Consider the following 287,288-nt stretch of genomic DNA (forward strand, 5'->3'; position numbering starts at 1 on the left):
ATGTTTGGAAGCAAGACTTCTAGCTGGTTGGAACCCCAGCCCTGTCACTCCCGGGCTGTGAGTTTGGGCCAGTCATTTAATCGCTCTCTGTGCTTTGGTTTCTTCCTTTGTGAATTGATGACACTCAAAGCACCCACCGAAGGTGGTTGAAGGGACTGACTTCCTACACAAAAAGCACTTAAAATAGCGCTTGGTCCAGGAAAGCCCTCAATAAGTGTCAGCTGCATTACCATGATCCGTCTCACTCTGCGGGTGATGCTCAGAGAAGTGAAGGCACTTGCTCAAGGTTGCCCAGCTAGAAAGCAGCTGATCATTCTCCTGCCTTGTCCTGCCTACTCCTGGGGGCATGCGGGAAGAAGGACAGAAAAATGGAAACAGTAACTGTTTTTAACAGAAGTCCTGGCACCTTCCACCTACCTGCCTTAGGGATATACATTCAGGAGCTTACACTAATGCTGGCCAGTTCAAGTCCACTTTCTTAGGCCAGTGGCCAGAATGGCAGAGAGAAGTGTCCTGAGTGGTCGCTCCTCAATCAACCCCATGCTGATGGAATGTGTGCATGCACACCCCCCGCCCCCCACCACGTCTCAAATCCCCGCTTCTAGGCTGCATGATGCTGGGCAGGGTCTCCAACCTATCTGAGCATCAGGCTTCTCAGTTTACAAACAGGCTGCCACATGCATAGGCGTGTTGTGACAATTACAAAGCCCCAGCAGAATATGGGCTCCCCTGGTAGCTCAGATGGTACCTCAGAATCTGCCTGCTATGCAGGAGACCTGGGTTCCATCCCTGGGTAGGGAAGATCCCCTGGAGAAGGGAATGGCAACCCACTCCAGTATTCTTGCCTGGAGAATCCCATAGACAGAGGAGCCTGGAGGTCTATAGTCCATGGGGTCGCAGAGTCAGAAATGACTGAGCAACTCACACTTTCACTTTCACCAGAATATTCTCACAGGTAGCAGATGCTCAAACAAATGATAAATATTATCATTACCTGTGATTATTCTTAAAAGCACATTTAATGGTAGATATTACTTTCCAAGTGCAATTATTTCATAGATGTGTTGGGTGTCCCAGCCAGAAGGAACACTGAAAATCCTGTGATCCAAACCATACATTTTCCACGTGAGAAAAATAAGGGCTGTGTAGGGTTACGGAGCCAGCTGGGCACAGAAGCGAGTCAGGAGCCCACGACCCCTGCCTGGTTCCAGGTCAGGACACCAGGAGGACAGGAGAGGCAGACTTTTTTTTTTTATCTCTCTTTCTCCCCGCCCCGCCCCTGCCCCCCCCGCCCCCCCCCCCCCGCCGCCCCCAGGTGCTGACTCAGCATCTCTTCCCCGCTTTCCCATGCTGCAACCTGCCTGCGGGCTGATGCCAGCTGGTCCTCAACTTAACCACCTCAAGCGGTGGCAGAAAGAATGTGGTTGAATTGGTTTGGGGTGGGGCACAAGCATTAGGAGTTTTACAAAGCTCTTTAGGCCGACTCCAAAGTGTGTCCAGTGTTGGGATTTCCCAGTGGCTAAGACTCCACACTGCCAAGGCAGGGGGCCTGGGTTCGATCTCTGGTCAGGGAACTAGATCCCACATGGCACAAGTTAAAAAAAAAGATCTCACATGGTGCAACGGAGACCCGGTGCAGCCAAATAAATTAAAAAACATTAAAAATGAAGCAACACAAGGTACCTAGTGTGGACTGTCAGTGTCCTGGGCTCTGTGGGTTCTGTGCTCGGCCTCTCCCATTACTGGGAGAGATCCCATTGGATCTCCCAATCCAGCCCATTACTGCTGTCCTGGTCGGGCCACCCAGTCATTTCAAGGCCACAGATTCCCACCTGGTGGTCCAGGCGCTCTGATGTTCACAGTGGGCACTCGGGACATTCTTTCGAGAATGCACGTTGATTACCCCCTTACCCCAGCCCTTCGGTGACTCCATCACTGTGTGGCAGGCCCAGCCTGGCTCAGAAGGCCCTCTGGATCCGTGCCCTGCCTTCTTCTTTGGCCTGGTCTCCAGGCTCTTCCCGTCTCCCCTTCTTTGTGATACAGTCATGCTGAACGCCACAGACCTGCCTGCCTCACCCAGCCTTCAGCTGGCTGTTCTCTTGGTCTGGAATGCCTTCTACCCCTCCTCTGAGTCATTGGAGCCGTTCTCACTCAACTGTGAGGTTGAAATTCAGGGGCCTAACTTCCACCATGCCTCGGGCCTGTCTTTTTTTTTTTCACAAACAGCATCCTCCTGTATCCTGGTCCTTAGACAGGCCCATGGCAGGTGAGCCGAGGACCACACCTTGTCCACCCCCGACACGTGGTATACCTTAGATGAACTCTGATGAACTGAATGGCCTCAGCAGGCTTCCTGAGCCCAAGGCAGACTTAATGCAGGCACAGAATTACCCCAAGACATCCTGAAGAGTTATGATTAAGCACTTTTATCATACGTGCTTAATAAGAACTTGTCAAATGAGTCCTTACCAAAACCATTTCTAACCAAAAAGACCACTTATACGCAGATGTTTCCATTATAAACATTTTGTTTTTAATTTAAGAATACTGATGAACACAGGAAACAGATTGAATTCATGGAATTGGGCATAGGGTCATCCGTTACATCGTGACGCGTTAATTTCTTTATCATTTATTGGCACTGTCAACAGAATACTGTAAACAAGATCATTTTGTATGCGGGTAAGTCGGCGAGGTTCCCTAGCTATGGTTTTCTACCATGAGTTGATATATAGATAGATATAGACACGTATAGATATATAGACAGATGAATGTTGTACACAACTTTGCATGGTTACTGAGTGTCAGTAAAAATTGTAAAAAAAAAAACAAACACCCATTTATAATAAAAGTGAGGATGTGCTAAGATTTGCTATTACTGGACCTCGTTTTTCTGTAAAAGGGATGAGATTTCCTAGCGACATGTACTAAACTCCATGGCACTACTGTGGGATGGATTCATTTCCAGACCATAGGTCAAAAAAACTCTTCTGCACCTGTTTTCTACTCTCCCTGTGTTCCACTAACCTCTGACAAGTTTCTTGAACACTGCTGAGAATCTTTACCTTGAAGTTCTTCCAGCTAGACCCCCCACCTCCAAAAGAGGATGTCTCAGGAACTCACTCAGCCCTGAGTCAATGAGAACTGGCTGATAAATGGCTTAAAAAGTTTTCTAAGAAGTAACTTCCCTTGGTAAGGAGTGAATAAGTCTGGTTGTGACTCTCCAGATTTAAAAAAAAAAAAAAAAGATTTCATTTATCTGTCCATGCCCTATGGGGAGAGAACAAAATATTGGAGCCAGTCTCTCCACCAAAGAGAGCCATGTTTCTGCTTGGGCACTGGCTTAAAAACCTTTTGGACTCCAGGAACCTCACAGTTTGTTTGGATCCGATGCTGTTTCTCCAGAGAAAGCATATGTGAAGTATGGTTTGGTTTGCATTTTGCTTGTTTGTTAAATAAGGCCTTGAATCTTGGGATATTGCCTGTGGAATCTGGATCCCCTGTGAAAGGTGTGAGGCTGTGAACGGACGTGTCTTTGCATATGCTGTTCCCTTTCTGCAACACTTCCTTGCCTTGTCTGCTAGGTGAACTCTTACGCATCCTGCAAAACCCTGCTTAAATGTCACTTTCTCCTTGGACCCTCCTCTGACCCTTAGGTGGATCAGGTCACACCCTCTGATTTCCTGATGTTCCCACACATACTGCTGTTATGGCACTTGCCATTCTGCATTGATTATTGGTTTAAGAGTCTGTCGTTCCCAATGGGAGGGTGAGTCCCTTGAGAGCAGGGACTAGGTTTTATTTCACCTTTGGATTTCTAGTGCTTAGCACTGGGCCTGGGACAGAGCAGGTATTTAATGCAAGTTTCATGAATGAATGACTGGATAAATAAATGAATCTACAAGTGAGTGAAAGTTGTAGAGAGAGGGAACTCCACTTAGCTGGCAGTGCGCATGCCCTCGGACACAGCAGAGCTCCTTAAAAGCAACAGATTAGCACTGAGTGCAGGATGTGGGGTGAACCAGTATTCACGGATCTGTCCGTGTTCTTGTTAAACATGTGAGTTTGCCTTTCACTCTCGGCAAACATAGGTTGATGACCAAATCTGCTGAACAGTGGAAGCAGGAAGAAAAAAACCAAAGCACTTTGAGATCTTTGGATGATTAGTTATTAAAAGAGAAAAGTGCTGAATTGAGATTCTTGATCTGCCCGGCTCCCCAAAACAGTCAACCAAGGCATGAGGAGACCCCAATGGCTTCCTTTTGGACAGACTTCCTTCATCTACCCACTAAACCACACCTCATTGCTCTAGGATGACCTGCTGCTCTGTTTTAGAAGCAACTGAAGTCAAATCAGTTGCAAATTGTCTCATCTCCAGGAGAGACCCCCCTGAACCTCAGCCATCGTCCAGTGAAGCGTCCTCTAAGCATCACCTGCCTGGTCCTCTCACACTCACACGTGGCGGGAAAATCTCACTCAGAGCAATAACGACAAGGAAATCGCCGCGCCCTGACAGGCTGCATTTTCCTGCCTGGAGCTCTGTGCGTTTAATGCGTGACGCCTCCCGCAAGAAGAAACCTGGTCCTGTAACCAAGTCCCTCTGACGGAGCGGAAAACGTTCCTGGGGCGCTGCTCACATGTGGAGCAGAGGTGGATGAGCAGAAGCTAGAGAAAGGGTTTCCCCCTGACCAGGGGTCCAAAGTCAGACCCCAGAAGCTGGGAGGACAGGAAGGCGGGGGTGGTCTCTGCTGTCCCCGGCCTGGGCTGACACTCCCGGGAGTGTGTCCCAGGGTGATGGGCTACAGCTTTCCTTCCCAGGAGGGAGGTCTGGGCTGACGCCTAACAGGAGGGAGGGGACTTGGGGAATGAGAGTGGTGACTAAGACTGGTTGGTGATGCCGCCCAGAGATTCTCCCAGGATGAAACCCCATCAAGGAGAGAATTCACAGTTTGGAGAGAAATCCCCAGATGCATCGGGGGAGTGGCTAGAAGACCCCCTTCCCACAGCCCAAAGCTCAGTCTCATGTCCCTGCCATCCTGCCTTCCCATGCTCTGTCCTGCCCATCACTGCACTGCCCATGGGACATGCTCAGAGAGGGATGAGGGGAACGTGAGTCTGTTTGCATAGGACAGGGGAGGGAGAACCAGCATCCTCCCCTCTCTGAATGTGTCCCTTGAGTGGAATGGAACCCAGGAGCCCCAGCCGCCAGCCCCAGCAGCAGGTGTCATTCCCTTGACTGGCTTCAAAAGGTATTGGGGGGGTTCCTGGTGGGCAGTTATGTGGCCAGGACCCCCAGGGACCATCCTAAGACTAAGTCCAGGGCTCAAGCAGAATCTCTGAGCTGAAAATCAATGTGCGCCACCGGCTCCGCGGAGACGGAGACCCCAACCAGCCCCTCCCTGCCCCCAAGCCACCAGAGACATCCCCTCCTTCACAAGTAACCGTTCAGTTTATGCCTTCACCTCTGAAACTTTGAGTGAAAACATGAATTAGGCGAACTAATCAATTGGACAACGGTTGAGGTCAGGCCGTCCTCAGAGCGTGGAGGAGAGGGCTTCTTTACTTGAAGTCAGCTAGGATGTCACTAAAGATGTTGAGGAACAGGTGGGCGTGGTGATCTCGGAAGACCAGAGTGGGACGGAAGCGGATGGACTTGTCGCCGCAGCCCCCCAGCATCAGGCCTGGAAGGAGAGGCAAGGGGTGGGTGGGTTAGGGGCTCGGGCTCAGAGTCACCTGCTGGGGGTCCCCTGGGGGCACGGTCACACAGGGGTGCTACCATCCATCTGGACTGTTTCATCCTTCCGCTAGCCACCCATCCAGCCTTCTCACTGTCTCCCATCACCCAGCTCACCCACCTTCTCTCTTTCCTCCCTCCCTTCCAACTGCAAATGCCAGCTCTGTTGTCCCAAACTAGCCCTGCTGATGGAGAAACCCTGAGACCAGGTCCCTGCCTTCTAGGAACTCACGGTGCGGCAGGGAGAGAAAATAAGTAAAGAACTAAATTACAGCACTTCCCTGGTGGTCCAGTGGTTAAGAATCGGCCTGCCGGTGCAAGGGACACGGGTTTGACCCCTGGTCCAGGAAGATCCCACATGCCACGGAGCAGCTAAGCCTGTGTGCCACACGTGCTCTACAGCCCGTGCTCCGCCACGAGAGAAGCCACCACAGTGAGAAGCCTGCACACCACGTGGCTAGAGAGTAGTCCCTGCTCCCTGCAACTAGAGAAAGCCTGAGTGCAGCCAAAAGTAACTGAATAAATACAATTATGAAAAAAAGTAAGTTACAAAAGTGTGGGCAGGTCAGCAGCATGTCCAAGAGATGGAATCTGCTTATTATTATTATTTTTTAGCATACGGGATCTTAGTTCCCCAATCAGGGAGGGAACCTGTGGCCTCAGCAGTGAAAGTGCCGAGTCTTAACCACTGGAGGCCAGGGAGTTCCTGGAATTTATTTTTAAAATCTATTTATTTATGGCCTACGGGAATCTTAGTTTCTCGGACCAGGGTTTGAACTCGTGCCCCATGTAGTGGAAGCGCAGAGTCTTAACCACTGGACCACCAGGGAATTCCTGGAATCTGCTTATTTTATTTTAAAAATCTATTTATTTATGGCCTGCGGGAATCTTAGTGTCCTGGACCAGGGACAGAACCTATGCCCCCTGCAGGGGAAGCGCAGAGTCTTAACCACTGGACCATCAGGGAGTCCCCAGAATGTGCTTATTTTAAAGGGTGACTTCACCTTTGACTAGATTGGGGTCCTTGCCTGGGTTGCACAGAGTCTCTGAAATTTGTTTTTTTTTTTCCCATTCTCAAGAGGAGATGAATTACCCTGCCCTTCAGGGTTGCTGCTGGGATCCTCTAAGATGGTCCATGTGAAAGACACTGGCTTAGACACCCAGCAGGCACTCTGATCTCCCCCACTTAAAACTTCCAGGGCTCCCATAGCTCTCAGGAGAAAGTCTGGAATCTTGAACCTTACCCACCTGAACCTGATTCGCCCGCCGCCGCCTCTGTCCCTTGTCACACTCTAAGCCCCGTCTCACCCAGCTAAAGGAACACCTCCCTCCCTCTGCCCAAAATGCTCCTTCTCACCTTCTTCACCTGGCCAACCGGTATTCATCCAGCAAAATGCTGCTTCCTCCAGGAAGCCTCCCCTGATCTCCTGGACATTTTCCCTAGCTATTTGCTCTCTAGCTCCTTTTCTTCCATCCTAGGACTTAAAACTGTAATAGGTTGTTTCTGAAATATTCTCTTTGATGTCACCCCTTCCTGCTAGATTGAAAACTCCTTGAAGGAAGTTTTCCTGATCCTTTCCAGCATAGGCACCACTTACCTCGGGGAATATTGCCACATGAATCAACATACAAATAAAGCTCCCTGGTAACTTTCTCTTCTTTTGAGAAAGGAGATTCAGACTATTTTTAGTCCTGTGAGGGTTCACCTCTGTGCCCCAGTGGGCCCCCCACCAGGAACTGTGGTCACTGCCCCCCGCCTCCCCGCCCCCCGCTGCCCAGCTGCCTTACCTTTGCTTCTGGCTACTGAAATGAGTTTATTCCGCACGGATTCGTCTGGAGTGTCGAAGGAGCAGAAGGTGCCTCGCCCTCTGACTCTGCTGATGAGCTGGGGGAACCGGGCCTGCAGTTGGGAGACAAGACCGGCATCAGTGCAAAGGAAGGCAAGACTTCTCTGGTGGTCCAGGGGTTAAGAATCCGCCTGCCAATGCAGGGGATGTGGGCTCCATCCCTGGTCCGGGAAGATCCCACGGCCTGTGGGGCAGCTAAGCCCCGTGCACCACAATGACTGAGGCCCGCATCCCAGAGCCCGTGCTCTGCGGCAAGAGAAGCCACCGCAACAAGAAGCCTGCACGCCGCAACTAGAGGTTAGCCCCTGCTCACTGCAACTAGAGAAAGCCCACGCAGCAACGAAGACCCGGTGCAGTAAAAAAGAAAAGAGCCAAGGCAGCCATCAGTCCATGTGGACCCCATGGCCACTGGGCTCAGGGCAGGGACAGCCTCAGAACAACAGGATCCTTGCAGAGCCCGGCCTGCCCTGACACGTCCACACTCCGGCACCGACAACTGCAATTGGGGCCCAGCTGTCCCCCCAGGGGACACAGAAGTGTCCGACATTTCCCCTGCCACCCTGGCAATGGGGGACGGAACGGGCAGCAGGAGGGAAGGTCCTTCTGCTCCCATCCTTCCCAGAGGCTTTTTCTAGCACCTGCTCCCACCCAGCCTCAGTCTAAATGCAAATCCAGTCCAAGAAAAGAAAAAGAAATCCCCCTTCAAGCTACACGCAGCACAGTTGGAGGGGCTCAGCTGTCTCAGCAGCCACACTTAACCCCTTCAGCGTCTACAATCAGGCAGACCTGGGTTTAAAGCTTCCCATTCCCATCCAGAAAATGAGAATCATATTCTTCTAACTTCAACTTGTTCTGGCTTAGGGGTGCCAGAAAAAAATACAGGACACCCAGATAAATTTCAGATAAGCAAGTTCTTTTCTAACTTTTATTTATTTATTTTTGGCTGTGTTGGGTCTTCCTTGCTGTGCGAGCTTTTCTCTAGTTTCGGTGCGTGGAAGGCTACTCTTTACTCGTGGCGCGTGGTTTTCTCATTGTGGTGGCCTCTCTTGCTGCGGAGTACTGTAGGGAATATGCTATGCACAGGCCTGTACTATAATTAACAGAGCTTCTTTGAAAAATAAGAATGACTTTCTCATCACCCCCAGGCAAAGCGCTAGGAGCAGTAAAAAGTACATCGTGGAAAAACATCTTGAAAACAAGATGGTGAAGTACTGATGTGACTGATGGAAAACCATTAGTGACTGTTCCCAGAGCCTTGAGGGAGTTGCTGAGAAAGGGTGTCACTAGCTGAAGGGCTAAATAAAGTCATGGAAGGCCTGAAGGTTTGACACTGAAGACTGTGCATTGTATATCTTTATCCTCGATCTGAGATTGTAAAGAACAGATATCTCTAGAGCACATATCAGGAAAGGAAAAAGGAAAGTGAAGTCGCTCAGCTGTGTCTGACTCTTTGCGACCCCATGGACTGTAGCCTACCAGGCTCCTCTGTCCATGGGATTTTCCAGGCAAGGGTACTAGAGTGCGTTGCCATTTCCTTCATTGGAAGGACTGATGCTGAAGCTGAAACTCCGATACTTTGGCCACCTGATGCAAAGAACTGACTCATTGGAAAAGACCCTGATGTTGGGAAAGATTGAAGGCAGGAGGAGAAGGGGATGACAGAAGATGAGATGGCTGGATGGCATCACCAACTCGATGGACATGAGTTTGAGCAAGCTCTGGGAGTTGGTGATGGGCAGGGAAGCCTGGTGTGCTGCAGTCCATGGGGTCGCAAAGAGTCGGACACAACTGAACAACGACAAGAGCTTGCAATCTGTCCCCCTGGAGAGCACTGCTACGGAGTGATCAGGGTGTAGAAGACGGTCCAGGGGAGAGAACAGGCGGCACACAGGTGGGAAGAAGAGAGGAGTGTTGGGGAGGTTTCTCAAAGGAGGGATGTCTGAACTCAGAGGAGGATGTTTGAACTCTCAGAGGAGCATCAGGAACCGGGAACAAGATTGGAAATGAGGGGTAGGAAGGCGCTCCCTACAGAAATGGTGCAGCCCATTCAGAATCACTGGGGCAGTGGTGCGATGCCACCCTGAAGGGCTCAGCTGTTGCCCCAGGGGCCGTTGGGAGCCATGGGTGGGGTCTTGGAAGGTTGGGGTGGGGCTGGGGTGGTGGAGTACCTGGAGGTCAAGCAGTCCTGTGAGCAGGACCTTCCCAGCATGGGCTGCGTTGTTCAGCAGGTCCTCTCGCTTGATGACATTGATGACCTCGGCCAGCAGCAGGTTCTTGGATGGGTCTCCCAGCCACGTGTTGAAGATCCGGTAAGGCTGGAATCAGAATCAGATATCACGGGTATCAGAAAGGTTCCAGACGTAGCCTCAGACTCACTTCTCCCCATTTAAGAGGAGAGAGATCAACTCAGCAAGCAGCTGCTAAGGGCTGGGAGGATAACACATGGTCTCAACAAATTGTTTCCATCACAGCAATCTTGTAGGTCTTAAACACGTGTGTGCTAAAGTTGCTTCAGTCATGTTCGACTCTTTGCGACCCTATGGACTGTAGCCTTTCAGGAGTCTCTGTCCACCGGATTCTCCAGGCTAGAATACTGGGGTGGGTTGCCCTCCTCCAGGGGATCTTCCCCACCCAGGGATCGAGTCTGCGTCTCCTGTACTGCAGGCGATTCTTTACAGCTGAGCCACTGGGGAAGCCCTGTGGGTCTTCTAGTTACTCCTATTAGGGACACCAACTCATCCATGCCCTGGAAAATCCCTCAGTCCTGGGGAAACTGAGACAGTTGGCTCCTCATCACCACAATCCTTATTTTCACAAAGGATGAGCTGGGGTTCCAGGTGAAGTGATTTGTTTGTGAACATACAACACTTTGGTGGAGTCAGGAGTGGACCGATGGCAGCCTGGCCCTTAAAGGCCGCTCCTTTACTCCTCTTTCAGGCGTCAATGCAGCCCAGCTGAAACACACTGCCCAGCCCCTCTTGCAGTTAAGAGTGGCCATGTGAGCAGATCTTAGGCAAAAGCGGGAGAAACAGAAACGTTGTGGGATTTCTGGGAAAGCTGCTTAAGGACGAGAAGTGGGCCACTCTGTCCTTGCCTCCTTGTTCCTTCCTACTGCCTAAAATTGAAATTTGAGGGCTGGAGCCCAAGTAGCCATTTTGGATCATGAGGTGACCTTGAGGGTAGAAGCTATATGAAGGTATGATGGAAGGAGGGACCCTGGGCCCTGAGAGAGAGAGAGAAAGAGAGAATCTGTATGTACATATGGCATTCCAGTAAAGTGGTTAAGAGCATGAGCTCTGGGTTTATATCTTGACTTTGTCACTTAACCGGCTGTGTGACCTTAAACAACTTACTTAACGTCTCTGTGCCTGATTCCTCATTAGCAAAATGGGAGAGAAAAATAACATTTACTTGGTTAGATGTTGTAAGGATTAAAAGTACAAGCAGAGTATTTAGAACTGGGTCAGAGACAAAGGCGCTGTTCACGGCAGCAGCTATTGACAATATTTTTGCTTGTGCACAGAGAGAAAAATCAGAAGCCTGAAGATCGACTGCTATAAAGTCAACCCTGCAGAGAGAGCTGGGGTGACTGTAACCATTGCCTTTAAATTAGGTTGAGAAGAAATAAGGCTTCAGAAACTTCTGTGAGACATTTAGGTATTTACTGAGTGCCTTGTTGGTGAGAAAGAATTAAGAGAAAGCAACGCCCCCTGCCCTGGAAAGCAAAGGTGGGGACAGACAGGCAGGGTCCCCACTCACAGCGTTGGGCCGCAACTCCTCCTTGTGGAAGAAGCCCCCGGTCATCATCTTCTTGCTGAAGGTCATCACGTCCGCCGGGTCATCCAAGCCCCAGTGCTCGTGGGCCCAGAACTTGCCGGTGCAGCCTCCTCCAGTCTGAACCTCGTCCACCAAGAAGGCACAGCCGTGCTGGCGCAGGCGGGGTGAGGGAGACATGAACACCGCGCGCACCTCGCCCACCTCGGGCCCCCCCACCTCGGACCTCGGATCCCCGAATCCAGCCCAAGAGCCACTGCTTTCTGAACCTCGCACCCGGCCCGTGTTCTCAGGCTGTGCAAAACCAAACGAAGGCTTAGGAGGGCAGTTCCTGCAGGGCTGTGTCTGCGCGTGGCCTCCCACTGCCCAACTGGAACAAAATCGGAACATCAAAGGCTCCTTGATCCACTGGCTTTGGTTCCTGAGCAGGCCAACGTGCTCAGAAGGAGGCGTGCCCCGATGGTAAGGCGCTCCGTTTCCCAAACTTCAGGTGCCATGTTTGCCAGCTCTGCTCAGCACCCGGACTATTGTTATTATTGGTCTTAATTTTGGCCACACCATGCTATAGGCAGGATCTTAGTTCCCGGAGCAGGGATCGAATCCCTGCCCCTTCAGTGGAATCGCAGAGTCCTAACCAGTAGACCACAAGGGACGTCCACCTAGACTATTATTTACTTAGCATCTGTGTTTAAATAAATTTTTATCACCTTTATCTGTAAACTGACTGCTTGGATGGACCAAGACACATTAAAATAGATATGCAGGCATGCTAAATGCTTCAGTCGTGTCCGACTCTTTGCAACCCTGTGGACTGTAGCCCGCCAGAATCCTCTGTTCATGGGATTCTCCAGGCAAGAATACTGAAGCGGGTTGTCATTCCCTTCTCCAGGGGATCTTCCCAATCCAGAGATCAAACCCACATCTCTTATGTCTCCTGCATTGGCAGGCAGGTTCTTTACCGCTAGCGTCATTTGAAAGTGAAAGTCGCTTAGTTGTGTCCGACTCTTTGAGACCCCATGGACTACAAAATCCATGAAATTCTCCAGGCCAGAATACTAGAGTGGGTACCCTTTCCCTTCTCCAGGGGATCTTCCCAACCCAGGGATTAAACCCAGGTCTCCTGCATTGCAGGCGGGTTCTTTACCAGCTGAGCCACAGAGGAAGCCCACAGGGTCATCTGGGAAACCCCAAATAGACATGATATTAAAGTTTGTTCATTTGGTTTCTGTGGAGAGTGAACCACAATGGGCTGAAAGATGAGGTGGGATCCCCAGAAAGAAAAGGGACGAGGGGGCTGAGGCTTTCCCTGGGACCTTCTCTTGTTTGAGAGTGTCCCTAAGATGGAACCTGCCTGCAAAGCGGGAGACCCGGGTTTGATCTCTGGGTTGGGAAGATCCTCTGGAGAAGGAAATGGCAACCCACTCCAGTATTCTTGCCTGGAGAATCCCATGGACAGAGGCGCCTGGCGGGCTACTGCCCATGGGGTCGCAAGAATTGCACACGACTTAGCGACTAAACCACCACCACCACCTAAGGTGGCAGGTTGGAGGCTGACTTTGGAAGAAGATTTTAGGGAAGAATTCCCTGTCCTGCCGTCAACCCCAAGTTTTCTATCCACGAGGCCCACAGGTGGCCTCTGAAACATCTGGAAGTTTACAAGGAGTCCAGGCTCACCCTTTGCCCTGGAAAACCAACTAACTGGCCCCGGGCACTGACCTTCCTGGAGATGTCTCTCAACTTCCGGAAGAAGTCGTCCGACGCGTGGTTGTCTCCGCCCTCAGACTGGATGGGCTCCACAATGATGCCGGCCACCGTCCTCTTCTTCTTCCTGTATTTCACGATCAGGTCCTCCACCTGGATTAAAGGGGGCCGGGACAAGGGCTCGTGGGGGCTCTTGGGCAGCCCCCGAGGAGGATGGGCATGGGGGTGCTGTGGACCCCTGGAAGTTATGCTGACGATGTCATGGTGTCTTATCATTAGAATATACAGTGGAGAAAAGACAGTTTCTCTTTAGCAAGTGGTGCTGGGAAACCTGGACAGCTGCATGGCAGTCAGTGACGTTAGAACACACCCTCATGCCTCACACAAAGTAAACTCAAAATGGCTTAAAGACGTAGACATAGACACAACACCACAAAACTCCTAGGACAGAACATAGGCAAAACATTCCCTGGTATAAATTTTAGCAACCTTTTCTTAGGTCAGTCTCCCAGGCAATAGAAATAAAAGCAAAAATAAACGGGACCTAATCAAATGTATAAGCTTTTGCATAGTGAAAGAAACCATAAGCAAAACAAAAAGACAACCAATGAACTGGGAGAAAATGCTTGCAAATGATGCAACAGACAAGGGCTCAATTTCTAAAATATACAAACAGCTCATATAACTCAGTAACAAAAAACCAAATGACCCAATCAAAAAATGGTCAGGAGGCCTAAATAGACATTCCTCCAAAGAAGGCATACAGATGGCCAACAGGCACATAAAAAGATGCTCAACATCACTAATTATTAGAGAAATGCAAGTCAAAAGTACAGTAACTTACAACCTCACACCAGTCAGAATGGCCGCCATCAAAAGTGTACAAATAATAGATGCTGGAGAGGATGTGGAGAAATGGGTACCCTTCTACATTAAAATCATTAAAAAAACATTGAAGCATAGTTAATCTACAGTGTTGTGTTAGTTGCTGGTATAAAGCAAACTAAGTTACACACACACAAACACACACATATTCTTTTTCAGATTCTCCTTCCCTATAGCTCATTAAAAGATGCTTACTCCTTGGAAGGAAAGTTATGACCAACCTAGATAGCATATTCAAAAGCAGAGACATTACTTTGCCAACAAAGGTTCGTCTAGTCAAGGCTATGGTTTTTCCAGTGGTCATGTATGGATGTGAGTTGGACTGTGAAGAAGGCTGAGCACCGAAGAATTGATGCTTTTGAAGTGTGGTGTTGGAGAAGACTCTTGAGAGTCCCTTGGACTGCAAGGAGATCCACCCAGTCCATTCTGAAGGAGATCAGCCCTGGGATTTCTTTGGAAGGAATGATGCTAAAGCTGAAACTCCAGTACTTTGGCCACCTCAGGCGAAGAGTTGACTCACTGGAAAAGACTCTGATGCTGGGAGGGATTGGGGGCAAGAGGAGAAGGGGACGACAGAGGATGAGATGGCTGGATGGCATCACTGACTCGATGGACGTGAGTCTGAGTGAACTCCGGGAGTTTGTGACGGACAGGGAGGCCTGGCGTGCTGTGATTCATGGGGTCGCAAAGAGTCGGACATGACTGAGCGACTGATCTGATCTCTGATAGCTCATTACAAGAAAAAAAAGTTTTTAACTGTTAACAGTGATGGAGTAGTAAGAAAAGCATCTGATTTTCCCCAAGTGGTTATATTTCTTGGAGTCTTGTTCTAAAACAGGCATCATCTTATAAATAATTAAGGAATAGTAATTGTGATACTTCATTAATAATTTAATAATTATACTTAATCTAAAAAACCCAAACCACATACCCAGATAGAGTAACAAGTGCAATCTTTCTCTGTTATGCAGAATTAAAGGAAAATCATCTATGTGAATGATGTAATTTTGGTCTCTGCCTCACCAATGGCCCCACGGAAGTGGTCAGATGCTTTTTTTGCTTTGAGTGTCATTTGCAATTTGTCATTGCATGGCTATTTTTCCATTTATTTGTCCAGTGCTGTGTTTCTGACTAGTCTGCACTTTCTGATAGGATGCAGAAGAGACACATGTCTATCCAGCACTTGGAATGCAGCTGGTCCAAACTGAGATGTACTTTACGTCTAAAACACACCCAGCAGTTTGAAGGTTCAACACAAAAAAAGCATATAAAATATCTCATCAATAATTTAAAAATATTAATGACGTGTTGACACAGTAATATTTTGGGATACACTGGGTTCAATAAAATGTTATTAAAATTATTCTCCCAGGTCTTTTTACCTTTTAAAAATATGACTAGGAAGGCTGTGAGGACTTGTGGCTGGCCTTATTTTGCTTGGACTCCATCATCTTGCTTCTTTTATTTACCACTAAATAGCCAGGTGGGTCAGCGGTAAAGAATTTGCCTGCAATGCAGGAGATGTGGGTTCGATCCCTGGATTGGGAAGATCCCCTGAAGCAGGAAATGACAACACACCCCAATATTTTTGTCTGGGAGATCTCATGGACAGAGGAGCCAGGAGGCTATAGTCCATAGGGTCGAAAAAGAGTCGGATACAACTTAGTGACTAGACCACGACAACAACGAAATACCTAGCACCTAGTTCACACCTAGTACACGAAACCTATTAATTCAAAAGAAAGATGTGGGTAAGAGGGAAACCAGCCTGATCTGAGCTCAAATCCAAATCTGAACAGGGATGAACAGTGATAGCCACTCCCCACCTGCCCCCTCAAACAACACAATCCTTTCAACATCTTACATGGAACCCTAATACCTGGGACAGATCAAGGTGGGGCTGTTGGTTGAAGTGAAGGCGTGGTGACCAGGGTCGCCCATCCTTAGCCCCCGACCCTGCAACCTCCAGGGCTCCCCCAAAAGCCCCAGGATTCTGGCGAAGACTGAGACACAGGGGATTAGAGGATCCCCTGGAATCAGTTTCCCTATGAGCTGTCCCATATTCTTTCCATCAGTTCGTTTTCTCTTATTCTGGACTCAGTGAAGCTTGTCCCCAAAGAAACTTAAATGATACAGAAGTTGGTACCAGAAGCCGGGTGATGGAGGCTGGGTGGCAAAATCAGTGTCTCATTGCCTTTCCTAACATGGAACATCGGGACACGTGGCTCCCTGTCCCTCTGACCCACCCAGGGAGTGCCACATGGATCCCCAGACACTCTGTGTGTATTCCTCTTATCTGGGCTAATTCTCGGTGTGCTGAGGGTCAGGAAGGGGTGTTGAGGAGAGGACCGGGAAGGTCCGGGTGTTACCTCTTCTAGACAGCGGGCCTCTTCTTGTTGGTTCTCTTTCACAAACTCTTCCAGAGGATATTTCAGCCGTGGGAACGGTGCGATGGGCCAGTCGAAGGAGGGGATGTCGATCTTGTGAATGGCTTTGGAGTGCGTGGTTGCTAAGCAACCTAAGCCCAGCAGAACAGAAGAGCAGAGGTTGGCTTGGGGAAGGAAGGTGGACCATTCTTTTTTTTTTTTTTTTTAAAGAATTTCAAAGTTTGTGAATTTATTAAATTTTATGTTTTGGATCACAGAAAATGAAGATTGGATTTCTCATAAACAGAATTAACTCCTCTATCCATTACATCATTACATCACTGACTCATTACATCACTATAGGACCGACTCAATGGACATGAATTTGAGCAAACTCTGGGAGGTAGTGAAGCCTGGTGTGCTGAAGTCCATGGGGTTGCAAAGAGTCAGATACTACTTAGTGACTGAACAACAACAACAAATCCATTACACGGTCTCTCTAAAGCTTCATGTATGCCTGGTTTTAATCACAGTAGTTATAAAAACTTTAGGGCAGGTCAAGATACACTCTTAATTCCCAAAGTCTTTATCTATTAGATTTTTTTAAGGCAAAGATTGTACTTTTTTCATTTCAGAACTACTGTGCCTTCAGTGAATGGTACCTTCAATAAAGCAGGACCACAGCAAATGCTTTTTAATTATTTTTAAATTTACTTTTTAGGTGGAGTAAAATTGCTTTACAATATTGTGTTGGTTTCTGCCAGATTGTTTTTGAGAATGATATGGGGCAGCCTGGGGAGACCCGGTGCCCGCAGAACCCCAGTTCTGGGAACATCCTGAAGCTGAAGGGGCACAGTTGTGTCCCTCTGTGTGTATGTGTGTGTGTGTGTGTGTGTGTGTGTCATTGCTTTCTGATTTATCGCAGACTAACTCTTTGAAGGCAGAGAGGCAAGGGTTTAAATCCTAGCTCTGCCACTGAATGGCCTTGAATGTTCCTTCCCTTGCTGAGCCTCAGTTTCCACATCTGCAAAGTGGGAACAGCCACCCCTAGTCTGCAGAGAATGGTGTGCAATCAAGGAGACCATAAGTAGAAGCCGCCACGCCCGATCAGAGGCAGCTATTGCTGTTGTTGTTATTGTTACTCTACCTGCTACCTCCGGATCCCACGGCCCTCCTTACCCATGGTCCTCCCGTGGAAAGCACCCATGAAGGACAGGATGCTGTAGTCAGGGCACCCAGGGGCCTGGAACCAGGAAACAACCATCGGTCAGGATTGTGAACTAGGAACCTAGGTGGCTGCTCCCATGAACCTCGAGGAGCATGAAATCTCAGAGGAACCAAGGGTCCTTCGCAGGGGGAAGTTACAAACTGGACACCAGAGGTCAAAATCCAGCCCGTGGATTTTTTTCTTTTTTGTAAATCAAGAGGTTTCATGAGATACATTTCTGAACCTCTGTCTTCTCACAAGTTCTGCATCACGGGCGCCCATCTTTCCCGGCCAAGCCCGAAGGTGGGTGGGCGTGCTGCCCCAGGGCCCCCACCACCCCCCAGTCTCCTTTCCATCACCACCCCAGCTGTCGACGGGCTCTTCAAGTTCCTCCCAGCCCCTCTCCTTTCCCTGCTTTGGTGGCTCTGGCTCCCACAGCCCACAGGTGGGCCAGGTGTGGGGGTGGTACCTGCCGCCCATGACCTGATGCTGAGCTGGGCCCCTCACAGGACATGCCCAGGCTTTGGATCAGCAGGAGGGGAGGAACACCAGCTTTCCCTGGCCCTCCAGGGCTGCCCCTGGGAGCATGAGGAATTCACGAACACCCAGGCCTCTCCTGGCCCTAAGTGAACGGCACAGCTGCACTGCCTTCTGACTCTCCACTCAGCAAGGAAATCAGACCTGCCTCCAGGCGACTCAGGAAGAGCTGCTGGGGACATTGCCGAGGCCACCCTGGGGGCCCCTGAGTCTCTGGGAGGTTGACCTGGCTCAACTCCACTGGGTCCCCGAGACTCCCAGGAAAAACTCTAGCACCTTCTCCCACAAACTCCAGAATACCCTCAGGTCGTTTTCCTTTATTCATCTCCAAATGTGATATGAGATGCAGCTTGTTTTATTGCACTTCACAGATGTTGTGGGTTTTGTTTTTTTTTTTTTTTTACAAACCGGGACACCCTCCGACTTGAGGAGGACAGCAGAGGGTGCTGGGCTCACCTGGTTGACCATGCACGTCTCCAGCTCCTCTTTGGAGAAACTCGACTGGCCCCTTTCCTTGCTCTGACAAGATGGAACAGAAAAGATTCTCAGAGATGCTCTGGGACAGGGAGAGCTGCTGCTTTGCACCCACATCTAAGCCACGAGGGGGTGCTTTCTGAAGAGCTGCTCACACATGTCAATGTTACATGTATGGATGGAGGCCCGAGACTGTTCATAGTGCTTGCGATGAAACAGATGGACGGATAAGGCTCATCCTTCTTCTGTTGGCAACAGTGAAGATCTGTGAGATGGTACGTTATTCCAGGTAAACTAGCGTAGCACACTGGGGAGGTTTTGTACCATTCTCTGCTGGGATGTTTAGAAAGGCTTGACTAGCCAGTGGCCTTCCCTGGATTTTGGACATGGTCACTGATGTCCAATATTCTGCCCAACTTGGGTGAATAATTGGACAAGGGCTGACTGTGCAGCTGGGGGCTGAGGAGTCTGTGTGTGTGTGTGTGTGCATACGTGCACACGCATGCATGCCCCAAACCTCACCCGGTACCACATGAAGATGGTCTTGAAGGCGTTCTCGTTGGAGCAGGAGCCACAGGCCATCGTGATGAGCTGGGACATCCCTTTGGGAGCCACCTGTGGAGAGGGAAACAGTTGTGGGCTCCCCACTCCCCACCTCCCTCCAGCTGACCGCTACGTGCGGGCAGGGAACCAGGTATGGAGTCCTGGACGCAGCCAGACTGGGAGGGTGAGCGAGAAGCCAAGAAAGGCCTGGGGACTGGAGGCCAGAGAGGGAAAAAGGTGAATGAAGCCCATAGGTCCCTCCTGATGGCCCTCCCCACCACTGCCTGTACATTTTACAGGTGGGAAGTCAGGATTCCGAAGGACACTGATCGTTGTGGCCACTGAAACCCAAAGTCAGGGAGGACTGAAGGACACAGGCAAAGCTCCAGTTGTGGGATCCATGCTAATTTAAGTTCCCCTGGGTTCCCTTTCCCCCTACCCCACCCCCTAGCACGAGAGGGATCCCAGCTTTTCTTGCAAGGAAAAATTTAAAAAGACTCATCCTGAAAGAAACAGCAGGAAGAGTGAGACTAATGCAGAAACACCCCATCCTTAACTGCTACGGATGCCAACCCTTTCCTTCTCAGCTACTCTGGCTTCCTGAAGATCAGAGCCAAGGGCCAGCAGTGGGGAGGGCGGAGGTGGGTCCTCATGTTGCAGTCTGTCCCCATGGAGTCACTCACCGAGAGCAGGGACTCCCGGAGCTTCTCCACAAAGTTCTCCGGAGGAAGGATTCCGAGGGCAGGTCTGTTGATGAATGTGCTCTGCAAAAAAGCCAGGATGCCAGCAGTGATTTCTTGCCTGACCCAGGTCCCGCCCACCGGCGATGCTTTTCAGAGTGGATGTGTTTCACACTTCCAGGAATGACAGATTTTCCTGCACTTTTAGAGAAATCCACTAGGATGGCTCTGGGTTGAAAACAAAGTGTCAGTTTCTTGACTGGGGTATGGCGCTATCACTTTAAAGAAAGAATTGGTGCTGAAGGATTGACACTTTTGAACTGTGGTGCTGGAGAAGACTCTTAAGAGTCCCATGGACAGCAAAGAAATCAAACCAGTCAATCCTAAACAAAATCAACCCTGAGTATAAACTGGAAGGACTGATGCTGAAGCCGAAGCTTCAATACTTTGGCCACCTGATGCGAAGAGCCGAGTCACTGGAAAAGACCCTGATGCTGGGAAAGATTGAAGACGGGAGGAGAAGGGGGCAGCAGAGGATGAGATGGTTAGATAGCATCACTGACTCAATGGGCATGAATTTGAGCAAACTCTGGGAGATAGTGAAGGACAGGGAAGCCTGGCATACTAGTCCATGGGGTCGCTAAGAGTAGGACACGACTTGGCGACTGAACAACACCAAAAAGTTTTATTTAAGAAGGATGCCTTGATGGCAGCCTCACGTTGACAAACTGCCCGACTGCTTTTCCAAAGATTCCCAGCACACCTTGCAGCCTGTGCTCTGCAACAGAAGAAGCCACCCCAAAGAGAAGCCTGTCCACTGCAGCTACAGAGTCGCCCCTGCTCCCTGCAACTAGAGAAAAGCCTGTGAAGCAATGAAGACCCAGCACAGCCAAAAAATAAATAGATAAATAAATAAAATTATTTTAAAAATTATCAAACAAATTTGAAAAAAAAATTTAAGTTTTATTTATTTTTTGGCCCCACTAAGTGGCTTGTAGGATCTTAGCTCCTTGACCAGGGATCAAACCCATGCCCCCTGCTGTGGAACCATGCTGGACTATCAGGGAATTCCCAGTTTATGGGTTTGTTGAAATCCATAGAATTGTATATGGCAAAGGATGGATCTGACCTCATGTGAATTATATTTTAATTAAAAAAAAAAAACAAAAACGAGAAAGAGGTCTCAGTAACTGTAAGTTTTAAAGAGTGAGGTGTAGGAGAGCAATCGGATGAAGAAGCTGGCTAATGAAAGAGCTGCCGATGAAGAGAAGTAGCATTAGAAAACTCCCTTTTTTTGATAGAGGCAGGTCTAGAGAAGGATTCCCTCTGTAAGGAAATCTACAGTGCATACCTGACACTACACAGACACTCGCTTCTGAAACCCAGGAAACGAGGGAGCGTCACTCAACCAAAAGGAGAACCACTCTAAATGCCAAAATTAGGTTAAGCAAACAAAGGCACATTCACTGATGATAATGTTGTGTTGCTGGTAAAATGGCATGTCCAAAGTCACAGTTGTATGTTAGGGTTCACTGAGTGGTGTACCTTCTGTGGCTGTTGATAAATGTATCAGCATGTGTCCACCCTTATGGAAAAGATGCAAATGGAAATGCAAATGGGGATAAGAACAGAGCTGATCTGTCTCTCCAGGTGCAGCCAGTGCCCCCTGAAGGATCAGCAAGAGTCTGAGTGGGGTCTGCACAGCGGATAAGCAATGAGGTCATCAAGAAGAGGATTGGGGGATTTTCCCTGATAGTCCAGTAGTTAAGACTCCATGGTTTCAAAGCAAGTGAAAGTGTTAATTGCTCAGTCATGTCTGACTGTTTGCAACCCCATGGGGCTATAGTCCACTAGGCTCCTCTGTCCATGGAATTCTGCAGGCAAGAATACTGAAGAGGGTTGCCATTCCCTCCTCCAGGGGATCTTCCTGAGCCAAGGATCAAACCCACATCTCCTGCATTGCAAGCAGATTTTCTGCCATCTGAGCCACCAGGGAAGCCCTTCAATGCAAGGGGCCCAGGTTCAATGCCTGGTCCAGGAACTAAGATCCTGTGAGTCAAGTTAAAAAGTAAGGAAGGATTGACTGAGCCTGGAAATTCTCAGGCACCCTTCTCTCTCAGACTCAGCTATGTAAATAAACTCAGCGCAAATCCAAACAGGAGGAAACTCAAGGACAGGCGGGCCCCAGCACCCATCCTCCCGTGGCACTGCGATTCGGCGTGGCTGGCTAGACTTCGTGGTAGCCTCGTGTCTCGGTTGGTCTTTCTTCTTTGTGACTAGCTGCATAGGTCTAATAACAATGGGGGGGAGTTAACCCTTTTCACTGTAGAGCCGGGGAAATGGAGGACCAGAGAGGTCAAGCAACCTGCCTCAAGTCACACAGATAGAAAGAGGCAGAACCATGAGTCAAACCCAGGTTGGCTGACTTCCGATCCCATCCTCTGCCGGCACTGCAGGCATCCTCCACCTGAAACTATAGATGCTGTTGGTAAGTAGGCTTGGCAGAGACCGGAGACCTTGGGTGGCCTGTGGGAGGTGCTGAGCGGTCTTTTGTTTTGGCTTCAAGACATTCATTATGTTCCCTGGAGAAGGAAATGGCAACCCACTCCAGTATTCTTGCCTGGAGGATCGCATGGACAGAGGAGCCTGGCGGGCTACAGTCCATAGGGTCACAAAGAGTCAGACACGGTTGAGCAACTAAGCACACACACACACAGTCAATGTGCCTCTGAGGAAACCAAACACATCATGAGCTCAGGGTGGAGGGGAATTGCCAGCACAGGTAGATGGCTGGGCCGACTGCCGCTCTGGGCCCAGGCAAGATGTGGGGGTGGTGTTCTTGTTCGGCAAAGCGTGGCATTCATTAGGAACAGAAGGTATCTGGGACTCTGGGTAGCAGAATCAATTGAGGACAGGTTTCTAGAATCCTCGCCATCAGACTCAGCAGCTGTAAAGTGCAGAAAGAGGAGAATGGGCTTTGGTTTAAGTGGCTGTGCAACCTGGGGCAAGTCACTTAACCTCTCTGGTCCTTATTTGAGAAAATGAGGATGCCTTCCTGGGTGCTCGTCAGGAGCCAGTGAGAGGACATAGCCTACAGATGAGGCAGGAGCTAGTCCTGAAGGACAGAATCACGCAGGTGGAAAGGCCTGGAGGTCACATTGATGTCTTAGCTGACAAGGTCAGCTGCCCTATGACCAGCCCAGCCAAAGACCACGGATGTCAGTCGGCACTCATCGTTCATTGCAGTGACCAGGTACATGCAATGACCAGTGATATTGTATAGCCTGTGAGCAGTGTGATGAGGCCGCCCCGGGGACATAAGAAGTTTTAACTGCAACCGGTTAGATCCAGGTGACCCAAGACATGAATTATAGATGATGTGGTTGGGGTATGAAAGGGTTGATAAGCACCATCTCAAGACTTCAATGACTTGGCAACAGCCTGCCCAGGACAGGTAAAAAACACCACGACCACCACCTGAGCGCATCTTGGGCTAAGAGTTTGGAAGACATCAATCAAGGTCGTCTTGTCTGACGCCTCAGATGTACTCTGCTGAGCTTGTGGCGGTCATCGGTCACTTCTCTGAGGCTCTGCCAGTCTCCCTGCCCCATACCCAGCCCTCTGCAAGAACGACATCAGCTCAGACTGTGATCTAGACCTTGATCCAGACTACGGTCTAGGTGGCAATCTAGGCAGATCTGATTTGTGATCCAGACACTGGTCCAGACTATTCTGGACTGTAGCCTAGACTGTGATCGTGTTATCGAGGTCAGCACCAAGGACAGTGCCCGGCACACAGTAGGTATTCCATCCATCATTAAGTGAACAGATGTTAAGGAATGAGGCTGGGACTTCCCTGGTGGTACAATGGATGGGAATTCGCCTGCCAATGCAGGGGACACAGATTCAATTGCTGTTCCGGGAAGATTCCACACGACAGGACCAACTAAGTCCACACGCCACAGCTATGTAAGCCTGTGTGCCTACAGCCTGTGCTCTGCAACAAGAGAAGCCACTGCATTGAGAAGCCTGTGTGTCACAAGGAAGAGTGGCCCCCGATCACTGCAACTAGAGAAAGTCTGCTTTGCGGCAATGAAGACCCAGTGCAATCAAAAAAATAAAAATAAATTAATTAATTTTTAAAAAAAGAAAGAAATGAGGCTGAAGAAGCAGGAGCCAGATCACAAAGGGCTTTGCATGTGAAGAGGAGGAGCTGGGAGGCATCCTGAAGGCAGTGGGTACCAGGATCGGGTTCCAGGCACAGAGCAGTTTGGAGGATGGTTTGGAGGAGGTGAGAATGGACATGGAGGTGGGAGGAAGGGATGGAGAGGGGCTGATGGGAAACTCCAACTGGAAGAGGGGGAGCTAGGACTGGTCCCCGCCTGGCTGGGGGAAGGGAGGATGAGGGGTGGTGTCCAGGTTCTTGGCAGGGATAGGTGGACGCAGGGCATTCCCCACGCCCCTGCCCCGGCAAATCAGAATCCCTGGGCCTGGAAATCACGTGCTGTTGGGGCCACTCTGCCTCCGGAGGCAGCTGACACGGCAAATGTGTCTGGCGTGTTTGTTGACACAGTTTTTTAGCACCAACTGCTGAGGCATCTGGGATCCGCAGAACGTTTCGAAACAAAGCCGGGCTCTGAATGTAAACACACGCTCGGAGACACCAACAGGCCTCGCCAGACACCCTGGGTTTGGGGGGTGGGGGGACGAGGCTTCTGCCAGAGCAGCTCCTGAACTTGTCAACCCATCAGAGGTGAGAGCCATCCCCAGGTCCCTCCCAGGCAGGTACACCGGCCCACAGGTAAAGAGGAGCTGAGTTCTTTCCTGTTATCTTCTGCTGCTTCTTTATGGCTGGAGAGGGGACTTCCCTGCTGCTCCAGTGGTTAAGAATCCTCCTTGCAGTGCAGGGACATGGGTTCGATTCCTCGCTGGATAACTAAGACCCCACATGACGTGGAGCTTTGCCCCAACTACTGAGCCTGTGCTGTAGAGCCCGCACACTGAACTAGAGAGTGTGTGCGTGCTCAGTCGCTTCAGTCGTGTCCAACTCTTCGAGACCCCATGGACTGTAGTCCGCTAGGCTCCTCTGTCCGTGGGATTCTCCAGGCAAGAATGCTGGAGTGGGTTGCCATGCCCTCCTCCAGGGGATCTTCCCATCCCAGGGATCAAACCTGCAGCTCCTGCGACTCCTGCATTGGCAGGCAGATTCTTTACCCATTGAACCATGATGGGGGGAAGCCCAGGGAGTCCGTGCACTGCAACCAAAGATCCTGAATGACACACACAAAGATCCACGTGCTGCAACTGAGACCCAAGACAGTCAAATATACAAATATTATAAAAAATAAGAGTTGGTTCCTGCCGGGGTCAGGCTTTCAGTCCTCCTGTCTTTCGTTGATTTCTTTTTGGGAATCACACCCCTTATGTGTGGACATGATGTCACACTCTGAGAAAAATGGAAACCCTAATGATGCGTGGCGCACGGGGTAGGGGGTGGGCTGGGGAGTGGCCAGAGGGAAAACTGTCCGGGGATCTGGGGATCTGCTGAGGCTGACCGTGTGTGCACACTGCTGTAGAGATGGACTGGCTTTGTCTACGTCTTGTATCGTGGGACGCATGACTGTGTCACCAACAGACACACTGGAAGGTCCACAGCAGTGGCCTTTGTGAGAAGTGACTCAGATGCTCATCCGAGGTAGGTAGGATGCTAATTACAGTGCGTTCACACAATGGAACGATTAAAGCCGGGAGGATGGATGCCCTGTGGCTACCAAGGACACATCTCCAGATGGATTTTGAGTGAGATAAGCCAGATGTGATAAAGAGCACACACAGTACGATTCTGTCCATGTGCTGTTAGAAGTAAGGGGAGGCTTCCATGGTGGCTCAGTGGTAAAGAATCTGCCTGCAATGCAAGAGATGCAGGCGCGATCCTGGGGTCAGGAAGATCCCCTGGAGAGGGAAATGGCAACCCACTCCAGTATTCTTGCCTGGAGAATTCCATGGTAGAGGAGCCTGGTGGGCTACAGTCCTTGGGGTCACAAAGAGTCGGACATGACTGAGTGACTAACGCTTCACACTTCTTCATACGTACAGACACACCATGCATCATAGGTGTGTTGTGGGCACCATTATGGCTTCCAAGAAGATACCTTACTCTTATCCCCTCCCCACAACTGTGACTGTTACACAGCAGAGGGGGCTTTGCAGGTCTTATTAAGCTTCCTATTCAGCTCAGAAAGGAGACAGTCCTAGATCTTCTGGGTGGGCTAACTGCAACCACACGAGCCCTTGGCTCAGGGCAGAGGCGGAGAAGGGATACAAAGAGAGCAGGATCATACACTGCTGGCTTGACGGTGGAAGGATCACGTGAAACGAACTCTGCCAACGACCTGAATGAGCCCCAAAGCAGATCCTCCCCCGGAGCCTCCAGCTAAGAGCTGACCTCAGCTTTGTGAGCTGCGAGGCAGAGCATTCAGCTTTGCTCACCGGATTCTAGACCCATAAGATCTGTGAGACCCCAAACGGCTGTTGTCTTAAATCCCTAGGCTGGTGGTAGTTTGTGATGCCAGCAACAGGAAACTAAAACAGGGTGGTTTTAAAGTTTCATGGTTGGGGAGGATAATTGGGGAAATAATGTCTAAAAAGCCTCTGGAGAGACTTCCCTGGTGGTCCCGTGATTAAGACTCTGTGCTTCTACTACAGGGGTTGTGGGTTCAATTCCTGGTTGGGGAACTAAGATCCCACATGCAGAATGGTGCGGCCAAAAAAAGACTCCTTAAGCGAGTGATAATGGGAAGAAAAAGTTGAGAAACACTGGGTAACAGGGGACAATTCATTCAGTAGTACGCTTCCCTGATGGTTCAGATGGTAAAGAATCTGCCCGCTATGCAGGAGACTTGAGTTCTATCCTTGGGTCGGGAAGATCCCCTGGAGGAGGGCATGCAACCCACTCCAGTATTCTTGCCTGGAGAATCCCGTGGACAGAGGAGCCTGGCGGGCTACAGTCCATGGGTCGTAGAGTCAGGCACGACTGAAGCGACTAAACGCACGCACACAGCACGCTGAGTGTGCACGCACATCTCCATGTGTGTTACAGCCAGCGTCATCAGTCAACAGCCCCCGCCACCGAGAAGAATCTGGCTCCAAATGGTAGCGATGCCAAGGATGGGAAATTGCCCCAGCCCCTGCCTGCCACCCCACCACTCTTGGACCTTTCCTGCCTCTTCCGATCCGGCTGCCATGCCCTCTTTCGCTCCTGAAGCTCCTTGCACCTCTCCCTCCCACCCTCCACTCCCTACAGGGACCACTCTCCCCCAACCCTCAGCCCGTCCATCCTTAAAAAAGCCCAGCTCCCTTGGGTTTTTTATCTCCAGCACCTCTTCTGGCTGTGTGACTCCGGACAAATACTTAACCTCTCTGGGCTCAGCTCCCTCATCTGTAAAACAGGGATAACAACAGTAGCCGCCTCAGAGACTTGGCAATATTCGATCTGTGCCGGCCACAGTCTTTATACGTATTATGCTCTTAATTATTGCTCATTATTATCATGATCATTGTCTTGTGCCCACACAGCACTGATTGTCTCGCTCGGTGGCGTTTCCTATGGCTGCGATTCTCTGCTTATGTGTGTGGTTAACTGGCTGCCTCTGTGGGAGCAGGGCGCAGTGTTGGCAAGGCATTCCAAGGGCTTACCACACAGTATGGACTCAACAAATATTTCAGGGAGGACTGAATGGATGGACCATTTCCAAAGGCTGCCCCAGTCAGCCTCTGAATCTCCATGAACACAACCCGGGGCACTCACCATATTTTGAGGCTGTTGAACGAGTTTCATGAGAGCAGGATGGTTGTAACCTGGGGAGAGGAAGATACAGTTAGAGACCAGCATCGTATCTGGGGGTCCCCTGCCCTTCACCCCATCGCCTGCCTCCTCCCTTCCCTTCCAACCCTGCAACCCTTTTCACACACAAAGGCCCATTCCTGGGGCCCTGCCTGGGAAACGCCCTGTAACTTCACTCTGTCGGATGCAGGGGCTGTGGACTGGGGCAGTGGTGTGAGGACCCGGGGAGAGAGTGATTAACACTCTTCCTCCGTCTCTCCACCACTCACCCCACCCCCAGGGGTGCCGGGACCAAGGTTGGGAATTGCTTGTTCCCCAAGTAAGGAACACTCTGGGGGTTTTCCCAACTGACCTGTGGCCAGAGGTCTTTGGGCTCTGACTCTTAGCACGCTACCTGGATGTTGATAACTTTTCTGCCTCAGTAGATAAAGGCAGTGTCAGGGAATCACATTAAGCCACAGATGCAACTTTTCTTATTGGCTTCAGAAAGAAAGATGAAAGCAGAGCTAGCCCCTCTGATCAGGAAATCCTATTGCTGGATTTTTTTTTTACCACACCGAGCAGCAGGTGGAATCTTAGTTCCAGACCAGATACTGAACCTGTGCCCCCTGCGGTGGAAGCGCAGAGTCTTAGCCACTGGACCCTCAGGGAAGTCCCTGCACACCCGAGTCTTTGATGTCATGGGGCGCCCCCTGCCCACACCGCAGGGCAGGGGTAGCTGTCTGGAGGCTGCTATTATAGAAGTAAGCTTAGGAGGCAGAATCATTGGTGCAAACCTTCAGGCTCCTTGGATGGCCGTGGGGAACCCTGAAACCCCTTGAAACTGACTCCCTATTGATGGGCCTGAGGTGATATTAAAAGATCCGACGTTATAGGATGGTTGTAGGGATTAAGTGAGAGAACACGGAAGACATTATGCATGCAGGCTAGGTTGCTTCAGCAGACTCTTTGCAACACCATAGACTGTAGCCTGCCAGGCTCCTCTGTCCATGGGATTCTCCAGGCATGAATACTGGAGTGGGTTGCCATTCCCCTCTCCAGGGGATATTCTTGACCCAGGGATCCAACCTGAGTCTCTTACATCTCCTGCACAGGCAGGCAGGTTCTTTGCCACTAGGGCCACTTGGGAAGCCCTTGGAAGACACTATGCCAGACAGCAAATTTTCAATAATTATTAGTTAAAAAAAATTATTTCAATGACTACAGATGTAAAATAAAGGTGGCCAGAGACAAAACTTTTAGAACTTCTGGCCTTTTAAAAGAATAATTTTATTTATGTATTTATTTTGAGTTGCTCTGGGTTTTCGTGGCTGTGTGGGCTTTTCTCTAGTTTTGGAGAGCTGGGGCTACTCTCCAGTTGTAATGCGCGGGCTTCTCATTGCGGTGGCTTCCCTTGATGCGGGGCACAGGCTCCAGAGCTCGGGTTCACAAGCTGGGGCACACGGGCTTAGTTGCTCCAGGGCGTGTGGGATCTTCCTGGATCAGGGATCGAACCTGTGTCTCCTGTATTGGCAGGTGGATTCTTTACCACTGAGCCCCCAGGGAAGCCCTGAACTTCTGGTCTTTTAACAACTGCTGCCAGTCTGATCAGCCCGATTCCCCTAGCCTCATAGAGATGCCGGCTGGCTGGGGATTTGAGCTGAAGGAGCCCTGGGTGGTGGTGGAGAGGATGTAGGGGTTAGCCAGGAAGAGACGGGCCCACGGTTTCGGGATAATGCGAGATTTTACCCCTTTCACTCTGGTAGGACATGGAGAGACAGATTCGTAAATCTCAGACTCCAAGTCACCTTCAGAGGCCAGCCAAGCTACAAACAGCCTGTGCCCATCCGCCCTGCCTCTCCCTCCTGCAGTAGGACAGCCTTGCTCTGGATGGCCAGGAGGTGAGCCTGCTGAGAGAGATACTTTCTTGGCCCAGCCACCCCTCTTCCAGCTGCTTTGTGTGCATGTATCCTGGGGGGAGGGGGACACTGAAAGTGGCTCCAGCCACCTCCTCTGGCAAATTGCCCCTGATGAATGGAAGCCGCGTTGCCTGAAAGATGGCATCCTTCCCCCTGGCAGCTGATGCGCGATGACCCGACTGGCCCAGGGGGGCCAAAAGATCAGCCTCTTCGCATTGGTCTGGGATTGACTTTGGGGTGCAATTCACATTCCAGAGCCCCCACTCCCACCGCCCTGTGGAATCAGGCTGTGGCTGGTCTCTGACTGAGACCTCATCCTTCTTCACCTCCCCTTTGCTCTCTGCTGTTTCTCTCCCTCTCCTTTCCATAGCTCTGCGCCACCACCCCCCCGCCCCCAGCTCTCCCTTAATTAACCACTGTCACTGAATCCCCACCTCCGACCTTCTTCCAGGAGTCCTAAGACTGCTGATGTTGGCCACGGGTTCACATCCTGCCTGTGCTTCCTCTCCAAACTCTGCTTATCTACCTACAAAATGGGTATATTCACCCAGACCCACACTTGTCAGGTTTTGGGGGAGGAGTAAATGAGAAAAGACACGTAAAGTTCCTTTTCTAATACACCCTCTGCAAATGACTTGTTCTTTTCCTCTGCCCTTGAGGGAAGTGTCTGGCCACACACAAGGATGTGTCTCTTGGAAGGAGGGACTGAAGTCCAGATAACCATGACTAACACAGAAAGAAGCTCCATCCAAGGCTTTATTTTCCAGCTCTTACCTATAGGGACCGAGGAGATCTGGGAATAAAGATCCAACATCCGGTTGCCGTCCACATCCACCAGGTAATTGCCTCGACTCTCTTCATAATTGCAGAAAAAGTGCACAGCCTCTGCATTCTTGAGGAAAGAAGAGACTGGATCAGGCTCACTGAAATTCCCTAGACCCCCAGTCTTTCAGGACTAAGCTTGAACTGCTGAAGTAAAGCGCCTCCCTGATGGCTCAGACAGTAAAGAATCTGCCTGCAATGCAGGAGTATGCATGCTTAGACGCTTCAGTTGTGTCCGACTCTTTGTGACCCCATGGACTGTAGCCCACCAGGCTCCTCTGCCCATGGGACTTTCCAGACAGGAATAATGGAGTGGGTTATCATGCCCTTCTCCAGGAGATCTTCCTGACCCAGGGATCAAACCCGTGTCTCTCATGTCTCCCTCACTGGCAAGTGGGTTCTTTACCACTAGCACCACCTGGGAAGGCCCTGCAGTGCAGGAGACCTGGGTTCAAACCATGTCCTGACCATTTAAAGACACATGGATGGGGTCTGTGGTTGTTGACAATGTAGGATTTTTTTGCCCTGCAGGTAATTATAAATACCTAGGTGATTTGCTTTATAATCATTTATGATGCTGTGGATTTGTATTTGATGATTTTTTTTCCTGTATGTGTTTTATTTATCCCAATAAAAAAGATTGAAAAATAAATCTGAAGAAAATTCTGGAAAGTTAAGATGTATATGGTAAGTTTTAGGGCCTAAGAAAACTAAAAAACAATAGTGATTATATATTGATAATATAATATATATATAGTATATAGTGAAAGAAATGAAAATGGTACACTAGAAGATTTTCACATTATGTACCAAAAATTAGTAGAAACCAAGGTGAGGAAGAAAAAAGACAAGAGAAAGAGAGAGAACAAAAAATAAAACTGGGGACTTCCCTGGTGGCTCAGCAGCTGACTCCTTGCTCCCCCTGCAAGGGGCCTGGGCTCAATCCCTGGTCAGGGAACTAGATCCCACATGCCACTGCCCCAGTGCAGCCAAATAAACAAATGTTATAAATTAAAGAAACCAGAAAATAAAACTGAACCTGTGAATACAACTACATCAATGGTAACATTAACTGTGCATGGATTAAGCAAGTCAATAAAAGAAAAATCAGAAACTATCTGACTGGATTAAAAGATTCAGTGATATGCCATCTACATGAGATATATTTTAAATTCTAGAATACAAATTAGGTTGAGAGTAAAAAGATAGGAAAAGCTACATAATTCTCACAGTAATCATAAGGAAGCTGGATGTTTTATACTAATATCAGATGAAACAGGTAAACAAACAAGACGTTTCTAGAGGTAAAGAGAGGCATTTTATGATGACAGAAGGGTCCATCCACAAAGAAGACCATAAACATGTAAGCGGCTGATATTGTTGTTTAGTTGCTCCATCATGTCTGGCTCTTTGGACCCCATGGACTGCAGCCTGCCAGGCTCCTCCGTCCATGGGATTCTCCAGGCAAGAATACTGGAGTGGGTAGCCATGCCCTCCTCCAGGAGTCTTCCTGACCCAGGGATCGAACCCAGGTCTCTGGCATTGCAGGCGGATTCTTTACCGCTGAGCCACCTGGGAAACCTGATATACAGCCCCAAATACATGAAGCAAAACCTGCCAGAACTGAAGGGAAATGATAATTCTGTAAGACTAGTTGGACACTTCAGTCCCTGGCTTTCAATAACGGATAGGACAACCAGGCAGAGGATTAATGAGGAAAGAGATGTGAACAACATTCAGAATCAGCAGATCTCACAAACACGTGTGGAACACCCCACCCAACAACAGCAGGGTATACATCCCTCTCAAGTGCATACAGAACATTTTCTAGAATAGACCACATGCTAGGCCATAAAAAAGGGTCAATAAATTTCCAAGGATTGAAATCATTCAAAATAAGTTTTCCAACCCCAGTTGAAGGAGATTAGAAATCTCAGAAGTTTGGGAAGTTCACCAAAATGTGGGAATTACACTATGTAAATAACCATTGAGGGACACCCCTCATTGGTGGTTCAGGGGCTGACTCCATGTTCTCAATGCAGGGGGTCAGATTCAATCCCTGGTCAGGGAACTAGATCCCACATGCCACAACTAAAGATCCCCCATGCTGCAAAGATCTAAGATCCTGCGTACTGAAACTAAGACCCACCTTAGCCAAACAAAAAATTAAAAAAAAAAAAAACAACCAAATCCCAATGAGTCAAAGAAGAAATAACAGATGAAATTAGGGGAAAAAAAAGGTTTAGAACAAAAGCATGTTTTATAAAAAGAATAAGCACAGATTAAGTTGTAACCAAGAAGCAAAGATAGGATTCCTCACTTACCTGAATTATATTCAACTGTTTCATTAGCTCCTGCAGGAGAGAAGAAAAAAAGCATCATAGCAAAGACACATACTTGCTTAAAATCTTTCATCTTTTCCCAAGTCTTGGGGCTTTTCCCCCTTCATGTCAATAACTTAATAGTTAGTCAACAATATTATACATATTTTTTTAAATCCTTAAGAGAAATAGTTGGTGGGAAATGGTTCTTGCCAGTTCAATTACCAGTACAACAGACAGCTTGGAGGGTCGGACACTTCAAAGATAACAATCAAGTAAACTAAAATATTTAACCAAAAAAAATTGAGCTGAAGATATTTATCTAATGTCCAGAAAAGCATGGGTTCTTTTTTTACTTAGGGAAAAAAAAAAAGCTCTAACACACCATTAGGAAAATAGAAATCTGCACCATTTATAATTATAATCTGAACATTCCATAAATCATTTGTACCATTATACTTAGCAACTGGGAATTATAAACTAGGGGTTTTACTATTACAAGGACTTCATTTCTGAAAAGAAGTCACAGAAAGTAAACTTTAGCAATTAGTGTCATAAAATCATATATTTCCATGTAAAAATACAAAATAATATTCATGATAAGAATATGAAATTTATTCCAGCTATTTTACTATTATTAAATTAAAATTCACCCCTCACCAATAGAAATATGCATGGAAAAAAGTCTTCTTTTGTTAGCAAAGAGCCATGCAAACTAGCTACAATCATTTACATCAGCACAAAGACTTCTAGTTTATTAAATAGTTTCAATGTCAAAAGAAACATGTTTTGACTTTTAAAAAACAAAGACACTGTGTATGGATAAAACCTGCAAAATATGCAGAGAAAAAATAAATTTGTATTACAAAGGTTTTCACTGTTATTTTTTAGATGCAAACATTAGAAACAGTATTGGACTCACAACCCAGAATCAAGGCTAACCAGACTTGCAAAGCGTGGTGTATGCAGATTTTGTAGCTTCTTTGGGGAGAAGCCGCAACACCCCTCGCCGTGTCTCTAACATCTATTCCATGGATTCTGAGCTGCCCAAAGTCTCTCACACACCATGCACTGTCACCCTGCGGGCTTGTCACCATTCCCCTTACCTAGAACAGAATGCACTCCTGCCAGTTCCTCCTTGTGGCCCTTCAAGATCAAGCTCAGGGAGGCATCTGCCATGCACGCCCTGGGCCACATCACACAGTCAGGTTCCTTCACTGTTGGTGGGATGCTCTGCCCCAGCCCCTGACTCTGGACTCAGAAACCAGCCATGTAACTTGCTTTGGCCAACAGAACGAGGTGGAAGTAATGGTGGGTCAGTGGGGAGCCTGGCTCAAGAGACATAGAGCAAGCACTCCTTTCCATCACCATGAGAACAAGCCCAGGCTGGCTGGCTGGAATATGAGAGACCCATGAGGCAGAGCCACATTACCACAGTGACCCAAGACAAGCCTAGCATAGATCAACTGGTGGGCAGTCATCCCTCAGGCACATAGATGAGCCCAACACAGCTGCCTACCCAACTGCCAGTTAACCATGGATGCATGAGCAACTTGTATGCTGTTGAGGTTTTGGGACTGTTTGTTATGCAGCACTATTACAGCAATTGATAACTGATACATATCCTCTAAGAAGACTTCTTTGACTTCTTATGGAAAGATGGCCTGGTTTAAAGTTCTGGATCTCTAGTAGTGAACTCTCTGAAAGCAGCTAAGGATACAGGGCCCTCAGCATGGCTGTGTTCTTGCCCCATGGGCCCTTTTTGCTCTTTTCTGAAACACACCACTCAAGTGTGCTCAACTCACCCGAGATCTAGGCCCTGGGACTTCCGTCTTCATCAAAGGTCCATCATAGTCAAATTCAACATCGACTTTGGCTGCAGCCTGACTGATGTGTCTGGATCCTGCAGTAAACACAGGTGGTGAGAAACCCCTGAGCACAGAGGATATGAGAATTCTGCGCTTACAACACTGGGAGTCCCCAACAGAGGCAGTGCCAGGGCCTGAGACCCACGCAAGCCTGACGATCCCAGAACTCTGAGTGTGGTCAGACATGGGTACCACAAGCACCCTGAGGATTTCAAGAAGTGGGAAAGCCTGGTGCCAGTGATGCTGTAGGCAAGCAGGCATGCTCACATCCCACTGTCGTGAGGCTAAGGTGATGCCGACTTCCTAGTCTTTTCGACTGAGCAAACTCAGTTTTCAGGATTCATCCGGAAAATAATTGGACCAGTGCAAAAAGATGTAGATTAAAAATATTCATCATAGCATTGTTTCTAACAACAACAGAGAAGAAACAGCCTACATGTCCAACAGGGAGGGTCGGTAAATAGAATGTGCCATGTCCCACCGTTTTCATGGACAGCAGGATATTGGGAATATTATGTATCCATAATAAAAATTATCCAGATTTTGTAAAAAAAAATTTATCTATATCCATATGTATTGTGTGTGTATGCTCAGTCATGTCTGACTCTTTTGCGACACCATAGACTGTAGCCTGCCAGGCTCCTCTGTCCACGGAATTTTCCAGGCAAGAATACTGGAGCGGGTTGCCGTTTCCTTTTCCAGGGGATCTTCCCAACCCAGGGATCAAACCTGTGTCTCCTCCATATGTATATATAGACTCAAATTTGTCAGCCCTGGAACTGCTGACACTGGGCTGGATGGTTCTTTGCTGTGGGAGGCTGCCCTGGGTGGTATAGGATGTTTAGCTGCATCCCTGGCCTCCGGCCACTAGAGGTCAGTGGCATCTCCTCGAGTTGTGCCCCAAGTTGTGTCAATTAAAAATCATCGAGGAGATGGGAATTCCCTGGCAGTCCAGTGGTTAGGAGTTTGATGCTTTCCCTGCCCTGGCCAGGGTTCAATCCCTGGTTGGGGGAACTAAGATCCTGAAAGTGGTGTGGCACACCCACTCCATTATTCTTGCCTGGAGAATCCCATGGACAGAGGGAGCTACAGTCCATAGGGTCAGAAAGAGTCAGACACGACTTAGTGACTAAACAATAAGATGTTTCATATAAATCATGTATGTGATCTTCACCCATCAGAATGGCTGCCATCAAAAAGTCTACAAACAATAAATGCTGGAGAGGGTGTAGAGTAAAGGGAACCCTTTACACTGTTGGTGGGAATGCAACCTAGTACAACCACTATGGAGAACAGTGAGGAGATTCCTTACAAAACTGGAAATAGAACTGCCATATGACCCAGCCATCCCACTGCTGGGCATACACACCGAGGAAACCAGAATGGAAAGAGACACGTGTACTCCAGTGTTCATCGCAGCACTGTTTATAATAGCCAGGACATGGAAGCAATCTAGATGTCCATCGGCAGATGAATGGATAAGAAAGTTGTGGTACATATATACAATGGAATATTACTGAGCTATAAAAAAGAACACATTTGGGTCAGTTTTAATGAGGTGGGTGAAACTGGAGCCTATTATATAAAGTGAAATAAGTCAGAAAGAAAAACACCAATACAGTATATTAACGCATATACATGGAATTTAGAAAGATGGTAACTACGACCCTCTATGCGAGACAGCAAAAGAGACACAAATGTAAAGAATAGACTTTTGGACTACGTGGGAGAAGGTAAGGGTGGGGTGACTTGAGAGAATAGCATTGAAACGTGTATATCACCATATGTAAAACAGATGAGCGGTGCAAGTTCGATGCATGAAGCAGGGCACTCAAAGCCGGTGCTCTGGGACAACCCAGAGGGATGGGGTGGGGAGGGAGGCGGGAGGGGGGTTCAGGACGGACAGACACATGTACACCGTGGCTGATTCATGTTGATGTATGGCCAAAACCACCGCAATATTGTAGTTAGCTTCCAATTAAAACAAATAAATAAATTTTTTTTAAAAAGAAAGATCATGTATGTGATCTTTTTTCATCTTTCCACAATGCTGAGGGGTAGTTGCTATTTATTGCATTACACAGGAGAGGAAACAAATACTAAAACATTCTAGTGTCTCTCTGTCATACACGCTGATGCGCGCACACACACGACCTGCCAAACTATAAAAAGCCATGACATTAGAAAACATAAATTCTTAATTTTTCACAATTGCTTGGAATATCAAAGGTTTCTGAATTAATTATGCAATAAAGTGGAGCCCTTTGAACATAAAATCCAGTTAAAATCCAATACCACCCTTATTTTCAGGCATGAAGATACCAGCTTTATTATCTTTTGTTTGATCTTACAATGAAAAAGGAATTCCTAAAGATCTGATTCCATCAGCAGAGAATTAAAAATCATGGACCATACTGATGACTTAAAAAAAAAACAACGCACACACACTCAACTGTTTCTCGTTTCCTTGGCCTGAACTCAGCGTTACTGGTCAAGACTGATTCCAACCAGAACTGCATTCAACAGGTCTATTTGGATAAACAGGGCTCTTAACCTGCCATTCTTCCTTTGTTTCCAGAAAAGGGGGGACAGTGAAAAATCTATAAGCAGTAAGTCATCCTCTCATGAGGACACACAAGTCCTCTCTTCCTTTCTCCAGAATATGTCTTGACATTGCATTGTAGCAATCAGATTTCTTGGGGGTTGCAGGAATACCAGGGGTGGAGGCAGTTGGCAGTGGGACCTGCAGCTGAAAGGACCTCAAAGCAGAGCATGTGAAGTCCCGGGGAGCTGTGGTTGCCAGGATGCCGGGACCATGAGTAAACAGGGCTGGGAGGCGGGGTCAGGGTAGGACCTGGGAGACACAGTGGAGACGGATGGGGCATGAGACAGGGATGCCAAGGCCAGGTGCGAGGCAGATGCATCTGGGTCAGGAACCGCACTGGTTCCTACCGTGTTCCAAGTCTTTCTGGGTGTGGATGGGAGAGGGACAAAAATGCTGGGTAGAAATCCTGAAAATCAGAGTCTGTTGAATTTTTTTTTTTTTGCAAATGTGCCATCAGAAAAAGGAAGATGGAGACGCTCACATATGTTTAGGCAAATGCTCACCTATTATTTTATTCTTTTTTTAAAGACTTTTTTTTTTTGATGTGGATCACTTTTAAAGTTTTTATTGAGTTTGTTACAACATTGCTTCTGTTTTATGTTTTGGTGTTTCTGGCTGCTAGGCCTGTAGGATCTCAGCTCACTGACGAAGGATCGAACCTGACCCCCTTGCATTGGAAGGTGATTTCGTAACTGCTGGAATGCCCCTCACCTATTGTTTTGATTAATCCACAACCTTCTTGTGAGAAGATACTGTTCCCATTTCACAGATGAGGGTCAGAGAGGTTAAGCAAGTTTCCTGAGGTCACATAGCTAGTGAGTTTGCAAGGCCAGAACTTGAGTCCAGAAAACTTGTGCTTTTCCTACTATATCTTAATTGTGACTTTTGTGGAGGAAAATGACCAAATGCCAATACAACACTTAATGATGACATGTAGTGCCATAAACCACAAGAAAAAAGAACAAGATTTGAATGATCAAGAAAGCCTTTTCCAGGATCCTTTCTATCAAGCTGTGTGAGCAGATGTCCGTTTATTGAGCACTCACGGTGAACATACTGGACATTATTCCGAGTAATTTCCATGGATTACCTCGCATAATCCTCACAACCCCATCGGAGGTAAATGTTATTATGAGTCTTATGTTAAAGGAGACACTACGCTCAGAAAGGTCAATTAATTTGCCCAGAGTCACACAGATGGAAAGTGCTGAAGCTGGCAGTCTGTCCACTGGACCTCTCCTTTCCCAGATGCTGTGAGCATCATGTATGTATAGTCCATCTCATCTAGTGTGGGTTTTTGAAATAAAACATTTGCAGCAAAATGACTCACTTCTCTTAAAGGCAAATTACTACCAAAAGGAGGAAGAAGTTTGAATCGACACCGAATGACCCAACATTTCCATTCATGAATAAAATAGCACACCCAGAGGGCAGGGGTGTGCCCTGACAGGCAAGACCAGGCAGGGTGGGTAAATTCAACCCAATCCTCTGGGTCTGATAATGATGCTTACTATCCTCTGTGACTGTGCCAATCCACAGAGTCAGTTTTTAACTCCAAACTGTAAAAGCTGCCATCTGATGTTTTTAATGTCCTCTAGATCTTCTTCTGAGAGCAATGAATAAATGCCATTTTCCCAAACAGCAAGGGTTCTCTATGTGAGCCTAGCCAAAGTCAAGATTAAGTTCAACTGGAGTTATTTGCTCTGCTTTTGTTTAAAACAAAACACTTGGGACTCCTCTGCTGGTCCGGTGGTTAAGAATCTGCCTTCCAATGTGGGGAATGCAGGTTCAATCCCTGGTCAGGGGTACTAAGATCCACAAGCCGCGGAGCAACTAAGCCTGTGCTAGGTAGGTAGTCATGAGCCACAGCTAAGACCTGATGAATCTTCCATGCTAATGACTCTCCCTTCTACTTGGAACACAACAGACCTGTATCATTGGAGTTTATTTGTTACATAATTAGGGGTAAGCATTAATATGCTTATCTTCTAATTAAATAAAACAAATCCTCAAAACCCACTAATAACTTCTCAAGGCTATCAAGGTTTAAAAAGAAAGAGGAAAAACTGAGAAACTCATAGACCAGAGGAGACAATGAAACTGGATTGGACCCTGGAGCAGAAGGAGGCCCTGAGAAAAAGTTGCTGAAATTCACACACAAGTCTAGAGTTTGGTTCAGATCAAAGTACTAAGGTCAGTTCCTCAGCAATGACAAATGCATCCTGGTGATGTAAGATGATAAGACTGGGGAAAACTGGGTGAACAGCATGTGGGATCTCTTTGTCTTTGCAATTTCTCTGCACATCTAAAATATTCCAAGATAAATGTTTATTTAAAAATAAAGCCTGTGGGAGAGGAGACAACACTCCTGCTTTTTATCGCACTCAAGACAGAAACGTCTGCAACATTCAACAAGGAGACCAAGGACTCCACTGACAATTTGTCTTCAGAAGGCAGACGGGACACACAATAAGGAGACATCGTGATGACAAGCATGGAGCTCTGAGAACTGGGGGCAACCTGGAGGGGCAGGCATCCGAAGCAGGCTACCAGAGCTGCTGGGAGGCAAGCTGCATGCATGCTCAGTCATTAAGTCATGCCCGACTCTCTGCAACCCCATGGACTGCAGCCTGTCAGGCTCCGTGGGATTTCCCAGGCAATAATACTGGAGTGGGTTGCTGTTTCCTTCTCCAGGGGATCTTTCCCATCCAGGGATCAAACCCACGTCTCCTGCACTGGCAGGCAGGTTCTTTACCACAGAGCCACCAGAGAAGCCCAGGAGACACATTGAGGGAGTGGATAATAATCCAGTGTTTGGAGCTGGACTGATGTAAGAAAAACTTAAAAGTGGTCCATTTTCAAGGACAACTAGCCTAGAGGGACAGCTTGCTGATGTAATAGCCGTTAGGATCCTTGCATGGGAAAATCCAGACAAAGGGGGAGTAATAAATCCAGGTGACTTTCTCGGGAAGATTGTTAACCCAGTAGTACACAACCAATGAGGGGCTGGGGGAGGGGCTTGGCTGCCGAGAGGATAAAAACCCCACTGTAACTTGCCCACCAGACACCTGATCTGGCAACATCATCATTAAAGCCTTGCTTCTCGCTGCATCTTGTGTCTCCAAGTCCATTCCTTGGGTTTGGGTCAGTGGGCTCTATTTCCCACATCTGACTTGCATTCAAGGGGCTGTGTGACTTGGCTTCTCTGAGCCTCAGTTTTCTCATCTGTAAACTGGGATTCACCCTTTCCTTCCTTGTGGGAACTATGGAGGGAGGTCTCCTGAGATCATACAGGCAGGGTGCTCACTGGGCTATGCTGCCTGCACTCAGTGAGGCAGAGAGAAATGGAAGCCTCTGAGAGGGACTGCATATAAAAGCAGAGACATTACTTTACTGACAAAGGTCTGTCTAGTCAAGGCTATGGTTTTTCCAGTAGTCAGGTATGGATGTGAGAGTCAGACCATAAAGAAAGTTGAGCACCGAAGAATTGATGCTTTTGAACTGTGGTTTTGGAGAAGACTCTTGAGAGTTCCTTAGACTACAAGGAGATCAAACCAGGCAATCCTAAAGGAAATCAGTCCTGAATACTCATTGGAAGGACTGATGCTGAAATTCCAGTACTTTGGCCACCAAATGCAAGAACTGATTCATTGGAAAAGACCCTGATGCTGGGGAAGATTGAAGGTAGGAGGAGAAGGGGACGACAGAGGATGAGATGGTTGGATGGCATCACCGATTTGATGGACATGAGTTTGAGCAAACTCTGGAAGTTGGTGATGGACAGGGAAGCCTGGTGTGCTGCACTCCATGGGGTTGCAAAGAGTTGGACACAACTGAGCGGCTGAACTGAACTGAGAGGGGCTGCGGTGACAGCATGAGCTGCTGGCCATTTGGGTGTGGGGTGAGTGGAGGTAAGGGAGAGGGAGGGGCAGGGTGGCCGTTCCTTGGATAGGGCCCACTCTCTAGTGTCCTTGAAGCTTTTAGGTGAATTACAAGGGTTTTTGTAGTTTCCTTGTTTGTTGGCAGCAAACCTAGCTCTGTGTTTCCCTCAACAGTCCCTGTGGGGATGGCTTGGGCCCTTCTGGCCTCGGGGGCAAGCAGAGCAGCTCCAGGGCAGATCAGCTCCCTGCCCATTGCTGAGCTGTCCTCCGGGGCACAGGAGCACACGCTGGAGATGGGAGGGGTGGCCAAGGGGATAGTTTCATGGGGGTGGGTGGGATAGCAGGTCCCTTTGTCCCCAAGAACTCTTCCGGACCCCTAAGTCTCTAGTCTGGATTGCATCTTCCATTAGGACCAGTCCTTGCCAACATCCCCCAGGGCTTACCCGGCACCAACAGGCGGTAGTTGTGCTGGAAGCTGCAGACCAGCCGCTGGGTGAGCAACATGGAGGCCATGGTCCCCTCCGCTGGGAACAGAGACCCCTGTCACACGCTCCGGCCCTGAAAGAAACCAGAAACTCAGAGTCAGGCCAACAGAGGCCATGCCCTTGCTGGCCAAGTATCCCACTCCCCACCATTTCCCCACATGGTGAAGAAGGATCTGCTAATATCAGATCCTTTGCTTTCATGCAGAAGGTACACTCTATTTTTTATGATTTAAAAAAATTACAATTTAATTTTTTAGCTTTGCTGGGTCTTCCCTGCTGTGCAGCTAAAGGGCTTTCTCTAGTGGAGGCCACTGGGGCTACTCTCCAGTTTCGGCGGGCAGGCTTCTCAGTGCAGCGGCTTCCCTTGTTGAGGAGCACAGGTTTGAGGAGTTGTGGCACTTGGGCCCAGTCGCTCCCCGGCATGTGGGATCTTCCCGGACCAGGGATTGAACCAGTATCCCCTGCATTGGCAGGCAGATTCTTAACTACTGGACCATCAGGGAAGGCCTACACTATTTTTTAAAAAATTTTTGACTGCGTGGTTTGCGCGATCTTAGTTTTCCAACCAGGGATTGAACCCAGGCCATGGCAGTGAATGCGCATAATTCTAACTGCCAGGGAGGTCTCCAGAGTATATACACTTTAAATCAAAGCCTGTTCACCTTGTGTGTGTGTGTGTGTGTGTGTGTGTGTGTTTTAATATTTTCTTAGTTTATTTGGCTGCACTGAGTCTTAGTTGCAGCATGAGGGATCTTCAGTTGCAGTGACATGTGGGATCTAGTTCCCTGACTAGGGATTGAACCTGAGCCCCCTGCATTGGGAGCTGGAGTTTTAGCCATTGGACAACTAGGGAAGTACCCCACGTTGTCTTTTTCTTGACCTTGCATCTAGGTAGGATTATTACACCCACTTTCAAAGAGAGAGGACAGAGTTGGCTAGAAGACAGAGTTGGCTGGAGGACCCTCTGTGGGCAAGCTGGTGAGAGGGTCTCGTCCATCTGGATAAGCAAAGCAGCCTGTGTCCTACATGATGGAAAAACTCAGATGGAGGAAACTCTAGAGCAGACGTCCTGGTGACTGCTTAGTGGGGGAGGCCAGGAGGCCCCTGCCCTGTTCACATACAGAATGTTGGTGGCTGGGTCGCTGGGAACCCTGCAGATCCAGAGCAGTACCCGGGGCCCATTTTGAGGGGTGGACTTCTCCAGCACAACCAACCATCCCGAGTGTGTTCTGGACCAAGAGGTTCCAGGATGTGGAATTTTCAGGTTTTACCTTTTTTTTTTAAATAGAATTTTTATTCTCAAAAATGGCAATCACATGAATATGGGATGCCTTCATTTATTTTATTATTTTTCTGATTCTCATTGTATATGTATTCATTCATTCATTCATTTATTTTTATTGAAGTATAGTTGTTTTACAATGCTGTGTTGGTTTCTGCTGTGGTGTGGCATGTATGTGATTAGTCGCGTCTGACTCTTTGTGACCCCATGGACTGTAGCCCACCAGGCTCCTCTGTCCATGGGATTTTCCAGGCAAGAATACTGGAGAGGGTAGCCATTCCCTTCTCCAGGGGATCTTCCCGACCCAGGGATTGAACCTGGGTCTCCTGAACAGCAGATGGATTCTTTACCATCTGAGCCACCAGAATCCTCCAGGATGGAAGTGACTTTTTTTTTTAATGTTGTAACAGAAGGCTTCTATGAAAAAATATATCTTGCATGTGGACAAAGATTAGAAGGGAACACATAGACACACAATGAAAACCACTATTATCTGGAAGCTTGAATAGGAGTCATTTTGAAATTTTCCATCTTTTGCTGAAAGGTTATTATTTCCCTTTGCCACCCAAAAAAAAGTCAAAAGAGATAGGGTAGGACATATTAGCAACTCTAGGTGTGGGAAAGAAATAAGTGAGACTAGAGGACCCCCAGGGCAGTGCTTCTCAAACTAATTGATCATATCCCTCTCTAAAAACATATTGATGCATTTAATTAATGTGTGTGCATGCTCAGCCACATCCGACTCTTTGCGATTCCCACGGACTGTAGCCTGGGAGGCTCCTCTGTCCATGGGATTCTCCAGGCAAGAATACTGGAGTGGGCTGCCATTTCCTCTTCCAAGAAGTGACTGTTTTGAAGGGTATTTGATCCCCCTCAATCTGCTCAACCATCCAGGGAGTAGGGTATCTCCCCCTTCCGATATGAGGAGATAGAAGTTCAGAGAGGTCATGGTATATGGCCTTGATCATAGGATTGCTTGGGACTGCCTAACCCCAAACCCTTGCTCATGACAACATGGATTAATTCAGTGACTAACAAAACATCTAACTGTAGAAGCAAGGGGTTTGATGAATACAAATGTTCCTGTTAAGAGAGGAAATCTTGCTGCTTTTCACCTGAGAAAATATTATTGAGGAAAGCATGGTCTTGGAAAGTGTGACCATAAATTAACTGAGAAAGCAGACTCTTTCTGTGATAAGTCAATGGATTTTTTGATCTATTCCAGAACAGCTAACTCAATGCAGCCCTGTTAATTTAGCAGCCTGGTAACCAGGTAGTGATAGTGGTGAAGGCCTGCCTGCCAATGCAGGAGACGCAGGAGACTCAGGTTCAGTCCTCGAGTTGGCAAGATGCCCTGGAGAAGGAAATGGCAACCCACTCCAGTATTCTTGCCTGGGAAATCCCATGGAGCCTGGCGGGCTGCAGTCCATGGGGTTGCAGAGAGTCAGACGAGACTGAGCGACTAAGCACAACAACATAACAACTAGGCAGAAAGAGCGATTGCTCTCTCTCTTTGAAGACTATTTGTCTCAAATGGGGGCGCTAAGGACTCCACACAATTCAATTTCCATTAGATGTGTGTTTGAAAATGCGAGAATCTCGGAGAACTCGAATATTAACATTTGAATGCTATGCAAAAGTGAAAGTCACACCCGTACACTTTCAATTACAAAATGTCACATTGGGAAATATATCTTGGTGACATTTCAGTGGCCCGCAGTTGAAACTGACCTTATAACGAAACCTGATCTCTATCAGGCGTTGGTTCTCAGCACAATATATTTCCAACAATCAGAAGAGTTGATGTCATTCATTCACTTTCTCTGGCCCCCTAATCCAGTCAACAAAATTAATCAGGTACCTGTTTCACGGAAGGCACTGTATTATCTAGACACAGGAGAAAACGAAGATGAATAAAATGCTGCTCTCTTTCTAAAGCTCATAATTTAGTGTCAGAGGAATGAGGGGGAGAAAACAGGAGAATTTAATGTAGTAACTGCTTTACCCATCATGTCAATAAATCCTTAAAATAACCTGGCAGGAAATGTAGATGAAGAAATGCCCTGTTCACTGTCAACAGCTAATTCTACATAAGACGGAATGGAATCTTTACCTTCTGGTATAAACAAGCTGCCAGGGGAACAGAGAAATTAATTCTAGGTGTGTGTGTGGGGGGGTGCTGCCCCTTGAAAAGCTGCAAAGTTCCAGAAGCCATAGAAAGAAAGGGGAAGTAATGAATGAAGAAATGAATGCTAAGTTGCTTCAGTCATGTTGGGCTCTTTGTGACCCCATGGACTATAGCCTAACAGGCTCCTCTGTCCATGGAATTCTCGAGGCAAGAATATTGGAGTGAGTTGCCATGCCCGCCTCCAGGGGATCTTCCTGACCCAGGGGTCGAACCCGCATTGCGTATGTCTCCTGCTTTGGCAGGAGGGTTCTTTACCACTAGGGCCACCTGGGAAGCTGAGCTAATGCTCAAAGGCATGAAAGGATGTGGAATGCCCATGGACTCAAGCATGATATCTCAGAGCACTGAAATGGAAGATGCACAGAATTAGGTCACGGGACTCCCCCAGTGGTCCAGTGGCTAAGACTCCATGCTCACAATGCAGGGGGCCCGGGTTCTATCCCTGGTCAGGGAACTAGCCCCGGAAGCAGCAACTATAACATCCCACATGCTTCAGTAGAGATTAAAGATTCTGCATGTTACAACAGACCCAGCGCAGCCAAGTAAACAAATATTCAAAAAAAAAAATCTTCTAATTGCCAGATGGAACCCACTAGAGACCCTCCAAAGGAAGGAAGGTGCCAGTTGCTCTTGTCTTATCCAGAAGGAACCTCTTCAGGCAAGTCCCAGAGGGCAAGGAGGGAATAGGTACTCGGGATGTTAATGAGATGCTGGGGTCATTGATGAGTTGGGGAGGGGGACTTGCTGGGATGAGCTGAGTGGAGAACATCAAGTGGGGTGGGAGTTGATGGGGAGGAAGAAGCCAGGGACCAACTCCTAAACCCCTAGCCTTAGAGCTGGTGGTTTGAGAATTACGGGTCCCTCAAAATGTTAAACACAGAATTACCATATGGTCCAGCAATTCCACTTCTAAATATACACCCAAAAGAACTGAAGACAGCAACTTGAAGAAAAACATGAACACGCGTGCTCACAGTAGCACCATTCACAATCACAAAAGGTGGAAGCAGCCCAGTGTGCACCGATGGATGAGCAGATGAGCACCATGTGTCTGTCTATGCCTTGGACTATTATTCACCATAAAAAGGGAAGAAAGAAGCACTGACACAGCATGGCTGAACCTTAAAGACATCGTTAAGTGCAAGAATCCAGACATAAAGGGTCACCTATTGTAAGATTCTGTTTATGTCTGAAACTTCGATAATAGGTAAATCCAGGGATGTTCCTGGTGGTCCAGTAGTTAAGAACCTGCCTGCCAATGCCGGGGATACAAGTTCGATCCCCGGTCCTGGAAGATCCTACAGAACAACTGAGGAGCAACTAAGCCCTCGAGCCACAACTACTGAACCCATGCTCGGCAACAAGAGAAGTCGCTGAAATGAGAAGCCTCCACCCGGCAACCAGAGAGTAGTCCCCACACTCCGTGACTAGAGAAAAAGCCAGTGCAAAGCAATGAAGACCCTGCTTAGCCAAAAACAAAAGTAATAATTAAAAAAAATAATAAAATCAGTGAGGAGGTCTAAAATTCATGTTAAAATGGCAATTTAATAATAGTACTCCCCTCCCCCAACTCTGAAGTCACTGAATCTCTGCCTGTCCACCACAGCCCTTGTTTGGCTCTGGAATCGAAGACACACCCCACTTCTGGCCTCCGTTTCCTTGTGTGTAAAACGTGGGTGTTGGATCATGTTGTTTCTAAGGCCCCTTCTGACCCTGAGAAGCATCTGAGGAGCAGTTTATGGAGAATTCCTTGCAGCGCTACTCCCGGCCCCCACTCCTACCCCAGAAGTGGTACCAGCCTCCCCTCCACCGGGTCCCCCCATCTGCAATCTGCTGCACATCTGGAAAAGGGATGGGGAGGCCTGAGGGATCCTGGGCTGGAGGGGGAGCTTTCCGAGTACCAGCCCACCCTGAGGCTTGGGACCAACGTGGGGCTGGAGAAATCCCGACTCTGAATGGAAAACAGGCTGCTTGCCAGGAACCCCTGGTCCCTGAAATCCTTGTCTTTTTGGCCCCACCACGTGGCATGTGGGATCTCAGCTCCCTGACCAGGGTTTGAACCCATGCCCTGTGAAATGGAAACACAGAGTCTTAACCTCTGGGCTGCCAGGGAAGTCCCCACTTAATGTACTTCTTGAGATCAACTTGCTTTTTAAGCTTTCCTATTTAAAATTACTTTCCTACAGCTGGTGGTGGAGAAGACTGAGAGTCCCTTGGACTGCAAGGAGATCAAACATTCAATCCTAAAGGAAATCAACCCTGAATATTCATTGGAAGGACTGATGCTGAAGCTCCAATACTTTGGCCATCTGATGCCAAGAGCTGACTCACTGGAAAAGACCCTGATGCTGGGAAAGATAAAGGGCAGGAGAAGGGGGTGACAGAGGATGGGATGGTTGGATGGTATCACTGACTCAATAGACATGAGTCTGAGCAAACTCTGGGAGACAATGAAGGACCGGGAAGCCTGGCAAGCTGCAGTCCATGGGGTCACAAAGAGTTGGACAGAACTGAATGACTGATCAACAACAGCCCCTACTAATCACTCCCCAGCATCCTTCCCTCAAAGTTTCATTTGCTGCAAATAAAAGTGATAGGGGAAAGAATGTAATAAAAATCAAGGCAGGTTGTCAAATTAAAAGCTGGATGTGGTTGACTGCCCAAGGTTTCCAGCCTCTGCTGGGCCCCATCTTCTGCAGAGGGTCCCATCTTCTTGCTAAGATGGAGACGAGCAGCTCTCAGATAGGTGTTAAAAGCAGGCTAGCATCAGACAGGAACTTTTCTCCTTGCCATGATGAAAACCAAAAGAGAAATTTCAACCAATCAATAAACTAGAGAATAGGAACCATCAGAGCGCACGGTAGGTGGGGGGTGACCTTTGTTTCAGACACGTGGAGCCCCTACAAAGAACCTGTTTCTCAGTGTGCGTTTCAGTCAAAACAAGTTGAAACCCTGGTCTCACCAGATACTGGAGTCCTTGGGTTTCCACCCACTGCTCCCTATCCCGGTTCCTTTAATTAAAATGCTAATTAGTTCTCTCTGCTGCCTCTTATCTTCCTGGTGCATTTGGAGGGTGGGCTGGGCAGAAGCAATGTTTAAATCAATAGGGCGAGAGGAATTCAGGTGAAAGGGCAAAAAAAAAAAAAAAAAAAAAAAAACTTCTGATTTTTTTTCTATGAATAAAAAGTCATAGAGAATAAAAAGACAGACACAGATGCTGGGAAAGATTGAGGGCAGGAGGAGAAGGTAGGGGGGTAGGGGGACAGAGGATGAGAGGGTTGATGGCATCATGGAGTCAACGGACATGAGTTTGAGCCAACTCTGGGAGACAGTGAAGGACAGGGAAGACAGGTATGCTGCAGTCCATGGGGCTGCAAATAGTTCGACTTAGTGACTGAACAACAACAATCGCAGCACTGCTTGCTGCTTATGGCTCCCCTGTCGTGTGCACTGTACCTTCTGTGTGACATTTTGTGTCCGCCTCGGGTGACAGGCTCAGGGTGAATGACTCCGCATGGTCTTGGGGCTCAAAAGCCAGTGATTCTTACCCTCGCTGCCGGCGAGAATCAGGGGAGCTCTCCATCTATGACACCCCCTCCCTCCGGGGACACCCACAAGTGTGACCTGGGATTGGTGACGCTCCTGAGGCAGGGTTACAACCACCTTCCTAAGGGGTAGACGGTGGGCCCTGCACTTCACCCAGGTCTGCACTGCCCCCAAATCTTTGGAAATGGCTTTGAAAGTTAAACATTCCAAAGATGGAAAATGAAGAGAAAAAAAATGAAGACCAAGGTGGCCCTTTGGGGAGCTGGAGTGCTTGATGTGAAACCAGCCTCTTTTGCCTGCTGTGTGACCTTGAGCACCTTAAGTAACCTCTCTGGGTTTCAGCTTCCTCCTCTGTAAAATGGGGAAACCCCAATTGCACCTGACTCATGGCCTAGCTGCGGGTGAACGGCTATCCCCAGCCCCAGTGCCGCACTGCAAATAGTCATTACATACATACTAAACACTCCAAACCATCCAATGAAGACGGACTCATCTCTCTACCATTTGCATATGTCACTGGCTGGAGATGGAACCCCTGGACTTCTCTGAGGCTCCCCCAAATACTCTTTCTCATTCTTCTATCTGCTCTTGGAACGGAGACAGAAACGCTGGCAGAGGCTGGGGACATTCCTTTCCCTGTCTGCAGCCCCAACTGTCGGCTTTTCTGCAGACTCAGTGGGACACAATGACCGGCTCAAGCTAAGTGGGCCTCCATTGTCAAGGCCAGGGGTCGCCATGGCAACCAATAAAGCCAGAGGCCTGGCCTTTGCAGATGGCTAACAGGGCCCCATTCAAGGGCCTGTGATGATGGCCTTGGGACAGAAGGTTTTATCTGGGACCTGGCTTTTCTCCTCCAGCCCCGCTCCCCACCCGAGCTTTCTCTGCAAAACAGACCCTGGCCCTTCCTCCCTGCATTCATAAATTCATGATTCCCTATAACCTGCTGGTGGAACACCATACAATCATTACTGACTTGTATAAGGGGAGAGGAATACTGTTCTTAGAAACAGGCAAGTGTTGACTCCTAAGACAGACCGAGGGTGCAGTTGAGAAAGTAACATCAGCCAGAAACTGGGCTCAGATGTGCCATCTAGTAGCTTGATGACTGGGCAACTTGCTCAGTTCAGTAATTCCTTAGTGGTCCAGCGCTCTTCCTGCCCAGATTCAATCCCTTGTTGGGAAACTAAGATTCCACAAGCTGTATGGCACGGCCAAAAAAAAGAAAAATGGTTGCTCAGCTCACCAGGGCCTCAGTTTCCTCATCTGTGAAATGGGAAGAATTAAACCTACCCACGCGGTCACGAGGCACAGAATTTGGCCAACTGAAGCCTGCACACAGGACGTAGAAGAGACTGCTCCTCGCAGGCCACGTTCTCAGTTTCCAAAGAAACCTCCACCTTGTAGGGAAGGCATTTCTTCTACAGTCTGACGTCCTGGGAGGGACCATTTGCACGTGCAAATCTGTGGCTCTGCTCGAGCCTGAAGATGTAGCTTCCATGAGACAGAAGCTGGTCTGCCCCAATCTCTCCATCCTTAGGTTTCTGTCTCCCAGTACACCTGCCCACACTGCCCCTGCCCCCTAGGCTCTATCAGGAAGAATGTGTGCGTGCGTGTTCAGTCACAAAGTCCTGTCCAGCTCTTTGTGACTACATGGACTGTAGCCCGCCAGGCTCCTCTGTCCATGGAATTTTCTGAGTAAGCATACTGGAGTGGGTTGCCACGCCCTCTTCCAGGGGATCTACCCAATCCAGGGATTGAACCTGTGTCTCCTGCACTGGCAGGCGGATTCTTCACCATGGAGCCTCCTGGGGAGCCCCGTCAGGAAGAATAAGGTGAACTTAAATCCCGCACGCAGGCAGCATGGACATGGCGTCTCTAGAATAAAGGAGAAAATAACAGACAAGGCTTCGAATCCAAGCCCTGAATGGGAGAGGCAGAGGCTTCGATCTGGAGGCAAGACATAAGCGGAAAGACACGTCCTGGAAGTGCTGGGTGAGTTTCGGATTTCTGACCCCACAAGGGAGCGGGAGTGAGAGAACAGAAACTGGGCTGGGAAAGATGCCGTGCCAACGCGGAACACGCTGACCTGGGCCAGAGGACTGGAGTCTGTTTGCTCAGTTTCACGAATGTTTACCAGGTGTCAGTCCAGTGAGCACATGCTCTGCTCTGCCCTGGGGACCCAGTGTTCCTGCGAGAGGTGGGGGGGTGGGGGGCGGACAGGAAAAACCAGCAGATAAGGCCCACGTGATGAGAGGAGACACGTTCCCTGTTTAGAGAAACCAAATCATTTTAAGGACTCCAGGAACTGCTGAGGGAGCAAATACCACGGTGTGTTACAAACGAGCCATTTATTTTCTCCCCAGTCTGCACCGAGGACGACTTGGAAAAACTCTTTTGGTGATCGGAGTTACCACCTATGCCTGACAGTATTCCTACAATCCCTTGGAAATGCCTTAGCTTCACAAATTCAGAGGATCTGATGGAGGGTCTGCTATGATTCAGTGAACAAATGCCTGCGATGCCAAGCATGACCCACACCATCTCATCTACTCCCCAAATGCAAATTCTACTCTTCCCATTTTTCAGGTGAGGGGACAGGCTCAGAGAGGTTCAGACACTTGCACAAGGACACACAGCCAGAGATCGTGGAGCTGGGTTGGAACCAGGGCCTCTGGGCTTGAAGACCAAGATCTGGGAATATTACCAGTTTGGTGGTTGTCGTCCTTACCCAGAAACCTCATCAATCAACTGAGACCAACAAACACTTCCTTTATAGGGACAAAAAAACTTAATAGCTATCACTGTTTGCAGTCTTCCTAAAGATCTTCATCTTTTTTTGTTTGTGCATTTTTTTTTGGCTGCAGCACGTGGACACTTAGTTCCCTGACCAGGGAGCGAACTCACACCCCTGGCATTGGAAGCATGGAGTCTTAACCACTGGACTGCCAGGGAAGTCCCAAGAAAGTCTTCATCTTTTTTTTTTTCGTTTCATATATGATATTATACATGTTTCAATGCCATTCTCCCAAATCATCCCACCCTCTCCCTCTCCCACAGAGTCCAAAAGACTGTTCTATACATCTGTGTCTCTTCTGCTGTCTCGTATACAGGGTTATTGTTACCATCTTTCTAAATTCCATATATATGCGTTAGTATACTGTACTGGTGTTTTTCTTTCTGGCTTACTTCACTCTGTATAATAGGCTCCAATTTCATCCACCTCATTAGAACTGATTCAAATGTATTCTTTTTAATGGCTGAGTAATACTCCATTGTGTATATGTACCACAGCTTTCTTATCCATTCATCTGCTGATGGACATCTAGGTTGCTTCCATGTCTTGGCTATTATAAACAGTGCTGCAATGAACTTTGGGGTACACGTATCTCTTTCAATTCTGGCTTCCTCAATGTGTATGCCCAGCACTGGGATTGCTGGGTCATAAGGCAGTTCTATTTCCAGTTTTTTAAGGAATCTCCACACTGTTCTCCATAGTGGCTGTACTAGTTTGCATTCCCACCAACAGTGTAAGAGGGTTCCCTTTTATCCACACCCTCTCCAGCATTTATTGCTTGTAGACTTTTGGATTGCAGCCATTCTGACTGGCGTGAAATGGTACCTCATAGTGGTTTTGATTTGCATTTCTCTGATAATGAGTGATGTTGAGCATCTTTTCATGTGTTTGTTAGCCATCTGTATGTCTTCTTTGGAGAAATGTCTATTTAGTTCTTTGGTCCATTTTTTGATTGGGTCGTTTATTTTTCTGGAATTGAGCTGTAGGAGTTGCTTGTATATTTTTGAGATTAGTTGTTTGTCAGTTGCTTCATTTGCTATTATTTTCTCCCATTCTGAAGGCTGTCTTTTCACCTTTCTTATAATTTCCTTTGTTGTGCAGAAGCTTTTAATTTTAATTAGGTCCCATTTGTTTATTTTTTCTTTTATTTCCAATATTCTGGGAGGTGGGTCATAGAGGATCCTGCTGTGATGTATGTCAGAGAGTGTTTTGCCTATGTTCTCCTCTAGGAGTTTTATAGTTTCTGGTCTTACGTTTAGATCTTTAATCCATTTTGAGTTTATTTTTGTGTATGGTGTTAGAAAGTCTTCTAGTTTCATTCTTTTACAAGTGGTTGACCAGTTTTCCCAGCACCACTTGTTAAAGAGATTGTCTTTTCTCCATTGTATATTCTTGCCTCCTTTGTCAAAGATAAGGTGTCCATATGTGCATGGATTTATCTCTGGGCTTTCTATTTTGTTCCATTGGTCTATATTTCTGTCTTTGTGCCAGTACCATACTGTCTTGATGACTGTGGCTTTGTAGTAGAGCCTGAAGTCAGGCAGGTTGATTCCTCCAGTTCCATTCTTCTTTCTCAAGATTGCTTTGGCTATTCGAGTTTTTTTGTATTTCCATACAAATTGTGAAATTATTTGTTCTAGCTCTGTGAAGAATACCCTAAAGACTCTACCAGAAAATTACTAGAACTAATCAATGAATATAGTAAAGTTGCAGGATATAAAATCAACACACAGAAATCCCTTGCATTCCTATACACTAATAATGAGAAAATAGAAACAGAAATTAAGGAAACAATTCCATTCACCATTGCAACGAAAAGAATAAAATACTTAGGAATGTATCTACCTAAAGAAACTAAAGACCTATATATAGAAAACTATAAAACACTGGTGAAAGAAATCAAAGAGGACAGTAATAGATGGAGAAATATACCATGTTCATGGATTGGAAGAATCAGTATAGTGAAAATGAGTATACTACCCAAAGCAATTTATAGATTCAATGCAATCCCTATCAAGCTACCAACGGTATTCTTCACAGAGCTAGAACAAATAAGTCTTCATCTTTTGGCCTCATGTTCATTTCCAACCTCAGCCCACACTTGGCACTTTCCCTACATCCCAATTCTTATCCCACCTTCCCTTTCAGGGTACAGAGGTCTGAATTCCATGAGGCACTCTATCCTACCCTAAGGCACGTAAGGTCCTTGGTGTGCAAGAAGCAACATCTCTGTGACTCTACGGCACTCAGGACAGCTCCAGGTAACAGAGAATGCTGCCGGCACATTTCAAACATCAGTATATGAGGGAAGTCCCTGGTGCTCCAGTGGTTAAGACTTTGCACTGCCAATGCAGGGGGCGTGGGTTCGATCCCTGGTCTGGGGACTAAGATCCCACATGCCATGTGGAATGGCCAAAAGATAAAATTAAAAAAAAAATCAATATATGACCAAGAGTTTGCCTATCTTTTCTTGCTTCCTAATTCTTTTAGCCTATGCTTTCAAAATTTTGGTGTGGGAGGGACAGCGAAGAGGAGGGGAGATCCAAGGACAGAGTCATGAAAAAGCCCCTGATGCACTGTCTTCTGAACCAATCAAGCTGTTGACTGGCACAATGGCCATCAATCACGTGACCCTGGCCAAGACCTGGGGCCTTCTGGATGACACATGTGTGTTGATTTCCAAGATCCTCATGCCATACACTGAGGAAACCAGAAGGGAAAGAGACACGTGTACCCCAATGTTCATCGCAGCACTGTTTATAATAGCCAGGACATGGAAGCAATCTAGATGCCCATCAGCAGATGAATGGATAAGAAAGCTGTGGTACATATACACAATGGAGTATTACTCAGCCATTAAAAAGAATACATTTGAATCAGTTCTAATGAGATGGATGAAACTGGAACCTATTATACAGAGTGAAGTAAGCCAGAAAGAAAAACACCAATACAGTATACTAACGCATATATATGGAATTTAGAAAGATGGAAACAATAACCCTGTGTATGAGACAGCAAAAGAGACACTGATGTATAGATCAGTCTTATGGACTCTGTGGGAGAGGGAGAGGGTGGGGAGATTTGGGAAAATAGCATTGAAACATGTATAATATCATGTATGAAACGAGTCGCCAGTCCAGGTTTGATGCATGGTACTGGATGCTTGGGGCTGGTGCACTGGGACGACCCAGAGAGAGGAGAGGGGAGGGAGGAGGGTGGAGGGTTCAGGATGGGGAACGCGGGTATACCTGTGGCGGATTCATTTCGATATTTGGCAAAACTAATACAATATTGTAAAGTTTAAAAAAAAAAAAAAAAGATCCTCATGCCAATCTTATCCACCTCCCCTGACGCCCCCTGCAGTCTGGCAGCATCTAAGACATCAAATGTAGCCTGTCTGTTTAGGGAGGCTTCCCAAGGTACCAGAGGGCAGATGGCTGAAGCTCTTAACCCTACAGCTTGCAATGCCTTGTTTAGCTTGTTTATTGAAAGGAGGGGGACCCCGAGGACAAAATAGAGCACCAAAGAAAGGGCTGGGACCTGAACCTGAGGAGGAAGGCTGATCCCAGCTGCTGGTGATTATCAGTGTGCAAAGTAGAGTGTCAAGCAAGTGCAAAACATCAATCACCTCTCCTGTCTTTTGTCCACATAGAGCCAGATATTCAGAGTAAATAAAACTGGGATGGGGGTTTCCTTGGTGGTCCAGTGGTTAAGACTGTGAGCGTCCACTGCAGGGGGCCTGGGCTCTATCCCTGGCTGGGGAACTAAGATACCAGATGCTGCATGCGTGCATGCCCAGTCGCTCAGTCGTGTCTGACTCTGCGACCCCATGGACTGTAGCCCACCAGGCTCTTCTGTCCATGGGATTCTCTAAGCAAAAATACTGGAGTGGGTTGCCATGCCCTCCTCTAGGGGACCTTCCTGACCCAGGGATTGAACCTGAGTCTCCTACAACTCCTGCATTGCAGGTGGATTCTTTACTGCTGAGCCACTGAGGTAGCCTTGTATACCTTATGGCACAGCTCCCCTCCCCACCCACCCCTCCAGCCAAAACAACAACAACAACAACAACAAAAAACCTGGGATGGAATTTATCCTGGTTGGCATGCTCCCTGGAGGAGAAACCCATCCAGGTGTCCAAACCTCCTTTGGTTTCCATCATCAGCAGTCATTCTCTGTCTTACTTCTACCTTACCTCCCGTTGAGAAAAATGCCTCCATTTTATGCCTTTAGACAATTTTAGGAAAACAGACTTGCTAGGTAAAAAAAAGCACATCTCTAAAATGATACTCCTTGCTTCTGTTCATTTACTCGGTTGTGTCCCACTCTTGCCATCCCATGGATAGCCTGCCAGGCTCCTCTGTCTGTGGGATTATCTTTTAAGCAAGAATATTGGAGTGGAGTGCCATTTCCTCCTCCTCCAGGGGATCTTCCCAACCCAGGGATCGAACCCAAGTCTCTTGCATCTTCTGAATTGGCAGGCGGGTTCTTTACCACTGAACCACCGGGGAAGGATACTCCTTGAGATGTGTACAAAACCCCCAGCCATCCTCCAGGCAAAAAGGTAAGGGTTGTAGGAAGGAATTAAAAGCTTTATATTGATATCATCTTAGTTTACACGGGTGCCCCAACATTCCCTGGCTCCCTACTACCCTCAGGATAAAGCCCAGCTGCTTACCTGGATACCCCCCACCCCCATCCCTGCCTGCAACCTGTATGTCCCGCCCCTCCCCCTGTTCCTTGGGCGCTGACTCACATATACTCTGCTCTTTGCTGCCTTCAGGTCATCTCTCACGAGATCCTGTCTGCTGGATTGTCCTCGCTGCCCCCTCCCCCTGTGGGTATTCCTTGAATCTTGGGTGCTTTTTCAGAGTGGCCACTTCTGGCCACCAACTCCAAGAAGCCTTCCTGACACTCAGCTCAGGGTTAGACACCACTCATCTGTATTTCTCCAGCAGTCATTCTTTTTTTTTTTTTGGCTGCACCTTGAGGCATGTGGAATTTTGTTCTTCAGCTGGTAATGGAACCCACGCTCCCTGCTTCCCACTGGGGCACCAGGGAAATCTCAGCAATCATTCTTTTCTTTTTCTTAATAAAAAATTTCAGGGGAATTCCCTGGAGGTCTAGTGGTTAGGACTCTGAGCTTCCACTGGAGGGGACCTAGGTTCAGTCCCTGGTTGGGGAACAAAGATTCTGCAAGCTGAATGGTGTGGGTCCCCCCCCGTGCAAAAAAAAAAAAAAAAAAAGCAAACACACAAGATGAACTTAGCTCTACCTATCACCTTGTTCCAACTGTCAGTATCTGTCATGATTAGATCAGCCACAGATTAATACACATATTCTTACGCACGCTCACCTGTACTGTGACAATCTGTTCACAATCCCTGTCTCTGCCTTTAGCCTGTGCAATGCATGTATTCACTCATCCATTCATTCACAGGTCTGCCATCAGGTTCTGCTATTTCCTGACTGCCTCTCACCTAAAGACACAACAGTAAATCCCGAGGACCCAGGCGGGGATGGTGGGACCACACTGCAGAGTCCTTGCCCTCTGTTCCGGCCGAGGAGACAGACGATAAATAAATAAACAAGGTAATTTCCCATTGTGATGAGAGTCATCAGCATCCCTTGACAGAGGGCAGCCCGTTCGTTCATCCCATCACCTCCAGCACGGAGCAGCACGTCACACGCTGGATGCTCCTCCGAGCACAGGGTCCCGCTGAGGCAGCCTGGGTTCTGTGGTCACTATGGTAACAGTCCTTTCCTTTCCCACCCCTCGAAAGGGGGACGTGGAGGGGAACCAGGGTGACTGAGGATCCACCCCAGCTGCTCAGGACTGAGACACGACCCCCCACCCACCCCCGGCCCCCACAGTCCACTTCTGGGATGACTTTTCAAGTGTGCGAACATCTGGTTCACAAAACCGAAAGGCCATGAGGGAACGGATAAACACTCCCGATCGAGATTCTTTCTCGATCACCCTGAGGCATTGCCCCTAAAACGTCAAGTGGTGAGAGTGACACCCAACAGACAAAACACAGGCGCCTGCCTCCAGCCTTTGGGGATGGACTTTGAAGTCTCTGGTGAGCTCATGGGCTTATGAGCTCTGACTAAACTGGTGTGTATTTCCCTAGAGGTCTTTACAGCATGCCTGAGAACTGGTTCGCAGGTGACTTGTGGAGGGCAGTTCTGCTGGGAAGAGGTGGTATAAGATGGCCTCTTACCACACCCCCCAACCCCAGCCTGATATCTCTGCAGAGACTGCCAGGGTCTAGAAAGCAAGCCAGGCCTGGGTGTGGAAGAGAAAGACCCCTCTAGGACCATCCATCACTGGCTGAGGCAAGGATGCTCGGTTTACAAGAGTAATAGCAACAACAATATTTAGTGATCACTTGTGTGTGTGTGTGTGTGGGGGTGTGTGTGTATGTGTTAGTTGCTCAGTCGTGTCTGACTCTTGTGACCCCATGGACAGTAACCGGCCAGGCTCCTCTGTCCATGGGACTCTCCAGGCAAGAATACTGGAGTGGGTTGCTATTCTATTCTCCAGGGGATCTTCTCAACCCAGGGATCAAACCCAGATCTGCACTGCAGGCAGATTCTTTACCATCTAAGCCACCAGGGATCACTTGCTTTGGGTGAAACCCTGTTTCAAGCTTTTACATATACTGCTAACTGCTACTGCTAAATCACTTCAGTCGTGTCCAACTCTGTGCGACCCCATAGACGGCAGCCCACCAGGCTCCCCCGTCCCTGGGATTCTCCAGGCAAGAACACTGGAGTGGGTTGCCATTTCCTTCTCCATATACTAGGGCTTTGAATTTTTAGAATGGCTCTCTGAAGCAGTTACAATTATCATCCTCTCTTACCAAAAAATAAATGGAAATACAGAGAGGTTAAGTGACTTGCCCCAAAACACAGAACCACTAAGTAGATGAGCCAGGCTACAAGCCCAGGCTGGCTCTTGATCCAGTGCTCTTAACCTGTACACCAGAGTGAAGATGTGAACTCACTCAGATTCAGACTGGAAGTGGGCAAGACTTCCCTTCGTAATTTCTCCAGAAGGGAGGCGGTAGAGCAGTGGCATTGTGTGGATTTTGGCTGGGGCTGGAATCTGGCTCTGCCTCTGTTTTCTCAACTGAAAAATGGGTATGACAGAGCTCCCCCACCCCGAGGCTGCTGTGAGCATTACATAAGGCTGTCCATAGACTGAGCTAGGCAGAATATCCAGCACGTGGTGGGGCTTCAAACCATCTCAAACCTATGGAAAAGTTGCAAGTTACTCAACAACCACCTGTAATCGCAGAATCACCAACCGTTAACACTGAGCCACATATGTACCTATCCCATCTATCAATCAATGTACTGATTATCTCTCTTCTGAATTCTTTGAGAGGTACTTGCGACTCTGTGATATTTCATCCCTAAATCCTCCAGTCTGTACATTCTGAAAATGAGACTTTGTCTCATAGAACTTTAGTACAAATGATCTGAGATACTAGGTATGTCACCTTCAGGAAATTCACCATTGACATAATTTGTTGCTGTTTAGTTGCTAAGTCGTGTCCAGCTCTTACGCAACCCCATGGACTGTAGCCCGCCAGGCTCCTCTGTCCATGGGATTTCCCAGGCAAGAATACTGGAGCGGGTTGTCATTTCCTTCTCCAGGGGACCTTCCCAATCCAGGGATGGAACCTGTGTCTCCTGAACTGGCAGGTGGATTCTTTACATAATAGTATCAAATATTTTCTGTATTCAAATTTCCCCATTTGTCCCCAAAACATCTCTGGTGGCTGTTTCTGTTTTTCAAACTCCCCCTGGGAACCACTCATCACATGCGCAAGGCTCTTTCATCTCTCTCTCTCTCTCTCATTTTTTTCTTTCTTTTCATCTCTTTTTAACCTGGGACCATTTCTCAGCCATTTGGCCTTTCATGCCACTGATATTTTAAGAGTCCAGGCTGGTCACTTTGAATGTCTTCATATTTTTCTGACTCCTTGTAAAATTAACTGTAGCTCATGGGTAAATGCAGAAAGCGGTCTACACGGTACCTGATGCCGGAGGTGCAGGGGACTCGGGGGCCTGCAGAGGAGGACATAGGGCATCAGGTCTACCTGGGTCTAAGAGGTTCCCGGAAGCAGTGACGGAGGATGTTTAAAGGTGATTAGAGCTTTGGCAGGTGGGCCAGGGTGGCGGGGCCTCTGCAGACAGAGGCCGTGGCATAGGGGAATGAGGGCGGCGACTTAGTCATGAGTAGCAGCGAGGCCTCGAGGGCAAGGTGCTGAATAAGCAGGGTCCGTGCCTACGTGAACTGGAACTTTCCTGAGGCTGGTCCTTGTCTTCGGATCTGTTCTTTCCTTCAAGATGCCAAGGGCACTGCCCAGCCCACCAGCAGCATTCACCCGTGGATACTGGCCGCCAAGCCTCCCAAACATTCAGGAACGGAGAAGCACAAAGAATTCCCTTCCAGGGGGCGACGTGGCCGCCTGCCCTCACGCACCAACCGCTCGATCTTAACCGGTAAGTTGCCAGGGTTCCCACATCTTGCCCTGCAAATTAAACCTCCCTTTCTCAACCTGCTTGCTTCTTGAGGCCTGGGCTGCTTCGGTCAAAAAATACAAAAGGAACTTCTAATCGACCACAGAAATAAACACTGTGGCATGTTCCAGCCAAAGTTTCCTACCTCTCCTCGTCATAAGCCCCCCATATGTCAAGCAAACCCCTCCTGTCTTGTGGAGGAAGAAAGTGAAATGTGCCCTGAAGGGGGCCCCTGAGCCTTTGAGTTTCAAAGAGGAAGTTGTGTGTGTGTGTACGTGTATGTGTGTGTGTGTGTGTGTGTGTGTGTGTGTGTGTGTGTATGTGCTGTTTTAGCCCTTATGACAAAAGGGAAGGATCTCTTTGGGGGGCTTGAGCAAAAATGCCCTTTCAAGGTGACCCTCACTTCATTTTCTAGGGCCAGAAGGCAGATGCATTCAGAAGTGGTTCTGCCAACCTACTGATGCAAATTCAATTCCTTACTTAGCATTTTAACATCCATCTTTGTTTATCTTGTTATCATTTGAAAGGGGCTCATACATCAAAAAAAAAAAGTCAACTATACGTCAATAAAAAATTAAAATAGGAGGGCTCATCCTGCCATGTTCTCTTGGCAAAATACCCTTGAAAAATCTGTCATGCCTGTTTGTGTGTCCTTCAGATAGAAAGTCACCCACAGGCACACTTGCACACGTGCCACAGGGCACACACTTACACACCCACTACCACAGATAACAGTGACACACCTCCATATGTCAGCAGATACGTGCAATACGTGCAAATACATGCACACACACACACACACGTCTGCACTCACAGTGCCCGGTCGTCAGGGTCCTGCAGCAAGCCCAGCTCTTGCCTGTTCACAATGTCTCCTCTATGCCATCCTGCAGAGTTTCAGGGACGCGGTCAGCTGGTTCATCCTAAGAGGCGCCGCCGGGTACCAGTTCCCCCCTTGGGAGGATGCTCTAGACTCCCAGGCTGTCCCCAGAACATTGGCTCAGATACTGGAGGGGGAACAGGGCTCCTCCGAAGCAAAGCAGCTTTGGAAAAGGATGCGCTCAGCTGGCTCCTAGCAAGCGATTAGAGGAGAGGGATGGGGAGAAGGTGAGGAGGAGGGAAGGGAGAGAGAGCGTGAGGTGGAAAGATGGATTCAGAGAGAGAGAGAAAGATTTCCGGACAGAAGCAGAAAGGAAAAGATCCACACGAACCACCTGCTCTGGGACTTTCTGAAATAGGCTGTTTTTGTCCCCTTGACCTCTTCCAGGAGCCTCTCTCTTGATTTTTCTCTAGCCAGCTCAGGAATTCCTGAAGCTACAAAGCACAGACCCAAGGCTGCGGAAGACTAAATGGCTTCCCCTGGATGGTGGTGGCAGAACCAGCCTGTGTCACAGCCCTGAGGGGCTCTGAGGGATGCCAGGTCATCTCCAAGACCTCCGGGGCCAGGGGGAGGGGCGGCTGCCCTGGTCCTTACAGTCCATCTGACCCCCCTCTGTGGAAGGGGGTCTGAGGGATTACTCTAGCCTCCCCATTACAGCCCAAGCTGGGTCAGTGCCTGTCAACGGGGTGGGCCAGAAGAGGGCGTGGCAATGGTCACAAGATGGGGAGGTTGAGTGGGGGGAGCCCAGAGCTTTCTATCACATGCTGCTCATCAGTTGCCATGACGACTGCAAGGAGGTGGGGTCGCCCAGACCGGAGGATGCAAGAGAGAGGGGTTGCTTCTAAATCACCGTGACAGCGCTTCAGTTGAGCTATTACGCCGTTGCCGTGGCAACCAATGAGATCAAATCGCAGAGGAAATCTATAATTATTACAAACCAGATACCGGCGAACTTGGGGCGATAATCAGCACGTTGGGGCAATTCAACCTGAACTTTGGGGGTGGCGTGGGGGACAATAACCCCTGCCCCCAGCCCCCAATTCTGGGAAGAATAAGGCTAGAGGAGTCTCAGCAAGGCAGATCTGTTGATGACACAGAAAGGAAACCTGGAAGAATCTTTTGGTGAAATGAGGAGTAAACACTCAGTGCAACGACACGAAAATGTCAACATTTGACCACTAGAAAACACTTCCCCTGAATTTATTATGGAAATTCCTAACATACAGCAAAGATGAATTTGACACTGAATACCTGTCCACCCACAGCCTGGCTTCTGCTGTTAACGTTTTTACCATAATCACTTCATCACAGCATCTACCCCTCTCTCCATCCATTAACCCTCCTGACTTGTTGATGCATTTCAAAGTAAATTGCAGACATCAGTACCCTTCCCCCTCAAGTGCTTCGGCCTGCAAAAAATTAAATATTTGATCATTTTTAACAACCAAAACAGCAATTCCACCTGATTCAATCTAAACAGAATACAATCTAGATTTCTGTCATCTAGCTGTCCATCCATCCATCCACCTATCTTTTCTTCCATCCATCCACCCACCCAGCCTCCATCCTTCTATTCATCCTTCTATTCATCCATCCATCCATCCATCCACTCATTTATCCATCCATCCTCCCACCCATCATCCATGTATTCACCCATCTATCTATTCATCCATCCATCCATCCAGTCTCTCACTCATCCATTCATCCATCCACCCACTCAGCCTCCCACTCATCCTTCTATCCATCCATCCATCCATCCACTCATTCATTCATCTGTCCATCCATCTATTCACCCATCTATCTATTCTTCCATCCATCCACCCACCCAGTCTCCCACTCGTTCATCCATCCATCTATTCACCCATCTCTTTTTTTTTTAAAGGTTTCACAGTTTTATTGAGAAATAACTGACATACATCACTAAGTTTAAGGTACACAGCATGATGGTTTGATTCACATATACTGTAAAATAATCACTGTAGTAAGTTTAGTTATCATCTGTCATCTTACATAGACACAATAAAAATTTTCCTTAGGATGAGAACTCTTGGGGTCTGCTATCTGAACAACTTTCCTGTATATTATACAGAGTGTAAACTACCATCATCCTTGTACATTTCATCCCTAGTATTTATTTATAACTGGAAGTTCATAACTTTCAGCTGCCTTCTTTCAATTTTCCTTTCCTGTAGCCCATACCTCTGGCAACCCCAATCTGATCTTTTTTCCTATGAGTTTGGTGGGTACTTTTGTTTTATATTCCACATATAAGTGAGATCATACAGTATTTGGGTTTCTATGTTTGACTTACTCACTTAGCAACATGCCTTCGAGGTCCAGCTAGGAGAAAAATATTTGTATAATACATAATTAACAAGTTTCACATGAAAGGGAACTAGAAAGATTTAGATATATATGAGCCTCAACTCAAAACTAGTATCAGAGTATTGATTTTGAAAAAAAATATTCAAATTATATCAGAAATTTTCAAAGATCATTATACAAATCAGCTTTTCTACATACTTCCAGTTGCCTTCACCCATTTATCTTTTCTTCTATTCATCCACCCACCCAGTCTCCCACTAATCTAACTATACATCCATCCATCTGTCCACCTATCTATCTTTTCTTCCATCCATCCACCCACCCAGTCTCCCACTCGTTCACCCACCATCCATCCATCCATGCATCCCTGGGAGTGCTCATGTGTGCTCATGGTTTCCACACAGGATTCCCCATCCCTGAATCTTCCTCTTTGTTCCAACCCAGTCCTGCACATTAAGCTCGATACATTTCCAGCTAAACACCATCATTTTTTTCCCCTTCACCACTTCTATTCCATTCCCTGTGTTCAGCATAGCAGCAAGTAGAACCACTGTCTACCCAGTTATTCAAGCCGGAAACCCGAGACACAGCCTTGATCCCTCCCTCCCTCCCTTCACTCAGTAGTAGGCCCTGGCATTTCCCCTCCACACCAGCTCCAGCCTCCACCCTCTCCTCTTTCTCCTGTCCCAGTTGTGGTCCCCATTGTATCTTAGGTGGACAGCTGCCCCAGCCTCCTGACTGGCCTCCCAGCTGCCATCTCACTCTCCCTCTGCTTTCTCCACGCTGATTGATCATGAACTATCTGATCGAGCTGGTGGGGGCACACATTTCTACAATACGTGGGAGAGCAACTGATCAAAGTCTAAGCCAAAGAAGTTGCAAAGGAGCAGTACGGGACAATGTCCCCTGAGTCCCCAGCAGCTCTTAGACTTGGGTATCACATTCGTTTGAGACTTAAGTGGACCAGTGGGTCTGGGGAACATGGCTTTATGAGCAGTCACGAGTGTCAACACTAGCTCTTCATGAGAAACGCCGCCCTGCTTCGTGAACCTCCCCAGAAAACACATAGCTCCCCCACTGCACCCTCAGGGAGGTCAGCCATGCAGGGGCTGGTTGGTGCTAGATGATGGTCTTCTTCCCTGTTTCAGGAGGACGACAGAGTGTGTGTTAGTTCCTCAGTTGTGCCCGACCCTTTGCGACCCCATGGCCTGTAGCCCACCAGGCTCCTCTGTCCATGGGATTCTCCAGGCCAGAATACTAGAGTGAGTTGCCATTTCCTTATCTCTTGAGTCTCCTGCATTGACAGGCAGGTTCTTTCACCACTAGCGCCATACGTAACCAGAGGGTGAGGCAAAAACTGGAACACACTTCAGAGGTGTAGCAAATTTCAAGGCAGCACGACGGGGTTGACAGGAGGACACCTGGTCCGAGGTCATGTGCAGACCTTGCAGGGCCTCTGTGCCTCAGTTTCTCCAGCTCTGCAAGGGGCTGACTATACCTTGCAGGGTGGTTCTCAAGATCAAAGGTGGTGATAGAGGTGAAAAGCGTATCCCGAAGCCGTCTTGCTACACCCAGGGAGTTACCTTCAGATCTACTCAGCCCACTTCTTTTTATTATTTTTAGTTGTTTTAAAATTATTTATGGTTGTGTTGGGTCTTCGTTGCTGTGTGGGCTGCTCTCTAGTTGCAGTGCGTGGGCTCCTCATTGCAGTAGCTTCTCTGTTGCGGAGCATATGGGCTCTACAGTGTGCAGGCTTCAGTTGTGGCTCCAGGCTCTGAGCACAGGCTCAGTAACTGTGGTGCTGGGACTGAGCTGCCTCACAGCATGTGGGATCTTCCCAGACCAGGGATCGAATCCCTGTCTCCTGCATTGGCAGGTGGATTCTTTACCACTGAGCCACCAGGGAAGCCCCAGCCCACTTCCTTTTAAATTACAGTTGATTTACAATGTTGTGTTAATTTCTGCCGAACACTAAAGTGATTCAGTTACACCTATATGCGTGTGTATATGTATATTCTTTTAAAATATTCTTTTCCATTATAGTTTATCACAGGACACTGAATATAGTCCCCTGTGCTATATAGTAGGAGCTTGTTGTTTATCCATCCTATAAATAATAGTTTACATCTGCCGATCCTAAACTCCCAATCCTTCCCTCCCCCACGCCCCTCTTCCTTGGCAAGCACAAGTCTGTTCTCTATGTGTGTGAGTCTTTCTGTATCACAGATACGTTCCTTTGTGTCGCATTTTAGATTCTACATATAGGGGGTATTATATGGTATTTGTCTTTCTCTTTCTGACTTTGCTCAGCTTAATAATCTCTAGCTCCATGCCTGTTGTTACAAACGGCATGATTTCATTCTTCCTCGTGGCTGAGTAGTGTTCTCTTGTGTCCATGGACCACATCTTCTTCATCCATTCACCTGTTGATGGACGTTTAGGTTGTTTCCCTGTCTCGCTATTGTGAACAGTGCTGCTGTGAACACTGGGATGCATAGGAGTGGGATTGCTGGATCATGTGGTAACTCTAGTTTTAGGGGTTTTTTTGTTCAGTTCAGTCGCTCAGTCATGTCCGACTCTTTGCGACCCCATGGACTGCAGCACACCAGGCTTCCCTGTCCTTCATCAACTCCCAGAGCTTGCTCAGACTCATGTCCATCGAGTTGGTGATGCCATCCAACCATCTCATCCTCTGTCATACCCTTTTCCTCCTGCCTTCAATCTTTCCCAGCATCAGGGTCTTTTCAAATGAGTCATTTCTTCGCATCAGGTGGCCAAAGTATTGGAGTTTCAGCTTCAGCCTCAGTCCTTCCAATGAATATTCAGGACTGATTTCCTTTAGGATAGACTGGTTGGATCTCCTTGCAGTCCAAGGGACTCTCAAAAGTCTTCTCCAACACCACAGTTCAAAAGCATTTCTTCGGTGCTCAGCTTTCTTTATAGTCCAACTCTCACATCCATACATGCTGTTGCTGCTGCTGCTAAGTCGCCTCAGTCGTGTCCGACTCTGTGCGACCCCATAGAGGGCAGCCCACTAGGCTCCTCTGTCCCTGGGATTCTCCAGGCAAGAATACTGGAGTGGGTTGCCATTTCCTTCTCTAAGGCATGAAAGTGAAAAGTGAAAATGAAGTCGCTCAGTAGTGTCCGACTCTTAGCGACCCCATGGACTGGAGGCCTACCAGGCTCCTCCATCCATGGCATTTTCCAGGCAAGAGTACTGGAGTGGGGTGCCATTGCCTTCTCTGCACATCCATACATGACTACTGGAAAAACCATAGCTTTGACTAGATGAACCTTTGTTGGCAAAGTAATATCTCTGGTTTGTAATATGCTGTCTAGGTTGGTCACAGCTTTTCTTCCAAGGAGTAAGCATCTTTTAATTTCATGGCTGCAGTCACCATCTGCAGTGATTTTGGAGCCCCCCAAAAATAAAGTCTCTCACTATTTCCATTGTTTCTCCATCTATTTGCCATGAAGTGATGGGACCAGATGCCATGAACTTTGTTTTCTGAATGCTGAGTTTAAGGAACCCTCATACTGTTCTCCATAGTGTGCTCAGCCCACTTTTGAATGCCAAACACCCGTAAGCAGCTGGAACAAAAGCTGTACCTGTTGCTTCTGTCTGAGCACCTATTTTGTGTCTAGGACTTAGGTAAGCACTTTTCCTATATAATCTCTTTTAAGCCTCAGAACAACTCCTTTCTGTTAGGGATTTTTCCTCCTATTTTGCAGATATGAAAGAGGTACAGACAGGTTAGCAAGCTTCCTGATAACAGAGGGGTGCTACCCGGGTACCCCCAAATCTTTCTGGCTGCCGAGTCCACAATTTTCTCATTCCTTAATCATTCCTACTTCTTAAGTCAGAACTTTGTGTGTGTGCATGCTCAGTCACTCAGTTGTGTCCGACTCTTTGCTACCCCAGGGACTGTAGCCCACCAAACTCTTCTGTCCATGGGATTCTCCAGGCAAGAATACTGGAGCAGGTTGTCATTTCCTTCTCCAGAGAATCTTCCTGACCCAGGGATCAAACCTGCATCTCTTGTGTCTTCTGCATTGAAGGTGGATTCTCTACCACTGTGCCACCTGGGGAACCCATTTAGATCAGTGCAGTTAAAAATATACACCTGACCCTCGAACAACATGGGCGTCACGGTCACCAATCCCCACAGTCCAAAATCTGCGTAGTGCTCTCTCTGCCTCAAAAACAAAAACATAAATGACTCACCCAAGGGCAGGAAGCTGACATATGTGGATAGATTCAGGATTCAAACCTTAGTTTTTTTGTATTCCACATACTGTGAGCTCTAATCCTGCACAAACTCTCCACCACGCTTAGTTAATTCAAAGACCTATAAAGTGAAAATATAGGTACTGTACTTTTTAAAAGATATTTTTGATGCGGATCATTATTTTAAAGTCATTGTTGAATTCGTTACAATATTGCTTCTGTTTTACATTTTGATTTTTTGGCCGCAAGGCGTGTGGGATCTTAACTCCCCGACAAGGGATTGAATCACATCCCCTGCGCTGGAAGGCAGAGTCTTTAAACACTGGACTGCCAGGGAAGTCTCCAGGTTCTATATTTATTGAAAACAATCTGTGCAGTTCAATCTGTTGGTCAAGGGTCAATTCTAAATGCGAGTCAGGTATGTAATTTAAAATTTTCTATTAAATCAACTCTAATTTAATAAAGTTTTCAAAATAAATAAAAAGATATAAATCACTGGGAAATTCATAGATCACCTAACATCTAAAATAGGACACAATAAAGACCAGAGCTGATATACGTATAACTGATTCACTTAGCTATTGTAAATCAACTGTACTCCAACTAAAAAAAAAAAAAAAGACCTGAGCCATTCTCAAATGACTGAATATCCCCGTTAAAACTTTTTTCCCCCCCTACTGAACATGTTACCAAAAAAGGGAAAGAGATGAAATTTTAAAGTTAGTTTTATGTCCTATTTGGGGCTTCCCTGGTGGCTCAGACTGTAAAGAATCTGCCTGCAATTCAGGGGACACAGGTTCCATCCCTGGGTCAGGAAGATCCTCTGGAGAAGGAAATGGCAACCCACTCCAGTATTCTTTTTTTTGTTTTTTTTTTTTTGTTTTTCTCTTTCATATCCTTTAATGACAATGAGGTAAACCCCATTGTTTTTAGGGGGATTTCAGTATGGAAGGATATATATGAAAAGTGGTGTGATGACAGCATCATGTTCTTTAGAGAGTTGATACAATGATTCCAGTTTTTTTAAGGTTATATATAAAGTTGTTTTTGTTTAGTTGCTAAGTTGAGTCTGACCCTTTTGCACCCCTGTGGACCACAGCCCACCAGGCTCCTCTGTCCATAGGGTTATCCCAGGCAAGACTACTGGAGTTGTGGAGAAGGAAATGGCAACCCACTCCAGTATTCTTGCCTGGGATAACCCTATGGACAGAGGAGCCTGGTGGGCTGTAGTCCAAGGGGTCGAAAATAGTTGGATACAACTGAGCTCACACACACACACACACACACACACACACACACAGAGGTCTCCAACATCACATGTTATCTCCTTGGAGAAGCTTGTTTTTTTTTAAACCTCATGGAAATATGCTTATCCTGCTGGAATTTCTCACCACTCCCTGTGTTATTATTCCTTCACATTTATCACAGATTGCATATCTACATTTATTCGTGTATCTTGCTTTTTAAAACTTTTATTGTGTGTTTATTTTGGGCTGTGCTGGGTCTTTGCTGCTGTGCATGGGCTTCCCATTGTGGTGGCCTCTCTTGTGGAACATGGGCTCTGGAGAGCCTGGGCTTCAGCAATTGTGCTGAATGGGCTTAGTTGCCCTGTGGCATTTGGAATCGTCCCAGACCAGGGATCCGTTGCACTGGCAGCTGGAATCTTAACCACTGGACCACTGGGAAAGCCCTGTGTATTTTCTTAATCTGTGTCTTCCAGGCCATTCCCCATTCCCCAGAGAAGGGGTGGGTCCCCAGCACAGTGCCTAGCACACGAGCACTATGTATGGAGTGGATCTTTACTATTCCCGGTTTATAGATGAGAGAGCTCAGGACTTGGAAGAAAACAAACTTCTCCAAAATGACACAACTATATTACAAAATTATTGATATCCATCATACGATATCACTTACATATGGATCTAAAAAAATGATACTAACAAACTTTACAAAACAGAAAGAGGCCCACAGACGTAGAAGGTAAATGTATGGTTACGAAAGGGGAAAGGGAGGCGGGGAGGGATAAACGAGGAGTTTGCGATTAGCAGATACAAACTATATGAAATAGATAAACAACAAGGTCTTACTGTATAGCACAGGGAACTATATTCAACATCTTATAGTCAACTAAAAGGGAAAAGAAAAAAAATAAATTACATCATCTTGTGTGCAAAATCCTAACCCAACGGGTCTATAAGTTCTAGAAATGTGGCCAATTTGCTAGCAAACAGTTAAACTCAAGAAATAGCACCTGTGAAATTAAGTGTGTGTGTTAACTCTGGAGTCAATTCCCTCTCTTTGAGATGAGACCCAGAAGGTAGGACCAACCAAGCAAGCAAGCACCTGGGAATTATGTTATTTGCATGTCCGATCTGAGAGTCAGAACATCATGCCTGCTGTCTCTCCAGACTGAGGTGTACGGTATCTGGGCTCAACACTTTTAGAAAACAATGGAGCCCCAAAGAGTCAAGAGATAGTAAATATTTGAATCCCAAATAATTCCACCCCCAGAAACATAGCTAATGCAGTCAATCTTAAAGAATGTAACAGTTCTGGGCTCTGTTGTTCAGAACAGTGTATTTTAGAAGAGTGGACCACTAAAAACGATGTGAACAAGCAACAGCAAAGGGCTGCTCACATGAGTTGTGATATGACAATTATTTACTGAAAACCAGGTAAAAAGGCAGGGGAACGATTTCTGAAGTTCTGTAAATGAGAGTGAAAGACCATAAAATTTTATATGCAGTCTGGCCAGAATTTCATACAGACGCAAAAACAAGCCCATAAACCAATACACGAAAAAGGAAGGCTGGAAAGAAATGAAATTTCTGTTCAACACCATTTTGCCTTGGATATGGGGCTACGGAGAAGTCTACCTTTTTCTGCCTCTTGGTATTTTCTGAATCCTCGCTAATGATCTGAAAGCAGCCTCTCTCTTTCTCTAATAATACACAGAAAGAAATTATAACACGGGCAGCCTTGTGTTGATGGCAGCCGAATGTGTCTAGACATCTAATCGCAGGAAAATAAGTGCTGGGTAACTTGACATTATTGGCATTCACAGAGAGCCTCACAGGCACTGGGACATTGATCTGTGTTCCGTTTGGTTTCCGAAGGCGTGGGAAGAGATGAGCTCTCAGGTGGACTCCAAAGAGGACGTTTGTTCTCTGGCACTGAACCAGGTCAAACTGGATTCTGATCCCGGGTGTAAAATACTTGAAAGTTGAAAGTAGGTCAGCAGGGTCAGGGAGCACAGGGCACGTCTTGTCGCCACAGCTCGAAACTTCTAGACTCATCCCAAGGCACAGAAGGAAAGGGGAGCTTGGGAAAGGAAACCTGGGATTCCTGGAAGGCCAGGCAAGAGCATGTGCTGAGGCCTGGCAGCCCGGGGCTTCAAATTCTAGGCTATGAGTCTGCACACTGAGGCCAGCTGCGTGATTTTTGCAAATGAAGACTCATCTCTGCTCGTTTGTTTCTGTGGCTGCGACAGAAAGCATGTAGCCGCACTGCGGAAACACTGGCCATCTGGCCCTTCCAGAAAAAGTTAGCCGACACTGACTGATCCAAGCTTTCCAAGCTTTGAAACCACAGACTGATCCTATCTTCCTTAGGACTCAGCGGTGACGCACGCGTATCCAGGTTCAGGGTTCAGTTTGTAAAGAAAGCGCGCTGCGTGGGTTTGGCTGCGCCACCCGCTGCAGCACGCACTGGCTCTTTTTCCTGCTAACACACCGGCAGCGCTGGAGGTGTGTGTTTCTCTGGAGCCAGCATTTTCTGTCTGCCCCATTCTTCTGTCTTTACCAACATTTACAACACTCCCCCACACCCACCTTGACGTGATCTTGCTTTTTTTGTTTCCCTAGTTTTTGGCTCCTCCGTGTGGCCTGTGGGATCTTGGTTCCCTGATCAGGGATCTGACCGGAGTCCCCTGCAATGGAAATGTGGTGTCTTAACCACTGGACCACCAGGGACATCCTATCTTGCTTTTTTTTTTAAGAATTTGTTTGTTTATTTCTGGCTGTGCTGGGTCTTCTTTGCTGTGCAGGCAAGGTGGGGCTGCTCTCTAGTTGCGATGAGCGGGCTTCTCATTGAGGTGGCTTCTCTTGTTACCGAGCCCAGGCTCTAGGGCACTTGGGCCTCCATAGCTGTAGCTCACAGGCTCTGGAGCACAGGCTCAGAAGTTGTGGCACACCAGCGTAGCTGCTCCGTGGCTTGTGGGATCTTCCTGGACCAGCGATTGAACCCATGTCTCCTGCATTGGCAGGTGGATTCCTTACCACTGAGCCACCAGGGAAGCCCCCCATCTTGCTTTTTGACCAGGAAAAATTTTAAGTGAAAACCTGTACATCACTCTTGTGTCTGGAAGGTGGTATTATTTGCTGTAAATACTGTAGGTCACTGTAGAGCAGTGGTCCCCAACCTCTCCAGCACCAGGGACCAGTTTTGTAGCGAGGGCTGAACCCGAGAGATTGCTTTAAAGTGAAGCAGATCGCGTCACTCCGTGGTTAATAACCTACCAACGGTGTCTGATTGCAAAGAGGATAAAACCCAACCTTCTCACTATAACCTCAAAGTCCTTGGACGGGGTCCTGTGTGCACCTGCTATGCAGAGCCTAGCCCCCAACCTGGGAACATGCTTCCCTGTCTCTGAATGACTGGCATCTTTCACAGCTCAGAAAACACCCAGTCAGAGAGGCCTTTCTTTCTTTCTTCAGTTGCTCAGTTGTGTCCGACTCTTTGCCACCCCATGGACTGCAGGATGCCAGGCTTCCCTGTCCTTCAGTATCTACCAGAGTTTGCTCAAACTCATGGCCGTTGAGCCAGGGATGCGATCCAGCCGTCTCATCCTCTGTCACTCCCTTCTCCTCTTGTGCTCAGTCTTTCCCAGCATCAGGGTCTTTTCCAATGAGTTGGCTCTTCGCATCAGGTGGCCAAAGTATTGGAGCTTCAGCTTCAGTATCAATCCTTCCAATGAGTATTCAGGGTTGATTTCCTTTAGGATTGACTGGTTTGAGTTCCTTATTGTCCAAGGGACTCTCAAGTGTCTTCTCTAGCATAGCAGTTTGAAAGGATCAATTCTTTAGAGCTCAGCCTTCTTTATGGTCTGACTCTCACATGGCCTTGCTGACTGCCATTAATTCAAGTAACGGAATTTGATTTTCATTGAGGCCCTTCACCGTTTCCCATTTGTTCATGGATATATCTGTCTCCCTGCCCCAGGATGCAAGCTCCCCTTCACCTCTCTCTTACTGTTGATGCAAAATATAATTTATGTGTTGAGTGTTGCTCAGTCCTTGGGATGTGGACACCTCTGGGGCCGGGGCATCAGGCTCAGTGGTTAAGAATCCGCCTGCCAATGCAGGGGACACGGGGTCCATCCCTATTCTGGGAAGACCCCACTTGCTTCAGGGCAACTAAGCCCGAGTGCCGAAATTACTGAGCCCTAAAGCCTGTGCTCTGCGACAAGAGAAGCCACCGCAATGAGAGGCACGTGCACCGCAACTAGAGAGCAGCCCCCGCTCGCCACGACTAGAGAAAGCCAGTGCACAGCAACGAGGACCCAGCACAGGAAAAAAAAACTGCTCCACAACAAGGAAGACTTCTTCCCATTCAGTGGATAAGAAAGCCAGGCAAAGAAAGCTGAAGTGCCTCTTGATGTTCTCTGCTCTCTGATCAATGATGTTTGTAAACATCCTGTAAGGCAAAGGCAGAGCCTTGTTGCAGATGGGGACACTGAGACCCACGGAAGGTTCAGTAAGTCTCACCACCCCCCCTCCACCTTGTATTGAATAAGTGACGGTGGGCCTGCTTTTCTGCAGAATCACGAGCACAGTGCTATGGGGTGATACTACGCTTGCGGAGAAACATAATCTCTACCATCATTTGGCTCCTGCAGAAAATGAGACGTACAGCAAGTCACTGGCCTCTTATCGCAGCTACTAGGAACCATCTGCTTCTCATTCCTGTCTTTTCACAGACGTCTCCGAAGAGTTCTTGCTCCCATCGCCAGCTCAAGTGCGGCGATGCCTTGCAGACTCAGCAACTTCCCCCGATCACCATGTGGCACTGACATGCCACTTCTTTCCAAAGGATGTCCCCAAGCAAACCTGGGACTCTTCATTTCAGAGTTGAAGAGATGTGGGGAAAAAGTTCTCCTGGATACGAACTCGGGGTAGACACAGGTGGATGCCAGCATTCCCAGTACCAGCTCAGTGGCTCCCAGAGCACGGTCTTTGGTGGGGGATGGGGAGGAGCTCGGGGATGTGTGCCGTGTGGGTGGAGAACGGGGCACAGAGCTGTGTGAACTCACCCGCTGAGGGTCCTCAGTTGGAACTCAAGTATTAGGAGGCGGTGGCCTCCAGAGTTTCTTTCTCCTTCTCTGTCTGTGAGCACCAGCCCGGATGTGGCCCAAGGCCAGCTTTATTTCTTAATTAATTTTTATTGGAGTATAGTTGCTTTATTTCTCTTTGAGGTGACCTTCCCTGGCGGCTCAGTGGTAAAGAGTCTGCCTGCAATGAGGGAGAAGTGGGTTTGATCCCTGGGTCAGGAAGATCCCCTGGAGAAGGGAACTCCAGTGTTCTTGGCTGGAGAATCCCATGGACAGAGGAGCCTGGTGGGCTGCAGTCCACGGGGTCGCAAAGAGTTGGACACGACTTAGCGACTAAACAACTATAAAGAGAGGGTAACTGCAGCACCCAGCACACTGCCATGCAGAGTTGCTGCTGCTGCTAAGTCGCTTCAGTCGTGTCCGAATCTGTGCGACCCCATAGACAGCAGCTCACCAGGCTCCCCTGTCCCTGGGATCCTCCAGGCAAGAACACTGGAGTGGGTTGCCATTTCCTTCTCCAATGCATGAAAGTGAAAAGTGAAAGTGAAGTTGCTCAGTTGTGTCCGACTCTTAGCGACCCCATGGACTGCAGCCCACCAGGCTCGTCCGTCCATGGGATTTTCCAGGCAAGAGTACTGGAGTGGTGCCATTGCCTACTCTGCCATGCAGAGTAGGTGCTCAGAAAACAGAAGTGGGAGCCAGTATGGGAAGTACGGTTTGCAAATGGAGGGACTAATGGAAATCTGTAGTCTGGTAGCGTAGTCATCTCCACCCCCCACACATCCCACTGTGGAGGGGGAAGCGGATCCTTATTCCAAAACTACACCATCTTTCCAGACTCCAAAGTTTCTGCTTCTTTGTCCTCTGGCCAGCAAATTCCTTCAATAAGAACCCACAAGGAACACAACAGATGCCCAGTTTCATGAAAACATCATCAATCTTGTCAGCTCTGTCTGGATTTCCCATCCCCAAACAGTGCGTATTAAGTCACTTCAGTCATGTCTGACTCTCTGCAACCCTGTGGACTGTAGCCCACCAGGCTCCTCTGTCCATGGGATTCTCCAAGCAAGAGTACTGGAGTGGATTGCCATTTCCTCCTCCAGGGGATGTTCCGACCCAGGGATTGAACTCAAGTCTCCTACATCTCCTACATTGTTCTTTACCACTAGCGCCACCAGGGAAGCCCTCCCAAAACAGGGATGGATCCATTTAATGAGATTTTGAGTGCCGGCATAGATAGAGCTCTCTCCCTCCTCCTCCAGTTCTGTTAAAAACCAGCAGACATGTATCTTGACATTAAAATCTTCTTAATTATTCTACGTGGTGCAGAAAGAAACGAAACCCCATGCTGGGTACAAAATTGAAAAAGCAGTGCCAAGGGCAGAATGAGGGGTCTTAGGCAGAGATTTGGGGATATTTTAGAATCCAGACTCTAAACAAAGTTGGAATTCTTCAGGTGAAATTCCTGAAGAATTGGATCCACCATTTTGAAGAGGGGAAAAAAAGTACTATTCAAGTTTGGAAAATAAAATTTGTAGCAAGCTGAAAACTGTCATGGACTTCCCTGGTGGCGCAGTGGATAGGAATCCGCGTTCCAATGCAGGGGACTTGGGTTCGATCCCTGGTCCGGGAGGATCCCACATGCCACAGAGCAGCTAAGCTCGTGCACCACGATTATGGAGTCTGTGATCTAGAGCCGCAGCTACTGAAGCCCGTGAGCCTAGAGACTGTGCTGCACAGCAAGAGAAGCCGCCTCAATGAGAAGCCCGCATGACGCAGCTAGAGAGTAGCCCCCACACACCACAGCTAGAGAAATCCTGTGCAAAGCAGCAAAGCCCCAGCACAACCAAAAATAAGAAATATATAAAATTTAAAAAAAGAAAGAAAACCGTCACGTTTGCCCCTTGGAAGCTGTGTGGTCTTGGGCCAGTGGCTTGAGTGCTCTGGGCTGCTGTTTGCTCATCTGTGGGGTGATGAGCAGAGATGACAATGAATGAAGAGCACTGGCTCAGGTCCATGGCGCAGGGCCTGCCTCAGGCTTGTCCTGCAAATGCCCAGCAGGCAGGACATGCTCACTGGCGGGGACAGAAGGGTTCCAGACCTGATGTCGAGCCTGGCAGATGCTATCGCCAGCAGAACCCGGGCTGCCTGCGAGGAAAAACTGTCGCTTCCACTGCCAGCAAAACCAAGATGCTCAGAGCCAGGACCTGTGGGATGAGGTCACAGGACCCACGTGTTACTACAGAGGTAACAGATTCCCCAGCATGGAAGCAACCCTAGGACTTCCCTGGTGGCCCAGGGGATAAGAATCTGCCTGCCAATGCAGGGGACATGGGTTCAATCCCTGGGCCGGGAAGATCCCACGTGCCTCGGAGCAACTAAGCCCGTGCAGCACAACTACTGAGCCTGCGCTCTAGAGCTCCTGCTCTGCACAAGGGAAGCCGCCGAAATGAAGAGGAGCCCCCGCTCGCCACAACTAGAGAAAACCTGCAAACAGCAGCAAAGACCCAGCACAGCCAAAAATAAATAAATTAATTAATTAAAGAGTCTGTGATATTGGCTCAGTGGGATTATTCATATGGAAAGAAAAATTTATCATGATCTTACCTCATTCAATACCTAAAAACCAACTCCAGGCAGATGATAGAGATAAATATGAAAAACTAAATGTGACACCTTCTAGAAAACAGAGGGGCAACATGAATGACTTTAAATTTCTGAACTAGCACACAAAACCACAAAAAAAGATGAGTATGAGCTCATCTAAAAATTAAAGTCCCAATAACCCGAAGTCACCATTGAAAAGTAAATTCATGCCACAGAGTAGAAGATCCATAACACATAACTGGCAGAGGGATCTTTATCCAAATAGATTAAGAAAACTCTTAGAAATCTATAAGAAAAAGAAAAACAGACAAATGCAAAGAAAAATGGACAAGCGATCTTAATAGGCACTTCATAAAACAGGAATTCCAGGTAGTCAACATACATAATATAGAAAAGGTGATGAACTCAGTTAGTAGAGAAATGTTTAAAAAAAATACACAACTCCTGGAATGGCTGAAATATAATAGCAAGTTGAGGTGCTGGAGCTGGAGAGGTATGGAGGAAGGGGACTCCTCATACACACAGTTGGCAGAGTCTAAATGGGGCAACCAATTTGTTCTAGAATGTTCATGACAACACTATAATAGTCTTGCTATGGACAGAATTCAGTTTCTGGCCCTTCTTTCCTCTGTGATCTTGGCCAAGAAACTTAAAATTCTCTGTTTCCACGTCCACAAAGAAGGTCATTCCCACCTGGATTATTGAAAGCTTTAAATGAGATAATCCAAATAGAACCCAGTGCCTGGCAGGTAGAAAGCTTCCGACCACTCACACTTATCATCTAATCTGTGTGTGTGTGTGTGTGTGTGTGCTCAGTCGCTCAGTTGTGTCTGACTCTTTTGCGATCCCATGAACTGTAGCCTGCCAGGCTCCTCTGTCCGTGGGATTTTCCAGGCAAGAATACTGGAGTGGGTTGCCATTTCCTTCTCCAAGGAATCTTCCCAGACCAGGAATTGAACTCAAGTTTCCTATATTGGCAGGCAAATTCTTTATCACTGAGCCACCAGGGAAGCCCTAATAATCACAAATACGCTATTTCAAAAGGCAGTATTGTTGCCATTTTACAGATGGGGAAACTGAGACCCAGAAGTCACAACTTCCAGGGAGCTCAGAAGGCCAGCTACACAGCTACTTTCCATAGGACTTCTTCCTTGACCCCCAAAGGAACAGCTAAGCAACAGACTCCAACCTAAGCCCATAGCAGGATGTCAAGGGGCTGCACAGGGTTGAATCTGATCAATTACTGCAAATGATCCAAATTGTTGGCTGCCTCTGGAAGCGCTTTGAACTTTGAACCCACTCACCACTAGCTTTATTCAGCATTTTGGACTTTCGAACACTGCTTTCTCATTTGCCATCGCAGCTGGTCTTCCCAAACTCTATTGTGATCATCAAAGGATAAGACAAGATTATTCCCCTTGATGGATGAGTAAACTGAGGCCACAGTAAACAGCGGCATCCATGGGGCTTAGTATTAGCAGAGGTCCAGGTCCGTATGCCTGGGTTTCTCTCTAGACTTGATGTTTTTATTATGAGAGCCTGAAGTCAATCATCTATTCTGAGCCTGCATTTTCCGCCTCTGAAACCTGATCAGTCTTTCCTCTTTAGGTTGTTATGAGCAATGAGATGAGCAAATACACATGAAACCCTCAGAACAGCCCTAGCACCCCCTGAATGCTCGGCAAATATGAGCTGCCAGTGTTTATGGGCCGTTGCAATAGGATGGACAGAGCCTAAGTTGAAAGTCTGTCCAGGGTCCTCTGAATGTTTGCTCTTGTCCCTGAAACTTATCATTACCCTGGCAGCCCAGCCCTGGATCCCTCTGGGACCCTGACCCTAGGTCATCGCGTCCATGCTCTTCTGTGGGTGGCTCTTCTTTGAGTCCCGTTTTCAGCCCCTGGGAGGACTGTGCACTTACGACTGGGGCAGAACGCCAGCCATGCAAATCCGCATGCAGGCAGTAATTTGCACAAATGCTCCTCGGTGTGCTCATTTCCAGCCTGTCCCCAGAACGGCACTCGGCTTGCAAAGCCAGCAGAGAGCTATTTACAGCTCTGGGCAAAGAGAAGGGAGGCAGGCTCTGATCTCACATGGGAATGGCCCTGCTGAGGTGGTGGTGGCTTGCTCTTTTGGCTGCTTTAAGAGGCTGTTCAGCCAGTCTCGCCCTGAAGGAGCTTCGAGGTCCTGAAAGCTTTTGCTGAAAGGCCAGGGATCCGCCCCCACGATTGTCTGATTCCCTCAGGGAACCCACACGCAAAGTCAGGGGACCTGTGTCCCTGCTCCCGCTAACAGCTGCTGAGCCATCAGGGAAGCCTGACCAATAGCTGCCTGTAGACTCTAAACATCTAGAGAAAGGGATACAGGAGACCTGTCAAAACCATGGACAGCTCTAGCCGCTCTAGGTCAGGGATTGACAAACTAGTTGGGAGGTGGGAGACATCCGGCCCCCCCAGCCTGTTTGTGTAAATAAAGTTTTATTAGCACACAAACACATCCATTCATTTACATTTCACGGTACAGTCGAGTGGTTGCGACTATAGCTGCATGGCCCACAAAGCCTCAAATATTTACTATCTGTCCCTTAAAAAAAAAATCTGCTGAGCCCGACTCTACGTGAAGCCCCCACCATCTCATCTTCTAACAAACAGGCTCCTCCTACAGTCAGTCCACTTTCCATGAAGCTTCCTGAAGAGTATTTCTCAAGTGCTAATCAAATCAGGTCACCTCCTTACTTAAAACCCTTCCAGGTTCCCCAGGGGTCTCTGGGTCAAGTCTAAACTCAGCATCAAGGGTCACCAGGCTGTTTATGATCTGGCCTTCTCACAGCTCCCCTCTTCTTAGCCATCCACCCTGGGGAGCCTCTGCCAAACACCTCCCTGAACATTGGTTTTTTATTTAAAAAGCCATCTCTGGAAAACTATGCATTGTTTACATACCACACAAACTTTTAAGATATCTGATTCTAGCCTTGTTCATTACATTATCTTCCAGCTATTTTTTTTCCAACTCTTTCTAAGTTGTAGGAATCTGATGTGTGTATGCATGCTCAGCTGCTTAGTCGGTCCAACTCATTGCGACCCTATGGACTGTAGCCTGCCAGCCTCCTCTGTCCATGGGATTTTCCAGGCAAGAATATTGGAATGGGTTGCCATTTCCTCCTCCAGGGGAATCTTCCCAACCCAGGGATCGAACCCATGTCTCTTGCATTGGCAGGTGGTTTCTTTGCCAGTGAGTCACCTGGGAAGCCCAGGAATCTCACAGAGGAGCCAATTCTGTCTTGTCCAGTCATTTTTTTTGCCTCCATTTGCAATGGAGTTCACCATTCCTTTACTCCATAGACAACTGTGCTTTATTTGACTTTTCCTTTGAACCTCTTCCAACATCTGCTTGGTTCTTTCATTGAATGAACTTTACAGAATCATTAACTGTTCATCTTTGTATCTCTAAGGGAGTCATGGTTTTATCACCACCCCCCCTTTTACTTTTTCCTGAAGATTTTAAGAGTTTTCCATGAAGTCTGTGAGCCCCTGTTTGTGTCCTATCTGTTGAGAATATCTTTCCTGTCTTTTCTGCCTTTTCCTCCAGAAATTTCTTTCCCAGCATGCCCAGGTGCAGAGACAGAGAACCTCTTCCTTCTCTGAGCTCCTCCCTCTATCTACTATCTACTCCCACCTTCCTGGTACTCTTCTCTCTGACTGGTTGTTTATGGGCCTGTTCCCTGATAGCTGGGCTTCCCAGGTGGCACTTGTGGGAAAGAACCCTCCTGCCAGTGCAGGAGACATAAGAGACTCTGGTTCGATCCCTGGGATGGGAAGATCCCCCGAAGAAGGGAATGGCAAACCACTCCAGTATTCTTGTCTGGAGAATCCCATGGACAGACGGGCTTGGCGGCCTATGGTCCATAGCGTCACAAAGAGTTGGACACGACTGAAGCGACTTAGCACACACAGCACATCCTGACAGCTAGCCTAGAAGATCCTCTGGTGTGGGAGACCTTGTTTTCCTTGTTAATACCATACACGGGATGCCAATGTCTGACATCTACAAAGTACTCAACAAACACTGGCTGAATAAATGAAAAAAAAAATACCATTTCAGGACTTCCCTGGTGGTCCAGTGGCTAAGAATCCGTCTGCCAATGCAGGGGACACGGGTTTGATCCCTGGTCCAGGAAGACTCTGCATGCCACGGGGCAAATAAGCCCGTGAGCCACAACTCCTGAACCTGTGAGCCCAGTCTCAGAGCCACAAGTCCTTAGCCCACATGCGCCCTGGAGCCTGTGCTCTTCAGCAAGAGAAGCCACCACAATGAGATGCCCGCGCACCTCAACTAGAGAGAACCCGCACAGCAACGAAGACCCAGCACAGGAAAGACAGATTAATTAATAAAAAAATACCATTTCAGTTCCTGTTCTTGGCCCACTTTTAAATCATCTCCCAGCTCTCCACGTGTGAAAAGCACCCCAGCAGCCTCTGAACGCTACCCTCCCGCCCTGTATTTTCACATGTCGTAACCGTGGCCTTTCAACTGCTCCCCTCTAGGAAACGGATGGCCATCTCTCCATTCTGCTTTATGGTCATCGCCTGACCTTGAGCAAGACGCCACCCCTCTGGCTTTCCAATGGGTGAAGCAAGATCAGTTCAGGCATTCCAAGAGATAAAATACATCAGGCGGGGAGATACGGATGGCCAGTAACACCCTAATGATGTTCCCGCTCAGGCACCATTTACAATGTAACAGATGCTGTCAAGGTAACACATCAGCGAGGCTACAGGGGTTAACTTTGAGTTCTCAGGTTACAGAGATGGCCAAGGACGAGCTTCCCAAACTACCTGAAGGTGTATACGAACCCCCTTGTCCCCCCAGGATAGTGTTAAACCGCAGACTGCACTTTGTAGGATGCTGGGTGGGGCCCAAGCGCCCACATTTTCCCCCCAGCTCCCCAGCGATGTCATGCCACTGGGTGCTGGACCACACTTTGAGCAGCAAGATGCCATGACACAGTGGGTCCCAGCTTTGCAGGAACTCTCCGAGCAGTGGCTGAAAGACAGATAACCAGTACGTGGCTGATGTGTTGTGTACTCAGTCACTTCAGTCGTGTCCGACTCTTTGTGACTCCATGGACTGTACCCTGCCAGGCTCCTTTATCCATGGGATTTTCCCTGCAAGATTACTGGCATGGGTTGCCATTCTCTCCTGCAGGGAATCTTCCTGACCCAGAGATCGAACCTGCGTCTCCTGTATCTCCTGCATTGGAGGCAGATTCTTTACTGCTGAGCCACTGGGGAAGCCCTGGTTGCTGATCGTTCAAAGTAATAAACGTTAGTGTCCAAGTGGGAGAGGCTGACAGTTAAGACTATGAGACTCCGAGGACGGACAAGTTGGTGAGCGGGGGTAGTCGGATGCAGGGTTCCCAAGGGACATGGAAACCAGGTTGGGAGCATTCTGCCAGGCCGGTGACTCAACAGAGTGATAATTCTGGTGGTGAGACCTGTCGATCTCTGTTTTAATACATCCTCCAGGGGATTCTGATGTGCAAGTCTGAGAACCACTGTGCTAGGCAGAAAGGGGTAGAATATTCCAGTTGGAAGAACAATGTTTTGTTTCACATAGTCGACTTTCAGGCACATGTCCAGACCCTGTAAATTGCATTCATTATTTCATCTATCTATCCATCCACCCACCCATCCACCCACCCATCCAACATCCAACAGATAAGTTGTGAGTGCCCACTAGGCATCTTGTTAGGCACAAGAAGTTGTAGATAGACATGCCTGTCTAAGCTCCTAAACCACTGATTTCCAACCAGGGGATATCTAGCAATGTCTGGGGACATTATTGCTTGTCACAACTTGGAGGTAAGTGTGCTACTGGCAATGAGTGGGATAAAACCCAGAAATGCCGCTGAACATCCCATAGTACACAGGACACCCCACCCGCCTCCATGCCCACCCCACCCCAGCCATGGCAACAGTGTTGTAAAAACACTTTGTTCTGGGAATTCCCTGGTGGTTAAGTGGTTAGGACTTGGTGTTTTCAGTGCTGGAGCCTGGGTTCAATTCCTGGTTGGGGAACTAAGATTCTGAAAGTTGCAAAGTGTGGCAAAAAAAAGAAAAAGAAACTTTGCTCTAAACTAGGAACCCCTGGAGGGCAGGAACTGTACGGCAGTCACTTTGACATCCCAAAGTCACGAGACAGGGCCTGACCCCCAGGAGCTAAGCGAATGTTTAAATGCAAGAGGAAATAGCAAGACAAAGATATACTTAGGTATATAAAGAATTCTTACATGACAACAAAAAGACAAACATCCCAATTCAAAAATGTGCAAAGGACTTAAACGGACCTTTCCTCAAAGAAGATACACAAAAGGCCAATTAGCACATGAAAAGATGTTCAACATCACTATCATTCAGTTCAATTTAGTTCAGTTCAGTCGCTCAGTCGTGTCTGACTCGTTGCGACCCCATGAATTGCAGCACACCAGGCCTCCCTGTCCATCACTAACTCCCGGAGTTCACTCAAACTCACGTCCATCGAGTCGGTGATGCCATCCAGCCATCTCATCCCTTGTTGTCCCCTTCTCCTCCTGTCCCCCCAATCCCTCCCAGCATCAGAGTCTTTTCCAATGAGTCAACTCTTTGCATGAGGTGGCCAAAGTACTGGAGTTTCAGCTTTAGCATCATTCCTTCCAAAGATCACCCAGGACTGATCTCCTTTAGAATGGACTGGTTGGATCTCCTTGCAGTTCAAAGGACTCAAGAGTCTTCTCCATTAGGGAAACATAAATCAAAACCACAGTGAGATAAAGTAAGAAAAAAAGATAACCACCCCTCCAATCAGATACTGCTTCATATCCACTAGAATAAGGTAATACATTGTAATACTAGTAATCAGAAAATAACAAGTGTTGACAAAAATGTGGGAAAAATTGGAACCCTCACACATTGCTGGTGAGCTTGTAAAATGGTGGAGTCTGGCATGGCGATTCTTCAAAAGGTTAAGCAAAGAGCTACCATGGGACCCAGCAGTCCCACTCCCCAAAGAACGGAAAGCAGATCTTCAAGCTGCAATTTGTACACACATGTCCACAGCTGCATCATTCATAGCCGTCAAGTTGGAAGCCCAAATGCCCCTCAACTGACAGACGGATAAACCAACTGGCATATAATCCATGTGATAGAATATTATTTAGCCATGAAAAGGAGCAAAGTACTGATATATGCTACTGCAGAGAAGTCAGACCAATATGCCACATGTTGGATAATGCCATTTATATGAAATAGTCAGACCAGGCAAATCTATCGAATCAGAAAGCAGATGAATGGTTGGCAAGGGCTGGGGGAAGGGAAGGTGACTGCTTCATGGGGACAAGGTTTCCTTTCGGTATGATAAAAGAGTTCTGGAACTAGAGAGAGGTGACGATTGCACGACATTGTGAAAGTACTTAATGTCACTGAATTGTACCTTTTAAAATTATTAAGGGATGTAGCCGGCAGTCCAGTGGTTAAGATTCTTCACTCCTAATGCAGGGGACATGTGTTTGGTCCCTGGTTAGGGAACTAAGATCCTATACACATTTTTTTTTAATCACCTGGGGCTTCCCAGGTGGTGCAGTGATAAAGAATTCGCCAGCCAATGGGGGAGATGCAAGAGATGCTGGCTTAAACCCTGCGTCGGGAAGGCCCCCTGGAGAAGGAAATGGCACCCCACTCCAGTATTCTTGCCTGGAGAATCCCATGGACAGAGGAGCCTGGTGGGCTACAGTCCATGGGGTTGCAGAGTCGGATACAAATGAGCACACAAGCACTCTCTTGCACACACTGCGCAGTAAACGCTCATCCAGTCTCTATTGTGTGGCAGGGACAGTGCTCTGCATTCAGGATGGAAGTGAAAGAGACTCGAATGTACGTCTACTCCCCAGGGAGACAGATGGGGAGGAAACCCAGCCAACAGTTACAGACCCAAGGAAGCCTCGGATGTTTAAGCATTCAGTTCTGAGGATAAACGGATCCTCGCTGGGGGAGGCTGGAGGCAGGAAGGGTCACGGAGACACCTTTTGAAGGAGGAGGGCAATTTGCCCTTGGGAAGTCGACCCCAAGACAGAGAGGATGTGTGATCAGAGGCTGTACCAGGCGATACCACTCCTGGGATGGGTAAGACAGTTTAAAATGCCTGGCGCCTCCAGGAAAGCGAGGCTAGTCAGACGTGGCGGAGACAAAGGAGGACATGCAGCTCAGAACCACTTCCTGGGCCTTCTGTAGGGGTGCAGTGGGGAGCGGGTGGTGCGTTCTGGAAGCCCTCAGGCTCCCCAGCTGTCACCCATGATGCTTTTGTCCCAGGCTTTCTGGCAAGGAGGGCAGACAAGGAGAGAGAGGAAGGGGGAGAGCAGGGCTCACACTACTGAAGAGGGACTAGGTACCAGGTGCTTGAACAAGGGTTTCAGCCAATCCTCACAGTAACTCAGAGCCGCGTTCTCCTTTTGCACCTCTGCCTACCTTCCCCCCCTTTCTCCCTTTCCTTCTTTTCTTTCTTTATTCCTTCCTTCTTTCCTCTCTTTCAACTACCATTGCCTTTCTAAAGATGGGAAAATGTGCCACTAACAAACAGAATGTCCATGGCCTAGGCTGTCATGCTGTGAGGGTAAAAAGTGAAGTGAAAGTGTTAGTGGCTCAGTCGTGTCTGACTCTTCATGACCCCATAGACTGTAGCGCCGCCAGGCTCCTCTGTCCATGGGATTCTCCAGGCAAGAACACTGGAGTGGGTAACCATTCCCTTCTCCAGGAGATCTTCCCCACCCAGGGATTGAACCCAGGTCTCTCGCGTTGCAGGCGGATTCTTTATCATCTGAGCCACCAGGGAAGCCCCCCTCATGCTGGTGGAAGCCCAGTTCAGCTCTGGTCAGTGTGACCTCAGGCCCCACCAGGATGCTGGTGACAAGAGTCCCCTGTGGGCAGGGCGGAGGCTCAGCCTGTGGACATGAGGCCTCAGATCTCTGTCTCTTGGCTCCAGAACTCTTAGGAAGCTCAAAGGCCTGAGTTCCGGTCACTGGCAGCTTCTGGCATGACCACTTCCCAGGAAAGAGGGACTGGGTGTGCAGGAATGTCCAGTCCTCAGACCCTGCCTGCCTCTCTTTCCTGGGGGCCAGGCAGCTGAAAGAGCCCCAGCCTGGTGTGCAGCGTGGATAAAGGACTCTGAGCAAGTCTCAGTCTCTGGGGGCTGTGCCTGGCTCACCTTTAATGCACGGTAAGCTGGCTAAAGGATCCTGTTTCCTCTTGCCCCCCATGGATAGACACACACACACACACACACACACACACAGAGGCCCCTTTCATGTTTCTCGCTTCCCTATATGTATGTACATATACTTACTAAAATACCTATATATTGATCCTGTGACTTTTATCATTTTCAGTAAATGATGTCTTAGAGATCTCTCCACGTCAGGAGCATAGTTCCACCCCATTCTCCTAAACAGACGGCTCATTTTTCCACATAATGTAACCCCTTCCCATCTTGGATTGCCAAGCCCTTGGGTGAACATTCCTGCACTGGCCTAGCATTGCTACAGGAGATTCTTTCTTAGCTGAGGGATGGCTGGGCCCCAGAGCTTGCAGTTAAAATTCTGAGACTGCTAAAGGAACTGAGAAGGCTCCAGAACTAGGTTATTTCTAAAACTGTCTTTGACTTCCAGCAGGGACAGTTGCTTTGACTTCTAGCAAGGATGGGGGTAATGCTGTTAGCAGAGTCCTTCAACCTCCGTGGGCCTTAGCTCACCTGTAAAATGGGAAACCTACAGCAATGCACATGGAGGTGCTCTGGATTTTCCTGTTGAAATGTGAGGGGTTAATATTGCCCTCAACATCGGGAGGCTCAGCAGTTGACACATGACCTCTATGATGCACAAAGCGGAACGAGGAGCCTAAATAAGAAGGATGCTCTCCTAACATCAATCATCCACTATGAGTGGAGAATCTACCTGAGACCAGCAGTTCTCAATGCGGGGAGGGGGATTTTGCCCCCCAGAGGACATGCTTGGAGATTATTTTAGTTGCCATCACTAGAAACGGTTGCGACTGGCTTTAATGGGTAGAGGCTAAGGATGCTGCTCCACACCCTACAATGCGTGGGACAGCCCCCCTCCCCTGCCCCTGGCAACACAGAATGATCCGGCCCCAAATGGCAACACTGTTGCCCTGCTCTAGACCTATCTCTCTGGAGAATCCCAGGGACGGGGGAGCCTCGTGGGCTGCCTTCTATGGCACAGAGTCGGACACGACTGAAGCGACTTAGCAGCAGCAGCAGCAGACCTATCTCTTATCTGATGCCTAGCCTCTCCCCCCACCAACAAGCCCAATTCAAAGATGAGGAAACTGGGGCTCAGAGAGGCCTGCCCAGCTGCCCAGCCAGCGGTAACAGAAGTAGATCCCCGGCTCCATCTGACTTTAGGGTCTGGGGTGCATTCCACATCCCGCACCATCTCTGGGAAGACACCATCCTAGTCTCGAAGCAAGAGCTGACTTTTCGCTGCCTGACAGGTGATCTACATCTTGAGTCTTAAGTCTTACCTAAAAGCATAAGCCCCCTACCCAGGTTTAGAGGTTTTATGACTTGTCATAATCACTGCTTCCCCTCACTTGCCATATGCCATGTACTTTACCAAGATGAACTCATTTTACCGTAATAAGGACACTAAGGGAATTAGTTGCAGAGAGGTTAATAATTCCACCAAGACGCATACTAAGTAGCAAATCTGGGCTCTGACCCTGAATAGAGGGGCCAGAGATGGATCCCTCAACCCCCATTGCACTAAGCTTCTCCCTCATACTGTGAACTTTCACCTTGGCACCTTGAACTTGGATCCCTGCTCCAACTTGGAGCGCTGCCAAGCCCTCAGCTGGAGGCAGTGGGGAGTCCCCACCTCAAGACCCTCCCATCTGTAGGGACCTGGTTGCTGCTGCTCTGTGGGGGTTCAGTGCCTCAGGAAAAGAAGCAGGCTCTGAGCTAGGGTGGGAGATGGCAGCAGAGAACTTGGGGTCACAGGGAAAAGGAAGCGATGGAGAGGGAGGGGGCCCTGGAGGGAGGGGCTGTGACTTCCATTGCAGGGGTGGGAGTGGGGGTGCTGTTCAAAGAGCCTGGAGCAAGCTTCACCTGCAACAGATACTCCAGCAGCAGCAGCAGCTCCAGACTAATACAACTGATCTCATTTGCCGTCCTGAGTCCATTCGGATTCTGGCAAGCCTAGACTTGGCAGTTGGCTCAATAAAAAGATGCTACGGGCTGAGCGGGGAAGTGCAGGGGCCCGGGAATGGATTCTATACAGCGACCTGCTGGGGGGCGGCACCGAGTTCCAGCTGTGTCCCCTCCCAGATGCGTGACATTGGCGGAGCCTCTGCACCACCTCTGACAAGTGGGGAGCCTGGTGCCCAACCACCTTGGTTCTAAATGTGAGGATGGGAGGTAGTATTCTGGACCCTGCCGGTCCACGAGTCCCAGAGAGGCTGTGACCAGCTTCGCCACCCACTGGCTGGGTGACCTTGAGCAAGTCTCTTCCCGTCTTGGTGCCTCTGCTTGCTCAACCGTCAAATGAAGGAGCAAGATCTTTGGTCTCAAGTCCCTGGGCGGTCTAAGGTCTCCAGGTAGCGCCATTTCTCTCTTTTCGGGGCTGACCTCTTTGGGCGTCTGGGACACACACTTCTCCTTTTTCCACCTCTCAGCTGCAGCTCCAAAGCAAAGCTCCTTGCTTTTTCTCCTCTGCTGCCACCCCTTACTCTGACCCACCGGATCAAAGCGGTTCCCTGCCCCCGTCAGGTCACCACCAACCTGTCCCTCAGTCCAGCTTCATTGAAGCCAGTCCGATGGATGGCTCCTGCAAGCATCTCTCTTGGCTAAGGGCCTAGGGAATTCCACCGGGCAATGTCCACAGGAGCTAGGAAGGGGGAGCCCCAGGAGGCAAATGGGGGCCCTTCTTTCTGCATGGACACCCTCTTCTCCAGAAGAGGGGTTGGTCTGTCTCAGGGGAGGATATTTGGGACACAGTCCTTTGTGTGTGTGTGTGTGTGTGGGGGCTCCTCACTGGTCCTGCTGCCTCAGAGGCCATCTCTGCTGGCAGTTTGGAGGCTCCAGGAATGATCTCTAGGCTGAGGAGCCCAGCTCTAAGGGTTTCAGTCTTCTAAACCTTCTTACTAAACCTCAACCTCTGCTCTTATCTCTGGCAATCGTGGGAGAGGAAAGGAGAGATGGGATCAGGTGGACTAGAGAGGTGGGAGGGATGGGACAGGGTAGGGGGGTGGTTAATGGGATGGGATTTGTGCGAAAGGGTTAAAGGGGTGGGGTGAGGTGTGTGGCTTCGTCCAGACCGGTGACCAAACCCTTGCCCTGTTTCTGAATGTGAAAACCCCTCCTCTTACATCTTGAGAAAGAGGAGTAACCTCCCAAATGCCTTAAATGTAAAGGTTTTTAAGGCAATCAGTCTTCTGTCTCTGATGGATGAAGGGGGACTGGGGGTGGAGATAGGCAATTGAGTCCAGTTTCTGAGTTGGTGGGGGGGGGGAGTGGGTTACACGGAGGTCTGTATTGCACTTGAGGGTTACATGCAGAGTCTCTGGCCAGCGATATCCTTCTTTTAGGAAGGGGCTTATTTTCCCTCCTGGAGGAAGCACCCCGTTATCTCCGAGCTGAGAAGGGAGGGTGGGGAGAAGAATCCAAACTTAGTTTTTTAGGGACGGGGGAGAGGCATGCGTCTCCAAAGAAATGATGGGCCCTAGAAATCCGGGGAGGCTGGAACCCACTTTGGGGGCGGAGGGAAGCACGTTCCATTCCAAGGGGGAATGTGGGGAGAGCAATCTTATTTCTAGAGCCGGGGGGCCAGGAAGGAAGGGCCCATATCCGAAGGGCAAAGGAAACTATTTTGCTCTCTGGACGGTGGACGGCTCTGTCTTTTCGGGACAGAGGGACCCGCGTCTCGGAAAGATGAGGGCTCGGTCTCTTAAGAGAAGATGCCCCGTTTTTGCTCCCTGGGGGGCAGGGCCGAAGGATTCCATCTCAGCTAGCGCGCAAGGGCTCGCCTCACGCGACCCGGCGCCAGGTCCTTACCTCCAGGCCTCTGCTCCAATGTGCAGACTCCGATCCGCCGGGCTCCGACTTCAGCGATCCGCGCCCTGCGCTCCGGCGGCGCCCGGTCTCTGCCCCGCTTCCCCCAGCGACTCGCCGGGCTCCTGGGCTCCGCCGAGCCGCGCTGGCCAATCAGAGATGCGGGTCCCGGCCCTCGCGCACGCCACGGCCAATGAGCGCGCCCGCTACGGGCCACCGCCCCCGGGAGGGCGGGGGAAGGCGGGCCGGGGGCAGAGTCCGGCCTCCCGGGGGCGGAGGAGCCGGGGGCCCGGAGGAGGGGCCGCGAGGGCCTGGATGGAGGAGCCGGGTTGCGACCGCGGCGGCGAGGAGCCCCAGCCGAGCTGGGGTGTGAGGAGCCCGTCTCTGAAATGGAGGGCGGGAGGGGGGGGGGAGGCTCTCTAGGCTGGTTTAACCTAGACCTTAATTGCCCCCTGCCCCTTTTCTGGATACTGGGGGCTGCAGACGTGTGTAGCTGCCCCCTCTGCACCATGAGCCTTAGATCTCCGGCTCCGGGAAACCTAGATTCAGAGTTAGACAAGGTTCCGTAAGAAAGGGAGGGCGAAAGAGCATAGGGTCCCCTTCCACCCACCACCACCCCCCGCCCACGCACACCCTCCCTCCTTGCAAGTGCTCAGGGCCTTCTGGCTCTCAGCTCCCTGAGCTGCCATTCATTTAACACCTCCCAGCGAGTGCAGCCTTGGGGCAGTGCAAAAATCACTGGACTAGGCGTCCATGGTTCCTGCTGCATGTTCTCGGGCAGGTCACTCTGCCTCTCTGCTCCTCAACAGTAAGTGGAGACAGCAGTGATAACACCTCCTTCATGAGCACAAGTGAGAGGGTAGATGTGATGAAGCTGCCTTTACAAAAATTGAAGTGCTGTATGAAGACTGCTGCTGCTGAGTCGCTTCAGTCGTGTCCGACTCTGTGCGACCCCATAGACAGTAGCCCACCAGGCTCCCCCGTCCCTGGGATTCTCCAGGCAAGAACACTGGAGTGGGTTGCCATTTCCTTCTCCAATGCATGAAAGTGAGAAGTGAAAGTGAAGTTGCTCAGTCGTGTCTGACTCTTAGCGACCCCATGGACTGCAGCCTACCAGGCTCGTCCGTCCATGGGATTTTCCAGGCAAGAGTACTGGAGTGGGGTGCCATTGCCTTCTCCGGTATGAAAACTAGCTAATACTAAAGTGTGAATAACTGCTAGCCCAGTAGCTTTCTAAAGGTATTTGGAAAGAGGATGCATTCGTTCAATGGTAAAATCAAAGACACAGGAAACTACCCATCAGAAAACAACAAGAGCTCACCAAGTGCTCATGATGAATAGCTGTTCCAGAATTAAAAATGCCAGGAAAGAATACAGCTTGGGTTTCCCCACTCAGCCTGATCAGGTAACTATTTCCTTTGTTTGCATCTTGCAAAACTCTGAGTTCCTTCCTTCCTGTCTTCCATGAATCCAGGCTGCCCTATCTCCGATTAGGTGAGCAGGACTACAGTCCTGGAAATTAAGATAAATATAAAACAAAACAAAACAAAAAGTTGGTGGGGGGGAGCTTCCCAGGTGGCTCAGTGGGTAAAGAATTCACCTGTAATGTAGGAGACACAGGAGATTCAGGTTGGATCCTTGGGTTGGGGAGATCCTCTGGAAGAGGGCATGGCAAACCACTCCAGTATTCTTGCCTGGATAATCCCATAGACAAAAGAGCCTGGCGGGCTACAGTCTATGGGGTGACAGAGTCGGACACGACTAAAGCAACTGAGCATGCCAAAGCGAATGAATACATTTAAAAACCGCCGAACAAACCACCTGCCCTCTAGTGTGGTCTGTGACTCCAGGGACCAAAAGAAACGATACATAAGAATAGTACAAAGGAGGGCTTCCCTGGTGGTCCAGTGGTTAAGAACCTGCCTGCCAATGCAGGGGACACGGGTTTAATCCCTGCTCTGGGAAGATCCCACATGCCGAGAGGCGACTAACAATGTGGGCTACAACTACTGAAGCCTGCGAGCTCTAGGGCCTGTGTTCCAGAATTAGAGAAGCCACTGCAGTGAGAAGCCGCTGCTCCACTACTAGAGAGTAGCCCTGGCTCACTGCAGCTAGAGAAAACCCGAGTGCAGCAACGAAGACCCAGTGCAGCCCCAAAGAAGAAGAATACAAAGGAACGGATAGAACATACCACTGAACCACAGTTCTACTAAAACCGAGAGCTTTGCCAGTCTCTTTGGTATGTTAATGCTGTCACCTTGCAGACCTTTATGAGGCCTGGGTTACAAATTTTTCCTTAAAACCCAAGCCATGCAGATAATCCCTTTCACTGTCCAAAGAAATAAAATGGTCAGTAAATGCGGAAGAAAGGAAGGTTTGCCGAAGAAAGACAAGTTAAAGAGATGGAAAATTTCATCTACCAGAATGGCCTTGTTTTTATTATTATAATTAGCATTATTTGTGGAGGTTTCAAGGAAGTGGACAATTTCATAAATTGCTGTAGGTAATATCAATGTTCAAAGCCTTTCTGGGAAGAAACTGAGTATTCCTATTCAAAAAATCTGAAAAATAAGCTTACCCTTTGACCTAGCAGTTAAACCTCTATGAATTTATCCTAAAACAATGAAAGGTGCTAAAGTTTAGTGATAAAGTGGTTTACTGTCATTTTGTTTCTTGTAGCAAAAATCTAGAAACAACTAATAAGTACTTATAAGTTGAGTACAACAGGGACTCAGAAAGGACATCTGTTGCATGAAATTAGACGTCTCCAATACAGCATAGATGTTGAATATTGAATGGTATGGAATTAAATAAAACATAGGTATTGAATATTGAATGGTTTACACAAAATATTAAGTGAGTAAAAGATATTTGCCAAAAAAAGCTTATTTGGTGTTCTATTTTTGGTAAATCTAGATAAATAGATATCGATAAATCAATGCTGTCTAACAGAACCTTCCATGATGGTGGAAATGTGCTATTCAATATGGTAGCCACCAGCCATAGGTAGGCATGGAACACTTGACATGTCGTTAGTTGATTGTGAAATGGAATTTTAAAATATTATCTAACTTTTGTTTTAAGTTAAATAGTCACACATTGGTGGTGGTGGTGATTTAGTCCTTAAATTGGGTCCAACTCTCATGACCCCATGGACGTAGCCCGCCAGGCTCCTCTGTCCATGGGATTTCCCAGGCAAGAATACTGGAGTGGGTTGCCATTTCCTCCTCCAGTGGATCTTCCCTACCCAGGGATCGAGCCCATGTCTCCCTCATTGCAGGTGGATTCTTTTACTGCTGAGCCACCAGGGAAGCTCCTGTCTATCACACTGGAGATCACCAATATAGATGATACATAGATCAATAGATTGAAAAAAAAATGCCCACTAGGAGAAGGCAATGGCACCCCACTCCAGTACTCCTGCCTGGAAAATCCCATGGGCGGAGGAGCCTGGTAGGCTGCAGTCCATGGGGTCTCTAAGAGTCGGACACGACTGAGCAACTTCACTTTCACTTCTCATTTTCATGCATTGGAGAAGGAAATGGCAAATGGCAACTGCAGCAGCAGTAGAGCAGAAGTAGTTATCTCTGCATGTTAAAATTGTAGATGACTATAATTTTATCTGCATGTTGCTGCTGCTGCTGCTAAGTTGCTTCAGTCATGTCTGACTCTGTGCGACCCCACAGACTGCAGCCCACCAGGCTCCCCCGTCCCTGAGATTCTCCAGGCAAGACTGGAGTGGGTTGCCATTTCCTTCTCCAATGCATGAAAGTAGAAAGCGAAAGTGAAGTTGCTCAGTCGTGTCTGACTCTAGCGACCCCATGGACTGCAGCCTTCCAGGCTCCTTCGTCCATGGGATTTTCCAGGCAAGAGTACTGGAGTGGGGTGCCATTGCCTTCTCCGTATCTGCATGTTACTTATGTCCCATTTTAAATATATATATATATATATATATATATATATATATATATACACACACACACACACACATTGCTTTTGTACTAAGAACAAATAGCTAACATGAAAAACAGAAAGCAAAAGTGTAAGTCAAATGCAACCCACCATCAGTTTACATGACCTGCAGTCTGGGCTATAAAATGGGGTTTACACTGTAAATGGTAGGAAAAAAAATGAAAAAAAGAATATTTTGTATCGCAAGAAAATCGCATACAATTCACATTTCATTGTGCATGAAGTTCTACTGGAACGTAGCCGCACCACCCACTTCTGGATGTCTGTGGCTGTCTTTGTGCTACCCCAGCAGAGCCGAGGAGCAGTTGCGACACAGACCATACAGCCTGCAAAGCCAAAAATATCTACCATCTGGCGTTTTCAGGAAAAGTTTGCCAAGCCCTGGTCTAAGGCAATCGGGGGAGACAAAGTGGGTGGCGTCGTCTTCATTCATGTTCATTCATTCATTCGTCTACGTATGGAGCATCACTGCAGGTTAGGGCCTGGCATAGGACATTCAGGAGGCGCTGCGTTGTTTCTGCTTGGGGGAGCCTGTGAGAAGGATTTTTAGAGCCAGGTGCTTCACAAGCTGGTTCTCAAATAGCTTCATTGTGACACTTGTGAAGAAAACTGTTGGCAGGTGGAGAAAGCCCTGTTCACCTTAGCTTTGCTTGCATTTCCCACAGCCCCACCATTTTCCTTGGGGCTCCAGATGTCTTCCAGAGGCTGACTGAGACCCAGGATTTGTTGTTCAGTCACCAAGTCATGTCCGACTCTTTGCAACCCCATGGATTGCAGCACACCAGGCTTCCCTGTCCATCACCAACTCCCGGAGTTTGCTCAAACTCATGTCCATTGAATCGGTGATGACATCCAACCATCTCATCCTCCGTCGCCCCCTTTGCCTGCCTTCAATCTTTCCCAGCATCTTTTCCAATGAGTCAGCTCTTCCCTTCAGGTGGCCAAAGTATTGGAGCTTCAGCTTCAGCATCAGTCCTTCCAGTGAATATTCAGGGTTGATTTCCTTTAGGATTGACTGATTTGATCTCCTTGCAGTCCAAGGGACTCTCAAGAGTCTTCTCCAACACCACAGTTTCAAAGCATCAATTCTTTGGTGCTCAGACTTCTTTATAGTCCAGCTCTCACATCTGTACGTGGCTAATGGAAAAACCATAGCTTTGACTATATAGACCTTTGTCAACAAAGTGATGACTCTGCTTTTTAATACACTGTCTACATTGTCATAGCTATTCTTCCAAGGAGCAAGTGTCTTTTGAGACCCAGGATGGGAACTCCTTAATATCTTTTTTTTTCTTCAAGATATTTTTTATTTGGCTGCACCAGGTCTCTGGGTTGTGGCAGGAGGGACCTTCCATCTTTGTTGCAGCATGTAACGTTGAAATATCCTCCACTGTCCTCTGCAGCCACAGGCAGGTGACAGCCCTACCCCCCCACCCCATGGTCCTATGTGTCACCAAGGGCCCGACATCTACCATGCTGGGTCCTGAGCGGAATGCCTGTGACCCTCGCCTCCTTGGCCCATCCTCCAGTCTGTGATACCGCCCAGCAAGTGCAGCTGGGTGGTTCCGTGTGAACCAAGGTGACCTTTGAGGTTTGGAGTCCTTAGAGGCTACAGTGGAGACCACTCACTGGGTGCCCACCCAGCCCTGCTGCTCACAGGCCCAGGGACCCCCGGGGGCCGCTCCTCCTCCCTTTCAGTTTTGCTGTTGTTTTTTGTTTAGTTGTTCAGTCACATCTCACTCTTTGTGACCCCATGGACTGTATAGCCTGCCAGGCTCCTCTGTCCATGGAATTCTCCAGGCAAGAATACTGGAGAGGGTTGCCATTTCCTTCTCCAGGGGATCTTCCCAACCCAGGGATCAAACCCACGTCTCCGGCATTGGCAGGCAGATTCCTTCCTGCCGAGACACCTGGGAAACCCTGACCTTCCGTTTCCTTGCCCATAAGAAGTGGTACTGCAAGATGTGTCTGCCCAGCAAGGAGGTTAGATGGTTGAGTTTCCCCTTGATTTCCCGTGTCCATCTGCTGGCTCAGGCACGGGGCTCACCCCCAGTTCCCAGGATCCTCACTGTTAAAAAGACCTCAAAGTCACACGATTGCATGGGATCCCAGGAGGCAGGTCCTCTGACAGAGCTTTACGGATGCAGTGTGCCCTACACGTGTACAGAAAGACTATTAACCTAGCCCAGGGTCAGCAACTGGGATGCCTGACTGTGTCTGGAGCAGGTTTGGGTTGTCATGAGCAGGGGAGGAGGGAGGCGCTGCTGGAAGCTAGTGAAGGAGGCCCTGGATGCTGCTCAGTATCCACAGTGCACGGATGGGCTGCAACAAAGAGCTATCCGGCCCCAAACGGCAAGTCTTTCGTGTGTGCGTTTTTGTTTTTTTGGGAGGTGTGCTGGGTCTTCATTGCTATGAGGGCATTTCTGCAGTTGTGGTGAGCAAGGGCTGCTCTCTAGTTACAGGGCTCGGGCTTCTCACTGCAGTGGCTTCTCTGGAGGAACACAGGCTCTGGGTACTCAGGCTTCAGTCACTGTAGCTTCTGGGCTCTAGAGCACAGGCTCAGTGGTTGTGGTGTGTGGGTTTAGTTGTTCCGTGGCATGTGGGATCTTCCTGAATCGGGGATAAACTTAAGTCTCTTGCATCGGCAGGCGGATTCTTCACCATTGAGCTATGAGGGAAACACTGTTTATATATATTTTTTTGGCCACACCAGGCAGCATGTGGGATCTTAGTTCCCAGACCAGGGATCGAACCGTGTCCCTTGCAGTGGAATCTCAGAGCCATAACCGCCAGACCGCCAGGAAAGCACGGCCTAGGCAAGTTTGAATCTCTCTGAGTTGCAGTTTCTTCATCTGGAAAATGTAATAGTGCTCAGTCCTGAAGGTCCTGACGAGGTGTAAAAGAGAGAACCTGTGTAACGAATCCTGCTGTACAAACGCAGCCAGGAAAATAGGCGGAGTAGGGGGGACCCCTCCCCATCTCTTGATTTTCGTTCTCGCTCTTCCCCCACGTGGCTGCCTTCCCCCTGGAACATCCAGGGGTGCGTTGTCGTGGAAACCTTTCAGGGATGGTGCACTCAAGAGCTCGAATGATTTTTTTTTTCCTCCCCAAAATAACCCATCCTGTCAGTCAAACAACACTTAGGCAAAATGGTTTTACATCGTTAGCTGCTTGGGGAGTTTCCAACCCCCACTGAGACAGGCGGTTAATAGAGGTGCGACAGTGGACACTTAATAAGAGTGATGCTGGTGATGGTGGTGGCAGCGGTGATGAAATGATGGCCGCGGCTCTTGCGCCTCTCCTGAATCGGGGGTGTGCCACATGCTTTACATGTCTTATCAAGTACCATCTTTAAGAGACACAAATATCAAGGCTGAGAGAGACGAGTGTTGGGCTGCCTTGAGCCCAGTTCAGACGTCAGGCGCCACGCTCTAGCCACCAATCTTTATTGCCTTTCAGGAGCCACCAGCAGAGGAGGGTAGGGGAAGAAGGTTCAGTTCCTTTTGTCCCTGACCCCTGCAACCCAAACCATCAGCTCCAGGCTCTCTTTGTGGTAAACTGGAAGCTGGAAATGCCTCGATCTGCCCACAGGACCCATTTCTGAGCTTGTTCCTTGGTCCAGACACTCCGGCCCCAGAGGAATGGTCTTGTGTGGCTCCCATGTGCACTGTTTCCTAAGGCCTGAGGCAGAATCATGTCTCAGTCCGGGCCTATCAGACCCTTGGATCTATCCCAGCACAACGTCATAACATTGTCTCCAATCCACAGGATTCCTGCTTGCCTTCAGACAAACAGTCCCCACCTTGGGCAAGAGGGTAATTGGAAGAATGCTGGCTACAGAGCCAGGCAGACCTGGGCTTAGATTCCACTCCTATTACTTCAGAGTCATGTGACCTCAGCCTGGGTGTGCTCTTTGAGCCTCAGCTTATCTACCTCTAAAATGGGTTCAGGGTTGGTGGGCTGATAAATGAGAGCCATGGTGTGTTAGTTGCTCAGTAGTGTCTGAGTCTTTGCGGCCCCAAAGACTGTAGCTTGTCAGGCTCCTCTGTCCATGGAATTTTACAGGCAAGAAGACGAGGGGTAGCCATTCCTTTCTCCAGAGGGGATCTTCCTGACCCAGGGATTGAACCTGGGTCTACCACATTGTCAGTGGATTCTTTACCATCTGAGCCACCAGGAAGCGAGGCTTGATCTGAATTAGAGTATGGGCTTAGCTGCGTTCTGGCTGCTCTGTAGCATGGGTTGGGTGGAGAGTCCCCTGTGACTCTTGGGGTCCGATTGGGAGGGGCTGCCAGTGGCCAAGGGGACAGACGACTGTGTACTGCTGTGGATTCATGAGGGTGGGGCGCCACCTCGCGGCGAAAGGCCTTCAGGGGCCAGGTCGGAGGCGAGGCGGGAGGAGAAAGGGAGCTTTCAGAACTCCTTTGTCACCTCGGGTTGGGGCGAGCAGGGAGGCCCGGGAGCCCTGGTTCCCAAGCGGTTCATTCATTCATCCGAATCTCCCAGAGGAGCGGTCTACTCAGATCTTTTTTTTTTTTTTTTTAATATTGGAGCATAGTTTATTAACAATATGTGTTGTTGTTGGTCCGTTGCTCAGTTGCATCTGACTCTTTGCAACCCCATGAACTGCAGCACACCAGGCTTCCCCTTCACTATCTCCTGGAGTTTGCTCAAACTCAAGTCTGCTGAATCGATGATGCCACCCAACCATCTCATTGTCGCATCTCATCTTAACAGTATGTGTTAATTACTTTAAACATTTATTAAGAAAAACAATGTAGTGTTAGTTTCAGATGTACAGCAAAGTGATTCAGTTATACATATATCTATTATTTTTCAAATTCTTTTCCCCATTTAGGTTGTTACAGAATATTGAGAAGCTTTCTCTGCTATATAGTCGGTCCTTGTCATCTATTATAAATATAGCAGAGTGTACATGTCAATCCTAAACTCCCGATCTATCTAAAGCATGGTTTTTTAAAAACAATTTTTTTTTTTTTTAACTTAAAGAGTTCTCTTTATTTATTTTGGCTGCACCTTGCAGCATGGGGGATTTTAATTCCTAAGCCAGGGCTTGAACCCATGCCCCCTGCATTGGAAGGGGGAGTCTTCACCACTGGCCCACCAGGGAAGTCCTGGCTCAGGCTTTCTCATGCTCTGAGGTCACCATCTTTTTAGGTGGCTCCTTCCTGCCCAGGTGTTTAGGGACTTCTGTGCTATGATCTTTTTTCAAGTCCCCATATTATGCTTAACTCCCAGTGGCTTGAGCCTTGGAAGTGATGGGGAAGCAAGTTTAGTGGGTTGAGTTCTAATTAATTAAGGTTTTACAACATGGGACAGGCTTCCCTGGTGGCTCAGATCGTAAAGAATCTGCCTGGAATGCGGGAGACCTGGGGTCCATCTCTGGGTTGGGAAGATCCCCTGGAGAAGGGAATGGCAACCCACTCCAGTATTCTTGCCTGGAGAATTTCATGGACAGAGGAGCCTGGTGAGCTACAGTTCATGGGGGTCTTGAAGAGTCAGACATGACTGAGTGACTAACACACACGCGCACACATAATACAGAGGGCAGCTTAAGAATAAAGTTAGATTTTAATCATTATAACTCTGCTGCTTAAAGTCAGCAAGCTTTCCCTATGGGAAAAAAACTCAAGACCCATTTGGATCAGGCATCTATCAATCAACAGAGACTGATTTTTTCCCATTAATTCATTTGTCCACTGTACTTCATTGGTTTATTCCTATGCGTATAATCACCAATGGTGGGATTGTGTCTTTCTCTGATTCCTATGCTCTTTCCAATCATCCATCAACATTTTCTGATCAGCACAGAAATCAGTCACCAGGTACCAGATTGTTTTGATGAGAAGAGTGCCTGTGAGGGGACAGAGGACTGAGCATTTAGGGCTGCTTCCATCACACAAGCCCACAGGTCTCTTTTTGGTCTGAGGGGCTGACCTTGCCCTTTGTGGTTTTATTTTTTTAGAAATATTTTATTGGCTGTGCTGGGTCTTTGTTGCAGCATGCTAGATCTTTAGTTATGGCATGCAGACCCTTAGTTGTGGCATGCGGGATCTAGCTCCCTGACCAGGGATCAAACCTGCACCCCCTGCCCCTGCATTGGGAATTCAAAGTCTTAGCCACTGGACCACCAAGGAAATCTGTGGTTTTAACAGAGGGTTAAAATGCACAAAGCCATCAGGTTGATTTCTCAGTCTGCTGGTAGAGAGACCTTGCGTGTGTGCATGCTTAGTTGAGCAGTTGTGTTTGACTCTTTGCAGCCCTTTGGACTGTATGTAACCCACCAGGCTCCTCTGTCCATGGGATTCTCCAGGCAAGAAGTCTGGAGTGGGTTGCTATGCCCTCCTCCAGGTGATCTTCCTGACCCAGGAATCGAACCCGTGTCTCCTGCATTGCAGGTGGCTTCTTTACCCCTGAGCTACCAGGGAAGCGAGAGAGAGAGAGAGAGAGAGAGAGAGAGAGAGAGAGAGAGACAGAGACAGAGACAGAGACAGAGACGGAGACCGTAACATCATTTGCAAGTTTGCAGATTTCAAAACCATCCAGTGTTTTGGGGCAGAATCACTCATCAGGGCCAGATCTGCAAGTCCTGACAGATACTGGCTTTGGGGCACTGTACCGCCATGCCAGATGGGAAACAGCCCAGAATGAGGGGCCTCTCCCAGGTTCTTGCTGGGACCAGGGGTGAACTGCTGCCTTCTTTCCTCATCTGTGGGGTGACCGCCTGCTCAGCACCTGAGCCCGTGCGCTGGTCTAGTGGCTGAGGTGGGTTTGACCCTGTAGTCACACTCCTGAGATCTAATACCACTCTTGTGTGGCTTTCTAGAAGGCTGCGGGGCAGGAACACAGCATGCGCAGCACCGTCATCTCCTCAGATCAGTGCCGGGGCACCCCGGACAGCTGCTGCAGTTGAGCGCCCAGATGCCTAGGGGTCACCTTGACATAGAGACCAGCGAGCTGGGGCTCCTGTAAGGAGCTTTATGCCAGAGTCACAGAGGGCCAGGATCGGCCTGCCAGTGCATGGTCAGCCCCACACACGAGGGTCTCACCACAGATGGGCAGACACGACATCCCACTTCAGCTCCACCCTGTATGACGGGGGTCTCTAACCTCCGGGATCTAATGCCTGATGACCTCAGGGGGAGCTGATGTAATCATAATAGAAATATAAAGTGCAAAACAAATGTCATGCACTTGATTCATCCCCAAACCATCTAAGCCCCTGCCCCTCGCCCACTGCCTCAATATGTGGAAAAATTTTGTTCCATGAAACCCGACCCTGGGTGCCAAAAAGTTTGGGGACCACTGTTACTGTATGAGATACCTGGACCCCAAGATCGTTTCCCCAGGAAGCAGGTTCCCCTACCAGCAGTGTCGAGGGTGACTTGCCTGTTCCTCCTCTAAAGCCACCCAAGTCCTCTAAAGTGACTTTTGTGTGTAACATGGAGCCTGGGATTTTAGGCAGGTCTGTATAATGTGACTCTTCAGATTTGCTCTCTGTCCAGCTATTGTGTCTGGATTTTTTTTTTTCTCCCTGGCCGCACAGCTCGGTTTTCAGGATCTTAATTCTCCCACCAGGGACTGAACCCGGGTCATGGCAGTGAAAGCACGGAGTCCTAACCACTGAGCAACCCGGGAATTCCCAGGACCCCTTTTACTGACACAGATAGGAAGAGACGGCTCTCGGTGATTCCATCCAGCAGGAGAAGAGGACAATTAGACCAGATCATGCAGGCCACAGTGTACGAACTGAAAATGTTCCCACCCCAGCAAGTCTGCACTGAGCCAATACCTGCCATCTAGTGAAAACTTCCCCAGTTCATCTTTAAAAAATTTTTTTAAATATATATATTTAACTATTTATTCAACTGTGTCAGGTCTCAGTTGTGGCATGTGGAATTGAATCATATGGGAACAACTCTAGTTGTGGCGCTCAGGCTCAGCAGTTGTGGCATTTGGGCTTAGTTGCTCCAGAATACGCGGGATCTTAGTTCCCTGACCAGAGATCGAACGTATGTCCCCTGCACTGCAAGGCGAATTCTCAGCCACTGGACCACCAGGAAGACTTCTGGTGCGTCTTCCTCGGCTTATCTATTATCACCTTTGCAGTAACTCCATGAAGATGGGGTCTTACCATTTTACAGATGAGGAAGCTGAGGCTCAGAGAGACTAGGTCATTTGTCCAAGGTCACCTGGCTGGTCCATGGCAAAGCTAGGACTGATCCCAGTTCTGCCCGACCCCAGAGTCTGTGCTCTCAAGAAGGGATGACCTGTGGTCCCTTGACCAGAAGCACCAGCATCACCTGGGAGCCTATTAAACTGCAGCATGGAGCCCCACCCAGGACTGAGAAGCTGTGTCTGTCAAAACCCTGGGGGATTCGCATGCATAGAATTTGAGAAGTGCTGGGCCCATATCATTCCTGTTTGTTGGTTTTACCAAATATTTCCCAGGCAGGCCTGAACCATCAAGTCCCCTCCCTGGGCTGTATATCTTCTGAAAATTTTAGAATATGTGCAAAAAAAAATTGAGTCCAATGGCCTGGATTAATTCCCTACCCTAGTACAACATCTTGATGCTCTGATGATTCTGAACTATCACTGCCAAACAGGCACTTCCAGAAGCTCAAGCAAAGCTGTAAAACACAGTGATAAGTGTGCATTTTGACTCTGAGGAATGATAATCTGATGATGCTTTGAATTATAGTGAATCAGGATTAATTCCAGGCTCCACTTAGAGGAAGCTTTCAGGCCGAGTGGTTTGCACATAAGAGCATGTCCCCTGATGCACCAGGTGAGAGGCATGACGACGCTATCGCTTGGCGTCAATTACCTTGATAGGCTTGTCCCCAGGAGTGCTGGGAAAGTCACTGGTGGCGCTCTGTTTTGAACACTTATTATTAATAAATCCTGTCTTTTTTTCCCCCCTTTTCCCTTTTTTAAATGATGAAAGTCATTGTTCCGTCACCAATTTGTGTCCGACTCTTTGCGACCCCATGGACGGCAGCATGTCAGGCCTCCCTATCCCTCACCATCTCCCGGAGTTTGCCCAAGTTTATGTCCATTGAATTGGTGATGCCATCCAACCATCTCATCCTCTGTCACTCTCTTCTGCCCTCAATCTTTCCCAGCATCAAAGTCTTTTCCAGTGAGTCAGTTCTTCGCATCAGGTGGCCAACGGACTGGAGTTTCAGCTTCAGCATCAGTCCTTCCAATGAATAGTCATTGTTGATTTCCTTTAGGATAGACTGGTTGGATGTCCTTGCAATGCAAGGGACTCTCAAGAGTCTTCTCCAGCACCACAATTTCAAAGCATCAATTTGTCAGTGCTCTGCCTTCTTTGTGGTCCACCTCTCACATCCACACATGACTAACTGGAAAGACCATAGTTTTGACTACATGGACCTTTGTCAGCAAAGTGATGTCTTTGCTTTTTAGGTTTGCCATAGCTTTCCTTTCAAGAAGCAACTGTCTTCTGATTTCATGGCTGCAGTCACCATATGCAGTGATTTTAGAGCCTAAGAAGAGATAATCTGTCACTGCTTCCACATTTTCCCCTTCTATTCACCATGAGTTGATGGGACTGGATGCCATCATCTTAGTTTTTTAAAGATTGAGTTTTAAGCTGGCCTTTTAACTCTCCTCTTTCACTTTCATCAAGAGGTTATTTCCTCTTCAAGTTACATATAGTTCCACTATATATTACAATTATTTAAATAGATAAATTAAGACTTTTAGTTGGAGTTTCAATATCAAACTCTCAAAAACTATTAGAATAGACAGAAAAGTAGAAGGATATAGTAGACCTGAAAAGCACCATGAGCTAATTCAACATAATTAAGATTTATACAATTTTCACACAACAGTAAGATACAAATTCAAGTTCCCATAGACTATACACCAGGAGACACTGGAACATATTCAGGGACATAAAACAAGGTGCAAAAACTTCATGGTCTAAAGGTATTGAAATTATACAGAGTCTGTTCTCTTATCACTGTGGAATTATATCAGAAATCCATATCAAAATATAAATGAATCCTGTCTTGATCTGCTACTCTGCTTGATTATGGCAAGTCAATCAGGGAAGTTTTATTTTTTTTACAATTTTAAATTTATTTTTAAAAATTTAATTTTTTTAATATTCAAAACATTTTGTATTGGGGTATAGCCGATTAACACAGGGAAGTTTTTTGTGTATAGGATCCTTGAAAAAGGGGAAAATCTCAAAGGCAAGGCTTCTCAAACCTCTGTGTTCACAAATCGCCTGGGTCTTGTCAATGCAGGTCTGACTTGGGTCTGGGCTGGGCTTGCTGCTACATGTCTAACAGGCTCCCAGGAGATGGCACTGCCAGGGCTGCTGGTCTGGGAACCACACTGGGGATGAGGGGCGAGCACAGGCCTGGGCTGGGAGCCTGACTCTGCCACATGATAGCTGTGTGGTGGTGGGCAAGTTGCTTAACCTCTCTGAACTTCAGATTTCTCACATTTAAAATAGGGATCCTTACCAGAAGGTCCTGTTAAGATTTAAAGATGGTGCGTGTACATCCCCTTCCACTCCCTGAGGGAAGGGCTGAGACTCATTCTTCTGCGTCACCTTCATGGCAAGTTCAACCGAGGCCCATTTTTCTTTCCTAAAGTAGCTGATACTCTTCTTCCAGGTCACAGTTTCTCCGCCTCGGCACCACTACCATTTTTTGGGCTAGACTGTTCTTTGCTGTGGGGGCTGTCCTGTGGTATGGGATGTTTAGCAGCCTCCTTGGCTGGGGGCACCCATCTCCCCGAGGTGTGACAACCCAAAATGTTTCCAAACTTAGCCAAATGCCCCTGGAAGCAAGAGCACCCACAACTGAAAAACACCATCCTAAGCAACAATTCCTCTGAACAATTAATTCCATAAAACGTACTGAGCCCCTGCTTTGGGCCAGGTTCAGACGGCAGGAATGTATTGGTGTGTGACAAACAGGTCTCTGACTTCACGGAGACTTTTCCCTTTCAACAGCCTTAGTCTTCTTAACCATTAAATGGGTTGGTCTAACCAGGCTGCTGACTAACTAGAGTAGAGTGGTTGGGAAAATGAAATGAATCGAGACCTGAGAAGCCTGGACCACCGTGTCAGGACAGAAATGGGACCTGTGCTTGGGGGGCAGTGACATGGGCAGGGGTGGCTGGGCTGGAGCTGGAGGGGCATCGGGGCGGGGCCGTGCTCACCCGGGGTGGGGGGGTGGACAGTGTGCAGGAACATCGACGGGGTCGGGGGAGAGGACCACGGGGAGGGAAGGTGGGACTCAAACTGGAAAGCAGGAGAGTGAAGGAGGGAGAGGGGGTGGGAGGAGCAGGGATGACAAGGTGAGGGGGAGAGATGCAGCAGAGGCCCAGGGAAGCGGGTTAAAGACCACACAGACAGACACCCATGCAGGTGACGCAGAGAGAAGAGGGGAGGGGGGACCAGCCCAGGCTGAGGAAGGGAGACGCCCACGAGGCAGATGGCTGTGGGGGCCCGGACCCTGGGCAGCCAGGCGGCGGCTTTTACGTCTGCTCCAAACACCCCTGATTTTGGTTATGAAGAGTTAAAACTGTATTGGGTCATAGAAGATCCATTTACCATATTTTTTAAATGATAAAAAATCAATGATAAAATTCTCAAGCACATGACTTTGTGAACTTTCAATTTTATTAGAAATGTCATGAGAATGGTTGAGAAGCTTTGTCTACAGACATGATGGGGTCTGTTACTGGTTCCACAAAGATCTTCCAGAGTTCCTGCAGCAAACGGAGGGACGGATTCCCAGGTGAGCAAACAAGACTTTAGTTTCACAAAGGGGTGTAAATTGGCAAAAGAGAAGCCCCAACAAGATGTGAACACTGGGCAGCATGGAAGCTACTGGAGCAGGCGCCCCCTCAGACGGCTCTGGGCTCTTCCGTGGAGGAGCTGCATGCTGAGTCCTGGCACGGATCTGAGAGGCTGAGGCTGCCCATGGTCTAAGCGGCCAGGATGGCAACAGGTCACACAGCTCCTGCTTCTGGGAGCAGTGTGCCCAATGCTGTGATTGCTGGCGGGACAGACCGAGGGGGCAGGATCCCTCCTCCTGGAGCCAGGCCTGGTCTTCACAGGCCCAGAGAAAGGGTGGCTGCAGACAAGGGGCCAAGGGAACGAAAGCCCTTGGGACTTCTATGAATTCAGCTCCTGGTCATTTTAAGGGATTTTTAAGGGGATTTTAAACTTTCCAAATTTCCCCCCAGTGCTTGTTTTAAAACCGTCATAGGAAGCAACATGTCTGTAGGGTTAACCCTGGCTTCCCTGGTAAAGAGTCTGCCTGCAATGCGGGAGGCCTGGGTTTGATCGCTGGGTCAGGAATATCTGCTGGAGAAGGGAAAGGCTACCCACTCCAGTATTCTCGCCTGGAGAATCCCAAGGACAGAGGAGCCTGGTGGGTTACAGTCCTTGGGATCACACAGAGTCGGACATGACTGAGGGATGGCGCACACACAGCTGCCATTTCCCGCGGGAACTCACCTTGCCTGGGCTGGGAGCCAGCCAGCACCTGGCGCCTGTCATCAGGGTGACCGCTCAGAGGCCCACACGAGGACCCTGCCTGCCACAGAAGGGCCCTGGGGCATCAGACCCGCCCCCCTAGCCCGCGAGGCCACACACTTTCACATTGAAGACGTGGCCGTCAGCTCTGGTCTTCAGCCCACCCAAGCGCCCCCTGCCCTGCCTGCCAGCTTCTCCTGGAGTCTGCAGGGCCTGCGGGGAAAGGACGTGCCCTAAAGCTGGATGACCATTCATCCAGCGGGCCCTCGCCAGACCCGGAGGGCCCAGTGCAGCAATCAGTCGGGAGAGCTCGGGCCGGGCCCGACCGGGAAAGCTAGCTCATCACCTCCTGTGCCCGTGGCCCGCGGCCTCGCCCAGACCTGGCGCCGGCGCGCACACCTACCAGCTGCTGGATGCGCTCGTACACCAGGAGCTGTGGGAATGAGGCGTCCACCGGCTCCACCGTGAAGCGCAGGCGCCCGCCCGCCAGCCCCTCCAGCCGCCGCAGCCATCCGCGGAAGTGGTCGTAGGCCTCGCACGTGACGTCCAGGTGCCTCAGCGTGAAGTTCAGCCTGTGCACAACCGGAGAGCGCGCCGTCACCCCCGGAGCTTTCGGTCCCTTCTGTCCCGCCGGATTTTAAGCGAGCGCCTCCGCATGCTGAGCAGGAAGCCAGGGAGGAGGCTCAGTGACCACCTCCACTTACCCCGCGGGGCGGGGCTCAGAGGGGAGGGGCAGGTGTCCAGGTTCAAACCAAGTGATCAGGTCCACGAAGTGCCACAGGTCACGGGGACCAAGCACGTGGGCATACTGGGCCTCATGGGTGTAAGAGCTGCTGGAGCAGCCATGCCCGACTGGATGCCTCTGCACTGGCCGCGATCACTGACACAGGGCCAGTTCTAGAAGCTGAACTGCTGGGTCACTCGGTCTGCTCGGTTTTGATTTTTGCTATTGATTCTAAACTGCCTTCAGGAGAGCTGTGGGCTAGCTTATGCATTAGAGGAAAATGTGTGTAGTAGCGGGCCCCGTGCTGCATCCACCATGAGGGTCACTCCCGCAACGGGAGCCCTAGTGTGTCAGAACATCCGGGGGGAAATGCCCTGGAGGGGCTGAGAGTGCAGCCAGCACCGACGGGGGCCTGGGGCATAGATGGGCAGTGCCTCGGCCAGCACAGCGGCCACGCATCCAGGCTCCGGGACGCCCACTGCCCAGCGGGGCCTGGACAGGTCCCCAGAGCTCCAGCCCTGAGGTCTCAGCCTCCTCTCTATGGCTGTGCGGCAGGGGTGGCGCCCACACACACACACTGGTGAGTGGGGGTCACACAAGGCTCTGTGTCAGGGACAGCAAGCGGTGGATGAGGAAGGGACGAGGATGACACGGATGGATGCATCTGGGAGGCGAAGGGTGGCCCGGCCCACGCGGAGCTCACCTCTTCTCCACCGAGAGGATGGCGGTGCAGGCATTCTTGAGCTTGTGGGCCAGTCGGGAGAGGGTTTTAAACACAGCATCAGTTAGGTCGTCATCATAAAACACTGAGGGGAAGAAAACAGGCAAACGTCAGGGAGAAGGATACCTTAGCGGATCCCAAGGACCCTGGGATAGAATCTGTATGGATGTGAACAGTCACAGCTCAGAAGGGAAGCGGCAGGAGCCGTGGTGGGAGGCCACCCCTGAGGCCCACCCCCCGAGGACCACATGCGATGAGGCGGAGGCGCCCTCACCTTCGGCCGCCAGCAGGATGGTGGTGTGGCCGTACAGGTGGGAGATGTCCTCCTCGGACCAGCTGAAGGGGACCTCGGGGTCTGTGAAAGCGGAAGAATACCGTGGGCTCAGCCCTTGCTCTGTGGGCCACCAGTTCTCACCGAGATGGACTGCAGTAAGCTTTAGGAGAAGAAACCGGGGTGGGTGAGGCTGGGAGCAGTGGGCACTGCCGGGCAGCCCTGAATCCCATCAGGAGGTTCTGCCGGGCCTGCCTCAGCCACGAGGGGCCTGACCTGCTGCCTCGGCCAGCAGCCTGAACAGAACAGGGGCTGCCCCTCTGTCCATGGCATTCCTGGCCCCGCGGACTTGCTGTGTGACCCCGAGAAAAGAGCTTCACCTCTCTGGGCTGTGGTGTTCATGCTAGGATGGGCCTGATAAGGACTGTCAGGGAGACAGAAGGGCCTCAAGTGCACTGGGAGCAGTCAACAACAATGGTTTTCCTCACCCTGCGTCTGGCAGGAAAAGTTCTTGTACAAAGAAAAAGAGCAAGGGTGTGAGTGTGAATTAGTCTGTACAAGAAACTTAAAAAGCAAAATTTAGCAATCTCCCCCGCCCAACGGACCCTGAACCCCCAGGGGCCAACTCCTGCAGGCAAATGGTCTCAACCCTGGAGCCCCACAGACTTGGGTTTGTACCCTGCCCGGCTGGTGCCTGTGACCCTGGGCAGGCACTGCACCTCTCTGAGCACCCGTCTTCCCCCGTTACCCAGAGACTACAGGACAGACGGACGGTGATGCTGTGAGTCCGAACGACAGAACGAGTGTGGGGCGCCTGGCACGTGGCAGCCAGGCGGGCAGCTGTCGCTCATCAGCCAGTGGACAAAGGACCCTGCTGGCCAGTCAAGGCCACAGGGTGGATGGCCTCAATGTGGCGCGAGGAGCCACGAATGAACGGGGGCCTGAGCGAGGAGGCCATGCACCTGTGCAGAGGTCGTCTCTCAGCCAGTCCAGTTCCTTGACCTTAATCACACCGCCTGCAAAACAAACGTGAGTGGAATCCCCCAAACTCTGCGCAAAGTTAGGGAAGATGAACCTCACACTTCACGTCACGATACACCCGTCCCACTATTTTTTTTTTTTTTTGGTCATGCTGTGTGGCTTGCGGGATTTTGGTTTCCTGACCGAGGACTGAACTTGGGGCCCCAGCAGCAGAAGCGTGGAGCAGTAACCACTGGACCATCAGGGAAGTCCCCCATCCTGCGCTTTTCATGTTAAGTGTCAGGCCTGGTGCTGGCCCAGGGAGCAGTCTCACGAGGCACGTTCCTGTCCCAGGAGACCGGCAGGTAGCAGACGCTGATATGAAAAGGACGTGCCAGGTACAAGGGAGGAGAGGGGCTCTCGTGTGGACGGGGCGTCAGGGAGGGCTTCCAGAAGGAGGTGTTTTATGCATGCTCCTCCCTTCCAGGCCTGCTCTGCCCTGGGTGCTCAGCAAACATGACACAGAGGGTCCACCATAGATGGGGCCCTGCCCTCAGGGGTGGGAGCTCTAGTGGGATGGCAGATGCCTATCAACTAGTCACACGAACAGATGTCCAAACACAATGGCTCAGGGTGAAAAGGGGCGTCTGTGAGGGGACTGTGACCTTGTTGGAGGCCTGCGCCTGATTAGGAACTGACAGGAGGCAGAGGGAAGGGAAACAGACAGGAGGAAAGAGCCAAAGGCCCCGAGGGCACCAAGTCTCCAGCCAGGCCAGGATGTCTGGAGTGGAGGTAGGGTAGGGACTGCCAATGGGCAGCAACCAGACCCCACAGGATCCAGAAGAGCAAAGGAGCTGGGTCTCTGCTCCAAGAGCAATGGGCAATCTCTGAAGGGTCTGAAGCCTGTGGGACCGGCTGACCCTGTCCGAGTCTGGTAAATCCCCCCGGCTGTGTGAGGGAGGGGTGTGCCTCATCAGCAGCTTACTCTTTCGGGTGGTCAGGCCGATGGGGCTGGGGGCACCCAGGGCAGAGTCTGTGGCTCACTGGGCGCAGGGCTGGACGGTGTGCTGTCAGGAGAGGGGGCAGGAGCTGGCTGGCCCAGAGCAGGGGGTCTGGAGCCAGAGGAGCTCAGACTTTGCCCCTGGAAGATGCTCAGCGGGGAGGGAAGTGGTCAGACAAGGAGCTGGGGAGACCTGGCGGGGGCCCCGTGGCCTGCGGGGAAGAGAGGGCGCAGGTGGGCCACAGCGGAGGCGTGGGCAGAGAGGAGGAAGGACAGAGCCATCGCACACCTGCAGGGACACAAGGCCAGGACGTCCGCTCCCTCCACTGTCTGGGGCGTCCACGGGTGCGGGCAGAACCCTGCCTCCCGGCGCCCCGGTTCTGGATGTCTGTCCCACCTGCCAGACAGGGGAGCTCCTCTCCCGGGCGGGGACCCACCAGGCCTCACCTCCAGAAGCGAGCAGGTGGCTGTTGAGGGCGATGTTTCGCTGGCACATGGCCAAGAGGTCTGCACCGACATCTGGGGAGACAGAGGGCAGCCATGAAGCGCCGGCCGCGACAGCCCTTCACCTCCGTGCTCTGGCCTGCAGAGAGCTCCTGTCCACGGCCCGGCAGCAGAGACATGCAAAACGAAAACCAACGTTCCTCCCATGTGTTTTATGCCAAAATGAAGTATGTTCACCTTAAGGCTCCTTCTCATGATCTCTTCCTTAGAGAAGATTGTCCTCGTGGGGCAGACTCTGCATTCCAGAAAGGAGGAATGAGAGCTCCCAGCATCTTCAGAGCTCATGAAACACGCACACCCGAGTCCACCCTTGACCTTTCTAATGACTCTGAGCTGGCGTCACAGTCCCGTCACAGACAAAGTGGCCGGGGCAGAGTCATGTGGTTGGGTGGAACCAGACCTGGGAGTTGAACCCAAGTATCTCTAGAGCACAGGCTCAGTAGCTGTGGTGCCTGGGGCTTAGCTGCTCTGCAGCACGTGAGATCCTCCCGGACCAGGGATTGAACCTGTGTCCCCTGCACTGGCAGGATCCTTAGTGGATCCTTAGACCATCAGGAAAGTCTGAACCCAAGCGTCTCTGACTCCAAATCGAGGCTTGCTCTTTGATGCCCCAGAAGACGGATGAGCCAGGAGGGCGTCTGGATGTGACTGGCGGGGACACAGCACAATCAGCGGGCTGATGGCCACGCCGCAGGGCCCAACTCACTGTTGCCACCATCGCGTCTCCCCACCCGCCTGCTGCTCTGACCAGGCAAGGCTTCCTGCCACATGAGCAGAACTGAGTTGTAGCTCAGTGAGCCCTGGATGGGGGCCAGGGCAGTGCTTTGCCAAAATTAACTTTCAATCAGGAGACTGAGCATGTGGAGGGCACCCAAAGCCTTGTGACTCTTTTTCCTGGGCTTCCTGCAACCACAGAGCACCCCCCGCTGTCCCCGCCCCAGACCTGCCTGGGCCTGGACCACTGTCTCAACCCAGGGACCATGCAGAGCCCCGGGGTGGTGCGGGTGGGGTCACAGGATGCCCTGTCCCTGCTCCTGGGGCTCTGGGAGCAGAGAACACTGAGGCATGTGCCTGGCAGTACAGGACTGGGTCAGCAGTTTTTAAGCCTTTATGGCACTTTTGTCAGAACATCTGCTGTGGGATTCTAACGTGCCAAGCAGATTCGAGAGGGGCAGTGCTGGCTGAGTGGGGGAGGGAGACCCAGAGCCCTGGAGCTGCCTCTGCCCTCCACCCCTCAGTCGGCCCCAAGGCGACTCCCCGGGTGACCAGGGCCAGCCACCTGACCTCAGCCCCTCCCATTTGGAAAGGGGGGATGGTGACAGGCTGCCTGGTGTCGTGGTGAGCTTGCAGGTGCCGGCGCTCAAGAAAAGGCCTTACTAACTGCAATATGCTGCCTGCATGCACACCCTCTCAAGGGGAAGATAACTACTAAGAGATGAGATGCTGGTGTTAGGCTCCAGGCGTGAGTATAGCCCTCGGGCACTGCTTGGTGGCTTGACTCTGAAGTTCACTGGCCATTTACACCCAATTGTCAAGGAGCCACAGAGTGGCCTTGCTGCAGACTCCTGACCAGTAGCTGATGCAGGGTATCTGAGCAGGACAACTGCCACCCAGGCTTCCCCTTCCTCAGCCCAGACGCAAAAGACGGACGCCACGGGAACATAAACTAAGAATTTGATGAAACACAAAGCGTGTCAGCAGACACCACTTTCTGCCTAGCGGCTATTAAAGAGTTAAAAAATAATAACATTAATAATAATCGCCTGCTGAGATCCTACTTTCTTATAAACTGGTAGACTGTCCCTGAGAAAGCACGCTGGCCAAGTCCGGAGCGCAGCTGGTAGTAGTGCCCTGGGTCAGTTTGTGGGTGTGATCCGATGTTATCATGGTGGGGGTTGGGCGGAGGATGCCTGGCACTTCCTGTCCTGTTCTAGCAACTTTTGTATGAATCTAGTATTAATTCAAAATAGAACTTTTAAAAAGCAATCATTAAGTACAGTAAGTACAGGCTTCCCTGGTGGCTCAGACGGTAAAGAATCTGCTTGCAATGCAGGAGACCCAGGTTTGATCCCTAGGTTGGGAAGATCCCCCGGAAGAGGGCACGGCAACCCACTCCAATATTCTTGTCTGGAGAATCCCATGGACAGAGAAGCCTGGTAGGCTATAGTCCATGGGGTGGCAGAGTCAGACACGACTGAGTGACTAACACACTTACATCAAAAGCTTAAGAAAGGTCCCACTCACTTCTAAGAATCTGGTTTAAGGATTATCAACCGAAGATGCAAAAAGGTATTGGTTGCAGTGCAAAAGAAAAGCAAAAAAACAAAAAAACCCCAAAAAACACCATACCAAATGAAAACAGCCAAACGTCTAGCAATAGGAGAGTGGTTTAAAAAAAAAAGAGAGAAAAGAGATGAAATAGTTTGATCATTAAAAGTTAATTTTTAAAAATTAATTTATTTATTTAAATTGGAGGCTAATTTCTTTACAATATTGTAGTTGTTTTGGCCATACATTGATATGAATCAGTCATTAAAAGTTATTTATAAGTAACTCGGGAGCTTCCCTAGTGGCTCAGAGGGTAAAACGTCTGCCTGCAATGCAGGTAGACTTGGGTTCAATCCCTAGGTCAGGAAGATCCTCTAGAGAAGGAAATGGCACCCCACTCTAGTACCTTTGCCCGGAAAATCCCATGGATGGAGGAGCCCTGTAGGCTACAGTCCATGGGGTCGCAGAGTCGGACACGACTGAGTGATTTCAATTTCCCTTTTTCCCTTTAATGACGACGGAAAATGTGCTTTCTATTTTCTGACATTTTTGACAGGATAAAGCACTGAATATATATAGTTTGATCTAAATTATTTGGGAACATGTACACACAAAGGAAAAGATTGTAAAAAATAATTGACACAGTTAAAAAATAGACTCCGAAGCTTCCCGCGTACAGCGACTTGATCTGCTTCATTCACCCCAGGTTTCCCATGTCTGGCATGCAGTGACCTGCACACTGTTGACACTATCTGGGGATTGTGACATTATGAGGAAATTTATTTGCTATTCTACAAATTTTCCATAGAGAGTAGGCAAGACTTCCATAATCAGGAAAAAAATACTCAACTGTCTTTAAGCATGTGGTGTTGCAGGAAGACTCTTGAGAGTCCCTTGGACTGCAAGGAGATCCAACCAGTCCATCCTAAAGGAGATCAGTTCTGAGTGTTCATTGGAAGGCTGATGTTGAAGCTGAAACTCCAATACTTTGGCCACCTGACGTGAAGAGCTGACTAATTTGAAAAAACCCTGATGCTGGGAAAGATTGAGGGCAGGAGAAGGGGACAACAGAGGATGAGACGGATGCATCACCGACTCAATGGACATGAGTTTGGGTAAGCTCTGGGAGTTGGTGATGGACAGGGAGGCCTGGCGCGCTGCGGTTCATGGGGTCGCAAAGAGTCGGACAGGACTGAGCGACTGAACTGAATTGAAGCCTTATACTAAGTCACTTCATTCATGTCCAACTCTGCAACTGCAGCCCACCAGGCTCCTCTGTCCATGGGGACTCTCTAGGAAAGAATACTGGAGTGGGTTGCCGGTCTCTCCTCCAGGGGCTCTTCCCGACCCAGGGACTGAACCTGTGTCTCTCATGTCTCCCGTGTTGGCAGGCGGGTTCTTTACCACTAGTGCCACCTGGGAAGCCCATCTTTAAGCCTTATTAGAGGCACATTCTTCCTGATTTCCTGAGGTGTTTACTCTCTTGAGGGGGTGTGAGCACAGGTACCAGCCAAGCTGCTGGTCCTGCACCGTGGGATTGCTGGGAAAACAGTGGAGGGTGGAGAAAACCAGCCCAGGAGGAGGGCAGAATCAAGAACTGCCAAGGTCGGATTCCCAGTCTCCCTCCCTCCCTTTTGTACCCAGTCAGCACACCCTTTGTGAGGAGAACGCTCCCCCAGCCTGGGATGGCGGGGCATTACCTGTACAATACACGGTCTGTGCCACAGTGGCTGCGATGATGCTGGCCAGCCCAGTGCCCGCCCCGAGCTCCAGCACCGTGCGACCCTGGAAGAGGTCTCGCTGGAACAGGATGTAGTCTGCCAGGAGCAGGGCACCCCGCCACACCTGGAGGGGAGAGGGGGGCAGGAACGGTGGGTGACTGGAGGCAATCAAGAGACCCTGCAGGGCCACGGGGAGTGGACGGGACCTACCCACCTGCTTGCCAACATCCTCCAGGGGGGTGGCCATGGTGTGCTCTGGAGGGTGCGGAAACCAAGAGAGAAAGGGCCACCGTGAAAACAGGGATGGACAGAACACAGATGGGGTGCGGGGGAGGTGGCCGACACGGTGGGACGGGGCTGAAGGCGGGCGTTCTAAACAGCAGGAGAAACACAGGCCACGCGGCCATCCGCTAGCCTCCAGGGCGGGATGAGCATTCCTCTCCTTCAGATCACTGAAGCCTGCACATACCAGTCACAAGAGGACTCGGCCCAACTTAACCACAAACACACATCCCACACTCCACTTGAAGTATATTCAAATGCAGAACACAATCTAGTGCTGGTTACCAGGGTCGGGATGGGGCACAGAACTATGAGATCAAGAAGAAAGAGTGAAGGCAAACATTTTTCCTGTTAGAGGAGAACCGGCTCTTGAGTCTTGAAGCGAGATGGTGACGGCCAGCAAATCAAATACCAGGACACATGCACAGCAGGGCAGCTTGACTCACATCAAACCAGGAGCAGGAAGCAAGGGTGGGAGAAGAAACAGCGAGGCTGAAGGGGTGTGTGTGTGAGAAGGGGCCTTCCTGGGGGGCTCTCTTCTCCAGCTGCCTTGGACCTTCAGTCCAAAGACCCCACTCCACCTCCTCCCCAGTCTCTGTGGCCCCTGTATGGTCCCTGGCCCACTGTCCCTGCCGTGACTTGGGTCCCCCCACAGAGGGGGCTCATCCCATCTTTCTTTGCCTCCTTCCAGTCTGCTTGGCCAAGCCAGGGGCACCCTCTCACGGGGATCTCGGTAGTCTGAGCCTGGTCTTTTCTCCCAGAGGTCCCGTGGACTTAAGTTTTGCCTCCGGCTGCATTTAAGGGGTGCTTGGCTTCCCTTGAGCGAGAACGTGGACTGAGCTCACAGACCTGAGGGTGACCCAGGCTTGGTCACGGATCTGGCTGGTGGCACGAATCACCGACCTTCTCAGCACCAGAGCCATGGTTTGCTCCTTCACAAGATGCAGAAATAATATCACCTCATTTGTGGGCTCAAAGGCCTCCCTAACCAGGGTCAAGGGTGGGGAGCTCCTGCTTCACGGGAAAGCCAGTTTATACTTAACAATGCCAGTGGCCTCGTAAGAGCATAAAAGCCCAGCCCGAGGAACTTTCATGTGTGCTCAGTCCCTCAGCTGTGTCCAAATCTTTGTGACCCCATGGACTGTTGCCTGCCAGGCTCCTCTGTCCATGGGATTTTCCAGGCAAGAATACTGGAGTAGGGTGCCATTTCCTCCTCCAGGGGATCTTCCTGACCCAGGGATCAAACTCGAGTCTCCTGCATTGGCAGGCAGATTCTTTCCACTGAGCCACCCAGGAAGCCCCATGAGAAACCCCAGGGCTAGCAAAGGGGGTGAGGCAAATAGTCTCAGTGTCTGAGGGGTTCCCGGCCGGCAGGACAGTCTCCAGACTTGTGGGAACCCAGACTCTCCTCCTCAGCCTCCCTCCTCCGTGCTCAGATTGGTCCCCAGGAATGAAAGCTGATGGCAGCGCATGTTTATTGAGCACCTACTATGCGCCAGGCACTGTGCTAAGAGCTCTATGTGGGCCAGCTCCCTCTGTTCCTTACAGCCAGGGGAGATTATACCCATTTCACAGAAGAGGAAACAGCTCTGAGGTTAAAGTACTTGTCTGAGTCATAGGACAATGGAAAAGGCAAGTGACTCGAGATCCGACAGCCCAAGTTCCAGCCCTGCCTCTTCTGCATTCTCTTTGGGTTCCAGTTCTTTATCTATAAAATGGGGGGAATGCTCATAATTTACTAGGAACCTTGTGTCTGTGAATTCCTAGCTGGTCCACGAGTAATGTTAGATTTTTGACAACAGAACTTTCCAATGTTCTGATCACACGACGTGGGTAGGGAACATAGGCGGTGGTGTCGGACACAACTGGTGTGAGTCAAGGCTCTGTCACTGATTAGCTGTGTGACCTGGGCAAGTTCCTCAACCTGAGCCTCAGTTCCCTCCTGTGTGAAATGCGAATACTCATCCCTGGGAAGGCCACAGGGACTAGAGATATTCCACAGAAGACAGAGAAGGGTCCCCATCGGGGGATCCAGACCCAGCCGGCCAGGGACCTGCAGGCACTCGCTCACTGTCTGCTGGGCCGCTGACCGGGCTGCCATCAATCAGAGTGGCTGTTCTATTAGGGTTTTTGAGAAAGTCCAGTAGATCCCAGGCCCCCGACCTGGGCCAGTATCGAGGGAGGCCTTTACCTGGGACTTCAGGCACCATCTGGACTCTGGATCTCAATGAACAGATTCAAATCAGAGCTCCTCCCCGTAGAAGAGGAGGGCTGGGGTGGCCGGAGCCCTGCCTGTGGAGACGGTCCACATGGGTTCAGAACCTTCCTTACTGGCCCCAAACTGCACGGCCTTGAGCCTGTCACTTCCTCATCTGAACCACGCCCTGGAGGGGCTGTGAAGCCCACGAAGAGGTGATGAAGGTGGACATCAAGACACAACAGGTGCCTCAAACTACTGGCTTACTTCCTGTCCCGGCCGCTTTCCACTCCTGGCATTTCCAGAAATCAAAATCCCCGCTCCGCCAATGCCCTCTGCCCAGACCCCGGGCAGGTGTGGATGCTCTGGGCCCTGCCTGAGGGCCCGCTGAGACCCCCTTCCGCCCCGCCTATCCTGCCGCTGTGTCTGCACTGCCCCCCAGCTTCTAGTTCCCACCCCTGGGGGCTATCTGATCAGCCCACCTGCTCCTCCAGGTTGACTACGGACCTACTTCCCTCTTCATCTTCCTCTGCTCCGATCTGGCTCTGCAATCTGCCAGGGCTCCCTGCTGCCTGGCCCCGCTGGCCCAGTCGTTCACTTACAACCCCGACCCATAGCCGGGCAGCCGAGTGGGCACAGAATGCTGATGCAGGTGGCAGAGGCGGCAGCAGGCTTCTGGAACAACTGACTGCCAAGCTGGGACTCGGACTACGACAACCGGGAACGTGTCAGCCAGGGAAGCAGGGGAGGGGCAGGCCCTCCAGGATGGCGGTTCGCTGGAGCAGAGGCGCGCAGGTGAGGAAGTGCAGGGAAGGTGAGAGGGTGGGCGGTGGTGGGAGCTGAGGCTGGGGAGGTGGGCAGAGCTAAGCTGAGCACACGGACTGTGTCCAGAGGGCAATGGGGGCCCCTGAGGAGCCTGGAGTAAGAGGGGGATCAGACCAGGTTTTGGCATGCTCCCCAGCGGGCTTCAGTGTCTGCGCTCGGGTCCCACTGACCCGGCCCACACTCAGAGGGCCGTGTGCCTGACCCACTGTGGCGCTGCCCTGGCGGCAAGTGAGCGGCCCTTTATTTACCTATTTTGATGACATTGTAGGGGCTGCTCTCTAGGGCTTCGTCTCCCAGGACATCGTCTTCCTCCTGCGTTAGAATCGTGGGATGTACCTTGTCTCTCGGAGGCCCCGGTGGCTCCGAGGCGGAGGCAGCCCGGGGTCTTCTCACGACGTCCAAGTCCCCATCCTCGTCCAGCTGAGCCGCCAGCCCCTCTGGGGTGGTGGTGCTGGCCCCCGCCTGGAAGGAGGCCCCCACGCGGTTGCAGATGGTGCCGGCAGGAGGGGTCCCCTCTGTGTGATCGCCACCCTCGGCCCCTGAGTCAGTCTGAGAGTCTCGGTCCCATAGAAGCTTGAACTGGGACAGGAAGACTGAAAGCGAAACACACAAGTAGAATATTTCTTCACTGTCTCTTTTTGTATTTCCTTTCCTCAATTTCCACCTGGAAAGAGTTTTAAAGGCTGGGCTGGGGGAGAGGGGAGGAGACAAATAAGGTCCTACTGCACAGCAGAGGGAACTATGTTCACGCCAGGTGGAGACATCATGATGGCAGCAGAAAAGGCCCGTGTGACTCGGCTGTGAAGCTGTGGCCTTCAGAGCAGCCGCATTCTGATCTACGCTGCAGGCACTCAGTTCACATGCTGTCATTGACTCCGCACAGCAGCGGACACAACAGTGGTGCTCCACTTTACAGACTGCTGTGAACGCAACAGTGGAGCTCTGTTTACAGACACGGAAACTGAGGCTCAGAGGCTACGTGAGCTGACCAAGGTCACACAGCTGTGGGTATGGCTGAAGCAGGATCCAAATCCAGTCTCCCCGACCCCTGGGCCACTGCCCTCCTTGCCGTACTGTCTGGCCTTGAGGTCTGCAGGCTGGGACATGGATGCCGGGGCCCTCACGACCTGGGGCCCAGAGAGTCACCAGAACAGGTTTCGGTAAGAGTATTGTGCCAGGCTGGAGGGAGGGGGTGCCAGGACTTGAGTGGGCAGTCCTGGGTCAGTCCTCCCTGCCCCTGCTGTCTGACCCCCGGGGCAAGTAGCTCATCTGTCCTGAGTCAGTTTCCTGAATCCTGGAATCCAAACAGGGACACGAGGGAAGGGGAGAGTGACTGATTGTGACAGAGCAATAAGCAAACACAGGGAGACAGGAGCTGGGGACGGTGGCCAGGGAGGTCCTGGGAAGGGAGCATGTTCTGGGTAGAGTGAAGAGCAGGCGCAAAGGTGCTCAGAGAGGAAGGTGTGTGCCTGGTGTGAGGGACAGAAAGGACCTGGAAGTGGCTGCTGATGGTGGGAGAGGGAGGTGTGGGCACTCGAGCAGGGTTCGGGCCAGGCCTCAAAGGTCAAGGTGAGGACTCTGGCTTCATTCTGAGAGCATGGGAAGCCACCGGAGGGTCTGAATCTGGGCGGTGGTGTGATCTGCATTTCTCAAAAGATCCCCTGGGGCACTTCCTCGGTGATCCAGAGGCTAAGATTCTGCACTCTGAGTGCAGAGGGTCCCGGTTCCATCCCTGGTCAGGGAACTAGATCCCACATATGGCACAGAATAGCAAAGAATCTGTGTGCTGCAACTTAGACCTGGCGCAGCCAAATAATTAAATATTAAAAAGAAAGAAAGAAAAGATCCCTTGGGCTAGAGGAGTAGGGGAGGGTGTGTGGGAAGAAAACCAGGGAGCCCTGGTAGGTGAAGCCAGCCTGGTAGAGGGCCACCTCTCCCCGACTGGTCCGTGGGCTCTTGAGGGCAGAGTTCAGCCCATTCCTTCCACTTTCCCAGCATTGCATCAGGCGTGGCACAAGGCAGGTGCTCAGGAAAGCTGAGGGGCTTGCTCTGTGAGATAGGGGCTCTGAAGAAGTGGTGCGAGGGCGAGTCAGACAAGCCAGTCCTCCCCGTCCTTTCTGTGAGGATGCAGAAAACACAGTGGGCTCCTTACCCGGCTGCCCCATGCCGTTCAGCCGCACCATGAGGCGCCTCTGGTTCGGGGTGTACAGGTGGACGTCTGACAGCACAGTGTCACTTCTGAAGGTGATCTCGTCCATGGCCAGCGCGGGCGCCAGTGACCATGGCCTGGGCTCCACAGTGACCATGGACGGCAGCACCTGAAGGGCGAGAGCAAGTCCTCAGACAGCAGCTCCCAGCGGGGAGCAGGGTGAACGACCCACCCAGGGGGCAGAGCGCTCCCGGTCACCCTGGAAGAAAGGCTTCTCTTTTTAGTCCTCTCATAATCCTGCAGGTCAAAGTCTCAGAGCCCTGGCAAGATAATAAACAGAACTGTTACTCTGTCTTGCACTCTGTTGACTCTTATAGTAACCTTTTATTTATGGCAAAGGATCCAAATTTCCATTTATACTGAAAACAGTTTTCCTACCCTTTTTATTTTTTCCAACCTTTTCGTTATGAAGAATTTCAAATACTAGCAAGTTGAGGGCACAGTGTAATAAACAGCCATATACCCACTGTTTAGATTCAATGATCATTCACACTATCATATGTGATCAATCAATCTAGGTTTTTTTTTTCTCCCCTGAACTGAGCACCTTCCAGACATCATGATATTTTAACTCTAAATAATTCTTCAGCATGTCTGTCTTGTAAAAATGTGCTCCTATCTAACCAAAAGACCATTAGCAGACCTAAGATAACTAAGGATTCCTTTATATCATTTAAAACCCAGTTCACAGTCCGTTTTCTCCATGAGACAATTGTCTTTGGTAGCTAGTTTTTCCTAAAGCAGTATTTAATCACAATTTACACATCACATTTAGTAGTTTTTTTCCCTATAATCTTTTTTCTTCCTAGAAATTGACTCCAGCTGCCCACATATCATTTGTTTTAAAATCGTCTTTTTAAACTTTGAAAAAAGTTAGTGGATTTAAAGCAAAACCAACTAAAGGAATCATTGTACAGGTGATATATAGGTTTTGAAAAATTATGAAGGTGACCCAGCAATAACTAAAATTTGGAAACTCATGCTGGAGGCAAAGTGGTTAAAAACAGGAAGGCTTGGACTATGGAAGACAGTTTGGAGATTCCTTAAAAAACTAGAAATAAAACCACCAGATGACCCAGCAATCCCACCCCTGGGCACACACACTGAGGAAACCAAAACTGAAAAGGACACCCGCACCCAATGTTCACTGCAGCACCATTTACAGTAGCCAGGACACGGAAGCACCCTGGGTGGCCAGCGACAGACGAATGGATAAAGAAGCTGCGGTACATATAGCCAATGGAGTACTACTCAGCCATAAAAATAAACACGTGAGTCAGTTCTAATGAGGTGGATGAACCTAGAGCCTATTATACAGAGTGAAGTAAGTCAGAAAAAAAATATTATATACTAACGTATATATATGGAATCTAGAAAGATGGTACTGATGAAATTATTTTCAGGGCAGCAATGAAGACACAGACATAGAGAACAGACTTCTGGACATGGTGGGGCGGGCGGCGCTTAGGGGAGGAAGGAAAGGGTGACATCACCATATGTAAAACAGAGAGCCGATGGGAATTTGCTGTATGACTCAGGGAACTCAAACCGGGGCTCAGTATCAACCTAGATGGGTGGGATGGGGAGGGAGGTGGAGGGAGAGTCAAGAGGGAGGGGACATAAGTATACCTGTGGCTTATTCATGCTGATGTTTGGCAGAAACCAACATACACACACAAAAATAAACTTTTCTAAAATGTGGGAAAAACAAAACAAAACAGGAAGGCTTGGGACTTCCCTGGCAGTCCAGAGGTTAAGACTCTGCACTTCTAATGCAGGGGGTGAGTTTGATCCCTGGTCAGGGAACTAAGATCCCACATGCCATTAGGCATGGCCAAAAAAATAAAAGAAAAACAGGAAGGCTCTTCCTCCATCCAAATGTTCCACCTCATCAAAAACCATCAAACAGCAGCAGCATGTGGACAGAGCCTAGGGCTGTGATGCTAGGTGGAGTGGGTGCTAAATCTGGTCTCCAACCTCCTCACTGACCCTGAGAAAATTACTTCACCTCTCTGGACTGGTTTCTTCAGCTATAGTCTCAGCTCGCAGGGCTGGGGGGCAGCAGGATGTGGAGGCTGTGTGTCAAGCACTGAGCAGAGTCCTTGGTGCACAGCAATTGTTAATAAACCCCACAATTTTCTTGTCATGGGGTTGGTTTCAGGTGTTTTTGACACAAACCTGCCACAATCCCTCACCCCCCCACCGACCCTCCTATCTGGGTAGATGTGTGCACTAGTGGTGTGCAACACGAATGTCATGAAACCTCTCGAGCCTCCATTCCTTTAATCGGAAAATGGGATCGTCATAAGCCACAGTCTATAATCTGAGTCCACATAACTGGAGTTCCTACATTTATGCACTTGCCACAGGGAAGCAGAGGTACCAACACAAATGTTTTCTATAAAAGAGTCACTCCACGCTGGCTTTTCTATCTGATGCGACAAACCAGCACAAAGTAAGTGGGTTATGAGCTGAAGCTGTGAATCTGATAAATGGATGGAAGATTTCATGGTGTCAATGAAAGTGATGGAGGAGAAATGCTGGGGGTGGGTGGGTGGGTGGGGAGGGTTGTTGCCTCACAGGCAAAAGTCCTCAAACAATGAGGACTGGAAAAATTAGGATGGATCCACGAAGAAGATCCAGTCTAAACACAGTGTAGACCAACCATGACCAATTGTTTTAAAGGCAGATTTGGCTCTCTGAGGACTGAAAGATTTAACACTGCAGTTATACACCAATACTTTAAAAAATAGACAAAGAAATAAGCTTGTATTCTTAACCTGCAGTTGAAATTTCTCCCGTCCAAGTACTAACCAGGCCTGATCCTGCTTAGCTTCTGAGATCAGATGAGATCGGGCGCGTTCAAGTGGTATGATCTAGACTGCTTGAAATTTCTATTTTGAAATCCAACCTGCCCCAGCCTTCCAGGAAACACACTCTACAATGGAGTACTAGGTAAAGGGGATTCCCTTTAAGCGGCTTTTCCTAGAACCAGATCTCTGGGAATTACAGGGGCACCTTAGACCCGTCTCAGGGTCTACGTGAGCATTAAATGAGACAACAATCACTTTCAGGGTTCAATACATAGTAAGTGCTCAACTTCCCCGGTGCATCAGCTGGTTAAAGAACTCGCCTGCCAGTGCAGGGGAGAGAGGAGAGGAGGGTTTGATCCCTGGGTCGGGAAGATCCCCTGGAGAAGGGAATGGCTACCCACTCCAGTATTCTTGCCTGGAGAAATCTATGGACAGAGGGACCTGGTGGGGCTATGGTCCATGGGGTTGCAGAGTCAGACAGGACTGAGTAACTCACACTTTCACTTTCATCATTATAGCATTGATAAGAGTAATTATTAAAGGATGTGCTGGAAGATAGGAAAAGGCAATAATCAGTTTCTCTACTTAGGAACAGCTGACTCACGGTCGGTCTGGGAATTCTGAGGCTGGATAGGCTTCAGTCCCCTCTCCTGACTGGGGAGGAGGAAAGGACACCCAAATGCAGATGGGCCCTCCGCCCCCTCCTTCGTACTGTAGATTCATCTCACAGGAGTTGCTGACACGTGTCCTTGGTTCTGCTAGGCTATGGGGGCCAGACGCCGACGCTGTCATCCTAACCCTGCCAGGGCTGCCCGTTAAAAGCAGTTTGCCGGGATCTGGGGGGTTGAACCACCTGCTTGCCATCCAGGCTCTCTCTCTGCCAGGTGTCACAGGGTCATTAATGACAGGGAACTGGGCGCGATTCCGGAGCCGAGGCCCAGGGCTGGGGGCCTGAGACTTGGTCCCGGCCACGGCGGGGGTCAGAGTCGGGGGCTCCAGGGTCCTCGGTCCTTGGGGCTCTTCGTTCCCTCTGCCATGCCGCCTCCGAGGACTCCAGCCGGCGGGCTACGCATGCCCTCTCAATCAGGAGTCACAGCTCCAGCATCGTCGTCCCTTCCTAATCCGAAACCCAGGGGGCTGCCTGGACCCCAAACGGAAACCTACAGGCAGGCATGGACTCCTCCCCTCTACCTCCTCGCTTAGGGAAACTGAGGCTGACTGGGGACCCAGGCTTCAAGTCCGTGGGGGAGCCCGCGCTTCAAGGTCAGGTGCCAAGAGATCCCATGCATCCTTCCCCGTGCCGCCGCTCTTCCAAAGGGCTTACCAGCCGCCGGCCGCAGCCCGAAGTCACACCCGGGCCTCTCACCACGGCGCTCAGGCGGCCGCCATGGCGGGGCGGCCTACGCAGGCGCAGCCCCAGCCCCCCGCGCACCCGTCTTCCTTGCGTCGCTTCGTGGCCACGCCCACCTGACGAATCGCGCGTGCGCGCCAGCGTTGTCGTCAGGCGCAGCCCGGAAGAAGCTCGTTCCTCACCTGCGCAGGTTTGCTCTCACCTGCCCCGGTTTGGCGGGATGGTGGCTGGTCTGGCGGGATGGTGCACTCCTGAGAGTGCGGGAGCCGTTACATAACTCGCTCGAGGTCACCCAGCTAAGTGGCGAGGCTTGGTTTCGAACCGGCTAATACGGCGCTAGAGCCTGCTGTGCTACTACTGCTGCTAAGTCACTTCAGTCGTGTCCGACTCTGTGCGACCCCACAGACGGCAGCCCACCAGGCTCCCCCGTCCCTGGGATTCTCCAGGCAGGAACACTGGAGTGGGTTGCTATTTCCTTCTCCAATGCATGGAAGTGAAAAGTGAAAGTGAAGTCGCTCAGTCGTGTCCGACTCTTCGCGACCCCATGGACTGCAGCCCACCAGGCTCCTCCGTCCATGGGATTTTCCAGGCAAGAGTACTGGAGTGCGGTGCCATTGCCTAGGTATTTGTTGATTAATGTTATACTTGCTGTTCAGTTCAGTTAAGTCGCTCAGTCGTGTAGGACTCTTTGCGACCCCATGGACTGCAGCACACCAGGCCTCCCTGTCCATCACCAACTCCCGGAGTTCACCCAAACTCATGTCTATGGAGTCGGTGATGCCATCCAACCATCTCATCCTCTGTCGTCCGCCCTTCTCCTCCCGCCTTTGATCTTTGCCAGCCTCAGGGTCTTTTCCAATGAGTCAGTTCTTCGAATCAGGTGGCCAAAGTATTGGAGCTTCAGCTTCAGCATCAGTCCTTCCAACGAATATTCAGGAGTGATTTCCTTTAGGATGGACTGGTTAGATCTCCTTGCCGTCCAAGGGACTCTCAAGAGTTTTCTCCAGTACCGCAGTTCAAAAGCATCAATTCTTTGGGGCTCAGCTTTCTTTATAGTCCAACTCTCACATCCATACATGACCACTGGAAAAACCATAGCCTTGACTAGACGGACCTTTGTTGGCAAAGTAATGTCTCTGCTTTTTAATATGCTGTCTAGGTTGGTCATAACTTTTCTTCCAAGGAGCAAGAGTCTTTTAATTTCATGGCTGCAGTCACCATCTGCAGTGATTTTGGAGCCCCCCAAAATTGCTTGTCACTGTTTCCACTGTTTCCCCATCTATTTGCCATGAAGTGATGGGACCAGATGCCATGATCTTAGTGTTCTGAATGTTGAGTTTTAAGCCAACTTTTTCACTCTCCTCTTTCACTTTCATCAAGAGGCTCTTTAGTTCTTCTTCGCTTTCTGCCATAAGTGTGGTGTCATCTTGCTCTTAGTACTCATTAATACAATAGCTGGTGCTCATTTCATTCATTCATCCACTCATCAAGTCTCCAACATCAGGTGAGTGAAGAACCTCCGTGTTATTTGGCATCTAGTAGGAAATGAAATCCAATACAGCTGTTGCATATTCAGTAAATTTCCAAGCACATAGGACCACATATGTAAAGAGTGCACACATGTGTAATTCTTGAGCTTCCCCCATGTCTCAGATGGTAAAGAATCTGCCTGCAATGCAGGAGACCCAAGTTCCATCCCTGGATGGGGAAGATCTCCTGAAACAGGGCATGGCAACACACCCCAGTATTCTTGCTTGGGAAATCCCATGGAGAGAGGAGTCTGGCGGGTTACCATTCATGGGGTTGCAAAGAGTCGGACCCGACTGAGCGACTAACACTTTTACTTCACTTATGGAGCATTAATGTAAGTTTTATGGATAAAACTGGTGTGGCGTTAATAGGGTGACCAAACAACATAAATATTCTCAAAGGAAACAGATTGTTTCCTGAACTCCCCGGAACAGTACATGAAGAGTTGCCTGTGCATCTTGAGACCCCATTCTAGTCCTGATTGGGTTGTTCTCAGGGAATGTCTGGGTGGAAGGCACTCAGGCACTCCTGGCACATCAGAGCTGCTCAAAAAGTTCAATTTGCTGAATGAAAGAGGGAAGGTCACTGAGGAAGGTGGCATAGACACCTCTGGAGTTATTGTTTTATTAAAAAACTTGTGAGAATAGAGCAGGCAGAAAGTGGAAGTGTTAGCCACTCAGTCGTGTTCCATTCTGTGTGACCCCATGGACTGTGTAGCCCACCAGACTCCTCTGTCCATGAGGATTCTCCAGGCAAGAAAACTGGAGTGGGTTGACATTCCCTTCTTCAGGGGATCTTCCCAACTGAGGGATTGAACCCGGCTCTCCTGCATTGCAGGTGGATTCTTTACTGCCTGAGTCACTGGGAAGCCCCCAACGCAGGCAGAGTCATCTTCTAAAAACAAAAGCCAGATCACATCTGTCCTCTGTTGAAACCCCTGGAGGCCCGTACCTTGGGCAGAGATCCCATCTCACACCCAACTCTGCTCCCTTCCAGCCACCCTGATCAGTTGTGTTCCCCTTCACGTGCTTTGCACTGACTGTTCTGCTCACTGAAGGTACATCTCCCCAGGACACCCATCTGCCCTGCCCCATTCCCTCACCTCCTTTGGGCTTGTGATCAGGCATCCTCTTCTCAGCGAGATCTTCCCTGACCATCCTATTTGAAATAACCATCTCTTCCCACCCAGGCACTCCTGGAACATTGGAACTGCTCAGAAAGTTCAATTTGTTGAATGAAAGAGGGAAAGAAAGAGGAATGGGATGTGTTAGGGAGCTGGAGAGCCGCTGAGGGTCTGGGTCCCTCACTGTGATGTTGAGGGAATTCCCGTCATTGCAGGATTCCTAACAATCCTCAGGGTCAAGTTCAAACTCTTCTATCTGGACCCTGTTAACCTTTGTGCCCCAAGGCATGGACAGTATCCATTCTCATCTTTTTCCCATAGTTGTATAATATTTTGCTGGGCACATGCCTCTCCCTCAGTTTGTGTGTGTGTGTGTGTGTGTGTGTGTGTGTGTGTGTGTGTGTGTTATTTTTTTCTTCTCATCCTTTATTTTTTTGGCCACACCAGGCTGCATGGGGGACCTTAGTTCCCCAACCAGGGATTGAACCTGTGCCCCCTGCAGTGGAAACATGGAGTCTTAACCACTAGCACTGCCAGGAAAGTCCTCTAAATTAAAAACTATTTCCCAGCCTCCCTTGCAGTAGAGTGAAGTCATGGGGTTAAACCAATGGGATTAAGGCAGTGGAATGTAAGGGGAAGTGTTATAGAGCAGTTTCTGGCACCCTTAAGCAGGAAGCTGAGGAGTCCTTGGTCCCTGATACTTTGTCCCTTCCTCATTCATGAAGCCCAAAACAGATCTGCCCTGAGGGCCCTCCCTACACTTAAGTTATGGCAGAGTGGCAACCCTGCTTGCGGGTCACCTCTTTCTGGCAGCCTTCCCTGATTCCTCCTCTGCCAGTTCATGTTGATGAGTCTGTGGGCCTGCCCAGTCCTCTCAGGTCTCCCCATCAGAGCACTTGTGACTCCCCCACCAGGTTGAAGTGCTTGTTGGCAGGAGCAGCTGCTAGTTTTCATCAGCAACTCACACTGAATTTGTCCATATCTGCAAGGGAAAAACTGGATGATGCTTGTAAAGCAGTTAGCACCGTCCTTTGCACGCTGTGAGCAGTCAATATATAGCCACGGTACTTTTAGACTATTACAGTTGATCCTTGAACATGGGTTTGAACTGTACATCATACGTCAGCTTATAGAAGCATTTTTTTCCACTAAATAAGTACTGTGGTATGACACAATCCATGGTTGTTTGAATCTACAGACTGTAAAGTTATATTTGAATTTTTGATTGTGCAGAGGATCGGTGCCCCCCAACCCCAGCATTGTACGAAGGTCTACTATGTTATTTCTTACATTGTATGTAGTTCATTCTGCCTAACACCAGACACGTTAGGGGGGCGGGTGAGACCCTTTGGTGAATAGGTTCAGCTTGATTGATTGTTCACCGCCCGGCCAGGCCCTGCAAATGGAAATGTATTAATATTTATGGCTGCTGTAACAAATTTTCACAAATTTCATGGCTTAAAACGAAATGAATCCATTTTCTCACAGTCCTAGGGGCCAGAAGTCCAAAATCAAGGTGTCAGTAGGGCTGAGTTCTCCCTGAAGGCTTTCGGGAAGAATCCTCCTGTATTAGCTTGAACTGCCGTAACAAAATAGCATAGATTGAGTGGCTTAAACAACAGAAATCTGTTTTCTAACAGCTCTGGAGGCCAGAAGTCCAAGATGCAGGTGCCAGCGTGGCTGGGCTCTGGTGAGGAATCTCCCCTTGGGCTGCAGGCAGCCACTTGCTCACTGCGTCCTCATGTGACTTCTTGAGTGTGTGAGGAGAGAGAGAAGGAGAATGCTCTCTGGTGTCTCTCTTCTTCTGGTTTTGTTTTTTTGATGTGGGCCATTTTTATCTGTGTTATGTTTGGGGTTTTTGGCCACAAGGCACGTGTCATCTTAGCTCCCCAACCAAGGATCGAACCCACAACCCCCTGCTTTGGAAGGTGAAGTCTTCACCACTGGACCACTGGGGAAGTCCTACTGTCTCTTCTTATAAGGACACTAATCCTATGAAATCAGGGCCCCATCCTTATGACCTCATTTAACCTTAATTGCCTCCTTAGAGGCCCCATCTCCAAATACAGCCACATTGGGGGTTAGGGCTTCCACATACAAACTTGGGGGGACACATTCAGTCCATAATGGCTTTCTTGCCTCTCTCCCAGCTTCTGGTGACTCCTGGTGACCTCTCACTTGCAGAGGCAATGACACAGTTTCTTCCATCTTCACATGGCCATATTCCCCATGTGTCTATTCCACATCTCTTCTCTGAGGACACCAATTGTTGGATCAGGGCCTCCTATTTCATTACCGGGCATCCCTGGTGGCTCAGTGGCAAAGAACCCGCCTGTCAATGCAGGAGACATGGGTTCAGTCTCTGGGTTGGGACGAACCCCTGGAGAAGGAAATGGCAACCCACTCCAGTATTCTTGCCTGGAGAATCCCATGGATAGAGGAGCCTGGCGGGCTACCCTCCATGGGGTCACAAAGAGTCAGACAGGACTGAGCAACTAACAACAACAGCAAAATTCAGTATGACCTCATAATTACTTGCTCACCCTTCAAAGACCCTATTAATAAATAAGGTCACATTTGTAGGTTTGGGGTTAGGACTTGAACGTATCTTTGAGCGGGGGCGGGGGGGACATAATTTGACTCCCAGTGGGAAACGTCTTGGAAAGGATTCTTGAAGACTTATTTTTCAGCTCCCAGCTGTGAGTCACCTCAGCTACCGGGATCCTCTTGCTAGACATGTGGGGCAGAGAAAAGCCAGCCCCATGTTGCTGTGTTCAAATCCTGACCCACAGAATCCGTAAACATAACAGAAATGTTCTTATGGTCTATGTGGTCCTCAACCTTTTTGGCACCAGGGACTGGTTTCATGGAAGACAATTTTTCCACGGACTGGGAGGATGGTTTTGGGATGATTCAAGCACATGATATTTAATATGCATTTATGTCTATTATTATTACATCAACTCCATCTCAGTGTCAGGGATTAGATCCTGCAGGTTGGGGACACCTGCTGGCATCATGCCACTATATTTGGGGGTAGTTTGCAACACAGCGCTTCCCTGGTGGCTCAGACAGTAAAGAATCTGGTGGTAATGCAGGAGACCGGGGTTCAATCCCTGGGTCGGGAAGATCCCCTGGAGAAGAGAATGGCAACCCCCTCCAGTATTCTGGCCTGGAGAATCCCATGGACAGAAGAGCCTGGTGGGCTGCAGTTCATAGTATCTCAAAGAGTCAGACATCACAGAGCGACTAACACTTTTACTTTCACTTGTAACACAGCTGCCAGTGCTCAGAATAGAGGGGAAGGAAACGCTGCCCTTCTTTGCAGAGCTTTGCAGGTTAGGGAGAGGTGGCCTCCCAGGCACCTGAGTCTCAGTTACACACACAACCACCCCTGAAGCTCGGACATGTGAGGTGCCTTGCTCAAAGTGCCGGTCACTGAGTGGCAGAGCTGGGGTGCAGACTCAGGTCTGCGAAACAACCCTGTGAGTCTGTTAGATGGAGCCTTAGAGTGAAAAGCTCTTTCTGGCATCCCAGGCACGTCTTTGAGAGGCTCCCCTAGGCTTGGCGATGCAAGAGTTACTATGCTAACTCCCATATCCTGCATCGCACATCACCCGAGCTGCCTGGGCTAATGACAGATCATGTATGCAACGGAGAAAAGCGGACAGACTGCCAGATGTGTGGAAAGAAACCGGCTTGCAGGAAATTGCTATTAGGTGATCATTGTTAGCCTGGGTATTCAGAGTCACCACGTTTCCAAAGGTCGTGCGTTTACCAGACGCTTGATGCATTTTCCCCATCAGCCCTAGATTTTGTCCTCCTGGAGAGACAGCTCTTCCCCTGGATCTGCTGAGAGCAGGTGATTATAATTCTGTCCCCAGCCCCACCCCACCTCCCACCAGCTTCTGGCAGCAGCTGCTACACAGGCACAGGAATGCCTCTCTGGCTCCTGGCTCTGTGTAGGGAGGCACCTAGCTGACCTTGGTGTGCAATGAGCTGGGTTCAAATCCCAGCTGGGCCACTGAGTAATCATAGACACTCATTTGATGCCTGATGGTGGAGAGCTTTTCACATGCTAGGCACTCGGGCAAGTTATTTGTTTGAAACTTAAGTTTCTAAGTTCTCAAGTACTGATGATAACACCACCTACCTTGAAGTGCTGCTGTGAGGAGTGAAACAGAACGTGGAAACAGACACGACTGAACGACTGAGCACAGGAGCCTCTGCGAACATATATTGGCGAGAACAAAACACGACACACTGAATAAAAGCAATCCATGTAAACAGGTACTCAAACAAATGTGTCTCAGTCTGTTGAAACTGCATGACAGCGTACCGTACGCTGGGTGGTTTATAAACAATGGCCACTCTGGAGGCTGGCAGTCTGAGATTAGGGTGCCAGCATAATTGTGGTGAAGGCCCTCCTGGCGTGATACATTCTGGCCAATGCTCGGACACAAGTGTTGGTAAGTCGCTATTTACAGTAGCAAAAAGAAACAACCTACGTGTCCATCAGCTGAAAAACAGAAAAATAAAATGTGGTCTCTCCATATAGTGGGGAAATTATCCAGCTTTAAAATGGAAGCGTTGATACGTGTTACGATGTGGATGGACGGTGACCCTCAGTGAACTGTGGCAGACGCAAAAGACACACTGTAAGGTTCCACGTGTAATGAAACATCCAGAAAAGGCAAATCCACAGACACAGCAGGCAGACTAGTGGTCACCAGGGACAGGAGAGAGGGGAAAAGTGGAGAGAGACTGCTTGATGGGTCACTCCTTTGGGAGTGATGAAAATGGCTTGAAACCAGATAGAGTGACCGTACAACATTGTAGATGTACTAAATGCCACTGAAGTGTACACTTTTTTAACTTATTTTTTTAATTTATTTGGCTGCATCAGGGCTTAGTTGCAGCACGTGGGATCTTTTGTTGTGGGGCACAGACTCTCTGATTGTGGCGTGCGGTCTCAGTGGTTGCGGCTGTCCGGCGTAGTAGCTCTGAGGCACGTGGGATGTTAGTTACCGGACCAGGGATCAAACTTTCGTCCCCTGCATTGCAAAGCAGCTTGAATCACTGGGCCAGGGTTCACATAAGTCCCTAAATGTTACACTTCAGAATGATGTATTTTATATGAGTTTTACTTTAGTTAAAAAAAAAAATCCATGAATGAACGTCCCTAGTGGTCCAGTGGCTAAGACTCCTTGATCCCAATGCAGGGGGCCCAGGTTTTATCCCTGGTCAGGAAACTAGTTTCCACATGTCGCAACTAGGAGTTTGTATGCTGAAACTGAAAAAAAAAATGAAAAAAGATCCCTCGTGCTCCAACTAAAGATCCTGCACGCCACAATTAGGACCCAGCACAGCCAAAATAAATAAATATTTTTTAAAAATCCATGAATTCACAATGAAACTAAAAGCTTCTTATTTTTAAAAATTTATTATTTTTATTTTTTAAAACTGGATACTATACAATAAATAGCTAAAGTGAAGTTGCTCAGTCATGTCCGACTCTTTGTGGCTCCATGGACTATAGCCCACCAGGCTTCTCCATCCATGGGGTTTTACAGGCAAGAGTACTGGAGCGGGTTGCCATTTCCTTATCCAGGGGATCTTCCCCACCCAGGGATCGAACCCAGGTCTCCCACGTTGAAGGCAGATGCTTTACCCTCTGAGCCACCAGGGAAGTCCTCAAAGACTTTTTAAAAGGGAGGGCATGGAAGGAAAGCTTCAGTGAGAAACTGTGGATGGAAGGATGAATAGTTATAGAAAATCACTCTTAAAAGTCACCTTGATAATGACCGATCCAGATGAGAACCATCAGTGGATGTTAAAAGCCTTGGGGGAAAGACAGTTGAGAGAGAAGATAGACACATAGTCCGCAGTGACCTGACCAGACTGGCACGTTGATCTCAGATTTCCAGCCTCCAGAGCAGTGAGGAGGAAATTCCTGTTGTTTATAAGCTGCCCAGGCTGAAGTATACTGTGATAGCAGCTAGAATGAACCAGGATATAACAGGTTGTTGCTTCTGCTGCTCGGTCGCTCAGTTGTGTCCAACTCTGCGACCCCATGGACCGTAGCCCACCAGGCTCCTCCATCCATCGATTCTCCAGGCAAGAATATTGGAGTGGGTTGCTATCACCTTCTCCAGGGAATCTTTCCGACCTGGGGATTGAACCCGTGTCTCTTGCTTAGTTGGCAGGCAGATTCTTTACCACTGAGCCACCTGAGAAGCCCAAGAGATAACTTATATACCATCAAAGTCACTATTTTAAAGTGCAAAAATGGGTGGATTTTACGTATTCACAACATTGCACAGCCAGCACCACTGTCTAATTCCAGAATGGGATTATCACCCTCAAACAAACCCTGTGCCCATCAGTGCCCTCTTGTAACCAAAAGTGGGGATCTGGCTGCTCGCCACTCAACAGCTAATAAAGAGGCTAGGTTGGTGGAAAGGGAAGTTTGCTTTATTTTGGATACTAGCAACCGGGAGGAGGGCAGACACCTGTCCAAACACTGACTCCCCCCGGCCCCCACCCCAACACCCCCAACAACCAGTGGGCAAGAGTTTTATAGACAGAGGGAGGGGGTACTTGTAGAAACAGCACAGTGAGCTCTGACAGTCATCTTGAAATTGGTTCTGTGGTGGTCTGACCAGCATCATCTTGATCATTTTAAGTACAATTAACTTTCAGTTCCGTATTCCCAGGTGGCTCGGTAGTAAAGAATCCACCTGCTGATGCAGGAGACTCGGGAGATGTGGGTTCAATCGCTGGGTCAGGAAGATACCCTGGAGGAGGAAATGGCAACCCACTCCAGTATTTTTGCCTGGAGAATCCCATGGACAGAGGACAGCCATGGGGTCCTCTGACAGCCCTGGCGGGCTACAGTCCATGGGGTCGCAAAGAGTTGGACATGACTGAGCAGCTAAACAACACCAACCATCCATTCAAGTATCTCTGTTGCACACCTGTTTTATTTTCTTCCTAAGCCTGTGGTGCTCCAGAATGACCTGCTATTTAATTTCTTCTTGTTTATCATCTGTCTCTTGCACTAGAATGTAAGATGCTAGACAGCAGGGCCAGGCTTTCCTGCCTCATTGTTATCCTGAGTACCTGGGGTGCGATAAGGGGCTCTTTGCAGGATGAACAAGAGGCTGGAGACCTTCAGAGCGCCTCCGGAGGCTCTGTTGCCCCCGCATGTCATGAGGAGGATGTAGCTTCAGAGAAGCTGCCCTCTGACATCCCAATGACTCCCTGTGTGTGGCAGGGAAAAGAAAATCCCGGTCGGAGTGGATCAAAATGTTCTCTTTTTGAGATCAGCTTAAGAAGTCACCCTGTTCTCTTCCCGTGTCTGGCTTTGGGAAAGTAATGAATATTTCCAAGAGTAATGAATACTTGCAAGTGTCACACGCCTGCTCTGTTTCCTTTTTTCCCCAGATTACCCCAGACCCAGGATGTTGGGGGAAGACCTTGAATGGCACCTTCTCTTCCCTGCAAGGCTCCCTCCCTCTTCTGATTATGGCTGTCTCCTCACGAAGTATCTGATCGCTGTATCTTGGCCCTTATTATAAGTAGCAGAGCAGTGGAATCAGTGGGGTCTAGTTAGTGGGGTACATCCTCTGAAGAGTGGGGGCAGTATTGGGGGATGGGGGGAACTAATGTACCATCCCCCCCACCCAGGGAAGGATTAACTTCTTTCTTTCCTTTCTTCCTTCCTCTCTTTAAAAAATTATCTTGTAGCTGCTTTTCTTTTTCTTATAATTTTAACATGTTATTTACTTATTTTCATCTGCACTGGGTCTTCATGGCTGCACGTGGGCTTTCTCGAGTTGCAGCGCACGGGGGCTACTCTCTCGTTCTGGTAAACGGGCTTCTCATTGCAGTAGCTTCTCTTGTTTTAGAGCACGGGCTCTTGGAGTTCAGGCTCAGTAGTTACGGCGCACAGGCTTAGTTGCTGTGCGGCTTGTGGGATCTTGCCGGGCTAGGGATCAAACCTGTGTCCCCTGCATTGGCAGGTGGATTCTTAACCACTGGACCACCAGGGAGACCCTAGAGCTGCTTTTCAACGGTCTCTGCCCCAACAGCCTCTTTTGGTGGGTCTCCTCTCTGGTTCCTATTTCGTCTTATTTAATGTATATCTATTTTCTTCAAGTTTGGGCAGGAATTGATCTTTACTAGCTGTTTTAGGGGCAGCAAATCTGGAACCTGAAGCCATGTCCTGGTTAGTAATTCCCAAACCAACAGAGGCTGTGCCAGGCATCTCACATTTTTTTTTTAAATCGCTTTTAATTCTCACAACAACTCTATGAGAGAAGTATTGTTCCCGTTTTACAAAGAGGTCAGGGGGGTTAAGTCATGGGCCTAGCATCCATTCCTTTCCTTTTCTTTACCTCCTTTCCATCCTTCTTTTCTTAAAACATGAAGAATATTAGTAAATGTTATTTTTTTGGGGGCAGTTCACAGCAAAATTGAATGGAAAGTTACAGAGATTTAGATTCAATGTGTCCCCTGAAAATTGCTCCCCCTACCCCCAATCCATAGCCCCAGGGACCTCTCCATCTGAGCTGTAGTTCCTTTTTCTCCCAGTGCCTTGAAATCTGACGCACAGGTGGGCAGTCATGGTCTCGACATTCAGGTGACTTTGATGGATGCCCAGGACTCCTCTCATAGAGAGGCTCTCTTCTTGTTGTTTTTTTTTTTTAAGATTTTTTTTTTTTAATGTGGACCATTTAAAAGTCTTTATTGAATTTGTAGCAATATTGCTTCTGTGTTACGTTTTGGTTTTTTGGCCCCGAGGTGTGTGAGTTCTTAGACTCCTAACCTAACAGAAGCAGAAGATATTAAGAAGAGATGGCAAGAATACACAGAAGAACTGTACAAAAAAGATCTTCATGACCCAGATAATCATGATGGTGTGATCACTGACCTAGAGCCAGACATCCTGGAATGTGAAGTCAAGTGGCATTAGAAAGCATCACTACGAACAAAGCTAGTGGAGATGATAGAATTCCAGTTGAGCTATTCCAAATCCTGAAAGATGATGCTGTGAAAGTGCTGCACTCAATATGCCAGCAAATTTGGAAAACGCAGCAGTGGCCACAGGACTGGAAAAGGTCAGTTTTTATTCCAATCCCAAAGAAAGGCAATGCCAAAGAATGCTCAAACTACTGCACAATTGCACTCATCTCACACACTAGTAAAGTAATGCTCAAAATTCTCCGAGCCAGGCTTCAGCAATATGTGAACCGTGAACTTCCTGATGTTCAAGCTGGTTTTAGAAAAGGCAGAGGAACCAGAGATCAAATTGCCAACATCTGCTGGATCATGGAAAAAGCAAGAGAGTTCCAGAAAAACATCTATTTCTGCTTTATTGACTATGCCAAAGCCTTTGACTGTGTGGATCACAAGAAACTGTGGAAAATTCTCAAAGAGGTGGGAATACCAGACCACCTGATCTGCCTTTTGAGAAATTTGTATGCAGGTCAGAAAGCAACAGTTAGAACTGGACATGGAACAACACACTGGTTCCAAATAGGAAAAGGAGTACGTCAAGGCTGTATATTGTCACCCTGTTTATTTAACTTATATGCAGAGTACATCATGAGAAATGCTGGACTGGAAGAAACACAAGCTGGAATCAAGATTGCCGGGAGAAATATCAATAACCTCAGATATGCAGATGACACCACCCTTATGGCAGAAAGTGAAGAGGAACTCAAAAGCCTCTTGATGAAAGTGAAAGTGGAGAGTGAAAAAGTTGGCTTAAAGCTCAACATTCAGAAAACGAAGATCATGGCATCCGGTCCCATCACTTCATGGGCAATAGATGGGGAAACAATGGAAACAGTGTCAGATTTTATTTTTCTGGGCTCCAAAATCACTGCAGATGGTGATTGCAGCCATGAAATTAAAAGACGCTTACTCCTTGGAAGGAAAGTTATGACCAACCTAGATAGCATATTCAAAAGCAGAGACATTACTTTGCCGACAAAGGTTCGTCTAGTCAAGGCTATGGTTTTTCCTGTGGTCATGTATGGATGTGAGGGTTGGACTGTGAAGAAGGCTGAGCACCGAAGAATTGATGATTTTGAACTGTGGTGTTGGAGAAGACTCTTGAGAGTCCCTTGGACTGCAAGGAGATCCAACCAGTCCATTCTGAAGGAGATCAGCCCTGGGATTTCTTTGGAAGGAATGATGCTAAAGCTGAAACTCCAGTACTTTGGCCACCTCATGCGAAGAGTTGACTCATTGGAAAAGACTCTGATGCTGGGAGGGATTGGGGGCAAGAGGAGAAGGGGACGACAGAGGATGAGATGGCTGGATGGCATCACTGACTCGATGGACGTGAGTCTGAGTGAACTCTGGGAGTTGGTGATGGACAGGGAGGCCTGGCGTGCTGCGATTCATGGGGTCGCAGAGTCGGACACGACTGAGCGACTGATCTGATCTGATCTGAACCTGATACTGAACAAGCACCTCCTGTGTTGGAAGGCGAAGTCTTACTCACTGGACCAGCAGGGAAATCTCTCTTGTCCGAGAGTCCTCTGGGGGTTGTGGCTGTATTGAGTAAGGACTTCCTAGAACGTGCTGTGGTTTGAAATGCAGGACTTGGCGGATAGGGAATAGGCTGGGGAGGAGGAAAAACACAGAATTGGGGTCAGGAGGGGTCTCAGGCAGCTTAAGGGAGGCAGGGGTTGAGATTCTGGGCTCTGGACTCCAGTAGACCTATGAGGCTTTGGCCCCCACCTGTGAGACTTTGAGTGACCACGCTGAGCGTTGGCTTCCTTCTGGGTGGACCAGAACAGGCTGATTTAATGCCTTCTCCCCTGCAGTGCTCCCCCACCGCCACCCTCATATAGGCACCCCTACCCCCAGAACAGGAGTGGAGAGTTGTTGGAGAGTCAGGTTGCAGATGGATCCCTTTGATTCTGTTCCCAGCCTTTGTCATCTTTTTCCCCCCACCTTTCTCCAACTCGAAATTTCTCTTTTTTAGCTGACGACACTCCGTGAGCCTTTAGATCTCACAGAGCTGCTTTGATCATATGGCTCACCATTATCAGATCCTTTTATCTCGGGAACATTTGGCAAACCAGATCTAATCAATACAGAGTGGCAGAGGGCTTGTGGAAGGTCCACGTCTTCCAGGGCCTCCTTTAAGAGCCTGGCCTCGGATGAGGGTGCCCTCGTCTGGGAACTTGCACTCAGCTGGCTGCACCCACCCTGGACCCACGAAGCAGTGCAGAACACAGCACCCTGGCTTGGAGGCTTGCTGCATGCTTACATGAGTCATTTCCTATTCTCCAAGCTGCCTTTAGAGGGAGACACCAAGACTGGCCCCATTTTGCAGACCAGCAAACTGAGGCTCAGAGATGCAGTCACTGAATTCCTAGAGGGCTGGCCCAGATGGGTCTTATTACCAAAAAGTGTGTGGAGTCTGGCTGCTTACCGTTCAAAAGCCAATAAACAGGCCAGGTTGGTGGAAAGGCTTTATTTCAGATGCCGGCCACTGGATGGGGGTGCAGAAGGTGGTGGACATCTGTCAAAGGCTGACTTTCCCTCCCCTGGCAACCAGTGGGGCATGAACTTTTATAGACAGAAGTCGGGGCTGGGGGACTACATGCAGAATCTGAGTCATCTTCAGATTGGTCGTCGGTGGTCTGACCGGCATCATCTTGGTGGTTTTAGGTACAGTTAATTTTCAGTTCCAGAGTCCATTTGTTCCCATTTCTTTGTGGTCAGTTCTCTGAATTGTGGCAGCTCATGTCCTGGGTACAGTCTGGTCACCATGTCGTTAACTTCTCCACCTGGTGTTTAGTATCTATAAGACAACTCGCAGGATGTGGCTCAGAATATTATCAATAGCCCTTGAGAAAGAACTAAAGGTCCCTGACTATGTTTAATGACTACATCATTATTATTTGGTTTCCTTTTTTATTTTGATTGTTTCCCTTTTTTCAGCATTTCTCACTTCTCTGATTAAACTTATTCTTTGATTAAAGTTTTTGCACAGACAGAAGGCAGGCAGAGGGCATGGTATGCGGGGGGGCCGGGGCAAGAACCATAGGGTCCTGCTCGTTTCAGTCCGACCCTGAAAAGTGGTTTGGAAAAGTCAAGGGAATCTTCTAAGCTGTGCTTCCAGCTTTCTGGAGTCAGGCAGTCTCAGGGCCAATATTGTCCTTGCCCCTCCTCCCCCTCTTAGATCATGTTCTCCCAGAAGCAGCCCCAGAGATGAGAATTCACGGGCAAGTGCTTTATCAGGGAAGTGTTTCCGGGAGAAATTGGGAAGGGAGTGAGGGAGTCAGGGCAGGGAAGGCGAGAATACCAGCAGGAGAGAGAGATCAGGCGGAAGGCCAGCCTCAGCCCGATCCCACAGGGAACCCTAGGGCAGAAGTCACGTCACAGTCTTTCTCTCGCCTTGAGGCAAGTGCAGGAGTCTCCTAGGGCCGTTGTAAGAAAGGAGCACAAACTAAGTGGCTTAGAACAACAGAAGGAGTTTCTCTCACGATTGGGCTTCCCCAGTGGGTCAGCAGTAAAGAACCCGCCTGTCAATGAAGGAGGCCCGGGTTCAATCCCTGGGTCAGGAAGATCCCCTGGAGGAGGAAATGTCAACCCACTCTGGTATTCTTGCCTGGGAAATCCCATGGACAGAGGAGCCTGGTGAGCTATAGTCCATGGGGTTGCAGGAGTCGTACATGACTTACTGACTAAACACACACACGCACACACACACACACACACACGCATGCTCTCTCTTTCTCTTTTTCAGTTCCAGAGGCACAGACACACACACACACACATACACATATACACATTCTCTCTCTCTCTCTTTTTCTCAGTTCCAGAGGCTAGAAGCCCAGAAGCAAGGTGTTGGCAGGGCCAGGCTCCCGCTGAGGGCCCCTGGGAAAGGTCTACCCCACACTTGTCTTCCAGCTGACAGCCCTGGGCGTTCCTTGCCTTGTAGACTCCAGTTCCTGCCTCCATCTTTGCATGGTCTTCTCTTCTGTGTCTACATCTTCTCTTCTTCCTACAAGAACCTTTGGATCTAGGGCCCTAAGAGATAATCCAAGATGATCTTCTGACGACAGACTCACTCCTCCAATGTCTAATCCACTCTGCTGCTTTCCTAGAGCATCTGACCCTGCATAGCCTTGCACATGTGTGCACGTGCTTGGTTATGTCCGACTCTTTGCAGCCCCATGGACTCTCGCCCACCAGGCTCTTTTGTCCATGGGATTTCTCAGGGAAGAATACTGGAGTGGTTTGCCAATTCTTTCCCCAAGGGATCTTCCCAACCCAGGGATCAAACCCGCATCTCCTGCCTTGGCAGGCAGATTCTTTACTACTGAGCCTCTTGGGAAGCCCATATTCCTGTACCTCTTCTTTTTTAAAATTTTGGGCTGCACCACGCAGAATGGGAAATGCCAATTCCCTGACCAAGGATCGCACCCATTACCTGGCCCACCAACCCCCCTGCATTGGAAGCATGGAGTCTTAACCTCTGGACCGCCAGGGAAGTCCCAGCCCTATACCTCTTTTGATGGCTTGATTGGAAGCCCTGGAAACCAGCAATGGCAAAAATACACTAAAACGTGTGACCATGTGCTTGGGGACTCTAGCATCAAACAAATGGAAAAGCTGGGAAAGCCAGCCCTTCAGAGGGACAGGATCCAGAGAGCTCAGGAAATTTAGAATTGAAGCAAAGGGTCCTGGCTCAAGGCGTTACCTTAGAAATGGGGTAATTGTAGCCTCAAGCACTTTCCTTCATCGAGTTTTCTCTTCACAATGCAGATTTTGGAAAGAGGAGCATCTAATTGGTCTACCTTGCTGTGAGTGAATAGGACACCTTGATTGACAGTCCCCTAGGGTGGCACAACGGAGCAGTTAGTTCCCCTAAGAAAAACTAGGGTACCATTGCCTGAAGGAGAATGGTGCTGGGCAGCCTCAAACCCCAGATGCTCACCGAGAGTCCCTTCCCACTCCGGGTGTGCCAGGCGTATCAGGGTGCTGGTGGTTTTGCAAAGACCACGCTCTCACTCTGTGTACCCAGAACGCCCTGCCTTGCACCTTGGCCGTTAATTAGTACCTCCTTATCCTTGGAGCTCTCCATCCCTCCCCATCCCCTCACTGGGCTGAGTTAAGGGGACTCTGTGCTCCCGCAGGGGGCCCTGGGCTTCCTTCTGTCAGCTCCTAGAGGTGGCTGCACTGTGGTCTGCCCCTCCTCTCTCCAGCCAGCTTCTGGCCGTGGTGCCAGCTCAATAAGTATTGACGTTTGGTGTGACCATGGCTATTCTTCCTGTTCTGTGGGGGAATTTTAGCCACGGTTGAAAAGGGCAGCTTCTGCGCAAAAACAAAAATTTCGATTTCTTCGTTCTCAGTTGAGAAAATGTGTTGCAGTTCAGGGCAGCGCTGAGCTCAGTGGAGAAGGAAAGAACAAGAGAGTCAGGGAGGCGGGGGTGGTTCCTGGAAGGTGGGCTGGCAGGAAGGTAAGCAGGAGGTGCTGCACGTTGTCTGGGATTAAGATGGATCCAGAGGCTGGGATGCTGTGAGGAGGGGGGCACCCACAAGGGACCTGGAACTGGGTATGAGAACTGTTGCCCAAACTTAGCCTCTGTTCCCCGGTGCCAAAATAGAAACTCAGAGACAGGGAGTTTCCTGGTGGCTCAGTGGTAAAGAATTCACCTGTCAGTGCAGGAGACGCGGGTTCGATCCCTGGTCCTGGAAGATTCCACATACTTTGGGGCAGCTGAGCCCGTAAGCCACAACTGCAGAGCCCATGATGTAAATCCTAAGAGCCTCAACTACTGAAGTCTATGTGCCCCAGAGCCCATGCTCCGCAACAAGGGAAGTCACTGCAGTGAGAAGCCTGTGCGCTGCAATGAAAAGTAGCCCTAACTCACTGCAACTAGAGAAAGCCCATACTCAGCAATGAAGACCCAGCACAGCCAAAAATAAATAATAGTTAAAAAAAAATAAACGTGGAGACAAGAATTTTGGGTGTAGTAGAATTCTAAGAGTAGCTTTCATTGCTTTGGCTGGCAAAGGGGGCCACAGCGGGCTAAAGCCCTGAAGACCATGTGACCTACCCTGGAGTGGGGAGTGAGGAGTTTTGTAGCATTCAAGGAGAAGGGTGTGATCAGCCTGTGGACATCTCTCAGATTGGTTGGCATCAAGGCGAAGCTTCAAGCCTCATCAGCCTTCTGGTTGCAACCAGTCTAGGGTCTGTGTTCTTGTGGTCAGCAGTTTCCATTTGGAGGGGGTCAGCTTCCTGCAAAAGCAACTCAGGAATGTGTGTCAGGCCTTTATCTGTAGCTTTCGGGGAACTGGGAGTTCTGTGATTCGGCTAAGAGGCAGCATTATAGTCTAAATTGTTACCAGTGCCCCAGCCCCAACAGCAAGTCTTTGTTCCTTACCTTTTCATGTTTCCCAGTCATTAACTCTCGAGTCAGCACTTTACTTCAAAAGACAAGGACACGGGGGCTTGTACATGGTTTCAGAATCAACAGCCATCCCCAGGGGAGGCAGTGCCACGTGGGCCCCAAGGCCCAGGCTTTGAAGTCTTGGATTCAAGTCCTCTTTTGCTAACAAGCTATGTGAATGTGGGCAAGTTATGTCCCAGAGCCTCAGTTTCTTCCATCTGTAAAATGGGGATAAGTAGCACCCCACATGACAGAGTGGTTCCAGGGATTCAAGGAAACGGCCCAGTTTGGTCCATGGTTTATAGTATTTGCTCAATAAATACATTTGTCTCTCTTCAGTCCCTGAACAGTTCACATAGAACTCTGGTCTCAGGCCAAATCCAGCCTGGCTTTTGTGAATAACGTTTTATGGGCACATTTTATTGGCAAACAGCCAAGCCCACTCTTTTACCTTTGTGGCTTCTCACATGATACAACAACAGCAGGGTTTGCTGCCAAAATCTTGGCCTGCTGTGCACTTACGCCTGAAAGCAAAAGGGAGGCAGAGGTTCAGGGGGATGAGCAAAGAGTAGCTTTATTCTTTGCCAGGCAAAGAGGGACTAGAGGAGGCTAGGGCCTCAAGAACTGTGCCCCTCTCGGTGGGAAGTAGGGAGAGGTTTTATATCCGGGGCTTCTGGGAATGAAGCTCTTGCATTTCTTTTCTTCTGCAAATTTACTGCCAAAGCTGGCATCAGGTGGCTGAGCAGCTGGGTCTAGTGTCCCTGAAGTTATCGGCCCTTGACCTTCTTTTTGAAATGCAGAATGCTGCCAGAGAGTGTAGGAGGTGAACAATGCCAGGTGCAGAGCACAGTTCACATGGTGTCTGAGAGTAATTAGCTTTGTTTAGTTTTGTGAAGGACAAGTCTAGCTGCAAGCCTTCATTAGTAGCGATAGCTAAAGACTGCACGACTGAAGCGACTTAGCAGCAGCAGCGGCCAACAGTGTTTAGCTCCTGCAGGCCTGTTTGGCTGGCATATGCCAAAGGCTGTTCACTCATTTCTGTTTTTTTCTACAACATTTTCATCTAGATCTCCACTAAGGAACTCTCATCACAGCCCCAGAAGCCCTTCTGCCATGAAGCGTCTTGGCGAGCAGAGAGCAAGGTACCTTTGAGTTTACTGCAGATTCTGTTGTTGTTCAGTCGTTCAGTCGTGTCCGACTTTTTGCGACCCCATGGATGGCAGCACGCTAGGCTTCCCTGTCCTTCACTATCTCCCAGAGTTTGCTCAAACTCATGTCCATTGACTCAGTGATGCCATCCAATCATCCCATTCTCTGTCGTCCCCTTCTCCTCCTGCCCTCAATCTTCTCCAGTGTCAGGATATTTTCCATTGAGTCGTCTCTCCACATCAGGTGGCCAAAGTATTGGAGCTTCAGCATCAGCATCAGTCCTTCCGGTGAATATTCAGGGTTGATCTCCTTCAGGATGGACTGGTCTGATCTCCTTGCTGTCCAAGGGACTCTCAAGAGCCTTCCCCAACACCACAATTTGAAAGCATCAGTTCTTTGGCGCTCAGCCTTCTTTATGGTCCAACTCTCACATCCATACTACTGGAAAAACCATGGCTTTGACTATGCAGGCTTTTGTCAGCAAAGTGATGTTTCTGCTTTTTAATCCGCTGTCTCGGTTTGTCATAGCTTTTCTTCCAAGGAGCAAGCATCCCATTCAGCATCTTCCTTACCTACAATCATGTGTTAGGACATGGTGTCCAGGGTCAGACAGGGAACCCCCTCCCCTTGGCCCCCCATCAAGAGTCAGAAAGGAGCATCATTGGTAATGCCTATGAAAATATTCCTGACTTAAAGTAGAGCTTTCTGGGGGATATGGTGGTCTTTCTAGTGGGCTCTGAACACCTCACTTCTCTTTGCAGCAGGATTGCAGGGTTAGGAGTGTTGGTTCTGGGCAAATTGCATCGCTTCCTCTGTGTGCCTCAGTTTCTCTATCTGTAAAGTGGGAATAATGCTAGCACATTCCTCATAGGGTTTTTGCGAGGATGGAGTCAATGTGGGTACAGTATTTCTCACAGGGCCTGGGACACAGCAAGCACTCAGTAAATGTTTGCTGATTTGTGATAGTTTTGTTAATCATCTGGGTAGGGACATGGAAAGGGCTTCTCTGGTGGCTCAGCAGTCATCAATCTACCTGCCAATGCAGGAGACCCAAAAGACTTGAGTTCGATTTCTGGATCTGCAAGATCCCCTGGAGAAGGAAATGGCAACCCACTCCAGTATTCTTGCCTGGAGAATCCCAGGGACAGAGGAGCCTGTGGGGCTGTAGTCCATGGGGTCGCAAAGAGTCGGACAGGACTGGTGACTAAACAACAACAGCAGGGACACGGAGAAGACCCTCAGCCTTCTAGAGACCCTCTCCTGAGCTCGCTGACAATGCTCGTAGCCCTGGAGCCCCGATGTGCAAGGACCAGCGGGCACGTCAACCCCACCTGCTGTGACCTTTGCGTCCAGTCAGCTTCCCTTCACCAAGGCTCTTTTATGAGCCGCTTCTTCACTGCATACTGTCAGGCAGAGGAGGTGTTTTTCAGGCCAGCCGACAGTGTGAAGTGTGAAAAGGTTAAAGTGGGGAGGTGGGAGATGAGGCGTACATAATGGGAAGGACGTGAGGCCCAAAGCAGGGTGGTGGTGTTCTGACCCGTCTTCCCTCAGTATCCATGCTGGAGTCATAATTGCTAAATGGAGGTAGCTATGCTCACTCTGTCCCCAACACGCCTTCCTTAAATCACTCTGTGGACCTGGGTTCTGGGTGGGACTGTTAACCATGACACTCCTGTCCCTGGAAGATGGTCATGAGACCCAGGATGGCCAGTCATAGAGTGCCAGCCTCCTGGTGATATAATCAGGCCAATCAGATTCTCCTTTCAGATTAACCTGTGGATTTGGGGAGATGGATGCTTTTGTTCTCCTAGGGTTGCCAGACCAGGAGGAAGCATGTGGACAGAGCCTGAAAAACAGAAGCAAGCAGAGCTCATAGATTGGTAAAGACAGAGTCCTGCTGATAGAGATCCTTCCAGCTCCTGGATACAGCCATGGCTGGAGCTAACCACCCAGACCTCCCCAATTATATGAGCTCTTTTGAGCTTAGATTCTTATTTAAAAAAATATTTTTAAATATTTATTTTAATTAATTACTTTGACTGTGCCAGGTCTTAGTTGCGGCAAATAGGATCTAGTTCCCCAACCAGGGGTTAAACCCAGGTCCCCTGCATCGGGAGCTTGGAGTCTTAGCCACTGGACCACCAGGAAAGTCCCTGAGTTTAGACTTCTTTAAGTTAGGTTTCTGCAACTTGAAACTGAATAAGGATAAACAGTGTGAGATTTATTGAGCACTTACCCTTTGGCCAGACACAGTGCTAAGAATTTGATGAACATTATCTGATTCGTTTCTGGTAAGTCGCTTCATCTCTTGGAGACTTAATTTGCTAGTATGTAAACTAGGTGTGTTCTGACTTGGTTACTCAGACAGTAAAGAATCTGCCTACAGTGCAGGAGACCCAGGTTCGATCCTTGGGTTGGGAAGATCCCCTGGAGAAGGGAATGGCTACCCACTCCAGTATTCTTGCCTGGAGAATTCCATGGACAGAGGAGCCTGGTGGGCTATAGTCCATGGCGTCACAAAGAGTCAGACACAACTGAGTGACTAACACTTTCACTTTCAAAGTAGGTATAATGTTGTAAGAATAAGATTGTTGGGAGACTTAAGTAAGTAAAACATATGGAGTGCCTGGCATATCGTAGTAGTGTTACAGAGAAGAACTGACTCTATGTTGGAGCTGTCTCTTTTACTTTAACATTTGCTTCTGTTCTCTAAAAGTATACTGTCCATACATAACAGCCTTCCTCAGGGAACCCTGCCCCTCTGCCTGAAGGTTAAACCAAAATGCCTTTGTTTGGGACCCCATCCACCTGCGGATGGCTACAGGAAGGAAGAAATCAACACATCCCCTCCCTGAGACTGGCCATTCTAGGAGACATTTGCAAGATGAATGGCATCCAGACCCTGTAAGATGGTTATTTTGAGACATTAGTCTTCCATCTTCCCGGTCAGCAGGCTTTCTGAATAAAGTCATTTTCCTTGCCTCAACACCTCGTCTCTTGGTTAATTGGCCTGTCATGTAGCAAGCAGAGTGAGCCTGGACTCTGTAACAGCAGGTCCTCATGAAACATCAGATACTTTTCTCAGACTGGGGAACTCTGTGATGAGCATCTTTGAATGTACCTTTTGGAGCAATTGCTTCTCTATTTCTCAAAGTGGAAATTCAGGATCAGGAGTATGCCCTTGTTAAGGTCCTCAACACAAAGCCCCTGATTGCTCTTCAGAAACCTGCCAATTGTATTAGTTGTCTGTTGCCGTGTAACAAATCACCACCGATTTAATGGCTTAAAGAGCACATCTCTATTATCTCACCATTTCTGTGGATCAGGAGGCCAGGCGTAGATAGGTTAGGGCCTCTGCTTTAGTCTTTTTTTTTCTTTTAATTTATTTTAGCTGTGCTAGGTCTTTGTTGCACTCGGGCTTTCTCTAGTTGCGGTGAGTGAGGGCTACTCTCTAGTTGCAGGGCGCAGGCTTCTTATTGCATTGGCTCCTCTTCTTCCAGGGCACAGGCTCCAGGGCACATGGGCTCTGGAGCTTGGGCTCAGTGAATGTCATGCATGGGTTTAGTTGCCCTGTGGCATGTGGCATCTTCCCAGACCAGGGGTTGAACCCATGTCCCCTGCATTGACAGGTGGATTCTCAACCACTTGACCACCAGGGAAGTCCTGCTTCAGTCTTTCCTAAGCCTACAGTCAAGCTGTTGGCTGGGGCTGGGGTCTCATTTGAAAGCTCCACTGAGATAGGATCTGATTCCAAGCTCACTCGGGTTGTTGGCAGGACTGAATTCCTCCAGAGCTGTTTGCTAAAGGTCTCATTTCCTCACTAGCTGGAGGGCCATGTATAGCTGCTGGCCATGCTGGCCTTTGCAACATGAAGTGTGCAGGTTGAGAAGGCAAACGGAGAAAGCATGCCAGCAAGATCATCACAGTCTCTTATAACCACAGAAATGACATCCTGCTGCCTTTGCTGCATGCTGCTCTTTAGACACACGTCCCATGTCTCACTCACAGTCACAAAGACGGGAATTACATGAAGGTGGGCTCACTGGGGACCATCACTTCTTTCTTTTGTGAATTGTGTTCTTTGTGTTTGCCTAGGAAATCTTGCTTACTCCAAGGCCACAAGGATTTCTTCCTATGTCCTCCTCTATTTTTTTTTTAATATTCATTTATTTTTGGCTGTGTCGGGGCTCGGTTGCAACACTCAAGACCCTCGTCGCAGGACGTGGGTTCAGTAGTTGCCCTGTGGCGTGTGAGATCTTAGTTCCCCAACCAGGGGTCAAACCCACATCCCCTGCATTGGAAGGTGGGTTCTCAACCACTGGACCACCAGGGAAGTCCCCAGTAGTTTTATAGCTTTAGTTTTTGCACTTAGGCCTATGAGCCCTTTGGAATTAATTTTTCTATCTAGTGCAAGGTGCAGATTGAGGTTTATATGTTTGCAAATGATGTCCAACTGAATGATGTAATGACAGTTGAAGAGAAAATGCTGCATGTAGCATGATTAAAACTCTAATAATTAGGTCTTATATATCATGAGCGCTTACTATGGGTAAGGCTCCAGCTAAATGTTTTTACCTGTGTTATTTCAGGAAGAACTAGTTAAATATCTTCCCAGAGCTATGCATGTGATCAAAGTTACACACGGTTTTTATATTGAACATTTCCACACCTCCCCGGTCCAGCCCATCCCAGGAGTCCCTGCCTACACATTCTCTGGGGGATTCTATTCAGACTTTAAGTCGTGGCTGAGGTTGGGTAAGGCCAGGCTCGTCTGGCCTGTGTCTAGACACCTCATTTCCCTAGGTTGTTGTAGAAAAGAGAGATTTCTTAACAATGGAAAGGTGTTTCTCAACAAAACCCCAGGGCCAGAGGGAAGAATGGAAGGAGGGAGGGAGAAAAGAGAATTGTTCTTACCTAAAAAAAAATTAATTAATTTTGTTTGCGCCGGGTCTTCATTCCCGTGCACGGACTCGCTTCAGCGGCCGTGAGCAAGGGGGCCGCTCTTCGTTGCGCGCGGCTTCTCACTGCAGGGGCTCCGCCTGCCGCAGGGCACAGTCTCTCGGCCTGTGGGCTTCAGCAGTTGGCAGCACGTGGTCCCAGTAGTTGTGGCTGGTGGGCTGTCTACAGCGCAGGCTCAGTAGTTGTGGCCCATGGACTTTAGTTGCTCTGCGGTATGTGAGATCTTCCCGAACGTGGGCTCGAACCCGTGCCCACAGCATTGCAAGGCGGATTCTTATCCACTCTACCACCCGGGAAAGTGAAAGTGAAAGTCGCTCCGTATACAGTCCATGGAATTCTCCAGGCTAGAACACTGGAGTGGGTAGCCTTTCCCTTCTCCAGGGGATCTTCCCAACCCAGGGATTGAACCCAGATCTCCCGCATTGCGGGCAGATTCTTTACCAGCCGAGCCACAAGGGAAGCCCAAGAATACTGTAGTGGGTAGCCTATCCCTTCTCCAGTGGATCTTCCTGGCCCAGGAATCGAACTGGGGTCTCCTGCATTGCAAGTGGATTCTTTACCAGCTGAGCTACCACCAGGGAAGTCCCCTGCTTGCTTTTTTTTTTTTTTTTGGAAATATTTATTTATTAGGTTGCACTGGTCTTAGTTGAGTCACGTGGGATCTTCGGTCTTCGTGGCAGTATGTAAAGTCTAGTCACCTGAACAGGGATGTAACCCTGTATTGGGAATGTGGAGTCTTAGCCGATGGACCACCAGGGAAGTCCCTGAATGTGCTCACTTTATTATTATTATTTTTTTAAAAGACTTTTTTGTGTGTGTGTGTGTATCATTGTCTTTATTGAATAGGTGGATTCTTTACCAGCTGAGTTACCACCAGGGAAGTCCCCTGCTTGCTTTATTTTTGGAAATATTTATTTATTAGGTTGCACTGGGTCCCAGTTGAGTCACATAGGATCTTCAGTCAAGTCTTTATTGAATTTGTTACCATATTGCTTCTGTTTTATGGTTTGGGGTTTTTTTGGCCACGAGGCATGTGGGAATCTTAGCTTCCAGACCAGGGAATCGGACTTGCACCCCCTGCATTGGATGGAAAAGCCTTGGACTGCCAGGGAAGTCCCCTTAGCTGAACTGTTGAAGCTTCTAGCTAACCTACTATTTCTGTCTCAGTGATGAGGAACTGCAGGGGCAAGTGGCCTGGCGTGCCTGTGGACATCAGCTACCCAGTTTCTTCCCCCTACGTCGCATGTTAGGTGTTGGTCTGGAGAACAGGCTGGAAAGTATAGCCAGGTGTCCTGCAGTTCAGCTTTAGAATGCCTAAAATGTATTATTGCTTGGAAAATTCCTTTTGTTCAAGCCTAGGCAAGTCTGGCTTTTACAAATTTGTATACCTACTTGTGGTTTAGTTGCTAAGTCATGCCCAACTCTTTGCAACCCCGTAGATTATAACCTGCCAGGCTCCTCTGTCCATGGGATTTCCCAGCAAGAATACTGGAGAAGGTTGCTTATATACATGGGCTTCCCAGCTAGCACAGTGGTAAATAACCCACTTGCCAGTGCAGAAGATGCAAGGGACTTGGGTTCAATCCCCGGGTCAGGAAGATCCCCTGGAGAAGGAAATGTTAACCCACTCTAGTATTCTTGCCTGGGAAATCTCATGGACAGAGGAGCCTGGTGGGCTACAGTCCATGGGGTTGCAAAGAGTCAGACAGGACTGAGCGAGCACACAAGCATGCATGCGTGCATGGTGATGCCTTCCACATTGTAGCGATGCCGCATATAAGCTGTTGCAGGAATAGAGTCCCAGAAGAGCACTTGTGCTAGCCCCTTTTACAGATGAGGAAACTGAGGCTCAGAGAGGGGAAGCAACCAGTCCAGATCTCTCAGCAGGCTCGTGGTGGTGCTAGAATCCAGGTGCACTGGCTCATGGTTCTAGCTCTTTCCCTACCACATTGCTCCCAGCAGCGGTTTCTCTCTGGCTGAGGGATTTTTATTCCAATTTGGGAAGAGATTCCCTGAAATGAAAAAAGGGCTGCTTAGCCTTCATCTCTTGGTATCGTGCCAGACATGTGTTTGGAAAATTAGACCAGTGCATTACTGATCCCTTTTCATTCAAAATTAATTACATCATATAGGATTTGAAGAGTGGCAGCCAGCCCCTCCAGAAGTTTCTAGGGACTTTAAACTTAAAGTGGAAGCTTTAAAGTGGAGGCTTTAAACTTAAATGGTTATGCACAGGTCAGGTCCATGGAGTCAAATGACTCCTAACAACATCATGACCTCATGAGACTTAATAGACAGAGGCCATTTCCTTCTAGTGTGGTGATTTTAATAACCGTACCAATATCTTGGCTATATGTCTATAACTTCGAGTTGGTTCCTTATGAGTTTGCCACACAAAATAAGCTCTGTGCTTGCAAGAAGAGACTTTTGGGAAGACTTTTCATTTATTGAATCAACAAATCTTTGTTACACATCTACTGTGTATCATGCACTAACCTAAAAGCCAGAGATGTGCTTGGGATAGGACCAACACCATTGTGTCTGCAGAGGTTCACAAGGAATTCATCTGCAAACACAGACAATCCCGAGAGGGTGGCTTAAACAAATGGGGGCTTAGTTTTACCTTCTAATAAGAATTCCTGAGGTAGGCAATTCAAGGGTGGGGCAGCTGTTCAGTGATGCTATCAGAGCCTCAGACTCTGTATCTTTTGTTTTTGCCACTCACTAGGAGGTTTAGCCTCATGGTTGCAAGATGGCTGTTGTACTTCCAGACATTACATCTTTATCCCAAGTGGATCAAAAGCCTTCTCCTCCCAGGGCCTGGTCTTTTTTTGTTTCCCAATAGACTCTGCTTCTAAGTCATTGGTTAGGATTATGTCTGTCACGTGGCCACCACTGGCTAGAAGGTACCTAGAAAAGTGAAGGGGCAGATGGGTCAGATTGGTGTTGGATGAGCCATCCTATAGTATCGACCATCCTGTCTGAATGTCCAAAGGAACAGATGGTAGAAAACAACTTCATTGCTCAAAAACTGTTAATTACTATGGGGACAGTGTTGTTGCCAAGATATCATGTGTTTTAGTGTGGGTTTCTTTTGAAGTAGACTCTGAGATAAGGATTTAAGACTAGCGATTTTATTGGGGCGGGTGATCCTAGGACACACTGGTACAAGAGTAGGGAATTAAGATGAAGAAGGAAGGCTATCAATTGAAGAGTTCGCTGCCGTGGGCGGCTGGGGTTCACTCCCACTGGGAAACTCGAGGGGGTGGAGTAGGACAGGCCTCAGAGCTTTTCCCTCCCTGAAGGAGGGAGATAGCTGAGGCTGTTTATCTTCCAACTTCTTTCATGCTTGGTGTTCTAGGGGTCTTCACCCTCCATCAATATCAGTCTTCTCACCTGGGGAGAGAAGTCCATACATGGAAAGACACAGGTGTGTGTAGTGGGTGCTGTAGAAATGCGCTAAGTGGTTGAGAGCCTAAGGAGCTATGATGGGCATTAACCCTACCTGAATCATCATAAATCATCATATCCCGAGAGCTTTTAACCTAAGTTGGGGATTAGGTAAGCCCTTTCCAAAGAGGAGGTTTCCCCGGTGGCTCAGATAGTAAAGAATCTGCCTGCAATGCAGGAGAGTTGGGTTCAGTCCCTGGGTCGGGAAGATCCCCTGGAGAAGGGAATGGCAGCCCACTCCAGTATTCTTGCCTGGAGATTTCCATGGACAGAGAAGCCTGGCGGGCTACAATCCATGGGGTGGCAAAGAGCTAGACGCAGCTGAGCGACTAACACTTTCACTTCCAAAGAGGTAATTTTTCAGTTGAGATATTTTTTAAAAAGTGGGGATAAGAGTATTTCAGTTAAAGGGAACAGCATGTGTGAAGCCTCAGGCAGGAACGAACCTCATGTGTTCGAGGTCCAGGTGTGTGAGGCTGGCGAGGCTGGCAGGGCCTCAGGGCTACACACTTGTACAAATCCAGAGCTCACCGATTAAAAAAACATCGGCTTTCCCATGACACTCGACGCTTCATAATGAAAGGAAACCCTTCTTTCCAGGATCCTGACTTCCTCCCTCCTTCCCTTCCCTTCTCTTTCTTTTAAATGTTTGTTCCTTGCATCTCTGAAACGCACTCCTCCCCGCTTCTCAAAGTGTCTCTCACTTCTTCTAATAATAATATTGGCATGACTCTGCCTAAGTCACAAAGTACTTTTTAAAAAAATTTTAAAAACAGACTTTCTTTCTCTCGTTCCTTCATTTTCGGCCACACTGGGTTTTCGTCACTTCGTGGGCTTTCTCTAGTTGTGGCGACAGGGGCTACCCTCTGGCTGCGGTGCGCCCGTTTCTCGTTGCAGTGGCTTCTCTCGTTGCGGAGCACGGGCTCTAGGGTGCACGGGCTTTAGTGGTTGTGTTGGTTACCCCAAGGCAGGTGAGATCTTCCCAGACCAGGCATTGAACCTGTGTCCCCTGGGTTGGCAGGTGGATTCTTAACTGGAAACCTGGTCACAAAGTACTTTTACACCCACCATCCTGACACCCTCGTAGTGCCCTCCTGGGACTGGTGGGTACAATTACCTGCTTTTTACAGCTGGGAAAAAAACAACAACAACACAAACTGAAGCTCAGAGAGGCAACTTCTCGGGTCTCACGCAGATTTAAGACTCAAGACCAGCCTCCTAAACCCCTGTGCAAAGCCCTTCTCTACCAGCTCGGGGTTCAGCGTGTGGCTTTAATCCTAAAGGTGGTGCTTTGTTTGGTTTCTGCCTTGGAAGCCTTCCGGTTTTATCCTGCCTCTTCAGTTGACCGGCTGAGTAGTCACAGCATCCGTTGTTTGATGTGCCCCCTCCCCTGCCCCAGATTCATTGAAAAACATTACTTTCTGTTCATTTTACAGCGACTGAGCATGATTCAGGTAGATTCTATCAAAATCCTCAGGAAAAAATAGAATGATCAAAGCCTACAAGGTTGTCTTTGCAACGGGGCATGGAAGAAGGTCTCCTTATGGGGATGAGGGACGTGGGACCCAGTGAAGGAAAGTGCCTGCACCAGGCGGAGGGGGTATCATCCACCCTGCCACTGCCCCTTCTCCTGGCTGTGGTCATAGCGCCTTGGTTGTCCTTTGGGGACACTCCAGTATTCTGGCCTGGAGAATCCCATGGACTGTGTAGTCCACGGGGTTGCAAAGAATTGGACATGACTGAGTGACTTTCACTGTCCCTTGGGGAGCCAGCCACGTTTGCCAGGGAAAAGACAGGATGCTCAGTTAAGTTTGAACTTCAGATTAAACAGCAACAACAGTTTAATTTTCTTTTTAAAATAATTAATTAATGGCTTCGCTGAGTCTTTGTTACTGAGCATGGGCTTTCTCTAATTGTGGTGGCTGCAGCTACCCTCTAGTTGCAGGGCGTGGGCTTCTCACGGCGGTGCCTTCTCTTGTGACGCAGAGGCTCCAGGGCGTGCAGGCTTCAGCAGTCGTGGCTCTCAGGCTTGGTTGCCCCATGGCATGTGGGATCTTCCTGGACCAGGGATCGAACCTGTGTCCCCTGCATCGGCAGGTGGATTCTTTACCACTGGACCACCAGGGAAGTCCAAAGACAATATAAAAATATAAGTATCTCCCACATACTGCATGGAGCATATTTATACTAAAACTTTATTATTCATCTGAAATTCAAATGTAACTCTGTGTGTGTGTGTGTGTGTGTGTGAGTGTGTGTGCTCAGCTGTGTCTGACTCTTTGTGGCCCCATGGACTGCAACCCGCCAGGCTCCTCTGTCTGGAGGATTCTCCAGGCAAGAATACTACAGAGTGGGTTGTCATTTCCTCCTCCAGGGCATCTTCCTGACTCAGAGATCGAACCTGCATCTCTTAAGTCTCCTGCATTGGCAGGTGGATTCTTTACCTCTAGTGCCCCTGGGAAGGCCTCAGATGTAACTAACGGGGCACCTTTATTTGCTGCATCTGGCAGCCAGGACGCCTCTTAACTCAAATGATGACGATGGGACTGATTCACTCTCCCTTGGTTTCAGGAGCAGGGGGGTGACTGATCCAGGCTTGGCCAGGTGGTGCCTCCTACTCCTGTCATTCCTAGAGACTGGGTCAGAGATGGGAATCCTGGAAATCTGATTTGCACCACTGAGAAAGACATTTGTTTTTTTTTGTTGGGATTGCTAAGTGATGAAAAAAGTAGCTCCTGGGGTTCCAACCAATGAGAATCTGAGTAAGAATGAAGCCAGGAGAGGACAAACAACGGAGAGATGTAGAGGAATGGAGAGAGAAGAATTAAACCTTAAAGACGTTATTAGGGGGTCCTGGGACCCACCTCATTGAATTGTACCTTCAGTTAGGCTCCCAAATGTCGATGGAACAGTTGAGGACTGTTTGGATGATGGTGTAATTGAAGATAACGATAGTAACATGATAGAGTGGAAGGTGAACTCTTTAGTGGGGATGGTTATTTGCGTGCGTTCATGCTCAATCATGGCCAACTCTGCAACTCCATGGACTGTAGCCCACCAGGCTCCTCTGTCCGTGGGATTTTCCAAGCAAGAATACTGGAGCAGATTGCTACTTCCTTCTCCAGGGGATGCTCCCGACCCAGGGCTCGAACCTGCGTCTCATGCCTCTCCTTCATTGGCAGGTGGATTCTTTACCACTGTGCCACCTGGGATAACGAAGGGGATGGTAACGGGAGATATCAGTCTTACTCAGATGGTGGTTGAAGGGGTCCTAGAGAAGAATGGGGTGGTAAAATCAAGGGGAGCATGTGTTCTTGCTGGTGATGGCTCTGTTCAGGGTGCTGCTGCTGCTGATGGAGATGAGGACGCTAGTGATGAAGAGAAGGATGGTGTTGGTAAGACAGAATTAAACAAGGGAAAGAGTAGTTGTCAGCCTTAGTCTATCACCACATCCTATCAAGTCAACCCCTCTCAGTTAAAAAGATAATCTATTCACTTCTCTACCTACTCCTGGCCGCCACCACCGTGGCCTGACCATCCAAACATCTCTTGTGCTTCTGTTGTTAAGTTGCTCCTAACTGGCTTCCTTGCTTCCTGTGCTGTCTCCCGACAGTCTCTGCTCCACAATAAAATCGGGAGGAAGAGTGAGATTTTAAAAAATGTAAATTACAACATTTCACTTACTCTTTTCAAAACTGACCAGGAGCCTAGACTAGAAACCAGACTTTTATTGATGGACAGTTGATTTACAATGTGGTCTTTTAAAATTTTTATTTATTTCTAATCGGAGTCTAGTCACTTTACAATATTGCATTGGTTCCTACCATACATCAACATGGATTAACCACAGGGACACATATGTCCCCTCCCTCATGAATCTCCCTCCCACCTCCCACCCCATCCCACCCCTCGAGGTTGTCACAGAGCACAGGATTTGAGCTCCCTGCATCACAGAGCAAATTTCCACTGGCTTTCTAATTTTGCATTTGGAAATGTATTAATATATGTTTCCATGCTACTCTCTCAATTCGTCCCACCCTCTCCTTCCCCAGCTGTGTCCAAGTCTGTTCTCTGTGTCTCCACTAAGAGTTAGTCACTCAGTCTGTCCAACTCTTTGCCACCCCCATGGACACTGCTGCCTTGCAAACAGGTTCATCAGAACCATCTTTCTAGAGTCCATATGTATGCATTAATGTACGATATTTGTTTTTCTCCCTGACTTACTTCACTCTGTATTATAGGCTCTAGGTTCATCCACCTCATTAGAACTGACTCAAATGCATTCCTTTTCATGACTAAGTAATATTCCATTATACATATATATACCAAACTTCTTTATCCATTCATCTGTTGCTTCCACGTACAATGTTTTCTTAATTTCTGCTCTACAGCAAAATGATTCAGTTACACACACACACACACACACACACATTCTTCTTTAATTATTTTTCATTGTGGTTTATCATAGGATACTGAATATAGTTCCCCTTACTATGCAGTTGGACCTTTTGGTTATCCGTTAAAGAATTTTTATGTAAAAAAACTGATCTTTTTTCTCTGTAGCGAGCCTAGAAAAATCAACTGAAAGGGAAGATTTTGGAGAAAGGGTGGTTGAAGCTGGAGGGAGAGGCTATTGAGGATGACCTGGAAACAGGACAGGTGCTAGCTGTCCTTCCTAATCCCCCCGCCCCTACCCCACCCCCTCACCCCCTCTGTGGGAAGACCGCCCTCTGCCCCGCACCACCCTGCCCTTTTCTCTGTGCGGGGAGCCTGGGCGCTGTGCACAGAGGAGGAGCACGCGTCCACTGAGCCCAGAGCTGCGTGAAGGGCGTCGGAGGGCAGACTCCCTGAGTTGGGGGTGGGCGGTGGGGTCGCGGGGCAGGGCTGGGAGGAACGCAGAGGCCCGGCAGAGCGGGGAACAGCTGGAATGCGTGGGGAGTGCAGGAGCGGATAGGTGGGAGGAGGGTCTGCGAGCAGTTGAGGAGCGGGAGCGAAAGGGTGCGCTGGGCTGCAAGTGTTAATCGAGGTGGGGTTTTAGATCGTGATGGGGTCTGAGCGGGGAGGCGGTGCAGGTCCCAGCCTGCAGGTGAGGGGCTGAGGGGCGGAGCCAGTGGCGGAGGGAGGGATCGAGGTCCCGAGGACCAGTTCTGGCTCCCAGAACCGGGGCGCGCGAGCTTCTGGCGCTGGCAACTGTGGGCGGCGGCCGGGGTCGCGGCTCGGCGATGCGGGTGCACCTGGGCGCGCTGGCCGGCGCGGCGGCGCTGACCGGGGCGCTCAGCTTCGTGCTCCTGGCGGCGGCCATCGGCACCGACTTCTGGTACATCATCGACACCGAGCGCCTGGAGCGGGGCGGCCCAGGGGCGCGGGGCCCGGCGGGGGCCAACAACCGCAGCCAGCTCGAGCCTCTGAGCTCGCACTCCGGCCTCTGGCGGACCTGCCGGGGTAAGGGGGCACCCGGGGAGCCCGGGCGGTGGCCGGACCTGTTGCTTGGCGCGCACTCGTCTTTCAAGCCCCGGAGCCCGCGAAACGCGAGGTCCGGGGCTGGACGGGAGGTGGCCCAGGGTCCTGGGGCTGCCATCACCCCTATAAAGAGGTGCCCGGCTCAGCCCACCGCTGCTCCGCGACCCTACACCCCCCGGGTGGGACATCCAGGAGGGACGTGGGGACGAAGGCGTGGGCTGGGTCTGAACCCCCGGGGACCCCCACCCCCAGCCCCTACGCCCACCGATTCCTCTGCCCCACCCAGTCCAGAGCCCCTGCGCGCCACTGATGAACCCCTTCTGGCAGGAGAACGTGACCGTCAGCGACTCGAGCCGGCAACTTCTCAGTGAGTCCGGGGAGGGTGAGATGGGGGGCGGAACCCGGGGCTGGACGCCAGTTTGGGAGCTTTTATCCAAACTGGAGGCGGGGGCCCTGCAGAGGAGAGGGCCACCGAGGTGGCCTCTGACACGGGCAGGAGCAGGGGAAGGGGTATAGGAGAAGGAGGTGGGACCCTCTGGCTCCACGAAGTTGTGTGGTTGGGGATTCATTCGACAAACGTTGGCTGCAGGCTTTCGGTGCGCGGGGCAGCGGGGTGCTGAGCTCCAAGCCCCAGGCCAAGCGCTCGGGGCGCAGAGGCTAGCTGGCGACACCGAGGGGGAAGTGCGCAGTTCCATTTCAGAGTGGCAAGCAGCACGGGGGAGGGTGACTCGGAGCCCGAGGAGACACCTTAACCAGCCTGGGGAGCTGACTGGCACACCCCATGGTCAGCCGTCGCTGCATCCTCGCTGTTGAGGACAAGCGCTTGGCAGCACCAAGGATGCAGTAAATATTGGCTGAACGATCCAAGAGAGGAAAACCAGGAGGCAAAGGACAGCTCCCCATCCCCAGGGGCCTTGTGTCTGTTGTTCCTGGCTGATTTCCCAGTGCCTGGCACGGTGCTCCGAAGTCAGAAAAGCTGGCAGGATTTGAGGACAGAATTTGGGAAAGCAAAGGGGCTGAATAAACACTGGAGGGAAGAGGGAAAATCAGAGCCATAGTTCAGTTCACCAGCGGCCAGACCTGGAGCTGAACTCCATTTCAGCCTTCATTTAATCCTCACAGCCTTCCTGCAAAGTTCTTGTCATCTCCATCTTAATCTTTACTTTTCCAAAGAGGAAACACTCCTAGAGAGAGAGGTGCCATACAAAGGAAATGATGAGGAAATGAGAGCTCAGTTCCATAGACCTTGACAAGTATGGGCAGCTTTTGATAGACTTACTGAGGGTTGGGGATGGGACTCTTAGAATAAAGACAAGTCCCTGGCATGGCCCACTAGGGCTGCCAGGGCCCCTCTTCAGCTCCACTCTCCCCTTTGCTCTTTCCTCTCCGGCTGTGTTGACACCAGTTCCTGGAAGGTGGCACATTTCCTCCCGCCACAGAGACTTTGCACACGCCATTGCCTCCACTCAGAGTCTCCCTGCTCCCATCCTGCCAGCTTGACTTAGTCAGTTCCTACTCACAGTACAGGCTGTGTGACATTTTTAGAGTTAAAAGCTGACCCCCTCACTAAACAAGCTCCATGCCAGCAGGGACCATGTCTCTCTTGCCACAGCTGGAATTTAGCACAGAATATTTAGTATTTAGCACAGAGCCTGGGCTTCCCAGGTGGCGCTAGCGGTAAAGAACCTGCTTGCCAATACAGGAGATGCAGGTTTGATCCCTGGGTGGGGAAGATCCCCTGGAGGAGGGCATGACAACCCACTCCAGTACTCTTGGCTGGAGAATCTCATGGACAGAGGAGCTGGGTGGGCTACAGTCCATAGGGTTGCAGAGTCGGACACGACTGAAGTGATTTAGCACACACAGCATTGGCACAGAGTAGCCCATGAGCCAAGGTTGGCTGAGCAGGTATGAGAGTGAATGTAAACTATTTTTTAGAGGTGGAACTCAATCCATGTTTGTTGAATGAATAAATAAGTACATGAGTGAACCAGACTGCTTCTCTGAAGTCCACTGGTGTGCTGGAAAATGCTTAATAATTGGCTCTCTGGGGGAGGGGAGCATCTTGATTTGTGGCATTTGCCAACCTCTGTGGAATAAATATTCCCACTGCGGTCAATTTCAAGCTGTCAACATGACGTCCACTGGTTCCGCATATTCCTGAAAACTTAACAGTTGACTGATTCAGTGGACGTGAATTGGAGCAAACTCTGGGAGATGGTGGAGGACAGAGGAGCCTGGTGTGCTCCAGACCCTGGGGTCACAAAGAGTAGGACAAGACTTAGCGATAGAACAACTCTGATATAATCCAACTCCAGCACCCCACGGGCTGCCCTTGTAGCCCAGTTGGTAAAGAACGTGCCTGTAATGCGGGAGACCCAGGTTCGCTTCCTGGGTCGGGAAGATGCCCTGGAGAAAGAAATGGCGGCCCACTCCAATATTCTTGCCTGGAGAATTCCATGGACAGAGGAGCCTGGCAGGCTACGGTCCATGCAGTCACAAGAGTCAGACATGACTTAGCGACTAAACCACCACCTGCACACTACTGTGTGAAGTCCCACTGAAGGGAATATCCGCTAGGTGCTTGGAAAGTGAGGTGGGTGGGCATGGAGGAAAGGAAGGGATCTCACGAACTCTGTCCTCAGCTCCAAGTTGCACCAGGAGGACCTCTGGGTATTCTCAGAGCATTTCAAGCATCATCAGGAATTCCCATTCCAAAACTCCTGTTACGTGTTAGCTAGCAGGCTTCTGAATGGATCACTCTGGTCCACAGAGAAGGCTGGAGAATGTAACCAGGAGATGCTGTATCAGTTACTACAGCCTTAAAACAAAGTTGGGTGTCCCTTTGCATGTGAAAATTGTGCCTATGCAACTTATTTATTTATTTAAAACTTAAAAATGTATTTATTTGGCTGCGCCTGGTCTTAGTCGCGACACACAGGATCTTGGGTCTTTGTTGTGGCATGAGGGATCTTTTTAGTTGTGGCTTGTGGGATCTAGTTCCATGGGATCTAACCCTGGATCTAACCAGGGATTGAACACCGGCCCCCTGCATTGGGAGTGCAGAGTCTTAGCCTCTGGACCAGCAGGGAAGCCCCAGCTTATTTATGTTTATTTGTTTAATCAAATAAACAAGAGGGCTTTCCCATGGTGGGGGGCGGGGAGAGAATAATCTAGAATTTTTGCCCATAAACTGAGGGCTGGAAGTCAAAGCTCAGCTTAGACCTTTCCCAGGACCCCTCTGTGATCCCGGGGTTGGTGTCTTAACCTCTCTGAGCCTCAGCTTCCATATTTATCCAAACAAGATAACAAAACCCGAAAGGGGTGTGGGGTCAGGATTCCACGAACTAGCTGATTGAAAAGATGGACCTGACCTGGCACCCGGCTTAGTGCCTGTTGTTGTGTGATCTCCCTGTTGCATCAAAGAATGACGATGTAAACGTGCTAGACACGCACTAAGTGGTCAGTAAACACTAGTCCTCTGTACCGTTCCTTCCCGCCTCTTTTAGACGCAGTCACATCTGTGGCCCTTTGCTGGGCTGCATGCTGGCCTTCAGCCTACTTATCACATCAGTGGGTACACTGGATGGCTAACCAGTCAGCACTGGTCTGGCCTCTTCGTGAAGCTTGATAATGCAGCAGCCCTGCGTGGTCCAGGGTTTTGAGAAACAGGCAAAACCCACGTCCACAGTCTGCGCCTCTGTTCACCCTCTGCCCCAGGTCTAAGCCCCAGCTTCACCGCCAGCCAGGCATGTTGTTGCTGTTTGGTCGCTCAGTCATGTTGACTCTTTGTGACTTCATGGCCTGCACCACGCCAGGCTTCCCTGTCCTTCGGTATCTCCCAGAGTTTGCTCAAACTCATGTCCATTGACTCGGGGATGGCATCTAACCATCTCATTCTCTGTCACCCCTTCTCCTCCTGCCCTCAATCTCTCCCAGCATCAGGGTCTTTTCCAGTGAGTCAGCTCTTCACATCAGGTGGTCAAAGCAGTGGAGCTTCAGCTTCAGCGTCAGTCCTCCCAATGAATAATCAGGGTTGATTTCCTTTAGAATCGCCTGGTTTCATCTCCTTGCTGTCCAAGGGACTCTCAGGAGTCCTCTCCAGCACCACAATTTGAAAGCATCGATTCTTCGGTGCTCAGCCTGCTTTATGGTCCAACTCTCACATCCGTACATGATGGTTTTGGGCAAATTCCTCTGCCTCTCTGAGTCTCAGTTCCCTCATAGGCAAATTGAAAATAACTCTCATCTCTCCTCATAAGAACAGTCGAGGGTGAAACGAGAGAGTGTATTTCCAGAGCCTCACGCAGTGTCTGGCCCTGTAAGTGTACCCTGAGTGTTAGCTGCTCTTACTACTATTGTATCATCAGAGAGGAGGCTGGCCCTTCAGACCTTGTGCTCACTGAAAATCACCCCCAGAGACAGCTTTTTCCCAGAATCTCTTTATCCCCAGAAAGAGTTTTGAATGTTGGCCAAGTTCTTTTATTGCACAAAGAGCCCGTGTTCCTTTCTGGACCTGCAGAAGAGTCACAGAGGACAGAGGCCAAGTGACAAGCTGCATGCTCTGTGAGGCAGCCTTCCAGACAGAGTCCCTCCTGAGGGTGGATGGGAAGAACAATTGATTTTTCCTCCAAGAAAACCCATGCGGGCAGCTTGCTTCTGTACCCAGTAAAACTCCACCTTGCTTGGATATTTTATCTTCTTGATTAGCCCTGGGGATGTCAAGGGTTTGGTTCCCTGGCTAGGGACTGAGATTTTTTTTTTTTTTTTGGCAGAGAGGCAGTCTTCAAATTCAGCACAGTTTATTATTATTACTTTTATATTTTAAAAATATTTTCTTGGTCCCGCTGCATGGCATGTGGGATATTAGTTCCCTGACCAGGGATTGAACCTTCGCCCTTTGCATTGGAGGCTCAGTGTCTCAACCACTGGACTGCCAGGAAAGTCCCAGCACAGTTTAGATAAAAGAGCCACAGTTTAGAGCCACCCAGGCTAGCTGTATCAGCCTTTTGAAAGTGATGGAAACTCAAATCATACTGTGCGTGCATGCTAAGTCGCTTCAGTTGTGTCTGACTCTTTGTGATCCTATGTATTGTACCCCACCAGGCTCCTCTGTCCATGGGATTCTCCAGGCAAGAATCCTGGAGGGGGTTGCCATGCCCTGCTCCAGGGATCTTCCCCACCCAGGGATCGAACTCGCATCTCCTGCAGCTCCTGTGTTGCAGGCAGATTCTTTATCTCTGAGCCACCGGGAAAGCTCCCAAATCATACTAGTTAAAACAAAACACGGAATTCCTGGTCCATGGAGCTGAAAAGCTCAAGCCCCCCAGGACCTAAAGAGTTAAGCACAATTTCTTTCTTCTTCTCTCTGGGCTTTGCCTCTAGATTCTGCTTTCAACTAAATCCTCTCCAGTCTCAGCAACCAAAATAGGAGACTGTTGCCCAATCATTCTGCAACTCCTGGTAGGTCTCCCTTTGGCTCAGATCGGATCACATGCCTAGGACTGAGCCAATCAGTATGGCCGAGGGCAAGGAGTGTGCTGATTGGTCAGGCTGAGTCATGTGCCTCTCTCAACAAGATGGGGTGGGGTCCACCTCATCATAGATAAGGTCCCCCTGACCAGTTCTGTAACTTCTGGCTAGTCATCTGCTTCCATAAATGGGCTGTTTTATAAACAACAAGGTTCTGCTGTATAGCACAGGGAACTATATTCCATATCCTGTGATAAACTATAATGGAAAAGAATATGAAAAAGAACATATATATATGATAACTGAGTCACTTTCCTGTACAGCAATAATTAATGTTACATGGCAACCCACTCCAGTACTCTTGCTTGGAGAATTCCATGGACTGAGGAGCCTGGTGGGCTACAGTCCATGGACTCGCAGAGAGTCGGACACGACTGATCTACTTCACTTTTCACTTACAATGAAAAATAAATTTAAAAAATAAGTGGGCTGCTTTGAGATGAAATGAGGTCATATAAGCAAAGCTTCCAGCATAGTTGTTTTAGTCGCTCAGAGATGGTAAAGCATCCAGCTTAGGTTACCCAAAACAGGAGGGGAGTTGCGGTCTCCTTCTCCTGCGTTAAGTCATGTTACCTCCCTGAGCCTCAGGCTTCTCATCTGTAAAATGGGGCGTTGTTGTTCAGTTGCAAAGTCGTGTTAGACTCTTGTGACCCCCTGGACTGCAGCACGCCAGGCTTCCCTGTTCCTTCACTATCTCCCAGAGTTTGCTCAAGCTCATGTCCATTGAGTCCATGATGCCATCCAACCAGCTCATCCTCTGTCCTCCCCTTTTCCTCCTGCCCTAAAATGGGGCTAATTATTGCAAACTCCTTTTTTTTTAACTTAATTCGGGGGATAAAACATGGTGAGATTGTGGGGTGCTTGCCACCTACAGCTTACTGTCTAGTGCAGGAGGCAGATAATAAACACCTGGTGAGCAGTGAATAAATAAACATAAAATGGTTTCAAATAGTAGTAGCTGTAACAAAGGAAATAAAACAGGGGCATGGAGTAAAGGGAGATGGGGCCCCTTTCTGTGGAGTGGTTGAAGAGCAGTAAAAATAACAGTCAGTGCTTACAGAGCAGGTGCTGTGTGTCAGACCCTGTCCTGAGGTCTTCACATGTTTCCATCCATTTAAACTCCACAACAGTCCCATGAGGCAGTTACTGTGATTTATCCTCCTCACTTTTCAAATGAGGAAACCAAGGCACAGAGAGGTTGGGTAAGTGACCAAAGTTTGGACAGTAACTGGTTGATCTGGGATTTGAACACAGGCAGTTTCTACTCTTTTAGAATGATGCTACACCGAGGATAATTTCAGTATAATGTGAGTGTTCTGAGACCGGAAGAAAAATTCCTAGCCTGTTTTTTTTGGGTTCGGAGCCCCGCTCTTCTCCACTGCCCGCAGTAGGAGCTCACTTAAGAACTAAGATTCCCATGTAGAATTAATAATACTAATAATGTTGACAGGTCATTTTTTTCGTCAAGAGCAAATAGGTACCCAGGTGCAAGAGATTTTTTTGATTCAGAAATGCTTTGTTGCAAAGGAAAAGCAAACCCAGAGAAAAGCCAAGATGTTCATGCCAAGAATAACTGCGTGAATGATTCATTATCGCACTGTTCAAAGAATAGCTTGATGGGCAGAGCAGGCTTCCGGAATGCTTGTGAGGTCAGAAAGCCCCAGGGTAGGTAACGAAGTAATAGTCTTTCTGTTACAGAGAGCAGAGAGGTGCGTGTGTGCTCAGTCATGTCCGACTCTTTGTGACCTATGGACTATAGCCCACCAGGCTGCTCTATCCATGGGATTCTCCAGGCAAGATTACTGGAGTGGGTTGCCATGCCCTTCTCCAGGGAATTTTCCGAACCCAAGGATCTAGCCTGCATCCCCTGCATTGCAGGCAGATTTTCTTTTTTTAAACCACTGAGCCATCAGAGAAGCTAAAAGAGCAGAGCGGTATCATTCTCCAACAACATCAGAAGTGCTAGCAAAAGAAGAGTCTCAGGAACCATTTCCCAAAGGGGAAATCATCGCTATCTTTAGTTTCAAACCTTGTCAGTGTGACTTGGAGACTCCACGAGATCCTCAGAGACATTCAATCCTATTATACCTGGTAAGGAAGTGGATTTTTATATTTTTTGTGAATGTTTGAATCTGTTGTCACCAGAACGTGGCTCCTTGTAGGACCGGGACTGCACCTTCATCGTCTTCCTGATCGCCAACACGATTACTAGTATTATTTTAAATACTTGTATTTATTTATGGCTCTTCTGGGTCTTCAGTGCTGCCTCAGGGCTTTGCTCTAGTTTCGGCACGAGGGCTTCTCGTTGCGGAGGCTTCTCTTGTGGAGCACAGGCTCTAGGGTTCTCGGGCTTCAGTAGTTGAGGCTCCCAGGCTGTAGCTGGTCCGTGGCACGTGGGATCTTCCTGGTCCAGGGATCATGTCTGTGTCTCCTGCATTGGCAGGTAGACTCTACCATTGAGTCACCAGGAAAGCCCATGATTAATTCTAGATGGTAATCTTAGCTCTCCTGGGTTGTGCTCCTACTGTAAACCCTGTATTGGATTGGGTTCATTGATTCTTTTGTTTTTGCCACGCAGCACGTGGAATCTTATTTCCTAGGCCAGGGATCAAACTCAGGCTCCTGCGTTGGAAGTGCAGGGTCTTAGCCACTGGACTGCCGGGGAAGTCCCAACGCTGTAGTGGATTGAAGGGTATCACCCTCCAGAAAAATGTGACCATGTCCTCACAGATCCTAGTACCTGGGAATGGGACCTCATTTGGAAAAAAATATCTTAGGCAATTTAGTTAAGGCTCTCAAGATCACTGTGGACTAACTTACGTCCTATGACAAGTGTCCTCGTAAGAAAAGGAGAATCGCAGAGGAGAGACAAGAAGGTCATAGGAAGATGGAGGTGGACATCAGAGGGATGCTGCCACCAGCCAAGGAATGCCAAGCCTTGCCAGCAACCACCAGAGGTTGGAAGAGGCAGGAAGGAGTCTTCCCTGGAGCCTCTGTAGGGACCAAGTTCCTGCTGACCCTTTGATGTGACAGAATAAATTCCTCCTGCTTTTAAGACATCTGCTGTTGTCGCTCAGTTGCTAAGTCAAGTCTGACTCTTTTTGACCCCATGGACTGTAGCACGCCAGGCTTCTCTGTCCTTCACTATCTCCCGGAGTTTGCTCAGACTCATAGCCAGTGAGTCGGTGATGCTATCTAACCATCTCATCTCCTGCTGCCCCCTTCTCCTTTTGCCTTCAAGCTTTCCCAGCATCAGGGTCTGTTCCAACGAATCAGCTCTTCGCATCAGGTGGCCAAAGCATTGGATCTTCAGCTTCAGCTTCAATCCTTCCAATGAATATTCAGGGTTGATTTCCCTTAGAATTGACTGGTTGGATCTCCTTGCTGTCCAAGGGACTCTCAAGAGTTTTTTCCAGTACCCCAGTTTGAAAGCATCAATTCTTCAGTGCTCAGTTTTCTTTATGGTCCAACTCTCACATCCATACCTGACCCCTATTTTGTAGTAATTTATGATGTCAGCTTTAGGAAATTAAAACAGCCATCTCAGCTATAGAAGTGGCCACCTTGTTTTTTTCCACATCATCACGCTCATGTCCTTTGTGACATTCAGTCTGTAATCATCCCCTTTATTTTCCTGAGAGTCTGTCTCCTTCCTGGACTGTGATCTCCGGGAGGCCAGAGACCTTGTCCCCTGCTGATGCCCAGGCTCTATGGGGCCCTTAGACATTCGTTTCTGAATGAGATGTACCTGGAGTTGGGGACCTTTCCAAGTAGAACAGAACTCGGAATCAATATTTATGTCCCCAGACAGCAGTCATGAAAATAAAAAACTAACAAAAGACCAAGGCACATTAAAAAAAAAAAGTACTAAACCAAATTTCAGCAGGAAATGTTACAACTCTCCCAGGGGGAGCACTGTTCTCGTCCAGATATTTAATTGAACATGTACAGGAACTCAGCCGGCAGCGTGTCTGGGGAGCTCACACGTGGGGCTGCGGGGACGAACCAACTCTGGGAAACCTCATTAATTTCCAAATGAGAAATGATTTCAGTTCTCAGCCAGCGTCTGGAGGCAATGCCGTGCAGCCGACAGATCTTAACAGAACCCGGTTTTCACACCAGCTGTTGTGCTTCCTTGCCCAAGATCTTTCCTTGAGAAAGAAAGGAAGGAAAAGAGGGAGGGAGCAAAGGAGGAAAGACCCCAGGTCCCCATACCCTGGAATCACGTTTTGTCCTGTGACAGCCCCAGGAAGGAGATGAGCCTTGTCTCCTTGACTTGCCAAGGCTGCTGGCATTTAGGGGCTTGCAGACCAAGGGGTGTGATCACAGGGGAAGGCAGACCGGATGATTACCTTCATCATCTTTATGGTTGGTGGGGTCATGGTTGATTTAATCCGGGATCTATGGGCCTCTCCATTTCCTCCACACACGTTGTCCTTATGGTAACACAGCGAACCGGATCTCATGACCTCCAGGTCAGAGACGTGAAAACGAGCTTCTGAGGAATGAAGCGACTCACAAAAGACAGGGAGTTTGGGGACAGAAGGGGGAGGGGATGGATGCTGGTGGCACTTTTCTGAGTGGTTCTTTCTCTGGCTTCCCCCTCCTCTCTCCTGCTCAACCCCCCCCCCCGCCCCTCCCCCCCCCCCACCTGTCACTCTTCAGCCTCCAGTGGCTGGGAAGGGAGTGGGGCCATGGCTGGGGCAGACCCTTCCAGATGTGAACTCCTGCATCTTCTCTGGCAGTGTTCCCTGCTGGTCCAACCCTCAAATCCATACATGACTACTGGAAAAACCATAGCCTTGACTAGACGGGCCTTTGTCAGCAAAGTGATGTCTCTGCTTTTTAATACGCTGTCTAGGTTGGTCATAGCTTTTCCTCCAAGGAGCTAGTGTCTTAAGTTCACGGCTGCAGTCACCATCTGCAGTGATTTTGGAGCCCAAGAAAAGAAGTCTGGACGTGAACTTGGAAGCCTTCTTTCAGCCCACTACACCCCTCTGCTGGCCACTCGCAATATAGCGACCAGAGCCACCTGTAGAAAGTGAAGTTAAAGCCCGTGTCTCTCATGCCTCAAGACAGTCTGGTGGCCTCTGTCTTAATTAGGGCTGCGCTTAGTCACTCAGTCCTGTCCGGCTCGCTGTGGCCCCATGGACTGCAGCCCGCCAGGCTTCTCTGTCCGTGGGGATTTTCCAGGCAAGAATACTGGAGTGGGTGGCCATGCTCTCCTCCGGGGGAAATTCCCAACCCAGGGATCGAACCCAGGTCTCGAACCCAGGTCTCCCGTGTTGCAGGCAGATTCTTTACCATCCGAGCCACCAGGGAAGCCCTCTCATTCAGAGAGAAATGAAAAATCTTCCTGATGGCTCCGGAGCCCCGAGCCCCACGCGAGCTGCTGTGAACGATCTCCCCTCCCCACGTCCTCACTCTCCCTCCCCGCAGCCACCCTCGCTGGCTCTCCCAGAGGAAGCCCCACCGGGCACAACCCCTCCCATCTCTGACTCCCCCCTGCTCCATCCTTCCCTGTCGTCCCTCAGTTCTTGCCCCTCCTGCACGGCTGCCTCCCTCACCTCCTTCAGGTCTTTGCTCTGATGTCACTTCCTCAGTAGAGCCACTGCCCTGCCCGCTTCTCAGCGTTGTTCACGCCCTTCCCCGTGCATTTGTCACCATTTCTCAACTTGTTCACTGCTGACCCCGCATGGCAGGAGCCTTGGTGAATTTGCCTATGTATCTGCCAATCTAGGCACAGAGCCTGGCACCCAGCATGTACTCGATACACATGTGCTGAGTGAATAAGCGAACGAACAAGGACAATACTTACTTATAGGGTGCATGGGATTTAAACGAGATGGTACTTACGCAGCACAAAGCCTGGCATAACTGAGCTTCGATAACCGTGGCTATTAATCATATCAATGGCTTCCCAGATGGTGCTAGTGGTAAAGAACCCACCTGTCAGTACAGGAGACATAAGAGACGCAGGTTCGATCCTTGGGTCAGGAGATGCCATGGAGGAGGGCACGGCTACCCACTCCAGTATTTTTGCCTGGAGAATCCCATGGACAGAGGAGCCTGGCGGGCTACAGTTCATAGGGTCAGACATGACTGAAGTGGCTTAGTACAGCACATTAATCATATTATTATCATGGCTATTTTTTATAATTTTGTTTATTTATTTAGGTTGTGCTGGGTTTGTTGCTGCTCGGACTTTTCTCTAGTGGTGGTTCCAGGGCTTCTCTTGTTTCAGAGCACGGGCTTCAGTAGTTGCAGCTCCTGGGCTCCAGAGCACAGGCTCAATGGTTGTAGTGCATGGGCTTAGTTGCTCTGTGGCATGTGGGATCTTCCCAGATCAGGGATCAAACCTGGGTCTCCCATGTTAGCAGGCAGATTCTTTACCCCTGAGCCACCAGGAAGCCCAGATCATCATCATTATCGGGCAGTAGTAGTGGCAACTTCCCCCCTCCCCCCAGCGTTTGGGTGCAGGTCACAGGAAGTGCTCAGTAGGTGTTTGTTGATTGACTGAAGGATGTTAGTAACTGCCTCCTTCTGTCTCCCCTAAGCCATGCATGGGACATTCGTGATTCTGCTGCCGCTCAGCCTGATCCTTATGGTTTTCGGGGGCATGACGGGCTTTCTGAGCTTCCTCCTGCGAGCCTCCTGCCTCCTTCTGCTCACGGGGACCCTCTTCCTCTTTGGAGGTAGGTGCCCGCCTGGCATGGAGCCCCAGGTGCCGAGAGGGTCTGTGCACGGTCCCCCAGAAGGAAGGAGGGTGGAGGAGACTGCATTGCCTCTGGGGCTCGGTTTGCCCCGCTGTGATCTCCTAGCTGGAAGGGGTGAACAGATTTCCTGCCCAGGGTACCTGGGTCTGTGGTCCCAGGAGAGAAGCCTGAGGGTGAGAGCAGGTTCTGAGAATCATCTTCATTGTTTCATAAAAGAAGCCGAGTCCCGAGAGCTTCAGGGTCAGGGTCACGGGCTGGCGGGAGACCCTCGCTGTCTCATGCACACCTGCCATCCTGACACATTGCTTTGCTTTGATTGATTAAAATCAGGCAAGTCAGGCAATGGCTGGGTTTCAAAGATGGGATCTAGCACTTGCTGCTGCTGCTGCTGAGTCGCTTCAGTTGTGTCCGACTCTGTGAGACCCCACCAGGCTCCCCCGTCCCTGGGATTCTCCAGGCAAGAACACTGGAGTGGGTCGCCATTTCCTTCTCCAATGCATGAAAGTGAAAAGTGAAAGTGAAGTTGCTCAGTCGTGTCCGACCCTTAGCGACCCCATGGACTGCAGCCCACCAGGCTCCCCCCGTCCATGGGATTCTCCAGGCAGGAGTACTGGGGTGGGGTGCCACTGCCTTCTCCGGTAGTTTTATAGCCTCCTGCTTATTTACTTATTTACTGGCCGTGCTGCATGGCTTTTGGGGTCTTAGTTCCCCGACGAAGGATTGAATCTGAGCCCTTGGCAGTGAAGGTGTGGAGTCCTAACCACTGGGCCACTGGGGAATTTTCCTGGGTCATTTGAAATGGCCCTTAAAAAAGAACAAGAACAGGGACTTCCCTGGTGGTCCAGCGGCTAAGACTTCATGCTCTCCACGCAGGGGACCCGCCCTCTGTCCCTGCTCAGGGAACTAGACCCCACATGCTGCAGCTAAACTCCCTGCACAGTCACAGAAGCAACACAAAACAAGAGCAGGGATGACACTCGGAGTCCATGGAGGGAACGGCAAAGTGGCGCCTGGAGGTGCGAACACCATCCACTGTAATGTTGTTAAGAATATCGGCATTAACAGTTTGCCCAGTGATGAATTCCCCAAACGGCGCCTCCCCAGGAGAAGTCTCCATCCCTGATTTGCCACGAGACCAGGCAATGAGCACTTGACACGAGGCAGATGCCAACGTGGAGCTGAGATGCAGACTGAGGTTAATGTGTTTACATAGCCACCCAGGACCGTCAACTGGACAGCGGGCCCTAATCACACAGGGACAGGGACCAGCCGTGTGCAGGGTGCTGTTCTGGGTGCTGGGGAATCCAGGGCGGACCCCTTGGGACTCACACTGCGGCAGACGGACGTTAGCTGGTTCACAAATAGTTGCAAAATTCCAGTTCTGACCTGGGTAGTGATGGAGCGTTGTGAGACGCTGTGAAACCATGGGAGGGGGTGGTTTGGCCAGCTCTGCAGTGGGAGGGAGGGCATCCAGGAATCGACACGAGCTGAGATAGATGGGGGCTTCCCAGGGGGCTCAGTGGTAAAGAATCCGCCTGCCAATTTGGGGGAGATGCAGGTTCTATCCCTGGGTCGGGAAGACCCCTGGAAGAGGACATGGCAACCCATTCCAGGATTCTTGCCTGGAGAATCCCCTGGACAGAGGGGACACGAGCGCGTGCGTGAAAGATGGATGGGGAAGAGCTACCAGGGGCAGGAGCGGGTGGGACAGAGGACGGGCAGCAGAGGGAAGGAGGGGTGGTGCTGGATGTGTGTGGGGGTCCACCAGCTCTCCTCTGTCCACTGCAGCCCTGGTGACCCTCGCCGGCATCAGTGTCTACATCGCCTACTCAGCCGCTGCCTTCCAGGAGGCGCTGTGTCTTCTGCAGGAGAAGACACTGCTGGACCAGGTGGACATCCGCTTCGGCTGGTCCCTGGCCCTGGGCTGGGTCAGCTGCGTTGCCGAGCTGCTCACCGGGGCCACCTTCCTGGTGGCGGCCCGTGTGCTCAGCCTGAGACGGCGGCAGGACCAGGCCATCTGAACGCGGGCGGGCTCCAGCTCGAGGGTGGCGGGAGCGGCTTAGACTGGAGGCGCTGGTGCTCAGGGACACCATCCTGGTGGGCTGCGGCTTCCCCTTGGTCTGAGGCCAGCACCAGAGAGCCACTGTGGGCTGAACTCGGGGCCTGGCGGTCATGTTAGCACTGCCTGGCGTGGGGGATGCTGTGTCCAGGCACCTGTGTGTCTGTGGCCTGGAGGAGCCCGAACCCATGAGACCACAAAAAGCGCCCCCTGCGTCACTGCAGCCTCTGTGCGCTTCCTCTGGCTTCACTGCATCCTCACACCTGCCCTTTGGATGAGCCTCTCTGTTAAGGAAATGGAGGACCAGAGAGGTTAGGTAAGTGTTGGAAAAAGACACAGCAGGATAGAGGCATATTCTCCGACATCGAAGCGTCTCCGGGTGGTTCCGGCTGACTGGCTGCGACCTGGATCCTGCGTGTGGAGGCGGCTGCATCTCAGACACTGGGCTTCAGGCTTCCCCGTGACCTGGGGCCAGGCAGGAGGTCCCGTGGGGAACCGGGGGGAAGACCGCAGAGACGTGGGCTCCTCGACAGCCAGGTGGTGGATGTGTCCTGCCTCACCTGCCCCAGCCAGGCTCATGCTCACCTAGTCCCATCCTGAGCCTTCAGCAGAACAGGCTTCGTTGGTACGATGATTCTCCTGCCTGCAATTCGGGAGACCTGGGTTCCACCCCTGAGTCAGGAAGATCCCCTGGAGGAGGGCATGGCAACCTGCTCCAGTGTTCTAGCCTGGAGAATCCCATGGCCAGAGGAGCCTGGCGGGCTGCAGTCCGTGGGGTTGCAGAGTCGGACACGACTGAAGTGATTAAACACACACGCACACACTGCGTACACACATGGTCTCCTCTGGAGCAGTGGGGGTTGTGAGCTACTTCTGCAAACACTGGAGGTCTGCTGTCACAGGCCAGGTCGTGGGGACATATGACAGCTCTTCTGTGAAAAAACAACACCCCATCGCAGTTCTGTGACTGGAGGTGGAAGGTGTTTCCTTGGTGTGGCCCCAGTGGGTCTGCCTGGGGATTTGTGCCCACCTCCATGGCCCCATTGGCACTGAACACTCTTCAGAGAAGACTCGGTTCCTTTGGGGTGAAAATCACTGTAGTTTGGCTTTTTCTCGTGTGGCAGGGAGGTTCAGTCTAGAATAGGGAGTTGGGAGGTCCCCGAGGAGTTGGTCAATGGCTAGGGCGATCTCTGGGGACTAATCATAACTCTTCCTCCCTGCTCCAGAAAATTCCATCCCTCTCTCCTCCTGATATTCTGGCCAGTGGGGATGGGGGTCCCCAGAGTGGCTGTGTGTCTGAACTCCCCTGGGGCAGTGCTGCTCACATGTCAGTCCACCGGGAGTCCAGACCCACTTGCCATGCCCTCCTTCAGGGGGTCTTCCTGACTCAGGGGGTCTCTGAGTCGGTGGGTCTGGGTGGGGCTCATTTCTAAGCAGTTTCCAGGTGCTGCAGACACTCCTGGGCTGGGACCACCCTTTGTATCACACTGAACTGGGGAGTTTGTTAAGTGTCAGGGCTGGCTGTCGCCTTGCTGCCCATTAGAATCACAAGGCCTGATGCCGGGGCTGAACATCTGCTCTGATGGTCTCCAGGGGGGCAGCCTAGGTGCTGATAATTGTTAAGACCTCTTCTGATGACTCAACATCAGCTAAGCTTGAGAACCTGCTCCTGTAAGATTCTGAGTCATGAGATGTGTGGAGGGCCGGGGAGCTGCAGGTTTAAGAAACTCCCCAGGAGGGAATTCCCTGGTAGTCCAGTGATTAAGACGCTGTGCTTCCAATGCAGGGGGTGCAGGTTCGATCCCTGGTCTCGGAACTAAAATCCCACCCGCTGCATCGCGTGGCTAAAAACAAAATAAAATACCTGTTAAAGAAACTCCTCAGGAAGGGCTGATGGTTCAGATTTGGGGACCACTGGTGTGGATGTAAGATGCGAACATTAAGATCAACTGCATAATGTTATCATCCTCACCATGACATCACTCTACCATAACATCACTCTACCATGACATCACTACTTTTGCCACAACGTCACTGCCTTCACTATGACGTCCTCCCCTCACCTTTGTGAAGAAGGGCATCCTGAGTAGGGCATGGTCATCGTCACGGCTGACACCCACTGAGTCATTGCTTACTCTGCCCCTGCATCGTCCAGTGAACCCATCCATCAGTCGTTCGACAAACCTCTGAGGGCCGGCCGTTTATGCTAGGAACCAGGGGCAGTGACCCCACCAGAGCGAGCCCTTGCTCCCTGAGTTGCCACGTGGTTGAGGACAGAGGCAGGTGAAATATATGGCTGATGGTGATGACTATGGAGATGCGCAAAGTGCGTACAGGTCAGAACTGAGGTACACATGGACTAAGCTAGGAGAGAGTGACGGTCACTCAGTCGTGTCCGACTCGTTGTGACCGCATGGACTATACAGTCCATGGAATTCTCCAGGCCAGAATACTGGAGTGGGTCACCTTTCCCTCCTCCAGGGGATCCTCCCAATCCAGGAATCGAACTGGGGTCTCCTGCGTTGCAGGTGGATTATTTGCCAGCTGAACTTCCGGGGAAGCCCAAGCTAAGGAGAGAAAGGGGGTACAATTGGGACTGAAATTCACATCTACCTGATTCCAGCTCACTTCTGGGTTCAAATCATTGCTGCTGCTTCCCTTTCTGTCTAATCTGGAAAAGTGCAAATAAAGTGGATTGGTCACAACACCTCGTGGCAGTGGGTGAGTGCTTTCCCCAAAATCAGTTTCTAGTCTGGGGAGAAAGATGAAAAAGTTTTCACAAAGCGAGAGCAAACTGTGATGGTAAGAGGGCGGTCTCTGCTGCCACCTTCTGGTCACATGGGGGAACTGCACCAGAGGCTGGTTTTGATGTTCAAATCAGACCAAGGCCATTTGTTCTCAGCCTTTCAGTGGGTTAAACACTCAGGGCAGGGGTTCTTCACTGGGGGAGATTCGCCGCTCCCTCTCCACTTGGGGCGTTTGGGGTTATCTGGAGACATTTCTGGTTGTCGTTACTGGGGACGGGTGCTACTGGCCTCCGGTTGGTGGAGGTCAGGGCCGCTGATCAACTTCCACAGGGCATGGGATGTCCCCCCTGCCCCCCAAAAAGAAAGATCTAGTCCCACCTGTCAAAGCACCAAGTGTGAGAAACCCGGCTGTGGAAACAAAAAGAAATAATTACAAAGAGAGAGCACCTGTGTTTTCAAAGAACTGACCGCTGCTGCTGCTAAGTCACTTCAGTTGTGTCCGACTCTGTGCGACCCCATAGACGGCAGCCCACCAGGCTCCCCGTCCCCGGGATTCACCAGGCAAGAACACTGGAGTGGGTTGCCATTTCCTTCTCCAATGCATGAAAGTGAAAAGTCAAAGTGAAGTCTCTCAGTCGTGTCTGACTCTTAGCGACCCCATGGACTGCAGCCCACCAGGCTCCTCCATCCATGGGATTTTCCAGGCAGGAGTACTGGAGTGGGGTGCCATTGACACAATTGTAAAGAATTTCATTCATTCAGTAAATACTTACCAAACACCTGTTATATGCTGAAAACCATGCTGAGGTCTGAGAACACATCCGTGGGCATGGATGACAAGATCCCTGGCGTTACATGGAAACCGACAGCGCACGTGCGAACCAGTATGAGAAACTCGCATGGTGAAGAAAACAGGGTCATGAGATGGAAGGTGCTGGGAGGGGCTGCTCTCGGAAGGACAGTCAGGAAGGGCCTCTGGGAGGAGGTGGCATTTGTGCAGAGACTCAGATGAGGAGCCCTTCATATGCGAAACAGCCGACCAGGCAGGTGTCAGCACGTGCAAAGGCCCTGAGGTGGGAAACAGGCTTAGGTGTTTGAGGGAGGGAAGGAAGGCGTGTTGGGGGATGGCGGTAGGAGGTGAAAAGGTGAGGAGGAGGCAGAGGAACAGGGCTAGGGGTTCCCTCTGGTCCATGGTAAGGAGGTTTTTCATGGTTGAGCTGTGTTTGGGATTCAGTCCTATCACACCCCATTCCATTTCATTCCATCCCTATTTTGAATATATTTTCAATGCACCACACGGTGCAGCATGCAAGGTCTTAGTTCCCTGACCAGGGATCAAGCCTGTGCCCCCTGCAGGGGAAGTGCAGAGTCTTAACCGCTGGACCACCAGGGAAGTCCCTCCATTGCTGTCTGGGCGGCAGAGGTGCGTCGGCTCTAACCCAGCGGTTCTCACTACAGGCTTCACATTAGCATCATTCAGGGGCTTTAAAATAAAACCAAACTTCTAACAACTGAGCCCAAAGGAATCCAAACTTCGAAAGTGGGCCCAGGCACTGGTATTTAAAAAAAAGAGTTCCCCAGGTGACTGTGCTGAGCAGGGGTGGGGTGAGAACCCCTACAGAAGCTCCTTTGGTCTTGGGGGTGGAGAGCAGATGGAGGAGGGGCTTCTCCCATCATCTGGGGGGATGAGGGTGTTTGGACCAGGGGGACTTGGACTCAGGGGTTTGGACTCAGGGTGGGCTTTAGGGGTTGAGGGGAGTGGGCTTTTACTCTCAGAAAAGTAAATAGGACAAGAAGGGGAGGAAATACTTGCCTCCCCTTTGCAGAGGGAGCTCTGCCTGGACCTGTGTCCTTCGGTCCAGACCTGGCTGGACCCTCTGATGTGGATGGTCCATGGAACTGACCCACTCCCTACTCAGGATGGCTCTGCCTGGTGAGAAAGTTCATTCATTCATTCGTCCGCTCATTCGTTGACTCACTGTCCACCCTCCATCCAGCCATTCACAGATACGTTCATTATTTATCAATATGTAGTGATTCACTCATATTCTTCATTCACTTCTTCACTCACTTATGAAGTGAAAGTGTTAGTTGCTCAGCTGTGTTCAAGTCTGTAGCTCGGGCTATGGACTGTAGCCCACCAGGCTCCTCCGTCCATGGGATTCTCCAGGCAAGAATACTGGAGTGGGTTGCCATGCCCTCCTCCAGGGGATCTTCCCGACCCAGGGATGGAACCTGCACCTCTCATATCTCCTGCGTTGGCAGGCAGGTTCTTTACCACTAGTGCCACCCGGGAAGCCTGTGCTTTCCCAAATATTTACAACTGGGGACCCCCCAACCCCCACTCCTGGAGCATCTGGAGGATAGGGGAAGGGAGAGGGAGAGGACAGAATGACAGAGGGACACGTACGCACAGACACAAGAGGCTCAGAGAAACATAGCAACACCTTTATAGAGATAAAGACAGAGGTAGTGGCAGAGAGGGGCCTTCCCAGGTGGTGCAGTGGTAAAGAGCCTGCCTGCCGATGCAGGAGGCGTAAGAGAGGAAGCTTCATCCCCGGGTCGGAAGATCCCCTGGAGAAGGCAATGGCAACCCACTCCAGTATTCTTGCCTGGGGAATCCCAAGGACAGAGGAGCCTGGAGGGCTGCAGTCCATGGGGTCGCAGAGTCAGACACAACTGAACATGCAGGCGTGGAGAGAGAGACAGAGAGGAGTGGACTGAAGGCAGAGACAGACAGAGAATGAAGGAGCCAAGTCCAGAGAGAAAGAAGAGGGAAAGACAGGAAGAGGCTGAGGGAGGTTCAGGAAGCCCAGCTGAGATTGGGGAGCTGTGAAATGTCAGGTCTGAGAAAGGCCAGGAACAGCCGATGCACCTCTTCCAGCTCAGGGGCGTGGTTTTGGGGAAGTCCCTGGCTCCCTCTGGGCCTCAGTCTTCTTGTCTGTAAAATGGGCACACGGATCATCCTCCCCAAGCCCATTTCATCCAGTTCAATCCCACAAGTTTCTCCTGAGAGCCGTTTCATGCCAAGTCCTCAGCCAGGCACTGGGAACACACCAGTCAGCCAAACAGGTTGTCACAAGGTCCTGCGAAACCCTAGGTGTGGATGTGACTTTTGGGTCGAGGAAGTCCCGCCTAGGGGAATGGCGTCTCCTATTCTACTGGATCTCTGGCGGCCGTTACCCCGTCACCCTCTCTCATAAGCAGGGGTCCAGCCAGGGGACAAGAGACTCTGTGGGGCTGAGGCTGGTGGGGAGAAAGCATGATTCAGGCAGCGAGAGGCTTCGGGCTGTGCCTGGGCCGCCGTGCTCCTGGGAACGCGCTCTTTTGCTTCCTGGACAGATGACTTGGGAAAGTCCCTTCTCGTGTTCGGGTCTCGATTTCTCACCTCCCCGGCAGGTCTGAGCTTTTCTCGGGAGGACTGGCCGGTGGAGAGGGAGCACATCACCTCCCGGCTGCTTAGATGTCCCCGATTGTCCGTAGGAGGCGTCCCTGCTGGGCCCAGTCACGGGTCATCTGCTCTGGCCTCTTCTGGAAGCTTCCTGGGAGCACCGTTGAAGGTGGGTCACCCAGCAGACGTGACTGACTTACACCTGGGAGCATTTGAGAGTTTCCTAAATTCCTGGCTCCCATCTGACCCCTGCCACTGTCCTGAAAGCGGCAGGGGGGCGCGTCCTCTGTGGTTCCCACCATCAGATGCACACCAGCAGAGGCTCAGCGAGGCCAAGGACGCTCCAAGGTCATGGGCCGGGACCGAGACCCAAAACTGCTGCTCTGATCACTCAACTGAGCCACGGGCTTCTGCCTCCGCCTCCACCCTCCTTGGGGTCTGAGGATCCCCCTGCCCCAGGGCACCTGATGCAGCTGTCCCTGGAGATCCTGCCCTTTCAACAGCAACCAGGTTAAGTTGCCTGTATTCCAACCACAGCTTGGGGAGCAGACCTCTCCCCGTCAGGAGGATATGGGGATTTTCTCAGAACATTGACATTTGTTCCGTGTTCCTTTCTATTTCCTCAATTAGAAATGCTTAATTTAATGGAATACTCGGAGCCCCAGAGGAGGAACAAGCCTGGGATGACTAATACAATATTTATGCGCTGGGAGAGCTGAGTTCCCGCGTCCCCTGCCTCCCCGCTCCTTTGTGGGGCTCGCTCCCTCCTGCGCCTCCCTGGGTGGTTGAATCCTTGCCTGGAAGCAGCAGCCTGGGGGAGCCCGAGTGGCGAGCTGAGGCCTCACCTGTGATGCCTGGAGCCAGCTGTCGGTTTTCCTCCTCACCAAGGACGTGGTCCTGATTCTGCACCACGGAACCAGCAGCTGGCGTCAGTCCTAGATGGCCTGATGTCCACACCTGACCTTCACCTTTCACCCGTTAGGCCCTGAGAGGGGATGTGTGTGTTCAGGTAGTCGCCTACTTGCAAAGGGACTGCTGTGGGTTCAAGGGCTTTCCAAGTGGCTCGGTAGTAAAGAGCCTGCCCGCCAATGCAGGAGATGCAGGTTCGATCCCTGGGTCGGGAAGATCCCCTGGAGGAGAAAATGGCAACCCACTCCAGTTTTCTTGCTTGGGCAATCCCATGGACCGAGGAGCCTGGTGGGCTATGGTCTATGAGGTCAAAAAAGAGTGGGAGGTGAACAGGCACGTGTGTGCATACACACAGGTGGGCTCAGGGGTATACTCCAAAACTCGTAACTCAGTACCTGTGAACACGACCTCATCTGGAAAGAGAATCTTTGGAGGTGTAATTAGTTAAGACGAGGTCACACTGTACCAGGGTAAATCCAGTAACTGGTGTCTTTATAAGAAGCCATGTGTGCGTGTGCTGAGTCACTTCAGTCATCTCCGACTCTATGCGACCCTATGGACTGTAGCCCACCAGGTCCATGGGATTCTCCAGGCAAGTATACTGGAGTGGGTTGCCATTTCCTCCTCCAGCGGATCTTCCCAACCTGGGGGTCAAACCCAAGTCTGTTTTGTCTCCTGCACTGGCAGGCGTAAGAAGCCAGAGGAAGCCACCGACACACAGAGAGGGGACCTGGCTTACAGAGCGATGCTGCCGTAAGCCAAGGCACACCTGGAGCCTCCGGAGACAAGAAGAAGGATCCTGCCCTGGAGTCTTCAGATGGAGCGTGGCCCTCCTGACCTTTGATCTTATTATTTTTTTTTTTCATAAAAAAATTTTTTTTTGGCCATGCCACTCAGCTTGCGGGATCTTAGTTCCCTGATCAGGGACTGAGGCTGGGCCCTGGCAGTGAAAGTTGGGCCGCCAGAGAAGTCCCCTGGTACCTTGGTCTTAGACTTCTGGCCTCTAGAATTGTGAGAGAATAAGTTTCTGTTGTTTTTAGGTGCCCAGTTTCGGGTCCTTTGTCATGGTGGTCTTGGGAAATGAATACAGGCCCTATAACCAGGGTTGTTCTGGAAAATCAGAATAGGGACTTCCCTAGTGGTCAGTGGCTAAGACTCTGCACTTCCAATGCAAGGGGGCTGGGGCTCCATCTCGGGTTGGGGGACTAGATCTCACGTGCTGCAACCAGAGATTTACACGCTGCAGCTAAGGCCTGGTGTAGCCAAATCCGTACTTTAAAAAACACATCAGAATAGTAACCGCAGCTACATAGTAAGTGCTTGTCACGTGCTGAGCGTACTTTCTCTTCTTCTGTCTGAAGACACCTGTGAGGCACGTGCTGTTTTTCTCTCCTCCGTGACGAGCAGACGGAGGCTAAAGTAAAGTCACTCAGTTGTGTCCGACTCTTTGTGACCCCATGGACTGTAGCCCACCAGGCTCCTCTGTCCATGAGATTCTCCAGGCAAGAATACTGGAGTGGGTAGCCATTTCCTTCTCCAGGGGATCTTCCTGACCCAGGGATCGAACCCAGGTCTTCCGAGTTGCAGCAGATTCTTTACCATCTGAGCCACTAGGGAAGTTAGACTGAGGCTTCCAGAGGGGAAATGATGGCCCAAGCGCACACCTCTGGTGAGAGGTGGGTCTGGGACACGGGTTGAGGCTGGCTGACCAGCTGCCTGTTTCTTTGTTGCTTCATAACACATCACCCCAAAAGCAGCATCTAAAACCAGCAGCCATCATTTTTTTTTCCTCTCTTGTGGTCTTTGAGCAGAGGCTACGCTCTAGTCTCAGGCTTACTTGCCCTTTGGCCTGTGGGATCTTCCTGGACCAAGGATCAAACCTGTGTTCCCTGCATCAGCAGGTGAATTCTTAACTGCTGGGCTCCCAGGGAAGTTTCTACTTTTTTTTTAATTAATTTTTTTTTTCATTTACTTTATTATCATTTTTTGGCTGCACTACACCACTTGTGCAATCTTAGTGCCCTGACTGGGAATTGAACCTGGGCCCTCAGCAGTGGAAACACGAAGTGCTAACCACTGGACCACCAGGGAAGCCTAATTTGCTTTCTTAATCTCACTGCTTCACTATTTCCGCTCGCAAGATCTCAGGCATCTCTACTTCCCCCCCGCGCCCTGCTCCAGTCCCCAGCAAAGCCCAGTGACTGATCTGAGTCCTTAGCAAGACTAGAGGGAGAGGCAGAGCCCAGATTGTGGAAGCCACAAAGAGGAGCCCAGAGGTCAAGGGGGGCAGTTTTTAAGAAATTGTGGTCCAATATCTACAGAGTAAAGTTTAAACATTTTAAAACACACAATTCAGGGGCATTTAGCACCTTTACAATGTTAAACAAGCATCACCATCTCGTTCTAGAACACTATCATCACTCTAGAAGGAAATGCTGTACTAAATGGGGGTTTTTCTGGAGGAGGTGATGCTTTTATTTTCTATATTTCAGCTGAGTCGTGGGGCATATGGGAATTCTGTTCCCCCACCAGGGATTGAACCCATGCTCCCTGCATTGGAAATGTAGAGTCTTCACCCTTGAATCTCCGGGGAAGTCCCAGAGGCGACACTTTCAGGCTTGAGAAGGATCTCTCTGCTTATTGCGTGGGCCAGAGTGGGTGGTGGTGAAGCTGCAGGGATCAAGCCAGCAGAGAGGCTGGTCGGTGCAGGGAGCGTGGGGGCTCAGGTAGGGTGGAGGTGATGGGAAGGCAAGAAGAATTCAGAGCTGGCGTTTAGGTGATGGGGTTACGGAAGTGGGTGGGTGCCTGACGTGCCCAGGTGATAGCAGTTTCCCAGGTGGGAGAGTCATGCGAGTGGAACTGGCGTTTCCAGAACTGGAAAATGCTGGAAGGCCGGCCAACTGGTGGTGCTGGAGGAGGGGTGCAAACTGTGACTCCGCTCTGGAGGACACGAGACCCCGGGGGACGTCCAAGCGGACCCACCCAGGTGGCAGCTGGGAATCCTTTTTTTTTTTTAATTATGCTTTGCTTTGAAAGGGCTTCCCAGGTGGTGTAGTAGTAAGGAATCCACCCTCCAGGACTTCCTGGGCTGGTGCAGTAGCTAAGACACTGAGCTCCCAAAGCTAGGGGGCCCGGGTTCAACCCCTGGTCAGGAAACTAGATCCCACATGCCACAAGGAAGAGTTTGCATGACACAGCTAAAGATCCCTTGTGCCACAAGTAGGACCTGGAGCAGCCAAATAAATAATAAATATTTTTTAAAAAAAGAGCCCACCTGCCAATGCAGGAGATGCAAGAGATGCAGATTCCATCCTTGAGTCAGGAAGATCCCCTAGTAACCCACTCCAGCATTCTTGCCTGGAGATTCCCATGGACAGAGAAGCCTGGCGGGCTACAGTCCATGGGGTCGCAGAGAGTCAGACACGACAGCACACGTACGTGCACATTGCTTTCCAGGTTATTATTATTTTTGGCTGTGTTGTGCTGCCTGTGGAATCTTTGTTCCCCGACCAGGGACTACCGTGCTCCCTGCACTGGGAGTGCAGAGTCCCAACCACTGGATTGCCAGGGAATTCCTGGGAATACTTCTCAGCACAGAGGGTCAGATTGGCTGGGACTTCCCAGCCTCAGCCCTAGTGAAGTCTGAGGTCAGATCACTGTGTGTTGTGGGGGCCACCCTGTGCATTGATGGGGTGCCCAATCTCTGGACTCTACCCAGTTCAGTTCAGTTGCTCAGTCGTGTCCGACTCTTTGCGACCCCATGAATTGTAGCACACCAGGCTTCCATGTCCATCACCAACTCCCGGAGTTTACTCAAACTCATGTCCATTGAGTCGGTGATGCTATCTAAACATCTCATCCTCTGTGGTCCCCGTCTCCTCCTACCTTCAATCTTTCCCAGCATCAGGGTCTTTTCAAAAAGTTCTTCACATCAGGTGCCCAAAGTATTGGAGTTTCAGCTTCAACATCAGTCCTTCCAATGAATATTCAGGACTGATTTCGTTTAGGATGGACTGGTTGGATCTCCTTGCAGTCCAAGGGACTCTCAAGAGTCTTCTCCAACACCACAGTTCAAAAGTATCAATTCTTTGGCACTCAGCTTTCTTTATAGTCCAACTCTCACATCCATACATGACTACTGGAAAAACCATACCTTTGACTAGATGGACTTTTGTTGGCAAAGTAATGTCTCTGCTTTTAAATATGCTGTCTAGGACTCTACCCAGGAGATGTCAATTACATCCCTTTCTCAGGCATGAAGATCACAAATGTCTCCAGACATTGCCAGATGTCCCCTGGGGGTGGGGGGCACAGTTGCTCCGGATGAGAACTACTCGGTTCAGTGCTTTGGAGAGTCTGTATCTAGAGGGTGGTGTAAACCTCTGGACTCCTTGAGATGCTCAGAGGGTCAGTGTGGTGTGAGAGCGGAGAGGCCTGCTTTGTCTGTGCCCCAGCTCCAATGGGGCACAACCAGCAGAGACCACCAGACTCATCAAGAAGGAGGGACTGGGGGGAGGAAGAAGGGACAAGCCCAGAAGAAGGCAGATCAGGGTGTGGTCTGCTACCCCCATCTCCCTCCCTTCACCTGCCATGAACATCACCTTTCTGCCTGGACTCTGTGGCCGGGGAGGGACCGCAGAGTGCGATGGGCCAACGGCTTAAGCCTCTCATGTCTGCACTTCCTCAGCCCTAATACAGGCAGGGCTCCCAGCGGTACCTGCCTTCGAGAGAGTTGTGGCGATTACATGCGTCTCCGCCGCACAGAGCTTCGGACCGGGCTTCTCATTTGAAAGTGTAAATCGGGGTTGCTGTTCTTAGTATTCTACTCATTTCCAGACCTCGGACTTTGCCTTAGTTCACGGGTTTAATTAACTCCATGATTCATACATTCAGCAAATATGTCCAGGAGCCTTACTCCATGCTCCCCCTGGGAGAGAAGCAGTGAGCAGGAGGCAGGCAGACCCTGGCCTGTTGAAAGCCTGGGCTTGGGGAGGGGTGGGGAGACAGATATTAATCAAATGTCACACATGTAATTACAGATGGAGACAAGCGCTGTGATGAAGGGCAAGAGAAGCTGGGATGCAGACTCCTTCTCGGTTTAGCTGCCTTCTCGGTTCAGCTGTGGGCAGCTTCCTCAGGCAACTCAGCAACAGCTGTTTGCAGGGCCTAACCCTCCACCAAGGGAGCAAGTCAAGGATGGAAACCCTCTCCAATGCATCTTTCATCATCCTGGAGAAAGGATTCCTCTGAAGCAGTCTTAAGGCCTGCTATTTCTACTGAAGGGGGCTTCAGTCTTTTCAAGCTCAGCTTTGGATTGAAACACCAAGTTCTCAAAATGTGAATGAGAATGTAGAGAAACAGGGGCAGCGTTAAAGCTGTTCCTTAAGCCTCCTGGCTTTTCTGGAGAAAACCACCTGCTTGTTCGGGTTGATTTTAGCATAGATGGTGGGGACAGGGGACACACCCACATACACACATCTTCCATAAGGCATCATCCTGGTAGGGGGGATACCACCTGGCATGATGGAAAATACTCCTGGTTAAAGGCTGGGAGGTTTGGACCCTGGTTCAGGCTCGACCTCCAAACCGGAAGGATGACCTGGAGTTCAGGCCATTCCCCTCCTGGACGCTAAACCTCCAATCACTTCTGCTCTAGAGTCTAGGTCTCAGGGTCGAGACCCGGGTGAGGAGAGGGAGGCTGGTGGAGGTGCTGAGTCAGATCCTGTCTTCATTTACAGATGTTGCTATTCTGTTCACCATGGGTGTTTGGAGGCTTTAAAAAAGCAGTGCATCCAATGTTCATTGCAGCATAGCCAAGACATGGAAGCAACCTAGATGTCCATTGACAGAGGAAAGGATAAAGAAGATATGGTACATACATACAATGGAATATCATTCAGCCATTAAAAAGAATGAAATAATGTCCATTGCAGCAACATAGATATTGTCACAGTAGTGAAGTAAATCAGAGAAGGAGAAATATCATATGACACCCCTTAAAAGTGGACTCTCAAAAGAAATGATACAAATGAATTTACGAAACAGAAAGAGGCTCATAAACAGAGAAGGAACTTACGGAGGAAGTTCGGATGGGGGAAGGGGTAGTTAGGGAGTTTGGGATGGACGTGTACTCACTGTTATGTTTAAAATGGACAGCCAACAAGGACGCGCTGTATAGCACAGGGAAGTCTGGTCACCGTTCTGTGCCCGTCTGGATGGAAGGGAGCGTGGGGGAGAATGGATACGTGTATATGTACGGCTGAGTCCCTTTGCTGTCTACCTGAAACTGTCACAGCGTTGTGAATTGGCTATAGTCCAATACAAAAGAAAAAGTTTAAAGTTGTTTTAAAAAGAGCAGGACACGGCTGTGTTATTTATCCAGGTGAGCGAGTCGTGGAGGTGGTCTTAGATTTTGCACCCAGGGCCAGTGGCTCACTGCCTCACTCTAGTTCTGATTCTCATGGGCCCCTGCTGGACCTACCCTTTTTACTTTGAGGGTATTTGGGTTGAAAGTTCTTCCTATTTGTAGAGCATCTTATGGCTTCCAAAGCTCGCTCACTTCTGAGATCTCTTTTGAGATTTTGGGAGTCCCAAAAAATACCCAAGATGGGGGGTGTTGTTCACCCATTCACAGATGAAGAAACTAAGATGAAGAAACTTTTCCAGAGAAAAAAGATAGTGTGTTCAGGGTCACAAACTAGGTCAGATCCAAGTTCAAGGGGGTTTTTCTGCTCCATTCCCTGGACAGCTTGACAGGTACAGTTGAATGGGTCTTGTCAGATGACTTTAAGAATTTATTATTACTTTTTTCTTCACAACAATAGTATGTGTTCATTATAGAACATTTGAAAAATACACATAAAGAACAGAAAGTGAATAAAAGCCTCCTATAGTTCACCACGCAGTGATGACATCTATTAATATTTTTACATATTTCTTAAAAATCTTTATTAAATTTTTAATAATATTGCTTCTGTCATTTATGTTCTATTTTTTGGTACCTTTGAGTAAATAAATAAAAGATGCCCTCTCCAGATAGGGGTGAATGGTTTAGCACATGGAACCAGAAAACACCCTTTTATGAACCAGCCCAGCAGCAGGGCACAGTCTGATGAGCAGGTGCAACTTGGATTTCTTCCCGACCTTGGTTCCTTGGGGAGGGGGAAGGTGCTTTTGTGCCGTGCTCAACCTGCCCTACCGTAAGTGTTGGCCCCGAGCACAGAAGCATTCTCGAACAACGTACGTATTTCTGAATCATTTCTGAAGAAATCAGCATTAATCAAAAATTCATGCAAATTATAAAACTACTCTTGAGATAAGTACGGCAATGAACCTAAACACTGACTCCAGAATTCTTTTTAAAATCTCTTTTCGAAATGGATTGTCCTTTTCTGTCATCTTGGTATCCAGCAAAATGCTTGACAGAGAGGAAATGCTCTGTTTGTAAAACGGAATGGAAGCGTACAGTGTGGTGGCTCTGAAATACGTCTGCAGAGTCTCTGAAAGTGTGAAATCTAATTCCTTTTCTCTTAAAAAAAAAAGTTTTGGCTGCTGGCTGGGTCTTAATTGCAGTGCTCGGGCTCTCTCCAGCTGTGATGCGGGCTTAGCTGCTCTGCAGCGGGTGGGATCTTAGCTTCCAGACCAGGGATCAAGTGTTGATCCGCAACATTGGAAGGTGGATGCTCAACCACTGGCCCACCAGCGAGTCCCCCTCTTCTCTTAAATACGGGCTAGCCTCATGACTTGCTCTCAACCAACAGGCAGGAGAAGTACTGTTGCATGACTTCTGAGTCTCGGTCATAAAAGAATGCAGTTTCTGCCCGGTTTCCCCCTCTCCTGGCTTCTCTGTGCCCTTGAAACTGAGCTGCCACGTTGTGAGGAAGCCCAGGCAGCCACGTGGAGGGAGCATCTGCAGTGTGCCAGCTCTGGTTCCTGCTTCAGTCCCGGCGACAGCCAGCATCAACCCCTGGATGTGCGATGGAGTGACCGTCCAGAGGATTCCAAATCCCATCCTCCAAGCTGTACCACCAGCTGAGGCTGAGTGGAGCAGTGACTGGTCCTCTGCACTGAGCCCTGCCGACTTGTAGATTCACGGGCAAAACAAACGTGGTTGTGGTGATAGATCACTCTGTTTCGGGGTGGTTTTTTAGGCAGCACTAGATATGTAGAACAGTTATGGTCCTGCTCAGTCACTCAGCTGCGTCTGACTCTTTGGGACCCCATGGACTGTAGCCCACCAGGCTCCTCTGTCCATGGGATTGTCTGGGCAAGGATACTGGAGTGGGTTGCCATTTCCTCCTCCAGGGATCTTCCTGATCCAGGGGTCAGACCCACGTCTCCCTTGTCTCCTGCATTGCAGATGGATGCCTCACTGCTGAGCCACTGGGGAGGCCATGTAGATCAGCACTCTGTGGAATATTGTGTTTACAGCAGAGACCATCAGTGCCCACTCGTCTCCTTTTGGCTGTCACCATTTCCTTCTGGACCGATGGTTTTCTGTATCTAGTATCCATGACCCTCTCTTTGTCCTCAGACGTCTGCTTGCCTAATACCTGGGTTAGGCTGTAAGCATAGAGGGATTAGGGTCCCTGGGAACATCTCTCAACCTACAACAGGGTGGAGCTTGTAGATACTCCAGCTTCCTTGCCTTTAGATGGGACATCTTCGGTTTGTCTAATGACAGAAAGACATTGATGGAACCGCCAGTGAGGCAACTGCAAAAAAATGTTCTAAGAAGAGAAAGATAAAACTAGGGTACTAACTTTTATTTTTTATATTTAAAGAAATTTGGCTGTGCCAGGTCTTAATTGCAGGACACGGCATGTTGGATCTCTCCCTGTGGCATGTGGGTTCTGGAACACCAAGGAAGTCACTAGAGTAGTAACTTATAAATTTGATTAGCAAAGTGCTGTCCTGTTTGCAGATCCCTTTCCCGCCTTTGTCTTATCATCTGCTTGGAGCACATCTGTAGGTCCAGAACGAGTTATTTCTGTCTCTAGGAGAGGTAACCACTTGTTGGCAAGTGGTGATGCGACTGTGTGAATCCCCACCTCCTGATTCTTTAAACTCAACAGCCTCTGTAGTGCTCCTGAATGAGTTCTCTGGCCACAAGTACCCACAGAAGGAACCACCTGTCGCTGGATTTTCCCAGCACTCCAATTTCAAAGTATTATGAAACGATGCCCATTAAATCATAAGTCTTGGTTGGGAATGCGGAATTCGTGAGCCAAAGTCCCGGGGTCAGCTTAGTGTTCCTCAGGCCAGAGGGAGGCCCCAGCTGTGGTCAGTAGTTCCTCAGTCTCCTGGCATTTTGGTCATGGCCTCTCAGCCCAGCAAAGGGCCAGCAACAAAGGAGATGATGAGAAGATGGAAGAAAACCTAGTGGGAGGCAGGAAGCTTGGCTGGATTAGCGAGTGACCAGAGCGAAGTCATCAAAGGGCCCGGATGAAACGATGGAGATCAGTCAGGGAGCGTGAAACACAGGCAGCGTTAAGTGATGAGAGACGGACAGGGAAGGATCAAAGGCGCTTTGGACTCACAGCGCAGCTGGCTGAGAGCTGTGTCAGCCTTGACTCTGGCTGCAGAAAGGGCAGGGGCTGGTGCCCACCCAGCGAGGATTCCCCTTCAAGTCTCAGAGTTGGAGAACTCCAGAGAAACCTGAATCAACAGCCATTGTCTTTTGCTGGGGCTTTTACTTTGTATTTTTAAATGATTATAGATTCACAGGAAGTTGCAAAAATAGTGCACAGAGTCCCATGAACCCCAGGGCTGACACCCTGTTATGGGGGTGCAATGTTAAGCTTGGGAAGTTGACATTGATGCAATGCAAGAGGGAGTACAGATTTCATTTCTGCACGCGCGCACGCGTGCGCGCGCGCGCGTGTGTGTGTGTGTGTGTGTGTGTGAAACTGTTAGTCACGCTGCTGCTGCTGCTAAGTCGATTCAGTCGTGTCCAGCTCTGTGCGACCCCATAGACGGCAGCCCACCAGGCTCCCCCGTCCCTGGGATTCTCCAGGCAAGAACACTGGAGTGGGTTGCCATTTCCTTCTCCAATGCAGGAAAGTGAAAAGTGAAAGTGAAGTTGCTCAGTCGTGTCCAACTCTTAGCGACCCCATGGACTGCAGCCTACCTGGCTCCTCCATCCATGGGATTTTCCAGGCAAAAATACTGGAGTGGGTTGCCATTGCCTTCTCCGGTTAGTCACACAGTCCTGTCCAATTCTTTGTGACTCCATGAACTGTAGCCCACCAGGCTCCTCTATCCATGGAATTCTCCAGGTAAGAATACCAGAGTAGGTTGCCATTCCCTTCTCTAAGGGGTCTTTCTGATCCAGAGATTGAACCCGGGTCTCCTGCGTAGGAGGCAGATTCTTTACTGTCTGAGCCACCAGGGAAGCCCCTGATGTATAGTTCTATGCAGTTTCCTCCTCCATATAGATTCCTGCACCCCCACTATAATTAAGATGCAGAACTTTCCCCCAGTCATAAACAAACGCCCTTGTGCTACATTTTTCGAGTTGCATATCCACCACTGCCCTATGTTGGTCACACTTTCCATCACCAGAGTTTTGACATTTAGGGACGATGACATGAGTGGAGTCATACAGTATGTAACTTCTTTTTTAAAAAAATATGTATTTATGTGGCTGTGCTGGGTCTTATTTGTGGCACACGGGATCTTCAGTTGCAGCAAGTGGGATCTCATTTCTGGATCAGGATGGACCCTGGGCCCCCTGCTTTGGAGTCGTAACCTCTGGACCACCAGGGAAGTCCCCATGCAGTCTTAACATGAGCGAAAATGGACATTTTTTAATTTTAAAATTTAGAAGGTGCTTTATTTAACACTGGACCCTCTACTGTGTAAAATGTAAATATTTTACATTGTCATATCTGTTGCAGGAAGGGGGACCCCTTCCAGGGCCCGAAACTGGGCTCTTGTCTAACACTCGGAAATGAATTGTCCGAGGAGACACATGTGCTGACAAAGCAAGAGATTTTATTGGGAAAGGGCACCCAGGTGGAGAGCAGGAGGGTGAGGGAACCCAGGAGAACTGCTCTGCCGTGTGGCTCGCAGTCTTGGGTTTTATGGTGATAGGATTAGTTTCCGGGTGGTCTTTGGCCAATCATTCTAATTCAGAGTCTTTCCTGGTGGCGCACGCATCGCTCAGCCAAGATGGATGCTAGCGAGAAGGATTCTGGGAAGTGGATGGACACGCGGTGTCTCCTTTCGACCTTTCCCGAACTCTTCCGGTTGGTGGTGGCTTATTAGTTCCGTATTCCTTATCAGGATCTCCTGTCAGAAAACAACTCATGCAAATAGTTACTATGGTGCCTGGCCAGGGTGGGCGGTTTCAATCAGTGTGCTTCCCCTAACATATCTGTTAATTAAAAGAAAGCTACCATCATCCATACATGCCCGTATATTCTTTGCACATGTATCGATAACAGTGAATCTTTGCTAACTTCCCTCTGACTGGGGAGAAGAATCAAAGATGCATGTAAGATTTCATCTCTGCTGAGAAAAATCGGCTCTTAAAGGTGAAAAAATTCATGGTTTTTGACTCTCCAAAGAACGGTAGTCCATAAATGTACAGCGTATCTGTGCTATTAAGATTTCACAGGTGGGGTAGCAATTAAGAAAAGAAGTCTAAAAGACTCTTTCGGGGAGGTGATGGTGAATAAAAGGTTATGAAGAGCTGCCGTGGATCTTCTTGCGCCCTAGGGGCTGGCATTTGGGAATTGCTGACTTGAACTGCGGGATGCCATAAAGTATCACCTGGAACTTGAGATGTGTGTGTCGTAACTGTCATCAGCATCTGCTGCGGGCCAGGCCACCAAGTCCTTCAGATCCACCATCTTTCTCTGAGAGGCAGATGTTCACGTTGCAACATCTTATAAATGAGGAAGTGGAGGGGTGGAGCGGTGAGGCCCTTGCACCCTCAGGATCTTGCCATTGCTAAGCGCTGAGGCTTGGATCAAACTTGGGGACATCTGACCTTACTGGGAGATCAGGGTTAAAATAGCAACCCACCCCAGTATTGTTTCATGGAGAAACCCATGGACAGAGGAACTTGACGGGCCATGGTCCATGGGGTTGCAGAGTCAGACACGACTGAGCACGCATGCAGATCAGTTATATGCAGGGTTTTCTGGGGGGTCTTGCTTGCAGCATCTCTGAGAGTATGAAGTGTGCATTTCCCATTCTCATGAAATTTAAAAAGTCTCGCCAAATGTTAGGCCAGAGTCTCATTCCTGGGATTCCAATCACCGAGCCTGGAATCACTTCCAGGGCCCCAGCAAGGCAGATGCTGGAAGTCAAAAGAGCAAGCCTCACTCCCATCAAAGGAATGATAGGCATCCCATACCCAGCAATTAAGAGGGGATTCTCAGCTGTGAATATGCCCCTGGCTTCCTGTTGCAAATCTACCCTGCTAATTAAATAACCATGACTGTGGCCTGGGGCTCCATGTAGCTTCACTCAAGACCCTAAGAAGACAATGGGAAAGCCTGGGGAGACAATGACCCCACCCTTTCTGATCAGGAATGAAAGCTTGGCTCTCCAAGGACAATGGGAATGCATGTCAGGACAGGGAAAGGTGCCCTGGATACAGGATTCATCTAGAATTCTAGTTCTGTTTCCTTAAAGAAACCCTGGTTGACTCATCCTATTCTTCCTTATTCTTCATCCTCCACACAGCTAAGATGGTGCTTTCAACTCACCGAACATACATGTCTCAGCTCAAAAATTCCTAGAGGGCTTCCCCTTGCCTACAGTCATGGTTGCCATCCCTGAGGCCACATGATCCTCTAACATAAATTACAAAGAAGGGCCCGAGAACACATGTGCACAGCCACCATTGTATAGTCTGGAAAAATACCCTCATGGATCTTACAAGTCTAACTCTTTTCATGAAATGCTTTTTAGAGACACCACCCCCTATACCCCTAAGGGCTTCCCTGGTGGCTCAGATGTAAAGAATCTTCCTGCAATGCAGGAGACCCAGGTTCCATCCCAGAGTTGGGAAGATTCCCTGCAGAAGAGAATGGCTCCCTGCTCCAGTATTCTTGCCTGGAGAATTCCATGGACAGAGGAGCCTGGCAGGTTACAGTCCATGGGGTCGCAAAGAGTCAGACATGCCTTAGCAACTAACACTTTTCCCCAGGGTTCAGTTGGCTGTGGCTTTCCTTTGGCTCCTCCAGCTAACAGAGGAAATAAACAAAGACCAGCCAGATAAGAACAAGAAAAGGCTATTTATTCGGAGCTTGACAAAACACAAGTGATGGTGGCTGACTCCCTTGTGTTTTGGCAGAGGCTCGAAGGCAGGCAGAGGAGTGGGAAAGCTTTGTAGGAGAACAAGGGGGAGGCTTCAGATGTGCCCAGGTTGGAGGCTGTTGGCATGGGGAGGTTGGGGATGAGCCACTTGGAAGTGAGGCACTGGGACTTCTCTGGTCTTCCAGCGGCTAAGACTCCAGGCTCCCAATGCAGAGGGCCTGGGGTTCGATTGTTGTAGCCACACGTTCCGGGAAACAAACTCACTTAGAAGGACAATGCAGATAGTGGAGTGCAGTTTATTACACTGGTGGGCCCAAGGCAGGGTCTCCTCTTAGCCAAGGACCCTGACCAATTTTTGTGAAAACCTTATATACCCTAAGTGTTCGTGTTCAAACCCACCTCCCTAAATTCCCTGAAACTAGTCTGAACAAAGGAAAAGAAAGATACAATCAAAGTTGACCTGTGATTCATATGCCTTAAGCCTAGGCAGTTAACAGTGGACAATTATCAATAGGCCTGTGGTCATACCCCAGTAAGCATAATAGAATTTATGATTCTATTCGGTTACACAGATAATTAGGGTATTCTTTTAGGTGAAGGAGAGTCTAGGTACGAGCCCTGGGGCTCTTCCATGGGGTGGGGTGGGGGGAGTCTGGTTTTCCAGTTGGTATGTTGTTTCCACAGATACTGGGCGTAGAGCTCAAAGTCCACAGTCCAGCCCAAGATGGAGTCCTGCTTTCAAGACGGAGCCTGTTCTGTCTGTTTCCTCCTTCATGATCCCTAGTCAGGGATCTAGATCCCACATGCCCTGACTAAGATCCCCAGTTCTCCAGCTAAGACCTGCAGCGGCCAAATAAATAAATATTTAAAAAAATTCTTAAAAAGTAGGGCATCTTATGTGGATGGCTAGGCGTGTATCTAACTTTCTCTGGTTAGTCCCATTTTTCCAGAATGGACAACAATTAGGGAAGATGTCAGTTATTAATCAACTCCTGATCATTTGAGGCCAGTACAAAGTTTTGACTTTCTGGACTGGCTGCTAGAGATGGTGGTCCAACTTCCTGCAGACTGACCTACAGAATGTATGTACTTATAGAGAGCAGGCTGGCTTCCTAGCCAGATTAGAGTACATAATGGAACGGTTTCCAGGGCTGGTTGCTGTAGACTATGGGTCAGAACTCTATTTATTTTATTTTTAATTTTTATTATAGGGTTTTATTTTATTTATTTATTTTTGGCCCCATTGTTTGGCACATGGGATCTTAGTACCCTCACCAGGAATTGAACCAGTGCCCCCTGCACTGGGAGCATAGAGTCTTAACCACTGGAACACCGGGAAGTCCTGTTATTGGAGTATATTTGATTTACAATATCGTATTAGTTTTCAGGTATACAGCAAAGTGAATCAGTTATGCATATACATATATCCGCTCTCTTTTTTAAAGATTTTTTCCCATATAGATCATTACAGAGTGCTGAGTAGAGCACAAATATCTTTTAAATATGGTCTGGTCATTGTTTGTGTATTCATTTTCCCATAATGAATATATAAACAGAATGATAAGAGGAAAAGTTTGGCTCTTAATAGATGTATATGTTTCCATATACTGACTGGAGACAGAGGTAATACAATTATAAGCATTTATTTACCTAGTTTGAAATGAGTTAAGGATTCCTATTGAAGAGGAAAAGTTAAAATTTTACATAACCCCCTGCTCCTTCTGCCTCTGTAACTCAGCTTGCTCCTTGCAAAGTCTAGATCACGTAGGTCATGTAGTCTCGGAAAGTGGGGACTTACACTAATACTAGGAACTGGAGCTTATCTCACTCACCCTTGTCTTGCTCTTTACAGTTGCCTGGCCCCTGCAATCCTGCTTAATCACGCCTGTGTAAAGCTCAGGCATCCCCCTCCCCATCTTAACCGCTGTTCCCTCGAGTGAAACCCCTTAGTTTAAACCAGCCTATTAGCAGCTAGTTTTGCCCACTGTAGTCTGTCTATAAAAACTCTGTAACCCCTTTGTTTGGGGCTCAGAGCTTGGAGTGGTAATTCCTCTGGGCCCGCCAGCATAATTAACCTGAGTTCTCCAACTCTCTGGTGTGGGGCTTGGTTTCTTGGGTGCTGGTTTCTGCAACACTATAATTCTTAGGGATATGTACCATCCATCTAAAACATCAAGCAGATGTAAAACTCTTAAAAGGATTGTATGTACTGCCTGACATTTATTTTTTAACCTGTTTATTTCATATTTTTTGAGTGTTTCCTTAGGAAATCAAGAAGTTGAAAATTTTAAGAAGATAAAAATGTGTAAGAAATCCATGAAACCATAGACAGGCTGATAATAAAGTAGAAGAGAAATAATGTAAATAAATGGCTCCAGGACGGGTGGCATCACTATCACCTGGGAATTTGTTAGAAATGCTTATTTCCAGGTCCCAGTCCACTGATCTAGGAACTCTGGCGTGGGCCCAGCAATCTGTATTTTTAAAAATTAATTAATTAATTTTCTATATTAAATTAAAAACATTTAACTTTTTATCTTGTATTGGGGTGTAGCCGTTTGGGCTTCCCTGGTGGCTCAGTTGATAAAAGAATCTGCCTCCAATGCAGGAGACCTGGGTTTGATCCCTGGGTTGCAAAAATCCCATGGAGAGGGGAATGACAGCCCACTCCAGTATTCTTGCCTGGAGAACCCCATGGACAGAGGGGCCTGGAGGGCTACAGTCTGTGGGGTCACAAAGAGTTGGACTCAACTGAGCAACTAACACTTTCATTTTCTTTCTCTTGTTGCAGAGAGTGGGTTCTAGGCCTCGAGGGCTTAAGGTAGCTGTGGTGCATGGGCTTAGCTGGCCCGAGTCTTATGGGATCTTCCTGGGCCAGGGATTGAACCCATGTCCCCTGCATTGGCAGCCAGATTCTTAACCACTGGACCACCGGGGAAGTTTGGGCTCTCTGTGTTTTAACCAGCCCTTTGGGGATGCCAATGAGCAGGAAAGTTGGAGAACCACTGATTTAGATGAACACCTCAGAGTGCAATTTGACAACACATTATCCAGAAAGAACATGAAAGAAAGCAGAAAGCAACTTAAAGAAGAGAAAAGGTGCAGAACAGGCCTAATTACATAAAAGAGAGGAGCATCTGATAGAAGCAGTCCACAAGTGGGTACCACGTAGAAAGACATAACGCAGAGATCGTAGTACTTCAGTGTTGAGCCTCACCATGTAAGATGCTGGGGAGAAGGGTTACTGAGTAGAATAGACCCAGTCATATTTTATTTATAACTACGAGGAGAACAGCGTATGTTTTGCTGGGTACAGCTATTTCTCAAATGTCTGTAGATTTGATTGGGCTGATCAAAGTACAAATTAATTTAAATGCATCACTGAGCTTACCATAACTTTTGCTGTGATATGTTTTCTCAGACAATTTGCAATGAAACTACTGCCGTGAAATTTCTGAACATTGAAACAGGATCCCGGTATGCAAAACAGTTATTATAGGCCAGTGGCCCGTAGGATAGAATCTAAACTCAGCAGCAGGGTCCGCCTCTGCGCGTTTCATGATCTAGCCTTCCTTGTCTTAACAGGCTGGTCGTCTACTGACCCCTCCATCTCGTATGTGGTCCCCCTGTAATATCGCTGCACTTTCTTGAAGCAAACTGATGAACTCCTATGTGTCCATTAAGACCCCACTCAACACCACCCCCTGCAAGAAGCCCCTCCCAACTTCCCCAGGAAGCCTCATGTTTTGCTTTCTTTACTCCTATGGTACCCAGGACATGCCTCCATCATGTCAGGTTCCTGCACTGTGCTGTAATCATGACTGCTTCCCAGGAGACAAAGAATTCCTTCAGTGAGGAGACCTGTGTGTTTTTCCTCTTTATATGCACAGAAAATGAAAATGTTAGTCACTCAGTCCTGTCCTACTCTTTATGACCCCATGGACTGTAGACAGTCAGGCTCCTCTGTCCATGGAATTCTCCAGGCAAGAATACGGGAGTGGGTTGCCATGTCCTTCTCCAGGGGATTTCTCAACCCAGGAATCGAAGCCAGGTCTCCCGCATCGCAGGTGGGTTCTTTACCAGCATATATTGTTGTTGCCGTTTAGTCGCTAAGTCATGTCAGACTCTTTGCAACCCCATGAACTGTAGCCTGCCAGGCTTCTCTGTCCATGGAATTCTCCAGCCAAGAGTACTAGAGTGGGTTGACGTTTCCTTCTCCAGGGGATCTTCCCAACCCAGGGATCAAACCCATGTCTCCTGCTTTGGCAGGCGGAGTCTTTACCGCTGAGCCAACAGGGAAGCCCTTAGTGGGATATTTCTCAGTCGTGAAAAATGAAATAACGCCATTTGCAGCAGCATGGATGGATCTAGAGATGATCATATGAAGTGAAGTACGTTAGACGAAGACATACACCACGTGACGTCTCTTATATGGGGAATCTACCGTACAACACAAACGAACGTTCAAACAGAAACGGACTCACAGGCATAGAGAACAGGTTGTGATCGCCAGGTTGGAGGAGGGTGGGGAGGGGTCAGTTAGGTCACAGGCATAGAGAACAGGTTGTGATCGCCAGGTTGGAGGAGGGTGGGGAGGGGTCAATTAGGAGTTTGGAGTTAGAAGATGCAAGCTATTATATACAGGATGGATGAACAACAAGGTCCTACTATATAGCACAGGGAACTATATTCAACACCCTGTGATAAACCAGAATGGACAATAATATGAAAAAGAATGTGTATTTACACATAGCTGAGTCCCTTTGATATATATCAGAAATTAACACAACATCACACAACATCACAAATCAACTATCCTTCAATAGAATAATTTAAAAAGATGCAGAAATGCAGGAGGACCCAACTTTGCTCTGTAGCTGGCCTCCACCAGCCCTAAATTCCTTTGCTCCAAGGCCAAGCTCTTTGAAAACTCTGAAGCCTGAACTGACATCAATTATGCTGAAAGGGGAGAAAATTAATTAAAAGTTTTCGAAGGGCTCTATTCTGTCTACTCTATTTTCATGTTATCAGCAACACTGCTTTTTCTTCTGCCTGGGAGTTATTACAGTATAACATTTTCATGTTGCTTGTAGGGTAATTATGTCAAATATATGGGAGATGATAAGCGGCAGTTTGTATTATTCTGTGATTAATCTCCATACATTCTGGCATTTCAATCTGGCCTCGGAAGACGAGGTTTGCTGAACTCGGGTGTAGAAGGAGGAAAGAGTCGAGGAAGACTGGAGAGCTGAGACTGAGATGGTTCTGCTGGGAAATATCCCAGTTTTCCCAAGCACCCACCCCCTGCCCACCCAGGTTTCAGACTTCATGCCCCGGCCAAGGTTTGTTCAGCTTAGTGCTTCTGAAAGCATGGTCTTCAAATGACTTTCATTAGACCCGGTGGAATGCTTGTGTCTAAGGCACACTCCTGGTCCCCACTCCCCCAACCCAGGGAATCGGCATTTATAAGACCTTGGCCCAGGAATCTGCATTTTCAGCTGCCCCGCTTTCCCCAAATCATTCTTGTATACTTAAAGTTTTCCAACAACTAATTCCAGACACAGTGAATTGACTCCATTTGTTGCTTTTTTTTAATTGAATTTTTAAAAAATTTATTTATTATTTTATTTCTTTTTGGCTGCTCTGAGTCTTGGTTGCTGCCAGCAGCCTTATTCTAGTTGCGCTGAGTGGAGGCCACTGTTCGTTGCATTGTGGTGGCTTCTCTTGTTGCAGCTCATGAACTCTAGAGGGCCGGCTCTGTGATTGTGGTGTACAGGCTTAATGGCCAGTGGTCACTTCTAAAACCAGGAATTGAACCTGTGTCCCCTGCATTGGTAGGTGGATTCTTAAGCACTGGACCACCGGGGAAGTCCTTGACTCAATTCTTTGTAAACCCCAGATCAAATATGAAGGTTTTCCAAGATGGGGTTGAAGGCAGGAGCCAACTTTCGGATTAAAAGCTAGCTTGGATGGGGACGTCCCTGGTGGTGCAGTGGCTAGGACTCTGCGCTCTCAGTGCAGGGGCTCCAAGTTCTATTCCTAGGGTCAGGGAATTAGATCCCACACATCAGAGCTAGAGATACCAAACGCCACAACTAAAGACCCTCCAAGTGCGTGTTAAGTTGCTTCAGTCGTGTCCAACTCTGCGACTGTATGGACTGTAGCCTGCAAGGCTCCTTTGTTCATGGGATTCTCCAGGCAAGAATACAGGAGTGGGTCGTCATGCCCTCCTCCAGAGGATCTTCCTGACCCAGGGATCGAACCCCTGTCTCCTGTGTCTCCTGCCTTACAGGTGGATTCTTTATTGCTGAGCCACCAGGGAAGCCCAAAGCATGTTTTTATAAGACTTCAAAAAAAAGAAGACAAAATATTAGTAGAGGTTCTGGATGAAAACTTGGGGAACTGGTCCTCAAATTGGAACAGAGTCTGGACCAGGGGCTCCGAGGTGCGGGGGTGGGAGGGGGCCGGCTTCCCATCCTCCCGGGACAAGTGATTCCCAGTCCCCAAGTGGAATCCTGTCAGGTTAACATTAGTAAACTCCAGTAACCCCTACCCTGACAGGCAAGAAATATTGTGGCCCATGTTGGGTTCTCTCTGATCTATGATTTATTGATGGAGAGTATGAAATTTTCATTAAAACAGACTGCTGTTTCTCATTCATTTGTCACATTTTTAATTTATATTTTAAAACATTAATAAAACTGACACAGAATTTTTTTTTTTTTGAAATGTCAAGGATATTTCAGAGGTGGGACCAGAGTAGTACAGGGTCTCCTGTTGTAGCAGAGGGAAGAATTGGTTCAAGAAACCATCTTCTGGTGACACTAAGTTTTCCCTCCCTGAACCCCATGCTCAGCTTAATAAAGTCTCTTGTCTCTTACAAGACGGGATTGTTTGCAAAGTCCTTTCATTTTCTTTATCTTGAGATATTTTCTAGTATGGCCTGGGACGGTCTTGGTTTATGTTTGTGTTCTTGGCATTATTGATAATGATCGCTGTTCCTATTTGGGTGACAAATTATATGGCCTTCTGAGTCCAAGACTGCAAGGACTTTTGCATTAGACATAACCGGTTCAAGTTCTTGGTACACCCCAGCACTTTTTTTTCCCCCACGGAGTGTAAATTTTGCTTTAAAATTTTTTTTTTATTGTTTTAAACTTTTCATTTTGTACTGGACTACAGCCAATGAACAATGTTTTGATAGTTTCAGGTGGACAGCAAAAGGACTCAGCCATTAATCTATTATTACATGTATCCATTCTCCCCCCAGACTCACCTCTCATCTAGGCTGCCATATAGCATTGAGCAGAGTTTCCTGTGCTACACAGTAGGACCTTATTGATTATCCATTTGAAATAAAGCTGTGTGTGTGTGTCCATCCCGACCTCCCTAACCAGCCCTTCCTCCCATCCTTCCCCTCCGCAACCGTAAGTTCGTTCTCTAAGCCTGTGAGTGTGTTTCTGTTTCATAGCTGGGTTTATCTGTGTCATCTTGTAGATTCCACGTGTGTGTGTCTGTGTGTACATATAAGTGATATCACACGGTATTTGTCTTTCTCTGTTTGACTTACTTCACTCCGTCTGATAATCTCTAAGTCCGTCTGTGTTGCTGCACATCTCATTCTTTTATGTGGCTGAGTAATATTCCATTATAAGTTTGTATCCCATCTTTATCCATTCATCTGTCGGTGGACACTTTATGTTCTTTATTCCATGTCTTGGTTATTGTAAAGAGTGCAGCGATGAACACTGGAGCACAATACCTCTCTTTAGCCTGGATTCTCACTGGTAGACAGGAGATAATAGTAACACTGCTTCTATGTTATTAGGAGTTTAGATGAGTGACGTGGCTGGCACAGTGTTTGGCATACAGCAAGTGACTAATATATGATCGCTGCCATCATAACTGTGGTCATTACTGTCATTAGACTCTGCAGAGGCCTGGTCCATACTTATCTCGTGGCCTCACCTCCCCACTGCACTCCCCTAGACAGCCTCTCTCCAGCAACTTGGGACTTCTTTCGGTTCTTTGTCGAGTTGCCTCAGGCCACTGGCTGCTTCCCTTTTCCACCTGAATAATTCTTAATTAATGTTCAGCTCTTGGTTCAAACATCACTCCCAGGGAAGCCTTCCCCGACTCCTCCTGTGAGATCAAATCCCCCATTATCAGCTCCTGCAGCCTCGTACACCTCGCTCCTGTAGAACTTGACGCTGGAGTGCTTTTCCATTCAGTTTGCTGATCCTTTGGTTCACGCTCATCTCTCTTGCCAGACTGTCAGCACCAAGGGGGCAGGAGCTGTGTCCCATCTGCGTGTCACTGGTTCCTGGTACCCAGTGCAATGATGAGACATCCCAAGTGGTCAGTAAGAAGTGGGTGAATTTTATACAATGGAATATGACTCAGCCACCAAAAAGAATGAAACAATGCCATTTTCAGGGACATGAACGGACCTAGAGATTATCACACAAAATGAAGTAAGCCAGCCAAAGAAAGACAAATATGTTATCACTTATATGTGGAATCTAAATCAAATGATGCAAATGAACTTTACACGCAAAACAGAAATGAAATGTGGTTACCAAAGGGGAAAGGGGAGAAGGATAAATTAGGAGTTTGGGATTAACATATCCACACTACATATATATAAAATAGATACCCAGCAAGGTCCTACTGTACAGCACCCCCAGCCTCACCTCATCCTCTTCCCCAGCCACGCCCCCACCTCCCCTCCCCTCCTCCCCAAGCATCCCACAAGAGAAAAGACTCCTGATTCTCGTGTCTTCCAGATACTGTCCTGGAACCCTAGACTGCCTAAGCAAAAATGGCTCAGGGATCTCAAACATTTGTTCATCCCCCCTATATTGTTCACACAGATGACAGCCAGATGGTGACAAAACCTCCAAGTTTAAAGAGAATGGAAGTAACTGTGGAAAAAATAGCAACTCACAAATATGGTATTTTAGTAATCCATGTATTAATTTATCCAGGGATTAAATTAGTCAATAAAGATTTATTGAGCCCTTCATTATATTCTAGGCACTTGGTTGGGGACTGGGGATACAGTGACTGGGGATATATTTTTAAGTCTCAAATAGATATGGTATAATTTAAATATAGCACAAATTTCTCTATTATATTAAAATGATATACATTGCTGCTTTTACATACTTATTTTGAATAATTATAGTCAACAACACCAGAATCATCTTTTGAAGATGGTAGAAGTTGATGAGAATTTAAAAAAAAGGAGAATAGGTAGAAATAGAAAAAAAAAGTTTATTTTTCTTTTCCATTATGGCTTATTAGAGGATATTGAATGTAGTTCCCCCCTGGAGAAGGAAATGGCAACCCTCTCCAGTACGCTTTCCTGGGGAATCCCATGGACAGGGGAGCCTGGTGGGCTACAGTCTAGTGGGGTCACAAAGAGCTGGACACGACTGAGTGACTCAGCACAAATGTAGTTCCCTGGGCTATACAATTGGCCCTTGTTGTTTATCCATTATATATATAATAGTTTGTATCTGCTAATCCCAAACACCCAATCCACCCCTCCCCACACCCCCCCACCCCGGCAACCACAAGTCTTCTCTATGCCCCTGAGTCTATTTCATATTAATAGATAAGTTCATTTGTGTCGTCTAAAATGATATGTTTTATAAAAAATTTATTTTAATTGGAGGCTGTTTACTTTACAATATTGTGGTGGTTTTTGCCATACATTGACATGAATCAGCCATGGATGTGCATGTGTTCCCATCCTCACCCTCCCTCCCACCTCCCTCCACATCCCATCCCTCAGGGTCATCCCAGTGCACCAGCCCTGAGCACCCTGTCTAAAATGATATGTTTTTATACACTGAGTGGTCAGTAAGCACTGGGTGGATTTTGTCTGACAGGGAACAATCTTTAAGATCAGTGGTTATGTGTAAAAAACAAGGTTAAAGCAGTGTTTACTTTGCTCCCATTTGTGTAAAAATAAAAAGAAAGAAAAAGTAAGGTGGAGTAGGAAGAATACATAAACATATATACTCTGGAGAACCTAAAGGGCTATAGACAAACATCTAATCTATAGCATTCGTTCCTGGTCCCCCAGATTCATGTCTTTCTCATACTTGGAATACATTCATTATATCTTGCTGCTGCTAAGTCACTTCAGTCGTGTCCGACTCTGTGTGACCCCATAAACAGCAGCCCACCAGGCTCCTCTGTCCCTGGGATTCTCCAGGCAAGAGTACTGGAGTGGGGTGCCATTGCCCTCTCCGATCATTATATCCTAACAGACCCCAAACCTTAACTCATACACAGTAAAGTGTATAAAACACGAAAAACACAACACACACGTGTCTTGTCTGGGTTAATACAATCATACGGCCCCAAATTTCTGAAGATAGACTCGTGTCTGTAGTGAGTGGTCTCTCTCCAGCCTCAGGTCCCTGCCCACTGGGGCTTCTCCCAGAAACCACCCAGCACCGTCCCTTTAGGTTCTCCAGAGCAGGTGTGTTTATATATTCTTCCTACTCCACCTTACTTTTCCTTTCTTTTATTTTCACACAAATTGGAGCAAAGTAAACATTGTTCTAACCTTGCTTTTTACACTTAACAACTGATCGTAAAGATTGTTCCCTGTAAGTACACAAAAAAGCTTTCATATTCTTTTTACTGCTACTTTTTGATAGCCGTGGGGATGTCAATGGTGAATTATTAATAGTAAACCAATACAATGGAAAACTTCTGCAGGGCTTTGCTGTCATGAAAAGAAGTTCCTGGGATAGAAAAGAACTGGTGGAAAAAAAACAGATTATATTTGAGCACCTATATTACCATGTTTGTGTAAAACATACTGTGTGTTAGTTGCTCAGTTGTGTCCAACTCTTTGTGCAAGGACTGTAATCTGCCAGTTTCCTCTGTTCATGGAATTCTCCAGGCAAGAATACTGGAGTGGATTGCCATTCTGTTTTCCAGAGGATCTTCCCAATCCAGGTCTCCTGTACTGCAGGGAGATATATATATATATATATATATATATATATATGAAAAAGTGAAAGTGTTAGTCACTCAGTTGTGTCCAACTCTTTGTGATCCCATGGACTGTAGCCCACCAGGTACTCTGTCCATGGGGATTCTCCAAGCAAGAAAACTGGGCTGGGTTGCCATTCCCTTCTCCAGGGGAAATTCCCAACCCAGGGATCGAACCCCAGTCTCCCGAATTGCAGGCAGATTCTTTACCATCTGAGGCGTACCCGGTGGGTATGAACAACAGACATTTATTTCTCACAGTTCTAGAGGCTGAAAGTCCGAGGTCAAGGTGCCAGCAAATTTGGGGTCTGATGGGGGTCTGCTTCCTGGTTCATGGACAGTTGTCTTCTCTGAGTCCTCCCAAGGCAGAAGGGGACAAGGAGCTCTCTGGGGTCTTTTTTTTTTTTTTTTTAATCAAAGTACTAATTGCATTCATGAAGGCCACACCCCCGTGACCTAATCACCTTCCAAAGGCCCCACCTCCACACACCATCACCCTGAGAGTTAGAATTTCATCATATGAATTTGTGGTACCCATCAGGACTCAGCGAGTCTCCTGGGCACAAAGCCTTTCTGTGTCCCCTATTTTTTAAAAAAATTTATTATTTTTTAAATTAATTAATATATTTTACTTTACAATATTGTATTGGTTTTGCCATACATTGACTTGAATCCGCCATAAGTGTACATGTGTTCCCCATCCTGAACACCCCTCTCACCTCCTTCCCCATCCCATCCCTCTGGGTCATCCCAGAGCACCAGCCCCGAGCACCCTGTGTCATACATCAAACCTGGACTGGTGATTTGTTTTACATATGATATTTTACATGTTTCAATGCCATTCTCCCAAACCATCCCACCCTCGCTGTCTCCCACAGAGTCCAAAAGACTGTTCTATACATCTGTGTCTTTTTTGCTGTCTCGCATACAGGATTATCATTAGCTTCTTTCTAAATTCCATATATATGTGTTAGTATACTGTATTGGTGTTTTTCTTTCTGGCTTACTTCACTCTGTATAATAGGCTCCAGTTTCATCCACCTCATTAGAACTGATTCAAATGTATTCTTTTTAATGACTGAGCAATATTCCATTGTGTATATGTACCACATTTTCTTATCCATTCGTTTGCTGATGGATATCTAGGTTGCTTCCATGTCCTGGCTATTATAAACAGTGCTGCGATGAACATTGGGGTACACGTGTCTCTTTCGATTCTGGTTTCCTCCGTGTGTATGCCCAGAAGTGGGATTGCTGGGTCATATGGCAGTTCCATTTCCATTTTTTAAGGAATCTCCACACTATTCTCCATAGTGGCAGTACTAGTTTGCATTCCCACCAACAGTGTAAGAGGGTTCCCTTTTTTCTACACCCTCTCCAATATTTATTGCTTGTAGACTTTTTGATAGCAGCCATTCTGACCAGCATGAGATGGTACTTCACTGTGGTTTTGATTTGCATTTCTCTGATAATGAGTGATGTTGAGCATCTTTTCATGTGTTTGTTAGCCATCTGTATGTCTTCTTTGGAGAAATGTCTGTTTAGTTCTTTGGCCCACTTTTTGATTGGGTCTTTTATTTTTCTGGAATTGAGCTGCAGGAGTTGCTTGTATATTTTTGAGATTAATTCTTTGTCCGTTGCTTCATTTGCTAAGCAGCCTTCATTCAGCCTCCATGGCCTTCCTTGAGTTCTACTGGGCAGATTCAAGCAGTTGTTAATTAGGGAGGGGATGTGAGACCAGGGAGAAATGGTCAAGAGCAACCTCAGGGCAGGGTCCTGTTTCCCCATCGACTGATACCCATAACAGTATCTTTGAGCTGTTTTGCAGATACTGAAATGCCCTCCAGGTGGGAGAAGTTAAAGATTAATGATGGTATGACTGCCCGCAAGCATGTAGACCCCGGACCAACAATTGGACCTGAAGGTTGATGATGCTGACTCCTACTTACCTCACCACCAACTCATCAGAAGAATGTCCACGACATGATCATGCGCTCTTTGAATCATTACTTTAAAACTTCTCACTATCTTCTCCAAGTTGGGAGACACAATTTTGAGGGCATGAGCCCACCGCGTCCCCTTTTGCCTGGCAAAGTAATAAAGCGCCTCTTTTCTACTTCACCCAAGGCTGTCTCTGAGATTCAATTCCACACTGGTGTACAGAGAAGCTGAGCTTTTGGTATCATTTGTTGGTGGTGGTGGTGGGGGGGACTATGAACATATAGTCTATGGCATTCCACTCCTGATCCTCCTGATTCATGTCTTTCTCACCTGCAAAACATATTCATTACATCCCGACAACTCCCACATCTTAACTCATCCCAACATCAGCTTTCAAGTCTAAAATCCTAAATCTCATCTAAGCATCACCTCAATCAGAGATGGGAGAGACACCAGGTCTGAGTTATCCTGAGACAAATTGCTCTCTAGCATGAACCATGTGATATCCAACAAATGAGCTTCTAAAACACAATGGCGGGTGAGTAATATTCCATTGTACATGTGTACCACATCTTCTTTGCTGCTGCTACTGCTAAGTAGCTTCAGTCATGTCCAACTCTGTGCGACCCCATAGATGGCAGCCCACCAGGCTCCCTCGTCCCTGGGATTCTCCAGGCAAGAACACTGGAGTGGGTTGCCATTTCCTTCTCCTTTAGGATATACTAATAACAACAGCAACAACAAGAACCTTAGAAATATCTCAAGTGGCCATTAACAGGAGAATGGTTAAATTATTTTTAGTATAATCATACCGTGGAATACTCTACAGCAATAAAAAAGAACAAATTATTGAGACATGACAGCATGACAAACTTGTATCATTTTATTTACATAAATTACGAGAAGGGGCAAAACTAATCCATGGTGCTAGAACTTGGTAATGCCAAAGAATGTCAGACTACTGCACAATTGCACTCATCTCACACGCTAGCAAAGTAATGCTCAAAATTCTCCAAGCCAGGCTTCAACAGTACATGAACTGAGAACTTCCAGATGTTCAAGCTGAATTTAGAAAAGGCAGAGGAACCAGAGATCAAATAAATTTTCTGTTGGATCATAGAAAAGGCAAGAGAGTTCCAGAAAAACATCTATTTCTGCTTTATTGACAACTCCAAAGCCTTTGACGGTGTGGATCCCAACAAACTGGGAAATTCTTCAAGAGATGGGACTACCAGACCACCTTACCTCCCTCTTGAGAAATCTGTATGCAAGTAAAGAAGCAACAGTTAGAACTGAACATGGAACAACAGACTGGTTCAAAATTAGGAAAGGAGTACATGAAGGCTGTATATTGTCACCCTGCTTATTTAACTTATGTGCAGAGCTCATCATAAGAAATACTGGGACAAGTGTGGGACAGACATTTCTATTCTCAAAGAGAGAAATGGAAAATAAGAAAAAAAGCAAAACCAGATTTCAAGGGAGTCCAAACTATGAGACAAATTCCATGAAATCTTAAGACTGGAGAATAATCCTCTTTGGCTCAAGGCTCTATCCTTTAGGATTACTGGGGCTGTGATCCCACCCTCCAGACCTGGTGTACTGCCTTTTACTATAGGCTGAGGATGGCAACCCTTTAGGCAATGGCACCCCACTCCTGTACTCTTACCTGGAAAATCCCATGGACGGAGGAGCCTGGTGGGCTGCAGTCCATGGGGTCACTAAGAGTCAGACATGACTGAGCGACTTCACTTTCACTTTTCACTTTGATGCGTTGGAGAAGGAAATGGCAACCCACTCCAGTGTTCTTGCCTGGAGAATCTCAGGGACGGGGGAACCTGGTAGGCTGCCATCTGTGGGGTCGCACAGATTTGGACATGACTGACGTGACTTAGCAGCAGCAGCAGCAGCAGCAGCAGAGGATGGAAGACAGACCAGGAATGGTGGTGGTCCTAGGAACCTCAGCTGTAAGCCCACCTCCTCCCTGGGTGCTGGGCATATCAAAAGTGCCTTAGACATGTAGCAGATAAAAGGTAAAGTGTCTGTACATAAAGAAGCAGGAATAGCTTTGTCAGAGAGATCTTCAAATCTACTCTCATTTGTTTTAGAGCCTCACTTGCAGACATCATCACTTCAGCTGATTGTAGTAATAAATTAGCTGTGACCTCCCCATCGTTAGCCATGGTTCTCCAGTGCTGAGATGCCTCTGCCCAAATCAACCTGCTCACTTGACGGATGAGGATGTATATTCCCTCTACTGCTCCTCCAGCAGAAGACAAGCCTTGGTGAATTGTCACCGTTCAGTTGCTAAGTCATGTCCAACTCTTTGTTACTTCATGTACTGCAGCATGCCAGGCTTCCCTGTCCTTCACCATCTCCTGGAGTTTGCTCAAACTCATGTCCATTGAGTCAATGATGCCACCCAACCATCTCATTTTCTGTGGCCCGCTTCTCCTCCCGCTCCCAATCTTTCCAGCATCAGAGTCTTTTCCAATGAGTCAGCTCCTCACCTCAAGCGGGCAAAGTAAAATTTGTGAATTGAGTCAAGTTCAAATTAGTATATGAAGAACTTTCAAAACAGGCAGTTCCTGGGCAGGGATGGGGGGTGGGGGTGGGGGGGGTGTGTGTGTGAAAAATAATAACATGGCTTCTTAGAGACAACAGAGTTGGGATCCAGGATCTTATTCCAAGCTGTGTCATTTTAAAATTTGGTCTTTACTTATTTTTACTATGCTTGGTCTTCACTGCTGCGTGTGGGTTACTCTCTAGTTGCGGTGCGTGGGCTTCTCCTTGTGGGGGCTTCTCTCCGGGTTGCAGAGCATGGGCTCCAGGGTGCAGGTTCAGTAGTTGTGGCGCATGGGCTTAGTTGTCTCGAGGCCTGCAGGATCTTCCTGGACCAAGGACCAAACCCATGTCCCCTGTGTGGGCAAGTAGATTCTTAATCACTGGATCAGCAGAGAAGTTCCTAACCCCTTTATCCTATTTTTCTGTTTTTGCTTTCCACTTTACATGCTGTTTATCCACTTTTCCAGGAAGACCTGTTTTGGGGGAGGGACTTGTCCAAGAGCAAAGAGCCAGGGCTCTTCCTCTCTCAGGGACTTTCTATGGCACCATAAACAACACCCTCCCCACCACAAGAAGCACATAAAAGATGGCAGGGCTGTCTATGCAAGGAACCTTCTGGATCTTCACCTTGATTTGACTTGATGAGAATTCTGCAGGAAGCCAAATTTGCAGGTGATGTCTCCATGATGAAGGATTCGGTGCCCTGCCGCATTCATCACAGAACTCATAAGAGCAGTGCCTACAGTTTGGAAATCCTTTTTCCTTGACAAATGATATATTTCATTTTTTCCCCATGATCTTCTCGCATTATTTCAATATTATTAATACTCGGCAAATATATTAAAAAAGTAATAAACTGGCAATTATGATTGTGCTATGGACCCCAAACTACAATTATTCATTACATTTCAATTATTAACTTCACTTCAAATGTCTTTCAGCAAAGATTGCCAAAAGAAAAAAAAAAGTCCCCATGAAACTTGGTTCCCTGGATTTTGGAAACCCGTGTTTCACTCTGACTTGATGTTGCTCTGATTTATCTGCTATCTCAGGGCTGGAAGAATCAAAATAATAGCAAAAAAAAAAAATCTTCCTCTTTACTTAATAAATAATAACCATCCACACCTTATATTTATAGACAGCTTTTTTTTTTTTTAAACCTTTCTAGTGCCTTAGGTGGGCTTTCCTGATGGCTCAGTGGTAAAGAATCCGCCTGCCAATGCAGAAGACACGGCTTTGATCCCTGGGTCAGGAATATCTCCTGGAGAAGGAAATGGTAATACACTCCAGTATTCTTGCCTGGAGAATCCCATGAACAGAGGAGCCTGGTGGGCTACAGTCCAGGGGGTCGCAAAGGGTTGGACACAACTTAGCAACTAAACAACAACAAAGGTCCTTAGTATCCATGCTTGCATTTCGTTTGAAAACAGTGCTAATGAAAATTGTGGGTCCAATATGATTACTGACATATCGACTGGGGACACTGAGGTATGGAGAAGCATAGGGATTAGGGAAAGCAGACACCTGGATGCTAAGTCTTCCGACTGCTTGGTTCCACTCTGATAACATCTGAGCACCAGCCTCAGTTCCAAGATGACTCCTGAATGAGGATGAAGTCAGTCTCTGAAGATGATGAAGATGGTGATAATGATGGGAACAGCTGGAGTTGTATTCGGTCTTAAGTATTGGCATATGTTGCCTTGTCTAATCTTCCCAAGAACTCCGTGGGGAAGAGTCAATTGTAACCCCATTTTATGGGAAGATTAGGAGATTTGCCCAAAGCCTCATAGCTGCTCTCTAGGTAGTATATCCGTAATAATGGAGCCCCAACCACTATTGGCTATGATGATGGTTACATGGATCCAGCGTAACCATGACGATGGTTATGTGGATCCAATGAGACCAGGTGCCAAGCACAGTACTCAGCCTGTTGCATGTGCCATCCTGTTCAGTCCTCACCACAACCCCACAGAACAGATTTTCCTCTCACCTCATTTTGATAAATAAGGATCCTGAGACTTAGAGAAGACTAGAGCCTTTGCTCAAGGTCAGTAACAATCAGCATCTTGTGTACCTTGCCCACCAGTGCTTCTTCCTCCAACACCTCCACCAAGGACTTAAACATTTTATTTCACCTCTCCTCGAGGAAAAGTAGTGTTGGATGAACATCTACCAATGTGGATGCCTCTGGAGAGACCCTCTTTGAAGAATTCGGTTCAAGATTTGCCCTCAGAGGAGTCCTACCGTCTCTCACATTTCCCCTGCAGGATAAGTGATGGCCATAAAGGACATGAGGAATTTCATTTTCTCAAAATAAGCAAATTGCATTAAATTTTAATGGTGGTCATTATAGGCTGGTTTGTCTCTGGCACCTAAGTGAATCCTTCAGTTCCCTTTGAAGAGAGTTCCATTTGTTCAGATTAACTGTCTGCAATTTTGTCCAGCACGTCCTCATCCTGGTCATTGGCACCGTGAAGGTTTGTCCCCTTCTGGGCAGAGCTCAGTGATGTAGCACTTTGGCCTTCAAAATATGCCTAATAAATATTTTAGATTTGCTGATGAATGACTTGGTCTCACAACAAGGCTGTATAGCGTGTGCAGAGATGGGAGGATGCGGATGTTGAGTGAATTTTGGAATGAGAGTCACTCCTGGCTTCACACTGAGGAGCTGGGTGCCAGGTGGGTGCAGTGGCTCTCCTGGCCAGATGCCATCATAGCCGGGGTCATGCTGGGTTTCTGAATGTTTGCATCCTTCTCAAGGGTGGGCATCACCCTCCCAGGCTCACAGAGGAGATATTTTGCACCCCCATTCATTCAACCATTCAATTTTCCATGAAGCATCCCAGTGGTGTCTTTAGAGCTAAGGACCAGATTGTGCCACTAACCTACTTAATACATTCCAGAGTTTCTTGTCACACTTAGGATAAATTCCTAACTCCTGACCAGGGAGGCCCTACATAATCAATTCCCAGTGCTACTCTGACCGCCTCACCTACTCATTGTCCCTCGGTCACAATACTCCATCCATTTGGGCCTTTGCTCATCTTTTATGAACACACAGAGACATGTTTCTGCCTCAGGACCTTTGCACTTGCTGCACCCTCTTTCCGATGCTTTGCCTCCACATCTTCCTGTGGCTGCCTCTTGTTGGTCCAGATCTCAGCTTAAATGTTCCCTCCACTGTCAGAGAGGATAAGCCTGAGCGCCTAATCTAAATAGCCCATCCCTACCATTCTCCATCTCGTCACCTTATTTTATCAGCTCTTGTTTAGTCCCTCAGTCATGTCCGACTCTTTGAGACCCCATGGATTGTAACCTGCCAGGTTCTTCTGTCCATGGGATTTTCCCACCAAGAACACTGGAACAGGTTGCCATTTCCTCCTCCAGGGGATCTTCCTGACTCAGAGATCAAACGTGCATCTCCTGTGGGAGAACCCGAGTCTCCTGCATTGGCAGGCTGACTCTTTAACACTGGGCCATCCGGGAAGCCCGTTTTATCAGCTCTTATCACTATTCGAGCTTCTTTGCTTGCATTCATTTATGTGAGCTTTACTTGTTTGTTGCCTGTTTCTTCCATTCTAATGGAAACCCCACAGAGGTAGGAACTTGATCTGTGTTGTTCTTCACTGCATCTTCACTGCTTTGGAGGTAGCCCGTCACACTGTCCGTGTTCAGAGCACATCTGCTGAATGAATGGGGGTTATTTCTCAAGCATGTATGATGTGTAGGTTGGGTGCTGGGAATACAGCTTTGAATGACACTCATGTGGTTCCTTTTGGTTGTTATTGTAGTTGCTAAATTGTGTCCCACTCACGATCCTCTGGACTGTAGCCCATCAGGCTCCTCTGTCCATGGAATTCTCCAGGTAAGAATACTGGAGTGGGTTGCCATGCCCTTCTCCAGGGGATCTTCCCAACCCAGGAGTGGAACCTGGGTCTTCTGCATTGCAGGCAGATTCTTTACTATCTGAGCTGGGCAAGTCTCAGATGGGGTTTCTTCAGTTGCGAAGTTGAAACAAGCATGTGCTGAAGAGGCTCTCCTAGCTCTATTTTCTTAGTGTGCCGACTCCTCCAGGGTCCACTCCTTAAGGAAAGCATGGCTGCCCCTGGTGATGATTCTCAGAGCCGTTCCCTACTTGGCCCTAGAAGGCAGTACTTGAGATCTTGGCTGAACCACTTCTTTTCCCAGCGTCCTAAAGAGGGAGTTGGAATGGGATAAGTTATGTGTTGTGGTTTTAGGCATTAATGAATATGAGAAACTAAATTATTGGATTTTGCAATGCAAATTACATTTTGCACACAAATTCTTCATTTCTGAATGCTAAGGACTCATAAAGAATGTCAATGGTTTATGAATTAGACCATTAGCATGCAATTTGTGATTCAAACAGCACACCAGCACCGTGTAATAAGCAACTATATAAAGAGTCGTGTTGTCTACAGTTTCAAAATATTTTACTTGATGCCTTAGAAAGTTCTCAAAGGACTCCAGGGGTCCATCCTTCCTTTCTCCCTTCCCTCTTCCTCTCCCTGCCTCCCTCCCTTCCCTCCTTCCCTTCTTCTTTCCTTCTTCCTCCTTCTCTCCTTTCCTTCCTCCCTCCTCCCATTTTCTGCTTCTCTCCCTCCCTCCCATCCTTCATCTCCGTTTGACTCTCCTCCCCTTCCTTCCTTGTCTCTTACCTTCCTTTCCTCCTTCCCTTCTTGTCTCCTTCCTTCTCCTCCACACCTACCCCCATCATTCTCTTTCTATCGGTCATCTACATCAGCCATTATTCCCACCTTTCCCAGATTGGATTGCAGGAGCCGAAGATGAATCTAGATGAACCCTTCCTTGTTTTAAGGTCGGAAACTCTGAAGCCCAGAGAGTGAATGGGTCACATCCAAGATCCTACATGAGTAGAACCAGCTGGCGCCAGGTCACTGACATGTAACACTCACCCCTCCAACAACTCCTTCATGCCAAGGTGCAGTTGACTCATCTCTGACACTTTCCTTGAGAGTGTTTTCATGGAGGGCGAGAGATTAGGACCCTGGCTTCCAGGTAGGATTAGAGGGTGGAAAAGAGGTGAGGGCCCTGAGGGAGGAAATGTAACAAGGAAAAGTGAGTGCAACCTCATCAATTTCAGCAAATGTGAGTTTCATCAACTCTAGAGTTTGTCCATTGAGATGACTGATCTCAAGGCGGTTAGGACCAGCAAGTGGAATTGAGGTGACGTTTCAGCTCAGTTGGAGGTATAAGGTCTCACAATCAGACGATCAGTCAAGGGATGAACAACCAGGTAAAGTGGGGAGCGTGCCATTACTTAGAGAAGTTCAAGTTGAATGCAGACATGAATTTAGGGGAATGTAAGAGCCTAAAGTTCCTCTGCTTCCATAGAGGTCAACCTTGGTTGCACCTCAGCTGGGGGCAGCTTTTAAAGCTCTTCACATCCAAACAACATGGAGCATTGATTAAATCAGGATTTCTGAGGGCTGGGATCTGGAGCATCAGTACTTTTTAAAACTTGCCTTTTACAAATTCTAATATCCAGACACAGTTCTTCAGAAGCTCTAGTGTTCTTCAGAAGCTCTGTAGCTCAGAAGTTCTAAAATTTTAGTGTGCATGAGAACCACTGCAGGAGTTGATTGTAAATGTTGGTTCCTGCGCTTGTCTTCCCAGATGTTCTGATTCCGTTCCTCCATGGCCCATTGTCCAGTCACCACTTCTCTTCCAGTGACAGGGAGGAGCCAGATCCAAGGTGATGGGTTGACATCCACATAACAGGGTGTTACCTGAAAACTGGGTTCACTTCTTTGTGGATATCGAGTCAAAAGACACAGTCAGCCAAAGATGGGAAAAGGAAAAGATTGATCATTTGCGGCAAGTAAGGAGAACATTGGGGATCTTTCCCAAAGCAGTATCTTCCTGAATGGCAAAATTGGGGAATTTTTAAGCTAAAGGTGCCACCGTGGTAAAGGATCTCTTGCCAATGCAAGAGACGCAGGAGACTCAGGTTTGATCCCTGGGTCAGGAAGATCCCTTGGATAAGGGAATGGCCACTCACTCCAGTATTCTTGCCTATAAAAATCCCATGGACAGAGGTGCCTGCCAGGTCCATGGGGTCACAAATAGGGCTGGGGTCATGGGGTCATGACTGAAGCAACTGAGCACACACACAGAAGCTAAGGGTACCTGCATATTCATGAAGGGGCTTGGGCAGAGGGAAGTATAGCCTAGAATTAGGGCAAAGGTTGACAGAATCCAAGCTTTAGTTGATTCAAGTCACAAAGATCAGAAAAGGTCAACATCATCAGCACTGAGGTTCTGATCAACCTGGGGTCTCAGCCTGAAGTTACCTCCACCTGGGTAGGGGCCTTAGTTCTTATGGAACCCAAAGATTTGTATTGGATTGTAAAGTATTTCCCTTGAGGAGGAACTAGGACTCTGTTTTATCTGGGAACTGTTGTTTCTTAATTGCTTTTTCTTTGTTCCTGAATCCTTTTGTTCCCTTAAGATCATTAATTACTGAGACCTGTTCAAGGGCAAGCATTGAGACCAGGCTTAGATCACAAAATGGTTTAGGTCAAAACTGGCTTGTCTTGGGGCTTCCCTGGTGGTCCAGTGGTTAGGACTTCCCACTGTCAGTGCTAAGGGCCCAGGTTCAATCCCTGGTTGGGGAACTAAGATCTCATAAACCACATGGCAAAAAAAAAAAAAAAAAAAAAAAGAGAAAGAAAGGGTTCTCTTATGTCAAGAAAGCCACACCCGGTTCTCTTTCTTCCTGAACCTCTCCCATCCCATCGGCCTATAAGAGCTCTCACTTGAGTCCCACAGACAAAGATGGCTTTGGGAGTCCTGCTCAGAATCGGTGTGGGACAACATTTAGCTTCAGGGATATGCACAGGACCGTTGCCTTGACTAAGAAGTTAGTGATATAAGAAAACAAAACAGCAGCTACTTATTTCAAGAAGCATTTCTTCTCTCCCCAGTTTGAAGGAATCTTTGTCCTTGCTTCTCACCCTGGTCATCTTCCAGGTAGCAAAGATGCTGAAGAGGCTGCTCTTTTCCCCTACCTGTTCTCCAAAGTGCTTGTCTAAGTGGCACCCCCGCCTCCCATCTGCCCTGCAGGTTCCCCTTAGCCTTCCAGACATCCTTGCCCGGGTAGACCCTCAAAATCAGCGATCTTTGGCTAGGTCCTAATGAGCGAAGCACCTTTAAGTCTGCTGGGGATGCCTGCAAGCAGCCATTTCCCAGAAAGATGGCAAGCCAAAGCATGATTCCAAGGACCAGAGGTGACATAAACTGCCCACACCCTCCCCCTACTCAGTTGATGGCAATGAACTTGATGAAGGAGGGTCTTCAGAAGCTCACACACTTCAAGCCCCCCTTGCTAGCTCCATGAGTGATGGCCACAAGGCAAACAGCTCACCTTGGGAGATAAAATATTTAGAAGCTACCATAGCACCCCCCCCCCCTCCTTCTGCTTTATCAAGAAGAAGGTTCATGCATTTTAAAATTATTTTGTAAATCACGTTGAAGGGTGACAATGCAGATTTACCACTTGGGCTGCGATTTAAATACCAGGTTATCCCCTCATTATGTTAACAGAGCCAGGAGCAGCCAAGTCACTCCCCTCTGATCCTCGGAAGTCTGTCCTGCTCCCCTAGAAGCTCATTCTTCTGCTCCGGCTTCCTTCTGAGACACTCCCCATGGTGCAAGAGGTGGGGGAAGCGATGATTGGATGCTTTGGGAGTACTTGTTGGCTTTGGAGGAGCAGGTTAGAAAGGGGCAGCAGGGCCTATTAACTAGATCAGCATGGAGGCGTCTGCAGAGAAGCGGGGGACAGTGGGTGGAAGCCAGGTGCAACTGCCTTATCAGAAATTAAGGATTCCTTCAAGAGAGGTCTTTCCAGGTAGCGCTAGTGGTAAAAACAACAAAAAAAAACAAACAAAAAAAAGCCTGCTGGCCAATGCGGGAAATGTAGTGAGACCTGGGTTTGATCCCTGGGTCGGGAAGATCCCCTGGAAGAGGGCATGGCAACCCGTTCCAGTATTCTTGCCTAGAGAATCCCATGGACAGAGGAGCCTGACGGGTTTCAGTTCATAGAGTTACAGAGAGTTGGACATGACTGAAGAGACTTAGCATACACGCAGCCAGCAAGACAGAAAATGAGAGTGTGTATATGTGCGTGCATTTTTGGTGAGTAAATTCATACCAGAATCTATCATGGAACAAGCAGCTTGACAGATCTCGTGGAGGTGATGGGGAGGGGAAAATAATAACTTGCTAAAAATAAATATCTCACAGAATGCACCCCCGCTACCCTTTATAAGGAAAAGGAAGGGTAATGGGGTGAATTTGGAGTCAGATCCTGCTTATTAGCTGTTTACTGCTGTGTGACTTTAGGCAAGTTCTTTAACCTCTCTGGGCATAGCTTCCTTTTCCTGCAAAGTGGGGCAAAAACAGTACCTCCCTTAACGGTCTCATGTGAGGATTCAAAGACAACACAGGAGAGGGAATTAATGCAGGCTCAGAATAAAGAGCTCAGTGTGGATTGGCTAAAGTCAGAAAAATCTCATGACCGGAAAAGTCTTATCATAGACCAGGCATCTTGTTTGGGATTTACATACATTTTCTCATTTTGTGCTAACAACGAAATCATGGGGAAGTATCCATTGTGTTAAGTGAAGCACCCTGACTGAAACCGCCCACCCTGGCCAGGCACCGTAGTAACCATTTGCGTGAGTTATTTTATGACAGGAGATCCCAGTAAGGAACATGGAACTAACAAGCCACCACCAACCGGCAGAGTTCAGGAAAGGCCAAAAGAAGATGCAAGGTGTCCTACCACCTTCCAGAATCCTTCTTGCTGGCATCCATCTTGGCTGAGCAATGCATGCATTGCCAGGAGGGACCCTGAGTCAGAATGATTGGCCGAAGACAACCCAGAAACTAATCCCATCACCATAAAACCCGAGACTGTGAGCCACGTGGCAGAGAAGTTCTCTTGGTTTCCTTTACCCTCCTGTTCTCCACCTGGGTGACCCTTCCCAATAAAGTCTCTTCGTTTGTCAGCAGGAGAGTCTCCTTGGACAGTTCATTTCCAAGTGTTAGACAAGAGCCAGGTCTGGGGCCCTGGAAGGGGTTCCCCCTTCCTGCAACAATTTCATGCCCATTTCACAGGTGAGGGGACTGAGGCTTGGATAAGGCCTGAATCACAGGCACTGACAGGCAGAGTTGGGATTTGAATTCGGGTCTCCTTGACATCTAAACTTAGCAAGAACAGAGTAGCCAATGACACAGGCTCCTTATCAAGCCATTTGGTAAGAGGTCTCCACTTTATGCCAGGTCCCGAACATACAGATGGAAAGAAGACCTTTGCTGCTTTTGGTTTCATGGGTTTGAAAGCTGCAAAAACCTTTGAGATGAACACTGAGTGATGAATATTTATTAAATAGCATTTGTGTACCTGCTATGAGTTAAACAGGGATTCCCTGGTAGCTCAGATGGTAGAGAGTCTGCCCGCAGTGCTGGAGACCCAGGTTTGATCTCTGGGTGGGGAAGATCCCCTGGAGAAGGCAATGGCACCCCACTCCAGCACTCTTGCCTGGACAATCCCATGGATGGAGGGACCTGACGGGCTACAGTCCATGGGGTCGCAAAGAGTCGGACACAACTGAGCGACTTCAGTTCACTTCACTTCAGAGTTAAACGCAGTGCTGGCTTTTGTACTGTGCCATTTGTATCATGCAAGGTGAGCTGGTTCGGCCTCAGGGCCTTTGCACTTGCCAGAATGCTCTTCCCCATGATCTGGACACCCCAGCTCTGTTTCACCTTCAGATCTCACCCTTTCATGTCACCTCCTCCAAGAAGCTACCCTAGTAAAAGCGGTGCTGCTGTCTCTCTCCTTCCTTCCCCAAGTTGGCACAATCTGTAATCATTGTGTTCAGTGATTTATCTCCTTCTTCTTGTCTCTTTTCCTCTGGGAGAATGTAAACTACTCTGTCTTTTCTCTGCTGCAGCCACAGCCCTGGAGACATTGTCTGGCATGAGGCAGGTGCTCAATAAATATTGTTGAATGGATTGAATGGATGATTGAAGGAATCGATAAAGCTCTTTCATCTTCTGGAGTCCCGGTTTCCTTCTCCATAGAATGGAGGTGGCTATACCTGCATCACAGGGTCGATCTGGGGACACAGAAGGCTGAGATGTAATGCATTCTCATGATATCGAAAGGAAAGGAAAACTGCACCCCAAGGTCATGCATGGAAAGGCACCCGGGCTGGTGAGAGCTCAGTAAACCCTGCCATCTTCTCCTGTTTCCACCTCCGACCCAGCTTTGCCTTAGGAGAGGGAGAGGACAGACATTCTGTGTTCCTGCTTCACCAGGGCCCTGCAAGCAGTCTGGAAAACACGAGCTGACGTTGGAGGGCTAGGGTCCTTGCTCGAGGGCTGGGTTTTGAGCATCTCATTCAAGCAGGAGCAGGAAGGTGAGAGCTCTGACTGCTGTGTCTGGACTGGGGCTGCCCTGATGTCTCTTGCGGGCACCAGTCTGTTTCTCTGAGCAAGCTTCTTCCCCAGACTTTCTCTATCCCTCAGAGAGAGCCCCAACCTCCTCCCCTCCTGCTTCCCAACTCATCTTCCCTCTTCTTTTCCTCTACCTCAATTCTCTTCTCCCTTCAACTCAATGATTTCCTCCTTTTCTAAGGAAACGAACAAATATTTACTGAAGCCCTGAGTATGTGCCAAGTACTGCGTCAGGCACTTTACATGGATTATCTAGTTTCATCCTCCCAGCTGTTGCCAAATCATTTCTATTTTACTTCCAGGGGAGTGAGGCTGAAGGAGGTAAAGTGACTTGCCCCAAATGCACGGCTGGTAAGCAAAGGAGCTGGGACTTGAACCCAGGCAGTGGGACTTCAGAATTCACACTCTTAACCACCACCCAATACTGTGACCACCTGATGTGAAGAGCTGACTCATTAGAAAAGACTCTGATGCTGGGAAAGATTGAAGGCAGGAGGAGAAGGGGATGACAGAAGATAAGATGGTTGGATGGCATCACTGACTCAATGGACATGAGTTTGAGCAAGCTCCGGGAGTTGGTGATGGACAGGGAAGCTTGGCCTGCTGCAGTCCATGGGGTTGCAAAAAGTCGGACACGATTGAACGACTGAACTGAACTGAACTACCACCCTTATCAACTCTGACTTTCCCTAAAAGTTAATTCCAACAGTTATCTCCCACTCTTAAGAGCCTAAGAAGCTTCCCTGGTGGCTCAGTGGTAAAGAATTCGCTTGCAATGCAGGAGACACAGGTTCGATCCCTGGGTTGGGAATATCCCCTGGAGAAGGAAATGGCAATCCGCTCCAGTATTCTTGCCTGGGAAATCCCGTGGACAGAGGTGCCTGCTAATATACTGTACATGGGGTTGCAAGACTACCACCACCCTAAGAGCCTAAATCCAACGCTTTCTTTCTTCTACTTTTTTCTTCCTTCTTCTTTTCCATTTTCCACTATTTTCCTAATTTTAAAAATTGGGATATAATTCAGATATCATCAAATTCACCCTGTTAAAGTGACTTCCCAACAGTCTGGTGGTTAAGCTTTTATTTCAGGGAGTGTGGATTCGATCTCTGGTCCGGGAACTAAGATCCCACAGGCTGCGTGTCACCACCAAAAAAAAAAAAAACTTCACTCCTTTAAAGCATGCACTTCTGTGGTTTTTAGTACATTGACACAGTTGTCCAACCATCATCACTATCTAATTCCAGAACATTTTTATCACCCCAGAAAGAAGCCCATTCCCTCCTCCCTCCAGCCCTGGCAACCTCAATTCTATTTTCTGTGTCTACAGACATTTCATACAAATAGGATCATATGCTTGTTCCTTTGTGTCTGGTTTCTCTCACATAATGTCTTCATGTCCCAAGTTTAAAATATCGATGGAAGAATGTTCATGTGTTCTAACTTAACCCACACCCATTAACTTTCCTTGTGTACCAGGGAACTGGGAGTATTGCTTTTATGTGGCTGAATTCCAGGGTATGGTGGAAGTTGGAGAGATGGGGAGGCTAGACATGTAGGTTTCAGGTGGTCATAGATGGCTCTGAACGTGTGTAGTGATTTGAGTTTCATTACCTGAGCTCTTCTTTCTGCTTTTGGTTCCTGCTCGAAGGTGCCCAGATGTCTTTCTAAAGGGACATGCCAGTGGTTAGGGGAACATGTCAGCTTTCTCAGTATGGATCATGCTATTCTCTGGAGGACTAACCTTTCTAAGAGGGGCGGTCTGTTAGGTACCATTTTCCTGCACCTTTAAACAACAAATGCAATCACTTTGCTGTACACCAGAAACATTGTAAATCAACTATACTTCAATTAAAAGACATTAGCCCCAAGAGCTTAGCAGTTTTATCCCCATTTTACAGATGAAGAAATTGAGGCACAGAGACATGAGGGAACTGACTCTAATATTCAGCCAACAGGCAGTCGAACTAGAATCAAACCTGGGTCTGATTTGAAAGCCCAGACTCTTTTGCACTCACCATATAAACAGTGTGGAAATATTGGCCATATTGCTCAGTCCAGTTTGTTTATACCTTCTCTGTATTTACTGTATTAAAGCTATTTGGTTTATAATCAACAGAAATGAGCTGTAGCAAACAGTTAAAAAAGAGGGGTTTTATTGAGGGGGAACTAGGTGATAACATAAGGAACCCCAGAAAGTAGTAGATAACAAAGAATCAATAAAGGCAAGAACTGGGAATTCTCTGGTGGTTCAGAGTTTGGGACTTGGTGCTTTCACTGCTGGGGGCCCAGGTTCAATCCCTGATTCAGAAACTAAGCTCACACAAGCCAACCAGGTGTGCCACATGACCTAAGCTCAAGATTCCATGATGCTTCTCTTAGAGTACCATGAGTGAGTGAGTGAAAGTCGCTCGGTTGTGTCCGAGTCTTTGTGATGCCATGGACTATACAGTCCATGGAATTCTCCAGGCCAGAATACTGGAGTGGGTAGCCATTCCCTTCTCCAGGAGATCTTCCCAACCCAGGGATCAAACCCAGGTCTCCCACATTGCAGGCAGATTCTTTACCAATTGAGCCACCAGGGAAGCCCAAGAACACTGGAGTGGGTAGCCTATCCCTTCTTCAGCAGATTTTCCCAACCCAGAAATTGAACTGGGGTCTCCTGCATTGCAGGTGGATTCTTTACCACCTGAGCTACCAGGGAAGCCTGGAGTGCCATGACTCAGCTTCAGAGATGTACAGCCCCTACTAAGCCTTCCAAGTAGCAAAGTCCTAGAAGGGAACCAAAGGGCCCAGCTTTGCTCAGGTGCTCATGCCTGGTGTCTTTCAGTCATGGCTAAGTTGGAGAAGGAAATGGCAACCCACTCCACTGTTCTTGCCTGGAGAATCCCAGGGACGGGGAGCCTGGTGGGCTGCCGTCTATGGGGTCACACAGAGTCGGACACGACTGAAGTGACTTAGCAGCAGCAAGTTGGCAGAAGGGGAGGTCACAGAGTCGCACCTCTTTCCAGAGGGTACATTATTGTGAGCCAGGAAGACATCCCAAGAGGTCTCAGCAAGCTAGTGTTGGAATGTTGGAATGCTTCATCTGACTGCTGTTTTTCCTTCTCCGTTCCCAGCAAAGACCAACTAGCTTTGATTCAAATCAACACATAAGCCAGAGGTTTTCCTGGTGGTTCCGTGGTAAAGAATCTGCCTACCATTGCAGGGGACACGGGTTCGATCCCTGATCCAGGAAGATCCCAAATATCACGGATCAACAAAGCCTGTATGCCACAACTATCAAGCCTGTGCCCTAGAGCCCAGGAACCACAACTACTGAGCCCATGAGCTGTAGCTACTGAGCCATCACGCCCTAGAGCCTGTGCTCTGCAAAAGAGAAGCCAGTGCAGTGAGAAGCCTGCACAGCAAAGAAGATCCAACACAGCTAAAATAAATAAATTAGTTAAAAACAATTAAAATTATGTTTAATTAAAATTAAAACAGAAACCAGAAACCAGGAGCTAGGAGAAAGGACCACATTGGGCTGACTTATCTTTTAGGGTACCTTGATCTTGCCTGCTAACAAAGTTGGCTCAGAAGTGGATCCATAAGATAAAAAGAGGGAAGAGAAGCAAAGAACAGGGCGTGAGAAGGGAGTGAGGAGCAGGGCAAAAAAGTTTAAATGATAGTCTGCTCTGAAAGTATGACCCACGGGGTGGAGGGAGGAGAAACCACGCTCAGCTTGTTTGGAATGACTCCGTTCCCATCCTGACTGACACACAAAATGGATATCGGGCGTATCACCACCATGGCGCTCTCTTGTTTTCATCAGTCACAACATGGTAAGCTCAGCCCCCACGTCAGTGTGTTAGACGGCAGAATCTGTGATCAGCAAAGCGAAGCCCCATTAGCAGACAAGACAATTTCATCAAACAAAATTTCACAAATAATATATTGCTGTTTGTCATCGAGACACTTAATACACCAGGGGCTGCTCCCAAAGCTTCCATAATCAGTTTCTGCTAACTTGCCCATTCTCTGGCTATGTGAGGGTGCTGGTAATTTCATATTTTACACACCCACGGAGGTTACGGTAATGGATTCAATTCTGGAAAGTGCTGTAATGACTTTGAATGAACTTGAAAGGTTTTTGCATTTGTTTTCAGAGAGAGTGATTCAACCTCTGCCACACGGGCCTGATCCGTAAAGACTGGACGAGAAAACGGTGGACTAGCTTTCCTTAGAGACAGCTGTCTTCTCGTTATAACCTCCCTGCTCACGAGGCAGGCCGGGCTCTGCACTGAGACACTTGACTTCCTTTTTATCTGGATCTTGACGGTGGCGGAGATCACCTCTGAACATCTGAAGGAAAAAAAGGCAATTATTGAAAAATTCTCCTAGAGTGATTTGGCTTTCCTAACTCTATCCTTTTTTGAAACAAACACCCAAAAAGTTAAGCTGGCAGAGGTGAGACATAGACATTTTCCTCTTGACTCTGGCCCTTCTGAAACCATCTCTGTATATTCAGCTTTCTTTGGTTTCTGAGCTGCCTGTCTCCTTTAAGCTGGTCGGGAATGACCGTGGAAGGCAACAGGGGAAAAGAAGCCTTTAACTCTGTTGCAGTAGCCCCAGGAGCATGGCGTTTGTGATACAATGATCAGAGAGGGTTTCCTGACTCCCTGACATTGACTGAGTGCTTTGTATAAGGAGAACATTTATTTTATTTTTTAAAACTTTTTATTTTGTATTAGGGTATAGCCGATTAACAATGTCATGATGGTTTCAGGTGGACTCAGTGAAGGGACTCAGCCATACATATACAGGCATCCATTCTCTCCTAAGCTCCCCTCCCAGATACATAACTCTGAGTTACATACATAACTCTGCTCACATAACACTGAGCAGAGTTCTATGCGCTACACAGTGAGTACTTGTTGGTTGTCCATTTTAAATGTAGCACTGTCTACATGCTGATCCCAAACTCCCCAACTATCCCATCCCCCCGTGCTTCCCCTCAGCAATCGTAAGTTCATTCTCTGAGTCTGTGAATCTGTTTCTATTTTGTAGATAAGTTCATTTGTATCATTTCTTTTTTGATTCCACATTTAAGGGATGTCATGTGATATTTCTCCTTCTCTGTCTGATTTATTTCACTCTGCGACAGTCTCTAGATCCATCTGTGTTGCCACACATGGCATTATTTCATTCTTTTTAATGGCTGAGTAATATTCCATGGTTTATATCTTTTTTATCCACTTCTCTGTTGATGGACATTAAGAGTTCTTCCATGTCTCGTACAAGGAGAACATTTAATCTGTTGAATTCCTTTAAAGTGACCCAATCCTTTTTACAGATTACAAAATCAAGGCTCAGTAAGGTTAAATAACATACTTGGGTTTCCCAGTCTGTCTGGTTACAACCCCTGTGATCTTAACCACTCTGCCATGCTACCACCGGTGTGCTGGCAAACTTTAGCAACCAGCTTCTTGCAAAAAACAAAACCAAAAACCAAAACAAAACTAATCAAAATTCTGATTTGTAGAGGTTGTCAGTTACTGTGGTGTATATACTCCCAGCATGACTGATCTCAGGCTGCCAAGGTGAGGTTGTGGAGTAACACGGAGCAACACGGCGAGCGATGGGTACTGCTCCCCGCCTAAATACCTCTCAGAGCTGTTCATGTGACCCACCATGGACTCTGGTTTCTGTTGTTTCCCCAGTAATCCAGCTCAGACTGCTTTGGTTTGGAGCTCACTTTGATCTCAGATGAACTGGTGGATACATCACTTTGGTTCTGTCTTCTGATTTTCCCTATGATTCAGACTCACTTCCAGGGAAAACACTTCATTCATCTCTCGTTTGACACTGCTGCTGAGATGACCTTCCCATTGAAACTTGGATCTGCATAGAACCCATTTTTTTCTGAAATTTGTTAATGTCTCAGCCAGTTGCAGTGCGTGAGGATGGTGAGGTGTCCTCTCTCGAGAGTACGTGGGTGTTCTGGTTGGTTGAGAGATGGGCTGCAAACTCACTCAAACATGCCATGTTGGAGCCAACATGAATGGGTTGACAAAGCACAATGGGCTCTTCAAGTGGGAGAGAGTTTGGAGGATCTGCCTCTTCTGGAGTGGACAAGGAGTCCTTCTCCAGACTCTACAGGAGCAGGGACTCTGGAAGAAATCTATGAGTTACTTGTTGGTCTTCAGTCGCTCAGTTGTGTCTGACTCTGTGACCCCACGGACTGCAGCATGCCAGGCCTCCCTGTCCATCACCATCTCCCAGAGTTTTCGCAAACTCCTATCCATTGAGTCAGTGATGCCATCCAACCATCTCATCCTCTGTCGTCCCCTTCTCCTCCTGCCCTCAATCTTTCCCAGCATCAGGATCTTTTCCAATGACAAGTTACTTACCACTCCTCAGTAAGGAGCAAGCCAGTGATCAGACTCCACGCTTGCTCCCCAGGGTGCAATTAGGCCATTTTGATGATGTTCTCATCTTTAAACCAGAGGGGCCTCTGGGCATGCTGTCCGGTAGAGGGTGGCAGAGCTGGGTTTAATAAGGAAGAAGTGAACCAATGAGAAAGAAGGATCTCTGAATCTCAAAGAGCCCCATGAGTTTGGTGGGAGATGGATGGTGGCTGAGACTGGGATGGGGATGGTGCCTTGGGACACCCAGGGAGGATGTGTAGGCTGCTGAGAAGAGAGAGAACACCAAGGAACAAACCTCTCTGGCTTTCTGGAGGGTTATGGAAGGTTTCCTGTACCCACTGCTGAAACGGGGGGTGGCAATAGCTTTTGCCTCCTGCGGTAGCACCTGGGAAAGACCCAACACAGTGTCTGGTGCCTTGTAAGCACAGAGTGATGTTAGTATTGTTCTAACAGGGACCTGTTAGGGTCCCTGGTGCATCACCTGTCGGGGGGCTTCAGTAGGAGCTGGGAGGCAATACGGAAGTTTGGCCAAGAACTGGTGGCAGGTGGCAGGGCTCAGGGCAGGGGAGAGAAATCTCACTGAGGGATCCAGGAAGAGCCTGGGGGTTCCTGTGGTTTGGGCTGGGTGCTGGGACAAAGAAGGCATCTGAAGAGTGGCTCCATCAGGGGATTCCCTGGTGGTCCAGAGGCTAAGATTCTACGTTCCCAGTGCAGGGGGTCAGGGTTCGATCCCTGGTCAGGGAACTAGGAGGCTCAGTGGTAAAGAATCTGCCTGTCAATGCAGGAGACACAGGAAATATGGGTTCAATCCCTGGGCCAGGAAGATTCCCTGGAGTAGGGCCTTGGAGTGGGAAATGGCAACTGACTCCAGTATTCTTCTGTGGGGAATCCCATGGACAGAGGGGCCTGGTGGGCTACAGTCCATTGGGTTGCAAAGAGTTGGACACAACTGAGTGATTCCATGCACACGTACAGGGAACCAGATTCCAGATGTGGCAACTGTAGATCCTGTGTGCTATGTCTAAGACCTGACAAAGCCAAATAAATAAACACGTATAAATATTAAAAAAAAAAAGAGTGGCTCCATCAAAAGTAGAGAGCGGAGGAAGTAATATTTATGGGACATCCGAGACTCTTCTGGACACTTTCACATTCATCATTTCCCTTGTGTTGTTCAGTCGCTAAGTTCTGCCTGACTCTTAGACCCCATAGACTGCAGCATGCCAGGCTTCCCTGTCCTTCACCATCTCCCGGAGTTTGCTCAAACTCATGTCCATGGAGTTGGTGATGCCGTCCAACCATCTCATCCTCTGCCATCCCCTTCTCCTTTTGCCTTCAGTCTTTCCCAGAATTGGGGTCTTTTCCAATGAGACAGTTCTTTGCATCAGGTGGCCAAAGTATTGGAGCTTCAGCTTCAGCATCAGTCCTTCCAATGAATATTCAGGGTTGATTTCCTTTAGGATTGACTGGTTGGATCTCCTTGCAGTCCAAGGGACTCTCAAGAGTCTTCTCCAGCATCATAATTTGAAAGCATCAGTTCTTCAGTGCTCAGCCTTCTTTATGGTTCAACTCTCACATCCGTACATGACTACTGGAAAAACCATAGCATTTTCCTTTAATCCTTGACCAAAACCAGTAATGTAGCATCCGCATCTCCAGTTTACAGGTGAGAAAACGAGGATTCTGGAGGGTGAATTGGATTGAGCAGCAGGTGGGGAATCCCAGGTCTTTTAGCGCTTCTGGGAAAACAATGCTTTATCCACTACACCCCTGAAGAGCCAACAGAGAAGTGGAACATGCCTGTCCAGAGAAGGGACCAGAGAGGATGCTGTAGCCCTGAGCAGGGCTGGTGGCTCAGTCCTCCCCCATCCCCACCCCCAGGGGACCCGAGGCGGCCCTGGGCCCCAGCAGCATTTCTGATGACCAGAACATCCCCCACTTGCTTCATTCCGCCTCTCTGCACGCCCCAGCCCAGCAAGACGCCCGCGGCCTCAGCTAATGTTCCCAAACAGACCTTTCCCCGAGACCCAGACAACAGCCCAATTATCTTGGGCCAATCGCAGGCCTGCTCCCTGCTTGGGGCCCGCATCCAGAGGCGATTTCTCTTTTTCAGGAGAGTCGCCCAGGGACCCGAGAGCTGCTGTGAAGGTAATTAGGAAAGTTTGGCCACTGGAAACTGGTCTCCCCCTCCTCCCCTCGGAAGGGAAGGGAGGGGCTGCATCAAGATGAGAAGGGAGAGGACAGAAAAGCAGGCGCCTGTGTGTTCAGGGAGCTCTGGACCACAGAGGGACTTTTCATGTGTTTTCAGAACTGGCTGGAAGTTTTTCTCTTCCCTGCCACTCCTCCAGCCACACTTCACTCCTAACTCTTCCCAGCAGCTGATGATCAATAGCAATTAAGATACTAATTATGCTCCTTCTCCATTCACCACACCCAGGAACCACTCTGCCTCCTGTCTTGCCCTTTTCTTTCCCTAAGTCCCACTCATCAGCAGGGTCTGTTGGCTCTGCTCCTAGTGATGCTGCTGCTGTTGCTAAGTCACTTCAGTCGTGTCCGACTGTGTGTGACCCCATGGACGGCAGCCTATCAGGCTCCCCCGTCCCTGGGATTCTCCAGGCAAGAACACTGGAGTGGGTTCCTAGTTATGCACATGGGATCAAATAATTTCCCTCCATCTCTGCTGCTGTTTTGGTCCAAGTCACCCATCTCTGGCTCAAGCCACCAGGATAGTCTCTTAACTCTGGATGATCCGTTAGAAATGCAGGTCACCTTACGTGGCCCTACCCTGTTTCAACCCACTGGTGACTCTTCTTTGCTTTTAAAATAAAAGCCGAAGTCCTCTCTGTGAGCTGACCCATGTCTGCCTCGGTGAGGCTGTGTCTTCATCTTTCCCCAGGGTTGACGGGCTTCCACCCACCCTGGCCTTTATCACACTCCTCAAAAAATGCCCCTGATCCTGTCCTCCAGGACATTGCGTGGCTGACTCCTTCAGGTCTGAATATCATCTTTATTTTTTATTAAAGAAAAACACATAGTTATTGACTTATTTGGCAGCGTCGGGTCTTAGTTGGGTCACAGGGGCTCTTGGTTGTGGCGGCCTTCTCTCTAGCTGTGGAATTGAGGCTCAGAAGTTGCAGCACCCAGGCTTAGTTGCCCCAAGGCATGTGGGATCTTAGTTCCCCGACCAGGGATCGAACCCACATCCTTTGCATTGGACAGCGAATTCTTAACCGATGGACCACCAGGGAAGTCTCCCATCTTTACTGAGACTTTTCCTGCCTACCCTTTTAAAGTACCAGATGGCCCCACTTCCCAGTGAACTCTGCTCCCAGGCCCTCTTTGATTTTCTTCATAGCATATTTCACCATCTGAAACTATTTTGTTTATTTATAGTTTGCTGCACAATGAGCTGCATATTCCTGGGGAAGGAAATGGCAAGCCACTCCAGTATTCTTGCCAGGAGAAACCCATGGACAGAGGAGCCTGGCAGGCTACACTCCATGGGGTCACAAAGATTGGACAACAATAATAACAAAGCTGCATATTGTCACTAGAAAGTGAGTTCTGTGGGACTGGGAACCTTTCCTGTTTGCCCGTCGCAGTATCTGTCACCAAGAAAAGATGCTTGAAAAACTTTTGTGGAATGCGTGAATGAATGCCAGGAGTGAAGTCGAGTGATTTTCTTTTTTTAAATTGAAGTAGCGTTGATTTACAATGTTTCAGGTGTAAGCAAAGTGATTCAGTTGTACTTATCTATCCATTTATCTCTCCATTCTTTTTCATATTCCTTTACATTACAGGTTATTAGAAGATAATATAGTTCCCTGTACTATACCGCAGGAGGCTTCCTTGGTGGCTCAGTGGTAAAGAATCCGCCTGCAATGCAGGAGACAATGCGAGAGAGGCAGGTTTGATCCCTGAGTCGGGAAGATCTTCTGGAAAAGGAAATGGCAACTTACTCCATTATTCCATGGAGAATCCCATGGACAGGCCCGGGAGGCTATAGTCCATGGGGTTGCAGAGTCGGACACGACTGAAGCAACTTAGCATGCATGCACCATACTGCAGGTCTTTGTCTGTTTTATATATATTAATGTGTATCTGTTAATCCCAAACTCATTCCTCTCCTTTTTCCTCTTGTGTAGTCATAAGTTTGTTTTCTATGTCCCTGAGTGTATTTCTGTTATAAAGAAGCTCATTTTTTTTATCATTTTTTAGATTCCATATATAAGTGATATCATATGATATTTGTCTTTCTCACTTCACTTAGTTTGGTCATCTCTAGGTCCATCCAGGTTGCTTCAAGTGGCATTATTTCATTCTTTTTTTTATGGCTGAGTAATATTCTATCGTATTACATATATAGAGACCACAGCTTCTTTCTCCATTCATCTGTCAGTGGACATTTATGTTCCTTCCGTGTCTTGGTTATTGTAAATAATGCTGCTATGAACATTGGGGTGCATGTATCTTTTTGAATTAGAATTTTCATTTTTTCATATATATGCCCAGGAGTGGGATTGCTGGATCATATGGCAGTTCTGTTTAGCTTTTTAAGGAAACTGCTGTTCTGCATAATGGCTACACCAATTTGCATTCCCACCAACAGTATACAGGGATTCCCTTCAAGTCATTTTTAGATCATGTCTAATTGCTATTTCCCCTACCATCTTCCTAGTTGTTTAGTTGCTAAGTCGTGTCTGACTCTTTGTGACCCCATTGACTGTAGGCTTCTAGGCTCTTCTGTCCATGGGATTTCCCAGGCAAGAATACTGGAGTGGGTTTCCATTTGCTTCTCCAAAGAATCTTCCCACCTAGGGATTGAACCTGAGTCTCCTGCACTGGCAGGCGGTTTCTTTACCACTGAGCCACCAGGGAAGCCGCCTACCATCTTTGAGTTAGTGTTTATCTTCATCTCCATCTTACGATCAAGGAAACTGGAGACTGAGTAGACAAATGGACAATGACCAGACCACATATGGCAACAGAACATGTTCTTATGTGGGTGGTCTCTGCTATTTCCATGAAACTGAGACAGCTTTGAGGGACTGGTGACTTCTCATGGTCACCCAGCTAAAGTTTTGGGTTTTGTATGTTTGATTCCACAGGCGCCCTTTCCCCCACTAGGTCATACTCTATTTCAAGGAGATCTCTCCCTTTCTTTGCCCACCATCTAAGTAACCAGCAGTGTGGCCACTGAAGGAAGAGGCTGTGGAAAGAGGGACAGGCAGAAGGGTGAGATGCTGAGGGCAGTGGAGAGGAGTGTTCAGAGCAGAGGGTCCCCGGATGGTGACATGCAGGTTGGCACAGGAAGCTCAAGTGTGGAAGTTCAACCTCACTGTCCTCTTTCTTGTTCATTTCATAAAAGGAGTCTTAAATGTAGACAGTCCATCATTTGTCCCTAGATTGTTATTTATCTAAAGACAAGTATGACTGTGGAGAGATTGGTGGGAAAGGAGCAATTAGTATTCCCATCCATCTCAGTGAAAGACAATAATAATGTTAATTAATAGCCAAACCAGGGAGCGGTGGAAAAATGTAAAGTCTACAAGCAAGAGATCTTCAGGGGCCGTGTCTAAGTTCCTCTCTGACAGGTGCCCGTTTTTTATGGGATCAAGCAGAGACTGCCTGTCTCTTCCACCACCAGTAGCTGGTTCCCGGTTCTTCATCCTGTCATGGCAGGATGAAGTGGGCAGGCTTCAGGGACAGGATACAGAGCCCCAGAAAGCTGGTGGGCAAAGATAAGTTGTGGTGTTGGGGGTTCCCAGATGGAGTCATGATCCCCAGGAGCAAGTTACCCAGTTGGCTCTGGGAATGGAGATAGTGCTGAAAGGGGCACCTGGTGGGATTAGCACAACCCTCACTTTCTTCTGATGACAGCAAGGCATTTTCCTTTGGGCAACTCCTCCTGCCTGGCTCCCAGCCTTTGTAGTTGGGGTAGGACTGACCCAGTACCCCACTGTAAGTCCCAGGAGTGAAGTGTGATACAGACAAGTACAAGGTTACAGCTTGTTGGGGTTTTCATTCACATCCGCCTGATGATCAGTGATGTTGGGTGTCTTTCCGTATACCTATTGGCCATTTGTATGTCTTCTTTGGAAAAATGTCTGTTCACGTCCTTTACTCATTTTATAATCAGGTTATGTGGCTTTTTTCTTTGGCTATTAAGTCATATGAAAAGTGGAAGTGTTTGTTGCTCAGTTGAGTCTGACTCTTTGCAGCCCCATGCACGGTAGCCCACCAAGCTCTTCTGTTCTTCTGTTCATGGGATTTCCCAGGTAAGAATACTGGAGTGGGTAGCCATTCCAATCTCCAGGGGATCTTCCCAACCCAGGAACTGAACCTGGGTCTCCTGCATACAGGTAGATTCTTTGCAGTCTGAGCCATCAAGGACGCTGTGAAGTTGTATGGTTCCTTACACCTTTTGGATATCAACCCCTTATCAGATACATGGTCTGCAATTGTTTTCTCCCATTCCTTTAGGTAGGTTATCAGTAACAAGTCAAAAGGTTGACAAGGATTTGCTAGGATGTGGAGAAAAGGAAACCCGTGTGCACTGTTGGTGGAAATATAAATTGGGAAAGCCACTACAGAGAACAGTATGGAGGTTCCTCAAAAAATTAAATATAGAACTACTATACAATCCAGCAACCCCACTCTGGGTATACACTCAAAGGAAATGAATTACAGAAATGAATTCAGCATTTACATGTCCTTTGTAGCATTATTCACAACAGCCAAGCTATGGAAACAGTCTAAACTCTGTTGATGGATGAATGGATAAAGAAAATGTGGTATTATATTTACAATGAAACATTATTCAGTCATAATAAAGAATTCTGCTGTTTGCAACAACATGGATAAACCTGAAGGCCATTAGTGAAATAAGCCAGACAGGGAAGACAAATACCACATGATCCCACTTATATGTGGAATCTGAAAAACAGAAACTCATAGAGAACTCAGAGTAGAACAGTGGTCACTAGAGGCTGCGGGATGGGAGGAAAAGGGGAATGTCAATCAAAGGGCACAGATTCTCAGTTATAAGATGAATACGTACTGGAAACCTAGTGTACAGCATGGTGACTGTATTAATAATGATGTAGACTTGAAATTTTTAGAAAAACAAACATGATCTACACCTGGCATGTTTCACTCCCTTGGTTGCCACGATTGGTTCAAACACAAAAGCTTGAATTTTTTTGGACTAAGGGTTTTGGGGAGGCAGGCAATGAGAAATAAGAAAGACCATGGTTAATTAGTGGATTAGAGGCATTCTTCCTCTTGTCTGTCTCTCTGGACTGCTGCTTTATCAACCGCTGTTAGTTAAGCCTCTCAGATGACCAGTTTGGGTCTTCTAATTGATAGATTATTCAATCTTCTATTTGTCTGGATTCCCAGGACACAATTACATGGCACAGTGCTGGTATGGCTCAAACTCAGTAGATATCGGTTGGATGAGTGAAGGGAGGCTGGGTGTTGCCTCCTATATACCATGCTTACAAATTGAGTACTTCTCATCATTTGGAGGGGGCTTCCCAGGTGGCACTAGTGGTAAAGAACCCACCTGCCAATGAAGGAGACGTAAGAGATTTGAGTTCGATCCCTGAGTTGGGAAGATTCCCTGGAGGAGGGCATTGCAACGCAATCCGGTATTCTTGCCTGGAGAATCCCACGGATTGAAGAGCCTGGTGGGTTGCAGTCCACAGTGTTGTGCAGTCAGAGGACTGGAGCAACTTAGTATGCACTCACACACACACCCATCATTGGGAGGGTGGTACCTTTTCGTGGTTTATCATCTCAGTGGCTAAAACAGCCCACTGTAACTAATGCAATGGAAAGAGACACCATCTGGGGAAGTTTCTTAATTATGCTACTTGTAGAAGGATAAGTTACCAGAATGACAGTATCTGGGACTTCCTTGGAGGTCCAGTGGCTAAGACTTTGCTCTCCCAATGCTGGGGGCCTGGGTTCAATCCCTGGTCAGGATACTAGATCCCATATGCCACAACTAAGACCCAGAGTAGCCAAATAAATAAATAAACAAGCCAATAAAAAATAAATATTAAAAAAGTCCATTGTTAGTTCATAAACAAAAATTGATACAAAATGATAATTGTTGTTCAGTTGCTAAGTCATGTCCAATCCCCATGGACTACAACAGGCCAGTCTCCTGTGTCCTCCACTATCTCCCGCAGTTTGCTGAAACTCATGTCCATTGAGTCGGTGATGCAATCTAACCATCTCATCCTCTGCTGCCTCCTTCTCCTTTTGCCTTTAACCTTTCCCATCACCAAGGTCTTTTCAACGACTGAAGGGATGATAGTACCTAGTGGTGTCTAAGAGTGATTGCACAAAACTAAGTAAGGAATTGATTGAAGGGGAAAGAAAGATGGAGGGAAATGTAGAGATATATCACACCTAGGTACATATCACAGTTTTCTCCAGTGTTTTTCAAAGTGTGACCCGTGGCCCATCTGTGTTAGAGAAACTGAACCAGAATTTCTGGGGGTGATGGGGAAGGGGTCCAGAGTCTGCCTTTAATACAAACTCTCAGGTGAGCTGATGCACGAGAATGTTGGGGAATAGATGTCCTGGCTTTACAGGCATGACAGGGACATGTTTCTCAAGGGTCGTGCACCCCCGAACTCTGTGTGATTCTGCATGATTAAGGCAGGGGTGCCGTAAGCCTGAGGTCTAGGGCAACAGATGGTGGCAGGGTACGAAACTTGCCTTGAAGAAATCAAGAGAGTATGAAAGAAGAAGGGCTTCCCAGGTGGTGCTAGTGGTGAAGAGCCCAGCTGTCAATACAGGAGACATAAGAGATGAGAGTCAATCCCTGAGTCAGGAAGCTCCCCTGGAGGAGGAAATGGCAACCCACTCCAGTATTCTTGCCTGAAGAATCCCATGGACAGAGGAGCCTGGAGGGCTACAGTCCATAGGGTCACAAAGAGTGGGACACGACTGAAACGACTTAGCGCACACACACACAAGAAAGAAAGGTGGGTTTAGAGTAAGATTTGCAGGATATTAAAGTCACAGGAAGTGAAAGAGGGGCCCTAAAAGGAAGTAAAAAAAGTGGGGGAATGGATGAATGTTCCAGGGAAAAAAGAAATACTGCTATCACAGTCCACCCCATAGCCCAGGGAAATTGCTTGACTTAGGGATGGTGATAAAAGCAAAGACGCAGGACATCTTGGGAAAGCAACCTGTGGTCGGAGCATTAAAAATATGAAGAATAGGGGAAATAAAGCTGGAATCATGGGTGTAGACGGTGAAGAAGCTAAATATCACTCTGGTAATGCAAAGCCATTTGCTTTTTTAAATACGAAACATAAAATTTACTTTTTAAGTCATTTAAAGCATACAGTTTGGTGGCATTTAAGTACATTCATTTTACTGCACAACCATTTCCAACATCCATCTCCAGATCTTTCCATCTTCCCAAACTGAAACTCTGCACCCCTTAAATGTTCCCTCCCCGTTCCCTCTCCTCTAGGCCCTGCTAACGACCATTCTACTTTCTGTCTCATTGAATTTGACTATTCTATGAAATCCATATAAGTAATATCATATAATATCTGGCTTTTTGTATCTGGCTTATTTTGTTCAGCATAAATAAAAAAAAATGTATTTATTTATTTTTTGGCTGCTCTGGGTCTTCGTTACTATTTGGGCTTTTCTCTAGTTACGGCAAGTGGGGCTAACTGTCCAGTTGTTGCGTGTGGGCTTCTCATTGCGGTGGCTTCTCTTCTTGCAGAGCACAGGCTCTAGGGCACGCGGGCTTCAGTAGTTTTGGCTCCCAGGCTCTAGAGCACAGACAGCCTCCATAGTTATGACACACGGCCTGAGTTGCTCCGCAGCATGTGTTATCTTCTCAGATCAAGGACTGAACCCATGTCTCCTGCACTGGCAGATGGATTCCTATCCACTGAGCCACCAGGGAAGCCCTCAGCATAAAATTTTTAATGTTCATCCATGTTGTAGTGTGTGTCGGAATTTCCTTCCTTTTTAAGGCTAAATAATGTTCCATTATATGTATATACTACATTGGGTTTATTGATTTGTCTCTTTAAAAAATTATTTATTTACTTGGCTGCGTTGGGTCTTAGTTGCCGTACGTAGGATCCTCGTTGTGGAGCACTGACTCTTTAGTTGTGGCGCGTTTGCTGAGTTTCTCCGTGGCATGTGGGATCTTAGTTCTCTGACCAGGGATCCAACCTGCATTCCCTGAATTGCAAAGTAGGTTTTCAACCACTGGACCACCATGCAAGTCCCTCCATTTGTCTCTTGTTGGACATTTGGTTTGTTTTTTAGCGCTTTTGAGCAAAAGACGGTTGTGTCTGGACATTCATGGAGAAAAATGTTTGGGGGGTTGAGGGGATGGGCAGGAGTTTAGAAGGGAGAGGCACTTTGTGGCCAGGCAAGGAATCTGGGATCTGGCTAACCAGGAAAGATAAATAAATTTAATGCTACTATTAACTGGTGCTGAGTGCATGCCTGCTCTGTTGCTCAGGGGGTGAAGAACTCTGTGATAGATTGGCTATGTTTTTCATGTTCATGGCAGGAGGGGGAGACGGTGGCCATGTATTTACATTCCCATCTAAATTGTTTGGCTAGTTTCATAGTCCCTCTGGGTAAGGTGCTAGCTCCTCCAGCTCTTTTAACCAGCGCTGAGGGGCTGCTGGGCAGTGTCTGAAGGGTCATTTCCAGCTTCAGATGATAGCTCTGGTTTAAGAGGCTTGAGCAATTCAGCCTCTGCCCTTGGCAATATCTTGAACTCTAGGATCAATAGTATTTTATTTTGTTTTCTCTTTCCTCCGCTGACTCATCATCAGTGGTAAGAACCGGATAGCCCTAGAATTCTTGATCACAGGAATCTGTGATAGTCCTTCTTCCAGAAAAGAAGCATCTGCTCATTGACTCAAACTTGTATCAAAGTGAATTGTTGGAGACCTATTTCAAAAGGCAGGAAGTCTTCCATCTGTGCCCATTACCTCGGGCTTGATTTCTATTTGGATTCATTCGTATCTTTGTCTTGGGTGAGATCAACCCTGAATATTCATTGGAAGGACTGAGGCTGAAGCTGAGGCTCCAATGCTTTGGCCACCTGATGTGAAGAGCTGCCTCATTGGAAAAGACCCTGATGCTGGGAAAGGTTGAAGGCGAGAGGAGAAGGGGACGACAGAGGATGAGATGGCTGGGTGGCATCACCGACTCAATGGGCGTGAGTCTGAGCAAACTCCAGGAGAGAGTGAAGGACAGGGAGGCCTGGCGTGCTGCAGTCTATGGGGTCTCGAGGAGTTGGACACGACTTAGCAACTGAACAGAAGCAACAACAACACCCTTGGTTTTTCCTGCACAGAGTGAATTCCCTCTTCTTTAGGTGACAGTCCATGGCCCTTCCCCAGGAGAAGTGCCAGTGTTCAGTTCCCTGTGGCCTGAGGGGGCTTTCAGTTGAGTGTGCCCCTTCCACCCCCAGCCACGGGGCAGGCCCGTGATGAAGGCTGGCCAGCCGGAGCTTTCTCCATCTCCAGACACACCAAGTGAAGCAGGAAGAGGAACAGGACCAAGTGTGACCTTTGGGAGTTTATACCTGCGCAGGACAAAGGTAGGACTCTTCCTTCCAGATCAGAGGGTGATGAGTGTTTTCTGTAAAGATCCAAGCGTTAAGTGTTTAGGCTTATACCATCCCTGTTGCAGCTACTCAGCTGGCTCTTGTAGTGAAAAACACAATACAGTACAATATAATACACTGACAATACAAAAATGGATGGGCGTGGCTGTCTTCCCATTAAACTTTATTTACAAAAACAGGCAGGCTACTGGATTTGGCCTGTTGCCAGTTTCTGTTTTAAAATAAAACCATTGGAAAGCAGGAATGTAAGACCCACCTTGTGAAAAGAGCCATGTTAAAACCAACGCAGAAGGGCACTTCCCTGACTAACCAGTGGTGAAGACTCTGTACTCCCAGTGCAGGGGGCCCTGGTTCGATCCCTGATCAGGGAACTAGATCCCGAAGACTGCAAGTGAGAGTTCACATGTTGCAACTAAAGATCCCAAGTGCCGAAACTAAGAGCCGATGCAGCCAAATAAATATTTTAGAAAGCCAACTCAGAGGAAAACAGAACTACAAGTTGGAGAGAACAAACTCCAAGAGCCATTACTGACCCCTAGATCTAGCCATGCCTGAAGGAGGCCATCCTTTGAATAGCAGTTATATAGTTCAATAGTATCCCTTGCTGCTTAAGGCAATTTGATATGGGCTTTTGTCACGAAAGAAAATTGTGAGTCCTATAATTCTATCTCCAGTAGTCTGCTCTTGGAGCACTAAAGTTGTAAAATGCCTGAGCTGGAAAGACTTTAGAAGCAGGAGGAGGAAAGGGGCTTTAAAAAATCTTAACTTGGAGACCTCCATAGAGCCCTGTCAGCTGCCAGAAGCAGGTAGTCTGATCCCATCCACCCACAGCCCACCCAAGACCCCAAGCACTCTTTCAACCATTGATTGATTGAGGAACTCAGTTTGCTAGAATCGTACCCTGATGTAGAAGGGACAGGAGAATGGACACTGATTGTCTTGTAACTTATATGTGCAGTGTGTGTACAATATATGTGCTGGGGACATGTAGATAGAGCATTTCATGCCATTCTTACAACAGCCTAGAAATAGGATCATTATCCTTATTTTGCACTTAAGGAATCAGCAGTATAACTCATCAGGGTTAAGCGATTTGCCGAAAGTAACCAAGACAGTACGTGCAGGAGTAAGATGGTAATCCCAGCTCAGGGGCGGGGGGTGGGGGGCTCCAAAGTCAATATTTTCCCTCAGTATCTTTCATCTTCCCTAACAAGAGACTGAGAGTGGGGCTTTGTCCCTGTCACAGAAGCAGCACGTTCATAATAAGCCTGCGTGTTACATGGATGAAGAATGGAATAAAGGAAAACCAGTGGCGCCTGCCATCCGGTTCACCAGCAGCGTTATAAGCAAAACCTGGCCCATTAGCTGTAAATACCCACCCCGGCTCTTCTTTCAAGTAAATTGGTGGGGTTGTATTAGGAAATTTCTCTTTGCAAAATGCTAACAATGCAGTGGTGCTTAAATTTTATGTGTGTGAGATTATGACTAGATACATAAAGCAGGAGGAAAGAGTCTGCAGCTGACAAGAGCTGGGTACACAATGATTCTTTTCTTCTTTTCTCCCAGCCTCGTTCCCAAACAGTCCTTGAGTGGAAGAGTTTCTTTATGGAGAAAGTTCACAATAAAACTGCTGACTGTAAGCTGGTTCGTGGCACTTGAACCGGGACATGGCGAAGCCTGGTGGTCTCTGCTCTTCTGGGGGAAGAATCAAAGAAACTGGGAACTTAGTTTTTGACGCTCAGTTGCTCAGTCTCTGAGACCCCATGGACTGTAGCCCACCAGGCTCCTCTGTCTATGGGATTTCCCAGACAAGAATAACTGGAGTGGGTTGCCATGTCCTTCTCCAGGGATCTTCTTGACCCAGGGATCGAACTTGAGTCTCCTGCATTGGCACGTGGGTTCTTTACCACTGAGCCATGTGGGAAGCCCCACTGGGAACACTGCGACTTCCTTAAAAATAGTGACGGTCCTACCAAATCCATCAGCAGCTTGGGTGTGCTTCCTCTGTGCTTCCTCTTGGCCCCTGGAGTTCTGGCTGCAGGGTGTTGTGTGGCAGGGCTGTGACGTGAACTCAGGTTCTGAGACTGATGGAGAGAGAAGAAAGGGAAGTGGGAGAGAGTCAGGGTGCTCTCTTTTCTCTCTCCTTCTTTGGCAGACAATGGAAGAAGGAGAGGAAGATCAAAGACACACGCAAGACGGAGAGAGACTGATGCGGAGTGACAGAAATGGGAGAAGAATCAAGGGGTGGAATCAAAAAAGGGAGAAAGATGAGAGGGTTCAGACCAGAGTCCTGAGGACAATTGAAAGAGGTGCAGAAATGCCCAAAGAGAGAAACAGATACTCAGATACACAGGCGTAGGGGCGCGCGCGCGCGCACGCGCACACACACACACACACACACACACACACACACACGTACAGGGAGAGATGCGTGTGTGCATGCATGCACACATACACTCAGTGGGAGAGAGAGAGAAGAAAAGGAGAGAGAGGGAAAATGCAAAGAGAAACAAAATAGAAAGAAACAGGAACCTTTCCTAGTGGCTTTGTGACATTCAACCTAAGAAAAGAAAGCAAGCCCACCCCGTTTAAAGCCTTTTAAAGCTCGTTATGCACCCAGAACTTCAGTTGAGTGGGAGAACGTTTGAACACTTACAGACAGCCTGCCCATGGCCTGAAGAAGCTCTTCAAGGGGCAATGGTGTCCCACTGGCATCCTGTCCACAGTCCAAGAATCTGGACCTGTTGCCCTGGCCCCAGCTGAACCCTTCCAACTGAGGCCTGAGAGCCTTAGACTCCGTTAGAGAGACGCTCTGCTGACACAGGATGAGTTTGCACAAACCCACTCATGCAGCTGGGGTGTCCAGGAGCACCTGCATGTCGGGACGCGCCGACACCCCACAGCTGCATCCTGGCGTCCCCGCGCCTCACCGCAACCTCTGATGTGACTGTCATGCTTCCTTTGAACCGACATCCCGGAGGACCAACCATGGCCTCTGTTGGCTCTGTGACCACACGGTGGCCTAAGAGGACACCTGCGACCGGAGAGACTATCCTGATTTTGACAGAAGAGGCTGCAGGCCTTGTGTGTGCCTGAACGTTTGCGTCATTCTTTTCCTACAAAGGGGATGCTGTCCTGGAGATTTTTCCATATTTGTTCATGTGAATCGACATCACTGAATGACAAGGTTTAATGGGAAGATAAGGAAATCTTCTCACATCAAGCCCACTGCCGGGCCCACTTTGGAAGAGTCCTGGGTTCCTTGGTGAATGCAGCATTTTTAAAAACAGTTTATTCACTTCTCTTTATTTTTTGGCGACACCTCAGCTGGCATGTGAGATCTTAGTTCCCCAACCGGGGATGGAGCCTGTGCCCCCTGAATTGGAAGCAGGGAGTCTTAACCCTTGAACCGCCAGGGAAGTCTGAATGGAGTTTCTTTGTGTGAAATGTTACCTTGGTCAGATTCTCATGTTCAAGAGCATTTCCACGTGTCCCGTCCACCAGGAACCTAGAGGGGGAAGGAGCCCTCATGATACCAGTTTGCTCTTGACTACTGCTTTGCAAAAGCACTATATCATCTCACGTTGGCCTTCTCTCTCTTTGTCTTGTCTTCCTTCTGTTTCACACATCCAGACTCTCTCTCTTGCTCTCAAAATTAAAAGAGGCTAGCAAATGCCTGGGCAGCCATGACATGCTCTGGCAGCATCAAACACTCTGGTTGTTCTGGGGCAGCTTCTGCCAGGGGCAGTCAGCCTAGGAAGTTCAGAACCGTTGTATAACAGGAAATTTCAGCCCTCACCCTCTGTAGTCCACTGATAAGAATAACATTGGGTAGCATGTAGCATCTTTAGATTCATCAGAAAGAGAAAACACAAAAAGATGTTTCTGTTTGTAGAATGAAAAAGAGATGAGTGAAGGGCAGTGAACTGATAAGCTATCAGAGCAAGTTCAACAGGAAGATTTTGTCTTGAGTTAATTGAAGGCAGGGAATGAGTGTGTTAGCTCTGGAGTTGGGTGCAAATCTGGGCTCCATGACATTGAGACTCTTCCTTAAACACTGAGACTTGTCTTCCCCATCAGAGAGAGCTGAGACATGAGATTCTCAGCCCCTACCCCCAGATTTGCAAGTGAGCACTGATGGATGAGAACCCTCCATGCTCCACGTTTGTCATTTTGGAAGCTCTAGCTTTGGGATCTTGGACAAGTAATTCTAACATCTCTGTGCCTTGCTTTCAAAGAGCCCACCTGCCAATGCAGGAGATGAGGGGATGCAGGTTCAATCTCTGGGTTGAGAAGATCCTCTGGAGGAGGGCATTGCAACCTACTCCAGTATTCTTGCCTGGAGAATCCCATGGACAGAGAGGCCTGGTGGGCTACAATCCGTAGGGTCACAGAGTCAGACACGACTGAAGTGACTTAGCATGCAATCTCCTTAAATGTAAAACGAGATGACTGTTGGTACCTACCTCATTAAGTTATTTGAATTTGGCAATATTGAAGCACTTAGATTAGTGCCCAGCATACAGTATGGGTCCAGTAAATGTTAGCTATGGCACTGAGGTTGTCATCAGGACTCTTGACTAAACTTGTGGAGGGCAGAAGGTGGTGGTGGGTTATGGGCTTGAGTAGCCTAACTCTGGGTAGGATGGGAATACAGCCAGGTTTCTTTCTTTTTCCAGTTCTCAGCATTTCCCTCTATGTCTGTCAACCTTTTTTTTTTTTGGCCTTTCTGAGAATGGTTTTCACTTGCCTCCATATGACATTTTTGTAGCTTCTCCATCAGAGAGGGTAGAACTCTACCTCCAGCCCAGGTGGAGATATCCTGGGGAAGAAGTATGATTAATTTGGCTTTCACCTTGTTCCCACTCCTTGGGTCAATCACTGTGGTTAGAGTAGTGAGGTCCTTGTGACTGGCTCAGCTATAATGACATGACTGTTTGAGATTCTGTGATTGGCTCAGCTTTAGTCACACGACTGCTCTTGGGGAGTGTATGTGTTGTTGAAATAAAAGCAGTTATTTTTCCAAAGAAGGAAGGTGCTTCAGAGAGAAGTAATAGACTTCTGCTATTTGGAGGGAATGATGCTCAAGCTGAAACTCCAGTACTTTGGCCACCTGATGTGAAGAGTTGACTCATTGGAAAAGACTCTGATGCTGGGAGGGATTGGGGGCAGGAGGAGAAGGGGACGACAGAGGATGAGATGGCTGGATGGCATCACTGACTCGATGGACGTGAGTCTGAGTGAACTCCGGGAGTTGGTGATGGACAGGGAGGCCTGGCGTGCTGCGATTCATGGGGTGGCAAAGAGTCGGACACGACTGAGCGACTGAACTGAACTGAACTGATAGTTGTTGTTTTTTTAAAAGATCCCTGCATATTTTCTGGCCTAGAAATAGGTCCTCAACCAACTGTCCTCTATGCATTGGCCTTCATCTCAAGCATCCTTATCTATAAAATGGGAATCTCATAATACTTGTAGTAAGGATTTGAGTAATACATTTGGAACATAACAGTGCAGGCACATAGTAGGTGCTTCATAAATGCCTTTGCTCTTCTGCTTCCCATAGCCAGAGATGCAGGAAGACCACCATCTAAATAACACAAAGCTTTGTGAGCAAATCTTCAGGAGGGCTACCTTCCTCCAGGACCTCAGAAACTCTAAAGCACATGTAACTGGAGAAACACTGCTCTTACCACTTAGTAATTAGGCCCTGATTGTTGTTTATCTGTGCGCTGTACTGTAACTCCCTCTGCCAGAGGCTGGTACTAGAGCTGGGAAAATACAATTTCCTCCAAACTAATTTAGTTTTAAGAGGAAAATGAAAGTTTAAAGTAGTTTAATGTTTCGGCAAAACCATAATGGCTGGGGAAGATTGGACGATGTGAACCAATAAAGCACCCTAATTCTGATAATAACTCAAGGCTTAACTCTTCCCCACATCAAAACCCATCCCCATGCCGGCACTCCACACAGATCCAGTGGATGCTGGAACAATCACTCGTGTTTATTATTTTGAGTTATTTAAAAAATAAACAGCTTCACTTTTGATTTTCATGGAGCCCTAAGGACACAGCTGTTAATGTCATTTATGTAGCCCTGTGGTTAGACTCTAGGAGAGGCCCCCAGGATTTATGCATTTTCATTCCATTCACGTGCTTTCCTTAGACCAATGATTCGATTCACAGGGTAAGAGTTCCATCCTTGGGTTGAAGGTACTTGTTGAAAAGGCCTGAGTTACAACATGGGCTCTAAAAGGGAGGACCCTCTGGCAGCCTCAGTTTCTTATTTATAAAATAGAGAGGCTGAGAAAGACTGGTAGGGTTTTGTGAGAACCTGGCCAATGAGAGAGTACCAAGAAAAGCCGCATCCCTTCATCTGCTGAGCACACACTGTCCTTATGGGGTCTAAGGATTCACAAAGCCCTAAGGCATGGGAGGGCAGGTTTTAGCACCTGTTGACTTTTTTTGGGGATGAGAGAGTTTTTAGGCTCCACCCTCCACGTTTCCAAGGTTTTTAAAAAACATGTTAATTGGCTGTACTAGGTCTTAGTCGTGTGAAGTGTGATCTAGTTCTCCAACCAGGGATCGAACCCAGGCCCTCTGCGTTGGGAGCATGGAGTCTTAGCCACCGGACCACCAGGGAAGTCCCCCAAATTCGTTGTTAGTTCATTCCTCTGGTTCCCCCATCTCTCCTACACACGAGTGGGTGGTCTCTCTGTGGGTTTTTGCTTTTGATTGTGTGTGTTTCAGTTGTTTAAAGAGAACTTTGGTTCTTTGCTGTTGCCAGGTGACCTTTGTAGCTATGCCTCCTGCCACCAGACCTGATATACTCTGTGTTTCAATCAGTTAACATTTTAATTTATTTTTTATGGTATTTATTTTATTATTTGGCTGCCAGACCTTAGTTGTGGCATGTGGGGTCTAGTGACCAGGGATCCAACCTCGGCTCCCCCTGTGCTAGGAGCACCAAGTCATAGCCCCTGGACCACTGGGGAAGTCCCAACATTTTTATTTTTAACCAAATTCCAGAAGCCCTTTCTCTCTTTTATGCATGTTATCCTTTCTTGCTTAGCTATGTCTTCCCCCTTCGTTCACCTGAAAACTCCTATTCATTCTCCAAGTTCAAACTCTTATTTAATTTGTCCTACTCTCTTCCCTGATTGCCCAGACATAGTTCCTAATTTCCTTCACTGTCTTGCCATAGCACGGTGTTTGTATCTCTATGATAAACCATATTTTAGTTTTACAACCTCACAAACCCTTTGGGTTTCCCAGGTGGCTCAGTGGTAAAGAATACACCTGCCAATGCAGGAGATGCAAGAGTTGTAGGTTTGATCCCCGGGTTGAGACAATCCTCTGGAGAAGGGAATGGCAACCCACTCTAGTATTCTTGCCTGGAGAATCCCCATGCACAGAGAAGCCTGGAGGGCTACAGTCCATAGGGTTATTAGAAAGAGTCAGACGCAACTGAACGACTGAGCATGCATGCTCACATGTTTTCCTGCAGCATGAACTGGGTATGTCTTCCTGGTGTTCAGGTGTTTGGTCCACATCTGCTCAACGAAAGATTAGAGTATGGATGGGAAACCAGTTACATGCATGCCACAACCTTCCATTCCCTGCTCATGGCAGACATCACTAATCGATGGGCCCAGGCTCAGGGCTTGCCTCAGTCTAGGGCTTCAGCAGACACTCTCAATCAATTATGTTAACATGTGTACCATTGAACTAGAAGAAGGATGGATTTGCGGAAGAGGCTTACAAGAGCATTGGAGGATGTTCAACTAGGTACATTCCATTACTTGTCTGGCTCTATAAACACTTTGTCAGTGGAGAGATGGTCAGAAGCTTAGGGAACATTTCTTTTTTCATTTTCTTCCTTCCTTTCTTTTTTCTTCTTGGCCATGCCGCTCGGCTTGTGGGATCATCGTTTCCTGACCAGAGATCAAAGCTAGGCCCATGGCAGTGGAAGCACCAAGTCTTAACCTCTGGACCTCCAGGGAATTCCTGATAACATTTCTTTAGAGCATTTTCAGACTCTGTGCGGAGCTGGATTTACCCCCAGAATTGGCTGATGTTGTTCAGTCTCTCAGTTGTGTCCAGTTCTTGTGGCACCACGGACTACAACATGCCAGGCTTCCCTGTTCCTCACCAGAATTGGAGAAAAGTGATTTTCTGCCTCGCAATGGAACAGAACAGCACTCTGTTCCCCTCTTCCTGAACCCAGCAAGATTGCATGCCACAGAGCTGCTGGAGAGAGGATTTTCAGCATGAACATTGAGTAGTGGCTGCAAGGAAGTCTTTCCATATGGGTTTGTGGGCAGTTGGGGCAGATCAGCATGGTCTGCAAAAGGAGAGGTGGAATAGCCATGTTGAGTTTGGTAAACTGTTGGTTTGTGGGCTCAGGTGGCACCACAAGAAATTCCTCACTAAAGATCACTTTCAGTGGAGTTAGTTTCCAACAGTCAAGCTTGGGGGGAAACACCTACTATTGTGGGTGTGTGTTCAGTTGTGTCCCACTTTTTTTGACCCCAGGGACTGTAGCCTGCCAGGCTCCTCTGTCCATGAGATTTTCCAGGCAAGAATACTAGAATAGGTTGTCATTTCCTACTCCAGGGGATCGTCCCAACCTAGGGATCAATCCCTTGTCTCTTGCCTCTCCTGCATTGGCAGGCGGATTCTTTACCACTGCACCATCTGGGAAGCTCTACATACCATAACTTGATCATTAAAAGGAAATGTGTTTGCCATCAGGGAAAGGCAAATTCAAACCACAATGAGACACCACTTTACACCCACTAGGATGGCTTCGATAAGAACAACAGACAATTAACAAGTATTGGTGAGGATGTGGAGAAATTGGAACCTTACTATGTTGCTGGTAGAAATGTGAACAGATGCAGCTGCTTTGGGAAACAGTCTGGCAGTTCCTATATATATGCATGTGTGCTCAGTCATGTCCGACTCTTCACAACCCCATGGACTGTAGCCTGCCGGGCTTCTCTTGTCCATGGAATTTTCCAGGCAAGAATGTTGGAGTGGGTTGCCATTTCCTACTCCAGGGGATATTCCTGACCCAGAGATTGAATCCGTGTCTCTTGAGTCTCCTGCATTGGCAAGTGGATTCTTTACCACTGGCAGTTCCTCTATAGGTTAAACATAGAGCTGCCACAGGATCCAGGCACTCCATGCCTATGAATACACCCAAGAGAACTGAAAATCTATGGTCACACACACACACAAAACTTGTATGAGAAAGTTCGTGGAAGCGGGCTATTCATAGTAGCCCAAAAGTGGGAACAAGCCAAATGTCCAGTGATGAATGGAAAAACAAAATGGGGTCTATAAGGAGGATGGAATATTATTCAGCCACAAGAAGGGGTGAAGTACTGATACATGTCACAATATGGAGGAAGCTTGAGTACATTATACTAAATGCAAGAAGTCACATGAGGCCACATTTTTTTATGGTTCCATTTGTATCAGTCAAATCAGACCTAGATAGTATGTTAGTGGTTGCCTGGGGTTGGGAGCAGGAGGGGCTGGACAATGACTACTGCAGAGTACAGGGTTTCTTTGGGGGCCGTACAAAATGTTCTGGGATTATGTAACAATACGGGAAGCACAACTTTGCAAATGTACTAAAAACCACTGAACTGTAGACCTAAAAGGGTCAGTTTTCTGGTATGTGAATTATACTTTTAATTAAAAAATTACAAAAAAGTAAATGTGATCTAATTTTGTGGTCCAAGAAGCTGAAGTCTGAGATGGCATGGAAAGTCACCATTTCTAGGGGAATTCTTGACCTTCCCATGACAACCTGGCTGGAAGCATGGTCATACTCCAAGTGTTCTTGGATCCCAGTGTTCTTTCTTGTGAGTGTCTTTCCTCCTGACTCATGGCTTCCGACTCAAATCCTTCTTTTCTATTAAGGCAGAGGGCAAACTACTTCTACTGGGGATTCAAATATTGTCTGCATCTTCTGAACATATTATTTGTGTATGTTAGCTGCTCAGTTGTATCAGACTCTTTGTGACCCCACGAACTGTAGCCTGCCAGGGTCCTCTGTCCATGGAATTCTTGTCCAGGCAAGAATACTGGAGTGGATTGTCGTTCCTTTCTCCAGAGGATCTTCCCAACCCAGGGATCAAACCCTGTCTCCTGCATCTCAGGCGGATTCTTTACCATTCTACAGGGAACATATATGTATACATATATATATGTGTATGATATGTTATATATGCTGTATATATACATGTACGTATATACATATGGTGGAGAAGGCAATGGCACCCCACTCCAGTACTCCTGCCTGGAGAATCCCATGGACAGAGGAGCCTGGAAGGCTGCAGTCCATGGGGTCGCTGAGGGTCGGACACGACTGAACGACTTCACTTTCACTTTTTACTTTCATGCATTGGAGAAGAAAGTGGCAACCCCCTCCAGTGTTCTTGTCTGGAGAATCCCAGGGATGGCGGAGCCTGGTGGGCTGCCGTCCATGGGATCGCACAGAGTCAGACACGACTGAAGTGACTTAGCAGCATATACATATGGGCTTACCAGGTGGTGCAATGATAAAGAATCTGTCTGCCAGTGCAGGAGATGCAAAAGACTCAGTTTTGATCCTTGGGTTGGGAAGATCCCCTGGAGAAGGAAATGGCAACCTGCTCTAGTATTCTTGCCTGGAAAATCCCATGGACAGAGGAGCCTGGTGGGCTGTGGTACATGGGGTCACAAAGAGTTAGACATGATTGAGTGTGCACACACAAACACATACACACACATATTGTGTGTGACTGTATTTACTACGGCACTTGTACAACATTTTGCATTATTAACAAATGACCATGTTGGACTGTGTGCTTCTCAAGGGCAGGGTATCTATGAAGACTCTGCAAGTGATACAAAGCCAGTTTCACTCTCATTACAGAAAAAAACCCAACCAAACAAAAAATTACCTAGAGATTGAGGAACTTTCCGATGTGGCTCCACTGAGGACTCAGTTCTCTCTTTCCAGGTTTTGGCTCAATTTTCTCAGCCCTTCCTGCAGATTTATCCTCCATCCTCTCAGGTCAGCTCCAGTGCTGAGTGAAAGCATGGTCTTCTCTCCTATGAGGCCCAGCTCGAGTCCCAAGGTTAGTTCTGGAACCCTCTTCATGAGCAAGGGGATGGTGGTGCCCTGAATTGCTGACCCTGGTGCTAAGGGGGATTCAGATGGACCTCAACGTTTAAGGAACAGCAAAATGGCTGGTTTTCTGAAGAAAATTGGGATAGTGTTGACAAAAGAATGGGAGATCTGTATGGAACAATGTGAATTAACCAACGCCCACTGTAGTTCATTTCTTTCTCTCAGGTTTTTAAAAAGATTTTTTTGATGTGGACCATTTTAAAGTGTTTAATGAGTTTGTTACAGGATTGTTTCTGTTTCCTGTTTTGGTTTTCTTACCTGTGAGGCATATGTGATCTTAGCTCCCCGACCAGGGATCAGACCCGCACCCCTTGTATTGGAAGGCAAAGACTTAACCACTGGGCCACCAGAGAAGTCCCTGTGATTCATTTCTGTATCATCAGAACTTAGAACAGGATAGGCATTGAGCAAACGTCTATTAAATTAAAGAAAGAACCCTGGAATAGTAGCTTCCAAATAAAACCCTGCAAGACATAATGGACTGAAGTGGGAAAACATGTGGTATTAAATCCTCAGGGTCTTTGGGGTTTATGTCTAAAAAGCTTAGGCTCTGATTGCTATTAGGGATATTTCATTTAAACTATCGAAGGTGTTCCAGATACTCTGAAAGTCCAAATCAGTGGGTCCCAGTCTTTTGTTTAGTGACATAGCTACTCTTTTAAAATTCAGTGGGAACTATAGACTCTTTGGGGCTTACCCCATAGTCCAGTGATAAAGAATCCACCTGCAGTGCAGGAGACTCAGGTTCGATCCCTGGGTTGGGAAGATCCCCTGGAGGAGAGCATGGCTACCCACTCCAGTGTTCTTGCCTGGAGAATCCGGTGGACAGAGGAGCCTGGCAGTCCATGGTGCTGCAAAGAGTCAGACATGATTGAAGCAACAGAGCATACACTACACACACACACACACACACACACACACAGATGCTTTCCTTAGAAAATTTTACATTAAACAATAACTCACCTGGGATTTGGGGAGTTCCTGGACCCCAAGGAGTCTGGGAATAATTACTGACATTGGAATTTGTATATTTCTTGATTCCCCATTGTTTTAAAAATCTTTCCTTTTGGAAGTACCCTGTGTCAGGACTAGAGGGCATTGTGTACCTAGAAAACACACCGGGCGCAGTGTGAAAGCTCCTTAGATTTTCACACAAAAAGGCATGTTCGCTGCTCAGTTAACAAGTAAGTCCTTCCCTGCTCCCAGGAGGGAGTGCAGTCAGCCCCCTGTGAAGAAAGGGATGGGGAGACAGGGAGAAGCACTGCCTAAATGTTTCCCTCATTTGTATGTTGATGAAATGTCGGCAGTCTCCCCAGAGTTCAAGTGCCTGGTTTGGATTGATTTCCCAGCAAGGATCCTGGTGTGTTGGGAGGTGCAGCATATTGGAAGCATACGAGGTTCAACGTCCCAGCCTTGCCCCTGGCTTCCCGTGGGACCTCCGGAAGGCCCGTCCCTTCCCTGTGCCTCTGCGCTCTCATTTGCAAAATGAGGGAATTGGATTAGCCACCCCCAGATAATTACAGGATGTGATGCCTCTCAGGTTCAGATGTTTCAGGAGTGGTGGAGAGACGGGAGGAGAGAGAAATGCAGCCAGGGAAGAGTGTGGCCAGACTCGGAAATGAACATATCAGGAGGTCCCCCGAGGATGGGGCAAAATGATAAATCCAGCGAGTGAGTTTGGAGAGCGAAAGGAGAGGACCTCGCTTCAATGCTAAATGGTCGGTAGGTGAAAGCAGTCTGCTGATTTAAAAGGACAGCACTGCAGTAGGCAGCCTCTGAGATAGCCCCAGTGTAATCTACTCACCCTAGTGATTTACTTCTAACCAACAGAGTGAGGAAAAATCATAGGAGGCCACTTTGGAGATTAGGTCACCGGAAGATGCTAAATTCCATCTTGGACCCTCTTTCTTTGCCTCTAGCTTTCTGCTCTGTTTAAGCCAGCTGCCATGTTGAGAGCTGCCCCAGGGAGAGGACTCTATGGCAAGAAATGAAAAAAGGCTTCCGGCCAACCGTCAGTGAGAAGCCGAGGCCCACCAACACCCCGCTCCCCGCCACCGCCACCCAGCAGCTCACATGAAACTGAGGCCTCCCAATAACCACATGAATGAACTTGAACTTGGAAGTGTGTCCTCCTGCATTTGAGGCTTCAGCTCAGATTGCAGCCTTGACTCACAGCTTGATGACAGACTCCGAGAAACTTAAAGGCAGAGGCACCCAGCTGAGCTGTGCCTGGATTTCTGACCTACAGAAACTATGAAATAATACATGCTTGTCACTGAATAATGCTGAGATTTGGGATAATTTGCTATCTAGTGAGAGATAACTAATGCAAGTATTAAAGTAGTGATTTTCAAACTGTTCTCCTTCCTAGGACTTCCCTGGTGGCTCAGACAGTAAAGTGTCTGTCTACAATGTGAGAGATCTGGGTTCGATCCCTAGGTTGGGAAGATTCCCTGGAGAAGGGAAAGCCTACCCACTTCAGCACTTCTTGCTTTGAAAATCCCATGGATGGAGGAGCTTGGTGCAGGCTACTATCTATGGGGTCGCAAAGAGTCAGGCATGACTGAATGACTTTACTTTCTTTCACTTTCTCCTTCCTAGCAGGGTGACTTGGCATCTTTTCGCTACTCTAGACCTTTTTTTGTTCATCTGTAAGTGGTACGCACATTAGAGGATTGCTGTGAGGTCTAAATGAGATCACACATGAAAAGTGCTTGCATGTAATTGGGCACATGGGCAATAAATGGTGGCTATCATCATCACCAACACCACCACCGTCATCACCACCACCATCATCACCAAAGGAATTCAATAGCAGAGGGGTGGAAGCTAGTAGCTATTTCCCATTCCTTTTCTAGTAACAGATAGTATCATTCCATGCAAGTGACTAGCCAATCAGAGGGCCCCATCCTTTGGCAAAAATGATTGGCCCAAAGGGTAGGGGTTGAATTGAAAGGACCAATGAGAGTCATTTCCCAAGATTTATACAAAATTACTGGGAGAAAGGGAGTCTGGGAGAAAGTTTCTGGCATGGGGCAGGATTTCTCGAGGCTGAATCCTTGGAGAGAAATCCTCTAACCTTTCTCCAAAACAAAAGCCATCAGTAATTTCCAGCAAAGCTCTTTGATATTTATTTTATTTCCATTAGAGTTAAATTCCAGTGATTAATGAGGTCTAAAAAAAAAATCCCTGAAGAAATAAACACAACAACAGGAATGGAACCAGACGAATGCCCTCCTCTAAAGTCTATCTGCAAATAATCTCTCATGGTTTAATTGGCCTTTTAGGTAAAACCTCTCACTGTTGCAACTGAAATTGGTTCTTTTTGCTTCAGAGAGTGCTCAGGGCTGATTATCTCCAAGGAATGAGGCCTGAGGGCAGATCACACATGAGGCCTTTTATCTGTCCTGGTCCGGAAAGCAGAAGTTTCACCGGGGATGGGTGGGCTGGAAAATGCTCATCTTGCAGGTATCCTGGGAGTCTCCTGGAGACCTTAGTGATACTCCCGATCGTCAAGCACTGATCTTTTCCTTCTGGGTGGCCAGGATGGGTAATGGCAGGGCGCCGAGAAACACACTGATTTATAGAATAATCCAAGTATAAATTACCTCCTTGAAAATTAGAAAAAAATAATTTATTTGTGAGCAGTTGTTTTTTGGAAGGGATAAATCAGGAGTCTGAGTTTGGACACATTCAATTTGAGATACCTAAAAGACGTCCAAGTGATATTATTGAGAGGCAATTGACTGGGCGAGTCTAGTCTGCAGGTCAAGGGAGAATCTGGCTGGATGGACACATTTGGGAGTGACCCAAATGTGGAGGGGGCTTCTCACGTGGCGCTAGTGGTAAAGAACTGGGCTGCCAATGCAGAAGACAGAAGAGATGCGGGTTCGATCCCTGGTTCAGGAAGATCCTCTGAAGGAGGGCATGGCACACCCACTCCAGTATTCTTGCCTGGAGAAGCCCATGGACAGAGGAGCCTGGTAGATTACAGTCCATGGGGTTGCAAAGAGTCAGACATGGCTGAAACAACCTCACATGCACACACGCAAGGGTGTGGAGGTCATAGGGAGCCATGGCCCTGGGTGAGATCATGGAGGGAAGGAAAATTCTGCTCCTCCTGACCTTGATGTTGAGAAGGTCGTACTTGCTTTTGGTAGGTAAGCTGAGTAGATCCTAGGATGCCCCATGGGCATGAGTTTCTTTCTTTTTAGGTTACCTAGGAAACAACTCCAGTCTTCCAACCATCACTGGGCTTCTGACTCTTAGGAGGGAGTATATCCCAATGTCAGGAGATGAGGAAGTACTCTTCACTAGCTGCGATGATCAATTTCATGTGTCATTTTGACTAGGCTAGGCTCGATGTGCTGCAGACCTTAGGGTCGCAATGAGTCACACACGACTGAACGACTGATCAACAACAACAAGGTAAAAGATGGTAAAACAGTGTTCCTGGGGGTGTCTGTCTGGGGGTGTCTCTGAAAGAGATTAGCTTGGGATTCAGTAGGCTGAATAAAGATTTTCCCTCACCAGTACAGGTAGGCATGGTCCAATCCACTGAGGACCTGAGTAGACCAAAAGGTAGAGAAAAGTTGAATCATCTTCTCTCTTCTTGAAGTGGACTCTCATCTTTTCCTGCCCTTGGACACTGGAGCTCCTGGCTCTTGGGCCTTCAGGCTCCTGGAATCACTTTTGTCCCCGCCCCCTGTCCCCTGGTACTGAGGATTTTGACTTTGGATTAAGTATGATACCCATGGGCTCTCTGCTGGTTCTCAAGCCTTGAGATTTGGACTGAATTATACCAATGGCTTTTCTGGATCTTCAGCTTGCAGGCAACTCCATAACTGTCTGTCTGTCTGTCTGTCTGTCTCTCTCTATATATCCTATTGATTGTGTTTCTCTGGAGAACCCTGATTGATAAAGATTCTGGTGCTGACAGTGGTCCTAGCACTTTCTGGGTGGCTCAGCAGTAAAGAATCTGCCTGCAATGCAGGAAATGCAGATCCCTGTGTTGGGAAGAGCCCCTGGAGGAGGAAATGGCAACCCCCTCCAGTATTTTTGCCTGGATAATCCCATGGACAGAGGAGCCTGTCGGGCTACAGTCCATGGGATTGCAAGGAGTCAGACACGGCTGAGCGTACACACACACATGATCCTAGAGGAACAGGATTTTAAGGATGAGATTTCTGAACTGGTTCGTGTTTTCTGGAATGGGCCCTCTAATCTGATTAGATTTAAAGATGCTAATATATTTTCTAAAATCTATATTTATTTATTTGGCTGTGCTGGGTTTTAGTTGCTGGGTTGATGGGTCTTAGTCTGGGTATGTGGGATCTTCTTCCTTGACCAGGGGTCAAACCTGCATTGGGAGCAGAGAGTCTTAGCCACTGGACCACCAGGGAATTCTCTAAAGATGCTAATGACTCTTTTTTTCCAATAGTAAAGAGAACAAGGAGAAGGCAATGGCAACCCACTCCAGTACTCTTGCTTGGAAAATCCCATGGACAGAGGAGCCTGGTAGGCTGCAGTCCATGGGGTTGCTAACAGTTGGACACGACTGAGTGTCTTCACTTTCACTTTTCACTTTCATGCATTGGAGAAGGAAATGGCAACCCACTCCAGTGTTCTTTCCTGGAGAATCCCAGGGATGGGGGAGCCTGGTGGGTTGCCATCTATGGGGTCACACAGAATTGGACACAACTGAAGCAACTTAGCAGCAGTAACAGCAGCAAAGAGAACAAGGGTATTTCATGGCATCAACTGCTTATGTTGTTGTTGTTCTGTCTGTAAGCCATGTCTGACTCTTTGTGACCCCACGGAGTGTAACTTGCCAGGTTCCTCCATCCACGGGGTTTTCCAAGCAAGAACACTGGAGTGGGCTGCCATTTGCCTCTCTAGATGATCTTCCCGACCCAGAGATCGAGCCTACTCCTTCTGCATTAACAGATGGATTCTATACCGCTGAGCCTCCTTGGGAAGCCCCATTCTTGCTTATAGAGACACACGGTATCTGCATTGGCTGCACCTAATCAACCACTTGTAAGAAGCAAGAAACTCAGTACCTCTGTGCATGATGCTTTTGAATCTTTCTAGAAAACTAAGCAATATAATGACGTTGGGTTGGTTTCTCCTAATATTGCTGGACAAAGTGGTGAGAGAAAAGGATGAGCTCAGGGATTTCAATTCCCAGCTCAAGAGAGAAGAGAGCTTCTAGGTGTGCCCTGAGGGAAAGACTTATCTCCTGTAGCTGCAGGGCTGAAATTGCTGAGAATCAAATACAGGACCTCATCCTGTAATTGGCTGAATTATAAAGCCAGTTGAATTCCCAGCCTCCCAGGGTGTCTACTGTTAAAATGAGGGCCATTGATTGGAAAAGAAGGTTATCTAATAGGTTGGGATGGGATGTGTGGGAAGACCCAGATGAAACTGGTGACACTGAACCTTAAATTCTGATGAAGTCCTCTCTTGCCAGTGGAAGAGGTCACATCACCCTCCATGGCAGCGGCTTCCCCACCTACAGGGACATGAACCTTTCCATGCCCCCCAAGGTTTCCTAGACTTGACCCTGAATTGCCTGGAAAAATGGTGGTGGGCTCCCCTGAGGCAGTTGGCATGAAAGATCATGGGGATTCTCCTCCAGACCCCTTCCCCCACACCTCTAGGCTTCTAGACCTATTGTTGTTCAGTTGCTAAGTTGTGTCCGAATCTCTGCAAACCATGACTGCAACACTCCAGGCTTCCCTGTCCTTCACTGTCTCCCTGAATTTGCACAAATGCATGTCCATTGAGTTGATGATGCCATCCAATCATCTCATCCTCTGTAACCCCCTTCTCCTACCCTCAATCTTTCCCATCATCAGGGTCTTCTCCAATGAGTTGGTTGTTTGCATCAGGTGGTCAAGGTATTGGAACTTCTAGAGAATCTGCCTGTGATACAGGAGATGTGGGTTCGATCCCTGGGTCAGGAAGACCCCCTAGAGGAGGAAATGGCAACCCACTCCAGTATTCTTGCCTGGAGAACCCCATGGACAGAGGAGCCTGGTGGGGGCTATATTCCAAAGGGTTGCAAAGAGTCTAGACCTATAACTAGATGCAAATCCCAACAGATTCCTAAAGGTAAGGTTTGCAGTGTGACCTATGGGGAGGTGTGTTATACTCCAAAGCAACAACCTGAGTTTTCTCATTTATAGGAGCAGCGATATGGGGAACATATATGGGGATGGGTATTAAGCATGTGGTAGGATGATGAAGGGAAGATAAAGCTGGATCAGGTCGAATTGATTGATATGGGCCTAGGAAGTAGAGATTCTGTTGTGAATGCTGTAGCTCAGAGAGTAAGAAAAGATTCTGTTTGTTTATTTGGTTGAAATGTGGATCAAAAGATGAGCAGATTGGAAATGCCCCATCTCTTTTGGATCCATAGACTTAAGGAGATGGGAATGTTAGAGGGGATTTATCGTTTAAGACCTACTCACCCACATTGAGGACTGACCTGTTACCAATATTTTAAGAAATCGACTTGTGAGGGAAGCCAGAGCATCCTTGAGGAGCTTTGTAGTGGCTCTGCTCTGGGGTCCAGAGCTTACAGAGGGAAACACAGCCACTCGGTTGGGAAACCTAAATGCAGTGGGAGTAGTTGGATGTTGGTGTCGGGGCCAGATGGCAGCACTCAACTGTTAGGGGAAGCACTGACCGAAACAGCCCACCCTGGCTGGGCAAGAGAGTGGCCACTTGCATGAGCTGTCTTACAGCAGGAGGTCCTGGTAAGGAACATGGAACTAACAAGCTACCATGAGTCAGAAGGACTCCGGAAAGGTCAAAGGAGAGAGGAGACGCCAGACCATATGTCCTACCAGCTTCCCAGAATCCTCCTTGCTGGAGTCCATCTTGGCTGAGTGATGCACAAGCCACCAGGAAGGAGCCTAAGTCACAGTGATTGGCCAGAGACAACCCAGAAACTAATCCTATCAGCATAAACCCTGAGACTGCGAGCCACATGGCAGAGCAGCTCTCCTGGGTTCTCTTACCCTACTGCTCTGTGCCTGGGCGCCCCTTCCTAATAAAGTCTCTTGCTTTGTCAGCATGTGTGTCTCCTTGGAAAATTCATTTCCAAGTGTTAGACAAGAGCTCACTCTCAGGCCCTGGAAGTGGGGGGCGTCCCTCTTCCTGCAACACAACCACCAAAGACAAGGTGAGCATGGTTAACATGATGGGGAGCAGGATCAAAGCAGAAATCAAGATGCTCTGACTCACATAGACCCCTGGTGTTGGCTAGTTAATCACGGCATTTCTCTCACTTTACTGTTCACCTGAAACGATCACAACATTGTTAATCGGCTATCAGATCAGATCAGATCAGTCGCTCAGTCTTGTCCGACTCTTCGCGACCCTATGAATTGCAGCACACCAGGCCTCCCTGTCCATCACCAACTCCCGGAGTTCACTCAAACTCACGTCCATCGAGTCAGTGATGCCATCCAGCCATCTCATCCTCTGTCGTCCCCTTCTCCTCCTGCCCCCAATCCCTCCCAGCATCAGAGTCTTTTCCAATGAGTCAACTCTTCGCATGAGGTGGCCAAAGTACTGGAGTTTCAGCTTCAGCATCATTCCTTCCAAAGAAATCCCGGGGCTGATCTCCTTCAGAATGGACTGGTTGGATCTCCTTGCAGTCCAAGGGACTCTCAAGAGTCTTCTCCAACACCACAGTTCAAAAGCATCAATTCTTCGGTGCTCAGCCTTCTTCACAGTCCAACTCTCACATCCATATATGACCACAGGAAAAACCATAGCCTTGACTAGACAGACCTTTGTTGGCAAAGTAATGTCTCTGCTTTTGAATATGCTATCTAGGTTGGTCATAACTTTCCTTCCAAGGAGTAAGCGTCTTTTAATTTCATGGCTGCAGTCACCATCTGTAGTGATTTTGGAGCCCCCAAAAATAAAGTCTGACACTGTTTCCACTGTTTCCCCATCTATTTCCCATGAAGTGGTGGGACCGGATGCCATGATCTTCGTTTTCTGAATGTTGAGCTTTAAGCCAAATTTTTCACTCTCCACTTTCACTTACCCCAACACAAAAAGTTTTTGCTGTTTAAAAAAGACTACATCAAATTAAGAAAAAAAATTGTGGTGTTCCTGGAAGTGAAATAGGTAGGAAGCCTACTAATTCTTACCTGATCTGTATACACAGGAAAGTTTTAGGTCAAGTGAACACAAGTGGAACTCAAACCATAAAATCAGAGAATAACATTCCCTCAATAATCAATGGCCTAGGCTTGAGCAAGTTTACAGACCCAGAGCCCCTCAAATGAAGGGGAGGTCGGGTCTTCCCAAGGGAGGACCTGGCATGCTGAAAATTCACACTGTGTATCTTTCTTCCAGCTTGACCCAAAAGATCTGTGGTCTTTTATCAGGGTTGCTGTGCAACCCTGGGGCAAAGGAAAGAGGTCTTTGGGGGACTATCTTTTGGCTCCGAAATGCTTTTGATTCCAGGAGACCAAAACGTCACTGGGCTCTCTGGTCAGAGTCGGGGGACTATGGAGGTCACGTAATCAAGGTGTGTCAGCTCAGGGCTGTCTCACAGTGGGTCCAGTTGTCCCCCAACCACCCTGTGGTTATCCCAGTTCCAGGGCAGGGGTATTCAGCAGCGGGCAGAACCCTACACTGCTTCTCTGATTTGTGCAGTGGGAGCTATTATGGTAGAAAGACCCCCTGGGCTAAGACACGTTGTCCTTGAACTTCAGTTTTCTGTCTATACGCTGGACCAAGCGATTCCCATGGACCCATTTCACTGTGCTGTGTGTTCTCTACCGATTCCGGCAGGTTAAAAACCTGCGTGTGCTTGAGCTACAGCCAAGTCCTAAAAAATTCTGGCAGATACCATCTGGCCTCAATCTTTAGCAATTCTACAGAGGTTTCTAGCGCTTCCTCCCCTCCCCCACCCCGATTTCGCTCTGTACCCAGGAGGCAAAGGAAGTGCTGAATTCTGTCATCTCCACTCACCAATCTTTTATAGTGGATCATTAGGATGGATTTGTCATGAATAAGAGAGAGAAGGGGATGCGTTCAGACATTAACGGAATCCTGCATTAGCAGTCTTGTAAATTCCACTGGAACATTTCATGTCAGGCAATATAGTGTAACTCCAGGGTTTCTGTCCGTGGGGGTTTGTTAAAAAAAAAAAAGACTCGTCCCTTTGAGGACACCAAATTCAACTTTCTACATAGCTGCCCTGGTCATGGAAGAAAAGGATGGCTTAGTTAAGCAACATTTAATGAAGACTTCTTGTGACCCAGGTGGCACAGTGGTAAGTAATCCACCTGGCAATTCAAGAGATGCAGGTTCAATCCCTGGGTTGGGAAAATCCCCTGGAGATGGAAATGGCAACCTGCTCCAGTATTCTTGCCTGGGAAATCATATGGACAGAAGACGCTACAGTTCATGAGGTTGCAAAGAGTTGGACGTGACTGAGCACACCCCTCCCTCCCTCCTTCCCGCCCCCACCCCCTCACACACTATGTCCCTTGCACTATCTTCATGCCATCAAACTTCTCAGGCAAGGAAATTACTCTGGAGAAAAAGACTATCTTTGCTATTTGATAGCAAGGTAATGTGGAGCAAAATTTGTTTTTTTAAAGTTTTTTTTTTTTTTTTGTGAACCATTTTTAAAGTCTTTATTGAATTTGTTACAATGTTGTTTCTGTTTTATGTTTTGGTTTTTTGGCCTCAAGCCTTGTAGGATCTTAGTTCCCTGACCAGGGGTCGAACCTGCACTCCCTGCATGGGAAGGCAAAGTCTTAGTCACTGGGCCACCAGGGAAGTCCCTGCAGTAAAGTTCTTAAACTTGACAACCCGGTTTGCAGGTGTGTAAAGTGAGTACAAACGTCTCGTCTCATCTTGGGGTTATGATGAGGTTTAGAGAAGAAAGTTCTTGCCAAGTGGCTAGCCCAGCTTCAGAACTGGCTGTTAACTATTACTTATTACCACGTGCCAGGCAGACTGTTTCATGCTTTGTTTATGCTGCTGCATTATAGTTTTTTTTTTTTTTTCTCGTCATCTCACAGCCATCAGATCCAGCTCCAACGTTTGATACAAGAGAAAACAGTCATGCTCACAATGTGTGACAGTTGGTCAGAAAATGTAATGGATGCCAAACTCAGGTGGGCCCCTGGGGCTGCCTAGAAATTCTTTTTTATTTGCTGTGGTATAGATGATCACCTTTACTCTACATAGCAAAGTTAAGTGGTAGGTGTTGCTATGACCTCCGTGGTACCCATAAAGAAACAGAGGCCTTACAAGACCACGTGGTCTTACCTTCATCGCCATCATTCTGAATCCTCTTAACAGCCCCATCACAGGTGATATTTTCATCGTGCAGGAGAAGCGAGACTTGGAGAGATTAAGCCAATCTCTCCAGGACAGTAGAAGATAGAGATGGGATTCAAAGCCTAGCTCTCATTCTCAAACCCATGGAGGAGAGTGATTATAATTTTCAGTTTTAGAAAAAGACGCCTCATGTTCTAATCTATTAAAAATGACCAATACTAAAGCAGGAGCCTTCCTGGCTCCCTCACGCCTCCCTGCTTTCCATTCTCGGCATTATTTTTCTCCTAAACACTTATCACCTTCTTACAGGTTGCATATGGCATTGTTTATTTTGTTTATTGCCTTCATTCGCTCTACTTGAATATAATCTCTGTGAATACAGAATTTTTTTTCTTCCTGTTTTATCTATCACTGTATCTCCACTCCTGGAAGATGCCTGGACCAAGGTAGGCATATTCATAATAATTCAGTCCATGGGTAATCTCAGCTTCTCCTCTCTGTCACTTAGTAGCTGCCAACTTGCTTCGGTAAATTACTTATTCCTTCCTCACTTCAGTTCCTCCATAGTAAAACTGAGAAAATGCTAATATCCACCTCACTCGGTGGATGTGAGGATGAAAGAAGTTAATGCACATAAAAGGCTTTAAACAGGGGCAAGAACACAATAGGCGCTCGATAATTGCTCACTATGACATAATCCACTGCAGGCCAAGCACTGTAATGATACCAAATGTCCCTTAATGACCTCTACTGTGTCAATGTTAATTTTATGTATATGATCAAATTGACTCCTTTAAATCACTGCTATCGTTGATTTACAGACGAGGAGATAGAGGGACTAAAAGGTGATACGTTTTGCCACCATGTCCTTAATCAGCCTCCAGAGAAGGCATCTTTATGGTACCTCCAAAAGTCAATCATTTCAGTTTTCCTTCTATGGTAGCTAGCTAGCTGCACCGCCATGCTGGCAGTTCAAGTTTCCATTCATTAAACTTAAAAGCTTTATGGAATCAGTGTTGGTTTGTGGAATGCCTCGGTGACATCCTCCCTTAATTAATGCCAGTCTTAATGTAAAACCACATTAATAAGACCATTGTATCATGAGGTTCTGGGTGATGCAATTCTCAGGACAATCTATTTATATCCAAAGCATTTAAAATAGTTTCTCCCACTTCACCCTCCCCTCCCCCCACCAAATCAGTTTATACTAAATGCTGTTGCAAAATCAGATTTATCACCCTGGGGATTAAGAAAAACGAAGGGCCAGTTTAATGACAGGATTTAGTTCATTATTTATCTTCTAGCATGTAAATTATAGATTGTCATAAAATTTTCATTCTTTGGGTGCCCACTACCTAATCTCAGAAAAAAAAAAAAATGCAGAAGCCTGCATTACAAAGAGCAAGTGTCTCTTCTCTGGGCACAACAGCCATCTCCTCTGCCTTCTGACAGACGATAATCTGTCAAAATGAAAAATTAATGGCCGCTCCCTTAATTCATCATTGCCTGCCTCTGTTCTATTAATGCTTTCCCCTCTTCTTCCGTCCCTCCTTCCTCCCCCCACCTCCCACTCTCACCCCCACCCACCCCCATGGCATGAGTCTGTTCACCAGCAGGGAATTGGAGGCAGAAAATCGGACTAGCCTTGGGGGGAAAAAAAAAGATAAAATAGAAAACTAAGTCCATTGACCTCTGGACCCACCGTACAGCTGTTAAAGTGGGAAAGGAATGGTTCTTCTCTACTCATTAAACACAGCAGCACCCCATGATGCAAATGCTGGTACAGCTTGTGGGTACCACCCAGGGAGTCTTGGACATTCTACCCCACAGCCCCCCCTACTCCCTGACACACACCCATGACCTGTTGTAGGCATTGGGTGAGGCGATTATGTTGTGTGGAATTTCAGAGTCCTCAGATTCACCATGCTGATGGTGAATCTTGGAATTCGGTAGGGAAACTGAAAAGCCATTTGCTCCGACTGTCCTGTTTCACAGATCAAAAGACAGAGCTTCAGAGAGGAGATGGTTTTTGCTAAAGGTCATACAAGTACTGAGATTGGCATTGCTGCAAATTATGGATGTCAAACCCAACTGGGCTATCAAGGCGAGCATCGATCTGTTCATTTGTTGTAAATCATTTCTCTCCTAATTCCCTTAAAGGCTCTTCCAAATCTCACCCAACGTCCCTAACTCTTTGTAGAGATCGCACCTCACCATAATAATCCAGTGGGCCCTTTACCAAATATTCCTGGCTCTTTCCTTTGTGGATAGATGTCAGGGTTGCACACTTCTACTTAGCTTAAGGTTAGATTTGCTCATGTGGCTCGCTTTAGGCCAATGAAATGTGAGTAGCAGCTTTGAATTAGTTTTAGTGAGGTGTTCAGTTCAGTTCAGTTCAGTTGCTCAGTCATGTCCGACTCTTTGCAACCCCATGAACCACAGCACGCCAGGCCTCCCTGTCCATCACCAACTCCTGGAGTTCACTCAAACTCATGTCCATCGAGTTGGTGATACCATCCAGCCATCTCATCCTCTGTCGTCCCCTTCTCCTCCTGCCCCCAATCCCTCCCAGCATCAGAGTCTTTTCCAATGAGTCAACTCTTCGCATGAGGTGGCCAAAGTACTGGAGTTTCAGCTTTAGCATCAGTCCTTTCAAAGAACACCCAGGACTGATCTCCTTTAGAATGGACTGGTTGGATCTTCTTGCAGTCCAAGGGACTCTCAAGAGTCTTCTCCAACACCATAGTTCAAAACATCAATTCTTCGGCGCTCAGCTTTCTTCACAGTCCAACTCTCACATCCATACATGACCACTGGAAAAACCACAGCCTTGACTAGACAGACCTTTGTTGGCAAAGTAATGTCTCTGCTTTTGAATATGCTATCTAGGTTGGTCATAACTTTCCTTCCAAGGAGTAAGCATCTTTTAATTTCAGGACTGCAGTCACCATCTGCAGTGATTTTGGAGCCCAGAAAAATAAAGTCTGACACTGTTTCCACTGTTTCCCCATCTATTTCCCATGAAGTGATGGGACCAGATGCCATGATCTTAGTTTTCTGAATGTTGAGCTTTAAGCCAACTTTTTCCACTCTCCTCTTTCACTTTCATCAAGAGGCTTTTTAGTTCCTCTTAACTTTCTACCAAAAGGGTGGTGTCATCTGCATATCTGAGGTTATTGATATTTCTCCTGGCAATCTTGATTCCAGCTTGTGCTTCTTCCAGCCCAGCGTTACTCATGATGTACTCTGCATATAAGTTAAATAAGCAGGGTGACAATATACAGTCTTGATGTACTCCTTTTCCTATTTGGAACCAGTCTGTTGTTCCATGTCCAGTTCTAACTGTTGTTTCCTGACCTGCATATAGGTTTCTCAAGAGGCAGGTCAGGTGGTCTGGTATTCCCATGTCTTTCAGAATTTTCCACAGTTTCTTGTGATCCACACAGTCAAAGGCGTTGGCATAGTCAATAAAGCAGAAATAGATGCTTTTCTGGAACTCTCTTGCTTTTTCTATGATCCAGCGGATGTTGGCAATTTGATCTCTGGTTCCTCTGCCTTTTCTAAAACCAGCTTAAACACCAGGAAGTTCATGGTTCACGTATTGCTGAAGCCTGGCTTGGAGAATTTTGAGCATTACTTTACTAGCATGTGAGATGAGTGCAATTGTGTGGTAGTTTGAGCATTCTTTGGCATTGCCTTTCTTTGGGATTGGAATGAAAACTGACCTTTTCCAGTCCTGTGGCCACTGCTGAGTTTTCCACATTTGCTGGCATATTGAGTGCAGCACTTTCACAGCATCATCTTTCAGGATTTGAAAGAGCTCAACTGGAATCCCATCATCTCCACTAGCTTTGTTTGTAGTGATGCTTTCTAAGGCCCACTTGACTTCACATTCCAGGATGTCTGGCTCTAGGTGAGTGATCACACCATTGTGATTATCTTGGTCGTGAAGATCTGTTTTGTACAGTTCTTCTGTTTATTCTTGCCACCTCTTCCTAATATCTTCTGCTTCTGTTAGGTCCATACCATTTCTGTCCTTTATCGAGCCCATCTTTGCATGAAATATTCCCTTGGTATCTCTAATTTTCTTGAAGAGATCTCTAGTCTTTCCCATTCTATTGTTTTCTTCTATTTCTTTGCATTGATAGCTGAGGAAGGCTTTCTTATCTCTCCTTGCTATTCTTTGAAACTCTGCATTCAGATGCTTATATCTTTCCTTTTCTCCTTTGCTCAAAAACGACAGAATGATCTCTGTTCATTTCCAAGGCAACCAGTAATGCTGAAGAAGCTGAAGTTGAACAGTTCTATGAAGACCTACAAGACCTTTTAGAACTAACACCCAAAAAAGATGTCCTTTTCATTATAGGGGACTGGAATGCAAAAGTAAGAAGTCAAGAAACACCTGGAGTAGCAGGAAAATTTGGCCTTGGAATACAGAATGAGGCAGGGCAAAGGCTAATAGAATTTTGCCAAGAGAACGCAATGGTCATAACAAACACCTTCTTCCAACAACACAAGAGAAGACTCTACACATGGACATCACTAGATGGTCAACACCGAAATCAAGTTGATTATATTCTTTGCAGCCAAAGATGGAGAAGCTCTATACTGTCAGCAAAAACAAGACTGGAAGCTGACTGTGGCTCAGATCATGAACTCCTTATTGCCAAATTCAGACTTAAATTGAAGAAAGTAAGGAAAACCATTAGACCATTCAGGCATAACCTAAATCAAATCCTTTATGATTATACAGTGGAAGTGAGAAATAGATTTAAGGGACTAGATCTGATAGAGTGCCTGGTGGACTATGGACAGAGGTTCGTGACATTGTACAGGAGACAGGGATCAAGACCATCCCCATGGAAAAGAAATGCAAAAAAGCAAATGCAAAAAATGGCTGTCTGGGGAAGCCTTACAAATAGCTGTGAAAAGAAAAGTGAGGTGTATGAACCTGTTATTGGAGAAGGAAATGGCAACCCACTCCAGTACTCTTGCCTGGAAAATCCCATGGACGGAGGAGCCTGGTAGGCTGCAGTCCATGGGGTCACTAATAGTTGGACATGACTGAGTGACTTCACTTTCACTTTTTACTTTCATGCCTTGTAGAAGGGAATGGTAACCCACTCCAGTGTTCTTGCCTGGAGAATCCCAGGGACGGGGGAGCCTGGTGGGCTGCCATCTATGGGGTCGCACAGAGTCGGACACGACTGAAGCGACTTAGCAGCAGCAGCATGAACCTGTTATACAGAGTGAAATAAGTCAGAAAGAGAAAAACAAATATTGGATATTAATGCATATATGTGGAACCTAGAAAAATAGTACTGATGAACCTATTTGCAGGGAAGGAATGGAGGTGCAGATGTAGAGAATGGACTTGTGCACACAGTGGGGGAGGGAGAGAGAAGGACGAATAGAGAAAGTAGCATCGACATATATACATTACCGTGTATAAAAGAGATAGCTGGTGAGAAGTTGCTGTATAAAACAGGGAGCCCAACCTGGCGCTTTGTGATGACCGAGGCGAGTGGGATGCGAGGAAGAGAGGGAGGCTAAGACGGAAGTGATACACATGTAGTTCTGGCTGAATTGTGTTGTATGGCAGAATCCAACACAACATTGTAAAGCAATTTTCCTCCAATTAAAGAATAAATAAATAAAAGAAAACAACCACAAAAGAACAGGTGCAGAATTAACACAGTCCCTTCTCACTGCAGTGTCAATCACTTAAGTGTCATAGAGTGCCCAGCCCATCAGCCTGCATCCTCAAATGACCAGGACTCGAATATACCTCTGCTGACCCAATCGCCATATGTGGTGTGAGTGAGTGATGAGTTCTGTTGTCTCAGCCATTGAGATACTGGGCTTGTTTATTTTTCTTATAGGAATATTTAGGGCTTCCCTGGTAGCTCTGCTGGTAAAGAAACTGCCCACAATTCAGGAGACCTGGGTTCAATCCATGGGTTAGGAAGACCCCCTGAGAAGGGAATGGCTACCCACTCCAGTATTCTGGCCTGGAGAATTCCATGGACTGTATGGCGCATGGGGTTGCAAAGAGTTGGACACGACTGAGTGACTTTCACTTTTCACTTCCACGGCAATATTTAGTTTATTCTGATTCTGAGATTCATGGAAAAAATTGAGGTCACCAGGTTCTGCTTTTCCACATTCTGCTTTACCCACATGGGTAAAGATATATTTACCCATCACATTCTTATTTCCTCCAGGCTGAGTAAATGAGGGACCTCTTCCATAAGACACGTCATCTTTTCCCAGACTTTCAGTTTCTCCCTTCCTTTTGTTTCTGCCTTGTCAGAAACAATGTCTCCTTTCATGGGCTTCTCCTTGCTTGGCTTTTTATTCCAGTCTCCTTTCCATTTCTCACCCAACATCTTTGAAAGTTGTCTCTTTGTCTCTCCCATTTCTCACCTCTATTCCCTTTCAAACCATGATAACTAGGCTTCTCATCTCAGGGTTCTAGGGATGCTCTTGACAATGCCCAGTGACATGCCTTAGGTCCAGTTAATTTACCATGCTTGATCCTGTTGACTGGTTTGCTACTGTTGATTCTGTCTCCTCCTTGAAATATTACTACCAGGACTCTTGGCTTCCATGACATCTAGTTCTCTTGGATCTTTGCATGCCTCTTGGCCAGTTCCTTATTGAAGTATTGTTGACTTACAATGTTTTTGTCAGTTTCAGATGTACAACAAAGTAATTCACTTCTATCTATCCTTTTTCACATTATTTTCCATTTTAGGTTATTATAAGGTACTGAATATAGTCCCTTGTGCTATACAGTAGGTCCTCATTGGTCATCCACTTTGAATATAACACTGTGTACAGATCCATTCCAAACTCCCTAACTATCCCTTCTGTCTATCCTTCTCCCTGGCAACTGTAAGTTCATTCTCTAAGTCTGTGAGTCTGTTTCTGCTTTGTAAATATGAATGAACATCCCTTATTTTAAATTAAAAATTCAAATTAATAATTAAATTTAAGTTAGAAATCAATAACACCCTTTTCTCAGGATTTTCTAAGTTTTAAGTAGAGTACAATGCATGTTTTGGGTTGCATCTGTTCATAGGTACCAAGAGAAATCACATTAAAATTAAAATTTGAGTTCTTGACTATGGCAAGAACCCTCTCCCAATAAATTCATGAATCCCCATGGTATCCACGGGGGTCCAAAAATCAGAGTTGTTTTTTCTCACTGCCAGTCCAGCTGAGCATCACAGGATGCTGCTGCTTCAAATGGCCCACATTCTCGATGATAGTTTGCCAATGTCTGGGTTTCAGCAGAACGTCCCTGTGTCACTCTTCAAAGCTGAGGTAACCGGAAATGCCCTTTAGAAAATGGAAATACCCCTGCTGAAGCCTGATGCCAAAGAACAGAGTCTTAATGCTTGCGAAGTAAGAAGGAAGACGCGCTTGTGCTGCAAAGGTAGGTGCCCCCTACGTTTGTTACTCGAGCTCCAAGTGTCACAAAAGTGTGAAAGTGAAGTCATTCAGTCGTGTCTGACTCTTTGCGACCCCATGGACTGTAGCCTACCAGGCTCCCCCATCCATGGGATTTTCCGGGCAAGAGTACTGGAATGAGTTGCCATTTCCTTCTCCAGGGATCGAACCCAGGTCTCCTGCACTGTGATTGCGGGCAGACGCTTTACCGTCTGAGCCACCAGGGAAGTCCAAGTGTCACAAGGTTTGGTAATAAAAGTTTCACACCCTTTCCCGTGCCTCAGTGGATCAGGAATCCACATATGGTTTCTGGCCCAAGTGTTCACTGAGGGACCTCACAGAGGCCTGGACTCTGTTCCCGTCACATCACTGGTGCTCAGGGGCAGCGACCCTAGAGTCTAGACACACTCAGTGTTGGTGGATTGGAACTGCCAGCACGGAGACATAGATGGTAACTCAGAAAATGTGACAAGTTCTTGGTTGGAGTGTCACATGATTAAATTGCTTGAGAGTCAAAGTATTACTGCATTGAGCAATGCCCATGTTACAAGTCCTTTTCTTGAAGCCTCAGGAAATGCACATCTTCTCCCCCTCAGTAGCTGGAATTTGCCTTCTTTTTAAAAAAAAATTCACTTTTTTTTTTTTTTTTTGCATTTATTTAATTTTTTGGCCATGTGGTATGTAGAATCTTAGTTCCCCAACCAGGGATCCAAACTACACTCCCTCCATTGGAAGCAGGGAGTCTTAACCACTGGACCACCAGGGAAGACCAAATTCTTCTTCTTTTTGATGCTATGCCTTGCTGTTGAATCTGATTTGCGGTGCTAGATTCTGCCGTCTCCTCAGGGCGTCTTCCCAGGAGTCCCTGTGTCCTTCCTCTAATCTGACCCCTGATACTGCACCCTCACTGATGAGATGTGCGATATTCCCGGATCCCTCTGTTGATTGGAAGCCTCTTACAACTTTCTCCTTAGCGTCTATGAAGTTGCAAATAGCTAGGACTGCCTTCCCCCCAGCACCCACCAGAAGCACTCCAAACCAGCTTTGCCTATGTAAGACCCCTTCTGTGACGCTTACAGCACTGTGCAGGCACTCAGAGGTTAATTCTTTTTCCTCCTACCCCTCGTCTATCATGACCTTGAAGACAGAACATCAGGACTTGTGAACATTACATTCTTTCTCTGTTCCATCCATCTCACCAGTAATTTTCCCCCTCTCACTTGAACAAAATAACACCGAAAAATAGATTGGCTTGATTTCCCGATAAATTGCCATTGCATAAGTGTCTGTTGCTTTGCATGGTTGCAATATTCAAAGGGAGTAAATGATACCGTGCAGTGGCTACTATGAAGATTTATGTGTGGATCCAGGGAGATTTGCTAGCTTTCTTTCTATGTTTCCTCCCCTCTTCAAGTAATAATAAAGATTACAAAAGAGAAATAAGCAGGGTAAGTTCATTTGAAATGAATCTTTAATCAGGTTTCATCTGTTCAGAGCAAACGTCTCCTTTGTTTGAGCACCGCTGCGGAGGCGGGGCCCGGAGACACCATTTTGTAGATGTAGCCGCAAAGTCAAAGCCATTTTGACAGAAATCCAACGAGAAATAATTTCTCCCTGAAGGAATTCTGTTTTCGCTTAATGACGGCTGGAGTGTTCCTGTCGAAATGGCATAATGGGGATTTTTAATTATGATTCTTACTGTCCGGTTTAATGGCAAGAGTTCTACTTATTTTTTTTTTTTTCCCCTCTGAGCTCAGAAACTCATTTGTGAGTGTGTACTTGCCAAATGCAGAGTTTATCCCAAGGTGAAGAAATGAATGAGCTACTAAAAGCTGCCCTGTGCTGCCCAAATGTCCCTTTTATGGAGGAGGAGGAGACTGACCTGGCCAGTGGGACTCCATAGGGTCATGTTGGAGCTGGAAATTCATTTCTCAAGACCACGGGAGAGGCGCTCACTAAAGAAACAAAACTAGCCAATAGAGTAAGAGCCCCAAGACCACGAATCCCCAGACCAACCTTAAACGGCCACCTGGACCATGGTTCAGGCCTGCACCTAACACTTAAGGATGGAGTGGTGTCATGGAGAAAGCCCTTGCTGTCATATTGCTGGCATTGTGTTCCAGCTCTATTGTGGTCCCACCGGGGTTATTTAACCTTGAACTTCAACCTCCAATGCCTCAGATGGAGGCCTGAGAAACCTATCGCAGCAAAAAGTGAGTTGAAATCCACTCCTTGCCTCTCGCCCATTTTCGGAGTTCCCTAAGCTTTCTGAATGCCTACGGCAACGTGGACATAGATACAGAAAATATTGGGTTGGCCAAAAACTTCGTTCCATTTTAAGTACAAATAAAAGACACATCTTTCAGTTTTACCATGAACTGCATTGAACAACCTACTCACTAACTGAACGAATTTATGGCCAACTTTATATTAGGCATTGTGGACTGTTCTCATACTAAATTCGAAGGAGCTCAGGCTCTTCAAACACAGTTCTGGTCCCCATTTACTGACAGAGAGAAAGATGACATTGTCTTTAGGTCCCTTGGCTCAGAGATTTCTCCTCTCTGGACCCCAGTCTCTCCATTTGTATTTACTAAGGGGCCGGAAGAGATATTCTGGAAGGATATTCCTGCGTGCTTTTGTGGGCAGTGATTCTACCCACTCTGCACATTTAAATATTTACTGTACTAGGCTGAACTCAGGGATTTCCTGGTGGCTCAAACAGTAAAGAATCTGCCTGCAATGCAGGAGACCCAGGTTCAATCCCTGGGTGGGGAAGATACCTTGGAGAAAGGAATGGCTACCCACTCCAGTATTCTTTCCTGGAGAATCCCATGAACAGAAGTGTCTGGCCAGCTATAGTCCATAGGGTCACAAAGAGCTGGACACGACTGAGAGACTAACACACACACACACACACACACACACACACACACACAGGATGAACTCACAAAGCACTTTGTAAGGAGGTCCTTCAAAAGTTGTGTGAACTCCACTCGGGTTCCAGAAAGTGGTGATAAAGTGAAATCAACAAAGAGTTCTGAGTCTTGGGGGACAGCTGTGCTGGAACAAAAAGATCTATTGTCTTGTTGCTGCTGTGGCCAGCCAAAGACTAGATGACAGCAGAAACACAGAGTTCTGTGTAAGATGACAGGCTGGGTCTCCACTGTAATTAGCTAGGAGGAATCAGCCAGGGGGTGGGTCTTGGGGTGGGAGGAGAGGTGGGGAAGGGGTTAACCAAAGACTGGAGGCCTGCATGGAGGTTTTTTGAGCCAGGCTGGTGGACACTGGGAGGTCCCTGAATTAGTGCTGGGCCCCTTGCTGATATCAGCTCACTTAGTTCTCCTAAGAGCCATGGGAGTGTCAACTGGGAAAAAATGCATAACCTAAAAGTTGAGAATTATGTCTTATTTGCAGACAAACTGAGGACTTAAGTCCAAAGACAGCCTCTCAGATTTCTCTGAGGGGCTGCTTCGGAGAGATAAAGGAGGAACCAAGATATATATGAGTTTTTGCAGCAAAAAGCCAGGTAGTCGGGGCATCAAAACATGACTATTAATGAAAGAAAACCAAATATCTCGTTAATGAATTAAGCGCTTTTCTTTGTGTTGGAAGATGCAAGAGTCTGGGCGTATTGAAATCATGCCTTTGATATGCACCTCAGCTAGTTAGGCTCAGTATCCTTGAATCCCCTTTGGGTGCACAGTTGGGGGGCAGCTGCAATGGCTGAGAGCTTGAGGGTCACAACATCCTTTGTTTACTGATATGGCAGGGGACATTTTTCATCCGCAGGAAGAAGGAATTCTTTCTGGTAGATGAAGACATTGAAATGCACGGAGGCTAAAATATTTGCTGTTACTTGGAGTAGGTTAAGCCAGTATTACAAAGAGGTCCCCCCACCCCAATTCAGAGGCTTAAAACAACAAAACGTTGAAAATTCTCTCTGCTGATTGACTCCAAGGGGAATGTTCCAGGCAGGTAGGTGGCTTGGGTCACACGTTCATTCGTGGTCTCAAATTCTTTGCACTTATTAGTGGCTGTGCCATCTCCTGGGGCCATATTGTCATTCCCAGTAATGAATCATAAATATAGAAAGGTCACACTCACAAGAGGTAATGCAGGGTTGAGAGCTGTAAACACACACACACACACACATGCACGCACACACAAGCATGCACATTTCCACTTTTATTCTTTTGGTGAGAACTTCCACCTCTTCTCTGAAGGGCTATAAAGTGTAGCATATGAATCCCAGGGGCTTCCCAGGTGGCGCTAGTGGTAAAGAACCCACCTGCCAATGCAGGAGTCCTGAGAGATGCTGGTTTGATCCTTGGGTGGGGAAGATCCTCTGGAGGAGGCTGTGGCAACCCACTCCAGTATTCTTGTCTGGAGAATCCCATGGACAGAGGAGCCTGGCGGGGTATAGTCCATGGGGTTGCAAAGAGTGAGACATGACTGAAGCAACTGAGCACGCGCACAGCATGAGTTCCAGGCGGGGCAGTCGTGTCTCTGCTACAACTCTGTTGGCAGGACAGAAGGTGTTGATGGGTGTTGGTGGACACCCACGGCCCTCACACTTTTACATTAGCCTTTGCCCAGTCTTTGAATGACCAGTCCTTTCCTATCCTTTGGTCCCAGGTCACATGCCACCTCACAGAGCTGGCCCCTCTCTCTGCTGCTGCTGCTGCTAAGTCGCTTCAGTCGTGTCCAACTCTTAGCGACCCCATGGACTGCAGCCCACCAGGCTCCTCCATCCATGGGATTTTCCAGGCAAGAGTACTGGAGTGGGGTGCCATTGCCTTCTCCAGCCCCTCTCTCTAGGCATGACCTTTATCAGCCAGGTAGGATTCATGCATCAGAACCAAGGGACATTCTGAGATGGTGTCCTGGTTTGATTTCCTCCCCAGGCTTGTGGAGGCCACAGAAAGGAGAGAAAGCATGCAATCAACCCTCCTGTTAATCTTACTGAAGAAGAGAAGGTTGAGCAAGAGGCTGCTGGCGGGAGCACCGCTGCAGCCATCGATTGGGTAATTGGAAGCCCTCGGGTGTGAGTCCTCATTAAGGCTGAGGGGTATAGATCATTTTCTAATGACACCTCTTTGATCCCAGCAGCTCAGCGGGGCGACCTGCCTCCGCAGTTGGGCTGCACGTCAGGAGAGCCGGAGGGGTCTGCAGCCAGGCTGCCTGCCATATGCTGTTTCTTATAATTAGCAGGTGCTGGGGGTGTGGGCTGGGCACCCAGAGGGCAAGGTGGCTGCGTGTGCCAGGGAAGTGCTTGTGAGCCAGACAGGGATCTTGGGAAGAGAGAGAAGGTGGCTGGGTGTGGGGTAGTGGAGAGCCCCTGGGCCACTGTGATGTGGTGGTCAGGAGGGAGACCTCTGTGTCCAGATGGTTTTATTCCTGGATTTAGGACTTACTGCTGCAAATGGAGGAATTTTCATTTCTGAAACTGTAGTCATTCCGGGAGGTCATTGAGATATTTTGGGGACAGTTCTTTTGATGACTATTATCATACCCCAGGAAGGTGTTCCCTTATGGCTCAGAGGGTAGAGTCCACCTGTAATGCAGGAGACACAGGAGATGCAGATTCGATCCCTGGATCAGGAAGATCCCCTGGAGGAGGAAGTGGCAACCTAGTCTACTATTCTTGCCTGAAAAAACTCCGTGGACAGAGGAGTATGGCAGGCTACATCCATGGGGTCACAAAGTGCCAGACACAAGTAAGCAATTAAGCACGCACACATCATACTATGGAAAGAACCATAAAAATATTAGCCCTCTGAGTAGTCAGTCTTTAAGTTGGTCCAGTGGTTAAGACTCTGTGCTTCCAGTGCTGGGGACTCAGGTTAAGTCCCTGGTCGGGGAACTAAGATTCCCCTATGCCGTACGGCGCAGCTGAAAAAAAAAAAGAGGGGAAGTCTTTTGTACAATAAAAACTAACACAACATTGTAAAGCAACTATACTTCAATAAAAATTAATAAAAACAGTATTTGTTATATTTTATTTTCCCCAAATTTTGCTTTGCAGATTTTTGTTTTGGTGCAAAATTTTCAGTGAAATGCATGAATCTTGAAATTCATATTAGGTGAACCTTGATAAATGTGTACCCCAAATCCTTATCTTAATGTAGAATATTACCACCACCTCAGAGAGCTCCCTCAAACCCCTTCCCAGTAGTTCTCCCTTTGTCTGCTGGAGGCAAATACTGTTCTGATTTTTCTATCATCAATAGTTCTTTCTGTACTAAGACTTCACAGGATTGGGGTTCCACACTGTATACTGTCTTGTCTATGATTACTTCACTCAGTGTAATGCTTTTAAGAGCCGTCTGTGTTGCTACATGTATCAGCAGGTTTTCCCTCTTTCTTGCTGAGTAGTATTCCATCATGTATATACCACAGTTTGCGGATACATTTTTCTACCGAGGCATGTGGGATATTTTTAGTTATCAGCTATTACATATAAAGCTGTTATGAAACATTTTCCTTTGGAACAAGTCCTTTTGTGAATGGATGTTTTCCTGATCCTAGGTAGATATCTGGGGATGGAATTGTTGGATTGTGGGGTCAGTATATGCTGAGTTTTCTAAGAAACTGCTAGGCTTCCCCCCACCACTCCTTGCCACAGGAGTTGTATAAACAATGTATCTGCAAAGTCACATTTAAGAGTTCCAATTGCTCCAGGATATCATGAAGATGTGGGGGTGTCAGTTCTGTTTGTCGGTTTCAAATCTACTCATTCTGGTGGGAGTGAATGGTGGTTCTGGTGGTACTTCATTTAGTTTTAATGTGTTTTGCCTGATGACTTTTGATGTTGAGCACTTTCCCTATGCTTACTGGCCATTTGAATACATGGAGTCTTCTAAAAAAAATCATTGGCCTGCTTAAAAAAAAAAAAAGGGTTGTTTGTTTTTTATTCTGGATAAAAGTATGGACTCCATTCAGTGAGTGCTGTGTGCTCAGTCACGTCCGACTCTGTGACTCTGTAGACCGCCAGGCTTCTCTGTCCATGGAGTTTTCCAGGCAAGAATACTGCAGTGGGTAGCCATTTTTTCCTCCAGGGGATCTTCCTGACCCAGGGATCAAACCTGAGTCTCCTGCATTGCAGATGGATTCTTTACCACTAGCGCCACCTGGGAAGCCATGATTCAGTGAGATCAGAAGGCAATTCTTGCTCCTCCACTTATCTGGATGGCCATGGTTAAGTCACTTTAACTCCCTGGCATACAATTTTCTCATCTGTAAAAAGGGGATAAATGCTTGAACACAGTTAATAAGGTTGTTTGGCGGATAAAGGACTTCCCAGGTGGCACTAGTGGTAAAGAACCCGCCTGCCACTACAGGAGACTTAAGAGATGCAGCTTCAGTCAGGAATATTCCCTGGAGGAGGGTGTGGCAACCCACTCCAGTATTCTTGCCTGGAGAATCCCATGGACAGAGGAGCCTGGCGGGCTGCAATCCATGGGGTCACAGAATCAGACACGACTGAGGCGACTGAGCACACACACGAGGATAAAGGGGACATTGAATTGAAAGCACGGGGCACAGTGCCTGGAGCACTTCAGGAGCTCCACACATCGGAGCTTCACTGTTGCTTTTATGCGTAGTCAAGGTGGCAAAGCCAGAGCTTGGAACGTTGCAGGGGTCTACTCTATGTTTGCAAACTGAAACTACCTACACTACTCCTAAATGCCTTTGTGTTGATGCAACAGGGGTGAAAAAAAAGATGCTGGAGGAGGTCCTTGAGAGGACATGGCCATGGGTTGATCCACAAACTGGACCCGGGCCATTGGAGAGTCCTCACCCACTCCCCCATCCGTGGAATATATACTCACATCGTTTCCGCAGTGGGAGCTGTTCCAAGGGTGCTGCCATGAGGAAGCGAGGTGTTGAAACCACCCGGATGGGACAGTGCCTGAACCCCATAGAGGTGTCTCTGTACACTGCTAAGATTCTGTGGTCAGGCGCTGAGCTCTGCTCACTCTGCAGCCACCCGAGATAGGCCTTGGATGCAAGTTCCCTTGTTTATTATTATCGACCAATCTGGCTTAAAACTCAACATTCAAAAAACTAAGATCGTGCCCTCTGGTCCCATCACTTCATGGCAAATAGAAGGGGAAAAAGTGGAAACAGTGAGAGATTTTATTTTCCTGGGTTCCAAAGTTACTGCAGCCATGAAATTAAAAGACACTTGCTCCCTGGAAGGAAAGTAATGACAAACCTAGATAGCATATTAAAAAACAGAGACATCACTTTGCTGACAAAGGTCCGTCTGGTCCAAGCTATGGTTTTTCCAGTAGTCATGTATGGATGTAAGAACTGGACCATAGGAAGGCTGAGCACCAAAGAATTGATGCTTTAGAATTGTGGCGCTGGAGAAGACTCTTGAGAGTCCTTTGAATTGCAAGGAGATCCAACCAGTCCATCCTAAAGGAAATCAAGCCTGAATACTCATTGAAAGGACTGATGCTGAAGCTGAAGCTCCCATACTTTGGCCACCTGACGTGAAGAACCAACTCATTGGAAAAGACCCTGATGCTGGGAAAGATTGGGGGCAAGAAGAGAAGGGAGCAACAGAGGATGAGATAGTTAGATGGCATTACCGACTCAGTGGACTGAGAAAACTCTGGGAGACAGTGAAGGATAGAGAGGCCTGGTGAGCTGCAGTCCATGGGGTTGCAAAGAGTCAGATACAACTTAGCAACTGAACAACCACCACCAATCTGGAGTGATCTGCCTCTCTCTTTGATCTTTCCTTGCCTTCTCTGTATGGAGGCCAGCTTGTGTTGCAAATGAACAGACTTGAGATGTTTCAAGTACTTCTACAGATCTGATTCCACTTCCTTCTCACTACCATCCTTTTAGGTAGGTGTTGTCACCCACAGAATTTTCTCATTCCATTTATACTTAAAATATTGATCTGTCATTTATTGGCACCAACTCTGCCAAGTGTTAGTGGCTCAGTCGTGTCTGACTGTGACCCCATGAACTATATCGTCCATCAGACTCCTCTGTCCATGGAATTCTCCAGGTAAGAATATTGGAATGGGTTGCCAGTCCCTTCTCCAGGGAGTTGACTTAAATTACTTAAAAATATTAATCTGTATTATTTATTGGCACCAACTCTGTGCCAAAGACCATGTCAAATATTTGCCATGTGTTTCTAATCCTATAGCAATGCTCCAAAGAGGATTGTGCTGGCCCGTTTTGCTAATTAGGAAGCTGAGACTCCAAGAGGTGAGGCGGTACATTCAGTGTGACCGGATGGGGTAGTGGCTATATCAGGATCCATGTGTCCCTATTTTTAGAGTCTACATTTTCCCCACCTGTCCCTCGCTGCTTGCACCTTGGTGGGAGGTGGGAGGTGGCCCCCGTTAATCTGCCCAAGTTAAATTTGATTCAGATTGCTTCCTAATGAAAACTGTCCAGCCAGGATCTCAGCAAGATTCGTTACGGAGTAACTGACAGCCAGAGATTGCCAATGCAAAGTAATTAATATGGAGTAATGATGAGTGATAAGAGATGAAGATCTAAAGTGAACTATTAAATGACAATATCATTTTCTTGTCTTCTTCCTTTATGCACAGTGACAGGAAGAGAGTTGACATGGTAATTTTATAAAGCTCTCTGACACTTCCTGTTAACTCCCCTCCATTAGCATAGTATGATAATTGGCAAGAACAGATACGTGGGAATAGGAAACACACGCTTGGTAGATGGAGAGGTGCCTCACAAAGGGATGCGGTACCCTTGCTTCTCTCAGGGCTCAGAATCCCAAAGCAGATCCAAATGGTGCACTCAAAATGATGAGTATTTCTTTGGGCACATCTGTGAGTAGAGAATGTGCTAGAATAGCACAGACAGAGGGAAAAGTGGACTTTCTTCCTCTGATCCTTTGTTCATATTCTGGCTCCATTTGGTACACATTTCTATCTCTGTTCCCTTCGCCTCAATGTTACCCATCCTTCAAGGCCCCCTGACTCTCCTGTAGCCAGACTTCTCCATCACATTCTTATTTCCCTTGACTTTGAATATACTTCTGGGGACAGAAGTAGACTTTAGAGTTTGTCTAAGACTGTGGGTAATGTGTGAGCAGGGGTCTCCAATTCCTGGAGAATTTCTATAACCCAAATTCCTTTACTTTTTTTAAAATTTATTTTTAATTGGAGATACAATTGCTTTACAATGTTGTGTTGGTTTCTGCCATACAACAATATGAATACGCACACACACACATACACGCACAAACATCCCCTCCTTCTTGGTCCTCCTTCCCACCTCCCACCCCACCCCACCTCTCTAGGTCAGTACAGAGCACCAGGCTGAGTTCCTGTGTTATACAGCGACTTCCCTCCAGCTCTCTACCTTACATATGCTAATGTATACATTTCAATGCTACTCTCTCAATTCGTCCCACCCTCTCCTTCCCCACGCTGTGTCCGCTAGTCCATTCTCTACGTCTGTGTTTCTGTTCCTGCCCTGCAAATAGGCTCATCAGTACCTTTTTCTAAATTCCATATACATGCATTAATATACAGTATTTGTTTTTCTGACTTATTTCAGAAAGAGAAGGCTCTAGGTTCATCCACCTCAGTTCAACTACTCAAATTCTTTCCTTCCAAACCCCTTACTTTTATTTATTTTTAAAAAAATTTATTTTATTGAAGTATAGTTGATTTACAATGTTGTGTTAATTTCAGCTGTACAGTAAAGTGATTCTGTTATACACATATATAATTCTTTTTCATATTTTTTTTCCATTCGGACTGATCACAGGATTTTTTTTTTTTAAATAAAAGAATATTTTTTTGCTACACTGTGTGGCTTGCAGGATCTCAGTTCCCTGACCAGGGCTTGAACCTGGGTCCTGGCAGTGAAAGCATGGAATCCTAATCACTGGACTACCAGGGAATTCACTGCATGCATGCTAAGTCACTTCAGTCGTGTCTGTCTCTTTGTTACCCTATGACTGTAGCCCACCAGGCTCCACTGTCCATGGGATTCTCCAGGCAAGAATACTGGAGAGAATTGCCATTCCCTTCTCCAGGGCATCTTCCCCACCCAGGGATCGAACCTGAGTCTCCTGTGTCTCCTGCAGTGCAGGCAGATTCCTTACCACTGAGCCACCAGGGAAGCCCAGGGAAGTCCCTTCAGGATATTGAATGTAGTTCCCCGTGCTCTACATAGGACTTTGTTATTTATCCATCTTATGTATACTAGCTTGAATCTGCTAATCCCTAACTCCCAATCCATCCCCAATTCCTTACTTTTATGGAGGGGAATCTGAGCCCAGAGAGGCTCCAGGGATCCCAATGAATGGAGCTAAAATTTGTTGAGTCATGGGAGTTGTTTCTTGATTCAAAATCTTTGCCTGAGATCCCCATATTGCCAGTAGAAACAACAGAGTTATATGGGATGAATTGAATAGTGTTCTCCCTCCCTGCCCCCTGCCCCATTGATATCTTGAAGTCATAACACCCTCAGTAACTCAGATGTGAGTACATGTGGAGTGGGTCTTCATAGATGGATGGGCCCTCATCTGATCTGACTCATGTCCTTAGAAGGAAATGTAACTGAGCGGGACCCGATGCGGCCCTTCCTGGGGACAGGCCTTTCCCCACATCCTCTGCTTTGGTTTCTCTCTGAACTACCTAGATAATAGTACTTGAGGTACATTTACTGAGTTGTTTTGCAGATGTAAACTCCCACCCCCATTCCCACAACAAATGGAGGATATTAGCTACTTGTTGACTCTGTGCACACAGCCCCAGGCCTCCAGGAGACTAAGGACTGAGAACCTTAACCCCTGTGACATCTCCGTCAGCTGGTTAGAGAATCCTGCACAAGCTGATCACAGTCCCTGTGACCACTGCCCCCCACCCCGCCCCCCCACTTCCCACCCTCATTTTTAAAACACTTTGCTGAAACTCTTCAGGCAGTTCAAGGTTTTTTTGGGTCTGAGCTATCCATCTTGTTACCTGACCCTGCAGTAAACCTTTCTCTGCTCCAAATGTCCATGTTTCAGTTTATTTGGCCTCACTGTGAGTCTGGCACATGAACTTGTGTTAACAGGAATAAGGAAATAAGAGGAAATTTGGACAGAGACACAAATGGAGGGAACACACAGGGAGAAGATGGTTCCCTACAAGCCAGGGGAGAGATCTGAAACAAATCCTTCCTTTATGACCAGCCCTGCAGGCACCTTGATCTTGGACTTCCAGCTTTCGGAGAAAATAGGTATTTGTGGCTTAAGCCACGTAGTCTGTGGTACAATGTTATAGCAGCCCTAGCAAACTAATACTGGAGAAGGCACTGGCACCCCACTGCAGTGCTCTTTGCTGGAAAATCCCATGGACGGAGGAGCCTGGTAGGCTACAGTCCATGGGGTCTCAAAGAATCGGACACGACTGAGCGACTTCCCTTTCACTTTTCACTTTTATGCATTGGAGAAGGAAATGGCAACCCACTCCAGTGTTCTTGCCTGGAGAATCCCAGGGACAGGGGAGCCTGGTGGGCTGCCATCTACGGGGTCACACAGAGTCGGACACGACTGAAGCGACTTAGCAGCAGCAGCAGCAGCAGCAAACTAATACAACTAACCAAATAAACAGTAATATTATTTCAATAAATATGAATATTTCTGCTACTATTAATAGCATTCTCTTAACTTTTTTTTTATTGGAGTGGAGTTGATTTACTGTATTTTATTAGTTTCAGGTGTATAGCCAACTGAATCAGTATATATATATATATATAAATATATATAAATATAAACATATCTCCATTCTTTTTTTTTTTTTTTCTTTTTAAGTTCCTTTTCCCATATAGGCCATTACAGAGTATTGGGCACATTTCCTTGTGCTATATAGCCAGTTGTTACTGGTGATCTATTTTTTTTTTAAACTTTTCTTTTTGCTACTTTATTTTTTAACTGAAGGATAATTGCTTTACAGAATTTTGTTATTTTCTGTCAAACATCAACAAGAATCAGCCATAGGGACACAGATGTACCCTTTCTTCCGAACCTCCCTCCCATCTCCCTCCCCACCCCGCGCTTCTAGATTGTCACACAGTCCCAGTTTGAGTTCTGAGTCATAAAGAGAATTCCCATTGGCTATCTACTTTACATACGGTAATGTAAGTCTCTCCAAACATTCCACCCTCTCCCTCCTCCCCATCCCCACCCCTCCGCCTCACTGTGCCCATAGGTCTGTTCTCTATGTCTGTTTCTCCATTGCTGCCCCGCAAATAAATTAATCAGTACCATCTTTCTAGTTCTTTTAGCTTTTTATTTTATATTGGAATACAGCCAATTAACAATGCTGTGATAGTTTCATGTGGCAGCAAAGGGACTCAGCCATACATAAAAATGTACCCATTTCCCCCCAGACCCCTTTCCCATCTGCCACATAACACTGAGCAGAGTTCCTTGTGCCATACAGCAGGGCCTTGTTGGTTATCCATTTTGTTTGGTATATAGATAGTGTCACCAACTCAAGGACATGAATTTGAGCAAACTCCAGGAGACAGTGGAGGACAGAGGAGCCTGGAGTGCTACAGTACATGGGGTCTCAAAGTCAGGCACAACTTAGCCACTGAACAACAGCAATGTAGCAGTGTGTATCTGTCGATCCCAATCTCTCAATTTATCCCTCCTCCACTGTATCCCCTGGTAACCATAAGTTTATTTTCTATATTTGTGACTGTACTTCAGCTTGGTAAATAAGGTCATTTATATCCCCCCACCTTTTTCTAAGAATCCACATATAAGCCATATCATATGATATTTATCTTTCTCTAACTTCCTTCACTCAACATTCAGAAAACGAAGATCATGGCATCTGGTCCCATCACTTCATGGGAAATAGATGGGGAAACAGTGGAAACAGTGTCAGACTTTATTTTTTGGGGCTCCAAAATCACTGCAGATGGTGATTGCAGCCATGAAATTAAAAGACGTTTACTCCTTGGAAGGAAAGTTATGACCAACCTAGATAGCATATTAAAAAGCAGAGATATTACTTTGCCAACAAAGGTTGGTCTAGTCAAGGCTATGGTTTTTCCTGTGGTCATGTATGGATGTGAGAGTTGGACTGTGAAGAAAGCTGAGTGCCAAAGAATTGATGCTTTTGAACTGTGGTGTTGGAGAAGGCTCTTGAGAGTCCCTTGGACTGCAAGGAGATCCAACCAGTCCATCCTAAAGGAGATCAGTCCTGGGTGTTCATTGGAAGGACTGATGCTGAAGCTGAAACTCCAATACTTTGGCCACCTCATGTGAAGAGTTGACTCATTGGAAAAGATCCTGATGCTGGGAGGGATTGGAGGCAGGAGGAGAAGGGGACAACAGAGGATGAGATGGCTGGATGGCATCACCGACTCGATGGACATGAGTTTGAGTGAACTCCGGGAGTTGGTGATGGACAGGGAGGCCTGGAGTGCTGTGATTCATGGGGTCGCAAAGAGTTGGACACGACTGAGCGACTGAACTGAACTGAACTGAACTTCCTTCACTCAGTATGACAATCTCTAATTCCATCTATGTTGCTGGAAATGGCATTATTTTGCTCTTTTTTCGTGACTGAGTAGTAATTAATAGCATTATCTTTTGGGGACTGGCTATATTATACACGTGGGCCACTGTGTTTTACCCATTAGCCCATTTATTCTAAGTTTCTTCTCTTGATGGCGGCCCAGGTTTCTCTGGTCCTAAAAGTAGAACATTACTGTGGACCAGCCATGGCGGATGAATGACACGAGGTGAATTAGATGAGTCATGGGGCGAGGCTGAGCCCCGACATCTGTTTGGGGGAGAAGGAGAGGATAGGACAGAAGAACTGTTTTTAATCAGATGGCTTGACACTTGAAGAGATTGGATCCTAGCTCAGAGCACTGTGATTGTATTTCTGCCAAGCCCTGGCACACATGGGTGAGTGAGACAGCCTCTCTGTGTTTTTCCAGACTCCCAAACATTTCCAGGAAACCCTAGAGGCTACTATATGTGTGACTGACTAGTTCCTTCCTTCCCTCATTCATTCACTGAAGTAAATGTTTAGAACAGCATTGTGGTATTGTTGAAAGAGCATACCTTTGTATGTGACCTTGGTCAAACCACTTAGCCTCTATTAAACCTCAGTTGGGGTGAATTGAGGTGGCCTGTTCCCATCATTGTCAGGGATCTTAGGTAGGACTAAGGAGACAGAAACCCATAGGACTTCCCAACTTTGAATCCCTGAATGGGAGTCAATCCTTGGTGAAAATAGATATATTGTCAAAGTAGTAAATGTCCACAAAATTTTATATAAACTGAACTCCCTTCCATGTTGTAATATCTCTTTTTCTTCCTTCCCTCCTTCCTCCCTTCCTTTCCTTTCATCCCTCCCTCCCTCTCTCATCCCTGCCTCCCTCACTTGACTTCTTGCCTTTTCTGCAACTAACCTTTTTAACAATCCACTTCCTATAATGGGTTGAATTATGTCTTTTCCAAAAGTTGCCTTGAAGTCTAACCCCTGGTACCTATGAATGTGACCTCCTTTGGAAATAGGATCTTTGTGGATGTAATTAACATATGTTAAGTCCCCAGTGGCCCAGTGGTAAAGAATCTGCCTGCAATGCAGGAGATGCAGGTTTGATCCCTGCTTTGGGAAAATCCCCTGGAGAAGTGCATGGCAACCCACTTCAATATTCTTGCCTGAAAAATCCCATGGACAGAGGACCTCACAGGCTACAGTCCATGGAGTCACAAAGAGTTGGACATGACTGGAACGACTGAATACAGAAGTCAGGCTGGAGTAGGGAGGACCCTTAACTCAATGTCACTAGCATCCTTATGGCCTGGAGAAGGGAATGGCAACCCACTCCAGTATTCATGCCTGGAGAATCACATGGACAGAGGAGCCTGGCGGGCTACAGTCCATGGAGTCGAAAAGAGCTGGACATGACTGAGCGACTAAGCACGTGCACACAGCGTCCTTTTGGCCTGGAATAGGGAGTGGCGACCCACTCTAGTATTCTTGCCTCAAGAATCTTATGGACAGAGGAACCTGGGGGGCTACAGTCCATGCAGTCACAAAGAGTTGGAAACGACTGAGGGGATTTAGCACAGTGTCCTTATGGGTTTCCCTTGTAGCTCAGTGGTAAATCTGTCTGCAATGCAGGAGATGTGGGTTTGATCCCTGGGTCAGGAAGATCCCCTGGAGAAGGAAATGGCAACCCACTCCAGTATTCTTGCCTGGGAAGTCCCTTGAACAGAGTAGCCTGGAGGGCTAGAGTCCATGAGGTTGCAAAAGAGTTGGACATGATTTAGAGACTAAACCACAAGAAGTGCCCTTATAAGGAGAGAAGAAGAGACACAGAGACTGGTATACAAAGAAAGGAGGATGCCATGTTACAATGGGGGCAGAAATAGGAGGCTTACGACTTCAAGCCAAGGAATGCCAAGGATTGCTGGCAACCACTCAAAGCTAGAAAGATAGCATGACCCTGCTGACACCTTGACATCAGACTTCTGGCCTCCAGAGCTGTGAAAGGATACATTCCTATAGTTCGAAGTCACATAGTTTGTGTTACTTTGTTATGGTTGTTGTTTAGTTGTTCAGTCATGTCTAAGTCTTTTGTGACCCCATGGACTATAGCCCTCCAGGCTTCTTCTGTCCATAGGGTTTCCCAGGCAGGAATACTGGAGTGGGCTGCCATTTCCTTCTCCAGGGAATCTTCCTGACCCAGGAAGCAAATCCGTGTCTCCTGCATTGGCAGGCAGGTTCTTTACCACTGAGACACCAGTAACCTTAGGAAATTAACACACACCCCTCAGGCAGAATTTTACCCACATAATGCTGATGTTGGGGTCTTGGCTTGCCTGCCATCTTGGTTCTGGGGTTAGTCTCTTACTTACCTGCTTTAACACCACCTCAAAACTTTTCTACCATTAAGACTGTCTTCAAAAGACCTAGAGGGGAACTTTCCAGTGGGCCACTATGATGGTGCCTTGCTCCAGGGCTGGGGGATATTAACAAAAGCAGGGAAAAGATGCTCTGAGGGATACTTTCTAATGAGCTGCTTCAATGAAAGAGCTACCATAAGGAAAAGACACCTCAATGCTTCCTTATGTTTGTGTGGCATTGCTTGACCTTGGAGTGGAGGAAATTTACTCCTAAGCCTTCCGGCTCAAAACCTCACAAAAATCATCTTTTGGCACCTCTCCTGGTTGTGGTTCTTCCTGTCCAGAGCCGGCCAGGCCTCAGGCAGGCCTGATTCCAAATCGTTAGTGGGACAAGGCAAGGTTGTACCTTGTCTCGAGTCTTATTTATTAGCACATTACGACCACTAATCACAATTAAAAATAACGATGCCATCAAGATTATTCAAATCAGGGACAACCAATTTCAACTACCATTACTTGCAGATGGAATTATTGGTCCTGCTCTCTCTTCAGCACTTTTAAAGGACTCCTCTCTTTCCATTATTCCTCCATCCCCCATCAGACCCTTGAATTATACTGGGAATTAACTTAATATGTAAAGTCACTTCTAAATGAACCCAGTTCTGCTCCTCTGCCTTTGCCTGTTCCCGTATCTCCCTTGGTAGCCTTCAAATGTCAAGGCAGGGCATTCTGGTCCAACATCTGGTATTGTTCGTGTAAACAATATTTTTTTCCCCAGGTAGATGTTTCTTGGGGTGAGTCGGTGTTTCGCTCATCTGGGTCATTTACATGGAAATGGCCTTTTTTACTTGGTACTTGTAATAGGTAGGATGCTCATTCTTAAAGCAGTCAGGGTTTTCCCATATTATCAGACACAGGAAAGTCTTCCCCTCCTCCTTCTCCTCTCCGGGTCACCGGGGGATGGTGGTGGGGGGAACCTCAAGGGAAACTTCTCTACAGACATGAAGATTTAGCTGAGATATGAATCATGGGAAGAAAGCAGTTTGTAAGGAATTTGAAAATTGCATTTAAGACAGAAGGAGGAGCAAGGGGAAAATGGACAAGGTGGGAATGCCCTTGAAGTGTTCGAGGAGCAGAGAGCGGGCTGATGAGGCTGGGGCATGGTGAGAATATTGGGGCATGGTGAGAATATTGGGGGACTTCTACCCAGTCAGAGAGGCAGGCAGGGCAGAGGGAGCAGGACTTTGTAGGCATGAAAAGAACTCTTTTTTTTTTTTTTTTAATTAAGATGTAGTAAGTTTGATCCCTGGGTTGGGAAGATCCCTGGAGGAGGAAATGACAAGCCACTGCAGTATTCTTGCCTGGGAAAGCCCATGGACAGAGGAGCCTGGCAGTCTATAGTCCACAGGGTCTCAAGCTGTATAGTCCACGGGGTTGCAAGTTCTATAGTCCATGGGGGTCGCAAGAGCCAATGCAACTGAGCACATGATGGATGATAATGTCTGATAGTTGCCTTACCATGTTGTGATAATTTCTGCTGTATGATGAAATGTATCAGCTGTATGTATACATACATCCCCTCCCTCTTGGACCACCCTCCCCCCTCTAGGTCATCAAAGAGCACCAAGCTGGGTTTCCTGTGCTGTACAGCAGCTTCCCACTAGCTATCTATTTCACATGGTAGAGTATATATGTCAATCCCAATATCTCTGTTCACCCCACCCTCTCATTCCCCCCTCATGTCCGCATATCCATTCTGTACATCTGTGTCTCTATTCTTACCCTGCAAATAGGTTCATCTGTACCATTTTTCTAGATTCCACATATATACATTAATATACATTATTCCTCTTTCTCTTTCTGACTTATTTCACTCTGTATGACAGCCTCCAGGTCCATCTATGTCTCCACAAATGACCCAATATCGTTCCTTTTTATGAATAATAGTCTGTTGTATATGTGTACCACATCTTCTCTATCCATTCCTCTGCTGATGGACATTTGGGTTGCTTCCATGTTTTGGCTATTATATAATAAATAGTGCTGCTATCAACATGCAGTCAGTTTGAACTGGACATGGAACAACAGATTGGTTCCAAATAGGAAAAGGAGTACGTCAAGGCTGTATATGGTCACCCTGCTTATTTAACCTATATGCAGAGTACATCATGAGAAATGCTGGGCTGGAAGAAGCACAAGCTGGAATCAAGTTTGCAGGGAGAAATATCAATAACCTCAGATATGCAGATGACACCACTTCTTGATGAAAGTGAAAGAGGAGGGTGAAAAAGTTGGCTTAAAGCTCAACATTCAGAAAACTAAGATCATGGCATCTGGTCCCATCACTTCCTGGCAAATAATTGGGGAAACAGTGAAAACAGTGGCAGACTTTATTTTTGGGGGCTCCAAAATCACTGCAGATGGTGACTGCAGCCATGAAATTAAAAGACGCTTACTCCTTGGAAGAAAAGTTATGACCAAACTAGATAGCATATTAAAAAGCAGAGACATTACTTTACCAAGAAAGGTCATCTAGTTTAAGGTCATCTAGTCTAAGTTTTTCCAGTAGCCATGTATGAATGTGAAAGTTGGCCTATAAAGAAAGCTGAGTGCCAAAGAATTGATGCTTTTGAACTGTGGTGTTGAAGACTCTTGAGAGTCCCTTGGACTGCAAGGAGATCCATCCTAACGGAGATCAGTCCTGAGTGTTCATTGGAAGGACTGATGTTGAAGTTGAAACTCCAATACTTTGGCCACCTGATGCAAAGAGCTGACTCATTTGAAAAGATCCTGATGCTGGGGAAGATTGAAGGCAGGAGGAGAAGGGGATGACAGAGGATGAGATGGTTGGATGGCATCACCAACTCAATGGACATGAGTTTGAGTAAACTCCAGGATTTGGTGATGGACAGGGAGGCCTGGTGTGCTGCGGTCCACGGGGTCGCTAGGAGTCAGACACGACTGAGTTACTGAACTGAACTGAACTGAACTGAGGGACATTGATATTGGTTCCTGGAATACAGAGTACTGGAGGGTTCCTGGTCTAAAAATGGACATGCATGGGTCACCCTTCCTGCTGATGAGTGCAGTGGAGGACAAGTGTCCCCTGGGGGCAGTGGAGGTGTATTCTGAGATGGTCACTTTGGCTTCTTCCCCCCACCCCCATCACTCACCTACCAGGTCTGTTAGTGGACGGCAGTAGTGGCTCCTGCTCCCATTCTTGTCTGTTCTCAGCACCACTGCTCTAGCTCTGGTCCCTCAAACCAGGGCTGTCACACTGGCTTCCTTTTGTCCCCATGTCCTGCAGCCTATAGCTAAAACCTAGTCCTCATGCTGCCTGGAGCAGCAGAAGCTCGGATAGTAAGTGCCTCCCTACAGCTCCCTCACCACTGACAGCACAATGGAATCCACTCTGTCGACTTAAAACAGTAGTCACAAGCTCCAAGTTGAGGGTTGTGGCTTATTTGGTATGAATTTTTAGGACTTCAAGCATGGGAGACAGCATCTCAGGTGACCCTGAGAGAACTGCTCTAAGGAGGTAGGTCAGAGGGAGGAGGCACATTATATAGAAGCTTGTAACAAAGGGCACGTTGTCTGAACATTAAAAGATTATTGTGAATTAAAGAAAACCAGATATTCCATGTTAAGGAATTTAGCGCTTTTCTCTGTGTGGAAAGATGCAGGAAACTGGGCTCACTGAAACCATTCCTTTCATAGGCATCTCAGCTATCTGGGGACAGGATCCTGTGGTTTTTCTTCAGTGCTCACTGTAGGGAGTGGCTGCAGCCTGATGGCTGCTGGATAGCAGGTATTGTTCTCCTTCCTGGTTGCCCTGGAGGGCTGGAATCTTCTGATGATTTGTGGCATCCTTGTTTATTGATATGGTGGGAAATGCTCCATTTCTGAACTCTGGGTTGGTATTTGAGGGCCACTGATATTGGAACATATCTGTCTTCTTTAAATCTTACCTCCCTCTGTACACACACGCTCTCCCCTCCCTTAGAAAGCATCATGTTTAGCAGGAGCCTGACAAACATAAAGGAAATCAGTCCTGAATATTCATTGGAAGGACTGATGCTGAAGCTGAAACTCCAATACTTTGGCCACCTGATGCAAAGAGCTGACTCATTTGGGAAAAGACCCTGATGCTGGGAAAGATTCAGGGCAAGAGGAGAAGGGGATGACAGAGGATGAGATGGCTGGATGGCATCACTGACTCAATGGACATGAGTTTGAGCAAGCTCTGGGAGTTGGTAATGGACAGGGAACCCTGGCATGTTGCAGTCCATGGGGTCACAAAGAGTCAGATATGACTGAGCAACTGAACTGAACAGAACAAACTTTTGTTGAATGAATGAATGAATGATGTTATCAGCAGGAGTAACGGATGCAGCTATGCGACAGTCCTTCTGAGAATCTGTCCTTGTGGTTATTTCTAAGACAGAATATCAGCAAGAAGAGGCCACCTCTGTCTGACTTTGTCCTCATTCATTAATTCTTCCATTTTGTCTTTTTGTATCAAATTAATGTTGAACACCTTCTCTGTGGCAAGTGCTGGGCCGGGCTACAGAAACCCAGCAAACAGGACAGAGCTGGTGCCTGACTTCATACAACTTCAAACTCAGGGGCTTATTTTGGAGGTTCTTTTAAAAAATATTTTTATTTTATTTTAACTGATTGTCTGTATTGGGTCTTAGTTGCAGCATGAAAACTCTTAGTTGTAGCATGTGGGATGATCTAGTTCCCCGACCAGGGATTGAACCCCAGCCCTTTGCTTTTGGAGTGGGGAGTCTTAGCCACTGGACCACCAGGGAAGTCCCTGGGGGTTGGTTTTTATTCACTATTGTATCCCCAGGAGTTATCACAGTCTTAGGCATTCAATAAATATGCTAAATAAAATTAAAAAGGAAACAGTTTCAGGACATACACACATCCGAGTGGGCTTATACAGGAAAGGCAAATGGTTTGCACCTAGAGGAGGAGTTAGGGTTTTTTCAGAGGAG

At 48.1% G+C, this 287,288-nt stretch overlaps 3 protein-coding genes, 1 long non-coding RNA gene and 1 other non-coding gene across 62 annotated transcripts; 3 read left to right on the plus strand and 2 right to left on the minus strand.

Annotated features, from left to right (window-relative positions):
• Nucleotides 1-2,510: 2,510 nt before the first annotated feature.
• Nucleotides 2,511-89,369, minus strand: ABAT (4-aminobutyrate aminotransferase). Of its 5 annotated transcripts, none has more exons than XM_086375834.1 (17): nucleotides 89,274-89,369; nucleotides 44,485-44,584; nucleotides 41,430-41,544; nucleotides 34,438-34,535; nucleotides 32,636-32,665; nucleotides 30,264-30,381; nucleotides 27,556-27,605; nucleotides 19,752-19,832; nucleotides 19,048-19,140; nucleotides 18,508-18,570; nucleotides 17,487-17,550; nucleotides 16,311-16,459; nucleotides 13,072-13,209; nucleotides 11,341-11,508; nucleotides 9,750-9,896; nucleotides 7,523-7,634; nucleotides 2,511-5,681 (listed from the first exon to the last, which is right to left on the minus strand). In XM_086375834.1, the coding sequence occupies exons 3-17, from the start codon at nucleotides 41,497-41,499 to the stop codon at nucleotides 5,560-5,562; spliced, it is 1,503 nt and encodes a 500-aa protein (XP_086231960.1). In that variant the 5' UTR covers nucleotides 41,500-41,544; nucleotides 44,485-44,584; nucleotides 89,274-89,369; the 3' UTR covers nucleotides 2,511-5,559. The 5 variants fall into 5 exon arrangements, with proteins under 5 accessions (XP_086231960.1, XP_086231959.1, XP_086231961.1 ...); XM_086375833.1 differs by having other exon boundaries at nucleotides 44,485-44,640; XM_086375835.1 differs by lacking the exon at nucleotides 44,485-44,584 and adding an exon at nucleotides 60,631-60,700.
• On the plus strand, nucleotides 56,722-59,853 carry LOC147345458 (uncharacterized). Its single transcript, XR_015154760.1, has 2 exons — nucleotides 56,722-56,873; nucleotides 59,643-59,853. It is a non-coding gene; the product is annotated as an uncharacterized LOC147345458 (long non-coding RNA).
• A 15,547-nt stretch (nucleotides 89,370-104,916) lies between the features above and the next one.
• On the minus strand, nucleotides 104,917-123,702 carry METTL22 (methyltransferase 22, Kin17 lysine). 50 transcript variants are annotated; one of them, XR_015154774.1, is made up of 12 exons: nucleotides 123,615-123,702; nucleotides 119,421-119,586; nucleotides 117,605-117,861; nucleotides 114,179-114,219; nucleotides 113,944-114,088; nucleotides 113,094-113,168; nucleotides 109,919-109,990; nucleotides 108,474-108,527; nucleotides 107,515-107,595; nucleotides 107,223-107,325; nucleotides 106,199-106,367; nucleotides 104,917-105,242 (listed from the first exon to the last, which is right to left on the minus strand). XR_015154774.1 is itself a non-coding variant. In XM_086375877.1 (12 exons), the coding sequence occupies exons 4-12, from the start codon at nucleotides 114,209-114,211 to the stop codon at nucleotides 104,946-104,948; spliced, it is 810 nt and encodes a 269-aa protein (XP_086232003.1). In that variant the 5' UTR covers nucleotides 114,212-114,219; nucleotides 117,605-117,861; nucleotides 119,421-119,586; nucleotides 123,615-123,702; the 3' UTR covers nucleotides 104,917-104,945. The 50 variants fall into 50 exon arrangements, 32 of the variants coding, with proteins under 32 accessions (XP_086232003.1, XP_086231994.1, XP_086231972.1 ...); XR_015154778.1 differs by having other exon boundaries at nucleotides 104,917-105,023; nucleotides 106,199-106,453; XR_015154761.1 differs by having other exon boundaries at nucleotides 104,917-105,023; nucleotides 106,199-106,453; nucleotides 117,517-117,861.
• Nucleotides 123,333-204,500, plus strand: TMEM114 (transmembrane protein 114). Of its 5 annotated transcripts, none has more exons than XM_086375885.1 (4): nucleotides 123,752-123,831; nucleotides 142,787-142,861; nucleotides 168,827-168,964; nucleotides 170,774-173,751. In XM_086375885.1, exons 3-4 carry the CDS (start codon nucleotides 168,829-168,831, stop codon nucleotides 171,004-171,006), a joined length of 369 nt encoding a protein of 122 aa, XP_086232011.1. In that variant the 5' UTR covers nucleotides 123,752-123,831; nucleotides 142,787-142,861; nucleotides 168,827-168,828; the 3' UTR covers nucleotides 171,007-173,751. The 5 variants fall into 5 exon arrangements, with proteins under 5 accessions (XP_086232008.1, XP_086232007.1, XP_086232010.1 ...); XM_086375886.1 differs by lacking the exons at nucleotides 123,752-123,831; nucleotides 142,787-142,861 and adding exons at nucleotides 156,403-156,719; nucleotides 157,024-157,104 and having other exon boundaries at nucleotides 170,774-173,745; XM_086375882.1 differs by lacking the exons at nucleotides 168,827-168,964; nucleotides 170,774-173,751 and adding an exon at nucleotides 204,208-204,500 and having other exon boundaries at nucleotides 123,333-123,831.
• Nucleotides 204,501-213,471: 8,971 nt separating this feature from the next.
• Nucleotides 213,472-213,544, plus strand: TRNAD-GUC (transfer RNA aspartic acid (anticodon GUC)). Its single transcript has one exon. It is a non-coding gene; the product is annotated as a tRNA-Asp (tRNA).
• The last annotated feature ends 73,744 nt before the right edge of the window (nucleotides 213,545-287,288 follow it).

The sequence above is a fragment of the Bos grunniens genome, chromosome 25 (genome assembly GCF_055505025.1).
Source record: "Bos grunniens cultivar Pamir isolate PY7600 chromosome 25, Bosgru_T2T1.0, whole genome shotgun sequence".
Taxonomy (NCBI): Eukaryota; Metazoa; Chordata; class Mammalia; order Artiodactyla; family Bovidae; genus Bos; species Bos grunniens.

Excerpts from the sequence above, each read along its gene's own strand:
- ABAT (XM_086375832.1), bottom strand. The coding sequence starts at position 41,499 with ATGGCCTCCATGTTGCTCACCCAGCGGCTGGTCTGCAGCTTCCAGCAC. Across the intron at positions 19,833-27,555 it reads TTCAACAGCCTCAAAATATG|AGCACATTCATCAACAGACC; the intron begins GTGAGTGCCCCG and ends GCTTTTTTGCAG. Across the intron at positions 11,509-13,071 it reads TGAGAGACATCTCCAGGAAG|CACGGCTGTGCCTTCTTGGT; the intron begins GTCAGTGCCCGG and ends CGCCTGCGCCAG.
- METTL22 (XM_086375844.1), bottom strand. The coding sequence starts at position 119,574 with ATGGTCACTGTGGAGCCCAGGCCATGGTCACTGGCGCCCGCGCTGGCC. Across the intron at positions 107,596-108,473 it reads GAGAGACGACCTCTGCACAG|ACCCCGAGGTCCCCTTCAGC; the intron begins GTGCATGGCCTC and ends CCGCTTTCACAG. Across the intron at positions 107,326-107,514 it reads CATCCTGCTGGCGGCCGAAG|TGTTTTATGATGACGACCTA; the intron begins GTGAGGGCGCCT and ends TCTTCCCCTCAG.
- TMEM114 (XM_086375886.1), top strand. The coding sequence starts at position 156,500 with ATGCGGGTGCACCTGGGCGCGCTGGCCGGCGCGGCGGCGCTGACCGGG. Across the intron at positions 156,720-157,023 it reads CCTCTGGCGGACCTGCCGGG|TCCAGAGCCCCTGCGCGCCA; the intron begins GTAAGGGGGCAC and ends TGCCCCACCCAG. Across the intron at positions 157,105-168,826 it reads CTCGAGCCGGCAACTTCTCA|CCATGCATGGGACATTCGTG; the intron begins GTGAGTCCGGGG and ends GTCTCCCCTAAG.